The 210,928-nt window shown below is 39.1% G+C and overlaps 4 protein-coding genes and 1 long non-coding RNA gene across 6 annotated transcripts; 4 read left to right on the top strand and 1 right to left on the bottom strand.

Moving 5' to 3' along the window:
- The first annotated feature begins 1,419 nt into the window (after positions 1-1,419).
- LOC125242827 (syndecan-2-A-like) lies at positions 1,420-39,843 on the top strand. Its single transcript, XM_048151815.1, has 5 exons — positions 1,420-1,746; positions 30,823-30,934; positions 34,543-34,724; positions 35,036-35,168; positions 38,098-39,843. Exons 1-5 carry the CDS (start codon positions 1,687-1,689, stop codon positions 38,259-38,261), a joined length of 651 nt encoding a protein of 216 aa, XP_048007772.1. The 5' UTR covers positions 1,420-1,686; the 3' UTR covers positions 38,262-39,843.
- Positions 39,844-42,121: 2,278 nt separating this feature from the next.
- Positions 42,122-101,378, top strand: LOC125243150 (carboxypeptidase Q-like). The gene is given in 9 exon segments (XM_048152548.1): positions 42,122-42,251; positions 42,772-42,930; positions 42,932-43,226; positions 43,311-43,518; positions 45,922-46,129; positions 77,866-77,977; positions 84,103-84,194; positions 92,554-92,755; positions 100,836-101,378. Coding segments are annotated over 9 exon segments (1,443 nt in total). The 5' UTR covers positions 42,122-42,245; the 3' UTR covers positions 100,997-101,378.
- LOC125243151 lies at positions 58,622-123,720 on the bottom strand. Of its 2 annotated transcripts, none has more exons than XR_007178981.1 (3): positions 123,473-123,720; positions 121,508-121,654; positions 58,622-59,424 (listed from the first exon to the last, which is right to left on the bottom strand). It is a non-coding gene; the product is annotated as an uncharacterized LOC125243151 (long non-coding RNA). The 2 variants fall into 2 exon arrangements; XR_007178982.1 differs by lacking the exon at positions 58,622-59,424 and adding an exon at positions 117,971-119,525.
- A 5,518-nt stretch (positions 123,721-129,238) lies between these two features.
- On the top strand, positions 129,239-165,554 carry LOC125243739 (angiopoietin-1-like). Its single transcript, XM_048153560.1, has 9 exons — positions 129,239-129,704; positions 143,809-143,964; positions 144,153-144,274; positions 144,357-144,589; positions 153,196-153,323; positions 160,277-160,378; positions 162,752-162,918; positions 163,563-163,693; positions 164,628-165,554. Exons 1-9 carry the CDS (start codon positions 129,381-129,383, stop codon positions 164,786-164,788), a joined length of 1,524 nt encoding a protein of 507 aa, XP_048009517.1. The 5' UTR covers positions 129,239-129,380; the 3' UTR covers positions 164,789-165,554.
- A 25,162-nt stretch (positions 165,555-190,716) lies between these two features.
- On the top strand, positions 190,717-192,277 carry LOC125243893 (AP2-associated protein kinase 1-like). The gene is made up of 2 exons (XM_048153754.1): positions 190,717-191,433; positions 191,671-192,277. The coding sequence occupies exons 1-2, from the start codon at positions 191,195-191,197 to the stop codon at positions 191,972-191,974; spliced, it is 543 nt and encodes a 180-aa protein (XP_048009711.1). The 5' UTR covers positions 190,717-191,194; the 3' UTR covers positions 191,975-192,277.
- The last annotated feature ends 18,651 nt before the right edge of the window (positions 192,278-210,928 follow it).

Here is a 210,928-nt window from a genome sequence, read left to right as displayed (position 1 = left end):
AGACAAACCCTCACTCAGAACTTATGCACATAGATGGGTTGTATATCCCAGAAGGCAACATTATGAACATTATCTTTCTAATGAAAATAATACAATCTACAGTAAAAGGTGAAATATGTTTTAAAGGGATTGTATTTTTATAGAAATAACCAGTGCTGGGTAAGTTACTCTAAAAAAGTAATGAATTAGCTACTTGCTACTAATTACATTGTCAGCAGTGTAATAGATTGCTGTACTAATTACTCTTTCTAAAAAGTATTGCATTATTAATTCATTTTTAAATCCCAATATCAATCTCGACCACTTAAACAACACAAGGATAGACATGAAACCAAATTCTTTCAAATAAATGATATAAAATTGTATAAATTATTCTTAAACTAACCAAAGGTTACATCAAAAAAATACATTTTAAAAAGAAACATTCAATTCTGATGCACTTATGTTTTATATTGAATATTTAATGCAATTACATCAGAAGTAACTAATTAAATTACAGAAAATTACGAACAATCTCTTTTTACTTAACATGAAAAGTCATTAAATTACAGTGATTAATGAGCTAAAATACCATACTTAGGACCGTTATTGTTACCACTGTAAAACATAACTAATATGGGATCTCCTTCTAAGAAGATTTCATAATCTTTGCCATTGTGTTTGTTGATGACAGTGGTGGCTGGTTGCCACGGTTATGGGTGATTATAGCAACAGTTGTCACAAGCAAATAAACAGAACAATAACTATGATAAACTGTACATTTTATTAAACTATTAGCACTGGCTGTAATGGCTTTGTAATTGAAATTTTGATTTACGTAGTTTATGTAAAATGGATGGTTTTAAAGCACTGGTTCTCAACCATGGGGCCGGGCTCACTACGGGTCTCAGCAAGATTTCAATGTGGCCCCAATAAGTCATAAAGTTATTTAATTTTAGTTATATTATCATAATCTTAATGATAACCAAAGTTTATTTTTATTACAAAAGAAATACAAGAGGTGCATATCAGCATATAGGCTATAGCCTTTGAATATTGTCTTGGACAAAGGAATACTTGAAGTAAAAAAGGTTGAGAACTGCTCTGGTAAAGCCTCCTGGTCCAGCAACAAACCAGCTACCAGCTTGTCGTGCCATTTTTAAGCCGTTTCCCCCCTGGACCACAGAAACAAAAGGTCAGCTGATCATGGTAGCGGGTCTACTAACTTGGACCAGTTACCACTCTCCAAAACACAGCTAATTTTCCAATATTGACGCTCTTCTAGTACTAACGTTTTACACAGACACGTTTTGACCGGAAATTGCGACATAATGATGTTCATTTTGATAGTTTACCAGATTTTGAGTCAAGTCTGGTCCAAGTAGATGTTAGTCAACTGTGACGCAAAAAATCCTCCCCCGTCTCTCTCTCTCTCTCTCTCTCTCATCCTCTATCCGAGCAGAGCCGCGCTGTCTCACATGGACCCGACACATCAACATCGCATCAAGACTCTCTCAGTAGTTCCCGTTTGGAAAGGCAAAAGAGAAGTTTGATCAGGTGGATCAAAACGCCAGCCACCTCTTGAAAAGGATCTTGCGTGTGTGTTTTAGGTGAAGCTGTAAAAGAGAACGAAGAGAGCAGCTGGTTTAAGGAGCGCAGACGCGTGCCATCCACGATTTCTTTCCAAAAAACTTCTTAAGAGGAATAATGAGGAACATTTGGATATTCCTGACACTTTCAGCAGCTGTCTGCTTGTCCAGCGACAAGGTGAGTTTGAGCAGAGTTCATGTTTTTTTGCGCCGATCTACTTTACATACTTCCTATATGCGGCATATTGTTCTAAACATATTATGTAGTGTTGTTTTGACAGGCATGCTGCATATATGCTTATTTTATACTGTTTAATCACTCTTAACATGCGTATTTTGCTTCAGCAAAAGTGTCAACTTGGAATACCTGTAAAGCCCATCACGATCATATTATGAGATTGTTGTATAACAACATCAGTGATGTGATGTAAAGTGGTAATGCTCATCATTTTACATGGATATCTAAACTTCTGAAAAAAAAAAAATCTTCAAAATGTTCACTGTCACTTTAATGTACTGTCCCACTGAGACAACTTTTAGTCAACCAGCTGAGGAAACCTGATCTCCTCCTGAGAGAACTTGAAGGTTTCTCAGCCAGTTTTACACTCAGATGAGTTAACTTTTTCAGCTCTGAAACTGAAAACCACTGTGGTGTTGCAAATAAAATTCAGATTAAGACCAAGTAAATAGACGTGCTTCTGTTTCAGAGCTGTCAGCCATTGAAAAGATCTGTGGGAGTTTTTGTTTTTGCAAAGAATTTCAATTCCTGCTTATGCAGAGATTGTTCCTATCCACAGGTCTCTCGCTATTCTGTGTGCGAACTAGCCTGAAAAGCAACGCAGCACATTGATTCCCAATAGCAACACGGCTTTCAAAGTGCTGTCAAGCAATTTGCAGGTTGCTTCAGGACGCAGATCTGTATGTGTTAATTACCTTTAGCTCTCAACTGTGATGAAGCCCATTACAAAGAAGCAATAAAATCAAGCCACTGCAGTGTAATTTTACAGGAAGATGTTTGGAAGTTAAAAGCTTTTGCACAGTCGTGCTAATACCCTGTTTATTGATTTGCTGTGGGAGTGAAGCAACTGCCCTCATGTTTTCAGTACGTCCTGAAATAAGGTCTTTCTCTATCCTTTTTTAACCTTGGCAATGATTTTTTACAAACTCTTCAGTTTGACCCTGAGTTCAAGTTGCACCACATCTACAGTTTAATCAGTGATAATCATTCATAGTGAATAAATAGTCTGTTCAACCTTATTTAAGTATTAGCCAATCTGTTTCAACATTATATCTATAGAAGGAATGGAATATTAATAATTTACTTGTAACATTAACATGTTTTCATTAAAATCTGAAGTTAAAAGGTTATTTCATGATTCTTAGAGCTAATGAAATTAATATTAAAATGGCAATAAGTGGTTCCCATTGGTTTTCATTCCTTGTTTCATTTCTTTTCATTCCATTTTGAATGTATTTGAGGTTTCAGTTCCTCAAGAAGGATTCTCATAATGCGAAGCCTTGAGTCCTCATAGCCTGATCCAAAGCCACAACTGTCTCAACTTGGAACCAGCCAAAATGTAATGGCAAAACTGCTGAATTAAACCATTAAATTAAAACCCAGCTGCCTCTTGGACAAATAGAACAATGAAACATTGTACTAAGTGTTGATAACAGATTATTATGACCTTTCTTATTGTGCTGTTCCACAAAATAATGTTGTCGTAATATGATGTAACCAAACATAAACTGTACCTATTGCCAAGACAACATGCTATGACAGACGTATGACTGTGCTGACACCTCATTCATGGGCGTAAACAGACTCCCACTCAGAACACCTGAACAATATTTGTGTACTGACTGCATATACAACCCCAGGCAGAGGAAGTCATGAAACAGGGATGTTGTCAGACAGTTTGTCTCTCTCTGTGTGTGTGCGTTTCTGATCCCCTCAAGGAAATGGAAAATTTAAGATTATCTATCTATCTATCTATCTATCTGGGATGAATCCTGCAACAGGCAATCATTAACACATGAGAAAAACAGAGAGATAGAGATAGGGGAAACTTTCTGCAGAGGTGGTGGGCTGAGTGGAGTGAAAGTGTGAATAACTCGTAGCAGTAAATCCCTACAATGCAAACCACTAAAGAACTCTTAAAGGGATAGTTCACCCAAAAATGAAATTTCTGTCATTAATTACTCACCCTCATGTTATTCCAAACCTGTAAGACACAAGTTAAGATTCAGTACTTTTGATGAAATCTGAGAGTTTTTAATCCTCAATAGTAATCCTCAATAGAAATCTGAGGCTTTTTAATCCTCAATAGAAAGCAATGATATTACCACATTCAAGGTCCAGAAAAGTAGTAAAGACATCGTTAAAATAGTCCACATGACTACAGTGGTTCAAACTTAATGTTATGAAGCGACGGGAATACTTTTTGTGCGTAAAAACCAAACAAAAATAATGATTTTATTCATCAAATTCGTTTCTCCCCTGACATTCTCCTACACCAGTGGTTCCCAAACTGGGGTAAGCGTACCCCTGGGGGTACGTGACGTAACAGAGGGGGTACGTGAACAAAATGCGGAGTTTTGTCGTTCATTTAATTCTTCCCCACCTTAAAATAAAATTAAAACCGAGTATGTATTTTCAGGGCACAATGCCAAAAATGACATCCAATCAAAATACCATTTTTATCTTTATCATCAAATATATATTTTGCGGTCAAACTGACTAAATTCATTTCCATACAAGCAGCGTGCATATGGGTGCTTACAGGTTACGTCAGAGTCTGCTGTCTTAGCAGATCGCGGTACATTACTGCCGTTCTCGACAATGTACCTAGATTTAGCACTTACTAGCATGAAAAACAAATAGCCTGGCACAGGAGGTGCATGGGTCAATTTAAGATTCTAACTTTTGATACAAAACATACCTTTTGTGAGTTCTTGTTTTTAATGTTAATAATATTATACAAGCAAGAATGCACATCCAAATGTGACATTGATTTTATAGAACAGTTCAACAAAAAACTAAAAAAAACAGGTAATATTAAGTGATGTTCTTCACAGTATTGTCAGTATTTACTCTATTTTGCAATGAAATGAAAGCCACCGCAGAACTACAACAGACGAATCGTTTGTGAAAGTCATTGATTCAATGATTCATTCATAAATACAGTCACTTGCTTCGTTACTGAATGCACAAATGATTCGGCGACTCATGCATTAAGACTTACCGCCACCTACTGGCGGTTTTAGTATGTAAAAGAATCACTTTTCACGTTTTTATCATCATTGCATATTTTACTATTGAAAATGTTTTTATTTAAAATATTTTTTATGATGTAAAGGTATAATAAATTCACTGGAAAGTCAATTTAGGGGCAAATATCATCCTTTAATGGAAAAGGTGCAGTCTAAGTGGAAGAGACGGGGTTCGCAGAAGGATGGTGAATGCCTCAGGGGGTACTCCACTCTAAAAAGTTTGGGAACCACTGTCCTACACTATTTTCGTTGCAGCGCTTCCAGGTTCTATGTCAGAACGGGACTCAGTATTGGCTGACGCTGTTCACGTGAGCAGCACAACTCATGGGTGTGATGCTGACGCATGAGCCGGCCAATACTGAGCCGGCGTTCGGACATAAACATGGAAGCGCTGAACTGCGTTTACTGCGTCAACTGCCTACGAGTCTGACAGGGTAGATAAGAAATTTGTTGAATAAAGTCGTTATTTTTGTTTTGTTTTTGCACAAAAGTATTCTTTTCACTTCATAACATTAAGGCTGAACCACTGTAGTCATGTGGACTATTTTAACGATGTTTTTACTACCTTTCTGGACCTTGAATGACGTAATTACGTTCCTTTCTATGGGGGATAAAAAAAATAAAAAAAAACTTGGATTTCATCAAAAATATCTTCATTTGTGTTCTGAAGATGAAAAAAGGTCTTGCGGTGTGGAACGACATGAGGGTGAGTAATTAATGACAGAAATTTCATTTTTGAGTGAACTAGCCCTTTAATAAACCTATAAGAGAAGTCAGTTTAGAGTTTAATTATAGTGATTTTGCTTCACTTTTAAGTTGAATATATCTGCAACAAGGGTTTACAAAAGCTGTAATGGATGATAATTGCACTTTTTGAAACATTTTTCTATCACAATGTCACAATGATATAGTAATGTACAAGCTAATAAAAATGTGCCAACAGTTCAAGTGTTGTTTATCCATACTGAAGACCAATTTAGCATCTGAAAAGAGCAGTGTGTTTGCCAGATGCATGTGGTATTCTCATCTGTTGTGGGTGTGCTTTCGGAAACACATCTGTATTTACAGTGTACAGACTTTTTAACGAAAGAGAAACGTAACACTGGGTACATTTGCTCCCTGTACATGTCTGTCCACAGTTTTACGTGGGTTCCACTCACATTAAAAACAGTTCTAAATCTGGAGCACTGTCAATCAGTGTTGTGTGGGTGTGTTTAGTTTGCAATTTAAAAAAGTATTGGTTCATTAAGGCGGTGGAACGTCTGTCAGTCTGTCCAGATGAAGGTGAATGTTTTTGTGCCTGTATTTGTCATGGCTCATCTGATAAAACCAGGGAGGATATTGTCCTGGAGTGATAAATGGTTCCATAGGTGTTTCTCTCCATGGCATGCCAGTGTGTTGACATAGCAGATCCTGCATACCGCAGACAGATTAGGCCGCTGTCTGCAGGACTTTGGAGGAATGCGTCGACGTGAGAGTCCCCAGCCTTGCGTAAATCCCATAGATGGATGTGCTTCTATTGTCCAGAATGCAGAAACATCTATGCCAGATGTTTTATGTACAAGATGCAGATGTTCCTATGCTCTCTCTGTGGGAGTAGCTTGTGTTATGGATTACTAGCGGCGAAAGCCGTAAACAGAGGAAGTGTGAGAACAGCTGGGTTATGGGGCATTTAGCTATTTGCTTGTGAATCCCTCTGAGTACTTTTTGTTCTAAATTCTAATATGTAATCAAAATGTATGCATAATTATAATATGCAATAGGGGTGGGCGATAACTGGTTAACTGGTAGAAATTTGTCAGCCGGTGGAGATTTTGGACTGTGCTACGCGGTCACGAAAACATATCATTTGCATGCATTTTTAAGCATTGTAGTTTAAAAACAATTTAAAGCGCAACTCATTTTGCTATATGCACGCTCTGTCAGAGAGATGCGCTCGAGTACTGAACTGAGTTCTTTTTGCCGCCTTATTGGGCTTGAAGGGTTAAATACCCATACATACTTATGTGTCAAAGTGACCATGTCTTTGCAAGTAAACACAGTCATGTATGTCTTAAGCGAACGTAAACAGTTGAGAAAGAAAATGCCCGAGTATATTGGATCCGTGCAGTAGGTCTTAAAGTGACAGCATCCAAATATATGTGCTGTCATCTGTATCATTAATGTTAATCAAACAACTAAAAAGAGAAAATCTCTCAGTGCTCTTGACTGAATCACTTTTGTAACTTTAATAAGAATAAATGTATATTTAATTTGTACAGTAAAGACTATGCAGTGTTTTTATACATTCAATTACTTTACATTCAATTTTATGTACTTTCTATTTGTTTTCCTAATGTTCTTTATCACTGTTCAATTGTCTTCAGTAAGCTTGAGTTTTTTATTTTTATGTTTCTTAAGCTAGTATTAGTTTTTTTTGTTAAATTATATATATATATATATATATATGATTCATCTATTTCTACTACTTATAGTGATATATTACTTATATTTATATTTGATATATGCCTGTAAATAACAACTTTTTTAAAATAGAAAGTCCAATCAGATACACACTGCACAGCCAAAGATGCATCATCAATGTAAAACAGCTGTTAAGGACTGTTCATGTGCATATTATCATATATATCAAGCTATATTTGGAAATCTACACAGAGGATTCATTAAAATCTGCCTCCTCTAGATTGCCAGCAACATCCTTAATGAGCATTGCTGTGAAAATACATGAAACATTTGCAGCCCATTTCACTTCTGTTATATCGTGTTTTTCTAAATGAAACCGCATATACAAAAAAAAAAAAAAAAAAAAAAAAATGTAGATTTGATTGGATTGTGAAAAATAGGTGTTGCTTACCAGAAATGAGCATTAGTGCATTTGCTCAAACAATGCCAAAATAGCTATTTGTCTAGTGGTTAACATTATCGAGTAGCCTATGCGGCTTAGGTTATGTCATTGGTAAAGGAAAGTTGTTTAAGAGGTGAAGCAAGTTGTTACATTTTGATAAAAGATAAGTTTTTTTTTTTTTTTTTTTTTTTTAATGAATCATTCACAGTAAGTCTAAAAACATGTATTACGAAAGTAAATATGGTCAGTTTTGGTTTCATTGTGTTTTAGCCTTTTTGAGCATTATTCATCTGGAGGCATTTTAAAGGTGCAGTATGTAAAATTGACAGCTAGTGGTTAAAATGGATACAGCAGTCCAAATTCAAAATATTGTAGAAGGTTGTTTCTCCCGCCCCCTCCTCCTCAGACTTAATGCACGCGGGTTGCCAGATTAAGGACACGCAACAGGAACGAACGCAAATTGACAATGGAAAGCGACGAGTTGATAAGTTGATTCGGTATCGGTAGACACGATTAACTGGTAGAAATTTGTCAGCCGGTAGAGATTTTGGACTGTGCAGCGCAGTCACGAAAACGTATCATTTATATGCGTTTTTAAGCTTTGTAGTTTAAAAACAAGTTTAAAAACTAGTGGTTGAAATGGGTACTGCAGTCCAAATTCAAAATATTGGAGAGGGTTGTTTCTCCCACCCCCTCCTCCTCAGACTCAATGCACGCGGGTTGCCAGATTGAGGACCGGAACAGGAACGAACGCAAATTGACAATGAAAAGCGACGAGTTGATAAGTTGATCCGGTATCGGTAGACACGATTAACTGGTAGAAATTTGTCAGCCGGTAGAGATTTTGGACTGTGCAGCGCAGTCACGAAAACGTATCATTTACATGCGTTTTTAAGCATTGTAGTTTAAAAACAAGTTAAAAACTAGTGGTTGAAATGGGTACTGCAGTCCAAATTCAAAATATTGGAGAGGGTTGTTTCTCCCACCCCCTCCTGCTCAGACTCAATGCGCGCGGGTTGCCAGATTGAGGACCGGAACAGGAACGAACGCAAATTGACAATGAAAAGTGACGAGTTGATAAGTTGATCCGGTATCGGTAGACACGATTAACTGGTAGAAATTTGTCAGCCGGTAGAGATTTTGGACTGTGCAGCGCGGTCACGAAAACGTATCATTTACATGCGTTTTTAAGCATTGTAGTTTAAAAACAAGTTAAAAACTAGTGGTTGAAATGGGTACTGCAGTCCAAATTCAAAATATTGGAGAGGGTTGTTTCTCCCACCCCCTCCTGCTCAGACTCAATGCACGCGGGTTGCCAGATTGAGGACACGTAACAGGAACGAATGCAAGTTGACAATCGAAAGCGACAAATTGATAAGTTGATTTATCTGCGTTTTAATAGGCAATGAGCATTTTAGATGGAAGTTGAGGCTTTTTAGGTCAGTAGAATCTGTGATCTCAGAGCTAGTTTGTTTGCTGGCATCCGTGGCTGCAATACGCTGTGTTTTCCGCCAAATGGCAACCCGGGGTGTTGAAATACTATTGGGTAAATTGGCAACGGGCAGAATCACACAGACCAAAACAAAAACAGACATTCCGACACGGAGCACATATTTCAAAGTAGAATAACTGGCTGTTGCATTGTTTTCTGGAAAAACAATATGTGAACTTAGCATGTTTCCTAAATCTCTGCAAAAATATATTTGTGCTTTAGTACAGCCCAAAAAATGTCATACAGCACCTTTAACATGCCAAATCCACATCATGAGAATCTGAGCACTCATAATCTTTAGCTTCTGAAGGGACTTTGGAAAACATTTAACATATGGTACAAAAGAGTAAGTCTAAATTTGGTGGGGGAATAGCCCCTCTGGGTTCTGTAAAGTTTCGCAATATCTTTTTTGCCTTTAGGTTTGTTTTGCTGAACATTATTTAGCCAGATAGCACCCTGCAGATGGAGGGCATAACCACGAAAGATGCCCCGAGATATTGAGGCTTTCATGTGGTCGATACATTTTATCAGAGTTTAAGCTGACATATCATATCGTAATGCTTCATCTGATTTTATTTATTTTTTCACCCACCTTTCTCTCACTCCTCACCCTCTCTTTCCCTCCTCACTCCACTTTTATCTACCAAAGCAAAGCCTGTTTGGAATTTGAAGCATATTTTTAGAAACAAGCTTCTTCGCTGGGCCAAGCATTTGACGTTTTATATTTTAAGGTGGATTTTATTTGAAGTGAAGAATTTGCAAGTTGTTTTCTCTACAGTTTTACTTTTCTGATATTTATTTGAGATTTTTCATAGCATATTTTTTAAAGAAACAGCAGACTGTCTTACAGAAGGCATTAGTTATAAAAATCCTTGAAACTTAAATACCTTTGGGTGATCAAGTGTACACTTGGGACTAGAATAATTTTACAGAAAACATCTATATAATTTCCTGCAAATTTCCAGAATCCTCTACCCCAGTTTCCTATGTTTTTTGGAGATAATACTTTTCCCTTTTAGAAATGTTGGAATGCGGAAAACAGTTTACAGTCTGCAAGATTCATGAAAGTTTGTCTGATACCGACTGTGTGACTGTGCTATTTTGGAATAGCGCAGAGAAAAGTCCACGAAAGACTCCACCAAAGTCTGCTCGGTTTTTAGAAGTAAGCAGTAAATTTGAGCCTGGTTATCCTTCCAGAGGGAGCTGGTCTGGCCGGCCTCCAGCAGCACAGACGGAGGAACGCTGCTCAGAATGAGAGAGGCTCATGCCTCAGATTTGTCTTTTTTGAAGGTGCTGATCAACTGCATGATGTCAAGCTGTGTTGTTGCACCAAGTGAATATTTTCTTTAAAATGTTACACCTTTTGTACCTGTTAAAGGATCTTAAAAAAATCGGAATTTACTCATTACTCATTTAAAGAAAGAAGTCCAATGAAAATAATGGAGGGCTGGTGCTGTTGACTTACAGTAGATTTGAATGTTTACAGTTATTGTTTTATTGTCACTCTTTTTTTTCTTTTTTTTTTTGTCCAGATTTAATAATCTGTTCAAATATACATAAAAATCCAATTCATACATACAGTGACACTTCTTGTATGAACATAATTTCTGAATTAAAATTATTTTAGAATTTTTTGAGGCACATAAGTTTAAAAATAGCTTAATTTAAAAGAACAGAATACTTTACCTTTTACCTATTATGCAGAATTCACTTTTATAAGGTGTCTGAACAAAGATGTGTATGCACAGTGTGGGTAAACAACCAGCATATAATGGTAAAAATCCACCTACTCCTTGTTTTATAATCCCCATGAATCATAAGCAGTCTTTCCAAATGAGCTGTTTCAGATTTTCAGGGGGAAGCCCTGCCCACGACTGCCACCGGAATTTGCTCTATTAGCTTAGCTCCTCCCCTTGTTGTACATAGTCCGTCATGTTTATCTCCTCACCAGAGCATTTATGTAAGAAATGTATTCTTATTAAAGCTACCAAAGTTAATTAACCCTTTCGCATGTAAGTTTAAAATATCCTAGCTGATTCTAACCGTTATTTTAGAACGTATTGCCTTATTATTTCCATGGCGACGTAGGGCTGTCGCGGTTAAGGAATTTCCCTTGCGGTATTTTTGAGTGGCTCAATAGAGCGATATGCGGTATTACCGCCATTATATATATATATATATATATATATATATATATATATATATATATATATATATATATAAGATGGTAGAGCTATTGTTGTAAGTATAATAGTTAGTTTCGATCCTCGAATCTGACTAAACAAGACTTTCTGCTGATATTTCACGAGTATAAGCAGAACTAACGTTACTCATCTCTGCGCGTTCTAGACGGGCTGTCAGTCAGTGCAGTTACATTGTTGTGACACAAGGTGGAAACCGTTCATTCAACTGCACGTTCAAAAACGCAGATTCATTCAAAGAGAGATGAAATGAAACAAGCTGTTGAAATCATTTTAACGTTGAGCGCCACTTTATAAGGCTCAGCTGACCAGTAATGCTTCGATGGTAAGGCAGAGATTTCGCTATCCTTGGACACGACAACTTTTTTTCACGAATATAACTTGTGTCTCGGCCTGAAGGACAGACCATAGACTGTAAAAAATAGGGACAGACGCAGGTAATCGCACGCGCTCAGTCGATCTCTCTCACATTCACTGTCTGTTTAGGCTTGTTTAGTGCAAATCTACGGAGCCTCTGTACAAATCACCATGGTACACATTATGCTATCATTATTACCTTATTTAATATTTAGTACACGTGTATGAAGTGTAAAACGAGAAGGACATAGCCTTTCAAAAAATAGAAAACATGCAAATATCGCGGTTGCTGCGGTTTTTGCAGTGTTCTGCGGTTGGCTCGTCAAAAGCGCGATATTACGAAATTGCGGTTATCGCGACAGCCCTATGGCGACGCGTCATGCTTGTCACGTGACACACCGCAGCCACAATAGCGCTGTATGACAGATGTATCTATAATGCACGATGTGTGGCGCAATGTTAGTTCACACCACAATTCAAAGAATCTTATCTGTTGGATTTACAACACATAAATGTATTCACTTCTCCCAAAATACATGAAAGTAGGGTGAATGTATGTGTCAAAGTGTTAATCAAGAGCATTGAGTGATTTTCTGTTTTTCTTGTGTTGTTTGGTTCATTTTAACAGCATATACAACAGTACAGTATATTACGCTGCTGCCACTTTAATACACAGATCTAAAATACACATGCGATTTCTTTCCCTGCTGTTTACGTTCACAGACATAACTGACTGTGTTTGTGAACTTTGTTTTTGACATAAACTTGTGTGTATTTAACAGTATAAGCACAATAACATGTGAAAGAGAACTTAGTTTAATACTCACAGGACGTGCCGTTTGATAGTCGGCTTTCTGTGCGCGTGCTTCGGATGTGTGCGCTCAGAAAACCATATATTAGAAGTTTAAACTGTTATGGCTTTAAAACACATGCAAATAATTAACTTTCATGATGATGAAGAACTGCATTGTCATGTGAGTGTGTGGCCGTGAAAGAGATGATAATCGAAATCAAACAGTTATTTTGTTAGTTTTTGGAAGAGTATTCGAGGCACAAATTGTACAGGCTCCGCCCTCTTCTGGAAATCAAGGCAGGGAGCAGCAGCTCATTTGCATTTAAAGATACATGCATGAAAACAGCAATTTTTTCTTCCACTCAAAGATTGACATTTACAACATGGTATGATAAATGATCTATGGGGTATTTTGAGCTAAAACTTCACAGACACATTCTGGGGACACCAGAGACTTATATTACATCTTATAAAAAGGGGCGTAATAGGTCCCCGGTTATTAAAGGGTTCACCCAAAAATGAAAATAATGTCATTTATTACTCACCCTCATGCCGTTCCACACCTGTAAGACCTTCGTTCATTTTCAGAACACAAATTAAGATATTTTTGATTAAATCCGATGGCTCAGTGAGGCCTGCATTCAAAGCAATGACATTTCCTCTCTCAAGATCCAGAAAGCTACTAAAAACATATTTAAAACAGTTCATGCGAGTTCAGTAGTTCTACCTTAATATTATAAAGCGACGAGAATATTTTTGTGTGCCAAAAAAAACAAAATAACGACTTTTCAACAATATAGTGATGGGTCGATTTCAAAACACTGCTTCGGAGCTTTACGATTAGAATCAGTGATTCGGATCTCCTATCAAACGGCTACACTGCTGAAATCACGTGACTTTGGCGCTCCGAGTCACTGATTTGATTCGCAAAGCTCCGAAGCAATGTTTTGAAATCGGCCTATCACTATATTGTTGAAAAGTCCTTATTTTGGCGCACAAAAATATTCTTGTCGCTTTATAATATTAAAGTAGAACTACTGAACTCGCATGAATATGTTTTTAGTACCTTTATGGATCTTGAGAGAGGAAATGTCATTGCTTTGAATGGAGGCCTCACTGAGCCATCGGATTTAATCAAAAATATCTTAATTTGTTTTCCGAAGATGAACGAAGGTCTTACAGGTGTAGAACGACATGAGGGTGAGTAATAATTATTTTCAGTTTTGGGTGAACTAACCCTTTAAAAGTACAGAATACTTAAATAGAATATTTGCAACATAGTTTTGCCTATTCTTTTAATATACACACATATTCCTGGGCAAAAAATGGCTAAACACTTTAATTGTCTTAACCACAAAAGTATTGGTCAAATTAGCAAAATTTAAGCAAATGTACTCAAAAGGCATTGTTGTCTCAGATGCCAGTTGCATGGTGATGCTCCAGAGCAGTGTCTGCGAAAATCTGGTGAGAAATATAATAATAAATGTATCTCTAGCACAGTGAAGCATGGAGGAAGAGGTGTCACTGTGTGGGTAGCCTTTTTAGCTGCTGATATTGGTGAGCTACTTCACTGTGACAAGTCATTTACTGCTTTGGAGAAGAGGAGTTTATTGCAGAATGGCTTGCTTCCCACAATTGAAAAGTTGTTATCTAAAGAGGAATGATCAGTTTTTCAACAAGACAATGCTCCTGCCCAAATTGCAAACGCAACCAAGAAGTGGCTTGAAAACAAGTCCATCAGGCTCATGTTTTGACCTGGTCAGAGTCCAGACATTTTTCAAATACTCATGAACTGTTTGAAGCCATTAACATTGAGTGGAACAACACTGACTCTTCTTCCTGTAAGAAGCTGTCTGCAAGTTTACCCACACGGCTTAAACATTTAAAGAAAACAAAGGTGAAGGCTATTCCATGCTAAGTAATTTCCTGACCAGTGAATTGTGATTAAAATGGTTAAGACCATTAAAATACCACTAAATATTTTGGCATTTTTGGCTTGGGCCCTTTTCTTTCTTTGCCCAGGAGTGTATTTATATATAAGTTTATTAAATGATATATGTCACTGTATCAGTTCTCGGATTTAATTGTCCACTCATGTGAACAGATATACTGTATGTGAGAGCTCAGGTGTGATATGTGCTGTAAATCAGTGGTCTGAATAACCAGGTGTGCACTTCATGACCCAATGGGTTACCTGAGCTCTCCAAAGGACTCTCAAATAAGCGCCCACATGAGCCCCAGGTGTGCACCGACACAATGGTACATACTGTGCATAGAAATTGGAAAACGAGGTATGAGGTTTTAAGTTACTGAAAGACAGTATACCATGATCGTTAAAAAATACCAGCTGGCAACACCGTTATGGTGCTTCACATGACTTATATGACGTTTTAGCTTAAAAATGGTAAATAAATTTCAAGTTGAATAGACTGATTAGTGGTTAGTCCAATGTTTAATAAAACCACAAGAGAACGCCTTTTAAAATTTTACTGTGTATTTATGCGCTGTGAAAAGTTGAACTTTAACATCACTTTAAAACTGTACACGGACCAGGTCATAAACTCTCAGTCTTTTGGAAAGACTGTGGAACATTTTCATATCTGTACAGTATATGCAGTGTGTGTGTGTGTGTTTTCACCTGTTCTCCAGATGCAGTAGACCTCACATGCTGTTTAACCGTCATTTTTTCCCTTCCTTCATTATAACTCAGCAGTCTATAACAATATAAAGGTATAAAGCCTTGTGCCACTTTCCACTAATAAAGTTAAGTCTGATATTCCATTACATTTTTAAAGCATTAGAGGCTCAAATTCCATGCTTTTCATTGTGATCTCTATTAGATACACTATTGTTAAAAGGTTTTAATGTATTTATTTGGTCAAAAATGAAGTAATATTGTGAAATATAATTACAATTTTAAAATAACTGTTTTCTATTTGAATATATTTTAAAATGTAATTTATTCCTGTGTGTCAGGGTTTTGTCTTGTTTAGTTGTGTTTTTGTTTACGTATCTTGGTTTCATGTTTACCCTTTCAGTTTAGTCTTCATCGTGCCCTAGTTAGTCTCCGAATACGTTCACCTGTGTTTCCTTGTTAATCCTAGTTAAGCCTGTGTATATATTCTCCCTGTTCTGTTCAGCCCCTTGTCTGTTCACATCTATATGTAGTGAGGTGATTATACTATTGGTGTATTCTTCCAGCATTTATTCAAATTTTCTGTGTTTGTTATTAAAACCACTACATATGTGACACTGCGTTGGCAAAGCTGAATTTTCAGCATCATTACCCCAGTCTTCAGTGTCACATGATCCTTTAGAAATCATTCTAATATGCTGATTTGCTGCTCAAGGAACGTTTCTTATTATTATTTTCAATGTTGAAGACAACCATGATACATTTTTTTAATTCTTTGATGAATAGAAAGTTCAAAAGCAGGTAGGTAACACTTAGGGTCTTTTCATTAGTTGCTTATTAGCATGCATATTACTAGAATATTGACTATTTATTATTACTTATTAAACACATATTAATGACCTTTTCTGCATGGCCTTATTCTACATTCTTAATCCTGCAGTATTTGATGGTAATAGTAGAAGTTGTTCGAAAGCAGCCAATGAAGACCTTAGGCTGGCATTATGCAAATGTGTTACAATGTGTAGGTTTGTAACAGGAAGTGAGACTGGAATTACTGACAATTCATTTCTGAAGCTCAGAATCGTTACTTTCTTTCAGGAGACAGTCATGCACTTTGATCTTTAAAACTTTGCAGACCTTTTACATTCACAAACAGCTGAATGAAACACACTGCATGAAAAGTAATATTCAAAAAAGCATATAGGGTCACTTTAATGCTTATTACTAGAAAAAACACAGAAAAATCTAGGTTTTAAAATGTATTTAGTCTCAAATTTTGGTAACAGGGTTGCAAAAATGGCAAACTTAATGTAAAATGAGCAGAAAATTAAGCACCTCCTTTATTTTTCTTAGACATTATTTTTTTCTTTCCACCCTGTTTTGCATAGCTTCTTTTTGGTCTTCTCTGCCTTTTTTTCATCTCCTCTCCATATCTCTTTTCTCCTGCAAACTTTCTCGGTACCCTTCATTTCTCTCGTTCTGTTTGCTTCTTTTTCCTCTATCCACTCCCGACAGCACCTGTATTTGAGAAGGCATTTTAGGAATACCAGACATGCCTGTGGTCTGAATGGACAGTATTCATCCTGGTTCCCAGTTTCCATCCAGCATATTCTGGACAGTTATGGCAGCCTGATGGATGTTGTGTATATGTGCAATGAAGTGTAAGTGTTTTAGTCTGTGTGTGCACTGTGTGTTTGAATCTCCGCAGCTGGTCAGGCGTTATATCATCTGTGCGTCGAGAGCTCAGCCGGTTGGGGTTAATATCACGGTCACAGCTGCGTTCTCACACTGTCCGGTAGACCTGATCATTACCGGAGTCCTGGAGGCCTGACACATGCACGCTGGTCGCAAATCTTCCAGTCAGTCTTCAGAGTTGACAGCTACAGTAGTGTAAACCTCAAGGTTTTAGTCCACAAACACAGTAGCTGTGTGTGGTTTAGTTTAAAAATGTCTTTAGACCAAATGTCTCACATACAAATGTCAAGTTGTACCCATCGGTTTTGAATGTGCACTTGTAATATATACTGTTACTGATTATATACTGTATATATATATATATATATAGAGAGAGAGAGAGAGAGAGAGAGAGAGAGGACAAGATCTAAATGTAAATGTAGTAATATATTTTTTTGTCTTTCATGGTTCATTAGACTTTCAGTCAGTTATCATCTATTAGCTAAAGCTCAAACATAGAAACAGTAAAAAGCCTATTTTACTTCCCGTCTGAAGGTGGTTTTCTCACTTAATTTGGTGTCTTTTGTGTATGTGCTGTTAAAGTTTTTGTCTCTGCACACATGAGCTGACAGAAGAACATCTGTAGCTTTCAACACATTCAGCTCATTAGCCAGTAGTCATTACACAGTGTCCCACTGTTTGCTCTTTTGTTTTATTCTTCTCTTGTTTCATTCTTTTTCTTGTGCTGTAAAATTGATTCATATTCATTTCTAAATTCAATGCACAAGTGAATGACTCAGATGTTTCTATTGAATTTCTTGTGCTTTAGTGCCGTCTTGCATTTTGAATGTAACGCTCAATGAAGAAATGGCTTGAAAAATGAAATGTGTGGAAAGAAAAAGTTGACAATGATATGAATAACATTACCACCTCATCAATGTGTAATAAGTGTATAAAAAGCATGTATACTTTAAAATAAGACTACATATTTAAATTGTCAACCTTGCTGTAATCCTGGGTTATTTCTGTTTTTTTTTATCCTGGAGTTTTGAGATTTCACACTGAAATTTGCATATTTATGAGGTTAATATTAGGCACTAACTGCTTCTCCATCTGCAGAAATGCTTTTTTTGTTATTACAATGGAAGTGTTTGCCTTAATTGTTTTTTCCAGATGCTGTAAAAAGGCATCTGAGGGAACTAAGCACTAAACTACTATCCAAAATTACGTGCTGTCTTGTTTGATGCAGAACATTTTGATGTCTTCTGCATAGATGTTCCCTACATATATGAACATGAAAAATTCTTTTTTTTCTCTATTTCAGTTTTGGTGCAAGCAGTTAAACGTTAGTTAGTTCGTTAGTTCGTTATTCGGACACATATATTGAGTATCGGCATAAATTGTGGTCATCAGACCAGTGCACTTACATGTACTTACAGTGTACTTACTTAAAGGTACCCTAGAATTAAAAACTGAATTTACCTTGGCATAGTTAAATAATACATGGAAATGACATACAGTGAGTCTCAAACACCATTGTTTCCTCCTTCTTATATAAATCCCATTTGTTTAAAAGACCTCCGAAGAACAGGCGAATCTCAACATAACACCGACTGTTACGTAACAGTCGGGGTGTACGCCCCCAATATTTGCATATGCCAGCTCATGTTCAAGCCATTAGACAAGGGCAGCCAGTATTAACGTCTGGATGTGCACAGCTGAATCATCAGACTAGGTAAGCAAGCAAGGACAACAGCAAAAAATGGCAGATGGAGCGATAATAACTGACATGATCCATGATAACATGATATTTTTAGTGATATTTGTAAATTGTCTTTCTAAATGTTTCGTTAGCATGTTGCTAATGTACTGTTAAATGTGGTTAAAGTTACCATCGTTTCTTACTGTATTCACGGAGACAAGAGAGCCGTCGCTATTTTCAATATTAAACACTTGCAGTCTGTATAATTCATAAACACAACTTCATTCTTTATAAATCTCTCCAACAGTGTGTAATGTTAGCTTTAGCCACGCAGCATAGCCTCAAACTCATTCAGAATCAAATGTAAACATCCAAATAAATACTATACTTACATGATCCGATGTATGCAAGCAGCATGCATGACGAACATCTTGTAAAGATCCATTTTGAGGGTTATATTAGCTGTGTAAACTGTGTTTATGCTGTTCAAGGCAAGCGCGAGCTCCGGGGGAGGGGGAGCACGAGAATTAAAGGGGCCGCAACCTATATATCGGTGCATAGTTAATGATGCCCCAGACTTCACAGACACATTCAGGGGACACCTTAGACTTATATTACATCTTTTAAAAAATGTTCGATGGCACCTTTAAGAAAGTACTGGGTAATATAAGGTAAATATAAGGTAACTACATTGGTTAAGGTTAGGTTTTGGGGTAGGTTCAGGGTTAGTACCTAGTTATTACCCAGTTATTGCAATTACTATAATAAGTACATAGTATGTACATGGGGAACAGGACTGTAAAATAAAGTGCTACCGACTTTTTAATCAAAATGACTATGCATCCATAAGTAGGCTACTGATAACTCGGGAAACAAAGCTCAATATACAATAGAATGCTGCAGTAATGACGTATTTATAAGCCAACCTGGAAGTTAGCGTAACAATGGTCCCCTCGACAAAAAGCCAATTGTATTTTTGGATTATTATTGCAGAACATAAGTTCTTTGACCAACAAAAGTTGACGATTCTTACATGTTTTGTTTAAGGCTGTAAAGCAGACTAGTGAGTAGATGAGTTTACATGTTCGGAAAAATTAACAGGTTGGTCACTTAGCGAAACATGTAAAATTAAATATTGCTGATGTAATTTATGTCACAAAACAAAACGACAGACCTTAACCACAGACCTTATTTCAGGCATTTAACCATAAACCCTTTAATTTACTTCAGAATGATGTGCCATTAGTGCAAAAAGGTTTTTCCAGGTTTTATGACTTATTCCTGCAGCACTTTATTGTCCTCTTTTGTTTTGTTTTTGTTTTTCTTACCTCAAACAAAACTTCTTTCAAAGTATATTGTTCAATGACTTGATGCCACCTGGAAAACTGGCATGAGTGAGATGAGATTATTTTGATTTATTTATTTATTGACATTTTTGTGTGATATGCATCAGGGCAGTCTGTAAGCAGACTGTAGGCAATCTGTTGACATTGAGCAGGGCTTCATTGCCCAGAGCGAAAAATCATTGCTAAGCCCCATTCAAAATTTAAAGTGTGAAATGTTGCTTAACCCAAGGTTAATAGTAGCCTGGAGGTTAAAAACAATGTTAACTTGCAGTAATTCGCAATGGGAAAAGCCTATAAATATATTTTCAACAAACTAGCTATTACAGTCTACAATAAGCAACATATAATTTAAATGGAACTTCACACATAAATCTTGAAGTACTGTATGTCTGCTAATTAAAGTGATGTTAGACAACTGAGGTCATACTGGATTTAGCTGTTTGTCCAAGGGAAATTCGTTCTGTACCTCTGATCAGAGAGAACCAGAGCAGATGCTGGCTCTGTTTGTGTTTTCTACCAGGAAAGATGGTGGCTTTATGGCATCATTGTGTAATAGGTGTCAGTCTGAACTAGGAAAACACACCACGTTTTCCTGCGGCTGGAGCGGAGCAGCAGACTATGTGAAATTACACAGCCAGGCCTCAGGGGCATAGAGAGGAATTTCAAAGGAAACACAGCAGTCTGCTTCATATTGAGATTACATTAAGGGAACCGAATGCAGTCTGGAATGTGTAAAGGGGCCGTTCGGAGTGTAATAATCATATTAGTCTGGCAGTGTGAGCTTCAGCTTCACCCAGCAGCTATAAAAAACCCCTGCTTTGTCTTGTGCATTCAGTGTCTTCAATTCAGTCTCTAAACTGGTACTTTTCTCTCTTCTTTGCTGTATTTTTCTCCTTTTCATGAGCCTGTTAGGCTCTGTAGCCTGTGCTCTTTTATGTTAGTCGGTGTATTTGCATTCCTAACTCACTGATTTAACTTATTTGTATGTAAATAGGACCACCACAGTGGTACACACCACTTAAATAAACAAATTTATCCCCTGGTTACTCCCAGAGGACTGTCCTTATGACAAATATACTCTATTGTAAGTTTGGATGGCAATGATTGACTTATGTGTTTGGTAAATAGTTGGTTAACCTCTAAGGATAAAGCATCTTCTAGTCTTCATGAGGACAGAAAGATGTAAATACACAAACGTAGACGCATTGTAAGCAAATGGTCCCTTTGAACATTCATTGAACATGTTAATGTGTTCTTGTGTCACTGTGCCAGTAACAAACCTCAGTACTCAAATGGGAGATGATTACCTTTAAAAATGTGTGCCCTTAAAGATGCCCTAGAATTAAAAATTTAATTTATCTTGGCATAGTTGAATAACAAGAGTTCAGTACATGGAAATGACATACAGTGAGTCTCAGACTACATTGTTTCCTCCTTCTTATATAAATCTCATTTGTTTAAAAGACCTGTTACGTAACAGTCGGGATCATTAATATGTACGCCCCCAATATTTGCATATGCCAGCTCATGTTCAAGGCATTACACAAGGGCAGCCAGTATTAACGTCTGGATCTGTGCACAGCTGAATCACCAGACTAGGTAAGCAAGCAAGGACAATAGTGAAAAATGGCAGATGGAGCAATAATAACTGACATGATCCATGATAACATGATATTTTTAGTGATATTTGTAAACTGTCTTTCTAAATGTTTCGTTAGCATGTTGCTAATGTACTGTTAAATGTGGTTAAAGTTACCATTATTTATTACTGTATTCACGGAGACAAGAGCCGTCACTATTTTCATTATTAAACACTTGCAGTCTGTATAATTCATAAACACAATTTCATTCTTTATAAATCTCTCCAACAGTGTAGCATTAGCTGTTAGCCACGGAGCATAGCCTCAAACTCATTCAGAATCAAATGTAAACATCCAAATAAATACAATACTCACATAATCCGATGTATGCATGCAACATGCATGACGAACACTTTGTAAAGATCCATTTTGAGGGTTATATTAGCTGTGTGAACTTTGTTTATGCTGTTAAAGGCAAGCGTGAGCTCCGTGGGCGGGGGAGCGCCAGACTTAAAGGGGCCGCAGCATGAATCAGCTCATATTTAATGATGCCCCAAAATAGTCAGTTAAAAAAATTAATTAAAAAACATCTATGGGGTATTTTGAGCTGAAACTTCACAGACACATTCAGGGGACACCTTAGACTTATATTACATCTTGTAAAAAAACGTTCGATGGCACCTTTAAAGTTGGCATGAAATGAAAATTCACACTAAGGGCCCTATTTTAACACATTGTGCAGGTACACTTAGGTCCGAATCCTCTTTTGCTAGTTCAACGACGGAAAAAATGTCGGCACGTCAGGCGCATGGTCCAAAAGGGTTGTACCTATAGTCTCTTAATGAGTCATGGGTGTGTTTTGGGCGTAACGTGCAATAAACCAATCAGAGTGTCATCTCCCATTCCCTTTAAAAGCCCTTTATGTGCGCTTGCACCATGGCGGATTCGCTATTTACATGGCGGAAGTTGCAAACAAAAAGACTGAACACTTCTCCAGAGAGGATTCTTTTTATTTTTAATATTTAAAAATGTGTGAGTGCTGCTGTCCCTGTGTGTGTAAAAACAGAGTGTACGCAAGTTGTGCACCCGCCTATAGGCACATATTTTTAATAATACTGGACCATTGACTTTAGACCAGGTTTTTGTTGGTCAGACAAAACAATGTGACAACAGTGCGCCTGAACACACCCAGACCAGCACGCCCATGGGCGAACAGATGGGCATGAGTGCATTTGCTATTTAAACAACATGGCGCAGGACGTGAAAATGATAACTGCGTCAGGCTGAAACTAGCAAAAAACACTTGCGTCGTGCCTGGTGTCACATTGTGCCGAGTGTATGATAGGGCCCTATATGTTTTGTAAATGCATGATATAGATATTATTGTGAACGAATCATCCATGTACGTTTAATTTTTAAACATTTTTTGACCTTGTAATGTTTAATCAAAATTTTATCTAACTAGATTTTGATAATCTGTTACATTCAAATATATGTCACAATATGGAAGAAAGATCTGCCATTACTTCTGTTTCATTGCAACTTTAAACAGGTTGTTTATATTCAGGTAGCCAGCTATAAACTCGTCGACAGTTTAGGGTTAGTTCACCTAAAAAGGAAAATTCTGTCATTAATTACTCACCTTCATGTCGTTCCATACCCATGAGACTTTTGTGCATGTTTGGAACACAAATGAAGATATTTTTAATGAAATCTGAGAGCTTTCTGTCCCTCCATTGACAGCTACTGAACTACCACTTTGACGCTTCAAAAAGTTGATAAAGAAATTGTAAAACGAATCAATGTGAATTACGTGGTTTAGTCCAAATTTTCAGAAGAGACTCAATCGCTTTATATGATGATCAGATTTAATTCACAGATTTTATTCACATATAAACATTGATCAGAAAACATGAACAGAAGCTCAGCCGAACCTGCTTGATGCGCGAGAACAAACCTCTTGCAGAAGCTCAAACGTGCTGTGTAACACATGAGAATGAACCTCATTGGTTCTCACACGTCAAACGCACTTAAGCTTCTGTTTACCATAACTGATGTGTGAGTTGATCAATGTTTATATGTGAATAAAAGCCTAAATTCAATCTGTTCATCATAATGAGCAAACCATATGGATTACGTTTTGTGGTTTTTCGTTCTCTTTATGAACTTTTTGAAGCGTCAAAGTGGTAGTTGCGTAGCTGTCTATGGAGGGACTGAAAGCTCTCAGATTTCATTAAAAATATCTTCATTTGTGTTGCGAAGATGAAATAATGTCTTACAGGTTTGGAACAACATGAGAGTGAGTAATTAATGACAGATTTCTCATTTTTGGGAGAACTATTCCTTTCTGACTGTTGCTCCACCATGACTTTCCGAAAGCCTATCTGCTCTGATTGGTCAGATGGCCCAGTCTGTTGTGATTGGTCTACCTCTTACAGTGCGTGTCAGAAACTAAACACTCATGGCCATATCTGAATTTCACTTCTGGAGGCTTCCTCAGCACTTGTATACACAGTTATACGAACTGTAACAATGCCGTCGGTTTTACCATATCAATTCGAGTCCTCATCGTTTTGAAGTGGATTTGCTTTTTGTCTTCTTGGCATGTCGACAACACAAACCAAACCCTTGGGTCTCAGCTATAACTACAGTATTTGAGGATCAAAGTATACATTCACGAGCAGCCAATGAAGACCATAAACTGGCATTATGCAAATGTGTTACAAACCTATAAGTAGGACTCGTTTCAGCAGTTCAGAATCGATTCTTTCTTTTAAGAGACAATTTTTAATCATTACATTAAAATTAATTTTGATATTTTTATAAATTTCAGTGTGATAGAACTGTCCAGAAATCATAAAGACAAAAAGGCTTGCTATAGGAATGCAATTCTTGAAAAGAAATCTTTTAAGTACTTTGACATGTTTTTTTCATGTTTTTTTTCCCCTAGATTATTATTTTTTGTTTTTACAAACTTCTTAATTGTTGTAAATTTGATTATTTTATTAATTTGATTATTTTATTTTTTTTCTGTTAAATTCAAAGTCAATTGGTGCGACCAAATGTGATAGACCAGGGTCGGACTCCAAAGTACAATCCATTAGCAGAGTTTATTTAGAGCAGTCAGGCAGGCACAGGTCAGTAACAAGACAGACAGTTCCAACAATGCAAACAAATTCAAATCAAGAGAATTAGGGGTAAATGAGGAAAACTAGTAATGGTAATACAAAGGTAGGCCAAAGGAAAACACAAGACTCAGAATTGCAAAACAACAAGGTGAATTGACCCTTTGCAAAGACCCACCCCCCTTAGTTACTGTTGCTTTGTCCGACAAGCCATGGCGCTGTCACGCCACACACAGTGAAAAATACATCGCGGAGCAAAGAGGATACTGACAACACATCAACAGACAAGACAGAATAGGTTACTTATGATATTAAACAATGTCCCAGCTTTCAAATTGTGTAATTTTTTAAGAAATTTGAATAATAAAAAACGTTTTGTGGCTCTTTAATGTGTCGTGACAGATTGCTGTAGCGCCTCAGCTTAAGCGGCTCGTGAACCGATCATCTCTTCCTGCTAGTTAATTTATAGCATCAAATAAACATGAATGAACATGAGAAGGAATGTTGTTTCAAACGTGGAAAGATGTCAGTACACACCATTTTTCAAGTTCAAGTCCACCAAGATTCATTTTCTAACTCCTGACTGCTTTGTCGAACGAAATGGCGGATTCGGCGTTATGATTGGTTAGATCGCTTGTCAATCAAACTCCCAGGGAAGGGTAAATTGGCAATACTTTGCAATGAAGATAAGCAAACTCCAAAATGAACAGCATTTTGACCTGATTTTGATCGAAATTGTCAAACCAGTTCATTATTCGATTTCACTTGATGTATTCAAAGTATAAAGATAGTTTGTTATTATTATACCATCTGATACTGTTAATAAATCATGGAAGCACCACAGTACAGTTTGTAAGAGAAAGCAGTCATACAGACTATTATGTGGACAATTTTTTTACGACTTTACAACAGATTTACATTCTTACTGTTAAGACTATCTTTAGCGATTTAGACAAAAAGAAAAAAACTGCTTTTCATTCCAGACTGAGTCTTTCTATGGATATGCTGTCCACTCCACTAGAGGTTGTTGACTTGAGAGAAATGGCTTATGGAAAATGGCTGCATTTACATTTGCTAGCTCAATTTACCGTATTTGTTTATTTTGTACTGTGTGTCCTGTGGTAAGGGTGTGAGGGAAGCCTGAGTAGACTTAATTAATCAGGTTTTCACAGGGTGTGGAAACAGACAGAGACACCTGGAGAACTGCCACTAGCATTTAGCTTCTGCCACTGTCATGTGAAGGCCAAGTGAAATCATATTAAAACCACATTAAATTTCAATATTGATATATTGTAGACATTTTAATGTTGGCACAGACAGCATTCTAATTTCTTGCCCTTGTTGCTTCCTGTCTTTGAATTATTCACCTCATTTTCGGTCAGCAGTAAATGTTTTCTTTTTATGTACTTTAGACCTCTGCTTGCCAAATCCAGCATATGTGTCAGTACTTTCTCTCTGCTTTCAACTCTGCGACTTGGCAGCTGCGTACAGCTGGCTGGACACTGTGTGTAACATATGAGTTGGTGACGGTGTGCTGAGAGAGAGAGAGAGAGAGAGAGAGGGTGTTAGGGAAAGAGAGAGAGAGAGAGAGAGAGAGAGTGTGCTTGGCAAGGCTGTTTGAGTGAGAAGAGTGAGCTGGTTGTGAGTTTCAGAGTTTCCTGTCCAGCTGTATCATTGGCACGGGCTGAAAGAGAGGGACTCAGACCCTCGCACAATACAGCACTTGTGTTGCAGTCCGGGAACTCAGGAATGCGGCTCTCACCTTCATATGGCTGACAGGAGTTTGTTTTGGAATGAGAGATATTTTCCAACACACTCTTTCCTCACTCTCTCACTCTTTCTCTTTTCCTCACTTATGTCTCTCTCTCTTTCATGGCTGCCCTCAAAGTAAAGAAAATAAAGTGAATTCAGTCTGAAATCTGAGATCTGACTCCTCCACCTGCAGTAGTTTCTTTCGGTTCGTGACTTTTTAGTCCCTTCATCCCATTAGCAATTTCATTGAAGCTCTTCCGAGCATTCCCATTCAATTAAACGCTAGGATTTTCTAGAAACCTTTCTAAATCACTTTTGCCTTTCATTAAAGCCAGTTTTCATGAAACACATGGGTGTGAAAATCACAGGGATCAGAATCGTTCTCATTGGAAGACGGATTAAGCAACGGAGACTCACACTTTCATATGAGAGAAAAAATTTGGAAAAATGTATGCTGGAATTATTTTAGGATTTGATACTGGTGGTTGAGTTTGACCTTTTTAAAAATATGCACATGCTGTTTTTATGAATCACATGTTCCATATTTTCTGATACTTTGACTTTTCTATGTTGGGCAGGACTTGGTTCTAACCATAGGTTGAAGGCAGATCGGAATGCGAGTCTCAGGTCAATTGCTTGAAAAGGGTGGGATTTATGCACACTAAATGACTAGAGAAGTCTGGTATACAGTCTATTGTTTTACGAGATTGAAATGTTTTGATTAAGATTTTTGATTGAGATTGAGAGAAAAAAATATATAGTGTAAGAAGCATAGGTGAATTTCCTTTTCATGCCGACTTTAAAGGGTTAGTTCAAACCAAAAATGAAAATAATGTAATTAATTACTCACCCTCATGTTGTTCTACACCCGTAAGACCTTCGTTCATCTTCGGAGCGCAAAATAAGATTTTTTTTATGAAATCCGATGGCTCAGTGAAGCCTCTATTGAGAGCAAAGCCACTGAACCTCTCAAGATCCATAAAGGTACTAAAAACATATTTAAAACAGTTCATGTGAGTACAGTAGTTCAAGCTTAATATTATAAAGCGAAGAGAATACCAAAAAAACTAAATAACGACTTTTGAACAATATCTCGTGATGGCCGAATCAGTGGTTCGGAGCGCCAAAGTCACGTGATTTCAGCAGTTTAGCCGTTTGATAGGAGATCCGAATCACTAATTCGAAACAAAAGATTCGTAAAGCTCCGAATATGCGCATGATTTGAGCGCTCAGGAACGGTCCACATAGTGTGCACATGCCCCTATGCGTCTATCCGCACTTAATGCAGTAAACTTTGAACAGCTTGCACACTCAACTGTGTGCTGGATGGAACAGAATGCGGAAAATGAAGTGTTCCGGGCATTTCAAATCGGGGATTTGAACAAATATTTTGGTGCACAACTCGCCCTCCACTTTATGGTACAAACATGAACGATACCTTAATGCACCATGCAGGCTGTTGTAGAGAGGTGTAGTATACAAATTCTCATAGACTTGCATTAATAGAGGGATTGGATCATATCTATGGATCAGAATATCATACTTGACTTGGTTGTTGTTGTGTCTTTTGACTTAGGCCAGTAAGGATCTTGCAACCAATCAGGGCTGCATTTCCCAAAAGCATTGTAAACCTAAGTAGATCGTAAAACCATTGCTGCCAATAGTCTATAAGATCAACTTCGCTCACTATGATTTTGGGAAAAGCAGCCCAGAACACACTAGAAACCACTAACCAATACTCTAGCAACTACATACACTAAAAGCTTTCAGAACACCTTTGCAAATGAATAGCATTGCATCTAGTATCATGTCAGCAACCTTCACACAATCAGACACCATTTACCTTTTTTTATATTATGTTCTTTATTTGGTAGAAAGTGAGAGAGAGTGGAAAGGAAAAAATATGATGAAAGATAGAAAGATAGTATGCAGAGATGCAAGATGTTTTGTAAGGTAAAATGTGCAAGTGGTAACATCTTGAAACATGATTCATATCATTGAATCAACCTGACTACATCAAGTTACACCAACAAAAGTAGTCTTTAAAGGTCAGATCAGGTTAAAAAATAGCTCCTTATAGTGATAGTTCAACCAAAAATGACATTTCTATAATCTTTTAGTCACCCTAATGTTGTTCCAGACCTGACTTACTTTCTTCTGTGGAGCATAAAAGAAGATATTTTGAGAAATGCTTTTTTCTTTTCCACAATGGATGTTAATGGGGTTCAATGTTGTTTGTTTCCCAACGCTCTTTAAAATAACTTCTTTTGTGTTCTGCAGAAGAAAGTAATGCATACAGGTTGACACAAGTGTGGATAAATGATAACAGAATTTTTACTTTTGGGTGGCCAACAGTATATTGGATCCATGTATCAGGTCTTAAAGTGACAGTCAATCAAACTACAAAAGACAAAGAGAAAATCACTCACTGCTCTTGACTGAATAACTTTTGTAACTTCTGTATTTATCTGCATTTGATTTTTACAATGAAGACTTTCTCCTTTTTTTTTAAACATTTACTTATGTCAGTTTTTCTAGTATTTCTTACATGAATAGCCCTACTACTGTTAAACCTACCTGAATATATTTGAATACACGTTTTACTATGACTGTTTACTTGTCTTCAAATTCAATTCAAAGTTTGAAATCAAGACATCTTGTGCAATTGCAACAAAATTACCTCATTGTAAAAAACAAATACATTGAGTGAGCAAACATTTAGATGAGATAGTTGTAATGATAATTGAGCAATGTTTATATTAATACTAAATTAAAATCATGTCATCATATAAAGTGATCTCTTCAGATAAAAAAAAATAAAAAATCAGTTCTTTCAATGGATGGACAAAAAATTAGATAATATTAAAATTGTCTAATTGACAGTATATATGGCGGTTCTTCCCCATGGTATCGTATCGAAGTGAGAAATTCCAGTATTGTGACATTATTGTAGGGTGCCACAAATTTTTAAAAATTTTCAATTTGTGCCTTCATTCAAGATCATTTGAGATTAACGGTGCCTTAACGGTGCTTTAAAAGTCTGTCTGAAACCAATTAGCTTCATACAAAACACTTGCTATTTAGTCATTGACTGTCTGGCCAGCTGCCTTAGGTTTCATACACAGCCCTTATGTCACTCAAGTACAGTTATTGTAAGCTGTCTAGGTTAAACAGGGTTTTTTGTATCCCGTCTTCCTGTGTGTTCTCTGTCACGATGAGCAATGATGGCTAATGAAAGCCTTTGCTTTGTGAGGAGACTGTGAAAAATGTGAAGAGTCAAACAGAGGCTGATGTATGTTTGAGGTGTCCTGAGCGGGACCCACGGCTGATCACAGGCTCTGGCTCTTCTGTGGCTTTATTTAGTCTTCCATTGGCTTTCAAGTCCCGTTTAATCTCCCCCTCAGCGCCTCTGAAAACAGCACCCGCTCCAGCCTCCTGTTATTGTACAGGCTTTGAATCCAACCCCTTCACTCTTCCTGGGTTTTTATCCCGCATGAGTGACCGCTATAAAATTGAACCTTATCACCTGAATGCCATTATTTATCATCCGAGTGAATAGGAGGATTCAGATTACACACAAAGGTGCTTGGAGTATTATCCAATCTCATTGTCAGATCAATTGGCGCTCTTGTAGACTTTAATCAAATACACACACACAGACACATACAGACAATATCAGTGCTTTCATGCACTATTTCATTGTTTGCCCTCCGCATTATAAGAAATACAACCACGCATAGGTGCACAAAGCATGGCTGTTGGTGGCGCTTTGTGATTTGCTGAAGGGTTAACATGGATGGAGAAGATCAGAGAAGGCTGAGCTCGAGCAAGCGTGAATGGAAAAGTTTGTGGGAGATGACGGAGCCACTGGAGGATGTGATACCATCACGGTGAAAAAGAAAGGGTCATAGGTTTTGGAAATAGACATAGGTCCATCTGCCCCTCTCTTGACAACAATGATAGCTTGCGTTTGTTTGCTAGACCGTGTCTGTCCGTTTGCGCCACCCCTCAACCTTGAAGTATTACTTCAGAGCGATAAACCTTTTGTTACTTCCACAATGTGCAAAGAAATGACAGATGCTGACTTTTAGATTGGTTTTTAGCGCCGTTTTAGTGGGTCAGAGAGCTTTCAGAGAGTTTTCTCCAGAGGAAGAGAATCAAATATTACTTTCCTTTGAGGTAGTTTCCAGGGAAACAGAAGTGGGAGGAACCTTGGGCAGGCGTTTTTGTTGTTTATGTCTCCAGCATAAAACAAAATCAGCCGAGATTTTCTTCTGTGTTGTTTAGAAATGGAAAAAAGGTTTTGTTTGATATGTTAATGGTACTTAAGTGGTCCACATTTCTTTTTTTCAGTAACTGAAGAATACTAATTTCATATGTACTAAGGGAATGACTAAACCTTTTCTTTTACAGAAAGTTTACTAGATATAAATTTCAAAAAATAAATTATTCTGAAAGTTCTGCTTGTGTTCACCCGTGCAGGTACTGGTCTCCGGTCAGTCCCCTGCCTCAGCTGATGACATCTATTTGGATGACCAGCAGTCTGGTGACTACCCTTTAGATGATGATGACTTCACTTCTGGTTCAGGATCTGGTAAGGATTGTTTATATGATTCTAAAATATCCCATTTTATTACTGTTGCTATTCTGAGGCATCTTCGTTCTCAAGAGACCATGATTATGATATTGTGACTATGACACATAACTCATTCCACACCATTTGTAAATGATCATTTCTAATCATGTGGCTTTTTGAGGAGATGTGTGTTGTTACTTTTGGCCCTAAGTGATCAAGGCTATGTTTCCCAAAAGCACTGATTGTCTGATGTCCCCATGCAGATTTTGCTCATGTTAGATCACATAAATTCACAAGTTGACCAACATAAAGCTGCTTGGTTTGAAAGTGACTTCTGTGTGAGGTGTACTTTATACAAGACTACACTAATGGACAATGGACAATGGACATTTTTTTGCCCTCAACACTTTATCCTCCAAGTCCACACTTTGAAGATGTAATGCCACTGTTGTTGTGTAGTAGTCTGCTTTGGACTCTTCTGAAACCTACAATGACAAATGGGGCACCCTCCGGTCTTGTGGACACCACAGACACTAGCACATGACCGACAACGTGTGTCATTTGGAATAGGACTGTAGAAACCTGTGGAAAGTCTCTTTCGCCTTGGTCCAAGTAGCTGTAGACAATGTACTTAAAGGGATCATGAACAAAGGCTGTTTGATTGACAGCTCCAGCGATTGTAAAGGAAGCGTTCTTTGATCGCTTTCTATATATATAATTTAATCACAGTTTAAATAACAGATTATTTTCATCCTACTAAGAGAAACTATGTGAACTTGTGAAGTTGACCGTTTAGTCACTGGTTTGATTTACTGACACATAGATGAAGAACATGTGCTGTACATGAAACATTACATATCAGATCAGGCATTAGAATTAGCACAGTTACTTACATGTTGTTGCAATACTGTCGAGTCCATATCGTAAAAGTCTGTTCACAAAACGCCGGCGCTGAAATGTGATTGATTTACCTAAGAATTCACAGTGAAATGTACCAAATACAAATAAATAACCATATTTCTAGCATTAGGATCCTTTAAAGGTAATGTTATTTTTAGTCTCGTATCGCTCTTCTCTCATCCTTATCTCACTAACATGCCAGTGGGCGGGGCTAATGTTTCAATGATGAAGTAGGCATTGATTTCTTCTGCGGAGGTGATGTTTTACCTATAGATTCATCCCAGGATCAGTCATTCTCTGGGCCTGGTGTCAATAAAAGCTTTTATTGGACTAAAAAGGAAGTTTTCAGTTCTGAAACTTACAGGATATTCTTATAGTACAATGACCTCTTATATATCAAAAGCTCAAGGAAAAGTTGATTTCCTTGGCCCTGTCCCAAATGGCACACTTAATATGCACTTTCGTACTTGTGGACTTACAATGGCTGCCAAGTGCGCGTGTCCCTTAAGTCCATGAGACCGTATGGTGTCCCATTTGTCATTTTAGGTTTCAGAAGGGTGCTCGCGGGCGCCCCCTTTGCGTTTGATATGTGCCCTTGATGTGCACTTTTGCTGAGCCCACACTAAAGTGAGCTCCGCAGCAGACTTCTTCCCGACAGTCAAAGTGGCGTTACGTCACGAAAGTGCAGACTCGTAGGTAGACCATGAGTGTTTAGGGTGCCATTTAGAGTGGCAAATATCTTAACAACTGCATAGCAATGCCCCAGCAATCACCCAAAAACAATCAAGTAAAACTGACATTTCCTTAAAAAAAGTCACTCAACTAAAAAAAATGAAATTATGCTACTATGATTATTAAAAGCTACCTTTAATGAAGCATTTACAATCAACCTACAGAGCCAGTGTTTTGTGGCTAAAGGTTGTCTAATGCGTTGTTAATAGAAGGGCTGCTAGGTGGTTGCTAGACAATGCTGCCCACCCTTTGAGCGGACAGATGTTTCACCTGCAGTCAAACGCGGTCAGCCAAGACCACCATAGTCACTCAGCAGATGCTCCATACAGAATCTCTGCATTATTAATAAGTCATTTCTCTACCTCTTACTGCTGTACCACAGTGCCTTGTACCTGGCACAATTACAGTGCAAAATGGAGAATACGGTTAAAATATTTATAAATTTAATGTATTTCATCTGTCTCTTTTGGAAACACTTTAAGCAAAAGCGCTGATCTTGCATCCCCATTCTGTATCGTTATATTTATACGCAACTGAGAATCCAAGAAAGAGAGAAGTTTGGAATATTCAAAGTAAAGCTCAGTCCATTGGGATGTCATTATTGCCCCATCACTCTATAACGTCAAAGGTTAACATGTGCAAAACCTCATATTTTCAAAATCGTCTTACAAATGACTAGTTGCATAATCAGTCTCAAGAGCCTTGTATTTCTTATAGGGGCCATTCAAACAGAACGGGTAGCAATATGGCGGGTGTATGATGCATATTACGATGTTATGATGACTAATATCATATGCATTTCTCCACTGACGTCCTGAGTTGTTCAAAGTGTTTGTAAGGATACTGACTGTTGAAGGCAGCTGTCTGACTCGTGAGTGTGAACATGGTTTGTGTAATATTAGCAACACATTATTAGCTGTTTGATAATGTAGTCAATAGAAACGCTAATCATATTAATTACCGTAATGTGTCTGACGTTGTAAAAAGCAATACCAATGTGTAGCGTTTACCTCAGTAAGTTGACCGAGTGGATCTCTGAGCTAGTGCGAGTGAGTGGAGGCGGGGCAAATTATCATATTCATAGATGTGTATATTAAATGAGGCAAGGGTGTAGAGTTACATTCAAGCTATTTTAAGGCATTGAAAAAAAATTCACAGGAAAAAACATTTAAATATGTAATTTTGGTGATCAAAGATGAGTTTTAAGGGATAAAATTATTGACTACGGGGGACTTTATAGCAATACCGTACGAACAAAAGTGTTGTTGAAAATCAGCACAATTTGTAATTTGACCATAGGCAAATATAAGGAAATAATATTGAGGAAATTATATTTTATACACTATAATGACAGTGACTTTATCAGTTTTTTCTCTGTCAATGAAAAATTGTTCGAAACTGAGCCACAGCAGAATTAAAAGCAGAATTAAAAGCTGAATGAAACAGTTAAGTGAATAATTCACTGACTCACTCATAAGACTCACTCATCACAGTGAGACGACGCGATTGACGCAAGTAGGTCATGTGTTAATGACAACATGGCGAATGTAGTATGTCTGGATTACATTCATACTATATAAAATGTACTATGTATGAAATAGTATCAAGAGAGTATATGATTTCTGACTAATTTTTTGAATTAGTTAAGTGAATAATTCAAATAACTCACTAATAAAGACAGCCACTTTTTGTGCTCATGAATGAATCAATGTTTTTGAATGAGTTGGTTAAGTGAATGATTCAAACGACTCACTCATAATGACAGTCACTTGTCTCCACCTACTGGCATATTATTGTAACCTGCAGAAAGAGACACTTTAAAATTCCTACCAGCACAGACTGACAGATGGTTTGGAATGCACAAAAAAGACAAGCTGAGTAAAAAATGCTACTCGGCCAATCAAATTCAAGGAGGACTGCAACAAATTGTTTCATTTGTATATGGAAAACATTCTAATGGCTGATTTATCTAATTTCTTTATTTCACACTTTAGGTTTTAGTGACACAGATGATGATGAAGACACTTCCACGGTAATTGTGCGGTACCCAGAATTCAATGCGGGCTCTACTCAGGAGCCTGTCTACACCAGCAGCCCCAGCTTGGAGTCCTCCATTTCCAAAGAGATAGACCAATTCAGCATAGAGACAGTCATCGACTCAGACATGGGACCAGAGGTGCGATTGCTTGCCCATTTCAGTCGTACTGCTTCTGACACTATCAAAGCTTTTGCTGACTCCCACTGCTCCGAAAACCTGCACAGCCTGCAAAACTGTGACAACTTGTGATACTTTTGATATTGCCCCTCTTTGAGGCCTATACTGACCTGCTGTCTCTCGCAGTTTTTTACTAAACATCACTGTTATGTTGGATCCTTCAATCTTGTTATTGAATCTCTTCACTTTTTCCGACACTATCTACAAGCTGAATTGTTTTTTGTGTCAGCAATTTTGATGTTAAGCTGTCTTTCTCTCTCACTGTTTTTTAGATCTCTAACTATCAGACAGAAAAGCCCCAGGTCACTGTTGAAGCCACCAGCTCACCGAGTGTTGTACAAGATGCTGACCCACTTCATGAGGTTCGAACAGAAAATCTCTTCCAAAGGACAGAAGTGCTGGCAGGTATGTTCAAAATGAAAACACTGGGGTGATTCTTCAATAAGGGCAACATTTCAGTCCCCTATTAAGACTTGAAAGACAAAATGTTTTAAAAATGCAATTATTCTAATTTTAATTTGCCTCTTAAATGACTGTTTGGTCAAATTTCAATATTTTTTAAATGTTATATTTGCTACAATGCCTCTATTTTGTCCTCAGTCTGGACTTTTTAAAGGTCATAAAATCAGAAAAATTTCTGTTTATTTTTTTTGTATGTGTAATTTTTTTTCCAAATAACAACACATTTTCTAAAAAAAAACAACCAAACAAAAAAGTTTTAGTTTTGATTTCATGCCTAGTTCTGTCATGAAACTCTAGATGACACAGCTGATAGGCCCTTAATGCAAACTGATGATATTCTCAGTGTTAAAGGATTAGTTCACTTTCAAATGAAAATTAGCCCAAGCTTTACTCACCCTCAAGCCATCCTAGGTGTATATGACTTTCTTGTTTCTGATGAAGCTCAGCTCATACTCGTTTGCTAACGCATTACTGCCATTATTAGGCTCGGATGCGTCAGGATATTTATTAATATTTCTCCGACTGTCTTCGTCAGAAACAAGAAAGTCAAATACACCTAGGATGGCTTGAGGTTGAGTAAAGCTTGCGCTAATTTTCATTTGAAAGTGAACTAATCCTTTAAAGGTACAATATGTAATATTTTTGCAGTAAAATATCCAAAAACCACTAGGCCAGTGTTATATATTTTGTACACTTGAGTACTTACAATATCCCAAATGTTTCCAACTATTTGTAAAGTGTGAGGAGTCGCCTGTCAATTGCGTCATACCCGCGTTACCCTCGGTTTTATTTTGTAGAAACCATGGAAACACCAAAGACGCTTTAAAACATTACACATTTTAATAGACAAGGGAACAACTGTTTTGATACATTTATAGACAGAAAAATTATTGTTATATAGCTCAACACTATTTTGTCAAATAGCTAACATAGCATAATCAGATGCAGCTTTATTTTTAGTAACAGTAATACAGCATTTTCTCCATCATACAATACGTTTTAAAATTATTTGCATGCCATTTATCAACACAAGCATCCAGCATTTAATATGATATTCTAAAATCAATCTATCTTACTGCAGTGTGTCTCAAACAAGTGTCTCACAGCAGCCACCGAGCGAACGCACAGAGTAACGTTATAACATCATTTTCAACACACTCAAATGTATCTAATAATAAACAGAGCTGTGTTACCTCATACTCATGACCGGAAAAGCGGAAGTGGTGCCGGTGACTATGGCATAATAAAAGTTCTGCTGCTCGTGAGGCGTGTGTTGCACAATCGCTCCAGTGGCCTCGTTCAGCTCCCACAACACTCGATCCTGCTCTGCTTCATACTACAGTAACGTTAATAATCTAATCCATGAACATGAGTTCTTCCCAACTCCAATCCCTATTCTTTTGCACTGTCCGTTGAAGTGGAGACCACATATCCCAAGATTCCGCTCTCAAATTTGGCGTCATCAAGCTACGCCTTTGTTTTGAATATGCTTCTAGCGACCTCTAGCGGATAAAATTATTACATATTGTACCTTTAACTACTTGGCACAAGCTGATTGGTTCATGTCGCATCTGTAGCCAATGAGCTTGCTGCTCACAACATTTAAATGGCTGATTAGCAATCACTATTGCAGTATGCAGTGCTCTTTCCTTTGAAACCCTCCACCTTCCCCAGCACCACCTGTATACAGTAGATCTGCTATAAGTAATTTATATATATAATTAGTGCTGTCAAAATTAACGCGTCAACGCATGCAATTAATTTTTTTTCTTTTTAACTCGTTAAAAATATTTAACGCAAGCGGCAGGTCTTAAAGTCACAGCAGCCTAATAAACCAGTTGCTGTGATGTCTGTCATTAATGTTAATCAAAGATCAAAGGTAACAGAGAAAAATGTATCTTTAATAAGGATTAATCTATATTTAATTTATAATTTATGCAGTGAAGTGTGTTTGGTAACTTTATTCAATTTCTGTATATTTCCTGTTAGATGGGTAGGAAGGCCACAGGTAAATATGACATTTATTATAAGTTAACTTAAATTAAAGCCTAATAAATGTTGAAATTGATAGCTTTTAGTTATACTGTAATGATGAATGTCTATAATCAATGTTTAGACATCAGTATTAGTATCAGTGATACTGGCCTTCATTTATAAAAAGATGCCATTAAACAAATATTTAAAATCTACTGTCTTTAAGTTGTTTCAAACTGTGAAATCATTACAATATAAGATGATTAAAAACTCCAATGTTTTTAATAAAAATTAATTTTAATTGATTGACAGCACTAATATATATGCTCTTTGTGCAGCAGCATAACACAGCAGCAGATCAGCGTATGTATTGGCAGTAGCAAGTTCCTGTATTTGTTCTGCAGCAGCAGAAATAATCAACAGCAGCAGCAGAAGCGTAGCAGATCTGTTCCAACAAGACCAAATACATTAACATACTAAAAATCTTCCAAGGGTTGTCATGATAGAAATCTAATTATGAAGTGATGGGGAAGCATATCTCTGCCAGAGCAACACATTAAATAGAAACGTAAACCATTTTTAGATGACCTAATTGAGCAATATTTGATGTGAGCTTTATTCCACAACATAAATGTTTTAAGATTAAATATAGTTTTTTGAAGATTTAATTTTTTTATTTTGAAGTAATCAAAAGTGCCCATAACTGAAGAATCACCCAATCTATTTTCTGTAAATTAAAAAATTGACAAACCATTTCAGATTTTCACTGATATTTTGATTCATTTCATTTGTAGCCGTGAGCCTTTGTTGAAGTACTTGAATATGGTTTATGTGTTAGATATTATAAACGTAAACAATATTATTTTTGTTTGACATGGCGTCTTTCTTCTTGGTGCAGCGGTTATAGCGGGTGGAGTGATTGGCTTCCTATTTGCCATCTTCCTGATCCTCCTTCTGGTGTACCGTATGAGAAAGAAGGATGAGGGCAGCTATGACCTTGGAGAGCGCAAGCCACCCAGCTCAGCCTATCAGAAGGCTCCGAGTAAAGAGTTCTACGCCTGAATGACCAATCATTGCCAACAGTAACATCATTATGACAACCAACTCCTCTCCGAGAGTAATGGTGGATCGGTAGCACATCGAGGGGATTTTTTTTACGGGGAACCTTTACTTATTTAAAAAATGTAACAAAAAAGTAATTTTGCTTCACAAACCCAACCGGGGCTTGTATTTTCTTTTTTGGGATCAAAGATTGTTTCTCTATGGTTTTTGAAAACAATTGTTGTCAGTGTATGAAAGTAAATCATTTCTCACAGGTTTTAGTCATTGACTACTTTATAACAGTAGAGGTATGTTTTATTAAAGAACAAGACAATTCCAGGGTGGAAATCCTGGGTTATATCTGAGACCTTTAATTTTCCACTGATTACTTTTCAGTAACTTATCTCAGTGTGGACTTTATCAGTAATTTCGTTTTCATCATCTCATCATGTTTGTAAAGGGTTTTATCTCCTTTGGCTTGTGCCATTATGTTCTTCAGTCAAACTGAATGTGTGTGTTTTCGTCTGGCCAATATGAAATCGTTCAAACATCACAGCATACTACAGAATGTTTAAATGTATTTTGTTATTTTTCATGATTCTAATGTAGTTGGTACAGTGTTAAGTCCCTGAAAGTTCAAATTCTACACATTCCTCCATACTTGCGCTCCTTCATTCTCTCTTTTTCTGTCTCTTAGGAAAATCAGTAGTACTTGACTGTTTCATCAAAGTTTGCCATGCCTCCATTCATAGCATTCAATAGACTTAAATGATTAAAATTACTGTAACCATGATATGTCTACATTGGACACAAGCTTATCAAGGTCAACCCCCCCAAAAAACTATTTGATATCCAGTTACCCAACACTTAGAAGGAAAAAAAGCTCATTAGAATAAGATATGGATTATGAACAAATGTAATGAGTCCAAGAATGAATCTTCCATGACAGGTTAATGTCATTTACCCAGTAAAAGTCGGCAGTTTTACTGATTTTTACGCCCACGCTCTTCTCAATCGACACATTTTCAGCGTTCACTGTTGACTGAAACCCTAATGAAGGCCATTTTTCTTTATTTCATAATATTATCCCTCATGCGGAAGCAGCTTTTTAAATGATTTCTCTTTAGTTTCTGACTCGAGCATATTCTGCTGAATGTCTCTGACCTTCCAAAGACTCAAACAGTGTTGTTAACAGTGATGATGATTAATAACGTGAATCACATCTGCTCATTTTTACTCTTTTCATGTGCATTTCAAATGTTTCTTTTAAAGACCTGACCATTTAGAGTCAACGACGTCTCTGTATATGTTAATATACAATAATTTATAGAATATAATTATTTATATACTACATATTATATGTAATATGTTAGTTAAAAAAAAATCTATGAAAATGTATATTCACAAATGTTTTAGAAGCCCTTGAAGTGCCTACTGTTCTGAAACAGTTCTACAGGGATTTGAGGACATTTGTGCATCGGAATGATGTTAAAAGCTGGAACTGGAGAAATGTGATGAGTGGTGATGTCACAGAATTACAGAAACAGTATTGTATTTCATAAAAAAAACACTACTGAATAAACATTTTCTCATGGTATTTTAATTATGCTTCTTGTGCATCAACTTGAATTCACCTTGTGCACCTCTCTTTGGAGATTATCCTCAACTGTTCAATGTGTGTGTATGAATATGTACATCATGAATCAATATGCATGCCAAGTGTCTCTCAGCTCTCTTTGGACCATCAAACACAAGCTGTGGTGGAAATGTAACACCTCTGAAGAAGATTGCTCTGGGATTTATCCCTAGATGTTAAAGCTCTGACAGGAAAATGTACTAAACGCACAAGTTGCCACAAAGGCTGTTTTATTCCAAAAGAACCTCGCACTAGTTGCTGTCAAAACACCTGTCCACAACTGTTCTACAAAATATATGCATAAGCATGAGCGTAGCTGCACAAGCCCCTGCCCTTCATTTTCAAGTTGACATTCAAGTTGACATGTATTATTCATAAATTTGTTTGTTTTGATATTTACCGTTTTTTAGTGTTGTGTGTTGCCCAGTCATGACATCAAATTTGTATTGCCAGAAGGCTAATTCGCCATGGGTTTTAAGGCCGTAATGTCAAACCAAACCAAGGAGAGAGATCTAATTAGGGAGATTTAATTATAAAGTAATTCATTTGGAAGTACTTGTAATAGGCCTACGTGTTGATTATGCACACATTCACTCTTATAATCTTTTGCCTAAATATGTAAAATTTTCAAGGCTTTGTTATATTTTTGTCGTGTCACATTCAAGTATGAAAAAAATTACAAAAACTGTCAATTTAACAGTATTTTACCGTTAAATGTACCGTTCTATCTATTACAGTTATTCGTTACGGAAACTTTCTGTAAACCAATTAACTGTTTTTCACCGTAGCATTTTTACAGTCTTTTACTGTTAAATTCACAGTCATTTTTTACAGTGTACCCACATGAAAAAATACTAATTTATAGTAAATACTTGTGTTTTTGAGCCATACTATAGTAAAGTACTTGAATTAATTTGTTGTGGTAATTCTATAGTTGCTGTGGTAATATAACAACCATAGTAATATAAACAAATTACTTTACCCAATACTGTACTAAGTTTTCTATAACTATAGGGTATATTATACTATAATACACTAGCTACAGGTTACTGTGGTAAAAACTAAAGTATACTACAGTATTTATTACAGTTTATCAGTTCACTATAGTATTGTAAATACTATAACATATACAGTATACTACAATTTACTGTAGTATGGTTCAAAAACACTTTAAATTACTATAGTATTTTTTCACATGGGATCAAATTTGTATTGCCAGAAGGCTAATTCGCCAAGGGTTTTAAGGTTGTATAATGTCATACCAAACCAAGGAGAGAGATCTAATTGGGGAGAATTAATTGTAAAGTAATTCATTTTGAAGTAGCTACTTGTTATTAACTCTTAATCTTTTGCCTAAATATGTCGAAATTTCAAGGCTTTGTTATATTTTTTGTCGCGTCATATACAAATATGTATTAGCTAGTCTACATAAATGATATCGAAATTTGACAAAAAAAAAAAAAAAAAAAAAACCTCGTATAACAGTTGTAGAATATTAAATGTTTAGCTTACATCTTATCTTATCAGTTTTTTTTTTTTTTTTTTTTTTTTTTTTTTAAATGACTAACACACGACTTACTAGTTACGTAGGCTAATTTATTCGTACTTTTTGGTAATTTCATGACTACGATAGACGTCGCATGCCCAATAACGTTACCATCAAATACCAAATCACAACGTTGTCCTCCTAAGGTTAAGATAAGGAGTGCTGTTAAATCCCAGTTGTGCAGGTGGGGCATGTTGTAACACTACGTTACAATGTGCCCCTATTAGAACTATTATTCTATTCTATTCTATTCTATTCTATTCTATTCTATTATGAATTCTAATGATAAACCATGAGAAAAAGGTGAATAAAGACTGAGTCAATGTTCAGAAATTATTAATTATTATTATGTTTGTTATTAGAAACAAAACCACATAATTGTACTGGACGTGTGAAATTAATGTGGGGAAAAAAAATAAAAAAAATACTCTGAACCCCAAGTGAATTTACACAAACTGAGAAAGTCAAAAAGTGTTACTTTGTGCCCTGCTCTCCTACAAATAATAATTTATTAGGGGAATTGTAATGTTGCTGTTGTTGTTTTAATGTTTTTAATTAGGTTATAAAAATAATAATTCTTATGGGATTTCTAATAAAAAAATAAATAAATAAATAAATAAATAAAAAAAACTCACTCGACATCCGTGAGTTTTGAAATCAATATAAAGAATATATAAAAAACTACACCGGTTTGTGGAATGTTGTTTTGAAAGGCGTATAGTTAGTTGAATACTAAACGCGTTTTGTGTGATTGTCCCAGGGCGCTTTCCGTAGCCACATGAGAGCCCAATGTTTTCAAGGAATGTACAGTGTACTTTGAGACATGCCGGTAAATTGTTTATACATTTTAATACTTAGTTATTCAAATTATGCATACAATTATTCTAATGCCTTTCCCCCTAAAGCCCAGAATAAGGCGTTACGTGGTGTATTTTTTTGTTGTTGCATAAAATCAAACAGTTCGTTGTATTTTTAGATTTTTAGGTTCAGTATGAACTCTATGATATGAACATAATGTGATTATTATTGTTACTGTATCAATCTAACATGCGAGAGTTGTCGAAAAAAAAAAAATGGGAGTAGCTTAAATATTTTTGCTTAAATGTGTAAAATGTTTTCATATCAGAAACGAACATGAAAAAAAAAGTTGAAAACAGTTCCAGGAAACAAATTATTTAATAACCAGTTGAACTGCATTACTGTCAGATTAGAGAAAAACTTAGCTACTTTATATATATTTTAAATGGTTTAAAGCACATTTAACTCATTTAATACTGTATTAATAAGTAGCATTTTTTTATTTAATCAGATGTGTATGACTTGTTCTGTTTCTCTCATGTGCTTTTCAGATGACTGGTAATAAAAACAGGGGTCATAACTCCAGCAGTCAGGTGCTGCCTACTCTTCTTATCCTCTGCTGTCTTCTACAGTGTCAATCGAGGCCTCACAGTTATGACAGTAAACCCCTGTCAGAAATATCCAGAGAGGTTTCTAAGTATTCTGACATTCGCTCAACAAATCATAAACCTCGCAGTATATGGAAAAGCCCAGAACCGTTCCTATGAGAGGCTGGCTGAGTTCACTGACACTATTGGAAACAGAGTGAGTGGCTCTAAGAACCTAGACCTGGCCATCAAGTACATGTACAATGCCCTTGGACAGGACGGACTGGAGAATGTGCATCTAGAGCCTGTGAAGATCCCTCACTGGGTGCGGGGGGAGGAGAGTGCAGTGATGCTTCTACCGAGAAACCACACTTTAGCCATACTTGGGCTTGGCAGTAGTGTAGGAACTCCTCCAGGGGGTTAGTAGGACACAGTCCATCATCTAGTGATTACCTTTTAAATACCTGCACCTGCTAATATCTAAACTTATGTTCTTCTGGCAGGTATAGAGGCAGAGGTAATCGTGGTGGACTCTTTTGAAGAGTTGAAGAAGCGAGCGAGTGAGGCTAAAGGGAAAATCGTTGTGTATAACCAGCCGTTTGTCAGCTATGGAGAGACCGTAGCCTATCGGGCTTCAGGGGCCTCAGAGGCTGCTAAAGTTGGAGCCGTTGCCTCTCTTATCCGTTCAGTAACTCCATTCTCCATCAACAGGTCAGAATCAAAAGGCTCATTAATAGGACTGCCTCTGTAAACTAAAGGCTACTGGATTTTTAAATAGAAATTTGAATAATGTGTCAACAAAAGAAGGAAATTAAAATAAGTTTAAAAGTAACCTTAAAGACTGACACTCCAGAGATTACTTGTTTCTTTACATAAGATACACTACAGATCGAAAGTTTGGAATAATTAAGTTTTTATGCTTAGAAGTCTCTATGCTTTCCAAGGCAATATTTATTTGATGAAAACTACAGTAAAAACAGTAATATTGTGACATATTAGTACAATGTAACAATATGTAATATTTATATAAATAAATATTATATAAAATATTTTTTATATTTCAGTATCACATGATCAGAAATCATTCAAATATGCTGATTTGGTGCTCAGGAAACATTACTTATTGTTATCAATATTTAAATCCATTCAGGGGTTTGGGGTAAGATTAAAAAAAGAAAATAAATAAATACAAACCCGATTCCAAAAAAGTTGGGACACTGTACAAATTGTGAATAAAAACAGAATGCAATGATGTGGAAGTTTCAAATTTCAATATTTTATTCAGAATACAACACAGATGACATATCAAATGTTTAAACTGAGAAAATGTATCATTTTAAGGGAAAAATAAGTTGATTTTAAATTTCATGTCATCAACACATCTCAAAAAAGTTGGGACAATGCCATGTTTACCACTGTGTGACATCCCCTCTTCTTTTTATATCAGTCTGCAAACGTCTGGGGACTGAGGAGACAAGTTGCTCAAGTTTAGGAATAGGAATGTTGTCCCATTCTTGTCTAATACAGGCTTCTAGTTGCTCAACTATCTTAGGTCTTCTTTTTCGCATCTTCCTCTTTATGATGCGCCAAATGTTTTCTATGGGTGAAAGATCTGGACTGCAGGCTGGCCATTTCAGCACCCGGATCCTTCTTCTACGCAGCCATGATGTTGTAATTGATGCAGTATGTGGTCTAGATGTGTTGTTCTGGAGGAGCATATGTTGAGCATATGTTGTTCTAGAACTTGGATATACCTTTCAGCATTGATGGTGCCTTTCCAGATGTGTAAGCTGCCCATGCCACACACACTCATGCAACCCCATACCATCAGAGATGCAGGCTTCTGAACTGAGCGCTGATAACAACTTGGGTTGTCCTTGTCCTCTTTAGTCCGGATGACATGGCGTCCCAGTTTTCCAAAAAGAACTTCAAATTTTGATTCGTCTGACCACAGAACAGTTTTCCACTTTGCCACAGTCCATTTTAAATGAGCTTTGGCCCAGAGAAAACGCCTGCGCTTCTGGATCATGTTTAGAAATGGCTTCTTTTTTGACCTATAGAGTTTTAGCCGGCAACGGCGAATGGCGCGGTGGATTGTGTTCACTGACAATGTTTTCTGGAAGTATTCCTGAGCCCATGTTGTGATTTCCATTACAGTAGCATTCCTGTATGTGATGCAGTGCCATCTAAGGGCCCGAAGATCACGGGCATCCAGTATGGTTTTTCCGGCCTTGACCCTTACGCACAGAGATTGTTCCAGAATCTCTGAATCTTTGGATGATATTATGCACTGTAGATGATGATAAATTCAAACTCTTTGCAATTTTTCTCTGAGAAACTCCTTTCTGAAATTGCTTCACTATTTTTCGCCGCAGCATTGGGGAATTGGTGATCCTCTGCCCATCTTGACTTCTGAGAGACACTGCCACTCTGAGAGGCTCTTTTTAGACCCATTCATGTTGCCAATTGACCTAATAACATTTAACTTTTCCGGCCTCTTATTGCTACCTGTCCCAACTTTTTTGGAATGTGTAGCTCTCATGAAATCCAAAATGAGCCAATATTTGGCATGACATTTCAAAATGTCTCACTTTCAACATTTGATATGTTATCTATATTCTATTGTGAATAAAATATAAGTTTATGAGATTTGTAAATTATTGCATTCCTTTTTTATTCACAATTTGTACAGTGTCCCAACTTTTTTGGAATCGGGTTTGTAAATAAAGAAATAGCAAGGATGCATTAAATTGATCAAAAGTTTACAGTAAAGACATTCATAATGTTACAAAACAAATAAATTATGTTCTTTTGAACTTTCTATTCATCAAAGAATCATAAAAAAATGTATCATGGGACCACAAAAACTGACATACTGGCGGCTAAAACATTCAGCTTTGCCATCACAGGAATAAATCTAAACATTCTTTTAAATTGTAATAATATTACTTCTTTTTTTTAAATGTATTTTTGATCAAATAAATGCATTAGAGACTTTAAAAATATCTATATTATTCCAAACCTTTGACCAGTAGTGTAAATTGTGAAAATAATTCATGAAACATTTAAAAGCATATATTTATGTTTTTAACTCACATGTGGTGTTGTTTTCAGTCCCCACACTGGCTGGCAGTGGTACACGCCTGGAGTGGTTCAGATCCCCACCGCCTGCATCACTATCGAGGATGCCCAGATGATGGCTAGGATGGCCAGCAGAGGCCAGAGGATTGTGGTGCGTCTTACTATGGCGGCCCAAACACTGCCAGATGTTGACTCGTTCAACACTGTGGCTGAAATCACAGGCAGCGAGCATCCTGAACAGGTAGGTGACTTTAAATATGCTATACTGTACTGCAGATAATCTCACAAAGCACACCATGCCTTTAAAGAATTTTAATGATAATACCCTTACAATTATTACTAATGGTTTACAACTGAATGTTGACTCATGTACACTTGCAAACCTTATGTATTTTAGAGTTTGTAATTGTTTCCAGTCAAGACTGACTTCACAAAAAGTCAACATGAATCAGCATTTCCGTAATATGACATAGTTAAATGTGATATTCAGAATAAATAAATAAATAAATACAGGACCAGACTGGAAATTGAAAATTGGTTTTTTCAGGCCAAAATGAAGTCAAGATCTGCAAAAATATAGTTGTTTGACTATTTGTTAACATTAGCCAATAACCTTGCATGGTCTAGATGATGTAAGATGAAACAGAATGTCTCACAGGTGGACCAAGTTATTCATTTTGTTGAAAGAATTTTTTATTTTTTGGAATGATGTGCACTGATGAACCAGGATGAGGTAAATTAAGAAAATGAATAGGTAAATAGGCCGGGTTCATTTGATCTGCATTTCGCATTAATTTATTTATACACAAAAGCTTAAAGTGACATTGTTTACACAGTTTGTCACACACTGTCACAAATTGTTTGTCAGTTTTTGCCTTTCCGTTGGAATCACACCCATGACTTTGGTGTTTTTAGCGCCATTCTCTATTGTTTGTGCTGTAGGAAAACACAGCGTCTCGTTCAGTATTAATTGTGTAAATTATTCATATTTATATGCACAGGTGAAATTCTCACAAAAAAAAAATCTTTATCGTGGATACACATGAATTTGTTCCTAAAGGCACAATATGTAGGATTTTTGGATTAAAATATCCAACAACCACTAGACCACATTTTGTTGACTTGTGTACTTATATTATACCAAATGTTTCCAAGAATGTTCAAATCCAGAGAAATAAGCAATTTTAACCAGGACTCGAGACGTGTTTATGCGTCGCCTATCAACCATGGAAACACCAAAGATGCTTTATTATATTAAATGTTTTATTAGACATGTCAGCAACTGTTTGGATGGATATATTCATCGACAGAAAACTAATCATGTTATATAGCTCAACGCAGTAAGTCTTATTGTTTAAATCTTGTTTTCTTGATTTACAGTGAGTACCATGTTTTACCATGACTAATATCGATCTAGCTTACTGCAGTGTGCAACAAGTGTGTCATAGCAGCTGCCGAGCAAACATAGAGTAGCACTATAACAACTTTCAACACCAAACATATCTAATATGATAAAACAGCGCTGCTTTACCCTACATTCTCTTGACCAGAAGAAGCGGCGCCAGCGACTGCGGGATAAGAAAAGCTCCACTGCTCTCGAGACGTGTGTTGCGTCAAAGTCCCTTTAAGACAAGTAATTTCACTCGGCGGCCATCTTTGAAACGCCTCTCGGGCATCCTGGGCATCATGCAATCTCTTTGAATGGGGAACATCAAATTCTCCAAAACTGTTTGCCAACCTTATGATTAAATTTCATATTTGAAATCACCAATGAAATCTTAACAACAACCGGCTCATAAATTTAGTTTCTAAACGCTCGAATCATGACAAAAAAAACTATTTTTCAGGCTGGATCAAGCTAATGCGCATGTGCAGACCTAAATGCGTGTCTCTTCAGAGGCGCGCATCTGACTGTTTCTATAGAAACCGGTGATTCTAACGGCCGCTGAAGTGATGCGATGACTTTACCAGTCGGCAATTGGCTCTTATTTAGAAGGCGGGACTTATTCCGCCATATTGCGCGTTACACTTTCTCCCATTCAAAACAATACGAGTGACACGTCTTGTGTTATTCTATAGTCTTTGGTTGCGTTCGTCTCTCATTAGCAATTGCTCCAGCGGCCTCGTTCAGCTCGCACAGCACTCGGCCCTGCTCTGCTTCATAATACAGTAAAATTAATAATCTCATCCATGAACATGATCTCTGCCTGAGTCCCATCCCGATTCTTTTCCACCAGCTGTAGACGTGCAGGCAACACCTCCCATGATTTACGCCTTTGTTTTGAATAAGTGAACTCTAGCGGTGAAAAGTTACATATTGTGGCTTTAACCTTGTTCTAATGTTAATGAATTTAGAGTATTCTAAATAAGCGACCTCATGCCAAAGGTTAGTAATGTGCATGAAACATTCCCAGTGAATGAATGAATGTGATTGTTCTACTCCATGTGCTCTGTTCCAAAACTTAGTGATCTGCCTCCTTAGGTATTACAGATACACTTCTGATGAGAGCTGCACAAATAATCATTAAAAGATTGTGATTTTGATTCCAAAATCCATGCGATCTCATTCCTAAATGACAACAATTCAACTATGTCTGATAAACCGTTGACATGTACGATCACAGCGAACATTCAAAACTGCATTAGCTGCTGACCCAGAGAGAGCAATTGTCATGTGTACTTTTGGTATGAAACAGTCATCAGAACTGTCTTCACAAACAGTCTTTTCAGCCAGACAAGATGTGGTATCGCATTACAAGTAACTTGAGTTACGTAATCAGATTACTTTTTTTTCAAGTAACTAGTAAAGAAACGCATTACTTTTAAATTTACAGCAAAATATTTGTGTTACTTTTTCAAATAAGTAACGCAAGTTACTTTGTTTTCCCATGTATTGACTGACAACTCTCCTGTCCCAATGTTGAGAGGAATCGGGAGTGCAGAGACGTGTGTGCTGTTTGAACATGATTGTTATTGTAGTCCTAGACTAAATGTGAGCATTTACTCATCTCACTTGCACAAAAACAGATTCAGTATTGAATGAATAAAAACAGTGAAATACAAACTCAGAATTTTAAGTAAACCTGTAATAATTAAATGTTAAATTACACAAATATACTTTGTTTTTAATTTCATTTATTAACCAATGTCCTTGCTGCTGACCTTTAATGATCCATTTCAAACATACCAATAAGCAAAAATGACTTTAGTTACATTACATTTATATTACATTTGTTTCATTTTTGCTGCATTTTCTTTTGTTGCAAGGCCAGCTCAGGTGACAAAAAGTAATGCAAAAGTAATGTAATGCATTACTTTCCATAAAAAGTAATTAACGAAATTAGTTACTTTTTTAGGGAGTAATGCAATATTGTAATGTATTACTTTTAAAAGTAACTTTCCGCAACACTGCATATAAGTATCACTATTTCTGTATTACAATAAATGATCACAGAAGTACTTTTAATAAAAAAATCATAGAATGGATATAAACACTGATGTCTATGGTAGCAATTAAAATAGTGTAAATTACCTTTTGAAAATAACTTGACTCTTTAAATAAAGATTGTATCAAGTGATGAGAAGCGACTGTTGTATTTTTGATTGAATCATTCATTCAAGAGATTTGTTCACATTCAAGAGATTTGTTCAGAATGCTGATTCATTCAGTAATGAAACAAGGGAGCCGTTGAATCATTCATTCAAACCAATTTTAAAAAATGTAATTAAATATTTTGTAGATATATTTAGTCTAATCTGTATGTAGATATATAAGAGACTGCAGCAATTAACATTTTGTCAGAACCTCTATAAATTACATTTTTGTTTAGAATCATGATCTCTATTTAAAAAAAAAAAATTGTGACTCCTAATTTATCCAGGATTGTACAGCTCTACTTACACCAAGGCCCAAATGTAGGAATAGTTATGCTGCTTTCTAAGATACCTTGTCTTGGCCAGATTCTAGGCTAGCTAAGAATGTGTCCTTTGTGGAGAAGGCAATCCTTGAAGCACATCACCAAGGTACATTAAAGAACCAGTATAATCTGTAAAAATAGTTCAGTCTATTAAACTGCCTATTTTCCAATATTCGTGTTGCGTTCTGTATTTTTGTGTCTCATGGAGTTGCCTAAACAGTCATTTGGGGGGTTCCACCTCATTTATGATACTACCTTAGAAGGCAACTGTCTAGGGAGAAAGTAGACCATGAAGCAGCTCTCTAGGTTTGGGAACAGATTCACAACCATTATCGGTGTTGCATTCTCTGCCGATGCCAAACAGCCACGATGAGCCGTGCAGAGGTCATTCTGACATTTGTTTGCATTGCTGCTCAGCAGGACATCAGGGAACCAATTACAGAGATCTGCTTTTTCTTAATGCTTGTGTTTATGGAAAGGAATCTGTTAGATAGGAGTCAGAGGAATAAGGTGTCTACTTCCTTAGCCCCAATTATATAGAGTATAGAGGATTTCTCAGCTGCCCAGCTAACACTAGTCTGTGGCCCCTTTGACTGATCATCATACATCTGTCCAGCATCCACTGCCAGCTTATATCTAATTAGAGACTTGTTAGGGAAAGTTTTCTACTTCTATTAGTGTGCTGCCCTCTCTGTCAGTTCCACAGCTATGCGTTATATTTTCAGCACTCTTCCCTGTTAATGTCTTCTGTGGGAGGTGGTGAAAGATTCAGTGTGATTAAGTGTGAAGGGAAAAAGAACCATTCTGCAGTCTTAAATTTTAATAGAAGTGTTCAGCTCGAGTGGTCTGTTATCCCTCACACTCGGATGCATGACCACAGCTACCTAAGAGAGAGAGAGAGAGAGAGAGAGAGAGAGAAATAATGAAATATGAGGAAATGAAGCCTCACACAGAAACCAATGTTAAACTGTTTTATAGACAGGCACCAGGTGAATCTTCCAAAACTGTCCAAGAACATGTCTGGGTCATATTTCACCCTGAAAACTAAAGAAAGAATTTTTTCCCCCATGACAGCATTGCACCACCTCCCTTCCCACGTTGTCATTATTGCAGTAATTGTAATGAATGTATTATAAAAAACAAAAACATTAATTAATAAGTTCATGGTGCACACAATGTTACATGATCCTTAAGAAATCGTTCTAATACGCTGCTTTGATTTTCAGGAAACCTTTCTTATTATCATCACAGTTGAAAATGGTTGTGATGCATAATGTAGCGTGGAATCTGCAAAAAAGTGTCCTTTTCAGGATTCTTTGCTGAACAGAAACTTAATCTGGGTTAAAATAAGTTGGGTTTAAAATGGAAAAAAAACCCCCAGTGATTGTGTTGTTTTAACCCAGATGTTAAATGTTTGCCCAACCTGCTGGGAAGTTTTATTTAACCAAACTATTGTTTAGAAATTACTATGGCTGGCTTAAAATGAACCCAAAATAGGTAGGTTGGAAATGAAAAATCAGACACATAATTACTAGAGGCAACAATAATAACCAAAAGGTCAACATTTATTAATAAGTAATTTAATAAATGTTTGTTTAATTATTATTCATTAAACTTCATTTATTAAACATATTAATAAATGCACTGTAAAAAAAGAACAGCTGGTTTAACTTAAAGGTGCCGTAGAACGTCTTTTTAAAAGATGTAATATAAGTCTAAGGTGTCTCCTGAATGTGTCTGTGAAGTTTCAGAATACAATAAATCTCAAAATACCCCATAGATTTTTTTAATTAATTTTTTTAACTGCCTATTTTGGCGCATCATTAAATATGAGCCGATTTAGGCTGCTGCCCCTTTAAATGCTCACGCTCCCCGCCCACGGAGCGCGCGCTTGCCTTAAACAGTGCATAAACAAAGTTCACACAGCTAATATAACCCTCAAAATGGATCTTTACAAAGTGTTCGTCATGCAGCATGTCTAATTGCGTAAGTATGGTATTTATTTGGATGTTTACATTTGATTCTGAATGAGTTTGATAGTGCTCCGTGGCTAACGGGCTAAAGCTAACATTACACACTGTTGGAGAGATTTTTAAAGAATGAAGATGTGTTTATGAATTATACAGACTGCAAGTGTTTAAAAAATGAAAATAACGACAGTCTTGTCTCCGTGAATACAGTAAGAAACGATGGTAACTTTAACCACATTTAACAGTACATTAGCAACATGCTAACGAAACATTTTGAAAGACAATTTACAAATATCACTAAAAATATCATGTAATCATGGATCATGTCAGTTATTATTGCTCCATCTGCCATTTTTCGCTATTGTTCTTGTTTGCTTACCTAGTCTGATGATTCAGCTGTGCACATCCAGACGTCCTGCCCTTGTGTAATGCTTGAACATGGGCTGGCATATGCAAATATTGGGGGCGTACATATTAATGATCCCGACTGTTACGTAACTGTTATGTTGAGATTCGCCTGTTCTTCTGAGGTCTTTTAAACAAATGAGATTTATATAACAAGGAGGAAACAATGGTGTTTGAGACTCACTGTGTGTCATTTCCATGTACTGAACTCTTGTCTTTTAACTATGCCAAGACAAATTCAATTTTTAATTCTAGGGCATCTTTAAAAAAGTAAGTTACCTAATTGCCTTAAAATTTTGAGTTCATTGAAATGAAAAATTTGAGTTAATACAAGGAAGGTTTAATCAACAGAAAATCAAAATATTGTTATCTGAACCAAATAAATTATCTAAGTTGACAAAAGAAATGTTGTGATAACAAATCATGAAAATATATATTTTTTACAGTGTGTTAATTTCCAACTTAATTTGGGTTCATTTTAAGCAAGCAATACAGTAATTTTTAAACAATAGTTAAGTTAAATAAAACTACCCAGCAGGTTGGGCAAACATTTTACCCAATCACTGGGTCTGTCCATTTTCAACCCAACTTGGGTTGTTTTTAACCCATGAAAGAACAGCATATCTTTGAAATAGATCATTTTTTATTTATCATTTTATCATTTTAAATATATCATTTTTTAACATTATGAGCCCTATTATACACCAGGCGCAATGCGGCGCCAGGTGCGACGCAAATGTTTTTTGCTAGTTTCGGCCCGACGCAATTATCACTTTCACGTCCTGCACCACGTTGTTTAAATAGCAAATGCATTTGTGCCCATTTGTGCGCCCATGAGTGTGCTAGTCTTACTATTTTGAGGCAACTGAAAACGACTGCGCCATTGACCAACAAAAACCTGGTCTAAAGTAAATGCCGCAATATTTGTTTTGTTATTTAAAGAACACGATAGTAATATGCGCCTATATGTGGGTGCACCGCACACATACATTCTGCTTATTACACACACACGGATGCGCAGCAGCACACAAACATGCCAAATATTAAAAATAAAAGGATTACAATGTAAAAGATTATTATTGTGTGCATAAAGATAAAAATGCTTTGGTGGAATCCGACTTGTCCAGTAGATTACAAGTCATTTCCTCACTAGAGAAGCATTCAGTTTTTCCGCTTGCAAATTCCGCCATGTAAATAGTGAATCCGCCATGGCGTGAGCACAACTGGCTTTTAAAGGGAATGGGAAATGAAACTCTGATTGTTTTATTGCACGTTACACCCTAAACACACCCATTACTTATTAAGAGAATAGGGACCCTTTTAGACCATGCACCGGGCACGCCAACCATTTTTCCCGTCCTTAAATTAGCAAAAGTGGATTCGGACACGCCCTAAGCGCATCTGTGCCATGCTCTTTAGACCATGCATTTAGATCGTTAAAATTGTGTAATTTTTAATCAATTTAATACATCCTTGCCGAATCATTTCATCATGGTGATCCCAACCTTTTGAACGGTAGTCTATTTGCAGGCTGTTAAGGATAATCTAATTTGAATCACCATTGAAGGGTGACATGTTTTTCTGAGACTCACGAGAATGAGATGTTCTATACTCTCTCTTACACATGCACAAGTATTCAGAAAGCTGGATTTGTTCCTCTTTCGTCCTCTGAACTCTTTCATGATCTCAGCAGGACGGAATGCTACAGGATTGCTGACTGAACAGGATTTGAGTGCTTCATTTGGATTTTCAATTATATACTAGCAGACTAAGTGGAAACAAGTCTGTAACTTTAGAAAGGTGGTGAAGTGAATCTTGCAAGCTTCCTCATACTTGGCCATATTTACTGATTTAAAGGGCCGATTAACTGGTGGAAAGATGGGCTTTTAATAAACCTTGGCTGTCTATGCCGTAATAATTTTTTTTTTTCAAAAAGCTGTGCTGCATGACTAAAGAAAACCGAGAAAAGGGGCAGTGGTGTTCCCTTTTGCCAAAAATGATACGGAAGTGGAAGTGTAGTTTTCCTGAAAGCCCTGGAGCTGTCCACCGGATGACGCATTTTGCTGGTTGAAAATCTGCAAACTTATACTTTATGTATAAAAAAAGATTAATTTGGGAAACAGATTGAGTTGCACTTCATATTTAGAAAGTACCATCCTTTTTTTTTTTTGTAAATTCTCATTTCCTTGTAGGAGTCGACTTTTCCTTCCTACTGTTGCAATAGTTGCCCGAGGTTACTCTTGGTGAAATGGTCAGTGTCAGTCAGTGTTTTCAGCTCAGTTCTGAATTGGGATTGGTTTAGCATTGGTGTTCTAATAATCTGCCATTAGCGATAATGGTTTTGGGTATTGAGAGTTTTATTCTTGTCTATCAACTCATCGCATCACAGGAATGATGTGATGTATTCTGACATGCACAACGGTCAAACGCAATCACTATGCATCATATAACCTTTCAGTTGGCCTTTTACTTGAGAATTTCCTCCTTTTGTTAAAACCAGAAGTAGGATAATGCCAGTCCGTTTATGCAGAATTGATATATAATGGCAGGAAATTCAGAGTAGATATACCGCTCGTGGCTGGTAAAAATTTTGCTGTCAACAGCGATTGTCTGTTAAAACTGTTTATTCAGGAGAATGATGTTATATGACTTCATTATAGACAGTCAGCGAACAAGTATATAGAGATTTTTACAAAAACAGAATGTGCAATCTGTATTTAAAATACTTGAGGACTACTTGAGACCACAGCAAATATGACTTTCAAAATCATTATTTCATAATCTACACTACTGTTCAAAAGTTGGGGGTCAGTAAGATTTTTTTTTTTTACAAGAAGTTTTGTTTTTGAAAGAAGTCTGAAATATTATTACAATTAAAATGCTATTTATTCTTATGATGTCGAAGATGAATTTTCAGCATCATTACTCCAGTCTTTAGTGTCACATGATCCTTCAGAAATCATTCTAATATGCTGTTGTGTTTTTGAGAAACATTTCATATTATTATTAATGTTGAAAACAGTTGTGCTGCTTAATATTTTTATGGATTCCGTGATGCATTTTGTTTTTTCTCCAGGATTCTTTGATGAATCGAAAGTTCAAAATAACAGCATTTATTTTAATCTTTTGTACTATTATAAATGTCTTTACTATCTCTTTGGATCAATTTAATCCATCCTTGCTGAATAAAAGTATTCATTTCTTTGACCTTGACTCCAAACTTTTGAACGGTAGTCATTTTACAAAGAAGAAATGCTATATGCAACCATTTTACTTTCGTAATGTGATGTATTTCTGGATGAAACAGGATATTTCATGAAAAAAAAAAAGTTGGACGGGACTTGATTTTATCTGTAGGGAATTTCTTGGAATGTGAAAAGTGGTCACTAGATACCAAAAAAGACTGGTTGAAGGAGAGGGGATGAAAAGTAAGAGGGGTTCACGAAGACTGCCGACAAGGAAAATCAAATTAGGAAGGGCACATTTTTGCATTTTGATAAAAGATTACAAAGACAAACATTTTTTTTCCCCTTTGGAATGACATGCTCCAATGAATTGTTCACAATAAGCCTGGGAACGTGTACTGTGAAAGTAAATAGGGTCAATTTTAATTCCATGTTGAATTTAATCTAATCTCAAGATTGTGGAAATGACATATTGTGTCTTTCAAACAGAAAAGTTTGTTCTAGGTTTCCTCCACCCTATTTATAGCCATATACCCTGTTTATGGTGAATGATAATTTGTGGTTTTAGCTTCCTGTCTGTCACCAACCTGGTGTGTTTTCACTCAGCCTGTTGTGTTTTTGATTTCTACCATCTGTAGAAACTGAGACCTCTGATGACGTTGATTGGGGCCCCCTGAGTGTGTGTATGTGTTTGACAGAGAGACAAGGCTGAGAGCTACGAATGACGTTTTTTGTGTGTGTGTGTGTGTGTGCGTGGGTTGCTCTGATTGAAGGCAGTCATAACGATAGTGTGACAGGTTGTGTGTCCACATGTCTGCCTAATGCCTGACTGCAGGGGAAACATTTTTACTTGCTAAAAATTCTCCCACACACATAGTGTTGCTGCCCACACTATGAGCAGCTTCACTGCTTTCTCATTTAAAGAATGAATTGTTAAAAGGGCCTGGCATTATAGACATATCGCATTGTGCACTTTAACAAGACATTAATTTTGAGATAAGCATGCTGTAAGTCATATTGGACAATACATAATTGACAACTAACCAAGAATTAATTAATTCCCTACTAAAGAGCTTCCCTAGTTATTGGTTAAGAGGGACTCAAAGGCATTTCCTACGGTGGCCCAGTAGTGCACAACACAACGAAATTTAAAAAGCAAACATAAGTTCACAACACAACGAAATCGAGCCACAACACAACAGAATAAAGCCACAACACAACGAAATCGAGCCACAACACAACGGAATCGAGCCACAACACAACAGAATAAAGCCACAACACAACGGAAATGCTCCCGACCACTAGGGGGCTCTCAGAGCTCGGTAAAGTTAGTTTTCCTTGCCACTGTTCAGCAGTGATATCAATACCACCACGATTAGTTTTAACAGTATGTAACCACCGTATATCGACATGAAATATTAATTAAAAATCACCTACATGCACAATAGCTTCATATTTATACCTGTGAAAGATTTGATGCTCTACCACGGCGAATGATGAAGGGAACGTCTGCCAGTTCCACCAAGTGGTTAAAATGTATAATTTGTATTCATTAAAATTACTTTTAACATTTAAAAACAGACATGTTCACATTCCAAAGCTTGTCAGTCTTACCAACATAACATAAACAAGCTCTGAGAGCCCCCAAGTGGTCGGGAGCATTTCCGTTGTGTTGTGGCTTTATTTTGTTGTGTTGTGGCTTTATTCCGTTGTGTTGTGAACTTATGTTTGCTATTTTAATTTCGTTGTGTTGTGCACTACTGGGTCACCGTAATTTCCTCTTTTAGTTTGTATTTAAATGAACTTAGTGCTCAGTGTAGTTTTTTAGGTGTTCCATTTTGTAAAATAGATCACTCTTCAAATTGGTTCAATCCCTCTCTTTTTTTTTTTTTTTGTCTGTATCTGTTCATTTATTTAAAGTTCAATGCAAAAGGAGATCTTTTCTCTTACAGAAATCGCTTTTTAAAGACTACAACAAACGGCTGGTAGGGACTACAACAAGCTTCTTCCCCTAAAATTTACATAAACTCTGCCCCTGAGAATACGCAACAAAGGGGGTGAGGCCATGTTGGGCTGCTTTAGAGAAGAGGAAGAGTTGTTGTAGTAGAATGTTGTTACCATGCTGTTGTTTTACACTGGACTGCTTCACAAACGAGGGTCAGTTCAATGCTGGATTTGCACAAAAGATCAACATGACGGCACATGCTAGTCGATGAGTTGAATCAACTCCACAGCAACTACATAAATTTATCCATTAACTATTCAGAAACGTTCAGATGCATTCTATAAGTTGTAACTTCTTCCTGAGTCTCTCCATCAGTGTCCGACTCCAGTTTGAACAATGTAAAGCTGAACACCGTTACTAACGATCATCATTTTGGCTGCGTGAGATTCTCCAGCTTTGTTGTTGTTGAGCAGCTGAAACACAAGCTGTTAAAGCTCCGCCCTCTTCTGGAAAGTGGGCCGTGAGCAGCAGTTCATTTGCATTTAAAGGGACACACACAAAAACTGTGTGTTTTTGCTAACATCCAAATGTGGCAAATTTGACAAGCTATAATAAATCATCTGTGGATACACATTCTGGGGACACCAGAGACTTATATTACATCTTGTAAAAGGGGCATTAGGTCTTTAAAAAAATCTATATTAAAAATGCAGTTCATACATAAAATTACTTGAATACACATCTTTTGTGATGCAAATGTTTTGAATTTCTGGATTAAAATTAATTTTGATATTTTTTGTGGGGCATAAAATAAAAAAGTCAGGGTGATACAACTATCCTTATATCAATAAAGAAAAAAAAACAATGAATAAAGGAATAATATTCTTGGAAAACTTTTTCTTAAAAATATTTTAACGACTTTAACTGCTAATTAATATTTGAAAAACCTTTGTCATGTGAAGCAGACAATGTAGAAAAAAAAAATTATATCATAGGCTCCTGCAGATTCTCATGACTCAGTGTGAAGGTCATAAACATCTTAAAATATCAAATAATTTGACCTTTTTATGACAAGGCAAGGTCACTTCAGGTTGTAAAATGTCATGTGTTGCCACTCCCCAAAAAAGTAATGACATTTAAGAATTATTAATTAATTAATTAATTCAAGATATTCATAAAAGCTATACCTCAAAAATTATATTTAAAATGTACTCTCACATATTCATGGTACACGGAAAGTATGGTATTCCTTTTTCCTAATGGTTAAACCACATGACATTTTAGAGTGATTTAATTTAAACTTTCCTTTAAAAGTTTATTTAAAATATTCAAAATCAACACAAATACAGAGTACATTTTTAAGAGCTCAGCACATGTATTTTAAAATGATTTTTTTGAAGGTATGCTATTTGTTTGTTTTTTTCTAAGCAATCAGAATATTTAGCTGGCATGCAATAAAGCGTTTGGAAAGAATCCCATTGACTTTGACATTGAATGAGACATTTGGATGGAATGGGCTCTTTTGACGGCCTGACAATGTGCATGGGGGCGAGTTTTGCCTGAAAAACACCACTCACATTATTTTTTAAAAATGTAAAAATATAGTTCCTCATACAATACAGCACTTTTTTACAAAACGAATGTCTTTTTCTTTGGTGTAAATTGTAGTAAATAGTAATTGGTGTAAATTGTAGTAAATAGTAAATTGGTGATTCTGTTTTCCTGTCTCTAAGCCACTTAGTGTTGCTGTCACTATGTTGCACATTCTAAATGACAACACACTTGCAATGTCTTGCCAAAAACAGACAGTCACATAGTTATGAATTGCTGTTCTTGTACCATTTCCTAAAGTGTAGCACTACAGTTATACAGTCTTGCAGTCGTGTTGTTGTGTTGTTGTGTAGGATGTTTCCTGGGGTTACACCATGTCACGGCCCATTCTGTTTTAATTAGCGTTGATGCATTACACAGCATTCCTTTATGCTGTATTGCGCTGCACTGTGTCACAATGTTGTCCTCTTCCATGTTGTGCTGGACTGGGTGTAGCTGGTCCTGTCTGCAGTAATTGCACATCCAGTGTCATCCTCCCCCACAGTGGCAAAGTTGGAACAGGCCTGAGAAAAGAGCTAGTTCATTAAATGTGTCCATGGCTTGGCTGCCTGAAGCATGAGAACATATACTTTTACATTCTGATCTAGCAAGAATAGGGGGCCTTTGGTAAAATTAGATCAGCTAGGGATTCACTGATATTAAACATTTGGCTGATACCGATAAGCTGATAATTATTTTAATGCTATACTACGGGGCTGTTGTATAGTTGATTCTGATTGGTTTATGAACATTCTAAGGTGTGCCATTATTTTCCAGTAAACACACAGCTAAAGTAGTTCCAGGCAAGTCTTGACTGCATTACAGTTCCATATCACTGCGCCAAATTATTTTAGCTATTTCAAATGTCTTTACAGCTTACAACAGTGAAAGAACCAAAACCAACAAAAACATTGATCAAGCAAATAAACAATTTGCTTTTTCTCCCAAAGAAATGCACACACATTCAGTACAGGCACACACTTGTACACTTGTTATCAGTAAAATAACTGACTGAAAATCTACATGGCATTTCTCAGTAGCAAGGTAGTAACGTTGCTGTTCTTGAAGCAGTTAAACTTGCAGCTTCGCTATTAGTAGAGATGCTGCTGCTGTTGAGAGCCGCACAGACTCTTAGTTGTTTAACATTTTGGTGAAATATCCCTTCTTGTCTAAGTGTGTGGATCTTGGAACACTAATCTCACATTATTAACATTAATCGCCAATCTCACATTACCATCTCATGTGAGTCTACCAACCTTAAATTACCACTGTTGCTAAACTAAAAAAACAAGCAAGCAGTAGGGCAGAAGATATGGATTGTCATGAAGAGAGAGGTCTAATGGAGTTGGTTGCGACAGCAATGATGTCAAAAAGCCTAATTGAATTCCCCGCTTTGCAAATGTCAGTCGCATTCAGAATTAGAACATATTCAACCCCACTGGAGCGAAGGAGACGAGACCACCAGTGAAGATATCATAACACAGACTGTGTTTGTTCTACTTTCAGTCTCCTATTAATCCCAGCAATGCCCATATGAGTCTCTTTTCTCTGTTTTTATTTTTTTCTTTCTTTTGATTCCTTCCTCTCTCTGCTTTTGATCTCTTTGTACTACAACAGATGGTGTCTGTTGTATGGCTTTTATATTTCTCCAGAAATAACCTTGGAAAGTATCCTCATCATCCTCATCATCATCAGCCTCAGCATCATATGTAGTCTTAGAAGAAAAACACAGTTGTCTGAATAAACGTCTGAGCTCTACTTCCAAAAGCAGGCCTACCTCATTGAATTTCATAAAAAGCTTTGAAATACAACTTTAAAATTGATTCTTTTAAATTAAGGAGAAGGTTCATTATAAAACATGGAATCTATTACTTTAATCAGTCCAATTAATTCCATTCTTAGTTTAAAAAAAAAAGACCGGAGCTGCATTTCAAAACCATTCCATTGGCATGGAGATTAGACGTAATGAAAAGAGTAAAAGTCAATGCTTAAAGCAATAGTAGCAGAACCTTTTTTAAACTATGAATCACATTTATTATCTCCAATGAATGTTTAGCATCTGTTCATTAAAGCCATTGCCAGCATTTTTATGGAGATGAATTTTATATTTAACGATAAATTACACCATGACTTGTATTTGTGGTTTAGTATGCAGTTAAAGCTGTTCTAGAAAAATTAACTGCCAAATAAATATAAATATGGAAGCAGTGAAGGATATAATTGTGTGTGGGAAGAATATAAGTTAAGAATTCAAATTTTATATAGGCCATTTATAAGGGTGTGCTGTTGGCCATATTGTCAGTATGCTGAAATCTCATCTATGATATTTCATATGAAAACGAAAATTCATATTCATTATTTACTCACCCTCATGTCATGTATAACCTTCTTTCCTCTGTGGAACATAAAAGAGGATGTTATGAAGAATGTTTCAACTGTTTTTGTCCTTACAATGAAAGTCAATTGGGCCCAAAACAACACTGTTGTAGGGTGTTTGATCAGGGTTTGTGCTAAACTCTGCAGGGTAGTGGCCCTCCAGGACTGGATTTGAGGAACCCTGTTGTACCCCGTTGACTTTCATTGCATGGACATAAAAGACATTTTTTCAAAATATCTTTAATGTTCCACTGAAAATTAAATATAAACTTTGGTTTGGATTGACATGACTGAGTAAATGATGAGAGAACTTTCATTTTTGGGTGAACTATCCCTTTAATTGTGAATTAACCTCCTGCTCTGCGGAATCATTGGATTGTTTCTGGAAAACAGATATTCCACAAGAAAGGTCTTTTGGGTGTGTGTGTGATAACATCTATTATTGACAAATAAATAATGCATTGTCATAAAAAAACAATCAAATGTCCTAGATGCGGTATGATATTGTTTCCCAGAAACAGCAGAGAGTTGGCCATCTGCAACTTTGAATAGCTGGACTCAACTAATGCCTGCAATGCACAGTGGCTGGCATCTTGTGGGGTTTACCCTGTCATAACCATTCATTTCTCCTGCTCCAGGGGCCAGGCTTCTGCCTTATAAATAATGCATTGAGCTGTGATAAAACCTTGTGGCACCCAGAATAGCTGCTTCATACCACCAAGTAAAGGACGGGAACTGGAATAACACTCAACATCTACTGTACACTGCATTCATGGGCATCTTAACCTTGATTGCTTTCTGTTATTTAATAGTATGGGATCATGAACACAGTTATGGATACATAACTCTCTAATGAATGAAAATGAGTTTTGAGGCTGTATTCAATTTATCTTAATCACTGAAAAAACCCAAGGTGATATCCAGGGCATAACAAGAGAGCCAGTATGAGACAGTTTTGGGCCAGTTGATGGAACTTGCCCATGCTGTGTTGTCACAAAATATTACATTACTTGATAGCATATGCTACCCTTCAAAAGTTCAAAAGATTTTTTTGTGTGTGTTTTTGAAAGAAGCCTCTTATGAGAGTCTTAATCTAATTTATTCCTGTGAGGGCAAAGCTGAATTTTCAGCTTCAGGTTTCAGTTTCATATGATCCTTCAGAAATCATTTTAATATGCTGATTTGGTGCTTAAGAAATATTTCAGATTATTTTCAATGTTAATAATAGTTTTGTTGCTTAATATTTTTGTGGACTCGACCGCAGATGGATCCAGCAGTTACCCTAATCCTTGACTTCACCAAGGAACTCAGTTACTCGAGGAACATATCAGAGACTTTCTGGACATTGCTAATATCACTGACCTCCCGCACTTCGCTTTAATTGACTTCTTTTGCTATGGACTCAACAACCCGTTACAATCTAAACTCATCTATGATGGTCCTCAAGGGTCACTGAGTGAGTTCCTAGATTACACCCTTCGGATAAGTGGGTGGAGGGGGTGGGGGGCTATGTGTGTCAATCTCTGGTGGCTTGGTCCACCACGGATTCCAGTGCTTCCAAGTCTGGTGAAGTCCAGTGCTCTCAGTGCTTCCCAGTCCGGTGGCTGTCACGCCAGAGATGGAGGTCTCCTATGAACTCTCTGTGATGGCCACAGAGGCTGTTTTTTACCTCTCTGTGTTCTTTGTTCCAGCTCTGCCTGATCCATTGCGGTGGTCTCTAGTTCCGTCCGGTCCACCGTGGTGGTCACCAGCCTCATCTACTCTGCTGTGGTGGTCTTCTGCTCCACCATGGGGATATTCATTCGCTTCTGCTCTGCTGTGGTGGTCTTTTGCTCCACCGTGGGGATCTTCAATCCCATCTACTCTGCTTTGGTAGTCTTCTGCTCCACCGTGAGAGTCTTCAGTCTCATCTGCTCTGCTGTAGTGGTCTTTTGCTATGTCTTGGTGATTTTCAGTCCCATCTACTCTGCCATGGTGGTCTCTAGCTCTGCCTGTTCAGCCATGGTGATTTCCAGTTCCGCCTGCTCTGTCGTGATGGTCTCTAGCTCTGTCTGATCCAATGAAATGGTCTTCAGTCCCGTCAGCTCTGCCTTTGTGGCCACCTGCTGCGCCCTGGCCACTTGCTCTGCCCTGACTCTCTGAATCTCAGCAGTCTCCAGTTCCACCATACTGACCTGCCCCTCCATCCCTCCTGCTGTTACATCTCCGCTCCACCAATTTGAGATTATCTGAGTTTTGTGACATATCCTGCTGGAGTCATAAATTGATGGACATGGTCAGCAACGATACTTAGGTTGGCTGTGGCATTTAAACAATGCTCAATTGGTACTAAGGCCCCAAAGTGTGCCAAGAAAATATCCCCCACACCATTACACCACCAGCCTTAACTGTTGATATAAGGCAGGATGGATCAATGCTTTCCATGCTTTCTGGTCATCTGAATGCCACAGTAGAAATCAAGACCCATCAGACTATAGGCAATGTTTTTCCAATCCTCTATCGTCAAATTTTGGTGAGCCAGTGTGAATTGTATCCTCAGTTTCCTGTTCTTAGCAGACAGTAGTCTCACCCGGTGTGGTCCTCTGCTGCTGTAGCCCACCTGCTTCAAGGATCGACATGTTGTGCATTCAGAGATGCTCTTCTGCAGACCTCGGTTGTAATGAGTGGTTATTTGAGTTACTGTTGTCTTTCTATCAGCTCGAACCAGTCTGGCCATTCTCCTCTCACCTCTGGCATCAACATGGCATTTTCGGCATAAAATACCTTTCTTCCCCATTCTGATGATCAGTTTGAACTTCAGAAGATTGTCTTGACCTTGTATACATGCCTAAATGCATTGATCTGCTGCCACGTGATTGGCTGATTAGATATTTGTGTTCATGAGCAGTTGAACAGGTGTACCTAATAAAGTGGCCACTGAATGTATACACTACTTGGCCAGAGAGAGAGAGAGAGAAAAAAAACCCCCTGCTGAGTCCTTGATATTGGGACTGCCTTTTTTTCTGGTAAAAAAAACCCCAAATGTATCTAGCTATCTGTTTAGTCTGATTACTGCTTGCTGACTCAGTTCAGTCAAAAGTTTGGTCAATTAGAAACCAGAAAGGGAAGAAAGTAACAGTGAAAAAGAATGTAAAAGTGTTTGTAGGTTCCCACAAATTTAACTGAAAATAGCCAGCATTATGGAATGTGTAGTAGAGTTAATCTAGCGTTTACCGATACACAAAATGTGGTCCCGTCATTTCCTGAAACATTTCCCGTCTCTGTAATGGACCCAGTCCATTCGGGCAAAGGTTACCATTTGTCCAGACTATATTTCCACAAACCTCAAATCTGTCCATTTCTTTCCAGTAACGGTTAGCATTCTTATATGAAGCAATGAGTAGCACAATTGCAGTTTTCTCCTCTTTATTTGGGTTTGGCTTGTTGTTTTTGTCTCCTAATTCACTCTGTCCATCATCCCACTCCCCTCTTTCCGTTTTGGGCCCATCAACTGATCTTTTAGTCTCAGAATGAGGCTGAGATGTTTATATCCTCTGATAACACCAGCGCAGATTTAACCACCTCAGGGTTTGTTGTTTGTTGTTTCTGGCCTGTGATGTATGCGGGGGATTCCACAGGGGAAACCAGAGTTTATACTGCTCTCCACACTCCATCAGTATGAAGATGACAGGAGGCCACAGCACTCATGACTCTTGGGGTTCAGAGAGGGTGACTTTGGCTTTTAAACTCAGCTCATGTTTAATGGGAGGGAACACTGTTATTACTGATTGGTTTACTACACCCTTGCATGATTGAACAAATTTTTTTATGAAGTTTGACACAGGGTTTCCTTTTTAGAATGGATATTGTGGTAATAATTATTTAAAAAATATCAGTTCCATTTCTGTTTTTCCATTTTGTATCCTCAAGAAAAGAACAAATGATTTTTTTCCAGTGGCCCAATCACTGACCGCTTTTTGAAAATTCTACGCTCATTTCCACACTTTTTGAAAGATACATATAACTTTCTAAAGACGTTTGACCTTAGATGTTTTACCCCCTCCCACTTTTCCCCCAATGTGTTCCTACACTGCAAATTTTTGCCATTTGCCATTATTGACCCCAAACTTTTGAATGGTAATTTATGTTTCTGTTTACGGACATGATGTAACTATGCAAACATGAATAACATAAACAATATAGTAGGCTTACCTATAGTGAATTGGGAAGGCAAGAACACAAATTTTGAACACTGATTTGTTTTTTATGGACTCGCAAAGAAAAATTTTGTTTATTAATAATATTAGTATATCCAATATAGAATGTGGTCCTTGAAGCAAAACCTGAGAAGCACTGATTTACCTCATAAAATACTGATGCAAATGTTTTTGGGAGTGAAACTTTGCTCTAGCCTTTGCCCTAGTTAGAACTAAGGCTTGTGCAAGCTGGGGGCCTTTATTCTGCGAACAAACAGAACCTTGAGCCCTGGTGTTTCTTCACAGTCTGAATTCAGCGAGCAATGACACTCCGGTCACAGCCAGAGACATGCCTGAAAATACTGATCGTTCTCGCTGAGGGATGGTAACGGGAACCCTCAGTATAGACCTTTGGAGCGTATTACTCATCACTGCTAATGAGGGTGCCGGTGACAGCCAGTGAGTCAGATGTTCTGTAGATGTGTCCTGTGCTATCATGTGAAATAAGAGCATTAGCGACAGTTTTCAGATGTCTAATTGTGAATGGCTACCTCAAAAGGTAGAGTAAATTTATGAATGGCTACAATAACAGTGAGAAAATACTTTATAGTTCTATGTTGTTGTGAATGGAAAAAAAATATTTCAATTTCTCTGAGGTTCTCTGAAGCATTATGACCATTTAAACTGATAGCACATGCCCCCTCAGATTAGTGGATTTGAATAAAACTATATATATATATATATATATATATATATATATATATATATATATATATATATATATATATATATACAGTGCCCTCCACAATTATTGGCACCCTTAGTAATTATGAGCAAAAGCAGCTGTGAAAATAAATCTGCATTGTTTATCCTTTTGATCTTTCATTCAAAAAATTCACAAATTATAACCTTTCATTTAAGGAAAACAAATGAAAGTGGGGGGAAACTTACATTATGAAATAAATGTTTTTCCCCAAAACACGTTGGCCACAATTATTGGCACCCTTTTATTCAAAACTTTTTGCAAAATCCTTTTGCCAAGATAACAGCTCTGAGTCTTCTTCTATTATGCCTGATGAGTTTGGAGAACACCTGACAAGAGATCAGAGACCATTCCTTCATGCAGAATCTCTCCAGATCCTTCAGATTCCAGCTCCATGTTGGTTCTTCTTCTCTTCAGTTCACTCCACTCATTTTCTTTAAGGTTCAGGTCAGGGGACTGGGATGGCCATGGCAGAAGCTTCATTTTGTGGTCAGTGACCCAGTTTTGTGTTGGATTTGATGTTTGTTTTGGATCATTGTCCTGATGGAAGATCCAACCACGGCCCATTATTGGATTTCTAGCAGAAGCGGTCAGGTTTTGATATTTTTATCTGTTGGTATTTGATAGAATCCATGATACCATGTATATGAACAAGATGTCCAGGACCTCCAGCAGAAAAATAGGCCCACAACAATAGGCCCAGCCACTTTCTATTTTGTGAAGCCCAACAATCTTTTGCAGCACATTATGGGAATTCGGCCTTTGTGTTTCCTCATGTTTATACTCCTGTGGAACAGGGAATCATGGCTGGACAATTTCATGCTCCTAGTCACCCTGGTGTGCTAAAAAAATTTAAATATGAATGGGAATATACTTCAGAGATATTTTACTCATAAGAATTTCTAGGGGTGCCAATAATTGTGGCCAACATGTATTGGAGAAAAAACATTTATTTCATAATGTAAGTTTCCCCCCACATTCAACTGTTTTCCTTCAATGAAAGGTTAGAATTTTGTGAATTTTTTGAATGAAAGATCAAAAGGATAAACAATGCAGATTTATTTTCACATCCACCTTTGCTCATATTTACTAAGGGTGCCAATAATTGTGGAGGGTACTATATATATATATATATATTATATATGTGGCGACCAGGGCGGACGAGAGCTGTGAGGGAATGGCGCGAGGCCGGTGGCGCAAGAGTTAATGAGCTCCACCTGGGAGGCGCACCGGCCTTGAGTCTCTCACGGAGGAGCTCCGGAAGCATAAAAGGAGGAGCGACGACAGTGAAGGATGAGAGAGGACCAGGCCTGGACTTTACGTTATGTTTTATTATGTTTGTGTGGCCGTTTGTGTTCATTACTTTCCTTTGGTTTTTGGTTTATATATATATTAAAGTTTGTTAAATGTTCACCGGTTCCCACCTCCTTCTTCCCCCCTCACTCCTGTTTCTTCTGCCGTTTTATACTCTCCCCACGCCAATTACTGAAACAAGAGACCGGTGTTCGTTATTTGCGTTTAACCCACTCACTCACCATGCGTCTCCCGACTCTCTCTCCCGCTGCAGACCTCGCTGAACCACGCCCCCCTCGCCACAATATATATATATATATATATATATATATATATATATATATATATATATATATATATATATATATTTTTTTTTTTTTTTTTTTTTATTAAAAAACTATTATAATTTCTGTCTGAAAATTAAGTTGCATGATTATTGTAAGCTAAAAAGTGTAAATGTGTAAAATGCTGTGGTAGAAATTTACATTTGGTCAGCCCACTCGAGGTCATCATGTGGATGGAAATTCATTTGACTGATCATCTGACTCCATAGAATGCAAGAGAAGTTACACTACTGTTCAAAAGTCTGGGGTCAGTAAAAAGAGAAAAGAATTGAATGCTTTTATGAGGCAAGGACACATTTAATAGATCAAAAGTGAGAGTAAAGACAGTTAACAATTCTATTTTAAATAAATGCTGTTCTTTTGAACTTTCTATTCATCAAAGAAACCTGAAAAAAGTATCCCAGTTTCCACAAAAAATATTAACCACAAAAAAATAACTGTTTTCAACATTGGTGATAAGAAATGTTTCTTGAGCATCAAATCAGCATATTAGAATGATTTCTGAAGGATCATGTGACACTGAAGACTGGAATAAATTATTATATGGTGGCACGGTGGCTCAGTGGTTAGCGCTGTTGCCTCACAGCAAGAAGATTGGTTTGAGTCCCGGCTGAGCCAAGTGAGGGCTTCAAGTGAGCCAGGTCTGCTACTGATATTCCCTCAAAATATAACTTTATATTTCTGGAGATTCTGTTAATAACGCTGTTGAAAAAAAACAGCATATGCTGGTTAGGTAGGTTTTGAAGCATGGCAGGTGGTTTGAGCTGGTTAAGCAGGTCCTTAGCTGGTCATGAGCTGGTTTAAGCTGGTCAAGTGCTGGTCCTAAGCAACTTCCTCCAGCTCAGGACCATCTTAAACAGCTCATGACCAACTAAGGACCTGCATAAACCAGCTCAAACCAGCTGACATGCTTCACCTAACCAGCATATGCTATTTTTTCAACAGGGAAGAAAGGAAAATTCATACAGCCTAGAGGTGTGAAATTATTGAAGACTTGTAGTCTCGTGCCAATTTCAAAGTTTTCTAAAAATGTTCATTTTATGACTTGCTAAAACTGGTTAAAGTCACCAACAGCACTATAATATAAAGCACATGACTGCTAGAATCATCAATGGCTCAGCTTTCTATGGTGGCCAGAGGAAATGAAACCAGTTTGCAGATGACCTCATATCTTGCCACTCAAAATAAGGTTCTCTGTTTTTTAGGGGTTTAGTCCACAAGAAAAAACCCTCCAAGTGTCCAATTTAGTAGGAATGTGAAATAAAATACATAATAACCACTATCTTCAGTGAATTTCCTTTCTTTTTTTCTTTTTAAATTTAAAGGTCTTTATTTGCAAATGGTTGTCATGTGATTCTTTTTTTTTTTTTTTGAATTTCCATTCTGAACTTTAAAGGAAGCCCTCTGTGTTCTCTTTTGTAGCGTTTGGAAAAAACTCAGACATGTAACTGAATGCAAGTGATCAAGGTCTGCACGTGTTTGATGGCTGATGGTTTTTGGGGAATTTGAGAGTGAATTTGACAGCTTCAGTGTGTGGTGTCTGCCTCATTACGCACATCTGTGTATTTGATCAGTCGGTTTTCATTTCTTCAATTCACAGAGTAGCTGGATGACCTGAAAAAGTCACTTTATTTTTAGCAGACATTGTAATTTTGGGTACGAACAGAAAAATAAAATACAACTGCTAGTTTTAACTGCCTATGGCTCATCTGGTCAGCTCAGAGTCAGACCAGTAGATCAGTTTTCAACATTGTGTCAAATGAAGTGTGTGTGTGTGTGTGTGTTCTTGTATACATGGTTCATGAGGACACAAATGTGTATAATAACATGGGTATTACTACATAAACATGGTTTATGAGGACACTTCCTGTGTCCTCGTAAACCAGATGGCTTAAAAAACATATTAAACAGTGTTTTTTTTTTTTTTACTTCAAAAAATGCAGACAGATTTCTGTGATGGGTAGTTTAGGGGGATAGAATATACAGTTTGTACAGTATAAAAACCATTACATCTATTGAAAGTCCATGTAAACCACATATACAAGTGTGTGTGTGTGAATTCAAGCAGCGGCATTAGTTGTGTTTTGTTTTCTCGTAGTGGAATTGGCTGATATTTATTCCAGAGCAGTTAATACCATGCAAATGCTGATTACATTTCTTTATTTAGAAGTTAATAAACTGACCAATAAATCTGTCTATCAGTTTCTAATTCATTCAGACTCTAAGAGGCCTTATACATGATTTCAGTCACTTGAGTTAAAGGAATGTTCTAGGTTCAAAACAGAGTAAGCTTTATTGACAGACTGGAATAAGCTTTATTTGGGGCATGCTTGAATTGCCACCTAAATGCAAACCAGGTTTTTGTTAATTCTGCAGCCAGCACAGCCCCAGCTGCTACTAGAAGAAATATATATATATATATATATATATATATATATATATATATATATAATATGAAATTTGGAAAACAAATAGATAACCATCACAGGAATAAATAACCTACATTTTCTGAGTTTAAATTCGTATTACAATCTTTTATTAATCTTTTTTTTTTTCAGTCTCTAAATTATTCCCTATGTAAACTCTTATTTCAAAGGGGTTTCTGAAATTGGCTGTGTACATAGAGAAAAAAACACAAGAAATTTATCCGAAAATTCATAATCAGCTTTTTAAAACAATACAAAATGTGCATTTCTGTTTTTAAACCCTCCAGAAACCATTACCCCATTGTAAGTGCATTACTATGACTTGTTTTTACAAAATGGTAGTCAACAGCAAAATGCAAACCATTTAAATCTTAATGGTGATAGAGCTTGTTTTGAACGAATAATATTTATTTTAATTGTCCTAAAACTTTTGAAACAGAACAATGTATTGTATTTTTGAGATAATTAAGTCACTTTGAACATGATTTTTTTCATTCCTGCCAGATCCTGAGGCAACAGATTTCTAAGACCTAGTCAGACATTTCATCACTGTCTGTCTATTTCTTTTGTCCTCTTCTATTTCATGATGATTTGAATTACAACAGCAAAAAAAAGCAAGGTGATCTACGAATGAATTACTGAGCGTACATTCTGTTCATTTCACAGCGAGTTCTTCTCCTCATCCGCTTTTTAAGCTTGCTCCCTCATTCTCTCACCACACGTTCTTTAAACCACTCTCTGGTTTTGCACTAAATTCTACACTCGTTTTAGCACACACAATGATGGAGTTCCAGGAAGTTGTGGGGGTGGAGAGAGCGAATGAGGGACAGTTTGTGTAACCTCTGTCTTTCTGTCAGTCTGTCTGCAGGCATATTTATGATGACTTCCGCGTTACACAATTCACTTTCGGTAAACATTCAGTGTCAATAAATTAGGGAATATAAGGACATCTCCTGTAGTTACACAAATGTTTTTGGACTTGAAGTATGTTTTTTCACCAACCGCAAATACAGGGAGTGTGTCCAAATGTAGGTAAACATATTTTAGGGGTCTGGATGATGCCAGGCTGGTCAGAATATGACCATTGTTGTTTATGGAAAGCATTTTTGTTGTGGTGGTTCTGGGTTTTTATTGGTCAATGCAGTCTTTCGGTTTTAACCATAGGTTGATTTTGAGTCGCATTCTGAAATGAGAGAAGCACTTTTAATGTGTTTTACAGCCACATTCCTAAGTATTTAGAAAGAAGACCCCATTCTCTAAAACCCCCATTGCCCCCTATAGTTATAGGTTTCAGAAAAGCAGATGGAACTGCATGTGTTTCAGTCTCTCTCTGTTTCATATAAAATAATTTATTATAGCTTTTATGATAACATTAAGTCATTAAAGGGGTATTTCACCCAAAGATGAAAACTCATGTCTTTCCAAACTGGTGTGACTTTTTTCCTCTGTGGAAAATAAAAGAAGATATTTTGAGTGTTTTTTTTGGCCACATAAGTCATTGGTAACCAAAACTGTTACCAAAATGGTTACCGACATTCTTCAAAATATCAAAGAAAGTCAAGCTTTAGAATGACATGAGGATGAGTAAATTATGACAGAAGTTTCATTTTTGGGTAAATGATCTGATAACATGATATAATGTTTCATGTATTTGTACAGTTATTGATCCGTGGTGCATTTTCAATGTTTGGGTTGTGTATCACTTAAAATAGTAAATAGTGGCTTTTTTGGACTTGTTTGGTCACTTAAAGGGTTAGTTTCTGTCATTTATTACTCACCCTCATGCTGTTCCACAACCGTAAGGCCTTCGTTCATCTTCAGAACACAAATTAAGATATTTTTGAAATCCGATGGCTCAGTGAGGCCTCCATCGACAGCAAGATAATTAACACTTCCAGATGTCCAGACAGCTACTAAAGACATATTTAAAACAGTTCATGTGACTACAGTGGTTCAACCTTAATGTTATGAAGCGACAAGAATACTTTTTGTGCACCAAAGTTCGAAATAAAAGATTCATAAAGCTTCAAAGCTTCATGAAGCAGTGTTTTGAAATCACCCATCACTAGATATTGTTGAATAAAGTCATTATTTTTGGTGCACAAAAAGTATTCTCTTCACTTCATAGCATTAAGGTTGAACCACTGTAGTTCACATGAACTGTTTTAAATACATCTTTCGGTTTTAACCATAAATGCTTTCTGGGCATTGAAAGTGTTAATTATCTTGCTGTCAATAGAGGCCTCACTGAGCCATCGGATTTTATCAAAAATATCTTAATTTGTGTTCTGAAGATGAACGAAGGTCTTACAGGTGTGAAACAGCATGAGGGTGAGAAATTAATGACAGAATTTTCATTTTTGAGTGAACTAGCCCTTTAAGATATACATAAAAATGTATGAATCTCATTGCATTAAATGACAAAATATTTCATTTAATTCTTAAATATTTTTTTTAAAAAAAAAGTTTAAATTGATTAAAAATTATTACAAAATGTAACACTTTGTACTGGTCCAACTTGATAGTCCATATACTCCGTGGTCCAAATTAAGTTTTGAAACTTGAGAATAATTGAAGAATATTTTGTATTCCCAAAAGCATTTCTTAAGAATTTTTTTTTTTTTTGGTAAGATTGTACTAAAGACAAAACTTAAGAAGAACTTGTATACCTATAAATAATTTCTTAAAAATCATCATAAATAACCTTTTAATATTAGAGTAACCTCCAACTCCAATTTATTGAGTTGTTTCAATTTTTAAACATTACATAACATAACACTAGCTTCATATAGTACATATTACTATCACTAGGGATGTGCACAAATACTCTGGTGTGATCTGTTATGATTATGAGTGACGTGACTTTTTTTCTGAATTCGAAATTAAGTAACAACTCAACAAGTCAAGTCAAATAGAGATCAGAATGAGGGTTGAAAATCTTTTTTGCGAATATATGAATTTTACACTGTGAGTAAACCTCGAGGAATATATTGAAGGTGCCGTAGAACATCTTTTTGAAACATGTAATATAAGTCTAAGGTGTCCCCTGAATGTGTCTGTGAAGTTTCAGCTCAAAATACCCCATAGATTTTTTTGTATTAATTTTTTTAACTGCCTATTTTGGCGCATCATTAAATATGAGCCGATTTAGGCTGCGGCCCCTTTAAATGCCCACACTCCCCGCCCACGGAGCTCGCGCTTGCCTTTAACAGCATAAACAATGTTCACACAGCTAATATAACCCTCAAAATGGTTCTTTACAAAGTGTTCGTCATGCAGCATGTCTAATCGCGTAAGGATGGTATTTATTTGGATGTTTACATTTGATTCTGAATGAGTTTGAGGCTATGCTCTGTGGCTAAAGCTAACATTACACACTGTTGGAGAGATTTATAAAGAATGAAGTTGTGTTTATGAATTATACAGACTGCAAGTGTTTAAAAAATGAAACTAATGACAGTCTTGTCTCCGTGAATACAGTAAGAAACAATGGTAACTTTAACCACATTTAACAGTACATTAGCAACATGCTAACGAAACATTTAGAAAGACAATTTACAAATATCACTAAAAATATCATGATATCATGGATCATGTCAGTTATTATTGCTCCATCTGCCATTTTTCGCTGTTGTCCTTGCTTGCTTACCTAGTCTGGTGATTCAGCTGTGCACATCCAGACGTCCTGCCCTTGTCTAATGCCTTGAACATGAGCTGGCATATGCAAATATTGGGGGCGTACATATTAATGATCCCAACTGTTACGTAACAGTCGGTGTTATGTTGAGATTCGCCTGTTCCTCGGAGGTCGTTTAAACAAATGAGATTTATATAAGAAGGAGGAAACAATGGAGTTTGAGACTCACTGTATGTCATTTCCATGTACTGAACTCTTGTTATTTAACTATGCCGAGATAAATTCAATTTTTAATTCTAGGGCACCTTTAAAATAATAGAAAAAAGATAAGAACAAATGCTTTGGGAACTGTATCCTTAAAGGGTTAGTTCACCCAAAAATGAAAAATCAGGACACTTTTACACATCTCGATTATTCAGCTAGTTCTAGGTTTTGGCCCCTGCCTTGTCCAGATTTGCTGCAGAATTTTGAATATGTGTTTCAGTATGATTCCCTTTGGATGGCGGGCTCATTAGGCTCAACTCATCCTCTCTCTGTGCACTCTCTTAATTTCACTCCCTCATTCATATTTCAGTACCTCATAATTAATAGCCTCATCCTGTCAGAGCTCATTAACGGTGACATGATAGTGTTTAATTATGAGGTCAGTCAGCCCTTGCAATCCACCCTGTCACATAGTTATTAGGAAGTTAGATTTAATCTGAAGACAGATCTCTCTTTGTCTCAGTACTCACTACTAAATCTCTCTTTATTTTTCCTTTTTTCACATCCTCATGGTGTGTGTTTGGCCGGACGACATGATTGTTGCTGGTCAATATTTTTAGTTAGTTTGAAGTTTATTCAAAACCAAAACTGAAATTAGAAAAATATTTTTATTTTCCTTTATGCACAAAAACATGTTTAGGTTAATCCATCAGTTCCATATTTTAGGACCACATCAAATTAGGCCGGTCCTCCTGCCAAACCAGTAATGTATGCAGTGCCGGTCTAACTTCAGTCTCTGATGAAATCTGGTTTACTTTTTGTTTGTTTGCATTTTATACTTGAAAGAAGTGGAAAATAGCTTATGTTTGCAATTTGGCTTTGAAGAGGATTACTGAAATTACCAGAAGTTACACAAAGTTGATTTGTGCATTGACGTAAAGCTTTCAGACTTTTCTCTGTTCTTGATTCTGTGTAAGTGTTGGCATAATAGTGGAAATTATGTCATTTTTACTTCTACATTTCATGTCCGGGTTACCAATGAATGCTTTCTTACAGGAATTTCAAGGAATTAAAAAAAAATCTTGGAATGAGTAAATTAGAAATATACTCAGTATATAACTGTATTTATTTATGTAATTATATCTAATTTAGTCAGTATTATACAGTATATCCTCGTTATTATCTACACTAATGTTTGGGATTTTTTGTTTTTGGAAAGACCTCTTATCGGAAGTCTCAAAAATTCTGCATTTAACTGTAATATTGTGAAATATTATTACAATTTAAAATGACTGTTTTCTGTTTTAATGTATTTTAAAATGTAATTTATTCCTGTGATGGCAAAGCTGAATTTTCAGCATCATTACTCCAGTCTTCAGTGTCACATGATCCTTCAGAAATCATTCTAATATGCTGATTTGGTGCTTAAAGGATTAGTTCACTTTCAAATGAAAAGCTTTACTCACCCCCAAGCCATCCTAGGTGTATATGACTTTCTTCTTTCTGATAAACACCTTGGAGATATTTTAATAAATATCCTGACGCATCCGAGCTTTATAATGGCAGTGAACGGGACCCACGAGTATGAAGCTGAAGAAAGTGTCTCGATCCACATCCATCCATCATAAACTTATTCCACCCGGCTCCGGGGGGTTAATAAAGGCCTTCTGAAGCGAAGCGATGCGTTTGTGTAAAAAAAATATATCCATATTTAACAAGTTATGAAGTAAAATATCTAGCCTCCGCCAAACCGCCTTCCATATTCAAGTTACGAAGAAAGTGTAAACTGGCGTCATATCAGTTACACTTTTTTCGTAAGTTGGATAGGGAAGGCGTAGGACGTAGCGTAAGCTTTTTGAACTGCTAGAGTTTTACACTTTCTTTGTAAGTTGAATACAGAAGGCGGTCTGGCGGAAGCTAGATATTAAACTTCATAACTTGTTAAATATGGATATTTTTTTACACAAACGCATCGCTTTGCTTCAGAGGGCCTTTATTAACCCCCTGGAGCCGTGTGGAGTACACGTTTATGATGGATGGATGTGGATGGAAGCACTTTCTTCAGCTCATATTCGTCTGGTGACGCTTACAGCCGTAATAAAGCTCGGATGCATCTGTGTATTTATTAATATTTCTCTGATTACTGTATGATCATCAGAAAGAAGAAAGTCATATCCACCTAGGATGGCTTGAGGGTGAGTAAAGCTTGAGCTAATTTTCATTTGAAAGTGAACTAATCCTTTAAGTAACATTTCTTATTATTGTCAATGTTGAAAAAAGATTTTTATGCTTAATGCTTCTTATTATTTTGGAAATGTGATACATTTTTTTATGATTGTTTGATATAAAAAGAACAACATTTATTTGAACGAACAATCTTTTGTAAGTCTTTACTGTCACTTTTGATCAATATAATAAATCCATGATGAATAAAAGTATGTATTTCTTTAAAAAGAAAAAAGCTCTTACAGACCTTTTTTTTTTTTTACTTACAATTAAATTTAAATGTGAATGACATTTCAAGACTTTGGGAAGATTATTAGAGAGTCACAACTTAAATGTCTCTCTTTTCCTCACAAAAAGCTATCATATTACTTCAGTAGACTTGAGAAATAGTGCAAAAATTATATTGTCTACTTTAATGGTGTTCTTTGTCCTTTTTGGATCTTGACAGCTGCCATTATGAGCTTTTTTATGTACTGTAAAAGAGCTATATAAAGATTATTCAAAATGTCTTTAAAAATGAAAAAAACAACACCATATGGGTTTGAGATGGCACAAGGATGACAAAATAATGACCCAATTTGTCTCCTCTTTAATAATTCAGCAGCACTAAAGAACAGTCTGAACTGCTTTCACCTAGATGTTTCCATCTGCCTCCTTCTGGTGTCTTGATCACGAAAGCGCAAAATCTCACAGTAGATGAGATCATTTGTACTCCGTTGAACACAAAAGAATGGCCACTACAGAACGTTTTTGTAATTTTGCAGTTGGCACGTTAGCTGTTGCTTCGGAGCTCAGCCTTTGTAACTCACAGATGGTTGGCATTGATTAATGTTAGCCTTTTCTCATGCTTTTGGGAGTTAACCTGTCATGATACTGACAACAATATAATCATGTATAGACAAAATCTGTCATAGTATTCAAACGTACATTTGGAAGGAGAGGGCTTATAGCTGTTTGGCTGATGTCCAGGTCACATTTGTATATTTGCCAATAGGATTTTGACAAAATTATCTGGAAAATCCTCACTTCAAAAACTTTATTTCCATAATATTCCAAGCTTGGAGGTTATTGTGTGAACGGCAGATTGACAGTAGAAAAACGCAATGGGAGAGTTATTTGTAAGCTATATTCCTAAAGTTTATGTATAGCTCTGCTGAAAGTGAATGTCATCTGGTGGAAGGTGCTCTCAATGGTGTAAGGAGATGTTTTTAGTCAGTCTTTGAACTATGGGAGGTGAGAGCAGGATGTTTAGAGTTTAAATCTAATTTAGAGCATCAGTCTAAAGGCTTTCACTGTGGCCTGGATTTGACAAGATCCATTTAGACTGACAGCCAACATCTGGAAAAGTTTGCCAGGAAGCCTTTTTTTCCCTTTATAGTCTGTTATGTAAACCCTTTTTATACATGAATAAACAATTGTGTAACTATATATAAAAACAAAGAAAACGATGCTGAGAAAATGTGTTATTAAATATTTATTTTACTGTTCATTCGTATGCTTTTTGCTCTGGCTCTCTTTCAGGTAGTGCTGCTCAGTGGTCACCTGGACAGCTGGGATGTGGGCCAGGGCGCTATGGATGATGGAGGCGGAGTCGCCATTTCCTGGGAGGCACTTTCTTTGATCAGAGACTTAGGTGAGACAAGTAAAGATAGTAACATTTGGAGAACTTCTCTTTCTCTCTCTCCGTCACGTGACTAAATATTTAGGAAGTGCCAGTGACTTTGATATGCACATGAGAAACGTTCATTTTTATGATCAGTTTTTTATATTATCAATGTTTTTTAATTTTTTAGTATTTTAAAGTTGACACAAAAAGGAAGTTGCAATAGTCTTTTCTTTAATATTGTGATGTATATCCTAGTGAAACGACTTCTCAAACAAGAAAAAATGTACGGCGGGACTTGATTTTGTCCATTGGGAATTGATTGGATGGTTGTGGTTTGCTATTGGTCGATCTCATGTGAGTGACAGGTTGTCTCACCTTTGTGCCAGTAAACACATCATCAGAGAAGAGATGTTGCTGCAAGAGGGAGGGGAAGTTATTTTAATTAAAGATTACGAGCGCATTAAAAAATAAAATTATTAAAAAATAAATAAATAATAATGTGCATGGATAAATCATTTATAATAAATACTGCAATATTCTATTAAAACAACAACAACAATTTGTCTATTTTGATTTCATGGTGACTTTATAAGCCTTTTTTCTTTTTTATTTAAAAATACTTTTTCTAAATAGCCAGCCTGGTCTCTGTTTATATGCATGTATAAAAACATACTTTTTTTGTAAGTTATGATAGCTGCTGAAACATGCAATATGGACATATTGACAACATAAAACATTACTAATATATATCTATGAAAATGTAAGATCTTTACTAATCTTTCATGACAAATATATTAATATAGTTTTTGAATATTTTATTTATACAGTTTAGTTCCCTTAACCTCTACCCCGATGCCTATTCATAACCACTTTTATAGAGTAAAAGAAGAATATATAAAATGTAACAGGAAGGAAAATGTACAATGACCATTTTAGTTAAAATATACCATTACATAGATATTTTTGAGCCGCTAATCCCACTCCTACCTCTAAAGCTGATCCTAACTAATTTCTTAAAAATATGTACAGTATAAAGAAAAACTTAAGAAACAGGCAAGTGCAATCACAATAATTTATTCAATTTATTTAAAAAATGTTCTCAAAAAGAACTACCAAAGTAGTCTAAATAATGTGTCGCATTCATAGTTCTCTCTGTCAGTATACAATAGTACAGAGCAGAATTTAAAGGGATACTTCATCCCAAAATGAAAATTATATCATCATTTGCTCACCCTCATACTGTCCCAGATGTATATGAGTTTCTTCTTCTGTGGAACACAAATGGAGATTTTTAGAAAAATAATCCATCTCTGTCCAACCATATAAGGCAAATGAATGGGCTTCAAAAACCATGCAAAACAAACATAATGGTAATCCATACGACCCCAGGTGATAAATAAATGTCTTCTAAACTGAACCCATAGGTGTGTGTGTGTGTGTGTGTGTGTGTGTGTGTGTGTGTGTGTGTGTGTGTGTGTGTGTGTGTGTACAGGTGCTGGTCATATAATTAGAATATCATCAAAAAGTTGATTTATTTCACTAATTCTATTCAAAAAGTGAAACTTGTATATTATATTTAAATACATATAAAAATGTATCACATTTCCAAAATAATTCATTCATTACACACAGACTGATTTATTTCAAATGTTTATTTCTTTTAATTTTGATGATATAACTGACAACTAAGGAAAATCCCAAATTCACTATCTCAGAAAATTAGAATATTACTTAAGACCAATACAAAGAAAGGATTTTTAGAAATCTTGGTCAACTGAAAAGTATGAACATGAAAAGTATGAGCATGTACAGCACTCAATACTTAGTTGGGGCTCCTTTTGTCTGAATTACTGCAGCAATGCAGCGTGGCATGGAGTCGATCAGTCTGTGGCACTGCTCAGGTGTTATGAGAGCCCAGGTTGCCCATAGATTTTCTATGGGGTTAAGGTCAGGTGAGTTTGCTGGCCAATTAAGAACAGGGATACCATGGTCCTTAAACCAGGTACTGGTAGCTTTGGCACTGTGTGCAGGTGCCAAGTCCTGTTGGAAAATGAAATCTGCATCTCCATAAAGTTGGTCAGCAGCAGGAAGCATGAAGTGCTCTAAAACTTCCTGGTATACGGCTGCGTTGACCTTGGACCTCAGAAAACACAGTGGACCAACACCAGCAGATGACATCACTGACTGTGGAAACTTTACACTGGACCTCAAGCAACGTGGATTGTGTGCCTCTCCTGTCTTCCTCCAGACTCTGGGACCCTGATTTCCAAAGGAAATGTAAAATTTACTTTCATCAGAGAACATAACTTTGGACCACTCAGCAGCAGTCCAGTCCTTTTTGTCTTTAGACGCTTCTGACGCTGTCTGTTGTTCAAGAGTGGCTTGACACAAGGAATGCGACAGCTGAAACCCATGTCTTGCATACGTCTGTGCGTAGTGGTTCTTGAAGCACTGACTCCAGCTGCAGTCCACTCTTTGTGAATCTCCCCCACATTTTTGAATGGGTTTTGTTTCACAATCCTCTCCAGGGTGCGGTTATCCCTATTGCTTGTACACTTTTTTCTACCACATCTTTTCTTCCCTTTGCCTCTCTATTAATGTGCTTGGACACAGAGCTCTGTGAACAGTCAGCCTCTTTTGCAATGACCTTTTGTGTCTTGCCCTCCTTGTGCAAGGTGTCAATGGTCGCCTTTGACAACTGTCAAGTCAGCAGTCTTCCCCATGATTGTGTAGCCTACAGAACTAGACTGAGAGACCATTTAAAGGCCTTTGCAGGTGTTTTGAGTTCATTAGCTGATTAGAGTGTGGCACCAGGTGTCTTCAATATTGAACCTTTTCACAATATTCTAATTTTCTGAGATGCTGAATTTAGGATTTTCCTTAGTTGTCAGTTATAATCATCAAAATTAAAAGAAATAAACATTTGAAATATATCAGTCTGTGTGTAATGAATGAATATAATATACAAGTTTCACATTTTGAATGGAATTAGTGAAATAAATCAACTTTTGATGATATTCTAATTATATGACCAGCACCTGTATGTGTGTGTGTATCAGGGCTGTAACCACCATAGACACTGAGGGGGACAAGTCCCCCGCAATAATTAGAAATGACCAAATTGTTCCCCCCAATATTTGATGATATTGATGCTTTTGTACTCCATTATGCACAGTTCTGTTTGTTGTTAGGACAACAAAAAAAGTTTTAAAAGTTACATTTTTAGGCTGGTCTGCCTCAGTGGTCTAACAGCGCTCATCACTGTCAGAATGAGTGAACTGGCCAATCAAATCAAAGAAGGTGGGGCTTACTGTTCACAGAAGATGAGTGTGAATTCCAATGTGCTGTTTCATTTTTTGCACTCATGGAGCCCCAGATCATGACACTCCCACCACCATGCTTGACTGTAGGCAAGACACACTTGTCTTTGTACTCCTCACCTGGTTGCCCCCACACATGCTTGACACCATCTGAACCAAATAAGTTCTTGGTCTCATCAGACCACAGGACATGGTTCCAGTATTCAATGTCCTTAGTCTGCTTTTTTACAGATCCTCAGAGAGTTCTTTGCCATGAGGTGCCATGTTGAACTTCCAGTGACTGGTATGAGAGAGTGAGAGTGATAACACCAAATTGAACACACCTGTTCCCCATTCACACCTGAGACCTTGTAACACTAACGAATCACATGACACTGGGGAGAGAAAATGGCTAAATAGGCCCAATTTGGACATTTTCACTTAAGGGTGTACTCACTTTTGTGGCCAGTGGTTTAGACATTAATGGCTGTGTGCTGAGTTATTTTGAGGGGACGGAAATTTACACTGTTATACAAGCTGTACTCTCACTACTTTACATTGTAGCAAGTATCATTTCTTCAGTGTTGTCACATGAAAAGATACAATAAAATATTAACAAAAATGTGAGGGGTGTACTCACTTCTGTGAGATACTGTATACTAATATATAAGCATTGCTTTCCGGCCAACTATCAGCATGCTGTGAACTTTAGCACATTGTAAAGCGTGACATAAGCACGTTGTGAAACTCTCACGAGAAGTACCTTTCCTCTGTGCTTCTGTATCACTTCTCATGCAAGTTTCACAACACGCTTATGTCACGCTTCACAACATGCTGACGTATGGCCAGAAGTGATGCTTCATTGTTAACAGCATTTTTTGTGTATTTTATAGTCATTTTTTGAGTCACAGCATATTTATAAAAAGCCTTTTGTTTCCAGTGGCAAATGAAATAAATATTACCTGAAGTAATAATTAAACAATTACAGCAGTGACATAAAAACAATGCAAAACAATAAATTAATTCTATGAATTCAGTAATAAAATAAGATGAAATAAGGTTACTTAAACATTTGTACATCTGTAAAGTTTCTGCTATATAATTTACGTTTTCGATGCTGTCAATATGGTACATTTCATTATAGTGCCGCTTGAAAGTTTGTGAACCCCTTGCAAAATCTGTGAAAAAAAATAACAAAATAAGAGAGATCATACAAAATGCATGTTATTTTTTATTTAGTACTGTCCTGATTAAGATATTTTACATAAAAAGATGTTTACATATAATTCACAAGACAAGAAAATAGCTGAATTTATTAAAATGATCCCGTTCAAAAGTTTGTGAACCATGATTCTTAATACTGTGTGTGGTTACCTGGATGATCTGCAACTGTTTGTTTGTTGTGTGATGGTTGTTCATGAGTCCCCTGTTTGTCTTGAGCAGTTAAACTGAGCTCTGTTCTTCAGAGGATAATTGAGGTACTCAAACATAAAAAGTAACATACATTTTGCATGATCTCTCTTATTTTGTTAAAATTCTTCACATTTTCACAGATTCTGCAAGGGGTTCACAAACTTTCAAGCGGCACTGCATAATGAAATGCACCATATTGACAGCATCTAAAACGTAAATTATATAGCTGAAACTTTACACAAACTTTCAAGCGGGACTGTATATGCAAACATAATTGTCCACACTTTATGTAAAATACATACAAATTCTCATGAGATCACGTTGAAATAACAGGTAAAAATCAGATATATGTTATATACCTATAAAATATATGTTATGCATAGTGAATTAAATGCCACTGTGTAAAACCATGTAATATTTCTACTAAAAATTATCATTGAAAATGCTGTGTTAGATGCATGTGTTTTAATGCATATGTAAAAATACATTATAATTATAATTATTTTATTATTGTTTTAATTACTATTTAGTTAATGTTTTGGTTTTGCAGGCATGTGCAACAACTGTAGAAGTAGTGCAGTGTATAGAGAATATTCCATTATAATGGAGATTATTAAAATTCCTGCTGAGTGTCAATATGCAATGCGGTGGGAGTCTCTTGGCCCCTCTCCTCTATTGTTGCTTTATTGCACAGGCAATACTGAGGGTTGTGCTCATTTGTATTTAAGATCTTTCTCTTGGCAAGGGGCATCCACAAACACTGGCAAAATAAAGCCATAATGGTGCACAATAAACACAGACAACATGGTTCATTTCAGTGCTGGTAGAGTAAGCATTCTCTACAACATTTTAAATGATCAACAACATTCAGTTCACCGAGTCCTTGGCTCTATTTTTACTATGTAAGCTTTTATTATCGCAACAGTTTGAGTTATTTACTTAGGATCTATAAATCTACTCTTATTAGCATGTTTTGGTATATTATGTTTTCTTGGCCCCATCCTCTAATGTGCCATTTGACTTGGACACAGTGACCAGTTTTCATACATTGCAGTTCAAGAGATGTACAGTTCTCCCATCTGGATCATTGAGAAAGCCCAACACAATTAAGCCCAAAATATCTCTCACAGATTCCGCTCTGCTGGAAGTACAGACAAGTTATCAAGTGCCCAGTATGCAACTGTCTGATTGGCCAGGATCATCTAGCACTAGCTTTCCCAGAATAGTCAGCATGTAGTCTCTGATGTGTGAACCTGACCTTACATATGCACTTTTATTTTAAAAATAAATGTAATATTCTCTTGTCCTTTTCTGCTAAAGATCAGACTGATGAAAGCCTTGATCTCAGTCGGTGAGGCAATATTACAGTGTCTGCATTATGAAAATGTATTCTGAAATATTACTTGGTTGGCTCATACTGTCGATTGCTTGGGTCCCCAGGGTTGCGTCCCAAAAGAACACTGAGGACGGTGCTGTGGTCTGCAGAGGAGCCTGGCGGGGTGGGAGCTGCTCAGTACTTCCAACAGCACAAAGTACACTTCCCTATCAGACTAAAACTGTTCTGTTGGGTGATTTAAAACAAGGGTGTCTTTTTTTTTTTTTTTTTTTTTTTTTTTGGCGGGGGGCGGGGGGATATAAATATATAATATGAAATTATAAAATATAAATATATGTGTTCAAGTGCTTTAAAGGATTAGTTCACTTCAAGCTCCAGGGGGGTAATAAAGGCCTTCTGAAGTGAAGCGATGCATTTGTGTAAAAAAAAAAAAATCCATAATTACCAAGTTATGAAGTAAAATATCTAGCTTCTGCCAGACCGCCTTCCGTATTCAACTTATGTAGAAAGTGTAAAACTCTGGCATTTCAAAAAGCTTATGCTACGTCCTACGTTTACGGAAAAAGCTTAACTGATGCGATGCCAGGTCCGTTTTTTTCGTAATTTGAATATGGAAGGCAGTCTGGCGGAAGCTACATATTGTACTTGATAACTTGTTAAATATGGATTTATTTATTTATTTTTTTACACAAAGCATCGCTTCGCTTCAAAAGGCCTTTATTAAACCCCCGGAGCCATGTGGAGAACAAGTTTATGATGGATGGATGTGGATGAAGGCACTTTATTCAGCTCATACTCAATGATCCCGCTCACTGCCATTATAAAGCTTGGATGCGTCAGGATATTTATTAATACATCTCCATTTGCATTCATCAGAAAGAAGAAATTCATATACTCCTAAGATGGCTTGAGGGTGAGTAAAGCTTGGGGTAATTTTCATTTGAAAGTGAACTAATCATTTAAGGCCTTTAAGCACATGCAGAAAAAGGTATAATGTTTTAATTAGCAAGCCTGTAGCCATCTCAATGGAAAAGACAATTTACAGCCAATTTACCATAGGAAATTTATGGTTTAACAGTTATCAAGGTTGAGCCAAAAACCTAGGACTAGTCCGCCGAAGTTGGTTTTTGAAATAATCTCCAGTATTTAAAGAACGTTCCGATGGACAGCGGCGGTCCTAGAGGCAAAGATGTTCAGAATGAGGAGTTCTACCATGTGGTATGAATGTCGTGGGTGTGTGCGAAAATTGCACGATACACAATGTGAAAACCGTGAAGGTTCCCCACCCGTGGCCAATTTCTTTTGAATTTCTCACAGGCCTCTAGGGTCATGAGTCAAACAGGGCCAATGGCGGACATGTTTTTTGAGAGGCGTCAATGTCCTCATAGACAGTCATGTCACCTTGGATAAAGACACTGTATGCCAATTTTCAAGTCGATTGAACTTACAGTGAAGTAGTTATAGCCATATTCATATTTTTTCCTGTTATAGCGCCACCAAGTGGCCAGTCGCCACGTCCTTTTTCACACAACCACAGAATAAGCACTTACATGTGCTCAGCACTTACTAGATGTGCTGAGTTTGTTGAAAATATCTCATTCCGTTTACGAGTTAGTAAAAGTGGGTCCGGTCATTTCAAACATTTTGGTGGCCCTTAGGGACTGTGATTCGAAATTTTAACCTTTTTTTTGATCATTATTGACGATCAGACTCCAGAGAATCTTGCTGCACTGTTTTTTTCTGATCAGGCAAAAAACCTAGGACTAGTTCACAAAAGTAGGTTTTTCAAAAACGAAAACAAAATTTTCAGAACGACCAGCAAATCCGAGGCATTTATTTTGTCTGTCTTGAGCCAAGGATTCCAACGATATAGTAAGACACTTGAGACTACGCATAAGGGTTTAGCAGCTGTAGCGCCCCCGTCAGGCAGATCGGGGGAAAGCCTTGGTGACGTTGTAGACGGTGTGAGTACTTCCAGCCCTCAAAGTTTCAAGTCTCTATGACTTACGGTTTGGTCTGCCTGATCACTTTTAGAGGAGAATGCTGATCCTTGGAAGTGCTACGCACTTGAAACCCTGATTATGTTAAGTTCATTAATTATATTGAAAAGGTTATTCTTAATGTTCTATTTAATTTATTGTGTTGCAATACTGTAGCTCGCAACTGTAGGGAAAGTACAGTTACAATTTTTTTTAAATAATCTGCAATATTTAAAGAACATTCCGATGGACAGCGGCGGTCCTAGAGGCGGTCAAAGATGTTCAGAATGAGGAGTTCTACCATGTGGTACGAATGTCGTGGGCGTGTGCGAAAATTGCACGATACACAATGTGAAAACCGTGAAGGTTCCCCACCAGTGGTCGATTTCTTTTGAATTTCTCACAGGCCTCTAGGGTCGTGAGTCAAACAGGGCCGATGGCGGACATGTTTTTTGAGAGGCGTCAATGTCCTCATAAACAGTCATGGCACCTTGGACAAAGACACTGTATGCCAATTTTCAAGTCGATTGAACTTACAGTGAAGTAGTTATAGCCATATTCATATTTTTTTGCTGTTATAGCGCCACCAAGTGGCCAGTCGCTGCATCTTTTTTCACACAACCACAGAATAAGCACTTACATAGATGTGCTGAGTTTGTTGAAAATATCTCATTCCGTTTACGAGTTAGTAAAAGTGGGTCCGGTCATTTCGAACATTTTGGTGGCCCTTAGGGACTGTGATTCGAAATTTCAACCTTTTTTTGATCATTATTGACGATCAAAATTTTCAGAACGACCAGCAAATCCGAGGCATTTATTTTGTCCGTCTTGAGCCAAGGATTCCAACGATATAGTAAGACACTTGAGACTACGAATAAGGGTTTAGCAGCTGTAGCGCCCCCGTCAGGCGGATCGGGGCAAGCCTTGGTGACGTTGTAGACGGTGTGAGTACTTCCAGCCCTCAAAGTTTCAAGTCTCTATGACTTACGGTTTGGTCTGCCTGATCACTTTTAGAGGAGAATGCTGATCCTTGGAAGTGCTACGCACTTGAAGCCCTGATTATGTTAAGTTCATTAATTATATTGAAAAGGTTATTCATAATGTTCTATTTAATTTATTGTGTTGCAATACTGTAGCTCGCAACTGTAGGGAAAGTACAGTTACAATTTTTTTTAAATAATCTGCAATATTTAAAGAACGTTCCGATGGACAGCGGCGGTCCTAGAGGCGGTCAAAGATGTTCAGAATGAGGAGTTCTACCATGTGGTACGAATGTCGTGGGCGTGTGCGAAAATTGCACGATACACAATGTGAAAACCGTGAAGGTTCCCCACCAGTGGCCGATTTCTTTTGAATTTCTCACAGGCCTCTAGGGTCGTGAGTCAAACAGGGCCGATGGCGGACATGTTTTTTGAGAGGCGTCAATGTCCTCATAAACAGTCATGGCACCTTGGACAAAGACACTGTATGCCAATTTTCAAGTCGATTGAACTTACAGTGAAGTAGTTATAGCCATATTCATATTTTTTTGCTGTTATAGCGCCACCAAGTGGCCAGTCGCTGCATCTTTTTTCACACAACCACAGAATAAGCACTTACATAGATGTGCTGAGTTTGTTGAAAATATCTCATTCCGTTTACGAGTTAGTAAAAGTGGGTCCGGTCATTTCGAACATTTTGGTGGCCCTTAGGGACTGTGATTCGAAATTTCAACCTTTTTTTGATCATTATTGACGATCAAAATTTTCAGAACGACCAGCAAATCCAAGGCATTTATTTTGTCCATCTTGAGCCAAGGATTCCAACGATATAGTAAGACACTTGAGACTACGAATAAGGGTTTAGCAGCTGTAGCGCCCCCGTCAGGCGGATCGGGGCAAGCCTTGGTGACGTTGTAGACGGTGTGAGTACTACCAGCCCTCAAAGTTTCAAGTCTCTATTACTTACGATTTGGTCTGCCTGATCACTTTTAGAGGAGAATGCTGATCCTTGGAAGTGCTACGCACTTGAAGCCCTGATTATGTTAAGTTCATTAATTATATTGAAAAGGTTATTCATAATGTTCTATTTAATTTATTGTGTTGCAATACTGTAGCTCGCAACTGTAGGGAAAGTCTAGTTAAACCATAAAGAGAGACCAGTATGCTCAAAGAAGACCAAGAGTTCAGTCAGTTAACAGAGAGTTTACTGAAGACAAAGTTTTCCACAATTCCAAAGGCTGTAGAAAATGAGTAAGAGTATCTACCCTCAAACTAATTTAAAATACAGAAACACTAGTACTTCTAGTCATATGGATAATCATTTGATGTTATTTGTACAGTTTCTGATAGGTTAACAGTACAGTTCCTTACACAAATGAGGTTACTTAAAGACATTATTTTAGACACCCTTTGACACACTTTTATACATAAGAAATGGTCAAAGGTGAGGGTCACGTAGGGGTCACAGGAGAGTCATAAATTCCGGAAGGACTCTTCACATATGGGATGCTGTTGAACTCTCCTGGAGACAATTCCTTTGCTAATTTAATTATGTGTGAAAATATAATGTGTAATAAATAGATGATTTTCTATTTTGCATTGAATAATTGTTAAATAGCCTGTTATATATTAATATTGCTTTTAGCCTGACAAAATTTAAATTAGTTGTGCAGATGGATTATTATTAGTTATTATTATAGTTAGTTAGACTCTTTCTTTCTTGTCAGTGTAGTTTTTTGGAAAATATTCACTAATTACTGATTTAATATTTGAGTGACACTTTTTTTTTGCTAATCTCATTATTATATTCAAAAACACATTCAAAATGCAACTCATTAATATATTCTGACATTTAAGTCAAAAATATCAAGGTGACACAACTGTCCTGATAACATAATGAATAAATCAGCCTCATTGAAGGAATGAAATTATTGATAAGAACCTTATGTAGTTCAGAATAAATTGTTTTTAGCATTATTTATACTAAAACTGCTTATTAATATTTAAAAAAAAAAAAACTTGCAAGTTGTAACCAACATGCAGAAAAAAATAAAACAGGAAATGATATTATAAAGAGGATCCCTGTGGATCCTCGTGACAGTGTGTCAAGGTCTCTAAGTCTTTCAAAATATCAAATAATTTGACCTTTTTATGACAAGGATGAGATCATTTCAGGCTGTAAAATGCCAAGTGCACCTCCTCCAAACGTAATGATGTTTATGATGTGCATTATAATATTATTTATTTATTTATACTTAATGGTTGCATTTTTTAGTTTGATTAAATTGAAACTTTTCTCACAAAAATTTTAAAAGTATTTAAATCAACATGAATGCAAAGAATACAGGTACTTTCTAAGATTTCTAAGATTTTTTTTCTTTTTATTTATTATAGTCACTCATATCAATGACAATCTTTTGTCATTCACTCTTGTACTGTATATGTAATCTCTGGTGAATATAATTACTAATTCCCATATATATATATATATATATATATATATATATATATATATATATATATATACATATATACATACCATGAAGTTGATTCTTAAGTCCAATCTGGCTTGTGACCTTCAATGACACCCTTGTTCTAGATTGTGATACAAATTACCAGAGCTGTCTGTACTAACATGGCATGTTTTATGTATTTTGAAAAACAGTTGTAAATGTTGTTATACGGTCCTGGTCAGAATTATTGGCACCCTTGGTAAATATGAACAAAGAAGCCTGCATTGTTAATCCTTTTGACCTTTTATTAAAAAAAAAAAAAAAAAAAAAATCACAAAAACCTAACCTTTCAATGAAGTAAAAATTAAAAATGGGGGTAAAAATCTCATTGAGAAACTGACTCCAAGACTCAACCAATTCTCCATCTGTGATCCTTGGATAGTCTTTGGCCACTCGAACTATCTTCCTCACTGTGCATTAAGAAAATATAGACACACGTCATCTTCCAGGCAGATTTGTAACATCTTTAGTTGATTTGAAGTTCTTTATTATTGCCCTGATGGTGGAAATGCGGATTTTCAATGCTTTAGCTATTTTCTTACATCCTCTTTCTATTTTGTGAAGCTCAACAATCTTTTGCTGCACATCAGAACTATATTCTTTGGTTTTACCCATGGTGATGGATGATTAAGGGAATTTGTGTTACCTCATATTTATACTACATTATAATTTTATGTTCCTAGTCACCCTGCTGAAAAATTGTAAATTTGAAGGGGAATATACTTCTGAGATATTTTACTCATAAGAATTTCTAGGGGTACCAATTATTGTGGTTAACATGCATTAGAGAAAAACATTTATTTCATAAATAAATGTTTCATTAGTTTTACTTCAATGAAAGATTAGAATTTTGTGATTTTGTTTTTTTAATAAAAGATCAAATGGATAAATAATGGAGATTTATTTTTTACAGCTTTCTTTGATCATATTTACCAAGGGTGCCAATAATTCTGACTGTCTGTATCAGTTAAGCACAGAATGTTTCAGAAAGTTAATGTAGCACATTTTCACTGTTCATTATGTGAGTACTCTTTTGTCCTTGAGTGCACTTTTGAAATCTTCCATCAAGATCTTTTATAGGGTCATAGGGGTATTTTTTTTTTAAAGGTGCCCTAGAATCAAAAATTGAATTTATCTTGGCATAGTTAAATAACAAGAGTTCAGTACATGGAAATGACATACAGTGAGTCTCAAACACCATTGTTTCCTCCTTCTTATGTAAATCTCATTTGTTTAAAAGACCTCCGAAGAACAGGCGAATCTCAACATAACACTGACTGTTACGTAACAGTAGGGATCATTAATATGTATGACCCCAATATTTGCATATGCCAGCTCATGTTCAAGGCATTAGACAAGGGCAGCCAGTATTAACGTCTGGATCTGTGCACATGTGTTTCGTTAGCATGTTGCTAATGTACTGTTAAATGTGGTTAAAGTTACCATCGTTTCTTACTGTATTCATGGAGACAAGAGCCGTCGCTATTTTCATTTTTAAACACTTGCAGTCTGTATTTTTCATAAACACAACTTCATTCTTTATAAATCTCTCCAACAGTGTGTAATGTTAGCATTAGCCCCGTTAGCCACGGAGCATAGCCTCAAACTCATTCAGAAACAAATGTAAACATCCAAATAAATACTATACTCACATGATCCGATGCATGCATGCAGCATGCATGACGAACACTTTGTAAAGATCCATTTTGAGGGTTATATTAGCTGTGTGAACTTTGTTTATGCAATGTATATAGAGTTGAGAGCTCGGGGGGCGGGGAGCGCGAGATTTAATGGGGCTGCAGCCTGAATCGGCACATTTCTAATAATGCCCCAAAATAGGCAGTTAAAAAATTAATTAAAAAAAATCTATGGGGTATTTTGACCTGAAACTTCACAGACACATTCAGGGGACACCTTAGACTTATATTACATCCTGTGAAAAAACGTTCTAGGGCACCTTTGAAAAAAAATTAAGATTTATACATCATCTGAATGCTGAATAAATAAGCTTTCCATTGCTCTATAGTTTGTTAGGATAGGACAACTATTTGAAAATCTGGAATCTGAGGGTGCAAAAAATCAAAATATTGAGAAAATCGCCTTTAAATTTGTCCAAATGAAGTCCTTAGCAATGCATATCCACTCACAAAAATATTTTTGTGATATATTTACAGTAGGAAATTTCCAAAATATATCATGGATAATGATCTTTACTTAATATCCTAATGATTTTGGGCCTAAAAGAATAATCGGTCATTATGACCCATACAATGTATTGCTGGCTATTGCTACAAATATACCTGTGCGACTTATGGTCCAGGGTCACAATTAGTTCTGTTTAGAATTACATAAATAGCCTATTTTATTGTGTTTTATTATGGCATCTGACAAAAAAGGTTTTACCAGGTTTGTGTGGTATCTGTTTCAAAGCTGAAAGTACTCTCAGAGTTGATCCTAATTTTAGCAGGAGGAGCAAATTGGCTGAAATTTCCCACACAAACCCAAGTGCTGTGGCTCCCATCCATCTATAGCTTTTATTTCTGTCAATAATGTTTTACTTGGACTCTTCTGGCTTTGGAGCAAACAGTGCAATAAACCGTATTTGTCAGGTCTGTGTGCTGTAAAATGATACTTTATGGTATGGAACAATTTAGCCAGCAGTTGGAGTTAAAACTCTATTGTATCTGCACACTGCCATGGGATTTCGTTTTCATTTTATGAGGTTGGATTCTGATCAGAGAGCAGTGGTTTCAGGCCAAGCAGGATTCAAATGCTGCGTTTTGGCTACTGACCCAACTTTTTACTGTATTACATCCAATTATGTAGATATTTGGTAGAGCTTTCTATGACTTGGATAGGCAATTCACTGTTGAGATTAAAACAAACCATCATTCAAGTAGAAAAAAAAATTGTGGCAAGATACAAGAACCCAGATTAACAAAAAGTCCTTCAGTGCTACTTTATATTGGGTTCATTATAAAAAAATAACATAATATATTTATTATGTTCTTCAGCTTTAGATTTTCTTAAATTTGGATATTACATTCTGATTTTGTAATGATGACTTCTCCACTTTCCCTAAGGCAAACATCTCAAACTTTGACCTGGTTATGGAGTCTGACCTGGGCACCTTCAGCCCTCTGGGACTGCAGTTCACTGGCAGTGACAAAGCTCGGGCAATCATGAAGGAGGTGATGAAACTGTTGGCTGCCATCAATGTCACATCGCTCGAAGAACACGGAGAGGGAACGGACATTAACATGTGGATGAAGGCTGGGGTTCCAGGTCAGTTTCAACTAGAGCAGAATTCAGTCCTGTTTCCTGCTTTGTGATAGTGGTAGCAATTAACAAAGTAAAACAGCATTGCTAAAAAGACAGTTACCAAAATATGAAAATTCTTATGTCATTCCAAACCTGTATTTCTTTCTTCTGTGAAAACAAAAGAAGATATTTTGAAAAAATGCCATTTTGGACCCCATTGTCTTTCATTGTATGGACAAAAACAGTTGAAATATTCATCAAAATTCCTTCTTTTTATATATTTCTTGAGCAGCAATTCAGCAAATTAGAATGATTTCTGAAGGATCATGTGACACTGAAGACTGGAGGAATGGCTGCTAAAAATTAAATCATAAACCAGTTATTTTATATTGCAATAATATTTTGCAGTATAAAATATTAGACAATGAAACAAATGGTGAGCATAAGAGAATTTTTATTCATTTAATTTTTATTCAATTTAAGAAGTCACTCACTTAAAAGGCTTAAACCAGTCATGGTTTTAAATGTATTGTTTTTTTATTTATACTCTTCAACTTTTGTACCTCCCTCATACAAACTGCAAGGGAATTCAGCAGTCTAATGACTGAAAGAACTGCATTAATTGTTTGAGTTCAGCCAATGATCTGTGAAATTAGCTCTGAAAAGCTTAGAATACTTGGCAGAAGTGAAGTAAAGCGAGCTCTCGTAGTTAACCCTCAGGAGCAGATTCGGAAAGGTGCAATGTACTGTATCGTTTAATATTTTTATACTCAAAAAACAGGCAGCACTTGCTTTTTATGACTATTGATCTTTTTTATCACTATTAAAATAAACTGTGACCAATATCTTCGATATTTCCAAAGAAAAAATATGGTTGTAGCATTAGATGTGTCTTCTCTACCTTCCTGGCTTAACAGTTACAGTGCACTCTAAAAAACACTGGGTTAAAAACAACCCAAAGGGCTGGGTAAATATAGGACAGAACACATGTTGGGTTAATTTTACCCAGCAAATTGGGTTGTTTATTTAACCCAGCAATAGGTAGATTCATTTTTACTATAATACTAGCTTATTTTTTTCTTTTACTTCATACATGAATTAATATTTACAGATTTTTGTTTTTTTTTCTCCACACAACCACTGGTTTGCATGATAATTCCTTTATTTTCGATCATATTTTATAGCATATTTAGGGCCCGAGCACCGATGGCGTAAGGACCCTATTGTAATTGCTTAGTCAATTCTTTTTCTGCATTTTGAGGGCCTAAACATGCTCGAAAACTCATGAAACTTTGCACATGTGTCAGAAGTGGTGAAAATTAACGTCTGATATGGGTTTCAGAATTAGGTGTGGCAAAATGGCTCGATAGCGGCACATACAAAATTTCAATTAAGCACCCTTCGCGCTACGTTTCACGTACAAGTATGAAATTCGGTAGACATGTAACAGCCCAATACCTACAAAAAAGTCCCTGGGTGCAAAATCTGAAAACCCAACAAGAAGTGAGATATTTTGAATTTTCTCTGCAAAATTATTTGCAGTTTTTGTCATTTCCAGACATTGTACTTTAACAAACTCCTCCTAGAGCTTTAATCAGATCAACATCATATTTGGTCAGTCTAATCTAAAGGCCTTTGCGACATTAAATTGTGAAGATCTTGAGTTTTCGTTGAAGGGTGTGTCTGTGGTGGCCTGACAAAGTTCGATGTTGTGCCATAAAATGTTTTTTAACATTTTTTTTTTTTGGGTGTTTTTTTAAAGATTTATTTTGGCCGTTTTTGCCTTTATTATGATAGGACAGTGATTGTACTTAGTTTGGTCTGTGCAAATCCCAATATACAGTACAATAACAGCAGCAGCGTAGCAGATCTATTCCAAGACCAAACATATTAAAGGGTTAGTTCACCCAAAAATTATCCCATGATTTACTGACCCTCAAGCCATCCTAGGTGTATATGACTGTCTTCTTTCAGGCGAACACAATCGGAGATATATTTAAAAAAATCCTTAGTCCTCCGAGGTTTATAATAGTAGTGAATGGGGGCCGCATTTTGAACAAAATATATAAAAAATGCATCCATCCATAATCAAAGTATTCAAACGACTCTTTTGAAGTAAAGTGATGCATTTTTGTAAGAAAAGTATCCATATTTAAAACTTTATAAATTCAAATAACTAGCTTCTGGCGGACGACTGTACGCATACTGCACAAGTTGATTTGGATGGAAGAGCAACCGTTGACCCGAATGCAATGACGCACTGACGAACCTCCATCCTGATACTCCTACATCCTGCTTATTTGGCGCAAGTTGAGTTGCGCAGTATGTGGACGGTCGTCTGCCGGAAGCTAGTTATTTAAATTTATAAAGTTTTAAATATGGATATTTTTCTTACAAAAATGCATCGCTTCACTTTAAAAGGCATTTATTAACCCACTGGAGCTGTATGGATTACTTTGATTATGGATGGATGCATTTTTTTTGTTCAAAATGCGGGCCCCCATTCACTACTATTATAAACCTTGGAGGACTAAGGATATTTTTAAATATATCTCCGATTGTGTTAGTCTGAAAGAAGATAGTCATATACACCTTGGATGGCTTGAGGGTGAGTAAATCGTAGGATAATTTTCATTTTTGGGTGAACTATCCCTTTAACATTGTCATATCCATTACCATGCCAAAAAGTCATGACGTAAATGTTTGATATTCATTTAATGTCATAACATTTCTTTGTTTTTGCTTTATATTATGTCCTCCGACTCTGGGACTTCACTATATAAGCAGTCGTTAGCTCTTGTGAAGAGTCACGCATGGCAGCTATACTGCCTTCTCCCATCATCATATTAAATTACTTATGCATAAGAATGGATAAATCTCATTAATGTCTGTAGTCACCAGTCTGATTGCTTTAACCACCAATGAACTGTGGCACACAAGAGGATCGGTTGTTCCCCCAACTGCACACAGTGTTATCAGATGAATTGACTGTGACTGACTGCAGGAATAATGAACACAGCAGGAGGCATATAGAAATGTATGTTGAAATTCCACTGAAGATTAAAGCCAACACGTTACACAAATGAATCATTCGCACAGCTGTCTAAACTGGTTGCTCTGTAGTTATTCTTCTTGACAAAGCTGCAAATTCAAACATGAAATCTTGGCATCTCTTTTCAAGAACAGCTCCTCTCAAGTTTAAAGTTGTAAGTTGTTAGTTCACCCAAAAATGGAAATTCTGTCATTAATTACTCACCCTTATGTCATTCCACACCCGTAAGACCTTTGTTCATTTTCGGAACACAAATTACGACATCTTTGATGAAATCCGAGAGGTATATGACTCGTCCATAGACATATGAGTCAGAAGAGAAGATATTGTTGAATAAAGTCACCCATAAAGTTTGTTTTTTGCACGCAAAAAGTATTCTCATCGCTTCGTAAAATTAAGGTTGAACTTCTTTAGTCAAGTTGACTTTTTTAGCAATCTCTTTAGTACCTTTCTGGACCTTGAAAGTGGTGATTAAATTGCTGTCTACTGACGAGTCATATAACTCTCAGATTTTATCAAAGATGGCTTCTGTTACAATCATGGCAGACTCTAAAGTGGAGCTTGATACGGTTTGTATTTGCTGTTGGATGTTGTAGAATGGACTGAAAATGCAATGAAGTATTGTGAGCATTTATCTCTAGCGTTAAAGGTGCAGTAACATTTTCACCACCAGGTTGGTGCACCATTCAGAATTAAGTTGTGAATTTCGTAGATTCCAATTCAGTTCCTTAATTTGGATTGAAGTACTGTAAAAATCATAATAAAAGATTGATACAAATCAATGCATCAATGTGTCAATGCCAAGATTGATACTGTTCAAATGTTTAAGGTCGATAATATAGTTTAATATGTACAATATGGTATAATATGTTTTTGAAAGAAGTTCTAGCAAGGCTGCATTTATTTGATCTAAAACAGTAATATTGTGAAATATTAAAATTTGAGGTTACACTTTATTTTACAGTGCCTTAGTTACATTGTAATTACTCAAATAAGTACTGAGTACTATTAATTAACTACATGTACTTACTGTAGAGTTACAGTTAGGGTTAGGGTTTGGTTTAGGGTTAGTTACCTGTAATTATGCATAATTTACTGTTATTACTATATTAAGTACATGTAGTAACGTGTAACTACAGCACTGTTTATTAAAGTGTTACAACTGTTTTCATTTTAATATATTTGAAAATTGAATTTATTTCTGTGATGATCATGCAAATATGCTGATTTGTTACTCAAGAAACCTTTCTTATTTTTTTCTTTCTTACATTTTATTCAAGATTCTTTGATGAAAAGAACAGCATTTATTTGAAGTAGAATTTTCTGAAACTGCATCCACACCACTAGGTGTCAGAATCTAAGGGGACTTTCACACTGGCAGTTTAGTTCGAAACGGGGCACGGTTCGCACGGAAAATCACTAATGTGAAAGCTGTCATGCGAACCCGGGTGCGCACCGGGGTACCAAACCCGAGACTACCTGAAGGAGGTGGTCTGAGTTCGGTTGCACTCGAACTCTGCCGTGGTTCGGGTGAATATGAAAGCAACGCGGACTCGGGTGCGCAGTCTGCGCACTTGTTCAGCATCTGTTTTCACCGATTGTAATGTATTTACTTCAACAAAACACATGTAAGAGATGATAGTGTTGATGATTTACCTTGGATTCGAGCAGGAGTGAGCCTGCAGTGTATTCACGTTCTGGGAGTGCAGTCAGAGTGGCAAATGAAAGGTAATCAGCTGTCTCCTCAAAATAGGCTGCTTGCAAACAGCGGAAAACCATCTACATGCGGCGCACATACAGTAAACACAAGTGCCGTTTACTCTGCTGCACATAATAGCATTCTTCACAATAGCATCCACATTAATAAAAAACACAATTTATTGACCCGCATTCTGTTTTCCGTCATGCGCCTTGCTCCAAGTTTCGATAGAATCAATTTGAGTGTGAAACCAGACCAACGCTGCGGGGGGCACCGGGAACAGTCGCGCCCGGGCTCAGACCGCGGCAAACGAGCCCAGTGTGAAAGCCCCCTAAGATGCCTGCCATATTAGACAATATGAACAAAAATTACTGAGTGTACCTTTAAATATTTAACCAAATACATGTTTTAAAAACATCACCGAGTTGTGTTTACATTTGAGGTATGTTGGAATGTGGCCTCAACCCTGTGCAGTTTTTTCTGTTCACTGCCCTTTAGAATTGTCCCTGTAGTGTGCATTGCACCGTACACCTCACACTATTGATTCTAGGGCAGAGAATAAGCAATGCTTCACCAAGCACCCTTCTAAGGTCAAACAAAACTCTGTCCCTGTATTTCCAGGGGAATAAAGCATCTTGTGGCTGGTGCTTGTTCACATATGGGATCAGTACAGAAATAGATGGCAGGCAAACAGGCTTTAACTGCAACCACATGCATTCTGGATTTTTTTTTCTTCTCCATGTTCTATTGCTCCTCCAAACAAAGAGAATGAGGCCTGCAGTGGGATATAGCAAATGTTTTTGTGAATGTTTATGTCACACTGATCTAAAAATGATTATGCATGAGTGATGCTGTGTTAATGAGTCACTAGCATGGTCAGCTTTTCATCAGCATCACTTGGATCAAGGTCTAGAAATATGAAAACCCACATAGAGTTTAAAAGTAAACAGAAAGAAAGAAAATGCTTGCAGTCGTTCTGTAATAGCACAAAAATGAATGGTAATTTACTCACCATGTCATTCGAAACTCATATGACTTTCCTTCTTCAGTGAAACACAAGAATGCATTTTTAAATGCATTTACTATGAATGCAGCCTGGAGTTTTCAAGTTTTCAAATATGACACAAAAGCAACATAAATGAATCATTGGTTGATGTGACTCATGTGTTGTATTCCCAATGGTCTAAAGCCATACGATAGCTTTTCGTGAGAAACAGAACAAAACCAATAATCTTCCCACCAAATTGTGGAAGTAACCGCTGAATCAGTGAACTGAGAACCAAATCCATCTAATATCAAGGTCACTTTTAAACAACCTTAAAACAACATTAATACCGACCAAGGTGCATCACAATAACACAATAAAAAGATAAGAGTCATATACAAAAAGAGTATACAAATTTAAATCGACAACTTAAACCATGAGAGCAAATAAAAACAGGACTAAGAATTTAACTCAATAAGACTAACATTTATAAAAATTATGAATAGGCTTGAGAAAAAAGATTCGTTTTCAGAGATGACTTAAATACAGATAAAGAGTGGGATAACCTAACAGATTGAGGTAGTGAATTCCACAGCTTAGGGGCAAATACGGAAAAGGCTCTATCCCCTTTAGATTTCAAGCAAGACAATGAGACGGTTTATAGTTTGTCAGAGGATGATCTGAGAGATCTTTGGGTAGAGTATGGACAAATAAGGTCTGAGATATAAACTGAGATATAAATACAAATGTTAAAACCTTGTAATCAATTCTGAATTTGACCAGTAGCCAGTGTAAATGTGCTAAAAAAGGGGGTGTATGATATGCTTATGCTTTTTCTTCCCCATTAAGAAGCGAGCTGCAGCATTTTGAACCATTTGCAAACGTGTTGATACAAGCATATAGAGCATTGCAATAGCTGGAAAACACTGGCTCTGACAACAATTTATTTGCTTGTCAAATTTTAACAACACCACCAAGGTTCTTTACATGTAAACGAATCAGTCAGATCTGGCTCAAAAAAATTATGCATTCAGAAAAACAAAAAAAAAAAACAAATGAAAATAAAAACAAATGAAATAAACAGAAATGTGATGTTTAACTAAAGTAACTTTTGTTTTTTAGTATGGTTGGATTGGATCGTTGAAGGTCAGCTGCAAAGACATTGGATAAATTTATTTGTTATTTAACATTTAATTATTGCAAGTTTAGTAATATTCTGAGTTTACATTTCACTGTTTTTATTCATTTTGAGGAATACTGAATCTGTTTTTGTGAAAGTGAGATGAAAAAATGCTCACATTTAGTCTAGAACTACAATAACCATCATGTTCACACAGTGCACACAACACCTCTGCACTTACTCACAATTTTTCTCAACATGTGGACAGGAGAGCTGTCAGGCAGTAAATGGGAAAAAAAAGTAACATGCGTTACTTATTTGAAAAAGTAACTCCGATATTTTGTTGTAATTTTAAAAGTAGTGTTGCTTTACTAGTTACTTAGAAAAGTAATCCGATTACTTAACTCAAGTTACTTGTAATGTGTTACCTCCAACACTGCATCTGACTATAAGTTGCACCTATTCAAAATTACATTGTTGATCACATTTTATTATTACATTCATAAATAATGTAAACTACCAGTAAATTAAACGAAACGTTCACAAACATTAAACATGTATTTTAGTTCCCCTCAATCCTTTAAACTGAACAGTGAACAGAACAAGGAATGAAAAAATATCTATAAAACAATCATGAATTATAGTGGCATTACAAACAACATTTATAATAATCGCCAAGCCTAAACAAATTTATTTTAAGCAAAGTTTGTGGGAAAAGTGCTATACAAATAAACATCTCTCTCTTTCAGCATGAGTCCAAATGTGTGCAGTTTGCGCATGTTTTGCACGCATGACGTTAATTGCATTATGTAAGTTGCTTTGGAATACAAGTTGCAGCACGTTTCAGATGATAAAAAAGTTACTTATCAGAAAATACGTTAGCTATATAGAAGTATGCTATATACTATATATAAGATTTTCAGAAAAACATGCTGGTTTGTTTTTCACACAAAGCTATTATATGGCTTCAGAAGATATGAAATATGGAGAATTTTTATTATATTTGTAATTTTATAGATTTGCATGCAGTACATTCTTCATAATTTCGATCATGTGTGTTTGTAACGTGGGTGAGCAAATAATGATGGCATTTTCATTTTTTGGGTGAACTATTTTAAAGAGCAGACGTAAGCAAGACTCTTTAATATTCTAACGCAGAAGGAGAATTTTCACACATGTGCAACACAGAATCACACCATTTCAGCTCTGTTCACTGTTCTGTTCATTCTGTCTTTTTTTTTTCCCCAGGCGCCAGCCTGCACACTGCAGACCAGCGGTACTTCTGGTTCCACCACAGCGACGGTGATACAATGAGCGTCCAAAACCCAGAGGAGATGAACCTGTGTTCCGCTGTTTGGGCTGTGGTGGCCTATGTGGTCGCTGACCTGGAGGAAATGCTCCCTAGATAGTGAGTCACTCATAAACGACTGAACAAACCCCCTGTCCATCAGCTTCCAGCAGCGGTTCATTACACCATTACCTTGAGAATTCTCTATCAGCCTGATGTTTTTTTTTTTTTTAATTATTTGACTTCATCGTAACCTCAGATACACTCCTGATCACTCCACTGTCATGTACAGTAGTATGTACTACTCCTTTGATACATGTGTAATTGTATTTTTATTTTTCTATTATCCTTTTATAATGTGAAAGTTTTAATTGTGTAATTTCTATTCATAATTTATTAATTGATTTAAAAATTTCTACACATAAGCAGTTAATAATCTAAAATGTACATAAAAAACTGAATAAAGATCCAGCATCCGTTACTAAAATTTCATGAGTCTTGATTTCACAATTTCATATAAACAGTGTGATGATGCTGTTATGATGTCATATTCCACAAACTGAATAGGTCTTAGTCATCAGATCATATGATTTCCTTTGGGAAACTAAGCCCAGTTCCACTTTTCTAAAACAAACAGGGTAATGGATATGCTTCCTCTATTATTCTATTTTTATGGGTTTTTTTATATAAGGTATTAAGGGGTTAGATGAAACCCTTCATTAACTCACCCTCATGCCATTCCAAACTCATAAGACTTTCATTCAACTTTAAAACACAAATGAAGATATTTTTAATGAGATCTGAGAGATTTCTTCTCAGATCTGAGAAGTCCATTCCACCAAAATTTTGATGCTTCAAAAAGTTCATAAATGTAATCCTTTTGAATTAAGAGGTTTAATCCAAGTCTTCTGAACAAATGTGATCGCTTTATATGATGAACAGATTTAATTGGCACATTTGATAGACTTTTATTCACATATAAACGTTTATCAATGCACATAGAGTACATCAAATATTGAAAGAACATTTGAGCTTCCGCAAGAACCAATGAAGTTTGTTCTTTGAGCTTCCGTTTACCATATTGATGAACTCTATGTACTGTATACATTCATTGATTAATGTTTATATGTGAAAAAAGCCTAAGAATATAAAAAAAGCCTGTGAAATAAAGCAATCTTGTTTCATCAGAAGACTTTGATTAAACTTCCTGATTCATATGGAATACTTTTACAATCTCTTTACGACTTTTTGAAGCTTAAAAGCTTTATTTGCATGGACTTTCAATGGAGGGACAGAAATCTCTCGGGTTTCTTCATTCTTCATCTTCATTTGTGTTTAGAAGATGAGCGAAAGTCTTCTTAGTTTGAAACAACATGAGGGCGAGTAAATGCTGACAGAATTTTCATTTTTGGGTGAATTATCCCTATAACTAAGCATTCGGAATTGAAAGCAGCAGAGTGAAATTTGTCAGAGATTGAGCTCCATCATATTAAATCTGTTTGAGAATGAGATACAAGCAAAAATCTTCATTTAGGATCGTTTTTCATCTGAAAAACAAGTTGATTCCGAATAACTGGTTTCAAAAATGCTTACAAAAAAATATCCTGTCCAAAACTTTTCTCTGTGGGGTGGTTATTAGAATTAGTGTAATTTATTAGATAATATTCTGCTGAAATTAAATATTTAAACATCGAAAAGTGACACTTCAGATTTATGAAACTTTCTTACATTAATATGATGAAAGTTTTGTCTACTGCACAAAAACAAAATCCAGATGGTTGTGTTTTTTTATTCCTGGATTGACATTAAAAGTACACAGTATAGCTTTATGTTTATCAGGCGAAAGGAAGTGTAGTGGTAAGCTTGCATCCTCATTATGTTGTATGCGTACGTGTGTGTGCTCTTGTGTGCCTGCACTTAATGTCTGGTTTTCAATTTCATCAAACCAGAAAGTTCTTGTTTCTATGACAACTTGGATTAAGAGGACATATGAGCATTATGCAAGAAAATCTGTCCAGTCTTTGGTTTTCCTGCAGTGTTTCTACTCACCATGACTAAATCTGAATCATACAAGCATCTTGAATGCACATGTTTCACAAAGAGAAATGTCACAGACTTGGGAGGTTATGTGTCAGTTTCATGGAATCTGCGCTTTTTTTTTTTTTTTTTTTTTTTTGCGGCGATTACATGCTGACATGAACTTTTTATAGAGAAAATTACCCAGATAAGTTTGGTTAGTAGGCTAATAGGTCAGTTTTGCTCAAAGTGAAGACCTGGTTGTATTTAAGTGGTGCTTGCTCCTTTCCTGCCTTTCACATAGACATACTAATTTTCTCCTCTATCCTAACATAAAATGACTCCACAACATTTTTTTTTCTCTGCTTTGATCGGGCAACAAAAGTTTGCAAGCATTGAGCCAAGGCTGCTTTTACACCGGCTTGGGCCTCAGATTAGAGACCACATCATAAAAGCATTTTCCTGGGATTTCGAAACTTAACTTTATCAAAAGCTGCCAAGACTATTTATTTGGCCTCGATGTACTATATTGACAAGGTCCAGCAACAAAATTTATTTTAAGGAATATTCAGGATTCTGTACAAGTTATTGTCAATCATCAGTATTTTTGGCAAAATATTGATTACCACAAAATTATTTTTGACTCCATTTCTTTAAAAAAAAAAAAAAAAAAAAAAATCAGTGTTACAGTGAAGCACTTACAATGGAAGTAAATAGGGGCTAATCCATTAAAACATTAAAATCGATTTTTTTTTTTTTTTTTTTTTTTTAAGGTATAGCGACTTACTAATCTTTTCTTTGAAATGTTACCGCCACTTTTATGGCTTCACTGACATGACAACATAGACCAGTTAACTCTAAAAAAAACTGTAAAAATAGTTTTACAACAAAGTTTTGACAGAATTAATTAATTTTTGTGGTAATTCTGTTGACTGAGCTTAAAGAGACAGTTGTTCCAAACCCATAAGACTTTTGTTCAACATCTTTGGAACACAAATGAACTATTCTCCTTCTCATTTTTCTCCTTCCATTAAAAGTCTATGCAATCAACATTTTCATGGACGCTCAAACTTTAATGCTTGATGTGAGAGAACCAATGAGGATTGTTTTCACCCATTAACCAATCACATTTTGAGCTTACATTTACCATATTGAATGTGCTCCCTGTACAGTATGCGTTGATCTACATTAAATCTGTTCATCATATAAAATAAAGCAATCATGTCTTTTCTGAAGACTTGGATTAAACCATTTGATTCATATGGATTACTTTTACAATGTTTTATATACATTTTGATGCATGAAAATGTTGTTTGCATAGACTTTCAATGGATGGACAAAAACTTTGAATTTGGGCCATTTATACAACACCATTTGAAACTAAAAATGGAAAACTTTTTATGTGTTTTGGCCATTCATTTACAAGATAATGGCGTTTTGGGGGCCTGAGAACGCAAACTTTTGAAAATGGGTTTCATAGTGCAAGTTTTTGAAAACGATACCATTATTGCCTCTGTAAATTTTTGAAAAAGGTGACGTCATATGTTTTTTCTTAACAAAGTGACATCGCCAACTACTGGCTTGGCATGCATAAGACAGTGTTTTTAATCATTTTCGCGGATCCGTGTGAACGGGGATCTTTTTGACAATGTTGTCGTCTGTTCGGGAAAAACTCAAATGAAATCTTTTCCTTTGTAGTACATTGTTGTCATGTAAACGCACCCTCAATGTGTGTCTTATGGTTTGGAAAGAATTCATGTTTAGGACAATTTTTAATTGGAATACCACTTTAACCTTTCTTCTGGAGAATGTTCATATTTCTTTCAGTGTGATCAGGATTTCATTTGAGCTCTTGTTTTTGAGTTCCACAGTGCAGACCATGGGGTGTGGTGGTAAAAGTAGCAGCATCGCACCTTCGCAGTTATTTTCCAGCTCACAGAGATGAGAGAATTGCTTAGAGCAGAAAACAGCTGGAAGCTTTTAGCCGCATTTGTGTATGTTATTGCAAATGATGTCAGGATTTGTGCGGGCACCGCTCAGCCTATGAAAACAAAACTTAGAGCTCAATCTAGACATAGGAGGCGCAATATGTTAACTTTCCCAGAGATCATGGATACAGAAGTGTGTGTAAGTGAGGTTCGGAGTTGTTTGGAATGCTAGACTTGGCTTTGGTCTTTAAAGCATGCCTGGGATGGATGCATATGGAAGCGGTCAGTAATTTAATTACAGGTTGTGGAAGCACAGATCGCGGAAAGTAAAAGCGCTCATTGTGACGTGGGTACCGTTGATCATACTAAACCCATTTTATATGCCTAAAAGTTTCATCTGCTTACTAACAGACTTTCCAAATAGGGCCATTGAGTTTAATGAGGTTATGCAGAGATTGTTGGGTGTAATGAGTTGGAAAATCTTCTGAGTGGGAAAGGCCACTATTTCCTCCATTTACCTACACTGAAGACAGCCCACCAGTAAACACAACGCAAACCAATTTAAAGTTCCACAGAGTCACCTTCTTTACATAGGGTTATGGAGCGTGATGCCCATCCATCATGCTTTATTTATAGAATCAACTCGTCCCTTTCCACCAGGCTGGGTGTTAGGACGTCTTTATTCAAGCACACAAAATATGTATGTCAGAGTATATAGAGGAGACCTAAAACAAAGCCAAGGTGGTTGAGGAGCAGTTGGTGTAGGCTGTTGACTCTTTTCTTGAAGGAATCAACAAGATTTATGGCATAATGGTAATTACCAAGAAAAAAATGGTAACACTTTACAATAAGGTTTCATTAGTTAACAGGAACTAAGAATAAACAATACTAATAAAAAATACAGAATTTAACTTAACTTAATGTTAATTTCATCATTTACTAATACATTATTAAAATTAAATAACCTGGTCTCATAATAGAGACGTACCCGTGGGCAACGTTATCGCGAGACACAAAATTACGTACTGATGCGTACGTCTTGCTGCAGTTTCCGACAGAAACGAACGCTAGAGGCCCGGTACAACGTCAATAGGCGCTTTTGCTCGTTTTCACACGCGGTTTCGATGACGGCCGGGGTTGGATTATGGATGAATAAAGACTCGTTTTCGCGTCTCCTCACGCAATATGATGTTACGACTTCAAAACGCTTCTTACCGGAGTGCCCGATTTGTAAACGAACGTAGGACTTTGCGTCGCTTAACCAGCTCTATACGTTTCACTTTTTTTGGCCCATGACCGAGCTTGCTCAGTAGCTCATCCGATACGAAGTTGGACTTAGGACGAGGAGTCGATCTTTTCAAATCGATGATTTGTCTTAAAGCATATTAAAAACAACACATAGACATATACAGTAAATAACATTAAGAACTTGATTTTCACCACAGGGGGACTTTAAAGCTCCCATATTATGCTCATTTAACGTAATATTATTTTTAGGGTCTGCTAGAATACATTTACATGATATTAAGTTAAAAAAACATGCTTTCTCTCATATTGTGTATTACCTCTTTTCATTCTCTGCCTGAAATGCTCCGTTTTAATTCATGTATCTTTAAAGCCCATCATTCTGAAAAAGCCCTGTCTGCTCTGATTGGTCAGCTGGTCCAGTCTGCTTAGAGCGTGTATTGGAAATAGAGTTCAACAGTTCCTGACACCATTTTCAGCAGCGCATGGTTCTGGAAATATTTTTTCCATTCATTTATCCAGGGATTTAAAAAAAAGTGTTTGTTAAAGAGTTATAAGCCATGAACCAAAACAATCAGCTACGAGGTGAAACATAAACACTACAAACATTGATGTGAAGCAAAAAAAAGCAAAGTGTGTGGGAAATATATATATATATATATTCTCACACACTTTGCTTTTTTTGCTTCACATCAATGTTTGTAGTGTTTATCTTTCACCTCGTAGCTGATATATATATATATATATATATATATATATATATACTGCAAAATATGCATATACAGTTGCAAGAAAAAGTATGTGAACCACTTGCAGAATCTGTGAAAATTTTAATAATCTTAACAAAATAATGAACTAATAAGTATTTTGAGAGCTTAGGAAGATCGACTCGATTATGTCATTTGCAGTGTTTCATGGGAGTGGGCGGAGATAAAGTGCTATTTTTGCATTTGTTGCTTTTTTGACTCACTGATTGGTGTAATTTCAGTACAACATCATGGGTAATGTAGTTTTTCTCTAGGAATTCTGCTGCTAAATATGATTATTTTAAAAATAAGCTGAAATATCGGGGTTGCCAGCTTCAACAGGAGCAAATAGCATGGATTATAACAACCTTGTAGCTCACAGTAGGTCTGTCTTTAAAGGTTTAAAATGTATCGTTCAAAATAAGTTTCTCTATAGAGAAAATGAATTGAGTTTTTACTTCCGGAGCCCAACTGTTGCCCTCTATATAATGTCCCTTACCCTTATGAGCAGCTGTAAACAGTATTGTTTACTTGTTTATTTTAATCAAATTATTAATATTCATTTGTTAATGACATTTTGTTTTCTTATCTAATGCTGGGCATAACAGTTGTCCTTTAAAGCAAATATGAGGGACAAGTCAAACTAATTTGTGGTAATCGCCATCATGGCTTAAGTGCTGTAGATTGAACCCAGAATATTTCTTTAACACCACCAACCATCTCAATAGAGAGACCAAAAGATTTAAGATTTCTGAATAAAAACTGAATAAAAGTAATGAAATTATATTTATAAAATGTTCACTGCTTCACTTTGTATTAAATTGGTTAATCTGTAAGCAAGTTTGTATTTGGTTCAATGGTTTGGTTCCCTACAGGAAATGAAGGCACTGCTTTACTGTCATTAATTCAGATATAGTTGACGAGCCGCTTTTGGAACGGAGCATCTCTCTGGGGCTGGATGCCTTATGGCCAAATGTTACTCAGCAAGCTGAAACCGGAGAGCTTCTCCTGAAGCTGCCAGCTTTTGATCATGCTGTCAGTGTGAATATGACACGTTATTGCTGCTGTAAGAGACACCTTAAAGCCTTGTTCTGTGGCTCAGTACAATATATTAGTTATCATGTCATGAGAGCAGAAATATATTAGGTGGAAAATTAAAATGAACAACTAGCTATAAACACTTTGTTAGTGGCACTTTCACACACTATTTTTACATTTTACACTATGCCATTTCATTAGGATTTTTAAAGCTTTAGATGCACAAATCCCATGTTTTATGTGAGAATTATTAAGTACACTCTCAGAAGAAAAGGTTTTATGAACCTTAATAGGTTCTGTCAGGCATATATTTATAGAACCTTTTATGGGTTCCCATCATGGTATCATTTTATAGATTTAGTTTCAATTAATGTTGTTTTATTTCATTTTTAATTTTAATTCAATTTTATGAATTTCACAGCTCGTAAACATACTTTATCACTAGAAAAGGAAAGAAAGAAAAAAAAACATTAAAGTATTATGCAATCATTGAAGACATTTCTCCTTATATAGAACTTATTGTACTTTTTAGCATAAACGGTTCTTCAAAATTGACCTTTTTTCAGTGTATGTTAACCTATTATATACCATCAAATTAACCTAGCAATAAAAGTGCTAGTTAAAGCCAAAAACCCCACTCCCAAATTAGTTAAGCACAAATCTTGCCTTATATCTGATTTCACTGGTCAACTCAATCATGCAGTCAGCTGTCAAGAAGAGTTCAGATTTCATGAATTCAGTTTAGAGTTCAGAAATATCATGAATGGATTCCATCGCAACAAACAGTAATGCTATCTATCAGTACAGTATGTGCTACTAATGCTAGACTGAGGAAGAAATTAAGAACACAAAAAGAAATGAAGATTTTTGAGGAAAACATTCCAGGATTGTTTTCCATATAGTGGACACTTACGTCATGCGTGACCTTACCAATGTGATTACAGTCCACTAAATGGAAAAAATCTTTGAAAGTTTTCCTCAAAACCCTCAATTTCTGTTCGACTGAAGAAAAAAAAGACATAAACATCTTAGATGGCATGGGAGTGAGTAAATTATCAGGAAATTTTAATTCTGAAGTGGACTAATCCTTTGAACACCAGTACCACCTTAAAGGTATCACCTTTTCAACAGTATCCAGCAAATTTTGGTCTTTGAAGTTAAAACTATTCAAAAATATTAAAGGTGCCCTAGAATTAAAAATTTAATTTATATTGGCATAGTTAAATAACAAGAGTTCAGTACATGGAAATGACATACAGTGAGTCTCAAACTCCATTGTTTCCTCCTTCTTATATAAATCTCATTTGTTTAAAAGACCTCTGAAGAACAGGCGAATATCAACATAACACAGACTGTTATGTAACAGTCGGGGTGTACGTCCCCAATATTTGCATATGCCAGCCCATGTTCCCAACATTATGAAAGGCATTAGACAAGGGCAGGACGTCTGGATGTGCACAGCTGAATCATCAGACTAGGTAAGCAAGCAAGAACAATAGTGAAAAATGGCAGATGGAGCAATAATAACTGACATGATCCATGATAACATGATATTTTTAGTGATATTTGTAAATTGTCTTTCTAAATGTTACGTTAGCATGTTGCTAATGTACTGTTAAATGTGGTTAAAGTTACCATTGTTTCTTATTGTATTCACGTCATTATTTTCATTATTAAACACTTGCAGTCTGTATAATGCATAAACACAACTTCATTCTTTATAATCTCTCCAACAGTGTAGCATTAGCCGTTAGCCACGGATCACAGCCTCAAATTCATTCAGAATCAAATGTAAACATCCAAATAAATACAATACTCACATAATCCGATGCATGCATGCAGTATGCATGACGAACACTTTGTAAAGATCCATTTTGAGGGTTATATTAGCTGTGTGAACTTTGTTTATGCACTGTTTAAGGCAAGCGCGAGCTCCGTGGGTGGGGAGTGTGAGCATTTAAAGGGGCTGCAACATGAATCGGCGCATTTATAATTATGCCCCAAAATAGGCAGTTAAAAAAAATGAATAAAAAAAAAATCTATGGGGTATTTTGAGCTTAAACTTCACAGACACATTCAGGGGACACCTTAGACTTATATTACATCTTGTAAAAAAACGTTCGATGGCAACTTTAACTCATTCGATTTATCAAAAAGCTGTGGTAAAAACTGTTCCAAATTAGTTGGCAATCCTATTGGCAAGCCATTAGCAAATTTGGTTAGATATTTTTTATAAATTTGATTATGTTTATGTTAATTGCTAGAACATAAACTACTTAGTCATGCTAAAATTTGGTAACAGGGTTGAAAAATGGGAGATTCATAGAAAATCAATGAGAAACATAAAACTGCTTATTTACCTCCTGAGGTTGACAATTAACATTTTTCTGAAGGTTAAGCACCTTGTAGCCATCACCATTATTATTTATTTATTTATTTTGAAAAAAGAAAAAAGATGCTATTTTTTATTTGTGAAAAGTGGTTTTAAATGCCACTGTACAAACCATTGAAGGTTGTTTTAACAAGGCTTGTGTTAAGGGAAGAAGTAAGTTAGCTCAACCCATATGGGTAACATAATAGGATGGCACTAAATGTAAGGTTTAATAAATGTTTGTCTGTTATCAGTACAACCAAAATCAGTCAGATTTATCATCTCTGTTCCCTGTAATATTTGTTGTAGCCAGAGGTTAAGTTCAGCTTTGGCTGCCAGTGAAACTCATTTTCAGTTTTTAGCTGGTTTCCAGTCATTCAGTGTGTGCTCAACCCTGCATTCTGATTGACATGTTCAAGTAGGGAGCTAATTCTGGTGTGTTTGCCTAAAAGTCAGAAGCTATAAGGGCAGACCAGTTCCTATTAATGCTAATGCTAATTCCCTGCTGTTGTTTGGGTGCCTTCATTATGAATTTTTTGCTGCATTAGGTTTTGTCAGACCTTAGATTTACATGATTTACATGATTTGGAGTACATTTTTGGTATCTGCGATTGACCTTGTCAAAGGAATATATATATATATATATATATATATATATATATATATATATATATATATATATATATATATATATATATTCCTTTTGAGTTAATTTTAAAGTACATTTGGCATAATGTAGTTCCTCACAAATATGTTTTGGATAAAAAGTTCCCTTTTTCTAGACAGTAATCATCCTCATTATGTCTTTTCTGAATAAAATATAAGCAATTAAGGAAGTAAAAAAAAAGAAAAGAAAAAAAGAACTGCTGGACAAACCACTGAGTGGCTTAATTGGACAGTTTTCTCTCTTTCTACCTCTATAACTTTGATGTGTGACTGCTCTTTAGATGAGTTTTCCACAGCCTTGTGTTTTCACATGGTACAATGGAAGATAAGGCCACATCAATCCTGTCTTTTCAATAAAATGTGCAACAGATGCTACAGATCACAATCCTTGAATTTTGAGAATTCTATGAAGCTTAAGCACAGAACATGGACAGTTTTGCTGCCTATTCAGAATGAAAAGAAAAGCCTGAAAACGTGTCCCTGAGAAAGACAAATGAAGAAAGATCAAATCCTCTTTTCTCCTTTAAAGCGGAAATCAGTAAGATTTGCGAAGCTCCCCCTACAGGTTCCTTCAGTGAATCACACTGTCGTAAATACTCCAAGCGCAGCTCTGGACTACAAGACTACAACGCTCACCAGCGCAGTAGTTTTGCAAATACAGTACAAGAAATCTCAATGGAGGCGGGTAATTTTCGAAATTGTCTTATAAAGTCATAATATATACATTGTTTTTAAATTATCGTAAAGCATTTTGTCACTCTCGCGTGAACGTGAACATGAGGCGAGATTGTGTCGGGTCGGCGCAGCTTGCAAGTGCTGTTTTTTGGCGTAGACATGCCAGAGGGGGTTAGTGCTCGCCTCAAACACACCACTACAAGTCAATTAACCATTGTAAGGACTTAGAAAACTATTTATGAAGGTAAAAAAAGTTACTTAGTTCTGCTTTAATAAAATGTAGCCTTGAATATCATTGACAGTCTAGATGCAGCTTATGCCCTTTTGACCATTCATCAGATATCTAACAGGGTTCCCACTCTTTTTCAGCGATCATTTTCCAGGACATTTTCAATTTTACAAAAATGGGAATAAAAGACTGGGATTACGCCCGAAAGTAATATATTGCTCTCTAAGTCTTTGTGGTGACCAGGGCGGGCGAGAGCCGTGAGGGAACGGCGCGAGGCCGGTGGCGCGAGTGTTAATGAGCTTCACCTGGGAGGCGCACCGGCCTTGAGTCCCTCACGGAGGAGCTCCGGGAGCATAAAAGGAGGAGCGACTACAGTGAAGGACGAGAGAGGACCAGGCCTGGACTTTATTTTACGTTTTATTATGTTTGTGTGGCCGGCAGACGTCCGCAAGGGTCTGCCGGCATTACTTTGGTTTTGTTCTTTGTTTATTTTGAATTAAAGTTACGTTGAATGTTCGCCGGTTCCCGCCTCCTTCTTCCCATATTTACGAACTGTGTTACAGTCTTTAAAAGGTTTATTGCCATGACTTAACTATAAAATCAGTTTTTAATATGAGCTCTTAATCATACATTATGACTATGGAAGATTGTTTCCATTAAAAAAAAAAGGTAATTGCAACTTTACTTTTTATCTCGCTATTCTGACTTTTTTTCTCGCAATTGCGAGTTTACATAATTATGATTTGAAATTCGCAATTGCAAGATATAAAGTCAGAATTGCGTGATAGAAACTCGCAATTCTGACTTTTTCTCGCAATTGGAAGTTTATATCTCACAATTCTAAGAAAAGAAGTAAGAATCGCAAGATATAAACTGTCAAATGCCAGAAAAAAGTAATAATTGCGAAAAAAAGATCAGAATAGAATGATATAAACTCGCAATTCTGACTTTTTTTTCCTCACAATTGCGAGCTTAAATCACAATTATGTAAACTCGCAATTGTAAGAAAAATATTTAGACTTTTTTTTATTTATTATTCAGTGGCGGAAACAAGATTCCATAGTTTATTTTCATTACTTAACTACTGATGCACACTTCTATTTTTTTGTTGGCAGTAAGTTTTGGAAGATCATTATCTTTGCAAGGTGGACTTTTCAGGGTAAGAGATGGACTAAAAATAAACTCTAACACCTTACAGCTAGATTCCGATAAATAAAAAAGATAAATTCTTCAGACAGTGGTACAAGAGGATGTGGTGCTGGTCCTTCAAGAGTCACTCTCAATCTGTCTGTCTATAAAGCCTATAAAAACATCTGTCTTGTATTTTACTACAATTCAGTATGCGATTCTTAAATGGAGGGCATTTTTTAGGATTCTTTACCTAATCTAAGTCTCTGAGATCCTGACACCTCACACTTCTGGAGACTGCAGGTAGGTTGCAGTTCTGGAAAATGGTGGTGCTGAAGACTAAAGGTTTTCTGATGGTTTCACGCTTAATTCTTCACTGAGAAATTTTGCTGTCCAATGGTCATGCCTTAACTGCAATTTCTAGTATTGCATTAATATTGCATCCTTCTTGTGGGGATTGAATAATTTTTGACCTTTCACTCTGAGATAAATCTCTTTTTGGCTCATTTTACCATCTTTTAGCTCTTTGGTCTCTAAAGAAAAATCAATTTTCCAGGTTTTCAAGGTTTTCCAGGATGAGTGGGAACCCTGTCTAACAGGTTGAGACAACTGAATCAAATCAATGTTTATCTTTTTAGTTTAATACGTCTTGTCTTTAAGTTTTTGACTATGACCACAGATAAGATTAGAATTTGTGAAAATGAGCAGAGACAGTTTTTAGACTCTGGCCTCTTGGAGATCATATTTGCTCCATCTGTCTTCAGAGAGTTCATTTGTCCTGACATGGTTTTGACTTCGCTGACAGATTGAAGTGCTCATCCACTTAAATTTATATGGCTGATTGTATGAGGCACTTGTCACTTTTTTTCTTATTGAAATTGATTTCAAGACCGTGTTATTCTTGAGATTTAGGAAGGAGCGACTAGACTATTGAAACGGAGGCTGTGCTGATGCAATTTACTGCAATCGAGGGGTACAATAGTAAAACAGCCTGTTCTGCTGCCTATTGTCTGTAATGATTTTCTTTTTCTTCACTGTATTTTTATTTTTTTTCAATTTCACTTATAGTAGTCAATCATCCAAATTGCGTAAAGCCGTAGAGACTATTTATCATTATAGAATTGCACGGGAAACACTATTGTTTGTGTCTTCTGCAAAAAATGATACAATCTTTGTGGAAGTTTATGTCTGACTATCATTAACAGCTCTATGCAGTTTCATCATTGTCTCACAGCTGGCAACATACACAAGCTAAATGATGTTGGGCTGCTGAATATTTACATTTGTTTCATACTGAGCAATAAAAAGGATGCAAGATGAATTGTTTTGTAGAATTTATGTATTACAGATGTGCACTGTTCTTATGTTGCTTTGTTGAAAAACAGTTTTCACATTTGCAAACTCTTGTAGGGGAGACCGGGGGATTAGTTATACCACCATCACTTTAACCAATTAGAAATGAGCAATAGGGGTGAAATCACTATGATACATGATCACCACCCTACTGATGTGACAGTAAATGTTGTAAGATTTTGAGAAGTAAAAACTACTTTCAAGTGAAAAATTACTAGATTTTAATAGCATCTGCACAAGGTTGCAACACTACTTTCCAATTTTACTAGACCCACAAAGTTTACACATAATAGAACATTGCCTAAAAATGTTTGTAATTGGGTTGTGTAACTGTAGCTTATGTTACCATATACGTTAAATATTCATTATATCATCATCGTATGCAATTTTACTACTGTATTTTTTGTTTTTGGAAGTAAAACCATATAGCATATATAAGTCATTACCATATACACCGATCAGGCATAACATTATGATCACCTTCCTAATATTGTGTTGGTCCCCCTTTTGCTGCCAAAACAGCCCTAACCCATAGAAGCATGGTCTCCACTAGACCCCTGAAGGTGTGCTGTGGTCTCTAGTATCAAGATGTTAGCAGCAGATCCTTTAAGTCCTGTAAGTTGCGAGGTGGGGCCTCCATGGATCAGACTTGTTTGTTCAGAATATCCCACAGATGCTCGATTGGATTGAGATCTGGGAAATTTGGAGGCCAAGTCAACACCTCAAGCTCATTGTCCTTCTCACACCATTCCTGAACCATTTTTGCTTTGTGGCAGGGCACATTATCCTGCTGAAAGAGGCCACAGCCACCAGGGAATACCGTTTAAGGGTGTACATGGTCTGCAACAAATCTTAGGTAGGTGGTACGTGTCAAAGTAACATCTACATGGATGGCAGGACCCAAGGTTTCCCAGCAGAACATTGACAAAAGCATCACACTGCCTCCGTCAGCTTCTCTTCTTCCCATAGTGCATCCTGGTGCCATGTGTTCCCCAGGTAAGCGACGCACATGCACCCAGCCATCCAAGTGATGTAAAAGAAAACGTGATTCATCAGACCAGGCCACCTTCTTCCATAAGAACTGCCTTAAATCTTCATAGCAAGGATCTGGAAACATTCCATAGAGATTTTGGTCTTGACATGATAGCATTACACAGTTGCTGCAGATGTGTCGGCTGCGCATCCATGATGTGAATCTCCCGTTCCATTACATCCCAAAAGTGCTCTATTGAGATCTGGTGACTGTGGAGGCCATTTGAGTTAGTGAACTCATTATATTCAAGAAACCAGTTTGAGATTATTTGAGCTTTGTGACGTGGTGCGTCCTGCTGGAATTAGCCATCAGAAGATGGTACACTGTGGTAGGCAGTGGTGTTTAAAATGATGCTCAGTTGGTACTAAGGGGCCCAAGGTGTGCCAAGAAAATATTCCTCACACCATGACACCACCAGCAGCCTGAACCATTCATACAAGCAAGGTTGGATCCATGAATTATAGCATCAGTTTCCTGTTCTTAGCTGACAGGAGTGGCACCTGATGTGGTCTTCCATTCAATGTGTTCAGAGATGCTCTTCTGCAGACCTCGGTTGTAACGAGTGGTTATTTGAGTTACTGTTGTCTTTCTATCAGCTTGAACCAGTCTGGGCAGCGTTTCCCAAAAGCATCGTAAGCTTAAGTTGAAACCAATGGAGCTACGATCAATTTAGGCTTACGATGCTTTTGGGAAACACTGCCCTGGCCATTCTCCTCTGACCTCTGTTATCAACAAGGCATTTTCACCCACAGAACTGCTATTCACTGGATATTTTCTTTTTTTCTGACCATCTTCTGTAAACCCTAGAGATGTTTGTGCGTGAAAATCCAGTAGATCAGCAGTTTCTGAAATACTCAGGCCAGCCCCTCTGGCAACAACAACCGTGAATGTTCAAAGTCACTTAAATCACCTTTCTTTCCCATTCTGATGCTCGGTTTGAACTTCAGCAGATCGTCTTGACCATGTCTACATGCCTAAATGCATTGAGTTGCTTGTCATGTGATTGGCTGATTAGATATTTGTGTTAATGAGCAGTTGAACAGGTGTATCTAATAAAGTGGCTAGTGAGTGTAATTCACAATTTAAATCTACATAATAATCAACAAAAGAGTTTCTTATTTTAGTTAGGGTATTATGTGTTGCATTTTATGTTATTTAATGTTTATGGCATAATTTTAGTGATGTGTGCTTTGTCTTCGTGTCCACAGTATGACCCTGAATAAAATCTATATTCATCTACCATCTCGTTTATTATGTACCTTTCTATTTTAGTAGTTCAAGTAGATTGGTATATGCTTATACACCGCGTTCCAAATTATTATGCAAGTGACATATCAGTAAGATTTCAGTAGAATAAGTTTTTCTAAGAAAATGTATGTTTGTTTATTTATCCATGTCTTTTTAGATAACTGGTATCAATCTCAGACAAAATAATTTGCCAGATCTATGGAAACCCTACTTAGAGGTTGTTCCACATTATTAAGCAAGTCACAGTTCTCATGCAATATGGGGAGGAAGAAAGATCTTTCTGAAGATGAAAAGCATGAAATGGTGCAATGTTGTGCAAAAGGCATGAAAACAACTAATATTTTGTGAAAACTGAATGGAGATTATCAAATTATCATAAGATTTGTGAGTGATTCAGAGCACAGCAGAACTCGGTCAGATAAAGGCTTATTAATGAAAGTTCCTGTCAAAAAAATTAATTGTATTAAAAGGGCAGCTATAAAAAAGCCAGTGTTGAGCAGCAAACAGGTATTTGAAGCTGCTGGTGTCTCTGGAGTCTCAAGATGCTCTCCATGCAGGCTGGCAGTTGTGCGTAAAGATGCATTTTAGACACCACTAACCAAACCTAACAAAGAGAAACATTTACTGTGGGTGTAGAAATACATTTTCAAACAGTTTTATTGCTGTGGGTTTTTTTTTTTTGCAGCATGGGATAGTGCATAGTGCATTGTATTTCAGAAGGCACTATCCTCCTTTTTATATCATAGCTGAAAATGGCCAGTTATGAACTTCACATATCTTGCAAAAGTCATTTTAATACCCTCAGAGACCCTAAAGGGACCTTCCATCTCATTTCCCAATATTCCAGCCCAAATCATCACCCGCCAGCTCCTTGCTGACGTCGCAGTCTTGTTGGAACGTGGTGGCCATTCACCAACCATCCAGAAATCCATCCGTTTAGACCATCTATTGTAGTACGGCATTAGTCAGTGAATAAAACTATTTAAAAAAATGAGTCTTCATGTATTTCTAAACCCACTGTTAATGTTTCTCTTTGTGAGGTTTGGTTTGGAGTGGCTGAAATGCATCTTTACGCACAACTGCCAGCCTGCATGGAGAGCTTCTTGAGACTCCAGAGACACCAGGAGCTTCAAATACCTGTTTGCTGCTCAACACTGGCTTTTTTATAGCTGATTTAAATTTGATAATCTCCATTCAGTTTTCACAAAATATTAGTTGTTTTCATGCCTTTTGCACAACATTGCACTATTTCATGCTTTTCATCTTCAGAAAGATCTTTCTTCCTCCCCATATTGCATGAGAACTGTGACTTGCTTAATAATGTGGAACAACCTCTAAGTAGGGTTTCCATAGACCTGGCAAATTATTTTGTCTGAGATTGATACCAGTTATCTAAAAAGACATGGATAAATAAACAAACAAACATTTTCTTAGAAAAACTAAAATCTAAATGTTTATTCTACTGAAATCTTACTGATATGTCACTTGCATAATAATTTGGAACGCAGTGTATATAATTAAATATGGTTAAAATCTGTGGAAAAATAGTCACTAAAATGCAATTCTGTACTACCTGAAATATTGTCGCCATTTTTAAAGGTGATTTTTTTTTGGCAACCACAGCTGCCAGATGTTTTTTCTATAAATTTATCAGGATTTTTTTTTTTTTTTTTTTTAACAGTGTTGACAAAATTTTAATTAAATTAATTAATATATGCAGTTAAAAAATCTATACTCGAATAGATTCATACACAAACTGTTTTCTATTAGTGTTACAACCCATGTCGGTTGTGGAGTAGGTTGTAATAACAGCCTCCATGTTCTTAATTAATTTACATTAATTTGCTCATGCAGTTTATGTATAAGTAGTAGATTTTTAAGCTACTAAGTTAAATGTAGATACCACATCTTGAGCACAAAAACACTTTAAGAATGATTTTAGATGCCTAAACACTCCCGATCAACTAAGCTTCACAATGTGCTTTTTAAAAATGCAGGTCTTGTCACAGTCTGACACATACTGTATGGTAGTTAGTTGGATATGTCAGAGTGAAATGGTCAAAGGTCAGAGATGGTGTGTCAGTGTGAAAGTTTTACATGTGCGTTGAGTCACTAGTGATGAGAATAGCATGATCACATGTCGCTGTCACAAATCTCTTCTCTTACTCCTACACACAGTCACTCGTGACCTTTTCTGATCTAATTTTCCTATTGGGTTTTTTAATTTCCACCTACTTAAATTAACCCCATTTCTTTTGCATTTCTTGGTTTTTCACTTCAACTACAGGCGGTCTAAAAAAAATCATCTGAAAACCAAGGGGAGAAAAGTTCTGTGTCTTAGCTGCTCCTATCACTATGTGATACATATTGTATGTGCATTTAAACAGTGGTTAAGGGGGCAGGGGGATGTGGTTATAACTGCTGTCTCCCTCCTCTTCATGGTTAATTCCAGCACTAGCTTACAGACTTCTTGTCTTGATTGACCATTTGTGGTGGTGTAAATGATTACAGTTCGGTCATGTAAATGATGCTCACAGAATTGTGGTAAGTGATGCAGCTGGAATGATGGTGTGCATGATGGAGTTTCCATGTATTCATCCGTGACCCAAACTGTTCAAAGTCTGTACTCTGCTCATGTTCAAAAACCTTTAGAGTCTATGTAAAATATAAGAGAAGGAAAGTTCACCCAAAAAAAATAAAAATTCTGTCAATATTTACTCACCCTCATGGTGGTCAGAACCCCTTCATTTTTCTTCTTCCATGAAACAGAAAAGGACATTTAGCAGAATGCTGATGCTGCTTCTTTCCATACAATTTCATGATGAGCTGTCATGCTCCAAAAATGACAACAAAAAATATCTCCACTAAAAAAATAAAAATTCCCCCTCCACAACAGCTCTCAAGTCTCATTTACACTTCCATATATCTCGACATGTTGCAACTGGTTGCAGGATGTGCAACAGCCAATGTCAACCTGTTATGTAAAAAAAGTACACTTTAGCATACTTTTAAAAAGAGTTCTTATAATGTAAATAATATTAAAGTACTGTATATGCTTAAGTATAAATTGAATGTACTTCGAACACTTCATTGCATTAAATGAAAATGTGTTCTAGTTTACATTTCTATTAAATGCAATTAGCTTATCTTCAGAGTGCTATTTTGCCCCACTTAAATATAGGACTTAAGTACATTTTTATATGTAATTTCATAACTTCTATTGTCTATGAAAATTTATGATAAACTAAAATAAACTGTTATGTCATTTCACATTGGTAATGATGAAGTTGCAATTTAGTAAAATATATTAACTTTAAAGATTAAACTTATAATCAAGCACTTATATCTGCTTTAGTATGTCAGTCAACACATCAAAATAAAGTGCGCTTATTTAAAGCATGAAAAAAGATTATTAAAACGATTTATAATGCACTAAAAAATAGCTGTAAAAAACGAAAAATTTACACAGTAAAATACCGTTTTCCTTTGAAACAGTAATATACCATAAAACAATGCATTCTAGCCTATAGGTTACTTTCTCGAAAATAACAAATAATATTATCCAGAATGCATTGTTTTTACGGTATATTACGGTTTCAATGAAAAACAGTATTTTACTGTGGAAATTTGTTTAATTTTTTAACAGCTATTTTTTAGTGTGTGTACTAGTAAAACTTTTGTTGTTTTGATGTTATTACAAAGTGCACTTTTCTAAAAAAGAAGCAGTCATGAAAGTGTACTGTTGTTAAGTACACTTAAGTGGCCTTTTATTTCATTTATATTATATTTTTTAAAATATATTTTTCATGATTTGAAATACACAAGTGCACATTTAATAAAATTAAATACACTTCTTTTTTAAAGTAATACACAAATACAAATTGATACAGGAAATGTCTTCCAGAAGCTTTTGGAGTGACAAAATCTGGAAATGAGCAGTGTGAACATTCTGCTAAACATCTCCTTTCATGTTTTACAGAGATGAAAACAAATGATATGGGTTCTGTACAAATATGATTAAGTAAATGGGTGAACCAAACATTTGAACTTGTTACCTTTTGTAATGAAATAAAAACATTTTCCTGTAAGCTTGTGAGATTTATTCATATTTTTATTTTATTATGACTGTAAATACCCATCTTCTCCTCTCTTCCATCTAGAAGATTCACCTGTGTGTACTAAGTGTTTTATACTTCATATTCATCAGAAGGCAGGTCTGAGAAGTCTGTCTATCAGCTCTACACAGTATTATCTGTGTATAATATGCAGTGTGTTAGAAAGTATAGTGATTTGAGGATTTTGATTAATGATCAGACTTGGTGTAGATGTTAAGAGGCCTGGTGTAACAGTCCATTATGTAATGCTGGCATGAAGGAAAAAAAACAAAACAACCTTTGATGGATCCTTTACAACCGAGCTACGCCAGAAGCTGCAAGATCAGCTCTCTGTGTGAACAACAAATTAAAGAAAAAATGGGAGGGAAAGAAAAGGCCAAAAGAGAGAATTGCAGCAAACTATGAATACAAATGAACACTTTAGGAATGGCCGTAAGATAGATGGATAGCTCAGTATTTCCGGGGGTTTGATGATTGCATTATAGTAATGCATAATTTCCACACAGGGAAAAAACATGGCCTGGGCACCTCAGACATTGTATAAAAACTTTTGCGAGTATTAAAATATATGCCATGCTTTTATGAATTCATGATATGTTTACCTCCCAGCCTGGCTTTGCTGAGACAAGCTGTATTTTCTGAATGCAGATGTTTAGTATTTCCATTTGAAAACACTTCCAGGAGTGAATGATTCACATTGTACTACGCTCAATGTACATCACCCTGTCATCTGAATAAAACATCTTTCATGTGTAATTATGTTCTTCTCTTGGCAATGGTAAACAAGACCTTTAAACAAGAACAATCCCATGTTTCTGTCAGTATGAAACATCTGCGTTACCTGCATTTCACCCTGTAGAATGTAAAGTTGAAGCTGCCTTGCACAGACTGTCTGTTTCATACAGCCGGTCTCCTTCTGGGCTGATGAGTGGGCGGCATGCTGTGGATTTTCCGCTTCTGTTGTTGATGCTGCAGATCCTATCAGTCTCTGGAATGGGAAACATTATTCCAGTGTTTCATTGAGTAAAAATGCATAAATATTTATGGTGTGTTTCTTGCAAATCTCTTAATATCCAAATATGGCAAATCACGCATTCATCATAGTTTCGTATCGTATCGTATCATCACTTCTGTATGACTAAAAAGGTTTGTGTGCCAAGAGTAACCAATTTCCCCAAAGGGTTTAAAAAAAAAAAAAAAATTCTGAAGACACGCTTCGGGACCCTTTGAAACAATTAAAGAGAGAAATGTCATTGGGTGAAATGGTGTAGAAATGTTAATAGCCTTAGAATAAAGTATTTTAATCTTATAGATGATATTAAAAAATGGTGTGCTGTGGAATCAGGGCTGTAACCACTATAGATATTGATTCAGTATAAGTTTATTGATCCATTAATGTAGGTTTTCAATGGCAGATTATTTAACATCCATAGAAAGACTGAAGATATTTTTATTACAGTGCATGCTGTGATCTGTGCTTATACACTGTCACCATCCACACAACTGGGCTCTTCTCAAACAACTCCTACTGAGAGTATTCCCTTTTCATTTCAAAAAATTTCATGCATGGGATGCAGTTTGCGTTTGATTGACTTGAATAGCATCTGTCCTGAATGTTGCCTTCAATGTAAAAAGGCTATATATAAAAAACACGGCTGAATTGTACAGCCATATCAAGCTGGAGGCAGGTGAATTATGGTCCTGTCACCATGTTACTTTCGTTTTTCGGAAACATCTTCTCGTGTTCCCCTCCATTCCCTTCAACAGCCTGTCAGCTTCATGCAAATAATCTCCCAGACCTTTCAGGGAAGGCTTTTTATATGTAAATCTACTCTGAATCATCTGCCTTTTTCTTTGTAAACATGTTTTATTTGTTGGTTCATCAGTTTATAAAGATCCCTGTATAGAATCGTCTCATTATGCGGAAGTGTGAAACACTGCATATTGTGGTTATTTGAGATATGCTGCTATGGACTTTTGAGGGAACTGATTTCCGTGACGGAGTAAATTGGAGCAGCGTTTGATTTTAATGCAGCTTATGGCGACATCTAGTGAATGAGTCAGTAAACAACAGGTCATTCTGACGAAAAACATTCACTAGAAAATCACAAGTAGGTGAGTTTGATCAAGGTTTGAGCTAAACTCTGCAGGACATTGAGGAACCCTGTTATAAACATTCAGGAATAATTGTGTTTAAGTGTAAACAAATTACATTATATGTGTTTACTTAAATATAATAAATTAATACATTGTAATCAGTGGTGTGCGGTGGTGTTTTAAAATGAGGAGGCAATGTCCTCATTTATGTCCCTGTTACACAATGTTCCTGGTTAAGTTAACATTACATAAAAAGAGAGACCAAATGAAGACTTCAGATGCAAAAGCCTCTAAGTGCCGTCTGAAACGTTCTTCTAAAATGAGCATTTTTATCAAGCTCGTATGTTTAGGTTCAGTAATTTCACTTTAATGGCAATTAATAGGTCCTTTTCATTGCCATTAAGGTGAAATAACTACATAAACATACAAGGTTGATAAAAATGCTCATTTTAGAAGAACATTTCAGACGGCACTTAGAGGCTTTTGCATCTGAAGTCTTCAAATACAATTCTATTTTGTATTTTTACCCCGTGTAATGTTCTATTTATTAAAACCATGTATAAATTTCATCAAGTTAGTGTTTTTACGCATTTTTACATTTATATAGGCTATTATTTATAAACTAATATTTAGCTTTTCTTTTTAATGGTCAATTTATTTTCAGCGGTCATCAAGCTTGTACACACTGGTCACTCACTCACAGACGTACCTTTAATTTCACCACGCTGATTGCTCACTAAAAACCGCTGCAGTCATCATGTTTTCTGGCCATTTCGAGTTTGATTTTGACATTAAATAAAGCGGTGATATCTAAGTGACAGTTGTTTACTTGTTTTCGTGCGCGTTCTAGTCGAATCGGCCTGAATGAAGACAGTGATGGATGGCGTTAATGGGAAGACTAATTAAAAAGTAAGAGGCGTGATTTATCGCATGAACCAATCATGTCTAATCATAACCGATCATATCCAATCATAGCGCGATGGAGGCACTGTCTCCTCTCACGTGACTTTCCCCCATTCATTCTCAATTACCCCCCACCAAAGAATATACACTTACAAGAAGCGACATTTAAAGGTGCTACAGAGGATCTTTTCGTCGACTGAGAAACCAAAGACTGTTAGTGAGTTTTTGAAATGAGCGCATGCGTAAGAACAACCCCCCTCCTTCACAGCTCATTTCAAAGGAACGCCTCCCAAAACTCGTGCACGAGTATTGGAACACGAGTGTTTACCACCGGCATTCGATGTGTCGTGTTAGTGGATTCATTATGTCGGACTCACCGCAGGTAACTCATAATCTGTAGTTGTTACTCCTGTCTCCTGAGACCAAATCACAAACAGTCCTAATCCACCCAAAGACACTGTACACCATTGAGGCAATAGCAATAGAGCCTTAGTTGCTGAACTTTCCTTCATAAATGCAAAACATTTTTATTTATAGATTTGAATCTACGATGAAATGCAAAAAAAAAAAAAAAAAAAAAAACTTTAACAAATAAATAAATATTGTCTGATTACCTGTGGCAATGGTTTTCATGAGTTCACACTTACAAATGATTGAATAGAGTAAAAAAAAATGTAGCCTATATAATAAGCGTATTTGGTGTGCTGTCCAAGGGGATTGACTCAATCCGATTGAGGGCTCCGAGCTTGGAATTTAGCCCAAACCCAAAGTTATCTCCGTATCTCCAGCCGAGAGTGAGGAGCGGGGTGGCGGAGGGATGCAGAAAACTGTCGAAGTAACTATAGGCGAGACGACTCTCGTCTGTGTATATATTCCTCCTCTCGAGCTGATTAGAAAACTGTTCGAATGTGTTTCTCCCAAACTTTGTTTATAAAACATAATTTGTCACTTGAATTCTGCATTCTCTTGAGATGCAGACATCCAAGAGGTGGACAATTAAGTGTATATACTAGTTTAATTAGTGACACTTAGCCTATTTTGAAACCTTTATGGCAACATTTTATTTTGACTATGGCAACATTTTTATTAAAAATATTTATTTGAATAAGGCAACATTTGTATTTTAAAACCATTATTTTAATATGGAAACATGACACATCATTCTACAATATTTCTATGATTAAATCGCTGACTTCAGCCAATCACTGTGTGTTTACTCCATAGCAACGAGGTCAACCCCGCCCTTACTCTTAGCTTAAGACTTCTGTCTATTCCTTTGTAAAAGTTTGTCTCAGCAGCTTTGTGAATAGGTTTTAAGAGAAAACTCTTAGCTAAGAACTTTTACTGCTATTTAGGAGAACTCTTAGTGGTAAGATAAAATGTTTTGTGAATACGGCCCCAGATCTTCGTGATGACGAGCGAGTAAAACGGTAGTGTTCTTTATCTCTCCGGTAGAGGGCAGTGTACATTACATGTGTGACAGCTGACATCAACATGTGCACTGGTTTGCATTAACTACATACTAATGTTTCTCTGCTTACTGTTTTTCAGTGGGATATTGTTTTAAAACGTTTATTGATTCAAATCTAGAGATTGCACAATCTAAAATTCTAGAGACATATACCAGTAGCTGCTATCTGATTCATACCTAACATTGACAAATATTTACTCTCCAGTCTTAAAGGTGCTAAAGAGGATGTTTTGTTTTATACATTTCTACAATATTACTTGAAACTGTCTTTACTAACTGATAAAACATAATACATAATACATCATCTGTGCACGAGGTAGGGCCTTAAAAACATCAGCCAATCGTTTACGCGATCATCGCGTAAACAATTGGCCCTCTGGCTTGTCAATCACTGCCATGACGTTCCCTGTGAGAGACGAGCGTGGCTGCGCGCTCCAGTAACTTTCCACACTCCACAGGCGCCGCATGCAATGTTTTTGTCAGGAGACAGGAGTAACAACTGCAGATTATGAGTTACCTGCGGTGAGTCCGACATAATGAATCCACTAACACGACACAGCGAATGCCGGTGGTAAACACTTGTGTTCCAATACGAGTGTTTACGAGTTTTGGGAGGCGTTCCTTCGAAGGAGGGGGGTTGTTCTTACGCATGCGCTCATTTCAAAAACTCAGTAACAGTCTTTGGTTTCTCAGTCGACGAAAAGATCCTCTTTAGCACCTTTAATACAGATGATAGACATCTGAAAAACACTTCATGCCATTCAAGTTACACTTAGACAAAAAGGGATACCCTTTACACAACATTTAAACAATAGACTATATTATTTTGATGTCTAATCTTAAGGAAGATATCTAGCCTCTACTTGTCTTTGTCTCAGAAGTTTGTATTATGATTGTGTTAGATGTGGTTGGAGATTATCTTCTTGATTTTATTATATCTGTCATGTGAGTCTATGAGACTTCACCTTCCAATCTGAAGACAAAGTGACCATATTTCATAAATGTATGTTTGTATGCTGATGTTGCTGTACTCTTTCTTATAATGCAAAAAGTATAGGCACATTTCCTATCAGGAAACATCTGTAGTGTTACCAAACAAAATGATTATTAAAATTCCTTTCCGTTTTATCCAGGAAAATAGATCATAGTGTTCTGAAAGTTATAGTTACACAGATAGAAGATGTAGGGCTGTAAAATGCCCTCTGAGACAGGATGAAGCGCAGACAACAGACTGTCTTCTGTCACCATCAGGAAGAAGTATAAAGCAAACCGGTTTGAAAAAAAAAAAAAAGAGTATCTCTCTGCATTAAGCTACTTTGACAGCTAACCCAGAAAACTCCGTCTGACCCTGAGAATTCAGGGGATTGAATGAAAAGAAAGCAGGAAAATAGCTCAGTAGCTCCTATTTTCAGAAGGGTGAGTCTCCTGCCACTTTATATAAGAAGATGATATGTGAAGTATGATATCCTCCTGTCGCACTCTCACATCAACACACCGGAATGGAATTAGGATTGATTGTGAAACCTTGTTTTTATTGAGTCAGTTTGGTTATAAAGCAAAACGCATGGCTCACACTCTCACAAATAATTACAGTTTTGATTGTTTTCCAAATGCATGTTTATTTTGCTTCATAGGTCAAAGAACAGGAAACATGCAATTGAAATAATTCTCCAAGTCCTAAAATAGTTTAATTACATGCATGCCACCAATGAGACAATAAAAGCTGACTAATTACTGAAACATTCCTATTGAGCAATTATTTATCAGGAAATGATTTTATACATACTTTTTAGTTTATGGGAGTCATGAGATTATTCTCTGGAAGAATAATAGAAATGTAAAACCCTTGCCTTTTACTGACATTAAAACACACAAAAAGTGTAGTCACAAAAAGGTCTGTTTATATTATGATGTTTAATGTATAATAACGTTTAATGGTAATGTTTAAGTCCACAATTGAATGTTTTACTAGGATTAATGTCAAAGAAGTAAAAGCTGCCATAGTATTATTTATTGTAATAAAATATTGTTTAAGAAAGAGTTTTTGATTTGAGGATCAGGGTTTTTCAGTGGTACTACATCAACATTTATCTATCAGATTCATTTAGTTTTAGATCAGTATCAAGCAGTTTGTGTTTAAGTTGGCATGAAACTGAAGTTGCCATCTTTTCTTCCCTATTGTGCGTATATCTGAGTGAAACAGCTTCTCGAACAAGAAAAAATGTAGGGTGTGGTTTGCTATTGGTGGATCTCATGTGAGTGACAGGTTGTCCCGCCCTCACACCAGTAAACACGTCATCAGAGAAGAGATGTCTCAGCAAGAGGGAGGGGAGTTATTTTGATTAAAGATTATGGAGGCACATAAATAAAAAAATCAAATAAATTAAAGACTTGCATGGATAAATCATTTTTACAAATACTGCATTATTACGTAAAATGCACATAAAGACTTAAAAAATAAAAATGATAAAAATGAAAATCATTGATGTTTCCCTAAACACACACATATGGAAGAGGATTAGAGCCAAGCAATAATAAAAAAATAAAACCATCTCGAGATTAAAGTTGTTAAATTTCGAGAAAAAACTCGTTAAATTTTGAGAAAAAAAGTCGAAATAAAATGTTGAGAATAAACTCGTTAAATTTCGAGAAAAAACTTGTTACATTTCGAGAATAAAGTCGAGATAAAATGTTGAGAATAAAGTCATTAAATTACGAGAAAAAAGTTGTTAAATTTCATGAAAAAAGTCGAGATAAAATGTTAAGAATAAAGTCATTAAATTACGAGAAAAAAGTTGTTAAATTTCATGAAAAAAGTTGAGATAAAATGTTGAGAATAAACTTGTTAAATTACGAGAAAAAAACTTGTTCAATTTCGAGAAAAAAGTCGAGATAAAATGTTGAGAATAAAGTCATTAAATTATGAGAAAAAAGTAGTTAAATTACGAGAACAAATTTCTTAAATTATGAAAAAAATGTCGTTAAATTTCGAGAAAAAAGTCGAGATAAAATGTTGAGAATAAACTTGTTAAATTACGAGAAAAAAACTCAACATTTTCAAAATTTCTCAACATTTTATCTCGGCTTTTTTCTCGAAATTTAACGAGTTTTTTCTCATAATTTAACAAATTTGTTCTTGTAATTTAATGACTTTATTCTCAACATTTTATCTCGACTTTTTTCTCGAAATTTAACAAGTTTTTTCTCGAAATTTAACAAGTTTATGCTCAACATTTTATCTCGACTTTTTTCTCGAAATTTAACAAAATTTTTCTCGTAATTTAATGAGTTTATTCTCAACATTTTATTTCGACTTTTTCTCGAAATTTAACGAGTTTTTTCTCGAAATTTAACAACTTTAATCTCGAGATGGTTTTAATTTTTTATTATTGCTTGGCCCTAATCCTCTTCCGTACACACACACACACACACACACACACACACACACACACACACACACACACACACACACACACACACACACACACACACACTTCCCAGAACTTTTCTGTGGACTCCCTAGCACTCCCTTGTGGACCACAGTTTAAAAAGCTGGGATTTATCAGATGCTTGTATTCTAACATTAGGCATTGCACTAAAGTTGCAAAGTTTGTCAGAATAAAAAAATAAAACCTTGTTATTGTTTCTGTAATTAATTATATTAAAATGTTATATGTTTAACATGGACACTGAGTTGATGAACAAACAAACAAATAAATACACTTTATTCTAGTTGTGATCTATATCCTGACACATTAGTATTATCTTTGCTCTATAGGTAAATGTTTTGCACTTATCTTTTGTCTCTATTTCTGCTATAAAAGCGATCACACACACACACACACACACACACTGACACACATACTCTCACTCACATTCTTTCACAGTCTGCCAGCAGTTTACTCTTACAACACTCAGACCCATTTAAAACACACACACACACACACTGACCAGCCATCTGTAGATACTCTTCTGAACACACAGTCTACAAAACCCACTGTAAACTCTCTCTCTGACACACACATACCTGTGGAGACAGAGGTGACAATCACTTGTTCTATGGCACTGGAGCAGGACAGAGGATTGGGGTGTTTATGATAAATTCACAGGGATCATAATGTCTGGAAAAAATGTCTTCTTTGTATGTTAAGATGGACCTTTCCTAAATGCATTTATTTAGAGATGATCATTCACTTAATCTATAAAAGGAGATTTGGCAGTCTGTACCTGCTTTGCCATAAAGATGAAGATCACTGTTCTTCTACATCTGACTCTATTGCTGGTGAGGACTTCAAGCATTGAAGATTCATCTGTGGAGAAATTAACAGATACTTCTGGTGGCAGCAGTCAGCATTTAAACTCTGTTCAGCATGGAGAATGTAGCTACACCTTCATACTGCCAGAACCTGAGGAGAGCAGGACTGGTAGCTGGCCAGAAGAACATGATGGTAAATATGAAGGTAACAGTGTCCAGAAAGAATCTCCACAGGGGAAGCAAAGCCACTTAAACCAGCGGATCCAACACCTGGAGCTTGCCATGGAAAATTACACCCACTGGATTCAAAAGGTAAGTCAATGTGTCGTTTAATCCTGTTGCTAACCAAAGCACTGCGAGTGGAGAGTAAACGGATTACACACAACAATAAAGGTTCATTATTTGCATCTATTATTTCATGAAGAACCTTTCATTTCATTTAGGCACATTTAATGCACCAATAAATTGTGGAATGTTGTGGAATGAATTTATCTTTGCTACATATCACTGTACATTTTCATTGTAAAGTGGGCTTTAATCACAGAGCTCACATAAAAAACATTAATACACTTTAGGCTTAGTTCTGGATCCATAATTTCTGTGTCTGTTCATTCTCTCAGTGTCAGGCAATACTTTGGGGAACAGCTTTACAGTCAATGATTTGATTAGCCTCATTTTCTATGTCATTTTCATGTTACAGTCTAGCGCAACACACTCTCATGACAATTCTTCACTGTAAAAAATAATCGTAAATTTACAGGTAAAAGACTGTTACTGTTAGTTTATCCAAAAATGAAAATCACCCCATGATTTACTCTCCCTCAAGCCATCTTAGGTGTATATACTTTCTTCTTTCAGACAAATACAATCTGAGTTATATTAAATAATGTCCTGGCTCGTCCAAGCTTTATAATGGCAGTGAATAGAGGATGAGATTTTGAAGCCCAAAAAAATGCAACCATCTATCATAAAAGATTACCACATGGCTCTGGGGGTTAATAAAGGGTAGCGTAAGCTTTGGCGCCTATTGCTGGTCAAACATATAGGGCTGGGTAACAAACTCAAGCTCCTCTTCTCTTATATTGAAATCCTCCGACATTTCTCTTTAAAGTTTCTCATTTTAGACTTCTAACTGATGACCGGTGTTTTGTTTTGCTCTATTCTCTGCGCTTCCGTGTTTGTCAATACGTCATGCGTCGGGTCAGAGTTCACTTTTTCGCCGTAAATTGATGTGTACGGCCATCTGTCTAGATATTTTAGTTCCCATTCAGTCGGTCACGTTCGACGTACGTCGGACAGACCGACGAATAGGAATCTCGCCAGAGAGGCCAATCTACTTCGAGTGTAACTAAACGAGCCAATGCACATTGGCATGCAATCATCTGCATCAGCTGCTCGCCTCGCAGCGCGGGTATATAATGAGCAGCAGGTGCGTTGCATCTTCAGCTTTTCGCTTCGGAGCCGAACTACTGAGCAAACACGGTGGTTTCTACGAGCGAGTGTTTGAAGACGGACTTCAACGAGCCAGCTCTCTCTCTGACTGCTCTTCTCGTCCGGTGCAGGAGGAACAGCACAGCAGCGGGGCCGATTTTTTCTTCTTTGCTTTCGTTTTTGCCTTTTTTATTTGAGCAAAAAAAGCTGTGTATCAGCGTGAAGGCCGTTTTCACGGCTGGTGACGGTGCGCTTTAAGAGCGCTAAAAGGCTGTTCTTACAGCTGGTAAGAGCAGCGTCTGCAAAGAGAGTGCACACGACAGGCTGCACATTCCCTGTCTGTGCTGCAGCGGCTTTCCCCTGCGTGCTTCGGCACTGAGAGAGTTAGTCCCTGAAAGAGCTTACACGAGTAGTTCGCGTCTTTTTAAAGATGTCGTTCTACTTGTGTGCTGCTGGATGCGGTCGTTGCCTGGCGCCTCGGGATGGTCACCAACGCTGTATCGCGTGCTTGGGCTTAAGGCACGCTGAGGCGGCGTTTGTGGACGAGTCATGTACCCATTGTGGGAAGATGACCGTCTCGGAGTTGCGGTCTAGACTCCAGTTCCTGCAAAGGGGCGGAGTCCCAGTGCCGCTGCCTCGTTCCAATCCTCCTCAGAGGGTTGCTGCGGGCGGCGGCACTGGTGACCTGAGGATCACGGTGAGCGCGTTTCCTTCGGGGAACCAACCCCCTAGGAACCCTCATCCCTCCTGCACTCCGCAGCCAGTAGAGCTGCCGGGGGAGCGCGGTGGACCACCCCAGAGGTGTGTACCATCCGTATCCTTCGGAGCTCCCCAAGACGACCGGATGTCGATCGCTGCATCGGAGGGTGAGCCTGACGCTTCTGGGGATGACGATTCGGCGCAGCTGCCTCCCTCGGGAGTGACAACTGTGCCCGATTCAGACCCGGAAATGATGGCTATGCTTTCCCGGGCCGCCAACAGGGTCGGGCTCGTGTGGAATCCTCCACCGTGTCCCGAACCCTCGAGGTTGGACGATTGGTATCTCGGGGTGGCAAGGGCTGGTTCTCAGCCCCCCACCCCAGTGCCTTTCTTCCCGGAGGTGCATGAAGAGCTCACTGGCACGTGGACGGCACCTTTTACTGCCCGAAACCGTGTCGGTGGGTCCTCCTCCCTCACCACCCTTGACGGCGGGGCAGCGAAGGGTTATACGCGCATACCCCCTGTGGAACGGGCCGTTGCTATGCAACTGTGCCCTAACTCCACCTGGCGGGGGGAGCCGTCTCTCCCTTCCCGGGCCTGTAAGCACTCGTCGGATCTTACCGGCAAGGCTTACCAGGCCTGTGGGGAAGCTGCCTCTGCCCTACACGCTATGGCGTTGTTGCAGGTCCATCAGGCCAAGGCACTGAGGGATCTGCACGAGGGTGGTCATGACCCACAAGTTCTTCAGGAACTTCGTGCCGCGACGGACCTCGCGCTTCGTGCGACGAAGGTTACGGCGCGGTCAGTGGGTCGTGCGATGTCCACACTTGTGGTCCAGGAGCGCCATCTCTGGCTGTGTCTCGCGGACATGAGGGATACCGACAAGGTCAGGTTTCTTAATTCCCCCGTGTCCCAGACCGGCCTGTTCGGCGACGCGGTCGAGAACTTTGCCCAACAGTTCTCGACTGTACAAAAGCAGTCTGAGGCCATCAGTCACATCCTGCCGAGGCGGTCAGCTGCTGCTCCACCACCGCCCGCAGCACCTCAGACTGCCCGTCGCCGAGGGCGCCCCCCTGCGGCCGCCCCCGCTCCCGCGCCCCAGCAGCAGCAGCCTCCAGCTAAGCGGCGCCGTGGAGCCGGTCGCGGTCGGAGCACCCAGCCCGTCCCGCCACCCCCAAGAAGAAGGGTGGCAAGGCCAAGTCCAAGCGGCCCTAGGACGGGCGACCCGGAGATGGAGGGGACTGCTCTACAGGAGGTGGTGACCGCACCGCTCCTTCCCCCGGAGGAGGGCCGGGTGGAGAATCTTTTGTTTCCTTCTGTTTTTGTTCCGCCGCTGGCCCAGCAGCCAGCGGTACCCAAATTCTCAATAAAAGAGCAGTTTCCTCTATCTCCGGGTCCGAAGAGGGCTCGGAGAGCAGTGGGAGGGCAAGAACCTCACCACTCTCATCCCCCTCTTCTGTCGCCAGCGGACAGCAGCGAGCAGCAGGCAGGCAAAGCCTCGACTGCTCCCTCTGTCCACCCGTGGAAGCAGGTAAGTGTTGCACAGCACACTGTGACGCCGCTTCGGGCCGCCTCGCAGAGAGAGCCTCCCGGGCCGCGTCCCTGCGTTCCACCTCGCTGCCCCGCTGCGGGTGCGCCTGTGGTTCCTCTGGTCCCGCTGGTGCGGTCTCTGGGAGCCTGGTTAGCGCTCCCCAGTCCGTCCCGCTGGCTCATTCGGACCATCAGGCTCGGCTACGCGATTCAGTTCGCCCGGCGTCCCCCCAGGTTCAGGGGCGTCCACTTCACTGTAGTGAAAGATGTCGATGCCCCTGTCTTGCGTGCGGAGATCGCAGTCCTACTGGCGAAGGATGCGATAGAGCCGGTCCCTCCAGCCGATATGAGGTCAGGGTTCTACAGTCCCTACTTCATTGTACCCAAGAAAAGCGGCGGGTTACGACCGATCCTGGATCTGCGAGTCTTGAATCGGAGCCTTCACAAGCTACCGTTCAAGATGCTCACGCAGAAACGCATTTTCGAATGCATCCGTCCCCGGGATTGGTTTGCAGCGATCGACCTGAAGGACGCGTACTTTCATGTCTCGATCCTTCCGCGGCACAGGCCTTTCCTGCGGTTCGCGTTCGAAGGTCAGGCATATCAGTACAGAGTCCTACCCTTCGGGCTGGCCCTGTCTCCCCGCGTCTTCACCAAAGTCGTGGAGGGAGCCCTTGTTCCCATGAGAGAACAGGGTGTTCGCATCCTCAACTATCTCGACGACTGGCTCATTCTAGCACAGTCCCGGGATCAGTTGTGCGAACACAGGGATTTGGTGCTCAGACACCTCAGCCAGTTGGGGCTTCAGGTCAACTGGGAAAAGAGCAAACTCGCCCCGGTGCAGAGGATCTCTTTTCTCGGTATGGAGTTGGATTCGGTCGAGCAGATAGCACGCCTCACAGAGGAACGTGCTCGGTCGGTGTTGAACTGCCTGAATACATTCAATGGCAGGACAGCGGTCCCACTGAAGTTCTTTCAGAGGCTCCTGGGGCATATGGCGGCTGCTGCGGCTGTAACACCGCTCGGTCTGCTTCATATGAGACCGCTTCAGCACTGGCTTCACGGCCGAGTCCCGAGATGGGCGTGGCAACGCGGCACGTTCCGGGTGCCAATCACTCAGGAGTGCCGCCGAACCTTCAGTCCGTGGTCGGACCCCTTGTTTCTTCGGGCAGGAGTGCCCCTAGAACAGGTGTCCCGGCATGCTGTGGTGTTCACAGATGCTTCTGCCACCGGCTGGGGTGCCACGTACAACGGGCATGCAGTGTCAGGGGTTTGGACGGGACCCCATCTGCATTGGCACATCAACTGCCTCGAGTTGCTGGCAGTACGTCTTGCTCTGGGCCGCCTCAAAGGCCTGCTACGGGGCAAGCATGTACTGGTCCGTACGGACAACACTGCGACCGTTGCGTACATCAACCATCAAGGTGGTCTACGCTCCCGTCGCATGTCGCAACTCGCCCGCCATCTCCTCCTGTGGAGTCGGAAGCATCTGAGGTCGCTTCGCGCCATTCATGTTCCCGGTGTGCTCAACCGTGTGGCCGACGAGCTATCACGAGCTGCGCTGCCAGGAGAGTGGCGACTCCACCCCCAGGTGGTTCAGCTGATCTGGAGAGAGTTCGGAGAGGCTCAGGTAGACCTGTTTGCCTCACCAGAAACCTCCCACTGCCAGTTGTTTTACTCTCTGACCGGGGGAACACTCGGGACAGATGCACTGGCACACAGCTGGCCCCGGGGCCTGCGCAAATATGCGTTTCCCCCAGTGAGCCTACTTGCACAGACCCTGTGCAAAGTCAGGGAGGACGAGGAGCAGGTCTTGTTAGTTGCGCCCTACTGGCCCAACCGGACCTGGTTCCCAGAACTCTCACTCCTCGCGACAGCCCCTCCCTGGCCCATTCCTCTGAGGAAGGACCTTCTTTCTCAGAGATGGGGCACTCTTTGGCACCCGCGTCCAGACCTCTGGAAACTCCATGTCTGGTCCCTGGACGGGACGCGGAGGTTCTAGGTGACTTACCCCCGAGGTACTTAACACCATCACTTCGGCTCGTGCATTGTCTACGAGACGTGCCTATGCCTCGAAGTGGAACCTGTTCGTCGAGTGGTGCTCTTCTCGCCGAGAAGACCCCCGAAGATGCTCGATCGGTGTCGTGCTTTCCTTCTTGCAGCAAGGGTTGGAGCGTAGGCTGTCCCCCTCCACCCTCAAAGTCCATTCTGCTGCTATCTCCGCTTACCACGACCACATAGATGGCAAATCTGTTGGTCAGCACGACCTGGTCGTCAGGTTCCTTAGGGGGGCGAGACGGTTAAATCCTCCTCGTCCCCCCTCCATACCCTCTTGGGACCTCGCTCTGGTGCTAAGAGCACTCCAGATTGCTCCCTTTGAGCCTTTGCAGTCGGCAGATTTAAAGATTCTGTCTATGAAGACTTTGCTGCTGGTTGCATTGGCCTCTATCAAGAGGGTAGGGGACCTGCAGTCATTTTCGGTCGACGAATCGTGCCTAGAGTTCGGGCCGGGTGACAGCCACGTGGTACTGAGACCCCGGCCTGGCTATGTGCCCAAGGTTCCTACCACTCCCTTCAGGGACCAGGTGGTGAGCCTGCAAGCGCTGCCCTCGGAGGAGGCAGACCCAGCCCTGGCTTTGCTCTGTCCAGTCCGCGCCTTGCGACTGTACATAGACAGAACTCGAAGCTTCAGGACCTCAGACCAGCTCTTTGTCTGTTACGGAGGCCAGCAGAAGGGAAAGGCTGTCTCCAAGCAGAGGATGGCCCACTGGATAGTGGATGCCATCGCCCTGGCTTACCAAGCTCAGGGCGTGCCCTGCCCGCTCAGGTTGCATGCTCACTCCACGAGAGGTGTAGCATCTTCCTGGGCGCTGGCTCGTGGCGCCTCGCTAACAGACATTTGTAGAGCTGCGGGCTGGGCGACACCTAACACGTTCGCTAGATACTATAGCCTTCGTGTCGAGCCGGTCTCCTCCCGTGTTCTCGCCTCAGGTCAGAGGCACGGAGAGGCCCCGGCTTAGTGTCGGCTTGCTGCGCTGCGTGCGCTTTTTTGCTCCAGAGAGTCCCTACGGGCAGACCCTGTTGAGTCCTCCGGTTACCCTTCGGCAGCCGACGTGGCGGAGCGTCCGGCGCCAGGCCTATACTCCGTTGAATCCTTGAGAACCGGATTTAGGCTGGGTTCCATATGTGTGACCCTACGGGGATCCCATATGGCTTCTCCACGGTTGCTCCTAAACGAAGCCCGTGTCTTTCCCTCTGGGAGAACCCATCTCTACCGAGTTGGAGTCACCCCAGTTCTTCCATATGTAGCACAGCCCTACAGGGTTAGTCCATATGTACTTCTCCACATAACTCCTTCGGGGAAGGATGTGGCTTCCGCAGCGTTCCTTTCAACGAAAGGTTACGCTTTCCCAGCGTTATCCAATAGTCTCACTGAATGGGTTTGGGAACAACAGTGATCGACCCTCTCTGTGTGTTAGCCCTGTCCCACCGTCCGCAGGCAAGGGGGTTCAGGTGGCTTACAACAGAGCGCTGGAGGAGGGCAGCTCCTGTGGCGCTTTGGTAGGGATTCCTATTCGTCGGTCTGTCCGACGTACGTCGAACGTGACCGACTGAATGGGAACGTCTCGGTTACAAAGGTAACCCTCGTTCCCTGAAGGAGGGAACGGAGACGTACGTCCCGTCGCCACAGTTGTTGTCCTGCTGTGCTGCCGCCTGCTTAGTTCGGCTCCTCAGCGAAAACCTGAAGATGCAACGCACCTGCTGCTCATTATATACCCGCGCTGCGAGGCGAGCAGCTGATGCAGATGATTGCATGCCAATGTGCATTGGCTCGTTTAGTTACACTCGAAGTAGATTGGCCTCTCTGGCGAGATTCCTATTCGTCGGTCTGTCCGACGTACGTCTCCGTTCCCTCCTTCAGGGAACGAGGGTTACCTTTGTAACCGAGACGTTTTTAAAGTTTTAAATATAGATATTTTTCTAACACAAACACATCAGTTCACTTCAGAAGGCCTTTATTAACCCCCCAGAGCCGTGTGGTTATCTTTTATGATGGATGGTTGCACTTTTTTGGTCTTCAAAATCTCATCCTCTATTCACTGCCATTATCAAGCTTGGAAGAGCCGATTGTGTTCGTCTGAAAGAAGAAAATCATATACACCTTGGATGGCTTGAGGGTGAGTAAATCATGTAGTAATTTTCATTTTTGGTTGAACTATCTCTTTAATTAGTTAATGTCAAATTCTTTATATATATATATATATAGAGAGAGAGAGAGAGAGAAACTGTAATAAATGGGACATTTCATGTAATTTTACGGCAAAATGTTGTTAAATGTACAGTTTTTGTAAGTGGTAAAAAAAAAACAAGCAATCTTATAATTTCAATGAAAAAATGTAAATTGACACAACCTGATTTCAGTAATCTGGTATATTAACATTATTTCAGTTAATGATATTTTTTATGATAATTTAATTTCAGCTTACAATTTTTTCAACTGTACTTTTTTTTACTCTGAAGTTCTGGCAACCACAGCTGCTACTTTTTTTTTTTTTTTCACTGTAAATGTACTTTACTGTAAATTTTGTATTTCATGCTTTGGCAAATTGGTATTCGCGTGAATTTGTATTATCTCATAAATTTTTTTGTTCATAACTAAGTATATTCTTTTAAAGTACATTATTTCCATAATAAGTACTCTTTTTAAAAGTATGCTGAAGTCCTTGGGCCGTATTCACAAAACATCTTAAGGCTAAAAGTAGCTCCTAACTTGTCGATTTAGGAGAAACTCTTAAAAATAATGGGCGTGTCAGTCCTAATTTTAGGAGTCCTAAATTTTTGCTCTAAGAGTATTTCACAAAGCGTTTTAGTGCTAAAACTCCTAAGTCACTAAGACCAAATCACAATCAGTCCTAATCCACCCAAAGACACTGTACACCATTGAGGCAATAGCGATAGAGCCTTGGGTGCTGAACCTTTTCTTCATAAATGCAATACATTTTGATTTATAGATTAGAATCTACAATGAGATGCCAAAAAAACCAAAAACTTTGACAAATAAATAAATATTGTCCGATTACCTGTGGCAGTGGTTTTCATGAGTTCACACTTACAAATGACTGAATAGAGTAAAAAAAAAAAATAAAAAAAATATATATATATATATATATATATATATATATATATAATAGGTGTATTTGGTGTGCTGTTAAAGGGGATTGAGGGCTATAGAGGGCTATTGAGCGATATAGACCATTTGAATGTGTTTCTCCCAAACTTTCTTTATAAAACATAATTTTTCGCTTGAATTCTGCATTCTCTTGAGATGCAGACATCCAAGATGTGGACCATTAACTGTATATACTAGTTTAATTAGTGACAGCCTACATTTTAAAACCTTTATGGCAACAATGGCAACATTTTATTTTGACTATGGCAACATTTTTATTGAAAAATATTTATTTGAATAGGGCAACATTTGTATTTTAAAACCTTTATTTTAATGTGGAAACATGACACCTCATTCTACAATATTTCTATGATTAAATCGCTGACTCCTCCCCCATCAGCCAATCACTGTGTGTTTACTCCATGGCAACGAGGTCAATCCCGCCCTTACTCTTAGCTTAAGACTTCAGTCGATTCCTTAGTAAAAGTTGGTCTCAGCAGCTTTGTGAATAGGTTTTAAGAGAAAACTCTTAGCTATGAACTTTTACTGCTATTTAGGAGAACTCTTAGTGGTAAGATAAAATGTTTTGTGAATGCGGCCCCTGATTTTTTAAGGGGTTTCAATACAAATTGATTACAATAGGCTTGCAATTACCAATAAGACCAATGAGAATGTACTTCCAATCCTTGTATGCAACTGGACTGCTGTATTCCCTCTTGATTTCAAACTGACATGGCTCATTCTACACCTTCAAAATTGATTTTGTGCATTCCTATCGGCCAAGCATTCTGTCAGAGCTTTCTCTAGTGAGTAGGCGTCCCAATGGGAAGGGTTGTGTGTTTCTAGGCTGATGGGGGAGACATGATCTGTCCCTAAGAAAACACCCTCTGTCCCCAATTCCCAAATTTCAAATCTTAGTGAGCCAAACCAGCTAACAGTGAGTGCTCTGTGAGCTTTCAGCCATCCCTTAGGGACTATGTTCTATGTGAAATCAGAGGACTGAAGATTGAAAAACCATAGCAAATGCCCAGTTTTAGAACAAAAATGGAAATGGGTCTCTTCAGACCTATGACTGATTAATGGATAAGATTTTTCCAACCTGATCTCATGGCTAATTGATACAAATTCGTAACACCTTACTCATACAACGAATTTGTAAATTTTTTGCTAAATCGTACATATTTTATGATTTGCCAAAATTGTATGAATTTGTGACCTACCCCTAACCCCGCCCCTAAACCTACCAGTCACTGGGGTTTAGACAAATCATATGAATTCGTACGAGTGAGGTTTTACAAATTCATACGAATTAGCCAACTTGTAAAATCTTACGAATTGGATGTGAGATAGTGTTGGATTTTTATTTTGGGACTTGTCGTTCAAAGCACTTAATTGCAGTTTGATACCTTTTTTGTTTCTAGTTGTTTCTTCAATTTTAGAAGTTGATTTTTATTAAAACTAATAGATTTTATTTTTCTTTTTGTTATATGATGATTACATTAAAACTTGATTTGGATACATTACTACATACATTTAGTTTTATTTCTTTTCAAATAGCCTTTATTTCTAGATTTTAGTGTTTTACCTATTTCTGAGACCCAGACTTTTAACCATAATCTATGAAAAACGACTATAATATTATTAGTTATTATTTAATATATAAACAATGCAAAATTTGTCTAAAAATATTAGAAATAATAATTCAATAAAAATAGTGGCATAATTTCTACCAACCAATTTCACTCCAAATAAATTTCTCAACAGTTATTGCTCTTGTTTTTCTAAGGACAGAACAGCATAGAAGAGCATGTTTGAGATGAAATATAAGACATAAATATCACTTGTTAGCAGAATCTTTTTAATCGCAGTGTCTATTTACGCCAAGTGCAAATAGCCTGGCAGAGGGTATTTACACTAACTCCGCCCACCATTATCTGATTAAACAAGACAAAATTACAAAAGAAATTCTGCTGACAACAGAGTCAGTGGTGTGGAGAGTAAGGCATGTGGCATTTGATTTTGATGCGTCCTTTCGCTGAACTCCTTCTTCCTTTTACCCATCGCATATCAGCTTGGAGTAGTGTTTATTTTAAATACAAATTAAACTAATATTTGAAAAGTGGAAATAAAGTGCCTAACGGGTATGGGAATAAAAATTAATGGAGGTGTGAAGGGAAGGTAATGTCAAATACAAGTAATAATGTCCCAAACAACATCCATTTATGATTTTAATAAACATAATAATATACACTGAATATGTTGTTACTGCATACTGTTTTATAATATACTACAGTACACTGAGGTGCAAATAGTATGCCCTATTTTTATTGTGGATCATTCAACAACAAGCTGTGATTTTGTCAAATATGCAAGACAAAGGAGTTACAAGTTTTATTGCAAGTGTTGTTTCCATAAGTATCATTCCCACCACAGAACGCTGTCAGATACATAATTTGAGATGATTTCCCTCAGATAATACTGCTTCTGAGTCTGAATTATCTTGACCAATTGAAAAGTCTTCTTGTCCTCACAGTCTGCAAACCACAACTCCTGCTCTCTTACCACTGATATGCTCTGAAAGAAGATTGTGACCTGTTTAATCCTTCCTGTGGATATTTGGTCCAGCTAAAATAATCTTAATAGGATGCAGGGCAGTAGATAAACACATCCTGTTACAACACTTCAGCTGAGTGTTATACTCTCCAAGCCCAGAGGACATACAGCTATCACTTCAATGCAGTGAGTATTTATACATCTTGGACTCCATCTCACTGAGAGCAGCTGAAAATATCTCTTCCTGTAAACACTGTATAAAGTGCTGATAAGGAACCCAGAGAATGTGCCAGTACTGTAGCTGTAGTCTGTGGGATGTGTTCACATTATCTTTGTGATGGAAGGCTAAGAATAAGCAGAAGCGTCATAATATCATTGCATTTGTAAATATGTTCAATTTGTAACTGACAAGTATTTACTAGTAGGTGCACAAAATCAAGCACACAGCCATGGAAAGAAAAGGGAAAATATCTAGTATGGAAACATTTGACTGGCCTGCATGAAATGAACCTCGTTTGCATCAATGATGTGTAAAAGAGTGATCACAATTCTTTTAAATTCTATTTAAAATTCTTTTAAAAATCGAATCTAAACATGTGCAATGGTGCAGTGTTGAGAAGATGAATGTAGAGTAGAAATGGGGATCTCTGCAGCAATATTTATTCCAACAAATGAGAAAATCGGACAAGAGAACATCATCAACACAAGCTAAACAGCTTTGCACAACCAAAGAAAATAACCGACCATGAACTGATGAAAGTAAGGAGAATAAATACACAGGGTGACGATTAACTAAACAAGACACAGGTGAGGAACCAAATGAGGGCATACTAAAAAAAACTATGGAAACAAAGGAAACTGGAAATAAAAACAGGAAACAGTGACTCAGATATACTTTAAAACTTCAAAATCAAAAGCTGCGTCCCAATTCAGAGGAAGAACTCAGACTTCAAAAGCCACGCCTTCGATGTCAGTGAAGGTCGAACCAATGCTGTGTCCCAATTTGCATACTATCCATCCTAAATAGTTTACAAAATTAGAATTTGTGTGTCTATAATCGTAGAATGTTGAAATGAATATTACAAAAATACATAGATGGTCTACTAGTTAGAATGTTAGAATGCACACTCTAATGGCTAATATTAACCATAAGCCATTGCACGTCGGACAAGGATTCGATTATAACTACAAACATGAATAAAGAGTGTTAAAAAACTACAAACATAGTGGATGTGTGAGACCAATGGTTAAATAGAGAGAGGTTTGAGAAATTAATAGTAAACTGTAATAGTACTAATAGTAAGAAAGTGAACCCAGAAACAAAACGGGGTTCACCTTGGTCCATTTATGTACATTATAAAGAGTATACACTATCTCTAAAATTGCATTTTGGTAAGATGTAAGACAACATCCTGACTGGATGAGAGGAGGAGCTGGGGATGGAGGGTAATTGACTCCTGAGCAACGCGATAAAGTTGCTAATAATACTGAATGGACCTTATATAGGGATGCTGTGATAGGCGTCAGATATTCCTATAGGTAGACGTGGATCAGTTCAGAGTCAGCTGATGTGAGCCGAACTAACGTGACATGCCAGAACTAATGCTAAGTAAGTTGAAACCTATTACTTACATTTAAAAGTGTAATCCAGCATTTTCTCTCTTTAAAAAAATAAGTTGCAGTGCAATGAGTCTACGCTGTGAAGGATCTACTCATTCTATCCTTCCCGGCCCAGGAAAAGAAGGACACTGTAGGTCGCATTCGAAGGAGCCTTGAATTAGGACAGCCTTTGTCGAGCCGCTGACGCATTCAGCCTTCGAAGCATGAAGCCTCTGAATTGGGACACAGCTAAAGTTTCAGAACAAAAATGATTAAACTTAGTCATGAAAACATGTGAAAAGGTCTCAGAAGTGTATTCATGTTGGTTTGATTTGGTTTTGAAAAGTCTTTATACCATTTTCCAGTTTAATTACTTTAATAAGATGTATTGTGTTACAATCAAGGACAAAGTAATAATGGGTGCAGGTATCCATATTAATTTCAAAAGTTTTTGAATGTATTTTAAAAAAATGTTTTCATAAATGTCAGTTTTTATCATCATTTGAGCCATATGATATTTTGCTAACCATGCCTTGTTATAAAAAGGTCAAATTATCTGATATTGTAAGAGACTTGCTGACATTGATACACATTCATGAGAGTCTTCAGGGTTCCTTTCTGTGAATTCATGTCCTGCTTTTTCCTGGCATGTTTCTGTTGGTTGCATGTCATGACTTTGATTTGGTGGGCAAAGGTTTCCAAATGCTAATAATTAGTGAAGCAGTTTTTATACAGATAAAATCACGCTCATCATCAGAAGATGTCTTTTCAAATCATTGACCCATTTAACACATTTGAGATAAATTGAAATTCCAAGACAGCCAAAAGTGGATTACTGCCGTTAGCTATATTAGTGATCCAGCCGAAGACAGTTCATCATGTTGTGGACCTATCTGCATATGCACAACTGCACACAGCTTAGTTTTTATACATGAGGTTGCCAGAGCTAACAAACTCATCTGTGACTCATGGTGATTTTATCACCAACATGGGATTGCAAATAGACTTTGTCTCGCAGCTGTTTTGTTATTTTAACTGGAGTTTATAGATAAATATTCATTGTTCAATGCAGTATTTATCCTCATTCCCTCTCAAAATGAGGTAGTGGACCTCATATTTAAAAGAATATTTCATAAAAAGACATTACTAATGTCACTTTGGGTGTTTCAGGAATTACAATTAGGATTCCTCATTGTTTTTCCTCATTTGGTTCCCACACTCTAAACTGAGAAAATTGACAGCAAAATATAATAAATACTGTCTTATTCAGAGTGTAGCTGCTCAAGACCAGCCTAATTCAATATCATACCATTGCCCCCAAAAGTACAGCTGCAAGTATTTAGATATATTGTATGTGACCATATATAAAGACCACTATGAATAATGTATTCTCCTATTCATTCTTTCTCTTTGCCTATGTGTGTTTGCATATAGATTGAGGTCTTTGTAAAGGACTTTCCGACAAAAGACACAACACACCTGCGGAATAGTGCTCTACATAATGGAATGACAGCCATGCTGGATCTTGGCACCAAACTGTTTTCCCAGTCAACCCAACACATCAGGAGACTAACAGACATAGAGACACAGGTGTGAATGCATATCCAAAACGTCCAAAAACATTCATCATAACATGCTAATGTTGGTTAAGTATTCTTGGAAAATCATGAGTTTACTTAATAAAAAAAAAACGTTTTTACAGTGCGTTGATGGCCACAGGGATTTATGAAACTAAAAAAGTCTCTAATTTATCATTAACACAACACATACTGTGACAGGTTTTCAATCAGACTTCTAGACTTGAGATTAAGTCACTGGAAAACTCCCTGTCCTCCAACAAACTTGAGAACAAACTCCTCTGGCAAACCAGTGAGATCAACCAACTTTGGGACAAAACAAGGTATCTTTCACTGACACTTTTTTTGTTTTCTGATAATTGTAGGAGGCAAGTCTGTCCTATTCATGTCTGTGTCTGTGTTCAGTACACTAGAGCAGCATATGCATAACATGGAGGCACGTCACCATGCAGAACTGGGTTGGATGAAGGGTGAGCGCACAGAGCTTCAGAGACTCCTGGCATCCCAGAGATCTTCAATACAGACCCTGGAGCTTAATCTAGAGGAGGTCATCACAAACAACAGCGCCCTCTACCGAGAGCAACTACAAATGCATAGTATCATCAATGATCTGTTTAAACTGTGCTCCAAGAACAAAGGTACACAAATTGGAGAAACAGAGTTTTATATCTATAATACAGAGTACTGCACACAACATACAGGGGAAATAAACAAGATATCATGGCCCTGAGTTAAGAATTTATTCCCTCAAATTAATTTAGCTACATTGTGGCCACATGGTCAAGGGAACTAAAATTAGGAAACAAATTAGTACAACGTGGCCACAATTTAACTAAAACAAGGGAACGAATTAGTACAACGTGGCCACAAATTAATAAATTCTTAGTTCATGGCCACACTATCTATTTTTACAGTCACACTTTAGATTAGGGTCCAATTCTCACTGTTAACTAACTATTACTTATGACTTTTGCCTCAATAAACTTCTAATTACTGCTTATTAATAGTAAGGTAGTTGTTATGTTTAGGTATTGGGTAGGATTAAGGGATGTAGAATATGGTAATGCAGAATAAGGGATTAATATGTACTTTATAAGTACTAATAAACAATATCTGAGTACAATCCATGCTAATATTTTATTCACAATAGAACATAGATAACATAACAAATGTTTAAATTTTACACTCTTATCCACTAAATGAGCTCATTTCAAATTTGATGCCTGCTACAGGTCTCAAAATAGTTGGCGTGGGGGCAACAAATGGCTGAAAAAGCAAGACATTTTGAAAAGATTCTGCTGGGAGAACATCTAGCAACTAATTAAGTTAATTTATATCAGGTCTGTAACATTATTAGCTATAAAAGGGATGTCTTAGAAAGGTAGAGTCTCTCAGAAGTAAAGACGGGCAGAGCTGTGAAAGAATTCTTAAAAAAGATTGTGGAATATACTTTAAAAACAATGTTCCTCAACATCAAATTGTAAAGGCTTTGCAAATCTCATCATCTACAATGCATAACATCATCAAAAGATTTAGAGAAACTGGAAAATCTCTGTGTGTAAGGGACAATGCCGAAGACCTTTATTGGATGCCCATGGTCTTCGGGCCTTCAGATGACACTGCATCACTCATTGGCATGATTGTGTCAATGACATTACTAAATGGGCCCAGGAATACTTCCAGAAACCTCTGTCGGTAAACACAATCTGCCGTGCCATCTGCAGATGCCAACTAAAGCTCTATCATACAAAAAGGAAGCCATATGTGAACATGGTCCAGAAGTGTTGTCGTGTCCTGTGGGCCAAGGCTCATTTAAAGGGACTCTATGTAAGATTTTTACTTTAATAAAGCATGAAAATACCCCGATATGTTTGCAGATATTTAGGAAACATGCTAAGTTCACCTACTTGTTTCTCAGAAACGCGATGCTACAGCCATATATTCTACTTTGAAAATGTGCGTTCCGTGTCGGAATGAATGTCTTTGTTTTGGTCTGTGCAAAACCGTGTGTTGCCAGTTTATCCAATAGTATTTGGACATCACAAGTTGCCAGTTGGCTGAAAACACCGCGTATTGCAACCATGGAAACCAACAAACAAACTGGGTCAGAGAATCATAGATTCTACCTGACCTAAAAAGCCTCTGAATCCATCTAAATATCTCTATGAACAACAGCATATTAAAAAAGATAAATCAACTCATCATCTTACAGTGTGTAAGTCTCCTCAACTTCCATTGTGAATTGCGCTCCCTATTGTTGCTGGCAACCCTTGTCTTTGAACGAGGGGGCGGGCCAAACAATATTTTGAATTTGGACTGCAGTACCTATTTTGAACACTGGGTGTCATTCCTACATAGAGCCCCTTTAAAATGGACTGTTTTAAAGTGGAAAAGTTTTCTATGGTCAGACGAGTCCAAATTTGATATTCTTGTTGGAAATCACGATGCCCTGTCCTCCGGGCTAAAGAGCAGGGAGACCTTTCAGCGTGTTAACGTTCATTTCAAAAGCCAGCATCTCTGATGGTATGGGGGTGCATAAGTGCATACGGTATGGGCAGCTTGCATGTTTTGGAAGGTACTATGAATGCTGAAAGGTATCTAAAGGTTTTAGAGCAACATATGCTCCCCTCCAGATGACGTCTATTTCAGGGAAGGCCTTGTGTATTTCAGCAGAACAATGCAAAACCACATACTGCAGCTATTACAACAACATGGCTTCGTCATAGAAGAGTCCGGGTACTGAATTGGCCTGCCTACAGTCCAGATCTTTCACCTTATAGATAAAAATATGTCAAAGACGACCACGAACTCTTCAGCAGCTGGAAACCTTTATCAGGCAAGAATGAGACCAAATTTCAACACCAAAATTCCAGAAACTCATAACCTCGATGCCCAGACGTCTTCAAACTGTTCTGAAAAGAAAAGGAGATGCTATACCATGGTAAACATGTCCCCGTCCCAACTATTTTGAGACCTGTAGCAGGCATCAAATTTGAAATGAGCTCATTTTGTGCATAAAATTGTAAAATTTCTCAGTTTAAACATTTGTTATGTTATCTATGTTCTATTGTGAATTACATTTTGACTCATGTAATTTGAAAGTCTTTTAGTTTTTATTTTATTCAAATTTAAAAACAAAACAAACAAACAAAAAAAATTTTCGGGTTGTACTTGTTATGATATAGACACGGAGGCAGAGATAAAAGCAATCCAGGTGAGCTTTATTGAACGATATGTGGAAAACAGAGTGATAATGGCTGTTATCAGGTTCTTGAGAGATGAATGTAAAGTAATACTGTCCTTGTATGGTTTGTGGATCCAGGAGTAGAGCTGAGATGGAGGGAGACGTTGGAGACACTCACACACACAGAAGGGTAAGCACACGAAGGGACCAGGAGACGAAGGAGATGAAGGAGATCGCTGGAGTTGGTAAGTATGTCGATGGGGAGTCCTTAAGGTAAGCATATACATGAAGTAGTGCAAACGAGACCGGACAGTGAGTGTGTGTGAGTGTGGTGGCTTTGTAGTGCTGGTGATTGCAGAGTGAATGAGATGCAGGTGGCGGTGATTAGTACGCTGGTGATTGGGTGCGTGGGTACTGAGGTGAGGTGGAGCCTGGCGTGTCTGTGACAGTACCCCCCCTCCCACGGCCCGCTCCTGAGGGCCGCGGACCCCGACGTCGTGGTGGTCTTCCCCTGGGTCGCGGGGCAGGTCTGTCTGGATGGTTGGTATGGAAGTTCTGTAACAGAAGAGGATCAAGGATATCATTCCTGGGAACCCATGAGCGTTCTTCGGGACCATAGTCCTCCCAGTCCACGAGGTACTCGAGTTTACCACCACGGCGCCGGGAATCCAGGATCTCGTGGACCACGTAGGCTGTGCCGTCTTCTAGGAGAAGTGGAAGGGGGGGCTCGGCGGTTGCCACGTCAGGCTCTGTGGAGGGAACAACAGAAGGGTGGTGAGGTTTGAGTAGGGACACGTGAAATGTAGGATGGATTCTACTATACTGTGCCGGGAGTTGGAGACGATAGGTGACGGGGTTGATCTGCCGAAGAATGGTGAATGGGCCAATGAAGCGGGGACTCAGCTTTTTGCAGGGCAGACGCATCCTGATGTCCCGGGTGGACAGCCAGACCTTCTGCCCCGGCTGGTAGACAGGAGCCTCGGAGCGTCGAAGGTCGGCTGCCATCTTGCGTCTGCGCAGGGCCCTCTGCAGCTGGTGGTGAGCTGAGTCCCACACCCTCTCGCTCTCCCGGAACCAGTAGTCGACTGCAGGAACATTGGAGGGTTCCCCGTCCCAGGGGAACATCGGGGGTTGGTAGCCGAGTACGCACTGGAAGGGTGTTAGTCCAGTTGAGGCTTGGCGGAGAGAGTTCTGTGCGTACTCGGCCCAACCCAGGTACTGGTTCCAGGAGTTCTGGTGGCCGTGACAGAAGGTACGCAGGAAGCGGCCGATCTCCTGGATCTTCCGTTCCGTCTGCCCGTTCGACTGAGGATGGTATCCAGACGATAGGCTGACGGTCACACCCAGGAGGGAGAAGAAGGCTTTCCAGACGTGGGAGACGAACTGGGGTCCTCTGTCGGAGACGATGTCTTCAGGTAATCCATAATAGCGAAAAACATGATTAAACATTAGTTCTGCAGTGGCCATGGCGGTAGGTAGACCCTCCAGGGGTATCAAACGGCAGGACTTTGAGAAGCGGTCCACCACCACCAGGATGCATGTGTGGCCGCCAGACTCGGGGAGATCGGTGACGAAGTCCACTCCCAGGTGTGACCAGGGTCTCTCAGGAACGGGCAGAGGAAAGAGCTTGCCGGTGGGAAGATGGCGTGAGCTCTTGGAGATGGCGCACTCCCTGCAGCCCTGCACGTACCTCCTGACGTCGTTGGCCATGTTGGGCCACCAGAAGCGTTGTTTGAGCAACGAGAGGGTCTCATTGACCCCCGGGTGACCAGTGCCAAGTGAAGAGTGGATGCTGTGCAGGAGTGGAGTGCGACGTGCCCGTGTGATGTATTGCAAGCCTTGGGGGCAACCCGGCGGAGTGCGTGTGGAGGCATTGGAGGAGGGAATGGTTTCTTCAGACCACTGGATAGGGCTCACGAATATGGACTCCGGCAGAATAGTATCAGGCTCTTCGGACTTCTCCTCAGGAGCATAGAGGCGAGACAGAGCGTCAGCTTTAGTATTCTTAGAACCAGGGCGGTAGGAGATGGAGAAGTTGAATCTAGAGAAGAACATGGCCCAGCGAGCTTGGCGAGGGTTGAGTCTCTTAGCGGCCTTCAGATATTCGAGGTTTTTGTGATCAGTGAGAACTTGAAACGGGTGAGTAGCTCCCTCCAACCAATGCCTCCACTCCTCAAGGGCAAGCTTGACGGCCAGGAGTTCGCGGTCACCGATGTCGTAGTTGACCTCCGCCGGGTTGAGCTTGCGGGAGAAGAAGGCGCATGGATGGAGTCTACTTGGTGTCCCCTGCTGCTGTGATAGGACCGCTCCCACTCCGGTGGTGGATGCGTCCACTTCCACGATGAACGGGAGATCCGGGTTAGGGTGGACGAGGAGGGGAGCGGTGGTGAAGGCTCTTTTCAGGGTTTCAAAGGCGTTGGTGGCTTGTGGGGACCAGGACAGAGACTTGGGCTGGTGACGGAGTAGGTTGGTGAGTGGACTGACGATAGTGCTGTAATTCTTGATAAACCGGCGATAGAAATTGGAGAAGCCTAGGAATCTCTGGAGTTCTTTGATAGTAGTAGGAGTGGGCCAGGACTGTATGGCGGAGACCTTCCCCTCGTCCATCCGGATGCCACTGTGATCAATCACGTACCCCAGGAACTGGACGGAGGGTTGATGAAATGAGCATTTTTCAGCCTTGAGGAAGAGATGGAACTGCCGTAAGCGCTGGAGGACCTCCGCAACGTGGTGGCGATGTTCGGCCAAGCTCCGGGAGTAGATGAGGATGTCATCTATATAAACCAGAACGGACTTATGGAGAAACTCCCGGAGCACCTCGTGGATGAAATCCTGGAATACGGAGGGGGCGTTGACCAGGCCATACGGCATTACGAGGTATTCGTAGTGTCCTGTGGGCGTGACAAAGGCGGTCTTCCACTCGTCCCCCTCACGTATCCGGATGAGGTTGTACGCGCTGCGGAGGTCCAACTTGGTGAACACAGTGGCACCGCGGAGATGTTCCAGGGCCGCTGGGACGAGGGGAAGTGGATAGCGGAACTTTATGGTAATCTTGTTGAGGGCACGGTAATCGATGCAGGGCCTCAAGCCTCCGTCCTTCTTTGCCACGAAGAAGAAGCTTGAAGCAGCAGGGGAAGTAGACGGGCGGATGTAACCTTGTTCGAGTGCCTCCTTGATGTATTCCTCCATGGCCTTCTCCTCCGGTATGGACAGGGGGTATATGCGTCCCCTGGGCACTGGTTCACCCGGCAGCAGATCGATGGCGCAGTCCCATGGCCGGTGTGGAGGAAGCTTGGAGGCGCGTTGCGGGCAGAAAACGTCACTGAAGGGGGCGTAGTCCGGGGGGACATCCACGGAGCGCTTCTCAACAGGGCTCTCGATGGACGTGGCGTTCACGAGAAGAGGCTTGGAGAGTGGAGATTTCGGAACAGGAAGCGCTGGGAAGCAGTCTGGGAAGCAGTGATCGCCCCACTTCAGGACTTCGCCCGTGCGCCAGGAGATGTTGGGGTTGTGTAGTTCCAGCCATGGGCGCCCTAGAACCACGTCAGCGGTGGATTCCTCCAGAACCAGCAAATGGATGTGTTCAGTGTGCAGGATACCGATGCTGAGTTGAAGTGGACCCACGCAGTGACGGATGTGTCTGCGGCTTAGGGGTTTGCCCGTGATGGAGTGGATTTGATAGCTCGTCGGTGAAGGAGAGATCTTGAGGTTGAGTTGTCTGCAGAGGGTGCCTGAGATGAAGTTTCCGGCTGACCCTGAATCAAGGAGCGCCACCACTGGAACAGAGATGTTAGCAGCAGTAAGGGTTACAGTTGTAGTGAGTGGTTTCATTTTCTGAATGGAGGGAAATATTGCACTCACCACGGGTCGAGGAGGACGTATTGGGCATGTGGAGAGATTGTGCCCCATAGTCCCGCAATAGAGACAGAGATTCAGGGCCAGCCTTCTTTGTCTTTCGTTAGGGGTGAGACGAGAATGATCAATTTGCATGGGTTCTGTGGCTGGTTCTGGGGAGCTGACGGGTTCGGATCGACGGAGGAGGTTGGTGGTGGATGACTGGCCCTGGTGTTCTTGAATACACGACTGCATACGGGACCCCACGCGGATGGCGAGTTGGATGAAGCGTTCTAATCCCATGGAGTCCTCGTATGCAGCGAGATGCAGCCGCACGGAGGGTTCCAGCCCCTGACGGAACGTGGTGATGAGGGCTTGCTCGTTCCAGCCGCTGGTGGCGGCTAGCGTTCGAAACTGCAAGGCATATTCGTTAACAGAGAGATTTCTTTGCTTTAGATTGTAAAGTTTCTCACCAGTCGTGGAATCAGTCAAAGGCTTCCCAAATACTTCCCGGAAGTGGGAGACGAACGCCGAATAGGATTGGACGACTGGTCCTTTCTGGGTCCATAGCGAATCTGCCCATTGCAGAGCCTTCCCTTGCAGTTGTGAAATAATGAACGCTATTTTAGCCGTGTCTGTGGTGTAGAGGTGCGGCTGCATCTCCAGGACCAGTTCACATTGGAGAAGGAATCCGCTGCATTCCTCCGCCGATCCAGAGTAGGGCGCCGGTTTGGCCATGGGACTGGCGGTGAATGCAGGTGAAGGAGCGGTGCTGGTGGGTGCGGAGACAGCCGTGTTGGGGGATGACGATGTTGAGGGCTGTGGTGTGAGTGCTCGACGCAGCACGTCCACGAGCTCCTGGAATGGATCGTTGGTACTCATGCCGTTAAGTTGTTATGGTCCGGTCTTCTGTTATGATATAGACACGGAGGCAGAGATAAAAGCAATCCAGGTGAGCTTTATTGAACGATATGTGGAAAACAGAGTGATAATGGCTGTTATCAGGTTCTTGAGAGATGAATGTAAAGTAATACTGTCCTTGTATGGTTTGTGGATCCAGGAGTAGAGCTGAGATGGAGGGAGACGTTGGAGACACTCACACACACAGAAGGGTAAGCACACGAAGGGACCAGGAGACGAAGGAGATGAAGGAGATCGCTGGAGTTGGTAAGTATGTCGATGGGGAGTCCTTAAGGTAAGCATATACATGAAGTAGTGCAAACGAGACCGGACAGTGAGTGTGTGTGAGTGTGGTGGCTTTGTAGTGCTGGTGATTGCAGAGTGAATGAGATGCAGGTGGCGGTGATTAGTACGCTGGTGATTGGGTGCGTGGGTACTGTGGTGAGGTGGAGCCTGGCGTGTCTGTGACAGTACTATCTACTGGAATTTTATATATACCACCATCTATCTTGATTAGATATCATCAAAGGCACCATTGAAATACTAGTATGAATTAACCCATTATCCATAGTCTATTTTCAGAAGAACATTCATGAGATCACAAACAATCTGTATTGTGTTGCACTGACAGTTTTGTCAGTTCACAACTCATAATTAATTTCTTTATGTCTGCTTTACATCATGTACACTTCAAATCTGACTGGCCCACATCAGGGTTCTTGCAGACCATAAGTAACCTCCTTAGCTGCCAAGTTTTACTTGGATCTGAAACATTGTGTGAAAAGTCACAGAGTCGACCACTTCCCATGTCCCTCTAAAACCTTCATGTACTGATATAGGAGGCTGAGCAGTTAGAGAAAATTGTATATATAGAGATGGGTTCATTCACTTAAGGCTTTTAGGATTCAGTTGGGAGCCCAACACTGAATTGAGCAAACATCTAATTTTTAGGTAACACTTCAGTATGGGGAACAATGATCACTTTTAACTAGGTGCTTATTAGCTTGCATTTTGGCTGTTATAGAAATATAAAGCACATATTAATGCCTTATACTGCATTACCATATTCTACATCCCTTAATCCCAATACCTGAACCAACTACAACTATTAATAAGCAGTAAATTAGGAATTTACTTAATATTGAGGGAAAAGTCAAAGTTAATAGTAAATATGTGTTCCTCATACTAAAGTGTTACCAATTTTTATATCCTAAAGACTGACAAGTATTTGTGGTTAGTTGGCTTTTACAAATCCTTTTGTTTTCTCTCTCTATAAGCAAAATTTTAACAGTCTGTACTTTTTATATCCTTTCTTATTTGAAGCAGTGAGTCCAAATGTTTTCAAGCAAATGGATGATCAGATAAAATACAGAGACTGTGCCGAACTCTTCAGGGCTGGATTTAACAGGAGTGGAATTTACACCATCTACATTAGCACGCAAGACATGCATAAGGTCAGTCTAAATGTGGTCTGATAACACAGCTACAGTAGTCAGGCCAATAGTGTTGATTGTCATGTGTTATGCTGTATGTGTATCTATACTGAACTTTTATTTAGTTTTAATTTTAAAATAGTGCCTTAATGCACGGAGACACTATAAATAAGCCATTTGTTGTTGTCTTTCCCTTCAGAATCTGAACACTTTTTTCTGTGGTGCTTTCAATATTATCATCACACTCTTATGGTGATGAGATTTGGCGATTTGGTGGCGAATTCGCATGAATCTCATTCATACATTTTTGCATGATCTACTTACATCTATTCCAATGTGCTACTTTTCCATTGTTTTTCTATGTAAACACACTAGACAGACAGACTAGACACCGTTACACTCGCGTCTCACGTCTTTTGAACACATGAGCACCACGTTCCCTTTCAGTCAGTCACGTTCGACGTACGTCAGTAGTGACCGACGAATTGGGATATCGCTTAGAGAGCCCTATCAGCTTCATGTGAACTAAAACAAGCCAATGGAATTGGCGTGCGATATTTGCATAATGCGCACCGCCTCCGACAGGTGAATATAAATAGGAAGCAGATGCAATCGCACTCTGTCTTTCGCTTCGGAGCCAAACACTGGTGTCCTGCTTCAAAGAAGACTTTCACAAAGTGAAACTAAAACTGCCTCAGAAGAGGATCAACAGCGCTGTTTTGTGTTGGCAGTCAAGGCACTTCAGCGAGGTCGCGAGCTTCCGGGGAGCCTGAGCTTAAAGCTCTCAACTGCTGTTTTAACAGCAACTCTCAAATCTTCCACCTAAAAGAAAAGTGTGCGTTGCGATTTGGGCCGGTTCCCCCGGTGTGTTCAGGTAGTGGTGTACCTGAACACATCGCGTCACTCCCTGTGTGCTTCAGCACGAGTGAGCTGACTGTTCCCCTTCTAAAAGAGCTTCACAGATGAACCCTGACAGTATGTCATTTCGTCTGTGCGTTACTGGGTGCGGTCGTTCCCTGGTCCCTGCTGATGGGCACAATCGCTGCATCTCGTGTTTGGGCGCTCAGCACGCTGAAGCAGCTTTTGTGGATGGTTTGTGTTCCCATTGCGGGAATATGACTATCGCGGTGCTGAGGTCTAGACTCTCCTTCCTGAAGTCTCAGGAAGCGGGGGTCCCCTCCCCTATGCCCCGTTCGACCGTTTTTTCCGGCCCCGGTCGGAATGGCGGTTCGGCGGCGTATAGGAAGGGTGACTTGAGGATCACGGTTAGGGCTTCCCCGCCGAGCGTCGCTCCGCAGGCCCCTGCCGCCTCATCAGCACCGCAACCCATCGTGCTGCTGTTGGTTTCCGCTGGGCCCTCTACGGACTGTCCAGCCGTTACCTTTGGTGCGCCTGCAGCGGAGCAGATGTCGATCTCTGCATCGGAGGGTGAGCCAGAGTCCTCGGGGGAGGAAGATCCGGCTGCGCTGCCGCCCTCCGGGGTGGTAGCGTTGCCCGAGTCAGATCCCGAGTTGACGGCTGTGCTTTCCTGGGCCGCCGAGTGTGTCGGGCTCGTGTGGAATCCTCCACCCTGCCCCGGCCCATCTCGGTTGGATGATTGGTACTTGGGGGGGGGTCGCGCTGGTCAAACCCAGCATCCCGCCCCAATGCCCTTCTTCCCGGAAGTGCACGATGAGGTGACCAGGTCTTGGCAAGCACCGTATAGTGTTCGTGCAAGGCCTGGTCCCTCATCCGCCTTCACCTCCCGGGACGGTGGGGAAGCCAAGGGATACGCAAGGATCCCACCAGTCGAGCGGTCTGTTGCGATGCAGCTGTGTCCAACGGCCACTGGCTGGCGTGGTGAGCCGCGCCTCCCGTCCCGGGCCTGTAAGTTCTCAGCCGGTCTGACTGAGAAGGCTTACAGAGCCTGTGGGCAGGCTGCCTCCGCCCTGCATGCCATGGCCCTTTTGCAGATTTACCAGGCAAAAGCGCTATCGGAAATGCCCCAGGAAGGGCCTGACCAACAGTTGCTTGGGGAGCTGCGCGCTGCCACTGACCTTGCCCTCTGGGCAACGAAGGTGACAGTGCGCTCTGTGGGTCATGCGATGTCTACTCTGGTAGTCCAGCAATGCCACCTCTGGCTGACCTTGGCGGACATGAGGGAAACCGACAAACATCGGTTCCTGGACTCCCCCGTGTCTCCGGTCGGCCTTTTCGGCGACGCAGTGGAGAGCTTTGCCCAACAGTTCTCCGCTGCACAGAAGCAGGCTGAGGCCATCAAACATGTCATGCCACGGCGGTCCGCTGCTGCCTCCACCCAGCCGCCTGTGGCTCAGCCTCAGCCTGCTCGTCGCCGAGGGCGCCCGCCTGCGTCGTCCTCCGCCCCTGCTAAGTCGGCGAAGCAGCAGCCTACACCAGCCAAACAGCAGGGTGCCGGTCGCGGACGTGGAGGGGAAGGTTCCTGCTCTTCGGGAGAGTATTCCATCATCTCTCCCACCCCTGGAGTAGGGCCGGGGGGAATTTGTGTTGTCTGTCCATCTACCCACCCCCGGTGCGTCTGTGGTGCCTTTGGTCCCACTGGTTCGGAGTCTGGAGGCGTGGATCGCGCTTCCCAGCCCGTCCCGCTGGCTCATTCGCACTATCAGACTCGGCTATGCGATTCAGTTCGCCCGGCGTCCCCCGGTTTTCAGGGGTGTCCACTTCACTCAGGTGTCGTTGGACAGTGCACCTGTTCTCCGGGCGGAGATTGCTGTCCTTCTGGCGAAGGATGCAATCGAGCCGGTCCCTCCAGCCGATATGAAGTCGGGGTTTCAGGTTCCTGAGGGGGGCAAGGAGACTGAATCCTCCTCACCCTTCCTCCGTACCCTCTTGGGACCTGACCCTGGTTCTCTCAGCTCTCCAGGGTCATCCCTTTGAGCCTTTGCAATCAGTCGACCTGAAAGTAATGTCTCTTAAAACTGTTCTTCTGGTTGCATTGGCTTCCCTTAAGAGGGTAGGGGATCTGCATGCATTTTCGGTCGACAAATCGTGCCTAGAATTCGGGCCCGGTGATTCTCACGTCATCCTGAGACCCCGGCCTGGATATGTGCCCAAGGTTCCTACCACTCCCTTCAGAGATCAGGTAGTGAACCTGCAAGCGCTGCCTTCGGAGGAGGCAGACCCAGCCCTAGCTTTGCTCTGTCCCGTCCGCACTCTGCGTGTGTACGTGGACAGAACGCGAAGCTTCAGGACCTCAGATCAGCTCTTTGTCTGTTACGGAGGCCAGCAGAAGGGAAAGGCTGTCTCCAAGCAGAGGATGGCCCACTGGATAGTGGATGCCATCGCCTTGGCGTACGAATCCCAGGGCGTGCCTTGCCCGCTCGGGTTGAGAGCCCACTCCACCAGAGGGGTGGCCTCTTCCTGGGCGCTGGCTCATGGCGCCTCGCTGACAGATATCTGTAGAGCTGCGGGCTGGGCGACACCTAACACGTTCGCTAGATTCTATAGCCTTCGTGTAGAGCCGGTATCTTCCCGTGTACTCGCTTCCACTAGCCGTTAGACGCGTTGAACCCGCTCTAAGTGTCGGCTTGCAATGCCATTCCCGCCCCCTGGGCCGGATGCGTGCATATTTTTGACTCCAGTCGTGTTCCCCGCTTGGCGAACCCTGTCGAGTTCCTCCGCCTCCCCCTCCCCCTTCGGCTCGGACATTGCGGAGTGTCTGATGCCAGGCCTACATCCGTCGCTGACGCTGTCTGTTGGCTGGGGTCCATATGTCGTGACTCCTCTACGTGAGCGGTCCCATATGTGTAATTGTCCACGGTTTAAAACTCCCTACGGCGAGTCCGTGTCTTTCCCTTAGCAGAGCCAGCTCTGCTGTCACCTGTCAGATGAGTCTCCCCCTACCCAGGTGGAGCCATCCCAGGGACTCCATATGTGCACTGCCCCCCGGGCCAGTCCATATGTGTATTCCCACGTAAATTCCTCCCCCACTGGGTAGGTAGTGGTCTCCGCAGCGTCCCTCCGGGTTCGCTTCCCCAGTGTAGTCTAGTTTACTTAGTGGGTATCAGGTAAAACAGCAGTAAACTTCTCGGCGTGAGCTCGCCCCCTTCTCCATTCCTCCGGTGCTATGGGCGGCTAGAGCTCGCGTTGAGCACTGGAAGGGGTTTCGTAACTGTGGTGCTTTAGTCGGGATCCCAATTCGTCGGTCACTACTGACGTACGTCGAACGTGACCGACTGAAAGGGAACGTCTCGGTTACATATGTAACCCTCATTCCCTGAAGGAGGGAACGGAGACGTACGTCCCGTCGCCACAGTTTCTGTACCCTCGCTGATGTGCGGACACCAGTTGTCTCCTCAGCGAAAAACAGAGTGCGATTGCATCTGCTTCCTATTTATATTCACCTGTCGGAGGCGGTGCGCATTATGCAAATATCGCACACCAATTCCATTGGCTTGTTTTAGTTCACATGAAGCTGATAGGGCTCTCTAAGCGATATCCCAATTCGTCGGTCACTACTGACGTACGTCTCCGTTCCCTCCTTCAGGGAACGAGGGTTACATACGTAACCGAGACGTTTTTAAGACACCATAACAAGTTAAAAGATTTTCAACTTTTACACTCAGCAAAAACCATTCCTGAGTGCTGTGTCTCGTGTTTTTAGACACAAAGATGCGTTCTGTATGAAAGAGCACTTAGGGTTTGACCTTTCAAAAATGTTTGAATTCATACGAAATCACCAACTCTTAAAATAGTCACTTTTCTCAGTTTGGGTTGAGCATTATAGAGCAACACTGGCAATGAGTATGGGATGAGTTGGCAAAACTTTGGGGGCGGGGCTATCTTTTTGATTGACCAATGACAGGTAGGGGCAGGGTAGTGTTTATGAAACTTGTTTGAAAACAGGTTTATTTTTTGTTTGAAAAAAAAAAAAAAATTCTGTTTAGTCCTTTAACTAGTGATGCAGAAACTATACACTTCATTTTTATAAACCAACATCAACATACTAACTATTATGTCAGTGTAAGTGTAAGTGGTTAACCAGTCAGTATCTGGTGTGACCACCATTTGCCTCATGCAGTGCAACACATATCCTTCGCATAGAGTTGATCAGGTTGTTGATTGTGGTCTGTGGAATGTTGGTCCACTCCTCTTCAATGGCTGTACGAAGTTGCTGGATATTGGCAGGAACTGGAACACGCTGTCGTATACGCCGGTCCAGAGCATCCCAAACATGCTCAATGGGTGACATGTCCAGTGAGTATGCTGGCCATGCAAGAACTGGGATGTTTTCAGCTTCCAGGAATTGTGTACAGATCATGCTGCAACATGAGGTGATGGTCGTGGATGAATGGCACATCAATGGGCCTCTGGATCTCGTCACGGTATCTCTGTGCATTCAAAATGCTATCAATAAAATGCAACTGTGTTCGTTGTCCATAACATACCCCTGCCCATACCATAACCCCACCGCCACCATGGACCACTCGATCCACAAAGTTGACATCAGCAAACCGCTCACCCACACGATGCTGTACACGCTGTCTGCCATCTGCCCTGTACAGCGAAAATCGGGATTCATCCATGAAGAGAACACCTCTGCAAAGTGCCAGATGCCATTGAATGCGAGCATTTGCCCACTCAAGTCGGTTACGACGACGAACTGCAGTTAGGTCGAGACCCCGATGAGGACGACGAGCATGCAGATGAGCTTCCCTGAGATGGTTTCTGACAGCTTGTGCAGAAATTCTTTGGTTATGCAAACCAATTGTTGCAGCAGCTGTCCGGGTGGCTGGTCTCAGACGATCTTGGAGGTGAAGATGCTGGATGTGGAGGTCCTGGGCTGGTGTGCTTACACGTGGTCTGCAGTTGTGAGGCCGGTTTGATGTACTGCCAAATTCTCTAAAACGCCTTTGGAGACGGCTTATGGGAGAGAAATGAACATTCAATTCATGGGCAACAGCTCTGGTGGACATTCCTGCAGTCAGCATGCCAATTGCACGCTTCCTCAAAACTTGCGACATCTGTGGCATTGTGCTGTGTTATAAAACTGAACATTTTAGAGTGGCCTTTTATTGTGGCCAGCCTAAGGCACACCTGTGCAATAATCAAGCTGTCTAATCAGCATCTTGATATGCCACACCTGTGAGGTGGATGGATTATCTTGGCAAAGGAGAAGTGCTCACTAACACAGATTTAGACAGATTTGTGAACAATATTTGAGAGAACTAGGTTTTTTGTGTACATAGAAAAAGTGTATGTGAAAAAGTCTTTGATGAAAAATGGGGGCAAAAACAGTGTTGTGTTTATAATTTTGTTCAGTGTATATAGACACATTAACTGCTGTTTTGTTTTACAGTACATTCAAAGTGTAGCGCATAAACTCAGAATAAACCTTGAGCGACATACTGAATAAAGTCATGGCCGTACATAAACCAGAAATTAGGTGTTTGTTTTTACTGAAGTAATCAGCCTACAGTATATCTATTACAGAATACATTACACTGTATTGGATATTGACCGGCTCAGGAAAAGCACAAGCTGGAAATACTCTTGGCTGAACTCTCAGAGTAACAGCTGGGTGAATGCTGCACTCCAGAACTTACACTGCCTGCACTGGCCTCGTAAATTATTTCTGAGTTCTGTCAGTGGCATGTCCATTATTACATTTGACCTGGTCAGTGCCAGTATTAGTAAAAGAGTGATACTATTCAAGAATTAAACCGACTAAAATTAGATACATTCATTCAAAATTGTGAAAATCTGCAGCGGTAATTTCAATGCATTTTTGATCACTTTAAATTACATAAGAACTAAAACACCACAAGTTATTAAGTAGTTTTAAAATGATTTGTTTACATTGTAAGTGCACAAATGATAAACACAATCTTCTTTATAAAACATACATTTATGCTTACCCTTAGCTTTTTATGCACCATTCTAAGTTATGGAGATAACTCTGAATTTAAGGAGTATAAATGCCAGAAGCCTCTGTCTTATGTTATATCTCCTCCTAGGTTTATTGCAACATGGAAAGTGCTGGTGGGGGCTGGACCATCATACAGTCAAGGACAGATGGAACGCTGGACTTCCACAGAACCTGGAAAGAGTATAAGATGGTAAAATGCAGTCCTACGGAGTGAAACAAATAATTTATTTAGATACATCTGAAATGACAAATGTTCTTGGATTCTAGGTTTACTCCTCTGAATTAAATAACAAAAAGTCTTATTAAAAAAAAAAAAAAATGAAGGATCATAATTTTTTTTAATCAAGCCAGCCAGCCAGCCAGCAGTGGAGTTCAACATGAACAAAGGGTATTGAAAGGACAAATCACTAACTATCACGGTCACTGGTTGCAACACAAAGGAAAATAATCAGGATCTAGCTGTAGCAGGCACCCTGGAGGTCGTGGGCAGGTGTTGGCAGGTTAAGAGACCTCCAGGGTGGTACTGGAGCCCAGGGCAGATGGGGCAGTTCAGGGTGCCATGGCGGGTCTGGCCCTTCGGGAGGCCATGATGGATCAGGACGTTCGGGGCGCCATGGCATTGTGGCCTCCGTGGCCTCGGCCTGGACTCCAGGTTCGGCCACTTGGCCATGGGTATACGGAGCGGAGTCTGGAGCGGGCTCAGGGACTGGAGAAGACACTGGACTCTTGTCAGGGATGGTTCTTGGCTCTGACCAAAAGTTGATCAGCCAGAAGTCCTCCATTAGCTCTGGAGAGGACTTAGGCATCGGCCATTTTGGCTGAGAACTCATTTTCGGCGACGGCCATCCTAACCGAGGGCTCAGGCGTGGCGGTGGCCATCTTAGGACAAGGCTCTGGGATGGCGGCCATCTTTATCTCTGGACTGAGGACTTGGGGAAGTGTTGGAGGGCAGAAGTGGACAGATCCATTGGAGGGGTATGTGGAGGGAACTGGCTTAGGGTGAGCTGCCAAGGCTCTTTGTGTCTTCAATGGGGCTGGATGAGGCATATACTTTTCTTTAACTTCCTCAACTTCAAAATTTGAACCATTTAAATAGAGAATAAGATTAATAGACTCGACTAGGGAGAAATAACAAGCAGGTTCGCTATACCGAATGGTATCCCTATCCAGTCCCATATGAAAACACACAATGAGAGAAGCATCAGGCCAGCTCCCTGATGGGAGAGCTCGAGAAACTCCTCCACATACTTCTCCAAAGGCCTTCCAAAGATAGTCCTCAGCCAGGATCATGTCTTTAGCCGCAAGATCCACATAATCAGGTCTGTCTTTCTGTCACGGTCGCTGGTTGCAGCACAAAGGAATATAATCAGGACCTAGCTGTAGCAGCTTCTTTATTCGAACAAATTCAAAACTCTATAAAACATGTAACACTCAGAACAGAACAACCAACTTAACACTGACAAGGACAGACAAAGAACTGAGAAAAACACAGGGTTTAAATATATATATATGATATATATATATATATATATATATATATATATATATATATATATATATATATATATATAAAAAAAAACAGGGGAGCTAACAAAATAATTATTGAGACACAGCTGGGACAAATGAACTCAATGAGGGTAACCATGGGAACAAACAAGTGGCGGGAAACTGAACAAAAGAGAACATGTGACTAAAGAAAAACAAACTCATAACAGGTGTAACCCTGACACTAGCTTGGTTTGTACTTATTAGCAGTGCTGATTGAGGCCTGGCATAACTCCCAGAAGTGACTGGCCTGGCACACACAAAGAGGCAGCAGTTGCCATCTTGATTAGGCTCATCGAGAAGACATGATTTGCCTGTAGTATGGACAAACACTATTGATTGCACCTATCTCATCAGAATAAAGCACTTTGGTTTCAGTTGTAGCCTTGTGTGCATGTGCCATACTGAGTTTGTACCAAACTTGGTTTCCTGGATTTTGTAACATGTTTTTGATCATTGCTTGTTATAAAGGGATACATATTGTGAACCTTGAATTCAGCTTGAATTTTTAAGTAAACCTTTACCTTTGCACTTGGGTCTTCCTGTGTTTCACTATACATGAACTATCATTATCAATTGTCAAATGACAGTCTTGAATTCTGCCAATGTAGAACTGATAGTTATAGATAATGTAACAAATAATGTTTTAGTGAAAATGTAAAAATGCAGAAAGGTTTAGGGAATAGAGAATATTAAAATATAGTTTGAGTTGTCAATTTTATATACTGTAATGTGTACAAAAAAAGCATGATTTGTAGGTAAATGCCACCATGATTGTTGGCCCCTAAACCTACTGGGTGTGAACAGATCTTACAAAAACATATACCTACAGTGGTGCTGTTTGTATGAATTTGTACAATTTGTGATTGTACAAATTTATACAAATTCTCCATCAGTTTGCTCAATTTTAAAATATTTGTCTAAATACTCACAAACTGTCATGATGTTTAAACAGTAGAAGTCAGTGGAAAGTTCCTATACCCTCATAAAAGAACAAATGTGTGTTTGTGTGTTTCAGGGCTTTGGGAGTCTGACTGGAGAACATTGGTTGGGAAATGAGCTGGTGTACCAGTTAACCAATCAGAGGCAGTATACTCTTAGACTGGAGTTGACAGACTGGGATGGAAAACTGGCCTTCTCCCAGTATGACAAGTTTTACCTTGGTAGTGAGAAGCAAAACTACAGGTAGAGAGACAAATTTATTAAAACTCAACTGTATTGTTGTTTTTCAGCAGCTCACGACATGAGCACCACCTTTTTGAAGATGCTTTTTGAGTCAGCTTCTATTCTATTGACTGTGCGCCACTGAACTATTTTAGTTTACCCCATAAACTTGGCATGTTTTTAACTAGACACGCTGTCTTACAATGGTGCTGTTTGTGGTGAAATGGTGAAAATAAGCAAGATGCATCACAATGGTCAAACATATCCATCTGCTGCATGTTTACAAAAAATGGCAACCCTTTAAAATAAGGTTCAATTCGTGCATTAGGAACTAACAATTAACTGATTTAGGCAGCGTTTATTAAGGTTAATTTATAAATATACTATTTTTCTTTGTAATCCATGCTAGTTTTTAATACGTTTACTATTATAATTTATACAGTATGACTTGAAATATATTCATAAAAATATATTACAATTATAGATTATAAATTAACATTAGCCAAGCATTAACCAAGCATTGTTCATGGTTGGTTCATGATACCTGGTGCATAAACTAATGTTAATGAATTGAACACTATTGTAAAGTGTAACAAACAAACAAACAAACAGGATGCCGTAATGCTTTCTATTATACTCTCTTATTGTCTGTCTTTCTCTGTTAGGTTATTCCTGAAGAGCTTCAGTGGTACAGCTGGCAGGCAGAGCAGTTTGGTGATAAACGGGGCCGACTTTAGCACAAAAGACATGGATAACGACAACTGTATCTGCAAGTGTGCACTCATGCTCACAGGCGGTAAGCAGCACAATAGCAGTGGTGTAGGGAGCATGTAGGGAGCGCCAGAAAGAGCTGCTGTAGGCCTCTTGACAGCCTCCCTAACCAGTTTTCTCTTTCCCTCTTATTAATTTTGAACGCCCTGTAATTGATAATGTCACTGCTGTGTCATACCTCATCCACTTGTTGATGACTGTCTTCACTGTGTCACATGGTGTTTCTAATGCCTTGGAAATGTTTTGTAAATCTCACCTGAACAACACCTTTCAGCAATGAGATCCCATTGATTCTTTCCCAGCTCTTTGTGGCCCATGGCTCTTGTAGTAACATTTTAACTGAGAAGATATCAGAAAATCTTACAAGAACAGCCGAGATTTATTTGGAGTTACTGAGAGTAACTTCAGATGAGGATGTGTATTATTTCACATGAGATTGATGTTTAGTTAATTCTGAACACATATCCAATTATAAAAGGCTGTGCGCACTTACGCGGTTAGGTTATTTTAAGTTTTAATTCGTATCTTTTTTTTCTTCTCTGAAATGTGTCATGAATTTTCAGTAGCTACACTAAAAGTGCAAAAGAGTTCTGATATGATTTATCTTTACATTTTTACATAAAAAACAGCTGTTTTAGATTAAGATGTAGGATATTATGTTTCTTCTATAGACTTACATTTAGTCTGATCCATGCTAAAAAAGAAACTTAATTCTAAATGAAGTTCTAAATTAATCTTGCAGATGGAAACATAAGGCTCTGTCCAAGTTCTTTGAAGTGTTTTAAACACTAAAATTAGCAACAGACTCATACTGCCAAGCTGGTTTAACCTGTAAGACATGAACGTCTGTAGACCAGTAGAGAGATACAGCTCCAAGGGTAACAGAATTCAGTACCAATCCATAAATCCATCCTAACATTCTAACATTACATTTCTCTTATTTCTTTGTTCTTCTGAAGGCTGGTGGTTTGATGCCTGTGGCCCATCAAACCTCAACGGCATGTACTACACCTCTGAGCAAAATTCTGGCAAACTTGATGGCATCAAATGGCACTACTTCAAAGGCCCCAACTACTCGTTACGTGCCACCACCATGATGATCCGCCCATTAAACTTTTGAGGAATCAATCATGTGTCATCATTAAATCTCAAATTTCTTCAGGTATTTTCCCACAATGAATGAGCTTATATGCTGTGTAACAGGCTAAATATTTTCACCACGTTTGTGTGGAAAATGAAAGGTCAAACTGACATTTCTTATTTGTTTCTTACTTTTCGTCATTTTGTACATTGTGTTCTTTATGTGTCTATTGTTCACTGGAACTCTCCCCTGAGGACATGACATACCAGTGTCAACAACTTTCAGTATTAACTGGTTTCTAAAATACATTTTTATTTGGCCACAATCAGAAAAGAAACAAACACAAGCATTATTTAAGGAAAAACAATATACGGAATATGCTTGATGCATTTTTTTTTTTTTTTTTTTAATCAATGCATGACTTTGTAGTAAATATGTTTTCTGGAATCATTTCTGAGCTTGAATTGCATAGCCTTAATGGCAGTTGTGTCATATATAACATTTTACATAATCTTTTTACATGTCTAAAAGAGTAAATTTTACATTTTGTGTATGGATATGTGGACAAAATATGATTTATGAGCAGTAGCCTGTGTGCTACGTTGCTAGAAGCAGAATATTATAGGCTGATTTGTGTGCAGTAAAAGTTGCTGTTAACTGTTGGGAAAGATCTGATGTATCATTTGTATCTTTCAAATTGAATAAACAGTTGACAAAACAGGCCATGTTGTTTTTATTTCATTCTCTGATTTGACTAGAACAAGAGTTCAGGTGAAACTGAGAATACTGTCATCATTTACTTTCCCTCAAGTATTTTCAAACCTGTATGAATTTCGTTGTTCTGCTGAACACAAAGAAAGATATTTGGAAGAATGTCAGTAACCAAACAGATCTCGCCCCCCATTTACTATCATAGTAGGAAAAATAAATACTATGGTAGTCAATGGGGGTGCAATCTGTTTGGTGTGTTCAGCAGAACAAAGAAATTCACAGAGGTTTGGAACTACTTGAGGGTAAGTAAATGATGACAGAATTTTCATTTTTGGGTGAACTATCCCTATAAGCCTCTGATTAAGAAACCGCAACTAGACTATAGGAAATTAGCAAACACACCAGAGTCCAGATCAATCTCAAAATCCGTTCATGTCTCAAATATTAGATAAGTTTTTTTTTTTTTTTTTTTTTTTTTTTCAAAAAGTGCTGTTTTTTGCAGAAAAATGGTATCTGAAGAATTTCAGTCAGGTTTTAGGCCCCATCATAGCACAAAGACTGCACTTGTTAAAATTATATATTACTTGCTTCTAGGATCTGACTACGTTCGACACCATAGTTAATGACATATTCCTAGATGAATTACATTGGCATTCAGGGACATGCATTAAGGTTTAGATCCCACCTCTCTGACTGTTACCATTTTGGTTGTGTAAATAAGGAAGCAGCAGTAAAGTACGGAGTGCCGCAAGGATCTGTATTGGGCCCTTTGCTGTTTACGTTTAATTGAACTTCTTCTATCACGCTACAATCCAACATGCTCTTTAAGGTCACAAAACTCTGAACTTTTGATAGTACCAAAGATGTCAAAATCTCTATTTGGACGGAATTAGTTTTACATGGAGAGGTGGGGCAAAGTAATTATTACCAGAGTTTCTCAGTGATTTTAGTCCTATCTGAATGTGCCATCTCAGTCATCATTACGGATAATATCAGTAAAGATTATGGTGACTTTTACCTTCTGTTAAAAGGTCCAGCTCAAAATCCCATGTAAATAGACCAGCTGTAAAAGCTAGTAATTACAGTTTATTAAGGTTAATTATGGATATTTTTCTCACAAAAATGCATCGCTTCACTTCAGAAGGCCTTTATTAACCCACTGGAGCCATATGGATTGCTTTTAAGATGGATGGATGGGCTTTTTTTGGGTTAAAAAAAAATGTCACCATTCACTGCCATTATAAAAGTCTTGTGTGGCTTATCTGAGTCTGAGGGTGTCTTATCTTATCTGAGTCTGAGGGTGACAAGATGGTCTTTGTGTGTCCCAGGGGATCCAGAGGGAGCTGAGGAGCGTGGAGAAGGTGGAGAACAGCAGCGGTGGAGAACTAGGACATATCACAGGAACAACAGGTAAGTAATCAACAGGTAAGTGGGTCAGGTAAGGTTGACGAGACCAGACAAGGGAGTGCCCTGGGCCCATATGTATAAAGCCGCTCAAAGTAAAATTTTACTCTTAAGTGTGTCAAAATTCTAAGAATGACGTAATTTTACTCTTATTCCTAGACTTAAGAATAAGTATAATTCATAAACATTCCTAAGTGTCAAGACTAGGTCTTAGCTCCTAAAGAGCTATGAAGTCTCCTAAGTTAGGAGTAACAAGATGGCAGCAAAGAAGAGGAGACACACACTTTGCAACGAAGATATGATGTATTGGAGTTATTTGATGACATGGAGTTGATAAAACGATATAAACTTGATTGACAATTCTTTTTGTAACTGACCTAATAGGAAATGTAATAACTTTAAATAAATGTAATGAATTTTATAAATATTACTTAAACAATAATTAAGTTTAATGCATTTTAATACATTTAATAACTTTGAATAAACTTTTTATAACTTAATCCCCCGGTTTCACAGACAAGGCTTAAACTAGTCCTAGACTAACTGCATGTTTGAGCTGTTTTAACTGAAAGCAGCTGCCCTGATATATCTTAAAATATGTCAGAGCCATTGTTTTGTCTCAAGATACACACCAGTAATGTTTTTGTGTTTTTTTCTAGTGTATGTTTATAAATGCTACTTAAATGTCCTAATTGAACTAAGGCCTAATCCTGGTTTAGTCTAAGCCCTGTCTATGAAACCGGGCCTAAACGTAACAACTTCTCCCACTCTACAAATCAATGATCTAACTGTAAATGAGTACACCCCACTTGAAAAGTAACATTTTAAACAATATCTCAATGAACACAAAAACAATTTCCAAAATGTTAATAAGACTAAGTTTTATATAGCATCTATTTAACTTACAACATGAAAGTAAGATTAATAATATAACTTAGATTACACATTTTTCAGTTTTAGTCAAATTACAGACAGTTGACTATAAAAGGGTGTAAAAACCCCTTCCCATTTCATACTGTCAGCAATGGTACCAAATCGTTTCCTCAAATACCAACTACAACATGCTCAACTGCAGGTAATGGCATCATATTTGATGGCATCATCTTAACCCTCTACCGCACGCATTATGATAAATCTATAGAAAAAAAATATTTGACTCTTTTTCTTTTCTTAGAATGGCTTAACTTGAAGTGCTCTAAAAAAATTTTTGGAAAAAAAAAATATTTTAAGTTTCTTTGTTATGTTGCCATATGGCAAAAACGTACAATGGTGGAAATAACTTTAATGTAAGTGTATATAGTTAATATTTTTCCTCAGAAAGGTTGTTTGTATTGAATCAATTGGTGCTATTATAAGCTTTAGCAGTAAATATAAACAACACCTTATACATATTTTCCAACATCTTGTGCTTTTATTTATTCCATTCTCTTTTGCTGAATAATGCTTTATATTCTTTGAATTTCATTACGTTTTTCATGAATGTTACTTAAATTGCAAATTTAAACAGTTAAAAACAAATATAATACAGTTCATCATGTATCATAAAACATTGACATAAAACCAAAAACATTGCAGTTCATGAAAATTCAACATTATGCAATCTTATGAGAGGAAGGTTATGAACATGAACCCCCCATAATCCTTGAAACTTTTCTGTAAGAAACTTCAAAAAGCGTTTTTTTAAGAGGTGAGGCACAGGTACACATCACATTTGGTGCACTTCACCCTAACAATACACTTACATCCACTTGCACCTGCCTTTTTGAGACACCATGGTAGACCAGTGGTTGGTCTGGGCCAGTATACTGGCTGTGGTGGCAGGTCTCTGATGTTGATTTAATCCATAATACAAATATCATGGCAGTCCTTAACATACGACTAATCAACATTATATCATTAGCATTAATGTTGTTATTGCTTAACAGACTGCAGCTGACCTTTGCTAGCTAGCTAACCTATTACAATAATGTCATTCCATTATTGCGCAGTGTTGCCATATGGCAACACAGACATTTTATCAATTTACCAAAAACTATTTTCATAAAAACTTTTTTGAGTGGTGAATATGTCATCATAACTTACCTGAGATTATGTTACCAATTTTTTTGTGAATGTGACATGGGCGGGTCCTTGTTTGTTACTGATGTTTTAGTTTGCTTTCAGCAACTACTCACAAGAGACGGCAGTCTGTCAGAAATCGCGCTACAGAAAAAAATTGCATGTCATGTGACTTAACCAAAGCATATCATTGGCTAAACTAAGGTCTTCTCTTACCAACAAAAAAATTAGAACGTTCTCGTCAAGAGACAGTGGCAAGGAAATGAACACAAAGCGTATGTTGCCTAGGGCTGTCAAAATTGCTCAAAAATGACGTTCGAATATTCCCTCTAAAAAAAACACGAATATTCGAACTATTCGAACATCTGGTTGCGCATTTTGTCAATGACGCGCATTACATCAATAACAGGACAAATTAATACAAAGAGACATAACTACTTATATAGGTAGTCTATTTAAGTTTAAACATATTTGACAACGTATTACTTACACAAAAACAAGTAAATCAACTAATGGCCAAGACCGCAGACCTCACTCTCTCTCACCCTCATGCTCTCTGCGCATAACGGTTTAAATGAACAAACAAATTTTGAGCGCTGATCAAGAGTTTTGTGCAAGCAATTTAGGGTCGCGAGACTCGCGACTCTTGTCCCAAATATAGCAGGCTTCATTCAGTGATTGAAACAAATATTATTAATATTAATTTAAGTTTTACAGCATATTGAACGCTCCGAGCGAGCTGTGCTGTGGTAAACATGAAACTTTTCCTTGACATGAAACGGTAAATAATCAAACCAGTGGAAGCAGTGTATTTATCCTTTATTCATGCAATATCTATTCAGTCAGTACAGTAGCCTACACTTAAGTAATGTTTCTGTTTAACGTTAAATAAAATGAGGCACACAATTCCGAGAAATGTGAAAACAAATAACTTTTACCCTGAGGTTAAAAAAAAAATAAAGTGCTATTAATTTATTAAAAATTTATAAATTAATTTCTCCGTTATGGCCTCTTGTCGTGTTGCAGACAACGAGCTTGTGGCGGGCGAAGCAAAGTAAGTGTCAAGACGAGACTGTATGCTAACTGTATCTTACATAGCTTGCATACAACTTTATCTCGCGGCTCAACAATTTGACCTCCTACCGACCAAAATCCAAAGTACTTCCAGACATGGCTTTTTAGATTTTGGGGGGTTAAAATCGCTTTCTCTGCTGCGGTCGAGTTGGGCTCTGCACTTTCTGCCATCTTCCATGCAAGAAGCGTTAACTTGCCAGACAGTGCGACTCCTGTGACCTGTCGCTGAACCCTCAGGCGAACCCTCAACCCTGCTGTGGTTGTTTCCCTGAATGGATTGTTCCCTGTTATGTGTTCCCCTTGTGTCCTGCCCTGCCAGTTCTAGACTGTGTTTTCCCCTGTTTTGTTGTTGTTGTTGTTGTCCTTTTCTAAATAAAAGCCTGTCCAAGGTCAGTGTTGAGCAAAGCAAGGTTGGGTGCTTCCTTTTTTTTAACAACGGGAGACAAGGCTCATTTATTTTGCATCACTGATTCCATTAAATTTATGCTAATAATAAGTTACGTTCAATACTCCCTGTCTTTTGGCGATGGCAGTGGAAGTGCACATTCTTCTGCACATGAGGATCACATCACTGGTATAAGAGTCTGGTAATACAATAGCATTTACAGTACATTATTGGGTAAGTTAGGCCACAGACCACTGGACAGTGGAGCATTCTGAGCCTTCACATAGAAACATTTGTGAAAGGGTATGTGAAATTAAGTTTTACAAAATGGTATCGGAAAAAAAAAACACTTTTAAAGTTAACTAAAAAAGACATTTTTGGTGCCACTTATCTGTTTAGGTTCTAGTTGAGATATGACACTAAGTGGACAACACTGATTGGTGCAAATTATAGTACTTTGACGGACATAATCTTGACCATTAATTTACCGTTCATGTCTATGGAAGTATCAGCTTATATTTGTTACCAATCATCACTGCTCTTGAAGCAGCCTTATGGAAATTATGGGGCATCACCTTTGTTACGGCTCACTGAGCTGTGCTCTACTCCAGTGCATCAGTTGAGGGCACTGTTATTTCAGCTCAGCCTTGAAGTTAACCAATTTGTCTTCCTCTATATCAGCTCTATATGTCAACTTTGCAGAAATTCAACAGGAACTGTTTATTTTTATACATATTAATGTGTGTTCATGTCAGCAAGGTTCTTATGTGGCCAAAATCTATATTGTATTATTCGTTTTACCACATAGCATTCTAAATGGGTCTTACTGTATATATTTGTCATATATTCAGTCAAAATAAATATGTATAAATCTTTTGTCTTGCTAACTACTATAAATTTAAAAAGTTAGTAAAATTTTCATACCTGTAGCTGGTAGAGCAATGGCAATAGCAATGCCAAGGTCACAGGTTCCATTTTCAAGGAATACATAAAACAAATAAAGTATTTTACTTAAAGGGATAGTTCACCCAAAAATGAAAATTTGATGTTTATCTGCTTACCCCCAGCGCATCCAAGATGTAGGTGACTTTGTTTCTTCAGTAGAACACAAATGATGATTTTTAACTGCAACCGTTGCTGTCTGTCAGTCAAATAATGCTAGTGGATGGGAACTTCTACTATAAGAGTAAATAAAACTTGCATAGACAAGTCCAAATTAAACCCTGCGGCTTGTGACAACACATTGATGTCCTAAGACACGAAACGATCGGTTTGTGCGATAAACCGAACAGTATTTATATCATTTTTTAACTCTAATACACCACTATGTCCAACCGCGTTCAGCATTCGCTTAGTGATGTCTGATCGCGCTCTGACAGCGGCAGTGATGTCTCGCTCTCATTATTTTAAATTGTTTGAATCAATATTTCAGTACTTTAGACAGTTTCAATCTACAGCAAAACAAAAATCTTATTTATCTTGAGTTCAATTTTGCAGTCTAAATTGAATGCGATGAGATAAAAGACCTTGTGCTGTAATATATGTGTGATCAAATGACTTATATGATCCAGTTATTTTAACCAGAATAATAATAAAAAAAATAAAATAAAAAAAAAACATAGGAGTTAACAACTGATGAATAATTCACATGAATTCAGTTAATTGGCTAGAGTATTTACTGAATCAAATTTACAATTACTTTCAGTGACCTTTATGTCTGAAGTATGTTTCGTGTATTTAAGTTCTAATAGACACTGTTCAGGGTGCAGTCCTGTTGTTGTTGTATCGCATGACAATTATTGTGGCGACCAGGGCGGGCGAGAGCCGTGAGGGAACGGCGCGAGGCCGGTGGCGCGAGTGTTAATGAGCTTCACCTGGGAGGCGCACCGGCCTTGAGTCCCTCACGGAGGAGCTCCGGGAGCATAAAAGGAGGAGCGACTACAGTGAAGGACGAGAGAGGACCAGGCCTGGACTTTATGTTATGTTTTATTATGTTTGTGTGGCCGGCAGACGTCCGCGAGGGTCTGCCGGCATTACTTTCGTTTTGTTTGTTTATTTTGGAGATTAAACTTTTGTTGAACGTTCGCCGGTTCCCGCCTCCTTCTTCCCACATCTGACCTCGTTACATTGGTGCCGAAACCCGGGAGGAAGGAGGGACATGCTGTCGAAGAGCCCTCGCTGCTGCGGGGGATCGCGGTGCTGCGGAGTTCGGGCAGCGCGGGAGTGTGTGTAGACCGCGAGAGGCTGCCCGAGGCGGTGGTGCTGGAGCCTAGTGAAAGGTGGGACGGAGACCCGGATGCCGTGCTCCTGGGACGAGGTGGGGTGGCTGCCGTCCAGGAGGGAGCGGAGGAGTCGCCGCCGTTCGCCGTGGGCCGGAACCTGCTGCCGTCCGCCATTAAGGGGAGGAGCAGGGGACGGGGGACTCGCTGCCGGCTGCCCTCAGTCGGAGGAGCCATCGCCGGCCGCCAGGAGGCGGTCGAGGATCGGGCCGTCCACCAAGCGTCCAGTGCCATCGCATGTGGCACCGCGAGGAAAAGCCTCTCGGCAGGCTGAGGACCGAGCGGCAGTGTGTCTGGGAACCGGACCCAGAATTTTTTTTTCCCCTCTTTCTTTTTCCTCTCTCCCCTCTCTCGTCCTGTCGCTCCCCTTGCTTCCGTCTCCTTTTCTCGTCTCGTCTGTCCTTACCCCCAGGTGCTGCGGCCGCCGAGACAGGCCCCGGGGGGGAGTAGAGCGCAGTCTCGGGAGTACCCCCCGGCCTGCGAGGGGCGATGGGGGTATGTGGCGACCAGGGCGGGCGAGAGCCGTGAGGGAACGGCGCGAGGCCGGTGGCGCGAGTGTTAATGAGCTTCACCTGGGAGGCGCACCGGCCTTGAGTCCCTCACGGAGGAGCTCCGGGAGCATAAAAGGAGGAGCGACTACAGTGAAGGACGAGAGAGGACCAGGCCTGGACTTTATGTTATGTTTTATTATGTTTGTGTGGCCGGCAGACGTCCGCGAGGGTCTGCCGGCATTACTTTCGTTTTGTTTGTTTATTTTGGAGATTAAACTTTTGTTGAACGTTCGCCGGTTCCCGCCTCCTTCTTCCCACATCTGACCTCGTTACAATTATATTCCACCCAGCGTCACTTCTTGTAAGGAATGAAAATTTCCTCCACTATGAGGAAACCTTTCACTTTTCTACAGTTATTGGCTGGTATTTCTAGACTTTCAAGTGCCTTTCCAAGAATGTTTTGTTTATCATAAAGAACAAAGTATGCACGCACACACACACACACACACACACACGCAACACACTTGTATGCACGTATTTTGGATCTGATGACAAAGAAAATGAGATGTTTGTTTTTCTTCCTTCTTAACTGGTTGATTTCACTAGACAAGGTATCATATTACTCAACAGCACTGCCTGATATCTTACCCATGAAGTCTGTGAGGTGTTAAATGACAGTGAATTGGTAATATTTATGTAATTATAGTTTTTATTTTATTTTTTCTATATTTACCTAACTTTCTGAAATACTGTTCCAATAAAAAAAGTGCAATAATGTTCCATACAATATTGTTCCATCTCAGGTTTGCAACCATTGAGGTAACTAATAAACTTGATTTTAACACCAGCAACAATAAAACAAAGAAAATAAAAACTAATTAAGATAAATGATTACAGTATCCTCCCCACTTAAACTGCAAAGGGTTATAGCATTCTAGACCAATCAGACATACAAATTATACATTAGAGTTAATGAATAAACCAGCAAACTCACTCTCCCATCAAGGGTCTGTGAACCACCCCCTGAAAAGAGCAACAAATGCCCCTAGTTGCCATGGTTTACGACTTAAAAAATGCAGAAGCTGCTCTGAATGATGTAGCTACATGGAAAAAGCAGAGGCTATAGGAAAAACCCATAGCCCTTAAAACAGACTTTCCTACATTAATTTATGGTCAAACTGTTCAATAAATGAACATGCATCTCGTGCATGTTGATACCTATGCAACATATTAGTATTACAAGAAACGTTAATAATGTCTTCATCTGTAACCAATCCAGTTACATATGCAAACGATCGGTTCAAGACAAAGGATTGTAAAACTTTCTTTCCGAAAGCCTGAGTATGATTGGCCCTACTGACCCTTAGGAGGAGAGGCCATCACCAGAGGTTAACAGTTCTGCCTTCTCTCTTTCTTGCCTCCTCCGACTGACATTCTGCATCTGCTGGGTGCTGCCTGTTGGCCTGCCAGGCCTCGACCTGCACCCCAGCCATGTGCTTACCTAGAAGAGAGAAAGAACTCTTCCCTACTACAAGAGTCAAACTAACGCAAGTTCGTCATCTTTTCTTCATTCAATGCAGGAGAAATCGATTGCCACATCAACACCATCGGACCAAACCATCAAGAATTTCTCAGCTTGCATATCTGGATGCTCCTCAACAACTAAGGCAATTTGCAAGTATTGTACATTTGAACACTAAACATCGATTTAGTATTAAGTTGTGAACCCCTTTGTTAACAAAGGTGCTTTGTATGTGAGAAACTGATGGTTCCTCCAGCTTGTTAAATGACTCTTTTCATAGCTTCTTTCCCCTGTTATTCTACAGTTCAAATTCATTTCCACTCTCTCATTTCCTATGTATGCATGAATTGTATGTCTGTGTTTGTTTAGTCTAGCTATGTGTTCGTGATTTAGTTAATGAAACTGTGCACAATACATATTTGGTTCTGACTCAGTGCCTGCAAATAACTGTCACTTAAATGATCTCGATCTTGTTACACGCTCTAAGTGCTGTAAATGCTAAGAGATTATTATTTTTCTGTGGCCATGAAAAATAAACTTTTCTTAGAATTAATTAATAATCAATACTGAGTGTTCACAGGATGAACTGATTAATTGATTGTAATGTTAAATGTAGCTACATCAAGTTAATCTGATTAACTGTTTCAAATATTCATAATTAATCATAAGTTATGAATAATTATTAATATTTTCCCTTTGAGCTAATTTGCTACAGGGTAAATGTTGGAGACACCCACAGCAATCAAATAAAAATAATAATGCAATGCCACAAAGTAGAAAGTTAAGCAGTTATCATGTTCAAAAACAAGACTGTGAACTGCAGCAACAGGCTGGGCAGGACAAAGGCAGTGCTCTGGAGAAAGCTCTTGGGGAAAAGTTTTTCAAACTCTGGTAGTTTCTTCTCTGCTTTTATGCTGGCTCACTCTTGACTGGTAAGCCAGGGGTCGGTTGCACCTGCTGTGCGTAAGTTACAACATAGCCTAGTTTTGATGTAAATGGGCACTAAGTTACAACTTTTAAAAAAAAAAAAAAAATTTGTACTGCACCATTAAAATTAGTTGAAGCGTAACACACACACACACACACACACACACACACACACACAAAAAACATTAAATAAATTCATAATACAAAAACCTTGTGTTTTAACACAATTGATGAAAAGTAAATTACATGCAAAAATAGCTAAACTCTGCTTAAAGGATTAGTTCACTTTCAAATTAAATTTTCCTGATAATTTACTCACCCCCTTGTCATCCAAGATGTTCATGTCTTTTTTTCTTCAGTCGAAAAGAAATTAAGGTTTTTGATGAAAACATTCCAGGATTTTTCTCCATATAGTAGAATTCAATGGAGCCCAAACGGTTGAAGGTCAAAATGACAGTATACAGCGATCCCAGATGAGAAATAAGGGTCTTATCTAGAGAAACCATTGCTCATTTTCTAAAAAGAAAATAAAAAATGTATATGTTTTAACCATAAATGCTCATCTTGAACTAGCTCTCTTCTTCTTCTCTATTTGAATTCCAGCATTGTAAAGGCTGGAATACACTACACCAGTGGTTCTCAATCTTTTTTCCCAGTGCAAGTCTCATGGGCCGCATATAATTTACATATGACGTCACCAATGCAAACCAATCAGATTTAATGTTATGGTATTAGCAGATAATACTATTATTTTACCTAGATGTTGCACACAATAAATAACAAATAAAAACTAACTTACTGACATTAGCTTTACAATAATTATCAGTATTGCTCAATGAACACACAAACTATATACAATCACTTTAAGTTGCTATTTAATTCTGTATGACTGTATGACTCTCTTCAACAGCATCTCAATAGTCACCAAACAATCACATAAACGCCTTAATAAGCAAATGTTACTCAGTTCTTTTTACTAACAATACTGAGCGCACTGTAGGCTAATTACAATCTCTGACGATATCAAGCATTCTGTCATGTCGCAATCCCTCGCGCAGCATCGGATCCGCGAGCGTGCACATAGTTGGGCTCAATCCAGCCGCGGGTGCGCCGCTGATGCGGTTATTTTTACTGATTTAAAATACAAGTACATCAAACAAACACATCGAATTCACAGTTCAGTCTTTTGAAATTGTAGGTTTTGCTTGTCAAGTACTTTACTTCAGAGCAAACAGGAAGGCTGCCCATCTCGCTCATTAACAACTGATTCTTCCATTCTTCTTACCTTTAGGCCCTACAGCTGATGCTGTGACTCTTCTTGTTTGCATGTATTCCTTCATTTTATGTTCCACATTGTTTTTCTCCTTTAATAACAAATTTGACCATTTTGAGGCTTAAATTTACAAAATTAATGGCTCCTAAGCGCTCACTTGTGTTTGTTTCGTTAACTGAGTGATTGCATCATTAGCCTATATTGCCTGATGTCTGAAAACAATAAATGCTCACCAAAATTAATTTATATGACAAATAAAGCATTATAGCTAATTTATATTTATTTAATTAACTTTAGTTTAAATTTTAAAACAAAAATAAATTGTGATGCTATAATTGTTTTTATTATTATTATTGTGGTCGGCATATCGCGGGCCACATTTACATTCGTGATGGGCCGCAGGTTGAACCACTGCTCCACACCCATTCAAACGCTTACTGCGGTGAAGTGTCGCGTCGCGCGACTCGCGCCCAATTAGCCTTTCGCCGAGCCCCGCCCCCCTTAGTTACTGTTGCTATGTCCGACAAACAAATGGTCAAACACGACCAGCGCGACAGATTGCCATGACGGGAAGAGGTATACCCGTGCTTGTCAGTGACCTTTTTTTGAGCAATACCTCCGCGATATCCTCCAGATCGAGGCAAAAGGGGTTACAGTATGCAGTGGAGGGATACATTCAAAATATAAAAATACGCAATGAAGGAGACACGACTACTATCGAGGCTAATGCTTACCGGTCTCAAGCGAAATCTGAGAAACCCCATGACCTGTACCTCAAATGCAACCAGCACAGCCTTGTGGACCAGTCATGCTCTTGCACTGCCGGGTAAGTTCTCTTTCATATGTTATGGTCTATTATTGTCTATTGCGAGTAGCTATTTTGTTCAAATACAAGGGTATGTTAGCTAGCTTAACATGTGCGTCAAAGCCATTCAAAGCTAACTAACATTTCTCTGTTGTTTTGAGAATAGCCGTTTTGAGAATCAGAATCAGAATGTTTTATTTCCATTGTTGATGAACAGAATTCACAAATAGAAAATTGCTTTGGCTTAAAAGGTGCATAACAGATAAAATAATAAAATGAAATACAAAACAAAATATAAGGCATTGAGATATCCATTTTATTTTATTTTATTATCTGTTATGCACCCTTAACTAAGCCAAAGCTATTTCCTAGTTGTGAATTATGTTCAACAATGGATATAAAACATTCTGAATCTGAAAACAGCTAATACTAATACTCAGGGGTAGGTTTTCCGTTCATAAAATGCTAACGTACATGAAAGATAAAAACAAAATTATTTAAAGTTGCTTGTTGGGGCGCTATGTTCGACTTTGTTGTAAACTGATGAAAAATAAAGTTGGGGAGCTCAAAGACCCAACAGACCCAATCATAACTTTGGTCCAATTTGTGTTCTTGCCTCTAGTTAGTAGATCTAGACAACACGGTAACTAGTTAGCTGTTAGCCTTACCTTTAAGCAGATGTATTTATGCTTCCTAATGTTCGACTCATTTAACTGGGAGTGGGGCCGTCCACACTGTTTTATCCATTGTAGGCACCGCTCACGTTGTGTTTTCGGCTTTGGGAATGGAAAGAACACAACTCCTCCAGACAATCTCTCGGGGTATCTAGTGTCCGATTTACAAACGCTGTGGGCGCACCGCTTCACCATCTTGGTTGGAGTCAATGTTTGGCGGACCTGCTCACATAGTAACGGTTGCTATGATGTATGATTGGACAATGGCCGTTTTGGGGGAGGGGCCGACGAAAGGCTAATTGCGTCAAAAGTATACACTCACTGGATGTCATGGCAACTGAATCACGGAGGAAAACTTTAAATATATCTCACCTTCGCTTTAATTTTGGACCATCTCCAAAAGTAGGAGTTATCAAAGTAGGAAATCCAGACTTTTAATCCCTTATACACAATTACTGCTGTTGAAATATGAAATGGAGGCGGGTCCGGATTTAATTCCCTCCGGGTCCGGATCCGGACCGGAGTCCGGACTTTGAGAAGTGCTGCACTACACGATTTTTGCCCCGATTTTCCCCCCGATTTACAGTCTGAACAAGTTGACGCTAGTTGACAAAAGTCAGAGCCAGTCTACAGATTTGAGCTGACAGATTCCATGGAAAATCGCGTAGTATATCACGGTCATAGACTCCGATTTTTTAGCTTCAGATTGTGATTCCATCCAGTCGGAGGATATCAAACATGTTTGATATTTTGAGCCTATTTTAGAACACATATCAGTGTACCATATGTGTTGTTGCTACAGTACATACATGATACAGTCATACGGTGCGGTGCCCAAGCCATGCAAATCAAGGGTGCAAGGTCACAAAGATCGAGAAAAAAAATATGAGACTACTGTACAAAATCAGGTAATAAGGAAAAACGTATCTCATTCAGCGCACGAATCACAAGCTTGGCGCTTGACGAGTAATCATGTTGAGACACTAAAATATACCGCTTACAGCCGCTAGATGGAGCCGCGCCCGCGAGATCGCACATGACATTCATGAATTAAATGAGAAAATGCAGAATCTGCCATTTTAGTAATTGTTTGCGGCAGTTTCGTCACACAGTCGGGTTAATACAGCTCACGTCGCTCCCAGGTTGAAAAATACGGAAATTCTTTCTCATAATACAGAAAAAAAAAAAAAAAATCATTAAAGAATAAGTGGAGCTCCACCATGATAGAAAAAATTGCTTTAGTAAGTACCGTACTAGCTTTGTCTTGAGAGATTTAACAAACCACTTTCTGCGGTTCATTCATTATTAAATATGTTAATATTCATCACTATCCATTATACATTTACGCTTTATCCTTGATATGTAGCTGGATTAAAATGTCAGAAGCTACGAATTATTGATTATATTATATTAAATGTACACAGCGATTAATAATTGATTATATTAAAGGTAACAACTTGGATAATCATAAAACTACGCAATTTACCTCTAACTCCTGTTGTAATCTGTCCATACTGACTGTCTACCCACCCCTGTCTATCTCCAAACGCATTTGCCTCGCATCTTCCACTACTGCGGGTCATCTCATCTCCTGCATGTGTTTCGCCTGTCTGTCATGCATCTCCTAGCAACCAGGCGCGTGTTTCTGTTTGTGTTCCGAACATTTTTAAAGTCTGGTAGTGTATGATGCCCAGCTTTTCTCTGTAACCATTTACAAAGTCGGCAAGTGTATGATGCCTAGTGTTTTAAAAATCTGTTCAGATTTTAAAAATCGTGTAGTGTATTCCAGCCTTAAGTGTATTACTGCCCTCCACAGGTCAAAGTTTGAACTAAATTGTCATATACAATATGCTAGTGCAAGTATATAACAATTAGTTCAAACTTTGACCTGTGGAGGGCAGTAATACACTTAGCAGTGTCTACACTGCCAGAATTCTAATAGAGAAGAAGAAGAAGAAGAGAGCTAGTTCAAGATAAGCATATATATATATATATATATATATATATATATATATATATATTTTTTTTTTTTTTTTTTAAGAAAATGAGCAATGATTTCTCTAGATAAGGCCCTTATTCCTCATCTGGTATCATTTAAAGCCCTTTGAAGCTGCACTGAAACTGTTTTCAAAAATTTTGACCTTCAACCGTTTGGGCTCCATTGAAGTCCACTATATGGAGAAAAATCCTGGAATTTTTTCATCAAAAATTTCTTTTCGACTGAAAAAAGAAAGACATGAACATCTTGGATTACATGGGGGTGAGTAAATTATCAGGAACATTTTAATTTGAAAGTGAACTAATCCTTTAAGCAAATCTATTTCTGCCGGCCAGAAACAAACGCACCTTTTTTCATTCGTACTGCTGATCTTTATACACTTTACTCCCTAGATGTTGCCTGCCACACTTGTTTTTACATAGCAGACTTCAATTCTTTAGACATATATGATAATGCTGGCCTTTGCACTCGCTTACATTATACTTACAGTATAGACAGAGTGTGCTAGTATACATGATTAACAGGGTTAAGAATTGAAAATTTAATTTACCTCGGCATAGTTAAATTATTAGAGTTCTGTACATAGAAATGACATACAGTGAGTCTCAAACACCATTGTTTCCTTCTTCTTATGTAAATTTGATTTTTGCAAAAGACCTCCGAAGAACAATAATATGTACGCCCCCAAATTTAGCATATGCCAGCCCATGTTCAAGGCATTAGACAAGCCAGTATTAACGTCTGGAGCTGCACAGCCGAATCAACAGACTTTATGCAGGTAAGCAAGCAAGGACAATAGCGAAAAATGGCAGATGGAGCAATAATAACTGACATGATCCATGATATCATGATATTTTTAGTGATATTTGTAAATTGTCTTTCTAAATGTTTCGTTAGTATGTTGCTAATGTACTGTTAAATGTGGTTAAAGTTACCATTGTTTCTTACTGTATTCACAGAGACCATGTCGTTATTTTCATTATTAAACACTTGCAGTCTGTATAATTCATAAACACAACTTCATTCTCTATAAATCTCTCCAATGGTGTGTAATGTTAGCTTTAGCCCCGTTAGCCATGGAGCACTATCAAACTCATTCAGAATCAAATGTAAACATCCAAATAAATACTATACTTACATGATCTGATATGCTGCATGATGAACACTTTGTAAAGATCCATTTTGAGGGATATATTAGCTGTGTGAACTTTGTTTATGCAATGTATTATAGAGTTGCAAGCTTGGGGCCGGGGAGCGTGAGGGGACACGCACAGAATCGGCGCATTTCTAATTATGCCCCAAAATAGGCAGTTAAAAAATTGGATAATAAAAAAATCTATGGGGTATTTTGAGCTGAAACTTTACAGACGCATTCAGGGGACACCTTAGACTTATATTACATCTTGTGAAAAAGGGTTCTAGGGCACCTTTAAGGTGACAGTGTTACATAATTTATAGTTATTACCACAGTATCAACATGTAGCATGTATAACAAGGACACTGTAATATAAAGTGTTACCAAAGTTTTACCTAAAGTACCTTTTTAAAGGGTCATGAAACCCCAAAACACTTTTTTTGAGATGTAAACAGATATGTATAGGCTGCACATCATTGGAAACACTAAAGGTACTTATTAATGTTATTCATAAGTGAAAAATAGTTATCTTTGCATTTTTCAGAGCGATTTTTGTCTTCCGGTTTGAAAAGCTGAGTCGGAGCAACATCACAAATCTGACGTAATCGTGTACTTTTGGCCCAAGTATGGGCATGGTCGAACATGATGACGTAGACCGTTTCGAGCAAATCTCGACATATATTCATGACATAATATATATATGCTGTAGTATGCATAAGATTATAATTGCGGTATTATGCATGGGGAAGTATCACTTCTCTCGCCTCGGTCTGTTGTCATTCAGAGAATGTGGATTCAGCATGTGGATTGTTTTGCTGTAATCTACCAGCACAAATGGAAAATATGTTCGCATGAGATCGCATTATAGCGGAGAATTCAAATGTCACAAAAGTGCAGCTCATTCACCTCTGCCTGCTCTAGCTGCGTTCAAACATGCGAGCTGTAGGCTGTTTTCCCCAGCACAGTAGCACATATGTTGTTTGTATTTTGCTTGCGATGCAGTCAGAGCTGGAGTTTGAATACGAACACATGAAAAATACAACTGTTATGATATACACGCGGAACGCGCATATGATCGGTTTCAGCACGGAGCTTCACCTTGTGTTTAACAACACTAGCCACGTGGCTCATAGCTCATACAGAATAAAGCATCCATGTTTAAAGTTTTTATTACACACATTCTCCTGCACCAAACATGAACCAGCACAGTGTAGTTATGCACACATATTTCATCAAGTCTTCTTCAAATGAATTATGTGTGCAAACTGGACACTCATGCAGTGGTGTAGCCTATCTGAACATGACGACACGATTATTCTAATAGACAAAAGACTGATTTTGAGTGCAGTGCTCATAAACGTAATCAAAGTAGCCTATTATTAGCCCTATTAAATATTCTTTCGCATTTCTTCCTTGTGCTTGGGAGTTTGTTGTCATTTTCTCCATGCTCATATATTAATATTCATTATTCTGTATAATGAGTGAGTTCTAGGTCTGTGCTTCATTGGTTGTTCTCTCTCCTCTGTTCACTCCCACTTTTCCAGAGCTTTACACGCCCATTTTTACAGAGTTTTTGCAGCTCAGAGGTGTGAATGACCAGACTAAAACAGGGGGGTTTCATGACCCCCTTGTTTTAATAATCATTTGTCATGCTTTAAAGTATGCTTATTTTGATGTGTTGAATAACATGTCTTCTAAAAAGACTAAAGCATGTAAAGTACTTGATTTTCATTTTAACTGTAGGATTTTAACTGATATTACATTTAAAGTTAATGTATTTAAATGTACTAAATTGCAACTTCATTATTGCAAATGTGTAATTACACATATAATATAAATCCCCATATTTCAAAGACAATAGAATTATGAATTTATATACACTATATTGCCAAAAGTTTTGGGACGCCTGCCTTTACGTGCACATGAAATTTAATGACACACCATTCTTAATCCGTATTGTTTAATATGGAGTTGGCCCACCCTTTGCAGCTATAACAGCTTCAACTCTTCTGGGAAGGCTTTCCACAAGGTTTAGGAGTGTGTTTATGGGAATGTTTGACCATTCTTCAAGAAGCGCATTAGTGAGGTCAGGCACTGATGTTGGACAAGAAGGCGTGGCTTGCAGTCTCCGCTCTAATTCATCCTAAAGGTGTTTTATCGGGTTGAGGTCAGGACACTGTGCAGGCCAGTCAAGTTCCTCTAGACTAAACTCGCTCATCCATGTCTTTATGGACCTTGCTTTGTGCACTGATGCGCAGTCATGTTGGAACAGGAAGGGGCCATCCCCAAACTGTTCCCACAAAGTTGGGAGCATGAAATTGTCGAAAATGTCTTAGTATGCTGTAGCATTAAGAGTTCCTTTCACTGGAACTAAGGGTCCAAGCCCAACCTCTGAAAAACAACCCCACACCATAATCCCCCCTCCACCAAACTTTACACTTGGCACAATGCCGTCAGGCAAGTACTGCTCTCCTGGCAACCACCAAACCCAGATTCGTCCATCAGATTGCCAGACAGAGAGGCGTGTTTTGTCACTCCAGAGAACACGTCTCCACTACTCTAGAGTCCGGTGGCGGTGTGCTTTACACCACTGCATCTGACGCTTTGCCTTGCACTTGGTGATGTAAGGCTTGGATGCAGCTGCTTGGCCATGGAAACTCATTCCATGAAGCTCTCTACGCACTGTTCTTGAGCTAATCTGAAGGCCACACAAAGTTTGGAAGTCTGTAGCAATTGACTCTGCAGAAAGCTGGCGACTTCTGCGCACTGTGCGCCTCAGCATGCGCTGACCCCGCTCTGTGATTTTACTACCACTTTGTGGCTGAGTTGCTGTTGTTCCCAATTGCTTCCACTTTGTTATGATACCACTAACAGTTGACCGTGGAATATTTAGTAGTGAGGAAATTTCATGAACAGACTTATTGCACAGGTGGCCACCTATCACGGTATCATGCTTGAATTCACTGAGCTCCTGAGAGTGACCCATTCTTTCACAAATGTTTGTAGAAGCAGTCTGCATGCCTAGGTGCTTGATTTTATACACCTGTGGGGGCTTGAGCCCCTGCCCTTTTTCTTCCTCGAGAGAAAGTGCCCTTTTTTCTGGGGTGCTTTTTTTTTTTTTAAATGAATAAATATTCCTGTTTGCGCACAGCTTCCCTGTCAAAAATATATTTACTGAATAAAATAATAATAATAATAAATACTATATATCAGGTTGACTTTGTCGAGTTCAGTTGCCCTCCCTCCACGACACGTCATTCATTCCCACACACCTCGTGTTTGCTGCTGGCTGAAAACTTCTGACAGCTATGCCCGGGAAAATACAACTGCTGTCTGGCGATGAGAAGCGAAAAAAAAAAAGCCCTAGATGGATCCATCCCGTGCATTCCTTTCAGGTAGCCTATGTATGTTCACAGACATGTGAAATTTGAGAAACTATTGTGAAACTATTTAAGGGTGAGTTTATTTATATTTAACACCATGTTAATAGCAACGCATCTGCCTGATTTGATACTAATGTAATTTATGTCATATTATAATTTCAATTATTTTAATGTGCTATGCATTGCGTTTTGAACCATGGTAAAGATATCTGTAGGGCTGTCAATACCAGAAGAGGAGCATCCATGAACCGCATTATTAGACAGTTTTCTATGGATGCAAGATTTATTAAAACTATTTAAAAATCATAATACAGCATTACATAATGCTATTCCTAAATCTACGCGTACACAGGAGAATACATAGATAAAAGTGGCTGTAGAATTTCTATCAAAAGAAAAAAAGAAAAAAGTTTTTATTTATTTATGGTGGTTGGCTTTGATTGTGGATTTGATCGTGCTGTGCTGTGTAACAACAAATATCAGCAGGCTTTTGGCACCTTCTGCAGGCATTTGTTATAATATATAATGTATTTATAACATTTCAGGGTAAGAAACTCTTGATGTGTTTAAATATGCAGATTAGCTTGTTTTGGTTAATTTAGAAGAAATCTACAGATGCAAACAAACGGATGGTAGAAGGCTTAAAACAAACACCATCTAAATGTGTAGGGTTAGGGTTAAGTTTTCTTTCCATTAGAGTGAAAGAAATGGAAGCAAAAATGGACCAAAATCTTAAAATTGTCCACTACATGAAAGAAGTATTCCAATAACACCAAAAGAATTAAATGATTTACTGATTTGTGTAAAATAAACAAATAATTAGTGAAACTATGTCCCTCTCCTTGGTGCGGTCATTTATTCTAAATATATAGCTTCTTGAAAATAGTAGTAGAAAACATGAACATTATGGCATAATTTCCTTTGCTGTCGTCTGCTCTTATGATAAACTTAGTCAGTACTAAAGAAGAACATGGTCTCTGTGTGAACTGATTATTTTGTAGAAATCAAGAATAAAACAATTGCGTGAGTGTGGGGGAATTAAAATAAATTGGTAAGGAAGTCAGAATTATCTTAATATATTTAAGGGTTTATTATTTTTTTAAATAAATAATTATAAGTGCCCTTTTTTCCACTTGAGCCCCTGCCCCCCAAAATGTCTGTGGACAGCAGAGAGAAAATGGCGCAAATCAAAAGTCCCATCTGATCTAGGTATGTATCAGTCTCTCCTCTCATCCTTTTCTGGTGAAGTTAATACTGCTAAATCAACATATTTCCACAACAAGATCAGCAGCACTTCAAAACATTCCACTCTCTCCTCTGTCCCCCTCTAGCCACTATCTGTATCTGTATCTGTATTTGTAACAATCTCGAAATTATTCGTATCTGTATTCAGATAAAACCGGAAGTGGGCGGGGCTTTACCCGGAAGTTCGTAAAGTCCAAGTCCAAGAGGCCCTAGGACGGGCGACCTGGAGATGGATGGGACTGCTCTTCGGGAGTTGGTGACCGCACCACTCCTTTCCCCGGAGGAGGGCCGGGTAGAGAATCCTTTGTTTCCTTTTGTTTGTGTTCTGCTGATGGCCCAACAGCCAGCAGTACCCAAATTTTCAATAAAAGAGCAGTTTTCTTCATCTCCGGATCCGAAGAGGGCTCGGAGAGCAGTGGGAGGGCAAGAACCTCACCACTCTCATCCCCCTCTGCTGTCGCCAGTGGACAGCAGCGCGCAGCGGGCAGTCAAAGCCTCGTCTGCTCCCTCTGTCCATCCGTGGAACCAGGTAAGTGTTGCTCAGCACGCTCTGACCCCGCTTCGGGCCACCTTGCAAAGAGAGCCCCCCGAGCCACGTCCCTGTGTTCCACCACGCTGCCCCACTGCGGGTACGCCTGCGTTCCCTCTGGTCCCGCTTGTACGGTCTCTGCAAGCCTGGTTAGCGCTCCCCAGTCCGTCTCGCTGGCTCATTCAGACCATCAGGCTCGGATATGTGATTCAGTTCGCCCCGGCATCCCCCCAAGTTCAGGGGTGTCCACTTCACTGCAGTGAAAGATGTCGATGCCAATGTCTTGCAAGGTCGAGCTTATCAGTACAGAGTCCTAACCTTCGGGCTGGCCCTGTCTCCCCGCGTCTTCACGAAAGTCGTGGAGGGAGCCCTTGTTCCCATGAGAGAACAGGGTGTTCGCATCCTCAACTATCTCGACGACTGGCTCATCCTAGCTCAGTCGCGGGATCAGTTGTGTGAACACAGGGATTTGGTGCTCAGACACCTCAGCCAGTTGGGTCTTCAGGTCAACTGGGAAAAGAGCAAACTCTCCCCTGTGCAGAGGATCTCTTTTCTCGGTATGGAGTTGGATTCGGTCGAGCAGACAGCACGCCTCACAGAGGAACGTGTTCAGTCGGTGTTGAACTGCTTGAATACATTCAAAGGCAGGACAGCGGTCCCACTGAAATTCTTTCAGAGGCTCCTGGGGCATATGGCAGCCGCAGCGGCAGTAACACTGCTCGATTTGCTTCATATGAGACCGCTTCAACACTGGCTTCACGGCCGAGTCCCGAGATGGGAGTGGCAACACGGCACTTTCCGTGTTAGCGGTACGCCTTGCCCTGAGCCGCCTCAAAGGGCCGCTATGGGGCAAGCATGTACTGGTCTGTACAGACAACACTGCGACTGTTGCATACATCAACCGTCAAGGTGGTCTGCGCTCAGGTCGCATGTCGCAACCCGCCCGCCATCTCCTCCTCTGGAGTCAGAAGCATCTGAGGTTGCTTCGCGCCATTCATGTCCCCGGTGTGCTCAACCGTCCGGCCGACGAGCTCTCACGAGCAGCGCTGCCGGGAGAGTGGCAACTCCAACCCCAGGTGGTCCAGCTGATCTGGAGAGAGTTCGGAGAGGCTCAGGTAGACCTGTTTGCCTCACCAGAAACCTCCCACTGCCAGTTGTTTTACTCCCTGTCCGAGGGAACACTCAGGACAGATGCACTGGCACACAGCCTTCGCAAATATGCGTTTCCCCCTGTGAGCCTACTTGCACAGACATTGTGCAAAGTCAGGGAGGACGAGGAGAAGGTCCTGCTAGTTGCGGCCTATTGGCCCAACCGGACCTGGTTCCCGGAACTCTCACTCCTCGCGACAGCCCTTCCCTGGCCTATTCCTCTGAGGAAGGACCTTCTTTCTCAGAGACGGGGCACACTTTGGCACCCGCTTCCAGACCTCTGGAAACTCCATGTCTGGTCCCTGGACGGGACGCGGAGGTTCTAGGTGACTTACCCCCCGAGGTACTTAACACCATCACTTCGGCATGTGCACCGTCTACGAGACATGCTTACGCCTTGAAGTGGAACCTGTTTGTTGAGTGTTGCTCTTCTCGCCGAAAAGACCCCCGAAGATGCTCGATCGGAGTTGTGCTTTCCTTCTTGCAGCAAGGGTTGGAGCGTAGGCTGTCCCCCTCCACCCTCAAAGTCCATGCTGCTGCTATTTCTGCATACCATGACCACATAGATGGCAAATCCGTTGGTAAGCACAACCTGGTCATCAGGTTCCTTAGGGGGGCGAGACGGTTAAATCCTCCTCGACCCCCCTCCATACCCTCTTGGGACCTTGCTCTGGTGCTAAGAGCATTTCAGAATGCTCCCTTTGAGCCTTTGCAGTCAGCAGACTTAAAGATTTTGTCTATGAAGACTTTGCTGCTGGTTGCATTGGCCTCCATCAAGAGGGTAGGGGACCTGCAGGCATTTTCGTTCGACGAATCATGCCTTGAGTTCGGGCCGGGTGACAGCCACGTGGTACTGAGACCCCGGCCTGGCTATGTGCCCAAGGTTCCTACCACTCCCTTCAGGGACCAGGTAGTGAGTCTGCAAGCGCTGCCCCCGGAGGAGGCAGACCCAGCCCTGGCTTTGCTCTGTCCAGTCCGCGCTTTGCGACTGTACTTAGACAAAACTTTCTCTTCAGCATAAGAGACGAACTTCACTAAACAAATGTGCATGTGCCTCTCAAACCAGCAACAGATAAAGGAGCTAACGTGTACACCTAGTAGAAAATGTCTATATTAGTTGATTATCATGACAGAGAGCAGGATTGTTTCTCAGAGACGGAGCATGGCTATTTTGCAGTCGTGTGCTAATTCCATTCATTCGTGTATCATATTGTGCAAGGTTTACATCAATTAAATAGCCTTAACATATTGAACAGTATAACGTGTATGATGTAGTATTTTAGTCGATATTACTCCTCTCAAGCTCTGATTTCGGAGAGACGCAACAGCAACGCGGTTATTTGATTTGAGCTCATTTCATTCATAAAGTTTACACACGTTCGCTTCACACACATATTATTGTGTAGTGATTTTAGAGGTTTATGTATCGCGCTATGATCCCCTGGCTCACCTGTTATCCAGAAAACACGAGGAGTGACTGTTTCAGTCTCAGCCAAATATTATGTGGCAGAATTATTCATTATCCATTATTCGTTTTGAAGCCATTATCCGTGCCTTCCCGAATAAGATATTCGGCTTCGGGCTCACCCCTATTATCAACACATCTCTCCACAATGGCATTTTCCCTACCACATTCCAGCAGGCTCAGGTAACTCCACTGCTGAAAAAACCCACATTAAACACATCACTTGTAGACAGTTACAGACCTGTCTCTCTTATCATTCATAGCAAAAACACTTGAACAGGTTGTGTTCAACCAGGTATCATCTTTCCCCTCACAGAATAACCAGCTGGATGTAAACCAATCCGGTTTCAAGAGCAGTCATTTAACTGAGATTGCATTACTGTCACATAACCTGATTTTGCTGAGTTCAACATGTTCCTGGGTCAACATTTTTGTTGATCCTGGAACAACATTTAAATCAACCAATCAGATTTGAGGGACAAGTTGACAGATTATGTCAAGTTTAGGCTTAAAATCATGAATTGGTGCTTCTACATCAGTGTTATTCATCTATCATTTCCCTCAGATTTTTGGGATAACTTATGGGTAGGGTTAGGTTTAGGGGTAGGAATAGGGTTAAGACTAAAATTTTCAGACTAGAATGTTGTTACAGGAATGCATCTAACTCAGCAATATCAGGACATGCATTACTGTCGGTCACTGAATCCCTGCGGATTGCGAAGGCTGATTCCAAATCATCAGTTCTTATTCCGCTAGAACTATCTGCTGCCTTTGACATTGTGAATCATCAGATCCTTCTTTCCACCCTCTCATCACTGGGCATCACAGGATCCCCACTTCACTGGTTTGAATCCTATCTCACAGGTAGGTCCTTCAGGGTTGCCTGGAGAGGGAAGGAATCCAAAGCACATCAACTGATAACAGGAGTTCCTCAGGGTTCAGTTCTTGGACCCCTCCTCTTCTTCATATACACTGCATCACTGGGTCCCATCATACAGGCACATGGTTTCTCATATCATTGCTATGCTGATGACACACAGCTTTTCCTTTCATTTCATCCAGATGATCCCACAGTAGCTACACTAATCTCAAGCTGTCTGCCGGACATCTCGGCATGGATGAAGGGACATCACCTGCAGCTCAACCTGGCAAAGACAGAGCTTCTTGTCTTCCCTGCCAATCTGACAGCACGATTTCACCATCCAGCTAGGTACATCATCAATTACCCCATCAAGGTCGGCCAGAAATCTCGGAGTAATCTTTGATGACCAACTGAACTTTAAAGAACACATTGCAAAGACCGCTTGGTCATGCAGATTTGCAATACACAACATCAGGAAAATCAGGCCTTTTCTAACACAACATGCAACACAACTTCTCATCCAGGCCCTGGTAATTTCTAGGATTGATTACTACAATGCTCTTCTGGCTGGACTGCCATCATGCACAATCAAGCCTCTACTGTCACGGTTCATGGGTTCACTTACTCGCCCTCGTGTGGTTGTGGTGTGTGTTGCACTGAGTGAGTGATTGTGTTGGCGTCACCCACCTGTCTGATTGTGATGTGCTGCCAGCCGTGTCTTGTTCAGTGTTTGCTATTTAATGTGTGTGTCTACATGGTGTCTTTGTCAGTTCGTTGCAGGCTGTCCCGCTGTCGTGTCTCTGTGTTTCACCTCTTGTTATCCTGGGGTTCTGGACCTTCGTCTTGTGCCCGCGTCTGGGTTGGATTATTCCTTGGCTTCTGATACCCGTTGCAGCCCTGCGCCACCCGGTTCATCTGTTTCTACACACCACGGCGTCAGCTCATCTTTGTGACTGCAACAACTGCCCTTTTTGGAGTGAAGTTATTGTACAGCGTATTCTGTCAATAAATCCTGTTTTACTTGCACTTGGATCCTCTCTCTGTGTTCATTTCCTGACAGAACGAACTGACCAAGATGGATCCAGCAAGGTCGTCGGATCTTCAGGAGTATTTGAGCAGGAACGCTCAACGGATGGATCAGCAGGACGAGCAGGTGATGGCCACTGCTCGCACCGTGCAAACGTTGGTGGCGCAGGTGGCCGAGCTCTCAACCCAGGTATTACATCTTTCATCTCCCACTGCGCCAGCCCCACCGCCCGTTCCCCACTCATCAACCAGCACGCCACAAGAGCCTCGTATTCCTGCACCAGAGAGGTATGGTGGAGAACCTGATGCTTGTAGAGCTTTTCTATCTAAATGCTCTATTTATTTCTCTCTACAACCTAACACGTTCTCTTCTGAGGAGTCTAAAGTCGCGTTAGTGTTCCTGCATGGGCTGGCCGACCGTGTGCAGCAGGAGATCTATTCACTGGATTTACACACCACTCTTAACGGACTGATTGAGCTCGCGCTGCGAGTGGATGGCCGTTTGCATGAGCGCGCTGAACGCAGGAAGCCTGTGGCGCGTCTCGAAGAACTGGATGCTGCGGGGGTCAGCGGTGAGCACACGGTCGGTCCCCCGTTCGATCACGAGCCCATGCAGGTGGGGAGAGCTCGGCTCTCCCGGGAGGAGAGGACACACCGGAAGGAGAAGGGACTGCCCAGTGAAAGGCAAGGTCCGGCAGTAGGACCGAGGTTACTGTCGGGTGGTCTAGCTTTGGATAAATCATCGTCTGCGACGCTCCTCCCATCTGGAGCATCACATCTGCCAGGCCCTGGTCGACTCGGGCGCGGAAGGAAGCATAATGGACTTTGAGCTGGCCACTCGGTTGCACATTCCCATTCGCCCGTTGGATCACGCCATATCTGTTTTCGCTCTCAACGGACAAAAACTACCCACCATCACACACGCCACGGACCCCGTCACTGCCATCATTTCCGGTAATCACACTGAACTATTGTCATTTTACCTCTCCAGATCCGCTCATCATCCTATCGTCCTGGGACATCCGTGGCTGGTGAAGCACAAGCCCAGGATTGAGTGGGGCCAGGGATCCGTGGTGGAGTGGAGCCAACACTGTCATGCGTCTTGTTTGTTGTCTGCTTGTTCGTCTGTGTCTCGTTCTGAGTCGGTGAACCTGTCAAACGTGCCCAAGGAGTACCATGACCTGAAGGAAGTGTTCAGTAAGTCCCTGGCTACTTCTCTTCCTCCGCATCGTCCCTATGACTGTGCTATAAATTTAGTTCCAGCGTCTTCTCCGTCCAAAGGCAAGTTATATTCACTTTCTAATCTTGAAAGGGAGGTCATGGAGAAATATATTTCTGATTCTCTGGCAGCTGGGATCATCCGCCCTTCTTCATCTCCCGCGGGGGCAGGTTTTTTTTCGTGGGTAAGAAGGATGGCTCTCTGCGGCCGTGCATTGATTACAGAGGACTGAACAACATCACGGTAAAGAATACTTATCCTTTGCCGTTGATGTCTTCTGCCTTTGAGCGGCTGCAGGGCGCGTCTCTGTTCACGAAATTGGACCTGCGCAACGCTTATCATTTGGTCCGCATCAGGGAGGGGGATGAATGGAAGACGGCTTTTAACACCCCTAGAGGGCACTTTGAATACTTGGTTATGCCGTTCGGCCTTTCCAACTCGCCCGCCGTCTTCCAAGCACTCGTCAATGACGTGTTGAGAGATATGGTCGATCAGTTCATATATGTCTACCTGGACGACATATTGATTTTTTCTTCTTCTCTCCAGGAACACGTGCAACACGTCAGGTGAGTGCTCCAAAGGCTGTAAGAGAATGGGCTTTTTGTCAAGGCGGAGAAGTGCCTTTTTCATGCACAGTCTGTTCCATTTTTGGGGTACATCGTGTCATCCGAGGGGGTGCGCATGGATCCTGACAAGGTTAAGGCTGTGGTGGATTGGCCAATTCCAGATTCCCGCAAGGCCCGCAGAGGCTTTGCCAATTTTTACCGGCGTTTTATTCGCAATTTCAGCCAACTAGCCGCTCCTCTGACCGCCTTAACCTCCCCCGCAACGACGTTCAGGTGGTCGGATGCAGCGGAGGCTGCATTCACCAAACTCAAAAGCCGCTTCGTTTCGGCTCCCATTCTTGTCGCCCCTGATCCTTCATGTCAGTTTGTGGTGGAGGTTGATGCATCAGAGGTGGGGGTAGGTGCAGTTCTATCCCAGCGCTCCGCAGCGGACGATAAGATGCATCCTTGCGTGTTTTTTTCACATCGTTTAACTGCTGCCGAATGTAATTACGACATTGGCAACAGGGAGCTGCTGGCGGTCAAATTAGCTTTGGAAGAGTGGCGTCACTTGGAGGGTTCAGGGGTACCTTTCATCGTCTGGACTGATCATAAGAACCTTGAGTATATTAGATCCGCTAAACGACTTAACTCTAGGCAGGCTTGGTGGGCTCTGTTTTTCGGTCGTTTTGATTTTTCTCTATCTTACCGTCCCGGGTCCAAAAACATCAAGCCCGATGCACTATCTCGCGTTTTTGATCGTTCCGAGCGCCCGTCCACTCCTGAGTGTATTCTTCCTGAGAGACTCATTGTCTCTTCACTCACATGGGAGGTCGAGTCGAAGGTCCGCACGGCCTTAGAAGGGGTAACGCCTCCGCCCGGGTGCCCACCGAGTCGGTTATTTGTGCCAGAGGGGTTGCGTTCAGACGTTATCCGATGGGGCCACGATTCCAATCTGGCTTGTCATCCAGGGGTTAGTCGCACCAACTTTTTGGTTAAACAACGATTTTGGTGGCCCTGCATGGCTTGCGATGTTCACAATTTTGTTTTGGCTTGCTCTGTCTGCGCTCGTGGTAAGACTTCTAATCGTCCCCCTGAGGGACTCCTTCAACCGCTGTCTGTCCCTTCGAGACCCTGGTCCCACATAGTGCTAGATTTCATTACAGGCCTCCCTCCTTCACAGGGCAATACGGTGATTTTGACCGTAGTGGACCGGTTCTCGAAGGCGGCGCATTTCATTCCCTTGCCCAAATTACCCACTGCCAAGGAGACAGCGGTTACTGTCATTAATCACGTCTTCCGTATCCATGGCCTCCCGGTAGACGTGGTTTCTGACAGGGGATCCCAATTTACCTCCAAATTCTGGAAGGAGTTTTGTCGTTTACTGGGGGCGGCGGTTAGTTTGTCATCTGGGTTCCATCCCCAGACGAACGGGCAAGCTGAGAGAGCCAACCAGGATTTGGAGAGAATGTTGCGATGTCGGGTTGCTCAGAATCCTTCCTCCTGGAGTCAGCAGCTTCCTTGGGTGGAGTACGCGCACAATTCGTTGCCAGTGTCGGCTACGGGCCTGTCGCCTTTTCAGTGTAGTCTAGGTTACCAGCCACCTGCCTTTCCCAGTCTGGAATCCGAAGTCGCAGTCCCCTCCGCTCACGCCTTCGTCCAGAGGTGTCGTCACACATGGAGAAGAGCCAGCCGTGCCAGCCGTGTCTTGTTCAGTGTTTGCTATTTAATGTGTGTGTCTACATGGTGTCTTTGTCAGTTCGTTGCAGGCTGTCCTGCTGTTGTGTCTCTGTGTTTCACCTCTTGTTATCCTGGGGTTCTGGACCTTCGTCTTGTGCCCGCATCTGGGTTGGATTATTCCTTGGCTTCTGATACCCGTTGCAGCCCTGCGCCACCCGGTTCATCTGTTTCTACACACCACGGCGTCAGCTCGTCTTTGTGATTGCAACAACTGCCCTTTTTGGAGTGAAGTTATTGTACAGCGTATTCTGTCAATAAATCCTGTTTTACTTGCACTTGGATCCTCTCTCTGTGTTCATTTCCTGACATCTACAAATGATTCAGAACGCTGCAGCACGTCTTGTCTTTAATGAGCCCAAAAGAGCCCATGTCACACCTCTCTTCATCTCTCTGCATCTCTCTATAATCAGAGCTCAAGAAATTCCTCCACATACCTCTCCAATAGGCAGCCATTCTGCCTCAAACCCCACAGGCGGTCCTCAGCCAGAACAGTGGTGTTTTGTTGAGGTCCAGTCATCTGTCATGGTATGTGACCACGGGAGGAAGAAGGCAGGAGAAGCAGGTTTCAAAAAGAACTCAAAGGTTTAATGATAAATCAAAACAGACAGGGAACACATCCAAAATACAAGCAGCAGGTTAACACATCCAACATAAAACAGTGACTGGACAACTTAGAGAGGTGAGTGGTGTGCTAAAAAGTCCTGTGTGATGAGGTGCAGACAGGGAACAGGTGTGTGTGATCAGCTGATGGCGGAGTGAGTGCAGGTGAGGGCCAGGGAGGATGATGGGAGATGGAGTCTTTGGAATCCAGGACAGACTGAGACTGTGACACATAGGCTATGTTTACTTTATTTATGTACCTAAAAACTATTAAACCTACCTAAAAAGCACTGTTTATTTCATATGTATCTTTGTTCTGTTGTTTATGTAGACGTGCTGAATGTTAAATGGATCTGTAACAGAGTTCGTGTGTGAGGAAGGAAGAGGACAGGGTCGGCTTTGACTACTGGCTGCTTTTATTCACAAATTCTTCAAAACAAAGGTGTGCAGACCGGCACAAAACAGTCATAAATAAACGTTCATTCACTCCAAAATCAAATAGACAGTAATCCAGGAGTGTGGCAGCCAGTAGTCCTTCTCTCTCTCGATCGCTCCTGCTTCTCCTGGTGTTTTATACTCTCTCCATGCCAATTACTGAAACAAGAGACAGGTGTTTGTTATTTGCACTTAACCCACTCCTGCCTCTCTCTCCCGCTGCAGACTTCACTGAACCACACTCCCCTTGCCACAGGATCCAATACATCAGTGTTTCTCAACTCCAGTCCTCGGGACCCACTGCTCTGCACATTTTGTATGTATCCCTTATTTAACACACCTGATTTAGATCATCAGCTCATTAGGAGAGTCTGCATGAACTGAATTGAGTGTGTCATATAAGAGAGACAAATAAGATAGGAATTGACAAATATCGGTATCGGCCAATAATTGTTTGTTAGTATCGGTATCGGCCCCAAAAAAAATCATATCGGTGCATCCCTACTTTCGGGAGCACTTAATCTCATCTTTAAAAAAAAAAGCTCTCTCTTCCTTTAATCTCTCTCTATTCTAGTTTATGCTACTCTGAGCAAGGTCTGAAACTTGTATTGTGAGCACTTCTTGTCTATTTGCCCCTTCACGATGACTCGCTTATTGAATTCCTCACTTGTAAGTCGCTTTGGATGAAAAAAGCGTCTGCTAAATGAATAAATGTAAATGTAAATAAATAACTGAGCATAACCGTTACAATGTACTTAAAGAATGAGTTCATTTTAACCCCCAGGGGTCTGAGTGATTCTGGGGCCCTTGAGATCTTTTGACATGCCCTGACATTTGTTCTTATTTCATCAACTTATAACATACTACTGGCCAACATGTAATTTTGCTGTATTCAGCAAAAACTCTGCTACTACAATATGTGAAAATAGATGTACATGCATTTTTTTGAAAATAAAGATTATGCGTGGTTAGTAAGTTTTGGGGGGTTTATGGCTTTATGCAATAACACATACTCAATAGTTGTTCACAAGACTTCAACTTCATCAAGCTTGTAGGCTAGAATTTTTACTACACAATTATGCAAAAAAAAATCTGAACACTTCAACACAAACAACAATATAATGATTTAAATTTTGTAAGTCAGTTTTTGTGTCACCACTGCTGTATGCGTGGGAGTGTTGAATATTCATGAATATTTATGTGATTCACACCAGGGGAGACAAAAGACACTCCCCCAGTGGCTAATGCCCCATCAAAGTGGAATGCTGTAAAGCAGCCTGAACATAGAATGAGAGGACATTCAAAGATTTTAATATGTTTTCTTGTAATTTAATATGTGGAGGAACAGAATGTTGTGCCTAACCACAGCGCTACATATATAAACATATATACAGTATTGTTTAAAAGTTTGCTGTCATGCTGAGTTTTATTCATCAAAGAATTCTGAAAGAAGGATCACAGGTTATAAAAAAAAAAACTATTAAGCAGCACAACTGTTTCCAACACTGATAATAACTGAGTAACAAATCAGCATATTAGAATGATTTCTGAAGGATCATGTGACATTTGAGGCTGGAAATAATGATGCTTAAAATTCAGCTTTGATCACAAGAATAAATTACTCTTTAAAATATATTCAAATAGAAAACAGTTATTTAAAATTGTAATAATATATCTGTAACGATCACCGTCTGTTCCTGTCACTCCCCGGACTACACTTCCCACATTTCTCCCTGTCAGTCACATGTTCACTCCACACCAATCACCTGTCGCCACATACAGCCACGCACACACTCCTCACTAATCACCACACCCAGCTGCAGCTTGTTACCTGGACTATAAAAGGACTCCCACTCACACCATCCAATCGCGAAGTCTTGATTACCCTGGTATCATTTCCGAGCGTTTATATTCTTGTCTGTCTGTTGCCGGTATTGCCTGTTGCCTGTTTATTGACCCGTTGCTGCCTGTCCTGACTTCTGCTTTGTCTAACGTTCTGTGAATGATATCCGCCTGTCCTGACTACTGCCTGTTCTCTGATTACGACTCTGCCTGTTCCTTGCTGTTCCTGTTTGCCCCTGCTCGACCCAGCCTGTACGACTACGATATTCTTAATAAAAGCTTGCACATGGATCTCTGCCTCAGTCCCGGTTTGTTACAGAAGACTTCGCCGCTACCACGATCCAGCAGCTTTCCCGGAGTTCAGTTGTACGGTATGGACATTGATCAGTTGTTATTGTGGAGTACGCAGGGCACGCGATCGTTAGAGGATTATGTGCAGGAATATCTGGACATTGCTTACCTCTCTGATCTTCCGGACTGTGCACTGATTGACTTCTTCTGTGACGGCGTCAACCAACCTCTCCAAAATCAACTAAGACGAGAGGGACCGCGTTCGTCACTCAGCAGCTTTATGGACTATGCATTGTTGACTGTTGGCTCTCCGTTTACTGTGGGTGTCGCGGAGGAATGCGACACCATGGTGAATCCCGTAATGGCCGCCGCGCCAGGTAACACACACAAAATGGCGGCTACCATCACAACAGCAACAGTTCAGGTCTCCACGGATCGCCCAGAGCAACGTCACGCCTTCGCTGATCGCCCAGAGCAACGTCACGCCTTCGCTGATCGCCCAGAGCAACGTCACGTCTCCGCTGATCGCCCAGAGCAACGTCACGTCTCCGCTGATCGCCCAGAGCAACGTCACGTCTCCGCTGATCGCCCAGAGCAACGTCACGTCTCCGCTGATCGCCCAGAGCAACGTCACGTCTCCGCTGATCGCCCAGAGCAACGTCACGTCTCCGCTGATCGCCCAGAGCAACGTCACGTCTCCGCTGATCGCCCAGAGCAACGTCACGTCTCCGCTGATCGCCCAGAGCAACGTCACGTCTCCGCTGATCGCCCAGAGCAACGTCACGTCTCCGCTGATCGCCCAGAGCAACGTCACGTCTCCGCTGATCGCCGAGAGCAACGCCACGTCTCCGCTGATCGCCCAGAGTCACGTCACGTCGCTGGTCCTGTCCGAGAGCGGAGAGGATTGCGTTCCAGCATGAATGATCCTCCACTGACTACAGCACGAGCAGCTGGCATTCCGAAACCCACGCCGGCCGCTTCGCACTCAAGCCCGGTGGCCGCTTCGCACCCAAGCCAGCCGGTCGCTACGCTCTCAGGCCTGCCGGCCGCTTCGCACTCCGGCCCGCCGGCCGCTACGCTCTCAAGCCCGGTGGCCGCTTCGCTCTCAACTTCGTCTATTGCAACGCTCTCAAGTTCGCCTATTGCAACGCTCTCAAGTTCGCCTATTGCAACGCTCTCAAGTTCGCCGGTTGCCATGGACTCTTGTTCGCCGGGTGCGACGCACTCAAGCGCCCTGGATGCGATGGACGAGATGGCCGTTTCGCCAGTGCCCACGGGCAAGATGGCCGCCCCTTCAGTGTCTGGAATAGAAGGGGTTGTTCCAGCCATTGAGTCCGCTCCAGAATCCGCTCCGGCCCGTGAGTCCGCTCCAGAGCCCGCTCCGGCCAGTGAGTCCGCTCCAGAGCCCGCTCCAGCCAGTGAGTCCGCTCCAGAGCCCGCTCCAGCCAGTGAGTCCGCTCCAGAGCCCGCTCCAGCCAGTGAGTCCGCTCCAGAGCCCGCTCCAGCCAGTGAGTCCGCTCCAGAGCCCGCTCCAGCCAGTGAGTCCGCTCCAGAGCCTGTTTCCGCCAGTGAGTCTTCTCCAGAATCCGCTTCAGCCAGTGAATCCGCTCCAGAGCCTGCTCTCCCTGTCAGTCCTGTGATGGCCAAGAGGGCTGTCTTCACTTTTTATGTTTTGGTGGCCTTGCGTGCCTGGAGGATGCACTCAGGCTTCCTTGACCATGGACCAGTTTGCCAGCCTGAGCCCGCTGCCGTCCCGGAGCAGCCCGAGCCCGCTGCCGTCCCGGAGCAGCCCGAGCCCGCTGCCGTCCCGGAGCAGCCCGAGCCCGCTGCCGTCCCGGAGCAGCCCGAGCCCGCTGCCGTCCCGGAGCAGCCCGAGCCCGCTGCCGTCCCGGAGCTGTCTGCTCTCCCTGATACGGCCACGGAGGCCGTCACCGAACTGCCCGCTCTCCCTGATACGGCCACGGAGGCCGTCACCGAACTGCCCGCTCTCCCTGATATGGCCACAGAGCAGCCTTGGTCGGCCCTGCCACCACCGCCTGGACCATCTGCTCTACCGTTGCAGCTCAGGCCATCTTCCCTGCTGGCGCCACCCGAGCTCCTTGCCCATGAACCCGCCAATGCCTCCCTTGATTTCCCCAAGAACTTTTTGGGGGGGGCAGTATACCTAGGGGTGGGGAGCTGGGGGGTGGGGACCCTGCCCAGCCACTGCTGTCGTGGCCATTCATGGACTGTAGGTCACTAGGGCCATGTATGGACTCTGACCCGCTGGGGTCACCCATGGACTCTGCCTTGCCGCGGCTGCCCGAGCCACCTGACCTACCGTGGCCGCCCGAGCCGCCTGACCTGCCGTGGCTGCCCAAGCCACCTGACCTGCCGCGGTTGCCCGAACCACCTGACCCACCGTGGCTGCCTGAGTCCCTGGGGCTGCATTGGAGATTCCGTCCCGTCTGCCGTTAGATCTCCAATGCACCCACCCCCCCTCCCTAGCTGTTCCTTTTACGGCGCGAGGACGCGCCTTCCGGGAGGGGGGCGTTATGTAACGATCACCGTCTGTTCCTGTCACTCCCCGGACTACACTTCCCACATTTCTCCCTGTCAGTCACATGTTCACTCCACACCAATCACCTGTCGCCACATACAGCCACGCACACACTCCTCACTAATCACCACACCCAGCTGCAGCTTGTTACCTGGACTATAAAAGGACTCCCACTCACACCATCCAATCGCGAAGTCTTGATTACCCTGGTATCATTTCCGAGCGTTTATATTCTTGTCCTTCTGTTGCCGGTATTGCCTGTTGCCTGTTTATTGACCCGTTGCTGCCTGTCCTGACTTCTGCTTTGTCTAACGTTCTGTGAATGATATCCGCCTGTCCTGACTACTGCCTGTTCTCTGATTACGACTCTGCCTGTTCCTTGCTGTTCCTGTTTGCCCCTGCTCGACCCAGCCTGTACGACTACGATATTCTTAATAAAAGCTTGCACATGGATCTCTGCCTCAGTCCCGGTTTGTTACAATATCACAATATTACTGTTTTTTCTGTATTTTTATCAAATAAATGCAGGCCTGATAAGCATAAAAGACTTCTTTCAAAAACATTAAAAATAGTAATGTGTCCAAACTTTTGACTGGTAGTGCATGAACATATGAAACAAAGAAATATATAACCTATATAATTCTACATATACTGTGACACGTCCTCAGTGCAAGGAGAGGTTTAAGCTGCCACAAAACACAACCACAATAGAAGTGGGAACATGGTTAACATAAATTGTCTTTTATTTAATCAAGAACTGAGGAGGGCCAAAAGGAATCAAAACAGAAACTTAGGTTCTTCCCGGTCTGGGGTATCCGTAACAGCCGTGTTCTCCTTGTCTGCTTGAACACTAGGCCACCTTGAAGGGGGACGACAGAATAAAATTGAAGGCAACATTGATAAAGTAGAGGTTACAAGTCTAACCGTGTCCTTTTCTTTTCAGCCTGTCTCACTCAAGGCCTCCCTTTGTATCCACGCCACATCCCGGGGGGTGTCTGCACCCAGGACCATTCCACCTTGAGTGGAGCAAAGTTCCCAGATTTATACTGACCTACATTGGGCCATTATTGGCTACAGCTGTGAGTGATTCCATGCTTGGAGTGTGAACAGGTGGAAGTACTCACAGTTGATGACTTTTCCTAATTTGGACCTACTCCTTTGTTCCTGTGCTCCTTTCTCCACCATTGGATTGCCACAATACCTATATAACATATAAGCTATATGTTTGGTGCTGCTTTCTGTGACACATGTGACACAGCAGAGCTCTGTTGCGGTCCAGTTTCACAACAAGAGTTTTTCATATAAAATCATGTATAACATGTTCAAGTAAAAATGTGATTTATCTACTCCAGTGCCCATGTCCACTGGGATATGTTGGAAAAACATCAAGACCGCTAAGGGTTCGAGTTAGTGAACATAAATCAGCTATTCGCAGACACGATGTAACTTCCCCGATTGCCAGACATTTCATTGAATCTAATCATCGTATTGAACAACTTACTTGTATAGGTATCGAAATAGTAAAGAATTCTCGCCGTGGTGGTGACATTGATAATAAACTTTTGAGAAGAGAAGCTTTTTGGATGTTCAATTTAAAAACTATGTCTCCTGTAGGTTTAAATGAAGACTATGACCTTTCTTGTTTTCTATAATTTATTTATTTATTTATTTATTTTGGGTACAATGTTTATGAATGGCTTGCCGCCGGAGGGCTGTTTCATAAAAGATGCTAAGAAAAGCGAGGATTAAACTCCAAAACCTGACTTGAATTAACCTAACAAATGAGTTTGGGCTAAAACGGTTTCATAAAAGGTAATTGAAGTTCACGTAGTCCCGCTAATTCGATCCAGGTTTACCTAGTCAAGATAATTTCGCGTGCACGCTTTTTTTAAGCAGCCCTAGAGGTCGATCATGGATCAAATCGATCCACCATAGGAAACGGCATACATTTTGTGCTATTTTATGCGTTTGAGACATGGTGTTTTCCTTAGTGCATAACTTACTTTTCACAAGTTTATTCTCCATCTGTAAATGTTAGAAAGTAATGCAAATATTTCCATTTTGCGGCTAAACTTCACAGTGAACGAGTGCTGCTGTGCGCATGCGTGCTAAACAGACGGAATGCAATAGAAGCGCAATAATTCTAAAATACACATTTCGCTAAAATATTTGATGTTCGACATTAAATGTGCCTTATGTACACTTTCAAACCTACAAGTAAGTGTATTTTTATGATAGTAACTGTAACTGGACTATTGTAATGCGGTAAATAAATATACTTTGAGACAATTACTGAGTTTAGATTCATCTTACCAATTAAAATTTAGTCTGTCTGTGCATATTTATTTTAATTTTTAATTTTGTGATTTTAATTTCTGCTCTTCTAATAACCATAAAGAGTACTACTGCAAAACAAAACCAGAGAGAAATGTATTCATATATTTTAAAACAATCTAATTAAATATTGGGCACAAAACATTTAGCCAGTAAGAAAGGAAAACCTGTAGGTTTTACACACACACACACACACACATTTATATATATATATATATATATATGAGACCAGAATATAGATTAAATATGGGCCTTGGAAAAGGCTAGCAGACTTTATTGTGCTTTGACTACAGTGGGTAGTTTCAGTGTGGACAACAACCATGCATGTCACTTCAGCAGGCTGCATCTTACTCTGTCACTCTTTTCATAGCTTTTGCTGGTTCTGAAACACTCACTTGGTATTTCTCCTGCTCTTTCTCTATAGCAAAAAACAATCACTCCTCACTTAATGAAAGCTTACAAATGAAGGCCTGATTGTTTCAGGGGCCTTGTCACAGGTCTATTGATTTTGAATTTCTGTGTTACTTTTGCTATATTTTCACACTTAAAACAATGATTTGGTAATCCTCTTGTACTCTTTTGTGCTAAGAAAAAAGTCTCTGACAGTTCTCTCCCAAGTGCTTCCATTGTTGTCAGCATTAAGTCTGAGAATGATTCAGTGGGCTATATAACACTTAATTTTTAAGAAATTACTTCTCTTTAAATGTTTTGTTTCTCATCATACTTAACTTTTAATAAAAAAAAAAGCCTTAAACTTACACCAATATATATTTTTTTATTTAGCACTATTTAGTAAATGTGTGTATATATATATATATATATATATATATATAATATACACACATAATAATATACACAATACACACACACACACACACACACACACACACTATATATATATATATATATATATATGTTAATAAAGTCAAATAATTGTATGTGAGAGAGTCAGTTGTAATATCATTGCGTTCCTATTGGTCAGTGTTAGAGGAGCTCGGCTTAGCCTGACAGTTAGCCTGCTCCAGACCAGGCTAGTTTCCCAGCATAAGTTGCCAGAGTAACTGAGTTTGAACTAATTTAAGTTTGTTTTATGAAACAGAATTCGCTGACAACAAGTCTGACTAAATAAAATAAGCCTGGCTTGTTTTCTAATCTTGTTTTATGAAACAGCAACAGTTTTGTTTTTGAAGGATCTATTCTGGTCCCTTGGAGATCGTTGTGTATCATTGCTAGATTTGTGAGTTTCTTGTCAGAGATGTGATTTACTCTTGCCATTTAATTGTGACCTATTATAGACTTAAACTGAAGTTTGAACTAATTATTTGATTGTTTTAATCATGATTGTAAACACCTGTGGATTTAGAGTATATTTTCTATATAATCATTGAGAGTGAATGAAATTGTTACACTGACAAAGGTGAAGAGCCGAAACGTTTGTTGACTTATCTCCTGTGAACTTCTATTAAAGTCTCTTTTAGAGTGCAGACCTTCTTTGTCTCCTTAATTGAAATATAGGTAATTGCACCTTATTAGCTGGGACAGCGCGTTTAATTCCAGTTTCACATGCTGGCAGGAATTGCAGAGTCTGTGGAAACATGTCAACATCAGTCTCTGTCTTCCATGACAGAGTGGACTGCCTGTTGCTTGCCTGCTTGGAAATTTTCGTCACATCTGTTAAAAAAAAAGAAGAAAAAAAAAGTGTTAGCACGCTGATAAAACAATCAAAGAAACTGTGTTATTATCATTACCAAAAATGAGTTAAATATATTATGAATATGTTTAGATTGTATCACATTACAAACATTTACACTTGAGCATATATACACAAACATTTGTACGGCAATATTTCCCGTAAGCTGTCAAAACTAGCTAAAATATAGTCATATGAGACATAGAAAATTCATATGAGTTTTATATTATCACCATGCACAGCAAAAAGAACAGTTTATGTAATGCCATACAGGTACATAAACGTTTTGAATTAGGATGATTTACAGTTACAGTTTACAGTTACATCTGTAAAATATCTGTGCAGTTACTCATGCTGATAACACAAATAAACTATTATATTATCATTATCAATCAATAATGGCCATACATAAAGAACAGTTTTCGTACAAGAACATGTACTTTTTGTATTATGATGATGTAAACACAATTACAAAATATTACGTCTGTACACTACATACATACATTGTCAAAAGTAGGGATGTTCTGATACCAGAATTTTGGCTTCGGCACGATACCAGAAACGAACACCTCGGTATCGATACTAAATTGATACCATAGGTGACAAATAACCAGCCTCAAAAGATAAGTGAATTGAAACAATTTTATTAATAAACTGCTTAAAACTCTGCAGTAACAAATGTGCAAATAAAACATTCAGAGAATATAGTTTAAATTTTGATTTTGGAAAAAAAAAATCTTCATATCTCTTATCTCTTTCTTTTATCACATGGTGCAAACAAAATGTATGTAAAAAAACAAACAAACAAACAACAACAACAAAAGACCTACAGGGAACATAGGTTAAATTTTGATTTTGGAAAAAATAAAACTGAAGAAACCCAATTAAAATGCGTTCATATCTTCACATCTTTTTCAATATTGTCACTTGAGAGTCTGGATCTTAGTGGGCTACAGATGAGGCCAGAGGTACTGAACACTTTCTCAGAGGCTGAACTTGATGCTGGAATGCAAAGGTAATATTTGGCAAACACTGAAAGAATGGGGAGGATTGATTCATGCCTTTCCACCAAAAAAGTGGGTTTTCTGTGGCATTGGTCTCTTCCATGACCTTGTACGTTTGGAGCTCTTCGTTCAGTCTGTCTGCTGGCATCTCTAGATATCCTCTCCCGGCTTGACATTCATCTCCCTTTTCCACCTCTTTTTGTTTTTTCTCTGATACAATGGTAGACAGGAGGCTCCCCAAGTCTTGTTTTTGTTTTTTGGCAGCTGTTTGTTCTTCCTGCCCTGCCCGAGTTGACTCCAGTACTGACTGATGATTCGAGAGATCAGCTGTGACAGTTTTTTGCATTAATACTTCTGTCACTTCCTTCTCCTTATTTACAAATGTGTTCTTAAATCTAGGATCAAAGAAGGTTGCTGAATTAAGGATTTGTAACTCCACATTGCTGTATCTCATCTCCAGATCTTTCCTGATCTCTGTTTTCATGTTGCAGGTTAGCACAGAGTCTCTATCACTGTCCTGCAGATGTGACAGTATCTTCCACATCACAGGGATGACAGAAGAAAGTGTTGTCTCTTTTTCTCCACACAGGGCATCAATGAAGGTACTTAGTGGGCCCAGGACCTCTCGCACTGTTGAGGATGCATTATCCGTTGTGATTCCACTCAGGCATGTCATGTCCAGTTTCCATGTTTGAGTGTTAATGTTCTCTCCTGTGTGATCTGAATGCATTGCTGCACATCCAAGACACCAGGACTGCATTTCCCAAGTGTCACTAATGAACTGAATTGTCACCATATATGAGTCTACTGTTCGACCTGTGTCCTGTTTTGCGATGCGTCTCTAAGCACCTTTACCTTATTTTTATTATTCTCAGGTTAGGTAAGAAAGTCAAATCTGACCTAAATTATAAGCATTTTAAAAATACTTACAATCAGACAGAAGACTTCTCCGTGGTCTGTTCAGGTTCAACGACTTAAATTAATGCCACATGAGGCCGAGTTTAGTTATAAAGTTATAAGTTCATTTATTTATTACACTAATACTACTAACATTACATATATTCTACTATCATTCTATACAAGTAATTAAATAAAGTATAAGTATTAAAAAGTTCTTCAGTCAAGGCAATATCAACGATGGAGGCATCATCAGCTGGTTCTGGTGTCGGAGGTACAGCCTCAGGTGTGAAGCAGCCCCTCCTGTTCTCTTCATGGTCCAGCCTTTTATAGACTATCTGACCACTTGATGTCATCTTCTTGGGAATTCCCCTCAAATGTCTATATATAGAGGCTCGTCTCTTTGTTCTGGACTCTTCTCTTCTGCTGCGTCCTGCTCTTCTGATCAAGACATCCTTCAACGGTAAGATTGCCTTTCTTTCTAATACATGTTATTTCCTTTCTAATCTACTAACATGTTACTAACAAATGCATTTCCAGTTGTTTTGTATTCTTTCATAAGTGATTAATACATGCTTTAATAAAGGCATTACAATACCAGTTGTCTGTCATTCTTTAGTAGTTAATACATGCCTTAATAAAGATGTTACAATACCAGTTGTCTGTCATTCTTTAATGGTTAATATATGCTTTAATAAAGACGTTACAATAACAGTTGTCTGTCATTCTTCAGTGGTTAATATATATGCTATTGGGCTCTTTTTTTTTTCTACATTCGTTTGATGTGATCACATCTTTTTATTTACATAAACAGATATCAACCTTTTTTGTTTACATGAACAGTTATCAATCTTTCTGTTTACATGAACAGTTATCAATCTTTCTGTTTACATGAACAGTTATCAATCTTTTTGTTTACATGAACAGATATCAACCTTTTTGTTTACATAAACAGATATCAACCTTTTTGTTTACATAAACAGTTATCAAACATTTTGTTTCACTGTTTACCCATAAACAAGTTATCTATATATCTATATATACAAGTTATCATAACAGCTGTACTTCATAAAAGGCTAACTTCTTTTCACTTGTTTACACACAAACATGTCATTGAACATGTTTCTTCCTCCAAGGTATCTCTTTATGATAGCTGTACCTCATAAACAGCTAACTTCTGTTTATCTTCAAATCAAAGTTGTGTTGTCATTATTATTACTTATAAATCACCTATTTCAATAAACGTTTTTTCCTCTTAAATCTCAGTTGTGTTGTCATTATTATTCTTTATAAGCAGAAGACCTAGATATAAGTAGCCTAGAAAAGTTGCATTTCCTAATGAAGCAGAGTGTGGCTCATATCAACACCCCCCTTCATGCAACTTTGTTCTACATTTGTTTGTTTACTTTTAATCATTGCATGTTTCTCTCCCTCTTGTATTATACTACTTTAATCTGATATCTGATCTGATTTAATCTGTCTTGTTTTTGTTATAAGCTTTATTTAAAATACATTCATTTAGTCCACCCAGGGTCGTCTGTGTTTGATTAATCAATTCATTTTCTAATGCATAATTTTGCCAGAGTCTCAAATGTTTGTACTCTGCTCTGTTGCCATTACAAATGTATTATCTTGTACCTTATAAGTTTTCCTTCTTAAATCAAATACCTTCTTGGGATCTTCACATAGAAAGATACGGCCCCTTCCAGTGACTAGACAATCTACAGATGTCAGTCATGGGAATCATGGTTTCTTGGTATTTATACCTTTCCATGGGCCGCGCATTTCACTGTGCTTTAACCAAGAGGTGATATTTCAAGGGATTACTTTATTCCTTTTAATCTTAGTTTTAAAACACCTTCTTTATATTTAAAAGTTCCATCTTGTTTGACAAGTAAAGCACATATAATCTCCTAATCTTGTATTCGCCCATCATAACACAGATCTCTGACCTTTGGGTGACCATTTCAAAATGTTCATTTGTTCTATATTTTCACATTATTTAATTGCTCATTTGCCCTTAAAGCATTTTTATTCATAGTAAATATTGCTTAACAATAATATTTACTAACATCAGTTTTCTCCAGGTTTTTACTATCTGTTTTCTCACTTTGTAATTATTATATTCCACACTGTGTAGAAGTAATTCATTATTCTCTTTCTTTCCATCTCATTACATATATGCATTTTCACAGGCCTTTGTAATTGCTATTATAGTATGGTCTCACCTATTTCTGTTATCAGATGCTTATTTGCTGCTCTCTGCAAGTTTTACAAAGTTACTCTTAAAATGTTCTTTCAAATAAAAAAATAGTTTTCATAATCTTTTTCTAATTTCCAATCAGACAACATGTATCTGTATTACATGCATGCAGTATTACTCTGCAGTCTTAATAAAACAAAATGGAAATGTAGGCATACATATTCCTTCACATTGTGCATTACAATTCATTTATACATTCATTTTTCTAGGCATATACAACACAACAGCGTTATACACCTCATTGTATAAACTCATCTGACTTGTCACTTATGCTTGTTGTCAATCGATTAATTTAAATATTATCATTCTGTATTTATAGCTGCTTATCTTTATTTAGTATCTTTGTTCGTCCAAACTCTTTTGAAGTTAAATACTTAAGTCTCTTTATCTTTTACATCTCTCTTTAGATCCCAGGTTGTTTTGCCAAGTTTCTCTTGTTCTGTGTCTATATTATTAAAAGCATGTTGTTTTATGAGCTTTCAGAGCACCTACTCTCCTGGGTGAAGGACTAACCTATAAATCCTGCTCAGTAAAGAACAGTCTGTTTTTTTGATGCTTTATATTTATTGCAGTACTCAAGATCTTCACCCTAATAATTTCTTCTATGTTGTTTTGTATATTCTAATCTACATACTTATATTGCCTAATATTTTTTTAGGTCTTTTATTATTATTTATCCTTCAATAGTCATTGTAACTGCATCTTGAATTGTTAAATCAAAATCCCTTTAAAGATACATCTGTTTGCTTGCCGTCCATATTTGTAATTGCTAGTTCAAACATTCATGTCCTGTCTATTTGAATGGGGGATCCTGAAATCTCAAAAGCTGCTCACAGAACTCTTAATTACTCAATTAGTTACTTTACTCCCTGATTAATATCATATTTATAATTAGACACTAATTTTGACATAAACTCACATAAGTGTTGTTTTCCATGCTTAAATATAGTTAAAAAAGGCTTATTTTTTAAATTACATCAGCCAATGCACATGTGCAATCCCATTCATTAGCTTCCTGTTTCTATGGGAACCTGAACTTCCAATGGCAGCTATAGTGACTTGTCCAATCAATGATCAGTTTCCTTTACTTAGATGGAGGGCTCTATTTCACCTTGATATGCATTACTGTTTCTCTATTCAAATAATAGAATTGAAGCGTTTTTCTATCTCTGTAATTGTTGATTAACTACAATATCTCCTATTAAACCAAATGATTTAAGCTATCACCTGATTACTTACAGTCTCTTTTCTCTTTACTATCATTACTTTGGCATCTAAGCACATCCTTTAGTGAGGTTGTGTTTACCAGTGACTTTCATAACTTGTTTTGTACATCTGTCACTCTGTTATTCTGTCTTATTTTATCTTCCCATCTTTAAGATAAAGCCATGTTTCCATTTCCCAAACCTTGGTTCTATCTAAACTGATAGTATTTTCTTCCTTGTTTATATTCTTAAAACATAATTTATTTCTCTTGTCTATTTAGCTTAACTTTATATTTAATTTATTTATTTATTTATTTTCTTAAGGTCCTAATGTCCTTTATTTTCCATCATATCTAGATCTTGGGCTGTTTTGACAAAACCCAGGCCTATATGCTCTATATTATTTACTTCTTTCATAAATATCTCAATCACTACTTAAATGCTTATATACTTATAAAGGCCAAAATCCTGCTTTGTTTATAGTTATAATTGTTAGTTATAACTAAAATTATTTTACAATTATTTTATACAGGCAGGATTTTCATAATCTTTGCATTATGTCTGGCTCATTGCCCATCTCTCTTCATTTTGTTTCTCTGTCTCCATTTAATGCCAGCAGAAAGTTTGACCCTTCTGTGCCTCAGCTCTGGTCATAAATCTTCCCACACAAACCTCAACATACTCACAGACTGGAATCTGTGTTCCAACAATAGTCATTAGATTAACTATTGCTTTAAAATCTGTGTTTGAATGTCAGAAGATCTTCTACAGATGGACCACTTCCCCCCCTTCTAGAAGATATTCTGGCATCAGTACTTGTATCTTTAATCAATTATTAAGTATTTGTTAATAATTGTTCATTAAGATTAATATGTTCTATCCAGTTGTTCAGTACTTTACTTTAAGCAATTTACTTCAAACTCTCCCCTTCTTGGGAAGTTAATTTTCTGTTTTGTTTTTCTTTAATTCATTTTCTTTTTAATTAATAATATGTCCGTTAATTATTGTTTCAGCTGAATATTGTTCCTCATTAAGCTGAAACATTTTATTTTATATATCAAAGCAAGAAATTAAAGTCTAGTTTTTGTTCTTTTGGATTTTCCAATCAATTAGAATCATCTTGCTTTGTTTCTTATCATTTACCATGAATTTAACGACACCAGAATCACCAAGCTGTTT

Source organism: Megalobrama amblycephala, linkage group LG13 (genome assembly GCF_018812025.1).
Source record: "Megalobrama amblycephala isolate DHTTF-2021 linkage group LG13, ASM1881202v1, whole genome shotgun sequence".
NCBI lineage: Eukaryota > Metazoa > Chordata > Actinopteri > Cypriniformes > Xenocyprididae > Megalobrama > Megalobrama amblycephala.
This window is presented reverse-complemented; position numbering and strand designations above follow the sequence as displayed.

Coding starts and splice junctions, on each gene's coding strand:
- LOC125242827 (XM_048151815.1), top strand. CDS start 1,687: ATGAGGAACATTTGGATATTCCTGACACTTTCAGCAGCTGTCTGCTTG. Junction 34,725..35,035: donor ACTCAGACATGGGACCAGAG/GTGCGATTGCTT, acceptor ACTGTTTTTTAG/ATCTCTAACTATCAGACAGA. Junction 35,169..38,097: donor AAGGACAGAAGTGCTGGCAG/GTATGTTCAAAA, acceptor TTCTTGGTGCAG/CGGTTATAGCGGGTGGAGTG.
- LOC125243739 (XM_048153560.1), top strand. CDS start 129,381: ATGAAGATCACTGTTCTTCTACATCTGACTCTATTGCTGGTGAGGACT. Junction 144,275..144,356: donor CAACTTTGGGACAAAACAAG/GTATCTTTCACT, acceptor GTCTGTGTTCAG/TACACTAGAGCAGCATATGC. Junction 162,919..163,562: donor AGTGAGAAGCAAAACTACAG/GTAGAGAGACAA, acceptor TTTCTCTGTTAG/GTTATTCCTGAAGAGCTTCA.
- LOC125243893 (XM_048153754.1), top strand. CDS start 191,195: ATGGATCCAGCAAGGTCGTCGGATCTTCAGGAGTATTTGAGCAGGAAC. Junction 191,434..191,670: donor CGTATTCCTGCACCAGAGAG/GTATGGTGGAGA, acceptor CGCTGAACGCAG/GAAGCCTGTGGCGCGTCTCG.